Raw genomic sequence first — 243793 nt, forward strand, 5'->3', positions numbered from 1 at the left:
AGTCCCTTTGGCCCTCAAGCCACCGTTAACTGGCTGGTGTCTAACAGGCCTCCACGTGGAGGTGGGTCTGAGGAGAGAGCATGGTCTTGGGGCTCAGCGCTGGAGCAGTGTGAAGAAGGCTGGGTGACCAATGGGTGATCCAGCCTATACTCACTGGTAGAGCAAAGGCAGCGAAGGTGAGGCGCAGTGAGGGATGTGACTGAACACACAAGAAGGAGCAGACCTGTGGGGGCTTGGCAGGTGAGTAAACACATGTGACTTGATGCCGGGGTAGGGGGACACAAAGGGGAAGAGTGATGAAATGGCCAGCGAGACAGCTAAGGAATATGAGCTTAGCAGAGGCAGGCGCTCTGGCCTGGATGTACAGCAGAGACGGCCCAAACTGCTCCACTGAAAAACTTTGCCCATAATAATTCAGGTTACAGAGAAAAAAAAAGTTCCATGAGAAAAAGTGTTAATGTTTTTTTCCATTGGAAATTTCTAAATAAAATATACATTTTGACTGAAATTTTAAAATACTTTAAAAAAAGAAACAAACCAAAATTTTTATTTTGGGGGCTCTTATTCTTTCCTCCCCCCGTTTTGTTCCATTTTTAACCCTGCCACTGATTGCAACCAGCTGAGTGGCTTGTTTGGGCAGGGTGAAGGGAAATGGAGGAAACTACTTTTATTTTTTCTGCTCTAACTTTGAATTTTAATTTTTCTCCCTTCCCTCTTTGCCACTCAGTGCAAATTGCAAATCAAGTCCATTTTTTTTTCTTTTTTTCTCATTTCCAAAGAGGAGGAAGTGTTGAAAAGTTGCAATTATTTGACTTTTCAAAATTTCAGAAGTCCTAATTTTTTTTAAATAATGTGTTGTGAATTGCTTGAAAATCACAGCCCTCTTCAGCAGTGCTTTGAAAGCTACACCAGTCAGCTGGGCCACTCTGCCAACAGGTTCTGTGGCTCCCAGGGCCATGACCTCATGAGAAGAAGAAGATGGTGACCCTGTGAGGAGCACATTGCTAGCTCCTAACTCAAACTTTTCAAGAACTGATCATTAGCCAGAGTCATCATTTCCATCTCCATTACATCCTATATTTTAAGGGTTTCATAGGGAGAGCAGGAGGCATCTGTCTCCACAATAACAATAATTTCAGAGGGGTAGCCAAGGGTACGTCTAGACTACATGCCTCTGTCGCCAGAGGCATGTAGATTAGGTTACCAGACATAGAAAAATGAAGCGGCGATTTAAATAATCGCCACTTCATTTAAATTTACATGGCTGCCGCGCTGAGCCGACAAACAGCTGATCAGCTGTTTGTCGGCTCAGCGCGATAGTCTGGACGCATGGGTGTCGACATCAAAGGTATTTGTCGACCACCCAGGTAAGCCTCCTGGGATGAGGATTTTCCTATGTCTGGTAGCCTAATCTACATGCCTCTGGCGACAGAGGCATGTAGTCTAGACGTACCCCAAGTTAGTCTGTAACAGGGAAAACTGAAGAAACTACAAATAGTCTGGTAACACTTTAAAGACTAACAAAACATGTAGATTGTATCATGAGCTTTTGTAGGCAAAACCCACTTCTTCAGATGAATGGAGTTTAAGGGGTCCAGTTTTCCAATAAACAGCACAGAGAGGGGGTGAGGGGAGAGAAGAAAAAAGAAGGAAAAAAGGGGGGAGGAAATTGTCAATAAGAGTGTCTATGCTAAATGAAGCTGATAAGAGAACTTAGTGCCCACTCTAAGTACCATTTGTTGTTGTTTTTTTTATGTCATTAGGATGTGGACCGAAGTGGGCCATCCAGCCAAAGTCTTTGTTTAGACTTCTATTGTAAGTACCAAACTTGTAAATGAAATGAAGTTCTGTAGCTTCCCTGCGGAGCTGGCTTTTGATATTGGTTTGAAACAATACAGTGACTTTGAGATCCATTAATGAGTGCCCAGGCAGGTTAAAATGTTCCCCAACAGGTTTCTGTGTGTTGCCTTTTCAGATATCTGATTTGTGTCCGTTAATTCTTTCCCGTAGGCTCCTATAGTTAGTGCTTTAGTGCTTCTATCCACAGCACCTGCCTAATCCAGATTGAGTCCCTGTAATTTACAGCAGCTGGCAGTTCCTCTTGCTTAGCCTTTGCATTTCCATTTGTATTGCCTCTATCTTTTTCTCAGTCAAGCTACAGCTTCTTCTTTTGCTTAATTTGTTAAGAAACACCCTGGAGCTAGTGTTATTACTGTCTCAGGAGAGCCCCATCTACTATGTTTGCAGCATCCCAGAGGTGCAAGCACCACCCCTGCTTTTCAGCACAGGCCCTTTGTACAAGGTTTCCTTCTTCCACTCTGGAATCAGTTTTAGTTCAGATATTTATGGACAGGATTCCATCCGTAGGCCACATGGCATATTTTGAGCCTGATACAGGCTCTGTCTAGGGAATTGCAGACATAGGCTGGCAGATATTCTGTAATACGACTGTCTAGGCTTGAAGAGCGATAGCTTTGCTGTGAAATAATGTGCTGCTCTTGGACTAAATACTAGTAGTAGCTGAATACACCCAGTTTGAATGAACAGCCCCGGATTGGTCCCCTTTAACAGCAGCCCATCTAAAAGCCGTAGGATCTTGAACAGCAGTGCAGGGACAGAGAGCAACAGGTTGTTTCTTTGGGTTGGAGCTTAAACTCAATTCCTGGAACATAGCCTGGGTTGTGCTGCCTGACTCCACTCTGGCTCCAGCCCCCTAACCACTTATTCACCCTCTCTTTGGCACTGACACACAAAGGTGCATCCCTGCCTGTCGCCATTCACTGTCACATGGAACCCTTAGTTTGGGCCAAGTCCTGTTTCCAGTTGCAGGCAACCCCAGCAAGGTGCGCACGGCCAAGCAGAATTCAGTCCAAATAGTCCACCATTTTGTTGACTGGCCTGTGGTTCCAAAATGGCAGCAGGCACAAGTGCACCCCTCAGGGGCTGCCAGCACATACCACTCTGCTGGTTGCACCACTGCGTGAGACAGGACGCTACGTTGGAACAGCTCATTGCGCCTCTGACACATGCAGGAGGGCAAATCAGGGCTCCTCTCTCCAGAACTAGGGGATCCTCTCTGACTGGCACTTGTCAGCCGTTCAGCAGCGTTACCATATCTCTGCCAACCTGGGAAGGATCCTCAGGCCTGTGGCACTCAGCTCCAGCTCATCAAAGCAGCAAGGCTGGCCTGGCCTCCTGCTCACAGCACAGGGCATAAAGAGACCTGAGCTGAGTCAGTGGGCGCAGGGCAGGGTCGCTGGGCCCACATTACACAGGTGGCCGGTCTGGCTGTGAGATCCATGATTCTGTTCAAATGGCAGGAACGACGTCACTAACCCTGTCCTGGATTTACATGATGAGCCTGCAGCATCTCTGTACCAACAGCCTGTGGCTACTTCACCCAAGACCAGAGCAGCGTGGGTGTGGGGGTGGGGTGGGGGAGCCCTAAGGAAGGTGAAAACCTGGGCACTAGCCGGGAACAATAGGCCAACACTCCCCACACACTTTCTAAGCATCTGCACTGTGCATTTTGGTGTGAGTGCTACAGATTTTCCCCCTCCTTGGTGCCCAGGTTCCTCCTCCTATCACAGTGCTTCCCTGAGCATTTCTAATAGCTCCCTTTGCTTTGAAGAAAATCAGCTGAACTTCTGAGGGACTGTTTCCCACCCAAGGGGAGGGGCTGGTGGCTCTGCCCAAGGCTGGGAGATGGGTGAGCCCTGCCCAAACACAACAGAGTCTGTCCGAGCAGAGCTGGCCAGCAACACACGAGGAAAGGAGCATTGGTACAGCTACTCATGCAGCTCTTGTTGCAAAGCCCCCTCGTATCCATGCCAGGCCTCCCTGTCTGGGACAGAACTGCGAGGCAATTCGTTCTGGCGTCTAAGACCCCAAGTGGAAGCTAGTTCTACATGCCCCCTGGCCACCCTTAGTCCCGAGTCTTATTTAATTGCTAGCTGATACACTGTAACCTAGTCACTGGTAATCAATAGTCGAACGGGCAGCTGCTTTTGCTATGAGTCCAGCCGCTCTGTAGTGACTGAAGGGTCATGGTTTCATGGAGATCCGTTGAGTAGGGAGCCATTCAGGGTGGAGAGAGGTGGCAAGATCTGGCACTAAAATGCAAGAACAGAACAAACAGCAGAACAAACAATGCCAGAGGGGGGTTACCCCACGTTCACCTGTTGGCTGGCAGGAAAGTATCCCCTCTTCTGTGGTGTTGCCTGGGTCCTCCAGCCCTTCTGTGTCTAGCTGGCTGTTCGTGAGCCTGCTCAACAAACTCATCCACCATCTCTGCATTCACAGAATCCCTGGCTGCTCTGCTTGCTGGGAGGGAGCTCAGTGCACCTTTCGGGGCCAGATCAGAAGCCCAGGCCTTGGGACAAGTGCCTCTCACATGCCCTTAGTGGCTGAGTTTGTCCTGTGGTGCCAACATCTGTCATGGGAAGAGTTTCACACAGCACCAGGCAGCTTTCTGGTCCTGTCACATACAACTCGGCACCCCCTGGGGTGTTCTTCCCACCCCGCACCCTTTTGATTCCCATCAGTGGCCATGAACACCATGGCTTCCTTTTAGCTGCTGCTGGGTTTTTTCCTATTTATTAGCACATCTCGGAGGAGGGGTTCCTATTTATTAGCACAGGGATGTCACCAGATGCCATGTACTGTATGAGGAGGGACATCTGGTGCTTTCGGAGCCAGGAGTCTGGCAGAAGTGACAGCACACTCAGACCAGGCAACACCCAGAATTGCTCAGCATCACCAACCGTCTGCCCAATCTGCAAGCAGGCATCGCCTCCTCCAGCCAGCAGGACTCCTGAACAGCAGTGACTACAGGGCCATCCGGCCCCAGGGTGGTGGTGTGTCACTGGAGAAATGTGCAAAGTTGAAGGAAGTGCCGGGAAGGCAGTCCTGACCGTCAGAAAGAAGGGAAAAGTACCCGAGCTGCCCTGGGTTCGGGACAAGCGAAACGTCTGTCGCTAGCTCACTCACCTTTGGCCCTGCCAGCCCATGTGAGGCCACATGCTGCTGTGCCCGTCCTGCCGCTGCACAGAGGAGCCTGCCCTTAGGGCCTGTCACGGATTAAATCTCAGTGTCAGGAGCTCTGAGCCTCGCTGGGACGGTGCCTGCATGACTAGATCCCTCCCTGGGAAGGCGCCACTTCTCCTTTGGCCCTAGAGCGCCTGGTCTGGCTCAGGCTCCTCCCCTCCTTTCTCCATGCCCAGGTCTGTGCCTCCTTTCACATGGCTCCAGGCTCCTCAACCTGCCACCTTGCCCCCATTGGCCCTGCCCCCAGCCTCCATCCCACACATTCCTCTCAGGTGCTTATAGGCCAAAAAGGAAAATCAGACGCTCTGCTATTCCCTGTGAAGAGAGCATTACCCACCCACACAGTGTCACAGCCATATTGCATGTCTATGTCCTCCCGCTCCCCAGTCCACCCTCTCTCCACGCCTGGGCCCGATAAGAGTTTAAACCCAGGCACGGGGATCCCCACTAGTGCTGTGTGCAGGTGCACAGCTCTGCCAGCATGGGTTGAAGTGCGGGGGTCAGGGACATAGACTGTAAATTCCTCCAGGCAGAGAACCCAGCTCTGTATGTGCCGTTTGTAGGTTCCTATATATTCTATATGCTCCTCCCATGACTGGGGAGGGAGGGGGGGCTGGAAAAAAGCCTGAAGCAGTTGAGTCTAAATACGACTGGCCTGGATATGAGAGGACTTTGCAGCTAGATACGCCAGACCCCGGTCCCAGGAGGGAGGAAACGGAGGCGGAAGACTAGGAGGTCGGAGGAGATCCGAGGGCGGAAGGAGGAGCAAACACCACAGGAAAAAGGTCCTGAGTTTGGGGCACCTACCTCCCCAGAGAAGAGTGACCAAAGAGGGTAGAGAACATATGGGGAAATGGAACTAAATCCTGCTCCGCCCTTTCATCAGGGTGACTGCAGTGTCTCGGGCTGCTGTTTTCAAGTTCTTCTTCCCCTTTTTCTCTGTGGGGCTTAGATCTTCTTTGCCCACTGGGGACAGTGAGACATGAGTGTATTGAAGTGCTACCACCAACCAACTAAGGAACAACTGTGGGTTTTGGCAGGTGGCCATTTTCTTTCCCAAAGTGTAGGCCACCTGTAGACATGAATAAATGGAAAACCAAGGCCTCCAATCAGCACAGCCCACAGCACAATTGGTCAAAGGGAGTTTTTTAATATGCAAAACCATGTTACAGCATCACTGTTGCACACGCTGCCACCGGGCCGGGGGAGGGAGGGGGGATTCATTAGGAGGCATCTCCTGGCCCCTCCAGTACTGTAGGGAGTGTGAGCCCATGGTATAAAACACAACACAGGCTGCCTTGCAAAGATCAGCAGGCTTCCCTTGCTTGACAAGCAGTTTAGACAGGTGACTGGCACCCACAACGCCGGTGCTTTTCAACATTGCTCAGGGTCATGCCCAAGAGTGGAGGGGAGGGGAGTGGGGGAGTCACTGACATGCCTGGACATGGCGAGGTGAGTTTCAGCCGTTGCCTGTTTCATGTGGCTAGGCCTTTAATAGCATGAGCAGAAGAGAGCGCTGACCTGTCAAACGCAGGAGCTCTGTGCTCCATGTGCCCAGTCCCCAGGCACGCACGGACTGCCTGGGCCAAGCGCCAGGGCATGGGAGGGCAGCGATGGCTTTGTCATGACTCACCAGTGCTGCCGCCCAAGGATTAGGGTGCAGGGCTCCCCGGCTCGGAACAGCTGCCCCCCACGAGGCCTTCAGAGGGTAGGGCAGCAGCAGGAGGAGCTGGGGGAACTGGCAGTCCCCAAAGAGACCTGGGCTGTGGCTCAGCCTCTTGCAGGGACGACTGTGCCCCACCCAGCCAGTGGGAGGCTAGTGGTCTGACCTCAGGACAGGCAGCCAGGCACTCCTGATCCTCACTTCCTCTTTGGCTCTAGGCCGGTCACTGAATGAGGCTCCCACTTGCTCCATCCTTTCACCCAGAGGGGGGCTGGAATGGGTGAGCTTGTAAAGTGCTTTGAAGATGTAAAGTGCCAAGTTTGATACAAAAGGGCCGTGCCCTCTGCAGCTGCCTCCCTCCTCACGCCCATGCCTGGTACAAGAGTGAAGCTGGTTCAGAGGAGGTGACATGCTGAGAGCCCTAACTCGGGGCTCCACTTGCAACAACAGTGCCCAACAGTGTGTGCTCATGGGACATAACTACCAGACTGTCCCTGGGGCTTCAGTCCAGTTCCAAATGGACAGGGGCTCGCATCAGAGCTGTCTGATCCTCATAACACCAGCAGCAGCAGGAGGGTTGCTTGGGAGACTGAATAGTGATAGAAAAAACAGTTTCTTGCCATTTCAACCAGAAAGGACATTGTCTCAACGACTTGATTACCTGCATCCTGCTTCAAAGACCTTTTCACGCCACACTTGAAAGAGAATCCTCTGAACTGTCATTCATGCTTAAATTCAACACTTTACACCTAAGCTTAAACAAAGACATTAACTATCTTACCCATTACAAAGATAGCTTCCCCAATTATCACCTCTAATATCATTAGCTCACAGACATTTACCTCCCCCACCACTCCCCTCTCCCCCTTCTGTTCTGCAATGTGATTTGTCCTTTTCATATGTGTTCATTTTTTTATTGTATCCTTTGGTATATATGGTTGTGACAATTTTCTTCCACTATTTGATCTGAGGAAGTGGGTCTGGCCCACGAAAGCTCATCACTTAATAAACCATCTTGTTAGTCTTTAAAGTGCTGCATAGTCCTGTTTTTTGGGAGACTGAGTGAGACTCACAGCAGAGCACACGGACAGCTTTTGCTGCTGCTGCTGCTGCTGCTGCTGCTGCCACCCAGACTAACCTGGCCAGTGGATAAGCAGAGAACCTCAGTGCCTGGGGCTGCTGCCTAGCCCCTCCTGCCAGCACTGATTCACACCAGACTACTTTAAATATTCCTTCTAGACAGGGCATCCTACACAGGCGGGGAGGGGAAGCCACAATGTGGCATCCAGTCCTCAGAACAGTCTGGGGAGAGCAAACCAAGCTCTGGAGGGGCGTCTGCCCCTTTCCCCCACATCAGATGACACCCTGCCAGATGATAACTCGCTTGAGAATCGGACTCTTTCCAAATGAACCTAACCGGCACTTCTGTATGTCAGTGCCACCGAGCCCCAAGTCAGACTGTACGCGTCTGTACACACAGCCCACCCTCCCCTCCGCCATGCCCACAGTGCCTCTGCAGCGCAGGGCGGGTTGGCTGAGCTCTGCCTCTGCTCCTCATGCTGGGTGCCTGCCATAGCCACCTCGTGCTTGGGCATCCTGCTGTGCCTTAGGTGCAGGTCAGGGCAGCTGCCAAAGACCCTGCCCAATACAGCATGTCTGAGTGGGCTGCCCTGCAGCTGTGGACAGAGCTGTGCTCCCTGAAGTCGACGAGGCTGGGGTGGTGCTGTCGGGGAGCGCTGTCTGGGAGTGCAGCCGCTTGGTTTGGAGAAGAGTCGCCACCTGAAAGGGATGAGAGAACAGACTGGATCAGTAAGAGTCAGAGAAGCAAGGCCTAGCAGCTAGGGCCAGACCCAAGGCTATGCTAGTCAATGGGAAGACTCCCTGACTTCAAGGGGTGCTTGGTCCGGCCTCTGGTGCAGCAGCATCCATACACAAGTGTTGCATACAGTTACTTATAACACTGCATCCGTAGCTTAACTCGCATGTGCACTCAGAGTAGCGCTACCTGTATCTTCAGCGGGAGTACGACCAACCGCCCAGAGTCAGCTCCGCAAGTGACTGCAATTAGCCCGGGCCATACAAATCCAGATCTCTGCTGAGAAGGGACACCGCCAAAGGTTTCCCTATGGCGGGCTCATTTGCGTCCATTCTGATGGGAACAGAACGTGCGCAGCAAAGCAAGCAAGCAAGCAGGGCCCTCGTCAAGACCAGTTACAGAAAAAGAGCAGCTTGTCCAGCCATTGAAGAGAAAGGGAGACAACAGCCCTCACATAGCTGGAGATACCTGCAAGTGCTCTGGACAATAACATGCTTGTTGGTAATGACAGACATGACAAAGGCACACACGTTGTTACACAGACCTACGCATTAGACATCTACAGAGTGCGCCCAAGCGGCTTCTTTGTCCTAGTGAAATGGAAACATAGTGGAAAAGGCTCTTTGCCTTTTCTCCTCCTCGGAATCGTTCCCTGGATGACTGAATCTGAATCCTGGTCTTTCCTGTGAATTCCAAACTCGCTCCAAGAATTGCATTTATTTATAGGGTGTTTGTCCCCTGCCGAGGTGACTTTCAGGCACATGACTTACACTGTAACATTCAAGTAAACTGCCACAACAGACAGAAGAAATTACAAACTGGGGTGTCTGTTCTGCTCTGAACAGACTCTACAGAGCCCGTTTGCTGCTGTACTTCACCCAAGACCTGGAAGACAAACTACTGCGGTAGGAAGGGGGAGGTGTCTCTAGGACACTCTCTGGGACTCAGTGCATTCGCATCTCTTCTCTAACCAGGGTTCATAAGCTCAATCAGCCCCTAGGTGCTGCCGCCGCCCCCTGACAAAGACATTTTAGACCAAAGGAAAGGGTTAATCCCAGTGCAGACGTTGCACTGAAGCTGGGAGGCCTGACTGCTGCCAACTCCTGAAAAATGGCCACCAGGCAAGCTACTGAGAATAATCAGAATAAGATTGGAAGGTGTCCACATCAATCAATCACTTGCTGACAGATGACTGGAAGCCCCCACTGTGACCATGGACAGCTGACCAACGCCCAGCTTAAGCTGAAGTCTAACATTAGCCTGCTTGTTTCATGTGGGTGGCTTCTGCATTATGAGCTTGCCAGTCAATCCATCTTGCAACGAGCAGTCTGTCTGACAGAGACGTTAATTATCCATACTCCTGATCCACTGAAAGCTTGATCTTCAGAAACTCAGTCACCTCGGCAGGAACAACCAACCCGGAACAGAAAAATACATCCAACCTGAGTGTCCCCACAGTGAGCAGGGGGACTAGGAAGCTAGGTCAGGACCTATCTTGAGGCTCTGGACAGAGATCCTGGGGCTGCCGGGGGCTTTACCATAGAGTAACCTTTCATTATTGTACTCATATAATTACCCTAGTGGCTGCTGCACACACCAATAACTGCCTGAGCCTGAGCCAACAGGAAGGAGAGGAAGACAGATATAAAAGGACAACAAACACGCATCAATTAAACCTTGCAAGCTGTTAGTCACACTCGTTAATAAGTTCTTTCTATCTGTAAAGTGCTCTCAGTGACAAATCCCCTAACTGGCACTCCGCATTATTATGGCTTTCGAGATGCCTCTGTCTTTCATGTGAGGCTTCTTGTACACATGTGCGTGCTCCCCGCTGTGCAGTCTGCTTACAGGGGTTGGGAGAAGGCATCATCAAAGTGCCCTGAAAGCAACACTAAATGTCTGAGAAACACAAAATTCATTGAGAGCTGCTTGCTCTGATGCTGCCTCCTACTTCGTTGGGAAGCAGCTGTCACTGCAAACCCAACTGGCAGCGCAGGGGGCTGGAGGAGAGCAGCTGCACACCAAGTATAGGGCCTCTCCACGCGCTCGCACTAACAGTAGCCAGGCCCCAGCCCAAAAGCAGAGACTGGGGCCCAGTCCAAGGATGGGGGGGAGGAGCGATTAAAGCAGCTTGTTTCCAATTGGGAAAGAGTTGGCAGCCTTGCGATGTATGGCCCCATATGCAGGGCTCAGGGACACAGCTGGGCCCTGCCGAGCACCACGCGCGCACTCTCTGGCCCAGTCCTGCAGAGAGCTGTATGTGGGGAATTGCAGCTGGCCAGCCTTGGCCTGGCCGAGAGATAAAGGGAACTTTACTGACTCACCGACCTGAGGCATTAATGAAATGGGGGTTTTGAGGCAAGATGAAATGAGGGGGACATGGCAGCCAGGTGTCTGGTATTGACCCGGACAGTCAGGGCTGTGTCTAGACTGGCAAGTTTTTCTGCAAAATCCACTGTTTTTGCAGAAAAACTTGCCAGCTGTCTACACTGGCCGCTTGAATTTCCGCAAGAACACTGACGATCTCATGTAAGAAATCAGTGCTTCTTGCAGAAATGCTATGCTGCTCCCATTCGGGCAAAAGCCCTCTTGCACAAATCATTTGCGCAAGAGGGCCAGTGTAGACAGCACAGGACTGTTTTCCGCAAAAAAGCCCCGATGGCTAAAATGGCAATTGGAGCTTTTTTGTGGAAAAGCTTGTCCAAATTGGCACGGATGCTTTTCCACAAAAAGTGCTTTTGCAGAAAAGCTCTTTTCCGAAAATGCTTTTCACGGAAAACTTTTCTGTGAAAAGCATTTGCGGAAAATCATGCCAGTCTAGATGTAGCCTGGGTGATTCGTGGCTGGGGGGAGGGTCTTTGCTCATGTTTGGTCTATGAATCCGAGTTGTGGTGTTTTCCCAAGTTAATGCTGATGTCGGTTACGTCATGTTATTAAAGGTTTGCTGCTATACGGAGGCTCTGTGCTTGCGAGAGGGGAAGAATTGCCTCTTTGAGGCACCCAGAGGTGTATGTAAGATTTTCCAGGTCACTGGGTGGGGGCTCGAGCCGGTGTTGGGAGGAGACCCCTAGATACTGAACCTGGCCAGAACCTTGCTACTATTAACTCGGCCTGGCAGAACGGTTACACTTAACTGTCTGGGTTCTTTTTTTTTTTTTCCCCACTGAACAACTTTGGTCTCCCACCTTTTTTTTCTCAATAGTGTTTGTTTTTTTTTGGGGGGGGGGTGGTATTTTTGGTTAAACCATCTGGCATCCCTACCCCTGGCCAGGGCATGTGGGTGATCCCAGGCCCCATCTCTGCCACTTCGGTGAGTAGGACAGTGCATTGGTGCCTAGCTCTGACCTCCAGTGCCATTTTCAGTGGACAGTGCGAGTATTGTGTGTAGAACACTCACTCAGCCCCACAACGCCACTCACCCTCCGAACAAAGCCAGAATCGTACAGCCTGTTCAGGAGAAGTCACCAAAAGGAATCAGCTGGATTGCCAATGAACCCTGATGCCCCAGGGCCGTGAGACATGCAGTACAGCTGCAAAAATTCCCTCGTGCAGGAGTTTTTGTAGGGGCTCTTGTCTAAAGTTTCCCCAAGAGCTCCTGCCAGTGTCGAATGCAGGCTGTGGTGTTAGGAATGATGTTATGGCTCAACAAGCCCAGACTGTCCTCTGGGGCAGGAGAAAGTGCCACTTGTTGACAGGATCAGGCCATATGCCAGGAGTTCTCCCAGGGTTCCTTTTCTGAAAGCTCTGAGCTAGGACTGAGTCACAATTCAGCAGAGTCACCATCATGAGTGAGACTCGGGGGAGAGCAGGCCCTGGGAAAGCAGGTGCTCCATGACCGGTGAGCTACAGTGGGGTGGACACTGCGAGGGACTGGCACCTGATGCGGGCACATGGCTTCTGGACCCTGCTGGTGGAGGCCCAGAGCAGGAACGGAGCCTAGTTTTATTCCCACAGGACCCACCTCAGCTTGAGGCCGGGGCAGAGACTACCTGGGGCTAAGCTCTGGAATCAGCTGCCAGGCAGCCCAGGTGCCAGAGGGCTGGGAGGGTGGACAAAGGGGGTGGCTTTGCTTTTGTGAAGCCAGCCACAGGCTGCTGGCAAGCTGGAGCCATGCCGGCCTGCAGGCTGATGTCAGAGCTCACAAGAGCACGCAGGAAAGAGCAGGCACCATTCTCGCCCCTCGACACCTCGTCCCTTGGAAAAGACACCCCAGGGTCGCAAGCCCCTGTGCTTAACTTGCTCATTCCCTGTCCCTGCAGTGTCCTCATCTCCCACCCAGAGCAGCAGTTCACCAGTCCATCCACCAGACTGCCAGGGGAGCAAAACAGAGATGTCCGGGGAGGTAAGGCAGGGTCACAACCAGCTGGCACACAGAGCTATGGTGCTGGCATGGCCACGGCAGGATCAGAACCAGCAGCCCCTCGGGGCGCCAGTGCAAAGTCACTCGTGGTGTCAGGATGTGTTGGGCTTGTTGTCTGCCACAATAAAGTCACTCACTTCTGCTGCCCCCTGCCTCCCGCAGCCGCTGCTGCCTGTTGCCGTGGCCCAGTGCTGTCCCTCTGCAAGCATCTTCCATACAGGCCTACGCACCGGACTTCCTCTGTGAAGGCCCATCCTGGAACACACGTCCAAACCTTCCACCGCTAAACCAACACAAAACCAACAGCTGGCCCACAAAGAATTCATCCTGCCTGCTAGAAATTCTGATACAGAGAACACTAGTGTGCATGTGCAAGTTTGTGCCTGCACACACACACATACACATGCCTAGCATACACTTACAGCCCATAGATAACTAGTGTGCATGCACACACCAATAATTGTGTGTTATATATCTACCTAGCTTACATATGTACACAATGAAGTACAAAAACCATGAGCAAATGTGCACACCCAACATGGGATTATACAGACACGCCTGGGCTGTGTCTAGACTGGCCAGTTTTTCCGGAAAATCAGCCGCTTTTCCGGAAAAACTTGCCAGCTGTCTACACTGGCCGCTTGAATTTCCGCAAAAGCCCTGACTTCCTACTGTAAGAAATCAGTGCTTCTTGCGGAAATAGTATGCTGCTCCTGTTCAGGCAAAAGTCCTTTTGCGCAAAACTTTTAAGCAAAAGGGCCAGTGTAGACAGCTCAGATTTGTTTTGCACAAAAAAGCCCCGATCGTGAAAATGGCGATCGGGGCTTTTTTGCGGAAAAGCGCGTCTAGATTGGCACAGACGCTTTTCCGCAAAAAGTGCTTTTATGGAAAAGCATCCGTGCCAATCTAGACGCTCTTTTCCGCAAATGCTTTTAAAGGAAAACTTTTCCGTTAAAGCATTTGCGGAAAATCATGCCAGTCTAGATGTAGCCCTGGAGTATGTTCACATTTACACAGAAGTATGCCCACACACATGATATTGCATAGCCACACAGTCATCATACACACACACACACACACACACACACACACACACACACACACAGGCAGGTGAGCATATGCAAACCCTGCACATGCAACCCCCAGGTTCACACATATTTCTGCGCATATGCTCAGTCACACTCATGCAGGCGCAGTGTTCAGAAGGCCATGCCAGCAGCTCACCTTCCGAATGCATTTTGTACAGGGCTGCCCTGCAGTTCATCCCTGGTGCCAGCTGATGTCCCAGGACCAAGGGCCACACTCAGAACCAAACCCTCCCTTCCCCCTTCTCAGCCCAGCCACACGGCACGTAACAAAGACCAGCCAGCCCCTCGGATGCCCGGAAGCAGCCTTAGACTACAGAGGCAGAAGGCCCTTTGCCCACTGATGGTGAGACAAGGCTAGCTGTGCTGTGCAGTCCCTGCAGGAGTGGTGCATAGCAGGTGCAGCAGCCCCGCCACGTGCCACGGACACACAAACCCCTGGTGGTGTGTAAGATGTGAAGCAGCAAATCAAGGCAGTGTGTTAACAAGCTGGCCAGGGCCTGGCCGGAGACTGCAGCTACAAGATGCAGAAAGAAACCAGGAGACAGAGACGGGGAAAGCAAGCTAACTTGCAGGGATGTGACGGCAGAAGAGGGCCCTAACAACTGAGGTTTCATGCAAGGATTTTACTAGCACGGCATGGAGGCATGTCCTTCCAGAGGCACTGGGGAGCTGGTGGCTGGATGCTTTGTAGGGAAGGGACTGTGCCTTCCTTTGTGTACACACAGCAGTGAGCACAGTGAGCCCTGAGCCTGACAAGTGCTTTGCAAGCTATGAGGATTTTGCACAGTTCCTGAGAAGCCAGCACAATTTGATGCTCTACGCTCTCCATCGGCCGGGAGAGTCTAGAGGCCTTGTCTATTGCTTGCCCTTCAACAAGGGAGAGATCCAAGCCAGCTGGGAAAGAGTCTGTGAGACAGCAGGTGTGAGTGAAGAGCCTGACCGGGCCCCCAGCCTGCAGCCTCCAGATGCCGATGAAAGGCAGGCAGGTTCGCGAGGTGTGCCTGCATGTTGGCATTGATGTGTACACAATACTGCAGTGCCAAGTCCTAGCGGGGGCTGCCAGTTGTGCTCCCCCACTGTCAGCAGCCTGTCCAGCTGGCCATCTCCCAGGCATGGTGAGGGCAGCCGCTGCAGGACAGAGCCATGGGCCTAGCGGCTCATCAGGGTGGGTCAGAAACACAAGTGGCTGGGGATAAACATGGCAGCAGTACATTCAGGCTGTAAGCACACCCCCACCAGAGAAGGGCGTGAGGCTAATGGCCAGACATGACCCAGATGGAGAAACCAGAATGTTGTAATGCTATGGCTATGCCCAGGGTAGCACCATGCCCTATCCCCTTCCAGAATGGGTACCCAGCTGCATAACTGCCCCTTCTCCATCCTGTCCCTTGCCCCGGGGCTAGAAAAAGCCCCTCCTCCCCCACTGTCAGAACACTGTGGATTCTTCCACCACTTTGGCACGTGAATACCCACACCAGGCGGTGCTGGCCAGGCCAGAGGGGGACTTGGCGATCTCCCTCTGCATAGCTCTGGGGGCAGGTCACCCACAGTGTGCTAGGACACAGGCCACAGCCTCATATGGGAGTGCAGGCTGTGTGATCGGACCATTTCTTGCGTGTCAAGAAGAGCGGGGTTCAGGGCAGAAGCCCTGCCATGAAGCAGAGAGACCAACTAGTGTTAGGGATGGCACCTCTTCTGGGGGCTAATAAAATCTGCTTGTTCAGTGCTGGCAGTGACTATCTGTGATTCATGACAAGCTGCCCCATCCTCAAGCACATTGCAGCCAGTGCACATCCCTGACCACCCATGTGCCTGGGCGGAGGCTGCGTCTTAGGACAGACCCACTGTTTGTTCCTCAGATAGGCCAGGCCTCCATGGCATCGAGTTGGCCATAATATGGAGAGTGGATTGGGCCTTTTTCTTTGCCAACCCCCCTCTCTCCCGAAAACATAAATTTGCCATTCCCAATTTCGCTCTGATTCAGATTTGAAAGACGTGAAACCATTCATGAGTTCAGATTTCATCCTGCTCTCCCTCCCATCCCTTTTCTGGTGCTGACAGTCACCGCCTGAGTGATAATACAAAAGACAGGACTATGCAGCACTTTAAAGACTAACAAGATGGTTTATTAGGTGATGAGCTTTCGTGGGCCAGATAACCCATCTTGTTAGTCTTTAAAGTGCTGCATAGTCCTGTCTTTTGTTTCAGCAAGACCAGACTAACACGGCTACATCTCTATTACTATTCTGGGTGATAATACTGCAAGGTTGTAGGATGTTGTTTGGTTTTCCCTGTTTTGCAATCTATAGAATGACAAAAGCAGAAATGAAAAACAAAAAGCACAAACCAAAAATCCAGCCACCATTCATTCCAGTGTAAAAAGGGGGCGATGCAAAACTTCAACATTTCCCAAAATGCTCAGTTTTCCAAAACCAGAACAAACTGAAAAGTTCAATTTGAAACAAAACAAAAATTGTCATTGAAAAAACCCCAGGTGGCAGGGAAATAATTTTAAACAAAACCCCAATTTTCAGTGGGATTTTTTTTTCCTTGGGTGAAAATTTCCCACAGCTCGAACACAATCTGTGTTGCTGTGTCTGCTTCTGCCCAGGGCTGTAAAGTCCTTGGGGAAAGAAGGACAACTCCTTGCTCATTAGTACAGTGCTAAGCCACCTTGGTGGTCCCCCTTTGTTCCCCTTCCAGCCCCCTGTGCAGTTGGAGTGACAGCACCCAAGCCAGCAGCATTCTGGGGCAGCACAAGGCACAGTTTCATATGGCGCCATTATGGAAACCAGCATCTGTTTAGTTAAAAGTCCAAGCAATTAGAGCCCGGCAAAGGTAGATTTAAAAAGAGGCAGCTTGCTCCGAGATACTCCATAACCTTTCACTCCCAGGCTGCCAGGCCCGGCCACAACTCAGAAGGCCTTGTCTGGACTGATTAGATTTCCTGAAAAATGAACAGTACGTCTTGTGGAGAAGCAAGTTATGTCTCTGTAAAGGCTCTTCCACACAAATTAAAGTATTAATCACTGCAACAAATATGACTATGAAATGGTCATTTATTAAGTTCAAGAAAATATACACTCTGAGAGCAGTCATTTCCTAGTCTGGGCCCCCCAACACACACACACACACACACACACACACACACACACACACACACACACACACACACACACACACACACACACACACACACACACACACACACACACACACACACACACCCCTCTCCCAAACCTAGAGGACACAGAGCTTTTGTTCTGCTTTCACTAGCCAACAAAGGATGCAAATATACTCAGGAGGGTGGCAGCACCGCATACCCCATTCACCACACAGGCAGCTAAGGCATTGTTGCTGGCTTTACCACATGTGCACTGTGCTTGTGTGACTGTTCTGCCCCTCCCCTGAAAGAACTGCAAGCGTGGTAAGTTAAGGAGGCAGGAAAAGAGTACCAACATCCACAGAAATTGCATTAAACCTCATTTCCTTTTTGTACGAAGCCGACAGTTTCCCATTCAACTGGTGACTGCACCTGGAGAGGCTCTTTCAAGTTACCAGGTGCAGCTCAGACTGTGGGAGCACATCTTGGGGTGCCTCTTTGGGGGAAGGCCTGCCCCTGTGCAGGAGAGAGGGTTGAGCTGGGAGGCCTGGAAAGAGTCTCTAGCTTTTTGTGTGTTCAGGACAGCCCTTCGCCAGCAGCTTCCTGTGCAAAGCGCCTCTCAACGGTTCAGCGCTTGGAACAGCTTTGCCATGGAATCCTCTGAGGAGGCTCCCGGCTGACTGTGGGTTTTCCATCTCACCAAGGGCAGATTTCCTCTCTGTCGTCTTTGCTGCACAGCACGTGCAAACACGGCTACATCCTCAGCCCTGGCCCCCAAGCAGCGTTTCCAGTGATGTGACTCTGCAGAATGAGTGAAGAGTGTTCAATAGAGATCTGCCGAGGGGGAGGGGCTTTCCGAAATTCACAGTTAGACCCAACGGGAGAATTCTGGCTTCACAACGGATCATACCTGCGAGCCAGGCTCTAATCCTCACTCAGCCATGACTCGCTGCATGGCTCTGGGCAAGCCATCTAGGAAAATGTGTGTGCTTGGGTGCCTGCGGTGACCCCTCAACAACCAAGCCTCTGAGGCTGAGCCACTCAGCCTCCCAGTGACGCCAGAGACACAACACCTAAGTCAGCTTGGCCCAACCTCTCTGGAAAGACAAAATTTGTCATGCAAGTCTTGCTTCTCCCCCTCCCCCTGCCTATTTTTGTTAAGCTCTGCCACAGGTCAAGCTGCAAAAAGCGTACAGGTCTAACTCGTGGATGATTCACTGTCTATGGCCCTTTGTAGGCTGCTTCTCATGCAACTGGCTCAGAGGGGCTTCTTCCTTTTCCAGGGCATGAGAGAAAACAAGGCTTCATCAACCCTGTCCACCCCAATCCCTGGGGCTCTGCTGGCACGGAGACACTAGCAGACTGGCTTCTCCCTGGCCTGTCTGTCAGCACTGAGAAGGATGCCCCTCAAGACCATTACTGACCGGCCAAAGAGTGGCAAGTTACTGTACAGCCTGTTCCCTCCCAACGGGAAAAAGCCCTTTTCTTGCTGCAGAAGTCACCCAGGAATAAATCAAGAGCACTGCAGTAAACAAGCGGAATTACAATGAGAGCATTTGGGGAAGGCTCTGGGTTATGGGCTCTCCTGCGCCAGAAGACCTTTGAGGCAACCTCGTCGCTGCAAGCTGGGTTAATACTTCACTGCTGGTGTCAGGTGGCAACATTCTGGGGTTTGACCTTGCTGGAATTCACTCCTGGGCCGGGGCACCAGTCCATAAAGTTCCTGTTAGTATAAAAGCAGATGTAAGCACTTTGTTGGCAGAGTTCCGCAGCAGGGAAGTCTGCAGTTGATCAGTTCTGCTTTACCAGTCACTGCAGCCACTAGGAATTACTATAGAAGATTTTGTAGTCCCTACCCCCAAAAAGACTTAAAGAAATGAGCCAAGCTCCCGCAAAACTCCATTAGAATGCAATAAATCTGTGCCATACTTATAGAAGGGAGCCGCACCCCGAGAAAATGGCAGCACAACAAGTGTATGAATTTGTAAATCAAGAACAAACACGTGTGTTGTGTGAAAATGCTTTAGTGCAAGAAACAATGCGGCTGGAGGCCTGGATGGTGTTGAGTGGAGATAGGCAGCAGGCAGGCTCCTGCAGGAGTATTTCCTGTACCACTCATGCCCCTGTGAGTAAGAGCATGACTGCGTTTGGCACTCACCTTCCTGGTCTGACATGCGGAAAGCAGCAAACCCACAGCTCTGCATGGCGGTAATGGTGTCCTCCAATGGCCAAGAGTCACAAGGACACCTGTTGGACACTGGGCAGGATGATACAGTACAGGCCGATGTGTGGCATTACCGCAAGGAGTCAGCAGTTGATGGTGTGCGGTGTAAAGATCGTGTGTTCATGCTTGTGGTGGCTTTATTGCTTGGGAGAGGGGATGCTATGGCTTGTGCCACCCAACACCCTACACCATCCTGTATCCATAAGGGCCAACTACATGCTGTTTCATTATCACGAAAAAAACACAGACTCTCCCCCACCCACCAAGCCAGAAAGCACAACTTCATTCGATGCATGCAGCCAGTCTTGCTGGAGCCTGCTCAAACTTCATCGTTACATTACACACTACTGAAATAAAACAGTATCACCTTCTCTTTCCAGATTATTGGAACTCTGCACCAAGTGACCTGGCTTCAACTAGTTTTCCTTTATGATTAACACTCTTGGGGCCCCTAGTCACTCTGTTATTCTCACCAAATGAAAGAGTAGCCCCGGATCCTTGTTAGATTTGCTCACATTTGAGCAGTGTCATGTGGTCAGTAGCCCATGGCAATCCACTAAATTAAAGGCCTAATGCAGAATCCTCCTACAAGCCTGACAACTAATGAATTGAAGGCTTAAGGCCCCAGAGGACCTGTACTGGGATGAAGCCACTTCATACAGAGCTCCGGCACAAGTACAGTCCCTGGGCTGTCATTCAGAAATAAAGAGTTGTCTAATTTTATTCACTGCAGGAACCAGAAACAACAGTATCTCCTTTAACTAACAGCTAGTTTGCTAGAAAGCCATGCAGAGAAGATCCATCTTTACAATGATCCCCCAAATGCCCTTGGAGCATGATGATTCTATTTAGTGCACTGTAGGTCCAGACAAATAAACTCCCTGCTTGCTTTCAATTAACTGTCTTTGAAGCCCTGGCACAGAAAAACTCTCTTGTTTATGACTAGGACCCTATCAAACTCATGGTCATGAAAAATGCGTCACGGACTGTCAAATCTGGGCTTTTGTGTGTTTTTCCCTTTTACTAAACAGACTTCACAGGGGGATGGCCAACATTCCTCAAATTGAGGGTTCTGTCCCAAAAGGGAGCTGCAGGGGTGTCAAAAGATTACTTTAGGGGGGCTGCAATAGTGCCACCCTTACTTCTGTACTGCTGCCTCCGGAGCTGGCAGCCAGAGAGTGGCAGCTCATGTCTGAGGGCCCAGCCCTGCAGGCAGCAGTGCAGAAGGAAGGGTGGCAACGCCGTACCATGCCAGCCTTACCACTGTGCTGCTGCTGGCAGTGACTCTGCCTTCAGAGCTGGGCATTTGGCCTGCAGCCACCACTTTATAATTGCGCAGCTCCGAAGGCAGGGCTGCTGTCAGAAGCAGCACAGAAGCAAGGGTGGCAGTACCGCAACACCCCCACAATAACTTTGTGATCCCCCCACAACTCCTTTTTGTGCCAGAGTCCCGACAATTATAACACTGTGAAATTTCAGATTTAAATAGATGAAATCATGAAATTTACGATTTTTAAAATCTTATTACCATGAAATTGACCAAAATGGCCCATGAATTTGGCAGAGCCCTATTTATGATCAAAACGAAGGCACCCCCCCCACACACACACACTATTCAAACACTCTGCTTCTCTTTCTGCTAAACCATTACCCATTTAAAATACTCTCCTTTTAACTTAGTGACTGTGAGTGGGCCACAGCCTACAACCAGAAGAGGACTAGGAGGCGACTTCCCCAAATCATGCAGCAATTCTTCACTTAGCATGAGTTGACTGACTTGATCTTTTTGTCTTGATGTTCCCAGGACATCAACATACATATCTAGGGGATGAATCCCCAGTGCCCAAGGACCAGGAGGCCTCCTATAATGGTGGGAGTTTGGGCAGTGACTTTCTGCTCATCCCTTTGCTGCTACCCTGGTGATTGCCTCCAAAAGCCATGGTGCTCATCTCTCCCCAACCTGGAAATGGCAGGGAGGGTCCTGTCGGCTGCTCAGTTTTCCAGTGCAAACTGGTAACTGGCTGGCTGAATCAGCTTTATGAGCTGCGGTTGCAACTACCCCGTAGGCCGAAGGGTGGCCGGCACACTGGTGCTGCTTTCTTTGCCACTGGACGAGCCTTGTGAAGTGAGCCTGGGCCACATAGGGAACAATGGCTCTCTTTTCTGAGGCTGCACAGCACAGACGCACATAGACAGTTTGTGGCTGAGCACATTAGTCCCCGTGGGTGAACATTACTGCCCTGCAGCAGCCGATCTGTGCTAGGCACAACTACCCTCGGGAAAGCCAGAGACTGCCAGGACTTTCGTCCATATCCAGCTATAGCACTTAGCCACACACATCCTCTCTTCCCACCATGACATCTGAAACACAGGCTAGGAACTGGGGGTAAACACCACAGCTAATGCACTGTCCCACCTCTGTTTTACTCTGACACAGGTCAGGCTGGATCTCTGCCTGTTGTGTCAGACAGATCTGTCCCTGAAGCATCAGGTGTATCTTGGGAAAGACACATCCCTATCCCCAGGAACCCCTCTCCTTCCTCAGCACCTCTCCTCTCCTCTCCACACTTCCTTCCACACAGGCCAAAACTCAACTATTCTTTTCCCCTCTACAGAAATGTAAAAACTGCAGACAGACCGTGCTCACCCTTCACAGCAAAACACACACAGTCCAATGGCTTTAAAGCAAAAGCAACACCAGAGCCATCGTCTGAACACACACACACTCAAACACACATGGACACTAAAACATACACACACAGAGAGTTAGTGTTGGAGTTAATTTTATTTTCTGAATCCAGAAAACTGGAATTTACAACAACATCCCTTTTCCAAGAGAGATCTGAGTGAGCCCTGTAATTATATAAACTCAGTGAGTAAGAACAATTAGTTGCACATGTGTCTTCAGTCTGCTTTTAAGCACTAGTACTTACTGGGAATTTCTGTTAGTAGCAGGCAGAATAGTCCACAGCTTAGAGTCATACATGGAAAAATTCAAGCCCAAGAGCCAGGAAATTCTATTCAGTGCAGACTAGGACAGAGAATGATGAGTGGAAATATTTGGGTAGTGAAGATCATTCACATATTGGACCTTCTTCCCTAAGGGCCTTCCATGTAGTAGTGTCTACGTCAGGGGTGGGCAACTTTTGCCATGTGGCCCATCAGGGTAATCCGCTGACAGGCTGCAAGACAATTTTGTTTGTGTAGACTGTCTGCAGGCATGGTCCCCTGTAGCTCCCAGTGCATGCCAATTGCCATTCCCAGCCAGTGGGAACTGCAGGAAGCAGCAGCCAATATGTCCCAGTGGCCTGCCCCACTTCCCGCATTTCCCAATGGCTGGGAATGGCAAACCACAGCCAGTGGGAGGTGCAGGGGGGCTGACTCATGGCCTGCCAGCAGATTACCCTGACGGGCCATGTGCCAAAGGTTACTGATCTAAATTTTCTCGAGGGAAGCCCCAAAGCTGGAAGACATCCAGGGAAAGGAGCTCTTCATTCACCCCCAGAAGGCAGGAGCTAGCTCTGGCAGGCTTTACTTACACACTGGCACATTGCCCAGTGTAGTTTTAGTCACAGCTTGAGGCTGTACCATCTGGGGTGTGTTTGGGCCGGCTTACAGGGCGGTGCTCAGAGGGGCGTTTATGAAAGGAGCGGGAACTGTGAAAGGGACAGCGCCAAGGCAGAAGCTCAGCCTGAGCTGGACTCAGATGGAGGAGCAAGCCCAATGCCACAAGAGGCTCACAGATCCTGGATGGGGCTGTCTTCATGGAACCAGGAGCTGGTAGGATTAGGCCAGGAGGAGCAGACTTGGCAGCAACAGACTTCAGAGTGAGACCTGATGGTGCTGGCTTCCGCAGCAAGCGGACTCAGAAATGCTGCTTCCTGGAGCTTGGGCAGTGACTAATGGGACAGCCTCCCCCGCCTCGTGCTCGCCGGGTTCGCTCATTCCATGTGTAACGGCAGCAGAGGGTTTATTTGCTGTCTCCCAAGTAAAAGGCTATTTGTGGATTGATGTTTCACCAGCCTCCTCATTTTTTGTGTAGGTCCCCTTTTTTGAAACTAAAGAAAATTACCACAGAAACATTTGGAATTTTCTGCCCTGCAAGGGTGTTACATTTCCTTACATTGTGGTCAATATTACCAACAGCTTAAGCTTCAGTCACCTGCCTCTTAGACCAACTGCGGCGCGCCACTCAGGACTAAACCAAGCAGTGCTTACTTTTTTTTTACTTATATTTTTTACTCATTTTTTGAGAAGTAACGTTAGTTCATACTAAGGGCTTTAGTCCGAACTAACGCGTCCCGGCGTGCACTTCCTGGTTCGAATCAGCTGTGATTCAAACTAGCACGCCGGCGAGATCATGTTAATGAAGCGCGGGATATTTAAATCCCTGCTTCATTAACTACTTCGGTTGTCTCCATTTGCAGACTAGGGATGCAGTGTAGACGTACCCTTAGAGACTAACAAAAATATATAGATAATATCATGAGTTTTCGTGGGCAAAACCCACTTCTCAGATGAGCAGAAAGGAGCAGTAGGTTTTGCTCATGAAAGCTCATGATTATATATCTATATCTATATATATATCTAGATCTATAACTATATCTATATATTTGTTATTCTCTAAGGGTATGTCTACACTACCCTCCTATTTCAAAATAGGAGGGTAATGTAGGCATACCGCAATTGCAAATGAAGCCCGGGATTTGAATTTCCCGGGCTTCATTTGCATAAGCCGGGCGCCGCCATTTTTAAATCCCGGTTGGTTCGAACCCCGTGCCGCGCGGCTACACGTGGCACGAACTAAGTAGTTCGAACTAGGCTTCCTAGTTCGAACTACCGTTACTCCTCGTGGAATGAGGAGTAATGGTAGTTCGAACTAGGAAGCCTAGTTCGAACTACCTAGTTCGTGCCGCGTGTAGCCGCGCGGCACGGGGTTCGAACCAGCCGGGATTTAAAAATGGCGGCGCCCGGCTTATGCAAATGAAGCCCGGGAAATTCAAATCCCGGGCTTCATTTGCAATTGCGGTATGCCTACATTACCCCGCTAGTTCGAAATAGCGGGGTAGTGTAGACATACCCTAAGGTGTTACAGGACAACTCATTTTTAAAGTTACAGATTAACACTGCTACCCCTCTGAGATAATTCTCCTAATTTGAGATGTACTAGATAGACAGCAGTATTCGCTATTTCTGTGGCCAAAGCAATCCAAGTTCAGATCCCCTAATTTAATGTCCTTTTCTTATTTTATCAACAAATGAAACAAGCACTTAAATGGAATCACCAGTATACTCTGATATACAGAGCCATCCAAAACACCAGACAAACAAGCAAACAAAAAACACCCCCAAACCCCCCTTCAACCTGAGACCAAAATATCTTTTAATATAAAATTCCTTGACTTATTGTTCTGTCCTCTTGGCTGCACCTGAATATTAAATGTTGTATTAATAGCTCACTCTTAATTATCCATGAGTAATGTACTACAACCAGGAAATTAATGAAGGGAAGCACCAGAAAAAATGCATAAAACTCTCACTATTGCAGAAACATTTTCAAACAGTCTGCAGCAAAGGCAGAGACATTTGAACACAACTGGGGCTAGGTCTCTGGAGCATGGCAGGAATCTACAGCTGCAGCCCAGTTGGAAAGGCACCCCATTTTGATTGTTTACTTTAGGAAAGGGAGAAGAAGAAGGGAACATGACAAAAGTATGTAAAAGAAGGAACGGTCTAGAGATGATTTATCAGGAGTTTCTGTTCTCCTTGTCTCACAAAACAAGCAGAAGAGGCCACTTAATAATCTGAAACGTGAGAAATTCAAAGCAGATAAAAGGAACTACTTTTTTATAAAATACACAGTTAATCTGTGGGACTTGTTGCCACAGGAAAGCACGGAGACCAAGCATTTAGCAAGAGTCAAACAAGGACTGATATAGACTATTACATAGGTAACAAAACTATCCAGAGTTATAATAATATGAACATACATTTTGGAAGAAACATTAAGCCCTTTACGCTACAGGGTTTAAATCACTCTCTTGCTAAAGGAAATAGGAGGAGACCTGGAGTGGGTGGGGAGCCAGATTACCTCAGATCTGTCAAATGTCAGATTTCTTGCACTCTCCTCTGAAGCCCCGAGGACTGGCTGAGCCAGTCTGGCAAACCCTATGTTCCACAAGACTCTGTAGGCGTTTGCATGGTGTGAGGAGGAGGGACATGGTCAGGAGCCAGGCAGAACAGATTATGATCTGCAGGAATTACTTGTCTCGCTCACCAGGGGCAATGTGCAGGTGAGAAGGAAGCACATTTCCTTCCCTCTCTGGGCTTTTACACCACTCCGGCAACAGGGAATGTAAAATGAAAAGCCGCTGCAAAGAGCCCATCACAGCGATCAGTGCAGTGTGATTGATGCTGTATCAATGTGAATCTCAGAGCATCACCAATGCAAACTCCCTCCAACACTATGGAACATTGTTCTAACAGGTGAGAGGTGAGGGCCCCCATGTTGGAGGAACTGGAGCTGGTGTCTACCCCGAGAAGCCATAGCCATGGTTATGCAGGTCTCTCACCTCCGGTGAGCAATCAAAAGCTGAACTGCCATGAGGTTCCTCTGGGTAAAGTGCCAGCACAGGAGATCAGACAATGCAGTGTGAATAACATCAGTGTGGGCTCTAACGCAGGCTCTTCTGGATCTGTTTGCAGACAGCTTGTGTATCTTTTACTGTATTACTGAGGGAACCATTCAGAAATGTGGGTGCCTTAATAGGACAGCTAGAATCTGTATCTGGATATTTGGAGCAGTATTTAACCACAAAAATACCCATTTTAGGTGTCAGCATACTCATATGAGCATCCTATTAATTCACTTATGCTTGAAAACTGAGCTCTGTAAGAGATGTCACCAATGAAATATACGTTCACCAAATACTGTCTATATTATCACTTCTCATGTATTGACCCACTTTAAGCATATTTCCACCCACAGGACAAGCTATACCTGTCAAATTACTGTTCATCACACAAGAGGTAGCACACCTGTTCCTCCTCACAGGAGCTCACTTCACAGGGGTATTTCAGGGTCGATAGAAGCAATACAAAACCCTTCTAAATGCTGTACTTGGTAATATCAGTGGGTAAGTGCTCAGACACCACGGAGATGGCAGCAGCAGTAACAGATAGCTAGATAAAACTATATTTTAAATAAGACACTCTCCAGTGAAACAAACATAGTCTGTTTTCTGGAGCACAGTCTGCATTTCAGGCTCTTGGTACACAATCTAACGATGGCTTGAGCTGGACAGCATTGTGCGAGATGTGCAAACCAGTGTGACTTTGATTCCTCTCTTTCGGCATTAGGGCATAACCTTAGCAGCATCTCTCTCCCAAGGGCAAGATCTGAAGTGACAGAATTAAAGGGCTGTAACTCTATTCCAGTTAGTGATTTTTTTTTTTTCGAATCTAATTTATGGAATGATTCATCACAGGAAGAGAAGGACTAGTTATATTTTATATGTGTCTCTCTAGCTAAAGGCAGTACACAAATTAACTTGGTGTCTCAGGCTTTTCTGATGTTTTTCTGGCAATAATTTACTGATGCAAACCTAAGGGCGCAATCCTGGTCCCCTCATTTGGGGTACATCTAGACTACAGGCTTTTGTCGACAGAAGTTTTGTTGACAGATACTGTCGACAAAGCTTCTGTCGACAAAGAGCATCTAGACTACAGCCAATTCTGTCAACAAAGCAAGCCGCTTTGTCAACATGACAGTGTAGATGCAAAGGACAGTGCAGATGCAATAACGCCTTTTGTTGACAGAAAACTGTCGACAAAAGCCATTATTCCTTAGGGTGTGTCTAGACTACAGGGTTTTGTCGACAAAAGTGGACTTTTGTCGACAAAACTATACCTGCGTCCACACTGCCACTGAGTTATGTCGACATAACGTCGACAAAACTCAGCACTTTTGTCGACGTATGTAAACCTCATTCTACGAGGAATAACGCCTTTTGTTGACGGAGGTCTGTCGATAGAAGGCATTATTGCATCTACATTCTCCTTTGCGTCCACACTGTTATGTCAACAAAGCGGCTTGCTTTGTCGACAGAACTGGCTGCAGTCTAGACGCTCTTTGTCAACAGAAGCTTTGTCGACAGTATCTGTTGACAAAACTTCTGTCGACAAAACCCAGCTTCCTGGAATCAGCCACTGATCAGTTTCAACAGTGGCTGAATCTCGAGCCTGGGACAGAACAGCTGGGCTGCCAGGTAGGTCCCTGCAGGACCAACCCGGCAGTACTCCAGCTGCTCTACCGCAGGGTCCACAACAAAAGCCTGGTCTGCTGGGGGGGGGGGGGCGCACTAGCTGCGCCCCCGCCCCCCCCCCCAGCAGACCAGGGACACGGGGAGCAAAGCCGCAGCGGCGGCGGGGTGCCGGGCCTCTGAGGCTTTGCTCTGGCAAAACCTCAGAGGCGCGGCACCCCGCCACCGCTGTGGCTTTGCTCCAGGTGTCCCTGGTCTGCTGGAGACGGTCCCCAGCAGACCAGGGGCACCCGGAGCAGCTTTTCTCGCCCCGGAGGTCGAGGTGGCAGGACCGCTGCGCTCCGGGTGGTCCCGCTGCCTGTGAGCTCCGGGGCGAGAAAGCCCCGTTCATAAGTGCGGATCCGACGTAAGTCGGATCCGCGTAACTCGGGAACTGCCTGTATTTCCCCATCATGCAGCACAAGACTTGATGAAGTTAATAGGCAGCTGGTTTTTAACAAACGCGAAGAAGTACTTCACACACACACCCTATGGCCCTGCCAGGGGATGCAGTGAAAGCCAAAACTATAACTGGATTTATTTTTAAAAACAGAAAAAGAGAGATTAATTTCTGAAAGATACTTCTCGCAACAGTTATTAGCCAAGATGGTCAGGGATGCAGCCCCATGTTCTGAGTGTCCCTGAACCTCCATCAGAAGATAGAAGTAGACAAATTATATGAGATGAATCACTCAATAATTGTCCTCTTTTGCTCTCTCCCTCTGAAGCATCTGGCACTGGCCACTGTGGGAAGACAAGGACTAGATGGTCTGATCCACTAAGGCCCTGTTCTGTTCTGTGTTCTAGAATCTAGCAAAAAGCCTGCCAGGAAATCACTGTAACATGCACATTCTCCCACAAAGGGCCAGAGCACAGTAAGAAAGCACTAGTGCAGGAACAATGGCGTTCCCTTTAACAGGTGCAGGCCAGGAGTTTCTCCAAATGAGTGAAACTGCAAAGTCTAATTAAATATGGGCCTCCCACCTCTGGAGCTCTGCAGCAGCCATGAATTATGCAGTTCACCTACATGTCAGCAGGACCACCATAGTGATGAGTTATCCTGTGTGTAATCTGATAAAAATTAAGATACACTCAGCAAAAATTGAGTGTAATATGATCCTTTCCTTTTAATAAACAATTTCCAGCACTGTGGTTTGATTGTCTCTTCTGCATTCATCCCTTCCTGTGCTCTCTTGTCACCTTAGGCAGCCTAATATAACGGCTCTTCAGTATGGCCTAATACGGGAATGAATAAACAGCCAAGCTGGCTGCATTAACCTACAAGCTGTGAGACAGTGCTGGGTGTCTGTTAAATACTACCTGGGGGATATTTTCATGCCATATGGAATTAGAAGCTAGTGCTTTCACTAATGCCGGTGCATTCCACAAGGTCTGCTTTTTGGCATTTAGATTAATGCTTGAGACAGGGAGGAAGAAGTTGCCATGTCTCACACTGACTCCCTCTTCTCAGTCTGAACAAATGACGGATGGCAGAGTGCAACTCCCACCTGGGAATGCTTTCCAACACTCCTTCAGATCCTGCAACCTGACTCTGGCTTCCATAACAAGCCAACTGCTTTATAACCCCAATCCAGATGCTCTTCAGACCCTAAGAGAAGTGGATCATTTGGGCTCCCTCCTTTTCATTTTCATGTGTCTTTTCAAAAAATGTCTTGAGTGCGTGGGGGAAAGAGTCGACCTCTAGGTGAAAGCAGGGTAGATTAGTTAGAACAGAAGACTGGGAGTCAGGAGAGGTGTCTCTGATGCTTCCCTCCTTGGTGGTTGTTTCCGCCCTGTGAAGTGGGGACAGTAGCACTTTCTGCCCTTGATTCGTCTGGATTTGAGTGCCTCCAGGGGCAGGCGCGCTATGCGGGGGCTAAGTTGAATCACTCTGTGCTCAGTCTCGGTCTTGGAAACACTAGTCTGCTTTTAAAAAGAAAAGAAAAATGTTGCCATTTCCTTCCCAATACCGGCCCTCTTAATGCCAGCCACAGAGAATTAATATTTTGCTGCACTGACAGGACAAGCATAATTTTCTTGGTAGAAATAGAAATAATGGCTGGAACATGGACATAACAGTCTCCCCAGTTAGTCTACCATTGTTTTTTGTAATCTGTAGGAGACAGGAAATAACTCAATCTACAAGTTGAATTGTAAGGAGCAGAACACGGTCTGAACTTCCCTTTACCTACAGCAATTTCCAGAGTCTAGTAGCCTTCAGAGGACAAATCTCTGATACCTTCTTCATGTGTATTGTATTTTATTTATTCCGTACACTGAAGCTGTAGTTAGTACCCTCATGCCAGCGACTTGTCCTATTCCAGCCAAGACTCCAGGGGGGTTAATTTTGGTCTCCTTTGTACCACTGGCAATCAGAGTTACTCCGTGGGAGACAGAATTAGACCTGGAACTCTCAGTACAGGCTGAAAAAGAGCCACACACACTTGCTTGGAGTGGACGCTGACTTGTGACAAGAGGTCAGGTGTGAACAGGGCGACACGCCAATCAAAACCAGGGGATGGAGAGGGAAAGTGATCCTCTGAGCCCTGCTTTGTGCCCTGGTGAGTAAAGCCCTGAGTGAGGGTAGGACACACATCTCCAGGGGCCTTAGCAGCCTTCTGCAAACCACCTAGGAAATGAAATGGGGTCACAACAAGAGCTGCAAATGGAACCCAGTGCCTCCAGGTCCCCCAGACCTGAATGTACAGAAGGGCTTTTGGGATCAGAGCAGAGAAGCCTCATCTGAAGGTGACTGTTCATACAGCACCGTCAGCTGGCTAGAGAACCCAGAGCCCCTGCAGGTCACAGCCACGAGGCCTAGAGCCATCCTGTGCCTTCCCAAGCCAGGCTGCCTCCGTACGTGTGAACATGTGCTCTGTGAATCTCTGCACACAGTCCGAGGCAGTGGTGTGCAATGCTTTCTTGTCTGGAACATGAACCCTGCATGCTGTTTTAAAAGAGAAGATGTCCCTCTAAAGGGCATGCTGGGCCTGGTTCTTCTGGCATCGTGCTAACTCTACTGACTTTGGAAAGTCACAGAAGACAGGAGAGATTCCAGAAGACTGAAAAAGGGCAAATCTAGTGCCCATCTATACAAAAGGAAATCAAAACAACCCAGGAAACTACAGACTAGTCAGTTTCACTTCTGTGCCAGGGAAGATAATGAAGCAACTAATTAAGGAATTCACCTGAAAACACCTGGAAGATAATAAGATGAAAGGGAACTGCCAGCATGGATTCGTAAAGAACAAATCATGTCAAACCAATCTAATAGCTTTCTTTGACAGGCCAACAAGCCTTGTGGATAAGGGAGAAGTGGTAGATGTGGTATACCTAGACTTTAGTAAAAAATTTGCTATAGTTTCATGTGACCTTCTTATCAATAAACTACGGAAATACAACCTAGATGGGGCTACCATAAGGTGGGTGCGTAAATGGCGAGATAACCATTCTCAGAGAGTAGTTATCAATGGCTCACAGTCATGCTGGAAGACCATAATAAGTGAGGTTTTGCAGGGATCAATTTTGGAACTGGTTCTATTCAATATCTTCATCAATGATTTAGATGTTGGCATAGAGAGTATGATTATTAAGTTTGCAGATGATACCAAGCTGGGATGGGTTGCAAGTGCTTTGAAAGATAGGATTATCATTCAAAATGATCTAGACAAACTGGAGAAATGGTCTAACTGAAACAGGATAAAATTCAACAACAAATGCAAAGTGCTTCACTTAGGAAAGAACAATCCGTTTCACATATACAGAATTAGAAGCGACTGTCTAGGAAGGAGTACTGCAGAAAGCAATCCAGGGGTCATAGTAAACCACAAGATAAATATGAATCAATAGTGTGTCAGCATTGCAAAAACACCGTGCATGTGTGCCAGTTGTATGTGATTCTGGGATGTAGTAAGAGAAGTGGTGTAAACAAGATCCAAGAAGTAATTCTTGTGTTCTACTCTGCATTGATTGGACCTCAGCTGGAATATTGTGTTTAGTTCTGGGTACCACATTTTAGAGAAGATGTGGACAAATTGGTGAAGGACCAGAGAAGAGTAACAAAAATGATTAAAGGGCTAGAAAACATGACCTATGAGAGAAGACTGAAAGAACTGGGTTGATTTAGTCTGTAAGGGTATGTCTAGACTACAGGCTTTTGTCGACAGAGGCTTTATCAACAGATACTGTTGATAAAGCCTCTGTCGGAAAAGAGCATCTAGATTACAGCCAGTTCTATCAACAAAGCAAGCCGCTTTTTTGACAGACAGTCTAGATGCTCTCTTTTGAAAAAGCACAGTGTGGATGCAACTGAGCCTTTTATCGACAGAACTCTGTCGACAAAAGGCATTATTCCTTGTAGAATGAGATTTACTGCCATCGACAAAACTGCCGCATTTTGTCGACTTACTGTTGACAGAACGCAGCGGTAGTGTAGACACAGGTATAGTTTTGTCAACAAGGGTGTGTCTAGACTACAGGGTTTTGTTGACAAAAGTGGACTTTTGTCAACAAAACTATATCTGCGTCTACACTGCTGCTGAGTTCTGTGAACATAACGTCGACAGAACTCAGCAGTTTTGTCGACGGCTGTAAACCTCATTCTACGAGAAATAACCCCTTTTGTCGACAGAGTTCTGTTGCGTCTACACTGTCATGTTGACAAAGCGGCTTGCGTTGTCGACAGAACTGGATGTAGTCTAGATGCTCTTTCAGTATCTGTCGACAAAACTTCTGTTGACAAAAGCCTGTAGTCTAGATGAACCCCAAAAGTCCACTTTTGTCAACAAAACCCTGTAGTCTAGAAACACCCTAAAAGAGAAGAGTGAGGGGGAATAGGATAGCAGTTTCCTCATACCTAAAAGGGTGTCACAAAGAGGAGGGAGAAAAATTGTTCTCTTTGGCCTCTGAGGATAGAACAAGAAGCAATGGGCTTGAACTGCGGCAAGGGAGGTTTAGGTTGGACATTAGGGAAAACGTCCTACCTATCATGATGATTAAACACTGGAATAAACTGAATAGGATGGTTGTGGAATCTCCATCCCTGGAGATATTGAAGAGCAGGTTGGACAGATACCTGTCAGGGATGGTCTAGACCAGTGGTCCCCAACCTTTTTAGGTTGTTGGGCGCCAGGGGGCGTGGCCGTTTGCCCGCCGGGCGCCAGGGGGCGGGGACCGGGGGCGGACCCCCATCCATGCGCCCGGGGGCAGAGCCCCACCTAGCCGCGCGCCCGGGGGCGGGGCCCCCCCCATAGCTGCCCGCCCGGGGCGGGGACCCCTCCAAGGGCCGCGCGCCCGGGGCCGGCGCTCCCCGCCCCCCCTCCCTCCCGCCGAGTGCCGAGCGCCCGGAGCCGGCGCTCCCCCCCCCTCCCGCCGAGTGCCGCGTGCCCGGAGCCGGCACTCCCCCCCCCCTCCAGCCGAGTGCCGCGCGCCCGGAGCCGGCGCTCCCCCCCCTCCCGCCGAGTGCCCGGAGCCGGCGCTCCCCCCCCCTCCCGCCGAGTGCCGCGTGCCCGGAGCCGGCGCTCCCCCCCCCCCTCCAGCCGAGTGCCGCGCGCCCGGAGCCGGCGCTCCCCCCTCTCCCGCCGAGTGCCGCGTGCCCGGAGCCGGCGCTCCCCCCCCCCCGCCGAGTGCCGAGACACTCCCCCCGCAAGCGCCCGTGCGCCATGTGCCCGGGGCCAGGCCAGCCCCAAGCACCTGGCGGGCGCATTGAAATGCCCCCGCGGGCGCCATGGCGCCCGCGGGCACCGTGTTGGGGACCACGGGTCTAGACGGTGCTTGGTCCTGCCATGGGGGCAGGGGACTGGACTTGATAACCTCTTGTGGTCCCTTCCCATTCTAGGATTCAGTGACTTTGATGAAGTCTTATCTGCAACTGCACCTCCCCTTTGCAAACATTGCTGTGCCTCGTGGTTGGGCTTCTGCTCTAGGTATGGCACTGGGGCACACTGATGGGTGACTGCCTCTAGCCACGGGTTGGGGCAAATATCCCCACATGTGCTGGTAGAACAGTCAGATGCTGAGGACCTGCCTGCTGGAGTCTCAGCGAGATGATTGGCCCTCCCTCTCAGGAAGAGCCCCAAGACTCGAAAAGGCAGCTGCTTTTCCCTCTTAAACTCAGCTGTGGAGCCATGCGCAAAGGCCCCCCTCCTCTCACTCACCGGAGACATGAAACCTTTTGGGGAGGTCTTGCGATGCTGCAGGCCCCCGTGGCGGCAGCAGACACGTGACATGTAGCCCTTCCTCTGTTCTACATCAGCCCAGGCAGCACTTCACTCAGCTGCCTGGGGATGGAAGGAGCTGGCTGACATATGCCCTACCCACGCAGCAGTGATGCCGGGGAGAAGTAGGAAATGACCTGATGGAAGGGGTGTGCCTTCACATGGCCAGGGCGCTCATAGTCTCTGCAGCTCCTGGACTCTTGGATGGGCTTAGAAGCCAGGAACTTCTTTGGCTGGCCACACAAGCACCGTTCCTGTCCCCAGTCAGCTCTCAGACCCAGACCTGAGAACTGCTAGCCTTTCCTCTGAGAACACAGGGACTGCCACCCCAGCACACTGTGCACCTCCCCGCTCCCTGCCCATCCCAGCACCCATCACAAGGGCCTGATCCTGTCTTGTTTCATGCCAGCAAGAGGGCTCAGGGATGGTTGAGTTAACAGCACTGAGGTGACCGGGCACTGGGCTTTCTCAGTGGCTGGCCTGCAGCAAACACACACACACACATAGGTTCCCAGCGGCCAAGAGTGCAACCAGTCAGACATCCCAGTGTGCCTTTAAATATACTGATATGCAGATGTGCCATTGTTCTAATAAATCTTGTGTGTGTGAGAGAGAGGGAGGGAGGGAGGGAAGGAGAAACCAGCACTACTTCTAATACTGCAATACAGCCACTTAGCTTCACATTTGAAAAAATGGTCATTATCAAGAACTAAACTAGGGGGCTGTGTCTAGACTGGCCAGTTTTTCCGGAAAATCAGCCACTTTTCTGGAAAAACTTGCCAGCTGTCTACACTGGCCGCTTGAATTTCCGCAAAAGCACTGACAATCTCATGTAAGATTGTCACTGCTTTTGCGGAAATACTATGCTGCTCCCGTTCGGGCAAGTCTTTTTGCACAAAACTTTTGCGCAAAAGGGCCAGTGTAAACAGCTGAGATTTGTTTTCCGCAAAAAAGCCCCGATCGCAAAAATGGTGATCGGGGCTTTTTGCAGAAAAGCGCGTCCAGATTGGCACGGACGCTTTTCCACAAAAAGTGCTTTCTGCGGAAAAGCGTCCGTGCCAATCTAGACACTCTTTTCAGAAAATGCTTTTAACGGAAAAGTTTTCTGTTAAAAGCATTTCCGGAAAATCATGCCAGTCTAGACGTAGCCGGGATGTTAAAAAGCGGTTAATTATGTAAACGTGTAATCGCTAAATTTTTTAATGATTACACGGTTACATGCTGCAAGCTCTGCAGTAGAAAGCTAATACTACAGAGCCCACAGCACAGGGAGGCAGTCAGATCCTCAGGAGCGGGACCAGGAGCCTGCATGTAACTATTAACAGTAATCATTAACCCTGGCTTACTGATTAACCGTTTAAATGGTTATGCCACTACATCCCTAAACTAACCCCACACTAGCTAGTGTCTGTATGATGACGCTAATAGCTGTAATACTGGGAACAGGCACTTCTAATCGGCATAGACATCACAATAAGATTGCATGTTCATATACTTTGGCTTATTGGAATGGCTCTCACATATGGAGTGTATTAAAACCTGGATTCACCATAAGCCAAGTAAGAAAATGTTCAGCTTATTATGCCCCCAAAGACCAAGAAGTTTCTAGATTCCCAGACACCTGTGGACAGAGTCTGATTCCACCTGCACGAGTATAAGCCCAGGAAACCCCACGGAAGCCAATGGAGTTTTGTTGGATTCATGGTGGGGTAAGATTAGGATCTGGCTCCTACCCTTTAACACACGCAAGCAGCAAAAAGGAAATACCTCATTTCCCACAGACCAGTACACATAAGCTCAGACACACTAGGGCCAAGCATGTGCTGTCTGCTCTGCTCCCCGGTCAGAGCTCTGGCTAGCATTTGGGTTTCTTTGCCATGAGCGTTCATATCTGAAAAAGTCATCAGCCTGCCTGTTCCTTCACTTAGGAAAAAAAAAAAAAAAAAAAAAGGTCACTTCAGGGCTTGTGGGGGTTTTAAACAGAGGAGCACTCTTGATTTTTGACATTGTGCCCCAAGATTATAAAAATGCTGTTCAAAACCCAGACCAGTTGTCACTGCTAATGAGACCTCTGTTAATTTATTTCTGTACCTGGCTATGCCTGCATACAGGGCTTTCTGAGACTGCTTTTCTCCCAGCTTATATGTGCTTATACTAATTTCTCCCACCAATGGTTAAAGTTTCCGGTAGCATGCTGAACCCTGCGCCTCTGACTTCGTGTGTATTTATTTCATTGATGTTGTTTCCAGGTGACATCATTCCTTTTTCATCATTTTTTACCTACAAGTTATTCTGCATTGGCGAATTTTGGAATTAAATTCATGACAGAAGAATCCAGTGACATTCTCCCATTTCCACAGTTCAGTTTATCTGTTTGACATCTTCCCACAGAGATCAGTTCATACACTTGTCGCTGCTCTAACAAGGTGAAGGCAAAGTTATTTGGTTCCTACCAGATTTTCAATTCAAGGGAAAGTTTTGCAAGTCTTCAAGAGAAACATCTGGTTCCAGTGTCACATTGGTTCCTTCCTAAATACGACCACTGACTCTTCCTATTACAATGCTGAGAACCTGTTTATTCAGAGGTTGAACAAACAGGCACACTGCTAAAAGCCTTCAGAACGGCTGCCCTCACTCCCTAGTCCTTGTGATGAGACAGTAACAATGACTAACTGATGAGGAGAAATCATGCTAACTAGCTCTCTATGCACACAAACCACAGGAGGACTGAGTACAAGCAGGGAAACTTTCAGCCCAATGGGTCCCTTTTTTTCAAAGCTAGCTCTAGAGCTCATAAAAAGCATTTCCCCTAATGACTATGGTATTCCTGCTGTGAAACTACAGCACTAGGCTTCTGAAGAGAAAAAAAGCAACCAGAAAACAAAAATAATATTTTACTCAGTACATCCCATGTGATATTTTTAATTTTAAAACCACCGACAGATCTCTGGAGCATCAGCCTTTGCTGAACGAGGTTATTCTTTCATCTCCTATGAAATATGGTGCAGTTGCTGTCATTACCACTGGTTTTTCAACTGAAAAAAAAAAGCAGCCTGAGCTGAGAAGTACATCATGCAAATTTTTGAAGCTCTGTATGTCTTTTCCCCTTATTTTCCCTACTTACAGGTCAGCCTACAGAATAGAGAGAACTCAATAATGGTGTCCCAGTGGAGTCTGTACTGGGACCAATCTCCTATTCATAAATGATATGGAAAAGGAGGGAAATGGTGGGGTGGCAAAATTTGTATATGATACAAAGCTACTCAAAATAGGTCAGTCCAAAGCAGACTGCTAAGAGCTATAAAGGGCTCTCACAACACTGGGTGACTGAACAAGAAAATGGCAGATGAAATTCAATGTTGATAAATGCAAAGTAATGTACTTTAGAAAACATAATCCCAGTGATGCATAGAAAATGATGGCGTCTAAATTAGCTGTTACCACCCACGAGAAATATCTTGGAGTCAGTGTGGATATTTCTCTGAACACATCCACTCCATGGGAAGCAGCAGTCAAAAAAGCTAATAAAATGTTGGGATTCATTAAGATCAATAGAATCAATAATAAGATAGAAAATAAATTCATGGTACATCCACAGCCTGAAAACCACGTGCAGATGTAGTCACCCGTTCCAAAAAAAGATATGTTGGAAATGGACAAGGTTCAGAGAAGCGCAACAAATATGATAAGGAGTATGGAACTACTTTCTATAAAGAGAGATTAATAAAACTGGAAATTGTCAGCTTGGAAAAGAGACTGCTAAGGAAGTGATATTTCCTTCTCAGAACACAAGAACTAGGGGTCATCCCATTAAATTAATAGGCAGCAGGTTTAAAACAAAGAATCATAGAATCATAGAATCATAGGACTGGAAGGGACCTCAAGAGGTCATCGAGTCCAGCCCCCCGCCCTCAAGGCAGGACCAAGCTCCATCTACACCATCCCTGACAGATGTCTATCTAACCTGTTCTTAAATATCTCCAGAGAGGGAGATTCCACCACCTCTCTTGGCAATTTATTCCAATATTTGACCACCCTGACAGTTAGGAATTTTTTCCTAATGTCCAATCTAAACCTCCCCTGCTGCACTTTAAGCCCATTACTCCTTGTCCTGTCCTCAGAAACCAAGAGGAACAAATTTTCGCCTTCCTCCTTGTAACACCCTTTTAGATATTTGAAAACCGCTATCATGTCCCCCCTTAATCTTCTTTTTTCCAAACTAAACAAGCCCAGTTCATGAAGCCTGGCTTCATAGGTCATGTTCTCTAGACCTTTAATCATTCTTGTCGCTCTTCTCTGTACCCTTTCCAATTGCTCCACATCTTTCTTGAATTGTGGCGCCCAGAACTGGACACAGTACTCCAGCTGAGGCCTAACTAGTGCAGAGTAGAGAGGCAGAATGACTTCACGAGTTTTGCTTACAACACACCTGTTGATACAACCTAGAATCATATTTGCTTTTTTTGCAACAGCATCACACTGTTGACTCATATTCAACTTGTGGTCCACTATGACCCCTAGATCCCTTTCTGCCATGCTCCTTCCTAGACAGTCGTTTCCCATCTTGTATGTATGGAACTGATTGTTCCTTCCTAAGTGGAGCACTTTGCATTTCTCTTTATTAAACCTCATCCTGTTTACCTCTGACCATTTCTCTAACTTGCTAAGGTCATTTTGAATTATGTCCCTATCCTCCAAAGAAGTCGCAACCCCACCCAGTTTGGTATCATCTGCAAACTTAATAAGCGTACTCTCTATCCCAATATCTACATCATTGATGAAGAGATTGAACAGTACGGGTCCCAAAACAGACCCTTGAGGAACTCCACTTGTTATCCTCTCCTCAGTTGTTTTTCCCTTCAGTCTTGCTTCCCATGGGACCTTACCTACAAGTTCTCTGAGCTTATCAAAATCTGCCTTCCTGAAATCCATTACCTCAATTGTGCTGGTCTCCCTTCTACCTTTCCTTAAGATCATGAACTCTATTATTTAAAGGAAATATTTCTTCACAACTGTGGAGTTCCCTGCCAGAGGATGTTGTGAAGGCCAAGACTATAAAAGAGTTAAAAAAGAGCTAGAAAAATTCATGGAGGACAGTCTCAGTTAGTCTATAATTTTAAAAAAACAAACAAATGAGTAGTCCTGTGGCACCTTAGAGACTAACAAATATATATAGGGTTTTCATGAGCAAAACCCACCTGTTCAAAGAGGTTAGGTCCATCAATAGCTATTAGTTAGGATGGGTAGGGATGGTGTTCCTGGCCTCTGTTTGCCAGGCTGGGAATGGGCGACAGGGGAGGGATCACTGGATGATTCCCTGTTCTGTTCACTCCCTACGGGGCACCTGGCATTGGCCAATGTCTAAAGTCACAATATGGGCTAGATGGTCTGACCCAGTATGGCCATTCTTATGTTCTCACGAAAACCAAGAAAAAGCGACTTGCCAAGTCTCTGTAGAAAGAGCATTTATGGAGAGGAATGTGTTCAAATTGCTAGCACCACCGTTCAAGTTAATGTAATTACCTGATTGACAATTTGTATGTGTTTTGATCATGTAATTGGGTTGCAAAACCTTAGCTGTGTGGTTTTAATGGCCATGTCTGATTGTTATGGAAAATGTTTTGAAATAGTGAGGGAAAGCTCTGAAAGACTCATCCGGTGAGCAAAGGCCTTACTTTTGATGTTCCGTGTATGCTGAAATCATTCGCTCATGGCAGTGAGATAAAATTGCACCGTAAATACTACCCAGGCAGGTTGCCTATCATAACCAGAATGGAAACCATCTGGCTTCTTCCTCATGCATTCATCATGAGGGAGACAGTCAGCTCTGAAGTAGATGGGTGAACATACAGATTCTGATGCTATGGGAGACACCATACTACAAGGAAGCAGGGACAATATCATCTGAGCAGATACCATGAAAGAGTCCTGGACTAGAAAAAAATCCATGGGTTCCATGTCACATACGAGAACCTTTCATGCAACACTGTTTGCCATCAAACAATTTCTCCAGCATTTTTCTGGGTTCCTTTGATTTACCTTTTCACAGATAAAGATTAACAGGCTCATTTCTACACCGAATGGCGATCAGTTTCCGAAAGGAGCCCTGTTATCAAAGCACAGTGGTCGGTAGCAGGGCCCTAGAATGGTTTCCTTTAGGTACCAAAGTTTAGATTTCTGTGTTACCCAGAGGAGCTGCTGTGAAGAGAAGAGATTCTATGGAACACGAGACAGACTCACTCATCTCCATCCCATAAACAATGCAGGTGATGACATCATTAATCAACAACATTCCCATTCTCTGAGGGTCACTCAAGGCCTGTGCAGAGGCAGGAGAGGAGAAGATTTGAACAGCATGGCAGAGCCTTTAAGGATTATGTCAAGTGGTAAGTCGTTTATTAGTCTCCTGAGCTGCCAGAAAACGTCAGGTCTGGAGGAGCAGAAAGTGCCGTGTTCAGTGTCTCCTGACTCACCGGGGGCCAGGGCATGAGCAGAACCACGCAGGGCAGCTCACAGAGGGGGCTCTCAGGGACAGGCAGCCTAGGCTTGGACAGCGCCTTCCCCTCCTCTGGAGAAACTGAACTGACTCCCTGCACAGGGACGTGTCAGCTCTGGAGGTGCAAGGCAGCAACAGCTGGATTTGCACTTTCCCACAGCGACCGACCAACATTTGCAAGGCTTCTTCCCAGCTTTTCCTTCTTCCCTACTGAACTGCAGCCCGAGTAGTCCTCTCCTCCCTTGGGTGATGGCCACAGATGTGTCTGCCTTCGCTGACAATGCTGGTAAAGGCTGGGGCCTCATCCAAGCTGTGCTATACACCCTAGGGCTGCGCTAGAAAGCAGCACCCCCTCTCCTCAGATATCCCTCTTCTCTGCCAACACTCCCCTCTTCTTTTCTTATACTGCTCTCTTGTGAACAGGGGAGCTTTCAAGACAGAGGACGGTCCCTTCCTGCTACTCAGTCCAAACAGATATGCCAAGAGCTTCCCCAGGCGCAGACTCTGTGTGGTGTCCAGCTGCGTGTGACACAGTCATTGCAAGGTGAGCACAAGGCTGCACTTGCAATGCACCATATCGGATACTCCAGTATGCTAAGCTGGCCCCTGGGAGATCTGAGCAAAGCTGCAGGAAAGGTTGCATGGCCGCCTGCACAAGGCTCACAGTGCTCTGATCAGCAGTTGTGTTGAATTTTCCTGGGTGAGCCAAAGCATCTGCAATTAAATTCCACCTTCATTTGAGGGTCAGTCATTGTTGGTTCAATGGTCACTTTAGGTGATATTGTGCCCCTTGGCAGCACCCTCCTAGACAGTTACAGGTCAAAGAAGGCTGGGTAAGAAGGGACACTTCATTTCCATGTGGGAGAGATTCTACAGTGTCTCTTTCCCTCTCTGTATCTGCACCAGCTGTTCCTTGTCTTGATGAGAGAGTTTGTACAAGCACATAGGGAAGCCAGACCCACAAAGGCAGAAATAAGCCAGGAATCTAGAACAGCCTTTCCAAATGTTGTCAAAACACAGTGCTTTTGCTGAATTCACTGTCAGACTTTGCTGCTGGAAGATGCAGTGAAATCCGAGATTACAGACAACTAAACTCTTCTAGAGACATTCCAAGATTGACAGTGTCCTGGAAAATGCACTTCAAGGAGCAATCTTGCAATGGCTGTGGCCATTTCTGACCCGGCATTACCCAATGCTGGGGATGGATTGGATAGGGAACTATTTTTGAAACAAACAACAAAACCACGACTCACTTTTCAGCTTTCCCACAGAAAGCTCTTTGTCATCCTGTGCCCATTCACCTATGCAAAGATGAGATGACATCTCTGGCTAAAGGCCGGCAGTCTGCACCTCTTTGTCACTTTTAACAAGAAAATAATCGTGCGGAAACATTTGAAAAACAAATCTGTGTTGACACTCCTCATCTGCTAGGTATATTCTGTGAAAGGAAGAAGTACTGCATTAGTGCTTGGCCTTCTCACCTTTACAGCATTGGAGGAAAAATAAAGAGAGAGATGCCCAAAAAGCTGATGCAAGAATAATGAGACCAGGTGGCATTTGGAATGAACAGCAAGGTTGCTCTTCACAAAGGCTCCCAACAAGACACTCAGAGGCCATAACTTCCAGAGGGAGACTGTGAGCAAAGCAAACTGTTGGCAGGGGAGGCTGTGTACACCTGACAGACAGCAGAGCTGTCTAGCGCATTACTATACTATAAAAAAATGAGATCAGGGATAGCGCCTAGAAAGGCCAGAACCATCTAGTGCCGACAGCCTATCTGCAGCCATTGGTTTGGTCTCAGTCTGCAGACCCAAGGAGTCACCAGGACAGTTTGGGATGACTTGCCATGAATGTCTCCTAGTCACTGATGGCGTGGAGCTCTGGAACACTAACATGTTCTAGGCCACGAGCAGAGCAGAGACAGGAAGAAGAGAGGTGTGAAGGAAAACACGAGCTGCTGCACCATGCATCAGAGATTCCAAAGGGCGACCTGGCTCACCGTGTGCAGGAGTTTGCACTGAAGGGGCAGATGCAGATAAGCCACATCATCTCTGGCCCAAACAACCCCAACCTGCCACATCCCCCTCCTGAGGAAGGGGGCACCCTCAAGCTGAGATTCAAGTCTCTCCCTTCTGGAGCATAGTATTGTTCAGGGCACTTCGAGAACCTATTTCAAACCTGCAAGGTCCTGAGCAAGAGGCTGCTCCATGCTGCAGGCTGCATGCACTACTGCCAACTCCCTCTCACTGCCTTTGTGGTGTCACTTCACCTGCAACGATGTCACCCCTTGCAGCCAGCCACTGTTCAGTGCTGAGGCCATGCCCTCGCTGACCCACATTCATGGCTCGGGAACTGCCCTGTGGTACTTTCATTTTCTCTTCTCTATCGCTTGCAGACAGGAGCCTCCTTCCTGCATGTCAGGGCTGATCCCCACTTGCACTCCTCCCATCCGTCACCCCCCCCCCCCCCCAGCATTATCAGCTGCTGCTTTCAGTCCAGGCATGCTGGGAACAACCCTGCTCTGTTCTCATCCTCCAGGCACAGAGCATCAGCAGATGTACACTGTGCTTCATCTGCTAAACACTCAGCGACCTTCACAAGCTGAGAGTCCCTTCACGAGACCATAGTGTAAAGTAATGCACATCGGGAAAAATAACCCCAACTATACGTACAGTATGATGGGGGCTAATTTGGCTACGACAAATCAGGAAAGAGATCTTGGAGTTATCGTGGACAGTTCTCTGAGAACTTCCACGTAGCGTGCGGCGGCGGTCAAAAAGGCAAATAGGATGCTAGGAATTATTAGGAAAGGGATAGAAAATAAGACCCAGAATATCTTACTGCCCCTGTATAAAACTATGGTACGCCCACATCTGGAATACTGTGTACAGATGTGGTCTCCTCACCTCAAAAAAGATATTTTGGCCTTAGAAAGGGTTCAGAAAAGGGCAACTAAAATGATTAGGGGTTTGGAACGGGTCCCATATGAGGAGAGGTTAAAGCGACTGGGACTTTTCAGTTTAGAAAAGAGGAGACTGAGGGGGGATATGATAGAGGTCTATAAAATCATGAGTGGTGTAGAGAGGGCTGATAAAGAAAAGTTATTTATTAGTTCCCATAATAGAAGAACTAGAGGACACCAAATGAAATTAATGGGTAGCAGGTTTAAAACTAATAAAAGAAAGTTCTTCTTCACACAGCTTATAGTCAACCTGTGGAACTCCTTGCCAGAGGAGGCTGTGAAGGCTAGGACTATAATAGAGTTTAAAGAGAAGCTAGATAATTTCATGGAGGTTAGGTCCATAAAAGGCTATTAGCCAGGGGATAAAATGGTGTCCTTGGCCTGTGTCTGTCAGAGGCTGGAGAAGGATGGCAGGAGACAAATCGCTTGACCATTGTCTTCAGTCCATCCTCTCTGGGGTACATGGCACTGGCCACTGTCGGTAGACAGGATACTGGGCTAGAAGGACCTTTGGTCTGACCCAGTATGGCCGTTCTGATGTTCTAGAATCCTAGAACTGGAAGGGATCAGTCCCCTGCCCTGATGATTTTCAGAGCACACAGCATGCACGGGTCCCCCTGCATTCCCACTATGGGGGCTATGCTCAAGCCCCTGACTTTTGGAGGTAGAATATATTCCCATCGGTAGCCATCTGCATGTGCTATTGCATCGCAACCAATGTCCCTCTATCCACAATGTACAGACGTGAAAAGCCTTTTGCCATGTTCCAAGCAGTGCTTGCTGTCCTGGAGACTGGCCACTATTGCGGGTTACATTCCCCCCAAATCATTGCAAATAGCCACCTGAGAAGCTGGTGACACTGAAGCCTCCCATGGCCTCGGCCAGGCCCTTCATGTGGAAGTGGAAAGAGGAGGCCAAAGGGTGCAGTAGATGTGGACTACACAAGGAAGCTGGCAAGAAAAGCCTGTCTGATTACCACATGGGAACATTAGCTGCTTTCATCTTGCAAGGAAACCCAAGGCCCTTCTCCCCAGAGTCACCCTGCAATTCTTGGAAAGGCGTCTTGTAACAGGAACCAACAGTTTGTGCTACATCATCCCCTGCCTAAAAAACCCTTCCAAGCTGATAACGCTCAGGAAAAACAGCCTGAGTAGTTAACACTTCATCAAAGCCTCAGGTCCCAGCACCCTGTGCATTCCTTTCCTCACCGAAAAGTCATCATTACTCATTTCCTACTGGCTTGTAACAAGGTGTGGGTTGCTTGGGGTTTTGTGAAGAGTTCAGGCTTGCTCCAATCACTCTCTCAGCTAAGGGGGAAAGCTGCCTGAGCTGCAGAGCACACCAAGGCTTGCTGTTGAGCTACGTAAATGCACACGGGCTTTCCAGCCCCAGGGAAGGCCCTGCAGCTGCAGGGAAACACACTGCCATAGACAGATGTCAGTAATGTAACAAGGAAAGGGATGGGAAAGGTTCCGGTGCCCCAGGCCCCCTGCTTTCTCAGGGGCATAGAGAACACACACCGGATATCAGTGGGCAATTCCTGTGTGTTGCTCCGGAGGGCAAGAAAACACCAAGAGTGCTGTGGGGACAGCCAGACCCACTAGTGTCTTGACGGATGGTTCCATCGCTGTGAAGATAATGGCCCATTTCCTCCATGCTCAGGATTCCAGCCAGTCATCACTCCCTTTCCCAGATGACTCCCTCCCAGCACAGCCAGTGGCACCAGGCACCCTGCACAGTTGGCAGCAGTATACCCTGGCAGTGGGGGGTACATGGAACAGAGACGTGGGGCAGAGCTGAGATGGCAGTGCATGGCTGAACACTAGCTGCAGTAATGGCAAGGCATGTGCTTGAGGGTGGAGGAGTAGCAGGTATGTCCTGTCAGGTGACTTCACTTCTCATTCCCTGGCTTCTGTGGGTCAGTGTGGCATATGTCGTAGGGAGCAACCCTCGCTGCCTCACAATGAGTGTGTCAGTGCAAGCGATGAAAGGTCACGCTGCTGGGCAGGGCTAGGAGTGTGCAAGTCTCAGTGTGGCCACTTTGTGCACTTACCTTACAGAGACTTGCTGGAATAACGGCCAGGCGTATAAAAGCAGTCAGCCCAGCAGGCGAGAGTGAGCAGTAAAGCATGACGCCTCCAAAAACTCAAATTTATTTAGCTCTCCTGAAACTCATGGTTATCTGCAGTCCTGCACCCAGCAAGTCAGGGGTACGTCAGAACTAGCACGAGAGAGGCAGTGGGTGAAAGAAGATGGATCCACGGACAAACAGGAAGGTGAAAATTATGGACTCTAGGAAATGTTTGGTACTGGTTAGCAAATAAGCCTGTCGCTACAGAATGCTAGGTCATCTGCTACCACTCCTGGTTTTATTAAGTGAGGTGGCTAAGAGCTTCTTCAAAAACAAGACTTTGTGGCTGAATCCTTTTTACTCTTGGTTTTCTAGCAGGTCAGTCCCTGCCTGCCCAGTCCAATGTGCCTGGTCCTCTTGTTTTCCTGCCAAGTTTTTATTGTTCCCATACCTCTCTTAGAGCTGCTTTAACATCTCTTCGGGGGGTACAGACAATGAAGAGACTTCTGTCCCAGATGGGAGCAGAGGATGGGGCTGGGTGGCTCCGGCTTGCAGTAGCAGGTTATTGAAAAGCAACACACACACACTCTCTCTCTCTCTCTCCTACAGCTCCTGGGACTCCCCTCCCTGGAGCAAGGCTGCCGTATAGCACAGAGGAATGAGCTCAGCCCAAAGGGCATCTAAGTGGATGCATCACAAAGACAAAGGATCCCCCCTTTCCTGCCTGACCCTCTTGTCTCTGGTGTGCTGCAAACTGTGAGTTTTGGAAGGTAGCAAAAGAAGAACATGGAACTAAGGGGCAAGAGGGACTCATCATATTTCTAAGCTGGCACCAAGGAACAGGGACTGGCGATGGGCCAGGGGTAAGTTAGTAGTTGTGTATAGCACAACAACCGCTTTTCAGAGTCCACTCCTTGTCTTGCCACACAAAAGCCCCTGGAATTCTGCCCCTCTACTCCCAGCATAATGCATCCCCAGGTCAGACTGCAGCTACCATTAGAAAAGCAGAGTGAAAACAATCCACCATATGTCCCAACGTCCTGCTCCAAATGGAAAAACACCCGGAGGACTCTCTAGCATGGACTGTCTCTCTTCAGGCTGTGCTCACACACAGGTAAGAGAACACAGGAAACATCTGATGGGGAAACTTAAAAAACAGCGAATGGCCCTGCAGCAGCTTAGAGACTAACAAAAAATGTAGAAAGGCTCATGAGCTGCCATGGGCAAATCCCACTGATGCTGCAATCTGCATATACTCCTGTTACAATCGGATGCAGTGTTGTTTACGAATAGCATTGTATAACAATGGGATGGGCACATGTAGAAATACTGGAGGATGGGCACTTTGTATGTTGGAACAAAACAGTGGCTTGCCCATCATACTGACCTGCTCTCATTTCAGCTGTCTCCTTACCAAACCTTTCTGTCCCTTCTATGGGGAAAGCAACAAAAGGCCCATGAACACCTATGTGCTAGAAAGCTAGTGAGAGAAACTGCATCTTCAACAAGTGGTGCAGCCTGCCTCAAAGAGGCCATCCTGTAGTCCGACTAAGCTCACACACAGGCTGCATAGCTCCTAAAACCTTTACATTTAGCTCTCTGGTTTAGCTGTGCTTGTAACTAGCAATGGGTCTGGTACCACCGAGCTTTGGGGAAATCCAGTTCCAAACATCATGTCTTGTCATGATGATTGCTATATACTGAATTCAGAGGGTTGGAGTATACGACTACTGAGTTCCTTCCCCATCTTACACTTCTATGATTCTATGAATAGAGCCAAGATTGTGGACCTCACCCTAGTGCCCTTGTTTTCTCTTTGCAGCCCATTTCTACATATAATGCTCTTGCCTCATTTTTTGCCCATATGGGATAGGATTTTAAAATTACAGACACTGTGCCTTGTGCTCTGTAACAGACTGGGTGTGTCTAAACTACAGGTTTTTTTCGAAAAAAGTGGCCTTTTTGCAAAAAAAAACTTCCCCTGCTTCTAGACTGCTGCCACGTTCTTTCGAAAGTAAATCAAAAGAACCCAGCGTTTTTTTCAATCATGGACAACCTCGTTTTATGAGGAAGAGCACTTTTTTTCGAAAGTGCTCTTTTGAAAAAAGGCGCTATGTAATGCAAACTGTGCTTTTTCGAAAGAGAGCATCCAGACTGCCTGGGTGCTCTCTTTCGAAAAAGCGGCTTGCTTTTTCAAAAGTACTGGCTGTAGTCTAGACGCTCTTTTTCGAAAGAGGCTTGCAGTCTAGACGTAGCCTGTGAGCACAGCAAGTGAACAGGGAGTGCACTGGCCATGTCCCAGCACAAGCAGGGGCTCTTACCCATCAGAACAGTGTATCTGAAAATGGGCTCAGCTGTGGAGACCAGCAGGCTGCAAACTCATGGCATTGTTTCTCACTGTTGACCCAGAAAGGTAAATATGGATTTGTTCTGCTCTTTTACAGGTTTGTCCTTAGTAAACATTAATTCTAAAAGTTTTTACCCTGCATAGCAGCCTGGGGACACACATCTACATACAGGCAAGAAGAGGGAACCTCCTCCCAACATCATCTCACTCAGCTCAGCTCAGACATCTGGGAGAAGGAGCTTACCGCAGAGCTCTGCAGAAATCTTAAAAGGATCCATCCGAGTTATTGCTCCATTGGGGAATCTCAGCAGTCAGACAGGGCGGGCTCTGTTCCATGTACGGAACACTGGGTCAGCTGGAGACCCGGGGGAGCACATGGAAAGGCTCTGCAGACCCAACAGGATAGGAGACTAGGACTGAGACCAGAGGACAGCAGAGGAACAGAGAATGCACCCATCCAGTTCTTGGCTTCACACAGATGTTGCACTTGTTTAACTTAACTATTTTTAAACAGCTGCAGATCCCCGTGTGCGTACTTATTTCCATTTGGGAATGTCTCTTTTCAGTTTCACTTGCAGTGATGTGAGCCAAGCCAAAAGCATGGTTCCCTACGAAATAAGAGTGTCCACACAGCTTTTTGCACTTGTTTAACCAAGTTAGTGTAAAATCACCTATTAAGTTACACTGCCACCACTTTCTCACGCAGACAAAGCCTCATGTTCTTCTGCATGTAGCAGAGGCGTTATTCCAGGCGGATGGAGTGGGATAAAGGTGAGAATTTACATTTCCAACAGAGGGAAATAAAAAAAGCAAGCAGTGGAAGCTCTATTGTTTGTATAAAACAACACAGGATTCAAAGCTAGGATACACACAGCAGGGGTCATAGCCACACAAGATTTTTCCATCAGTGTTTTTTAATTATATAAAGTAGGACATCTCCATCTCAAATTCAAGTTCTTTAAAATTTTATCAGAAGAGAAATGCATTCCAAATCTTCATGGTCCTTAAATGGTTCCTTTTTAATTAATAATTTCCTGAACTTGCTGCACTTGATTCCCATTTCTCAGCAGGTCCTTGTGCACTGGTACCCAACAAATAAACCATCTCTATGTATCAACACATTGAGATGTCAAAGTAAGGAATCCAAGCGTATGTCTAGACTACATGGCTCTGTCGCCAGAGCCATGTAGATTAGTTTACTAGACATACCCAAATGAAGCGAGGATTTAAATAATCGCCGCTTCATTTAAATTAAAATGGCTGCCGAGCTGAGCCGATCAGCTGTTTGTCGACTCAGCGCGCTAGTCTGGACGCTCTGCAGTCGACATCAAAGGCATTTGTTGACCGCCCCGTTATGCCTCATGGGATGAGGTTTACTGAGGCGGTCAACAAATGCCTTTGATGTCGACTGCGGAGCATCCAGACTAGCGCGCTGAGCCAACAAACAGCTGATCGGCTCAGCGCGGCAGCCATTTTAATTTAAATGAAGCGGCGATTATTTAAATCACCGCTTCATTTGGGTATTTCTAGTAAACTAATCTACATGGCACTGGCGACAGAGCCATGTAGTCTAGACATACCCCAAGTGATCTCATTACTTGCTGAGTAAAAATTACTATGAACCTTGGGAAATAAATCACTTGTTCATAGAGTAGCTAGAATGGGAGACAATGTTTTAGAGCAATTCATAAATTTCAATCTCCGTTACAGAAGGTGGCAGTGTATGCAACAGCAACTAGTAATTTCTGTATTACAAAAAATGAAAGGAAAAGAAAGCACAGAGAGGCACTGCTTTACAGCAAGTTGGAAATTCTAGTCTCTATTTCATGAAAGCCAATTCAGTACTCCCCAATGTGTCAAATAGCAACTCTCTGACACGTGCCGAGGAATAAGAGCCAGAGTACAGAGAGACAGTTTAGAGGCTGTGAAAACAAGTTTCTGCATAACGGCAAAAGTTTGCGTTTTCTATTTTGCAGTAAGAAATTTGCAGTTCTTAGAAATATTATTCCATGTAGTAGAAAGATGCCTTCCTCAGAGTGAGTCAGGAGGCTAAATTCTCTTCTCAGTACAGCAGGAACATGGGGTCAATTTCAGTAATGCATCCTCCAGTGTTAATGGATCTTGTTTGGTTTCAGATGAGACTGGGTAAGAAAATTTCTCAGCTGACTGTTGCCATTATGTGGATAGGCCACATTATGTAGTTGTGTTGTTACCATTGTTGTTCAAGGAGTGATAGGGCAAGGGTTGGAGTACTGCACATGTGTTCTTAGGTGTTTTAATAAATGGGTAACCAGACAGAGAAGTGACATGCATCTATTATTTAACTTTGGTTCCTTGGCAAGCATTAAGTGAAACATCAGGTGGCTATCCTAAGACTTTTGTCCAAACCTCTCTCTCTCTCTTTGGCTATGCAGAGCATGTACCAGCACATAACGGTGATTCACTCTGCATTGCTCAAGGAATGTCACTGTCTGTTGGCTGAGTGGATACAGAGGAAAGTGAACACCTGCAGCAGCAGCAGCAGCAGCATTTCAGAGAGGTTACCTGATTTCAATACAAAAAAGCTTCCTCTTCACATCAAATGGAACACACCGAGTTCATCTCTGGGGGAAGAGTCTCCGGCTATGTCTAGACAGCAGGCTTCTTTCAGAAAAAGCTTTTCTGGAAAAATCTTCCGAAAAAACTTCTTCTGAAAGAGAGCATCTACACTGCCAAACTTCATTGAATGAACGCTGTCTCGCATTTCAGCTGTGATTGCTATGGACAGAATGGCCACCAGGGCACCTGTGCTTTTTCTTCTTTCCTCTTCTTCCGAAAGATCTCCCTCTTCCCCGTCCACACACATCTTTTCCAAAGGAGGTCTTTCGGAAAAAGGCTTCTTCCTTGTAGAAAGAGGTTTATTAGTGCCAGAAAAACCCCTCAGTTCTTTCAAAAAAAATTTCAAAAGAATGCAATTGCAGTATGGATGTAAGTGAAGATTTTTCGGAAAAACGTCTGTTTTTCCAAAAAAAATTCTGTCATGTAGACACAGCTTCAGGCAGCAGTGGGGTTTCCCCTTTCAGGGACAGTTGTCAGGAAAAGGTGAGGTGCCTGCCCCAGGGGCGGTTGTCAAGATGTAGTGGACGGGCAAAAGTTCCCCTCTTGGGAGTAGGGCGTCAGACTGCTGTGACCGCTACGTTGTACTTGTTCTCTACAGATTAAGATGGCCAAGTACACTTTTTACTTCCCCAATAAAAATGCATTTTATGTTTGAACTATTAAAAGTTGACAAAGTAAGGACATCCGATAGATGGGGAGGTTACACAGGCCACGGTGTTTTTCTTAGGCCTAATTTGGGCCAGATATCAAAACAATGCCCTATACCACCTCCTGTCTGCCATGTTGACACAGCTGTCACTAAAAGTGGGGCAGTGTAACAGCTGTTTGTCGGTTCTGTCCAACTGAAGGCATTTGCATTGTCAACAGGAGAGTGCTCTGGCCCACACACACAGTTCAGTGGCACTTGCCATGGCAAAATTTTGGGGGGGAAGGAGGTTAGCAATTCTGAATGATAAAATTTTGGTTGTTCAATTGGCACTATAAATATAGCCTAAGACTGCCGTAGGCAGTAGCCAGTAGCAAGGAGTATTAGGTCTGGACTACACTAGGAAATGAGTTTGGTATAACTATATTGCTCAATGGTCATGGAAATCCATGCCCTGAGTGATGCAATTACCCCGCTCTGCATCCCACTGCATTCAGAGCCAGGGTGATGGGAGACATCTCGCAGTGAGGTGAGCACCTAGACAACAGGCAAGCCGCTCCCACCAGCACAGGTGGCATCTAACTGAAGCACACATCAGGCTCACGCTACAGAGATAAAAACAGCTCTGTAAATGCTCAGGCTGGGAGCTGACAGTCCAAAGTCCACCCTCCTCCCTCCGTTTTGTCTACACAGGACCATAGCACAAGCCCAAGTGTGGTGATCCAGGTTCCAAAACACACTGCTGCAGGTACCATCTTGCTGTGAAAACATACCCAAATACTGCACAGCACCTGTGTGCGCCCGCAGCATGGGGGTAACACCCACAGTCCAGAGACACTGGGATGGAGAGCACACTTCAGACTGATTAACAGACAGCAAACTGGGAACAGATAAGCAAATACTGTCCTAACGCTTCCAGGACAGCAGCTGAGCTCTAAAACCCCTGATGCTATTTCCTCTCTTTTTTGTCCAATGGCTGTGCTGAACAATGACCACACAATCTTCAGAAATCCTACTAGGGACTACACTGCTGTGTCATCATTGCTCTTCTTGGGTGGCTGAGCTCACTTAGGCACCCAGGCAATCCATGATGACTCAACTATGTAGACTCTGCCCTGATGCACAAATACGTTTGTGTGTTCATAATTAATTACAGAGCACTTGCATCTCTGGCCAGCCCGGGGTGTACATTACAGTATTTCCTTCGCCTGTAAAAGAGCACACAGAGGAATATTTAAGGCCTCATTTGCATAGGTGCAAGCACAGCCAGAAACAGAGGTCTTTCTGACTAATACATGCTTGTAGCAGTCAGAGAGTTACATACACCAACACTGTTTGTTTGCTTGTTTGTTTGTTTGTTTGTTTGTTTGTTGACCATGGAAAATGCAGACTCAGAGAAGCCAAAAAAATTTATGAATTTGTGTCTAGTTTGCCAAATTGTTTGTTCAGCTTTTTATGGATGGAGAGGGTGTGTGAAGAAGATAAATATTTTGTTTCAACATTTTCTAAATGGAGTTTTTTAAATTTCTCTGATTAAAGCAAATAATTGTTTCAATATTTTAACTTTATTTTAAAAACACAAAAATATCTTATAATTAAAATGGAAAATTTACATGAAACATTTCAATTTTCATAAAACTAAATGTTTTGCTGAATTCAAAATGCATCTTCTTTAACTTTTTGAGTTGTCTGACTCTAATATTTTTAGCTTTTGAAATTGCCAATGAACACAACAATCTATCATCTGCCAACTCTAATCCCCACAAATGTGCATCGCTTGATTACTGTGACTGCTAGATAGCCATATATCTATATCCAATGCAATGAAATGTAAGGCTGCACAATAAAAGTCAAAGTCGAACGTGCAGTCTTAAACTCTTTGCCTTTATGAGTTCTTTATTGATAAAATATAATTTATAATAGAAATCAATCTAATGCAATTTTCCCCCTGTAACATTAAATATACATGGGTGTCTCAGATAATTTGATGGCACATAATTAAACTCTGTATTTTAATGAATATGCACAAGGGGGCAGAGTTAGAGCTCTGCAGCGAAGCTTAATTTTTTGTATTTCTCAACTTTTGAATGCTAAAGAGGCCAGCCTGAGTTGCATTACTATTCATTTTTGCATTTAATTTCCTAGGTGTTTTTTTAAAGGGAAGAAGTAATAGAAATTGAGATTTGTCTTGTTTTAAAAGGCACCAGAAAGGAAAGGCCAACTAGAGCTGCAACTGCCCAAACCTGGGATCTTACACACTTGTATACTTATCAGACAAGAGTTGGCTAAAGTGTGACAGATTCAGTGTTACATGTAAGAAAGGTTCAAATGCTGCCCAGCTGATTAGCAGAGCACCCACAGCCGGCAGAATGTTTTTCAACTGGTGGTGCACATTCACACATGCCTTGGTGCACATAACAAAATTTATTCCATGCATGGATGGAAAAAAATTAGAGGGAGATAGAACACGTCCCTAACAATAATGTATGCTATCTCACTTTTCCCTCCCTGCACGTACTCTTGTGAATGGTGTGGCTGGTAACTTCCAATTACTAAGGCTGTCCAACATTTCCCAGAGTAAGACTCTGTTTTGCATTGTTTATCACTTCTCCAAAAGGTAACTATCCAAGCAGAACTTTTCCATGCCTATTGTCTACCTCCAGCTGAATTTCTATGGACTATTTCAGCCAAAACAATTCTGACATTTCTAAGAACACGTCAGAGAGAAAGGGGGAAAAAAACACATTATTTTGCCCATGATAAAACATTCTAGTGGTCTTTTCTCTAAAATGCTCTAGTAATTTTGGAACAGGAACTTGGAACTGGTGATTGGGTCCCTTTTGGATGAGGGACCATGTGCCTATGAAAATCTGCCCAAATGTGGCCAAGATACAGGACTTTGAAAAAATTAAGTTTGCACAAGCTCAGAAGAGACTTCTTAGATTTAGCCACTACGTGCCCCAAGAGTCCATCTGCACTGAGCATGCATAGGCCTAGAGATGGCAGGGAGAAAAGGAGAGAGCAACGGGGTGTTGGGATTAGTGAGTGAGCCTGAAACAGGCAGAGCACAGAGGCTGGGACTGGGAGGAGGCACGAAAATTGAGACTAGCTAGGAGAAGAGAATGGGATTAGGACAGGAGCCAGGTGGGGAAGACTAGGACTGGGACAGGGACCAGCTGGAGGGGACAAACGTACAAGGAACAAACAGGAGCACCTGTGACCATCAGCGTGTACTCCCTTCCAGGACCAAGCCATTCCAGCGCCCCGGGCAGGCAGTTGAATTGCGCTCCGGGTTGCAGGATGGCCCATGCGCGGCCCCGCCCAGCACGTGGGGGAGGGCGTGCAGAACTGGACGCACGTGCCTGGCCCGGCCCAGCCTGGCTACCGCTGCTGGCACGCAGCCTGGGCCCACCCAGGGCGGGCTGAGCCTGGCCAAGCAGGGCCCTGCGGCCGCAGGAGGAAAGGTGCTGCTGGCCGGCGCTGCAGGGGTTAACGTGGCCCCCACCCCAGGCGGCCGCTGGCCGGCACTACGGGGGTTAACGCAGTTCCCGCCCCAGGTGGCCGCTGCAGGGTGGCCACTGGGAGCTGCTGCAGCCCGCGATCCAGGAGCCAGGCATGCGGTGCCTGATGGCAGATATAAGGGGAGCTGCGCGCCCCTTACAGCTGCCATCAGGTGCCCCCCATATGCTGGCGTCCCGGGCAGCTGCCCAGCTAGCCCATGCCTTAATCTGGCCCAGCTCCCTTCCAGAGGTTACAGTGGAATGCAGGATTCCTGACTCTCTCTGTGCCTCTGCTTCCGGCTAGTGTCTGTGAAAACCACCAGCACAGCGTCCCTCTACTGCCGGTCCACTTACTACTGCTATTAGTTACTCCAGTAACACATGTGGCTGAGAGACTGAGATCTGTGTGGTGGATCTAAACCTTCCAACCCTGCCAGTGACCCATCTGAGTGTCAATATAATGCCACATGCAGGAAATTCTTTGTCTGGTTTTTTTTTTTTTTTTTTTTTGCCTGAGTTCAGACCCTTTGTGCATATGCATTATGAACTGTGTGAACACATACTGGTTTTTTACGGGACCTCAGACTCCTTCAGCACACAGGCTGGATCCACTCTGGGGAAGAATCAAGTTTGTTTGCCGTAGAAGTTAGAAGGTGCACAGTGAACGAGGGCAAGGACTGCATATAGAGAAACAGTGGACTCATGATTAAAGCTGCTGGATGTTGCCAGAACGAACTCAGTTTTGTCCCTGCCTCTGCCAAAGTGCTTGTCTGTGATGCTGGGCAAGTCACTAACAACCAGCCTTTTCACAGGTGGTCTGTGTGTCCCATATTTTCTGGGTGCCTGACTTGAGATCAAAGGCTCTGATTTGCAGAAGTGCTGAGAACTCACTGACTCGATAGGAACAGGCACTCTGAATATAGAAAATACTAAAGAATGCTACACCCACCTCAAAACCAGGTCCTAAACATCTTAAATTGGGCATCCAAAATTAGTGCACACTTTCCACCTTAATGTCTCTGTGCCTCAGTTCCCTGCCTGTCCTATAGGGATAACCCCACTCCTTGGTCTCCCCGGGGCGTTGTGCAGATACACATTTGAAAGGCGCTCAGCTACTAAAGAGATGAGCCCCATAGAAAAACCCATGAGAAATTAATCTACCTGACCTCAGAGCAGGTTTGAACGGGGCACAGCGAATAATGCTGGAGGCCACAAACAGAATAGCGAGGCTAAAACAGAATACTGACAGTTGCTCCTAAGTGAGCACTGCCCATCCTGTGCATTCAATGAGGTAGGGGCTAAGCAGAAATAATGTGATAATATCTCTAAAAACTGTAGTTAAGCCATGGGCACCAAGAGGCCAAATTAAGGATACCTTTTCTCTGGCCTTTCATGAGGTTTGGTTATTTGACTTTATAACCTTACTAATGCTCTTTTGATGTTGTTTTTGTGTGCAGTAAATTTTAAAAGTCCATAGGAGTTCAAATAGCCCCCTTGCTCAGCTTAAACATTCACAGCATTAAACTGATGAACTGCTATTCCTCAACTTTGGCTTAGCTGGAAAACTACTGAATATGTTTTCCTCAAGCTTGGCTAGCTCTGTAGATTTTATTGAGACCTGAAAGCTATGAGCCTGTACAGCTGGCCAGTTTTGAAGTGTGCAAACTTGTAACTATCTACATCTGCATGCAGAAAACAGGTCTCTTTAAGAATGCAGCTCTAAACTGAACCACACGATCTGCTGCACATGCTCAGTGCACAGTTGTCAAAGAGCTAGTCTTTGGTATATCAAACCTCATTTTTTAAACTAAGCGAAGGCCAAGACTGCATGTCCCATTTCCTCAGCAGTCATCTTTAATGCAGGCCTGCCTCAAACAATATGGTTTAAAGTTGGTAGTACATTGTCAGAAGTCACAAACAGCTGAAAAGTTTTTTCTCAAACACCCATTCTCCTGTCCCACCTCACCCACCATGTTACTATTAGGTAGAGTCCAGCACAGACTATTTCAGTCTCAAGGGGGACTGATCCCTTTAGGATCCTATGTGAAGATGGTGGGTCTGACCCAAGGAAAACAGGGGTTTTAAAAGCTAGCTCCTGAATGACCAGGAGAACTAATGAACAGGGCCAACACCCAGGAGTTTTGCAAGAGAGTTTAGGGAGAAAGCATCAGAGCCAGATATGCCTAACAAGAAACTTGGGCCAATAAGCACTCTCTCCTGCAAAAGATCAATAACAGTAATACCCCGAACTATCCCACCAAACAAAAACTCCTGCAAAAGGATGTAAGCAGAAATCCAGCTGCCCAGTTTATTGCTTGGCACGAACACAGCCTGGATGATCACCGGCCTTGAAGCCAGGTGATTTATGTGTGCACTCAGTGGAAGCAACTCATGGCCCGTAGAGACTGAGAATGGGCTCTTGAGATCAGAGAGGCTGAACTGGAGGAGCTGAGGGTGACAGGGAGGTACATAGAGGAGACCTTCTAGGACACAGCAGAGACATCCTCCCGTGCCCCATCTCTCAGCCTCTGTGCAAAGGAGAGCACCAGCTCTGAGAGAAGGGAAATGACCCCTTGGTGGGATCCTCCTTCCAGACAGTGTCATGGTATTCTCCAGCCCTGAGATGGCTCTGTGGGGGAGAGAACCCCAGTCATCATCAAGAGACAGGTAATAGTTATGCAGGATTTGATTATTGGAAGCACAGAGAGCTGGGCCAGTGATGACCAGGAGACCCTGCATGATGAACTGCCTGCCTGGTGTGACACGTTGCAGGTTTCTCCAGACAGCTCAGTAGACTTACGTAGAGAAGTGAGGAGGCAGGTAGCAGTGACACAGGCAAAGGTAGGGGAGAGGTCCGGGAGGTCAAATATAGGCTGCTAGGTAAGAGATTATAGACCAGAACCTTCATGGTAGCGTTCTCTGAAATGCTTCCAGTTCCACATGCAGGGCCAGGTTGACAGGACGAAGACGGGATCTCAATGCGTGAGTGAGACGATAGTTGAAAGGATGAGGGATTTAGATTTATTAGGAACTGAGAAATGTATGGAGAAAGGAGAAACCTACACCAGAAGGATGGGCTCCACCTAAACCAAAACAAAACCAGACATGTAAAATTCAGATGTTTGTAGAAGGGTTTCTAAATGAAGGACTGGGGGAAAGCCTGGCAGGTGCAGAAATTCAAACAGACAGAAGAAACACACAGTTCAAACAGACACATCTCCATAGAGATTTATAAAGGGGATGCTCTATATACTACAAAAGAGAAGATAGACTTTGGTAAAATACAGCTAGGGACTGAAGAGAAACAGTCAAACAGAAAAGAGTCCAATTCAACTACATCGTATGAAGGCAGACAATTAAATATTGACAAATGTTGTAAGTGCTGGTATACAAATGCAAGACATCTAAATACTAAGGGAGAGCAACTTGATTCCATGGTATTAAATGAATACATTGATATAACAGGCATCACAGAAACTTGTTATTGGAATGAGGACAATCAATAGGCATGGAAATATCAGGGTACAAAATACACAGGTATGACAAGAGGCATAGAGTCAGATATAGTAAATACCTGAAACAAATGAAAGAGTACCTATCATCTCTGGGGCTAGACGTTCCATGATTGAATATTATGAATACAGCAGTAGGAATATACAGGCAGTCCCCGGGTTACATGGATCCGACTTACATCGGATCCCTACTTACAAATGGGGTGAGGCAACCCTGCACTAGCTGCTTCCCCCCAGCATACCAGGGACACGCGAAGCTAGCCCCCCCCCCTCCAGCAGACCAGGGAGACGCGGAGCGGCTTTTCTCAGCAGACACCTCAGCTTGAGAATAAAGGACTGAGGGAAGTGAGGTGTGGGAGAATAAAACTGAGCTCTGGAGAAATGTTTGGCTAGAGTTTCCCCTACAATATGTACCAGTTCCGACTTACATACAAATTCAACTTAAGAACAAACCTACAGTCCCTATCTTTTACGTAACTCGGGGACTGCCTGTACTACTGACCACCTGACCAGAATAGAGAAGGTGACTGTGAAATACACAGGGAGATCAGAGAGGCTACAAAAAGAGAAAATCCAATAATAATAAAGGGGGGGGGGGGAAACTAGCCCCTTATTAATTGTGAATATTGCACCTCAGGATGGGACACACAAATGACATTTTGAGGCACCATGCATGACACTTCCTGGAATAACTAGTTCTGCAACCCACAAGGAAAGATTTAAAAATCAATGAATGGTCTTGCAGCACTTAGAGTACGTCTAGATTAAATGCCTCTGCCAGCAGAGGCATGTAAAGTAGGCTACCCAACATAGTCAATGAAGCGGGGATTTAAATATCCCTGGCTTCATTAAAATAAAAATGGCTCCCGCGATGTGCCGGCTCAGCTGATCGTCAGCACAGTGCGCAAGTCAAGACGCGGATCGGTCGACAAGGGAAGTATTTCTTACGCCTCGTGAAAGTATTTCTTACGCCTCGTGAAAGTATTTCTTCACACAGCACACAGTCAACCTAGAAAACCGGTAGCCACAGGATGCTGTGAAGGCCAAAATTACCATTGGTTTCAAAAAAGAATAAGTTCCCAGAGGACAGTTCCATCCATGGTTGTTAGGCAGGATGTTCAGGGGCCTGAGCAGCCCTCAAGATCTGGTTCCTGAAAGGATGGATCATTCACTACATTGCCCTGTTCCGTTCCTTTATTCTAAAGCACCTGGCACCACTCATTGTCAAAAGTCAGGACCCTGGGCTAGGTGGGCCATTGGTCTGACCCAGTGTGGCCGTTCCCATTAAAACTCTCAGCATGTGAGTACAGGAGATCAGAATGGTGAATGTTCTGAAATTTACTCATAGCAAATTCCCTCAGATAGACGCATACTTTGGATATACTAGCTGGCTCACCATTAATGGACAGTTTCATTGCTGTTCTCCAGAAGCAATGTAGTAAGCAGACAGGAACAGGAATAAAATAAGCTTTGTGTACAGGGGCAGCTAACAGGGAGTTTCTAGAGGGAGTTCTCCTGGTGAAGGAGGAGCAATTACAGAAGCCTTGAGATAAGTGGCTATGTGTAGTGTGTGTTTGTTTGGGGGTTACTTGCTAGTTGCCTGAAAGAAACTGGGTGCTGAGCTGGTGTTTGTCTGTCTGTTTGTTTGGCGATTCAAGTGCTGAGCTGTTTGTAAAGTAAGTTGTCATGGGATAAGAGGGAAGGTCCTTTCGTGGATTGGTCACTGGTTACAAGACAGGAAACAAAGGGGAGGAATAAATGGTAAGTTTTACAAGCAGAAAGAGGTAACTAGTGGGATCCTGCAAGGGTCTGTCCTGGGACCAATCCTATTCAATTTAGTTATAAATGATCTGGAGACATGGGAAAACAGTGAGTTAGCAAAATTTGCAGATTATACTAAACTGCTCAAGATAGTTAAGATCAAAGCAGACTGTAAAGAGCTTCAAAAAGATCTCACTAAACTAAGTAATTGGGCAACAAAATGGCAAATGAAATTTAATGTTGATAAATGTAAAGTAATGCACATTGGAAAAAATAATCCCAACTATACCTACAATATGATGGGGGCTAATTTGGCTACCACTTCTCAAGAGAGAGATCTTGGAGTCATTGTGGACAGTTCTCTGAAAATATCCACTCAGTGTGCAGCGGCAGTCAAAAAAGCAAATAGAATGTTAGGAATCATTAAACAAGGGACCCAGAATAAGAGAGAAAATATCTTATTGCCTCTATATAAAATCATGATATGCCCACACCTTGAATACTGCGTACAGATGTGGTCACCTCATCTCCCAAAAGATATTTTGACTTTGGAAAAGGTTCAGAAAAGGGGAATAAAAATGATGAGGGGTTTGGAACAGGTCCCATATGAAGAGAGATTAAAAAGACGTAGACTTTTTAACTTAGAAAAGAGGAGACTAAGGGGGAATATGATAGAGGTCTATATAATCATGACTGATGTGGAAAAAGTGAATAAGGAAAAGTTATTTACTTATTCCCACAATATAAGAACTAGAGGTTACCAAATGAAATTAATAGGCATCAGGTTTAAAACAAACAAAAGGAAGTTTTTCTTCACTCAACACATAGTCAACCTGTGGAACTCCTTGCCAGAGGTTGTGGTGAAGGCTAGAATTTTAACAGGGTTCAAAAAAGAGCTAGATAGATGCATGGAGGTTAGGTCCATTAATGGCTGTTAACCAGGATGGGCAGGGATGGTGTCCCTAGCCTTTGTTTCTCTGGAGGTGGGTGACAGGGGAGGGATCACGTGAGGATTACCTATTGTGATCCCTTCCATCAGCAAACATGATACTGAGCTAGATGGACCTTTGGTCTGACTCAGTGTGGCTATTCTTATGTTCTTAAAATCCCAGCGGTGTGTCTAAGTTGTTACATCACACAGTAGCATCTGTGGGCCTCTGCTTGCTTCAGGAGACATTGCAAACTGTCCTGTGCATGTGGAGATACTGGCGGGCTGTGGGCAAAGAGGGATGCTGCATGCAGAGTTGAGAGAGGAAGGGGAAGCAGGATTATGCGATTCAGCAAGTGACAGTACTTGCATGGTTGGGTTGCAATATGCGTCCCCAGGCCCCAGTTCAAGGTGCATTGATTGCTGATGCTTGGCCCAAACCAGTGCAATTGCCTAATGGAGTTTTTCACCATATTGGGCTCTGAAGGCTCAGACCAGGGGCTGTTAGAGGCACCCTGCCACAGTCTGGACCATAGCTGCCAGCAACTAGGAGGCTGGCATGAAAGGCCAGACACTCCTTAAAGACAGGGGCAGTGGCTCTCATATTGTTCCGCCGCTAAGGAACAAAGCCCCTGGAATTGTGACTGTGCACCCGGCACTTCAGGCCCTCTCACGCAAGCCAGGCTGCCCAGGATCCCCACAGCGAGAAAGGAGGGGGGGGTTGGGCCCCAGGTGACACAAACCCCAGCATGACCCTTCCCCAGCTAGCTTTGCAATTGACACGCGGCACAGAAATGCCTTCCAACCAAAGATTTTGGAAGCAGACCTAGTGGCGTTGCTTAGCAACTATGTACACTGACGCAGCCCAGCCGCAGTAGCAGCAGTTGGCTGCACTTGTGCTCTGATGAATTGCACACTTAACTAGATACCGAGCAAGGCCGACCTGTCAGCATGTCAGCACTGGGGCTCCTAATCTGCATCTGTGTTGGGGATGGCCAACGGCCGAACTATAATTGCAGGGAGGCGCATGCCCGTGTTCTGGCAATACAGATACTACTACTGATCTGAGGCAGCACCGCAGGAGCTGGGAACACACCGTAGTATCTAACCAGTGGCTGTGGCGCCGCCTCTGGCACCCCACCACTAGCCGGGGGAGGAAAGGGCAGGAATTGCACAGCAAACAGAGATGCCTCGTTCCTTCCCTCTGCTCCATGCTTGTGTGCTGCAGGGTGTTATTAGAGAAGGTGCCAGTGGAAGGTCTGGGTCACCCAGGGAAAAATCAAGAGGTTTTAATAAATGTAATACCAACTTTCAGACAGAAAGGAAAGCCATGAGCCACAGAAAAAGGATTGCCCCTTCCTGTGGTCGAGTGAGGAATATTTATATTACACACATCATGGTGTCAAGTATCAGAGGGGTAGCCATGTTAGTCTGAATCTGCAAAAGCAGCAAGCAGTCCTGTGGCACCTTATAAACTAACCGAAGTGTTGGAGCATAAGCTTTCGTGGGCAAAGACCCACTTCATACATGCATCTGACAAAGTGGGTCTTTGCCCACAAAAGCTTATGCTCCTACACTTCAGTTAGTCTGTAAGGTGCCACAGGACTCCTCGCCGCTTTTACATCATGGTGCGTGTAATATCTGTTCTCATGCGGCAAACTTGTAGTCTGACATGTGGACATGTTCTGTCCAGAGCAAAGGTACGTTCCCAAGCCTTCCTGCAGCCAGATAAATAATGATAATTCTCGGAGGCCCTCTGGTGAAAGCGACAAGGCTTTGTACTAGGGATGTTAGAAACAGTGTAATTGAATAGTCTTGTAACCGCATGAAATCTTATCGGCTCCACCACTATTTGATAGTCCCCAGATGCGGGAGCTGGCTTGCCAGGGGAGCCATTTTAAAAACCAGCTCCCCACACACACCAGCTGCCATACATACAGAGGCAGCAAGTCGGGGGGGGGGGAAGGGGAGTGCACATAGTAGACAAGATAAACAGATAAGTCCAGGCTTATTGGTTAATCGAGTAGTGGACTACATGTTGACATCCCTACTTTGTACAGGGAAGAGTCACAAAGTGTCTGGGATACACAATACAGGAATCATTTAAATGAAATTCAGCTCTCTCCGAGGTATCGTGTAGCAACTGTTTGACAGCACACAGCAGACTTCTCCAGAGGAGTCTTTAGTGATATTATACATGTGCTCCCAGGACTTCGGTTGCTAGAAGAGACAAGCTTCCCATCTTACAAAGAGGTGTGGTTTGAGAGCTAGTCTCTTTCACAAACAGAAGTTGGTCCAGTAAAAGATATGACCTCACCTACTTGCCTCCCCGATTCATTAGGCCAGGAAGTGAACGTAAATACTACATCCAACTGTGTTGGGGGTTGGGTGGGGTTAGCATGCAGAATTCAGTGACACCAAAACAGCCTCTGACTGATGCCCAAGGGCACTAGAATATACAGTGACCATGAAGGACCCAAAGCAGTTTAACATTTTATCCAAAAAGCCAAGCACCAAGCTCTCCACTGAGCAATCAGAGCCTGCCAGTCAGGTGGGAACAGAGGGAGAACAGGGCACAGCACAGGTGGGCTGAGCAGACATAGCTCCCTGAGGCTTTGCCAGAACAGTGTCCTGAAGCCCAGCACAGTTGAAATGCCCGTCACCACATTAGCTCCTCTCTGCCCAGCAGCTGGTGTGGGATAAGGGGGAGAGAAAGCAGGTGTTTCTGAAGGAGAAAGCAAGATGCTCTAAAGCACCTTCACTCCTTCCCACCCCCCTCAACTCCAGTCTAGCAGTGGAGATTTCCAAAGCAAGAGGGCAGGTCTCCTGCTAGAGAGCAACAGGGAAGAACTCTGGGCATATCAACACAGCAGGGCAAAAGTTGAATGAAGCTATGCAACTTCAACTACATCAATTGTGCAGCTGACGTTGAAATAGCTTAATTCGGCTTTTGGTACAGTCTATGCAGCAGAAAGTTGAAGAACTGTCTTCCTCCGACCTCCCTTCCTCCTCGTGAAATGAGGTTTACCATGAGCTGGAGAAAGAAGTCTTCCAGTTTGACATGCTTTCAAAATAATGGCTTGCTGTGTAGATGCACTCTTGGTTATTTTGGATAACGTCAGTTGCTCCGAAATAATGCTGCTGTGTAGACGTACCCCCAGAGACCTCTGCAGCAGGAACGCAAGATGCATTGTAGAGATGTAAAATCCCATGTAATTAGTTATCCAGTTAAACATTAAGTTTAACCAGTTAACTGATTAAATGGGGGTGGGTGCCTGGCTGCTTCCAGCCCCACATGAGGCTGTCAGCTCCCAGCCTGGGTGGGGCCAGAACTTGGGGCTGCTATGTGGGGCCAGACACCCAGGCCAGAAGCACAGGACTGCTGCTTCCGGCCCCATGGGGGCTTGGCTGGGGGCTGCTCACTGGGTACTGGTTAACTGGTAGCTGCTGCTTACCTCGTAACCAGTTACCCGTTAACATCGCTAATGCATTGTCATGGGTGCACAATGAGCCCTCGCTGGGTAAATGGGTAAAAGGAGTTGCATCAGCCGGGCCTGGTCTAGTTCCTATTGTCCTGTCTCCCTCAAATCCTGCTTCACTTCACTATTGTGGCAGAGGCTGGGCCTGGTTGACGTCCTGCTGAAGCGTCATGGCCTCGGTTCTGGAACTCTCTGTCTCTGTCAGCAGGGTCTGAGCGCACATCAGAGCAGGAGGCAGCAGCAGATCCTGGAAGGGAACAAACAACTATGGCCCATGGCTGTGGGACAGAACAGCTGGATACCAGAGCAGTGGGAGCTCAGCTGCAGGGAGGTGAGAGGTGCTGGGAGACAGACACTTCCCAGAAGGAAACTGCTGTTTCTTCACAGGAGGACGTGGGGCCTGGATTGCTTCCCCTGCCTAGCACAGACTAGGCGCATGTGCTCCGACACATAAGGAATAAGTCTCTCCTACAGAAGGAAGCCTGGTGCTCAGCACAGCAGGCCACGCCATGGGCTAATATAGCACCACCTGTGTCACAGACGGCACATCCACTGGGTGAGCAACAACAAACATTTCACTTATTCTTACAAAGGTTGTTCCTATTGTCCTGTCTGCCAACAGCGGCCAGTGCCAGGTCCCTCAGAGGGAGGGAACACAACAGGTAATCCTCAAGTGATCCCTCCTGTCACCCACCTGCAGACAAACAGTGGCCAGGGACACCATCCCTACCCATCCTGGCTAATAGCCACTGATGGACCAAACCTCCATGAATCTATCTTGGGACTGCAGTGGTGATTTAAATCCTTGGAAAGCACATGAGAACACAAGCGTGCACCCCCTCGTCCTTGACACAGATGCCAAAGCTGCCCACTAAAGAAGCAACCCTACCCCCATTACTATGGCTGACGCACACCTGCTCCGTTCACATCCTCAGCAGGGGGATGCTGCACAGGAGGGTTTCTGCCCATTTTGGGATTTTGGCAAGTGTGACATCTGGGCGAATTTGAGGCATAACTAGGGAAGGAAACCAAAGCTCAAAAGTCTTATGTGCATCAGAAGCAGGAAGCCTGCCAAACAGTCAGAGGGCCCGCTGGACGATCTGGGTGTGAAAGGAGCACTCAAGGATGACAAAGCTGCTGTGAAGATGCTACATGAACTCTTCACATATATCTGTGCTGCAGAGGATGTGAGGGATGATTCCCACACCTTAGCCAAGGTGAGAAATCAGAGACGCTGTCTCAGATTGAGGAGGTTTTAAAAGAAACTGGTAATTAGTAATAAATCACCAGGAACAAATATTATTCACCTAAGGGAACTGAGATGTGAAACTGCCAGTGGTGCTATGTAAATGGCAGCTTAAACCAGCCTCTGAACCAGGTAACTGAAGGATAGCTCACAGGTTTTTAAAAAGGCCCCAGAGGGGAGCCTGGCAGTTACAGGCCAAGAAGCCTAGCTTCAGTCCCAGGCCAAATGGCTGAAACTATGGCAAAGAACAGAACTGTCAGGAACATAGATGAACGTAACATTTGGGGGAAGAGTCAATGCAGCTTTTCTAAAGGAAATCAGGCCTGCCCAATCTCTCAGAATCCTGTGAGAGTTAACAGCATGTGGACAAGAGCGATATGATATATTTGGACTTCCAGCAAGCCTTTGAAAAAGGCACGTTAGCAAATTAGAGAGGCACAGGATAAGCAGGAAGGGCTTCTCATGGATTGGTAACTGGTTAAAAGACAGGAAACAAAGGGAGGAATATATGGTCAGTTTAAAAAAGGAGAGCAAGGTGATCCAAGGATATGTGCTGGGACCAGTGCTGTTCAACACAGTCATAACCAGGGTGAACTGTGAAGTGGAAAACGTTGCAGACAATACAAAATAACTCCAGATCGTTAAATCCACAGCTCAGTGTAACTAGCGACAAAGGGATCTCACTGAACTGGGTGACCTGTGGATAAAATGGCAGATGAAAGTCCATGTTGATAAATGCAAGGTAATACACATAGGAAAACATCATCCCAACCACATACACAAAATGATGGGGGTCTAAATTACCTGTTACCACTCAAGAGTCAGTGTGGATAACACATACACTCAATGTACAGCAGCACTTAAAAAAGCAAACAGGAAGCTGGGAATCATTTGGAAAAGGAATGATAACAAAATAGAAAATATCATATTGCTGCTACACAAATCCATGGCATACCCACGCCTTGAACACTGCAGCCACTTCTTGGCAACCCATGTCAGAAAGGTGAAGCAGTTCAGAGAAGGGCAACAAAAATGGTTAGGAGATGGATCAGTTTCCATAGGAGGGGAGATGACAAAGCCTGGGACTGGTCAGCTTAAACAAAAAGGGTGCGTCTAGATAGGCCGCTTGAATTTGCGCAAGAGCACTGACGTTCTAATGTAAGAATTCAGTGCTTCTTGTGCAAATACTCTGACGCTCCTGCTCAGGGATAAGCCCTCTTGCGCAAGAATACTTGCGCAAGAGGGCCAGTGTAGACAGGCACCTTAATTTTTTGTGCCAGAAAGCCCGATGGCTAAAATGGCCATCAGAGCTTTCTTGCGCAAAAGTGCGTCTATACTGGGCACGGATGCTTTTGCGCCAAAGCACTTTTTGCGCAAAAGCATCCATGCCAATCTAGATACTCTTTTGCGGAACTATTTTTGATGGAAAAACTTTTCTGTTAAAAGTATTTCTGCAAAATCATGCCAGCCTAGACGCAGCCGAAGGGTATGTCTACACTACAACATTATTTCGAAATATCTTATTTAGAAATAGTTCATTTGAAATAGCTTATTTCGAAATAACGTGTCTACACACAAAATGCATTTCAAAATAGCATTTTGTTTTTTCGAAATAGTGCATCCACACTGAGTGGACTCTGAATCACATTTAAGGCCGGACGGAACCAGGTCCAGCAGGGCTCCAGGTCAGGACTTACTGCATGGGGCTGAGGCCTGTGCATAAAGGGATCCCGCTTCCCCTGGACAGCCAGTTCTCAGCTTTCCCTGCTTGCTTGCCTACCTCAATGAGGGACAGCAAAGCATTTTGTCTCTGCGTGCTCTGGTTGCCCTCACTCGGGACACCACAGCACTCTGCAACATGGAGCCAGAGCTGCCCCTGGGCACTCTGGTGCTTCTCGTGGACACGTTGCTGCGAGCCTGGCTGCACTTTCTGCAGGCTGCCATCCGGGAGGTCCATTGGGGGGGCTGTCAGTATCCAGGAGGCCCTGCAGGACAACTTCATCCTGAGGAGCACTAACAGTCTCCCTGGTCTGCCCCACTGGGGGCTTGTGCCTCATTCCTCCCTCACGTCCTTCCCCTTACCCCTCCCTAACCCCCCTTCCTCATGTAAAATAAAATATACGTATTTTCATGAACACAAACTGTCTTTATTTAACAAAGCTGGGGGGGGAGGGAGGGAATGAAACTCTGGTGAGACTGGGGAAAGGAGGCATGAAAGAGGAGAAGAGAGGGTGGGAGAGGGAAGGGGAAACCTGGGAAGAGGTGGCTGGAAGGGGGTAGCAAGGTGAAGAAGGGGAGGGGAAGCTCAGGGCTGTGTTAGGGGGTCTCGCTGGACCAACTTGATTGTCACGCAGACCTGCTCCTGGGTTCACGTGGCCTTTGGTGGCCTGGCTGGCAGCTATCCTGCCATAGACGACCGTGTTCCTCCATCTAGTGCGGAGATTATGGATGTTGGGGGCATCCCCCCCAAAACCTGAATAAGGTCCATGATCTCCACCCTAGACCAGGAAGGCGCCCACCTTCTCTGGGCCCTGGCAGGCTCCTGGGAGCTGGCAGACTGCTCCTGCAGAGCCGTGGTGGGCTGGCTGCCAGTGGCTTGCTGGCTCATGTTTTGGGGCCTTTGGGTCAGGGACAGTGACTGCTGGCTCTGGGCTGGTAGGCTTGGAGCTGGCACAGGCACTGTGGCCAGAGTCTGCCCCTTTAAGGGCTCTAGGGAGAGGAGGAGGAAGACAAGAGTGTTCTTGGTTGAGGCTGGAGTGGCCAGCAGGGCACCCTGGGAAGGCTGGAGGCCCCCTATTTCGATATAAGTGTCCACACAGCACTTATTTCGAAATAGCTATTTCAAATTTGGTGTTATTCCTCGAAGAATGAGGTTTACCAAATTCAAAATAAGCACTCTGCTATTTCGAATTTATTTCAAAATAGTGGTTTGGCTGTGTAGACGCTAGGAAAGTTATTTCGAAATAAAGGCTGTTATTTTGAAATAACTTTGCTGTGTAGACATACCCGAAATGACTAAGGGGGATACCACGTTATATTGTGTCTAGGGTAGGGAAAGTGGAGAAGGAAGTGTTGTTTGCCCCTTCACATAATACAAAAAGCAGGGAGGGCAGGGGGGTGGTTGCAGGTTGAAAATAAACACAAAAGGAAATGCAAAGCACAGTCACACAATCTGTGTAACTTGTTGTGGGGGTGTTACCCTTTTACCGTGACCCACCCCAAGTTCAGGTGGGAAGCTGTCCCACGTCAGGGGTTCTCCCCACGAGGCCGCTCCAATTACTATGTATATCTAGGCGCAATCCTAATCTGACTCGCCTACTTGCTGGGGATCGGGGAGGGGGCTCTGGCCCTCCCTCTTTCCGAGCCCTGACCCAGGGCCCTAAGACAGGGACGCTAGTCCCTTGCCAGTGGAGGGGGCTGAGACCCTAAACCCTCCACTCACGGGGACCACGGTGCTGCCCTGGGTCACTTCTCCCCGTTCAAAGTTTGGTTCCCCAGCGTGGGGATAGACTCACCGCTGGCAGCCTTCTCAGGGGGATGGACAGCTGCAGCTGCTCCCCACTGATCTGCCTCTTTGGAGGAGTGGAGGGACGCTCTCATTCCCGGCCGCTCCCCCCCTTGTCTTCCTGCCCCCGGCCCTTTTGAAAGGGCCACAGCTTGGCGTCTCCGGCTGGCCACGCCCCCTCGCGCGCCGTCCCATTTCCCGGGCGCTCCCGGATGACGTCACGAGAGACGTCATCGTGGTGCGTCTGCCCGGGCCGCCGATCTCCGGCCGCAGTTGCCATAACCGCGAGCGGCACGGCCCCAGCGTTCTCCACAGCCGACCTGCTGCCGCCTGTCGCCCCCCATCTGCTCCGTTGCCCATCCCGCATTTATCTCAGTGCGGGGCAGCACGGCTGGGCCGTCTGCCCCGTCACACACCTCCCCTCTTAAATCCTCACCCCTTTCTGCGTCCTTTCTGGTTTCGCGTTCTGGTATCCGCGACAGACAATCCGCGTTTGCATTTGCAGTTTTACTTCAAATTTGAATGGTTGTAAACTTAATATACGTGGGTTTGTGTCCTTCATGCTCTGGATCCACTGGAGGGGTGCGTGGTCTGTCACCAGGATGAATTTGTCACCTAGGAGGAATTATCTCAAAGAGTCAATGGCCCACTTGAGGGCTAGGGCTTCCTTTTCAATGGTAGCGTATCCCTTCTCTCGGGGAAACAGCTTACGGCTTAAATACAGGACTGGATACTCTGCCCCCTCCTCCTCCTGGGCTAATACCGTCCCTAGCCCTAAATCAGATGCGTCTGTCTGTAGGATGAAAGGTTTGTTAAAGTCGGGTTGTATGAGTACCGGGGCGTGGGTGAGCTCATATTTCAGCCTTCTAAAGGCAGCGCTGCATTGCCCCGTCCATTTTACCTGCTGGGGTTGCCCTTTACCCATGAGATCTGTCAGGGTGCTGCTATTGATGAGAAGTTGGCTACAAACCTCCAGTAATAGCCGGCGAGTCCTAAAAACTGGCAGACTTGCTTCTTCATGGCCGGGGTTGGGTAGTCGTGTACTGCCTGAATCTTACTGAACAAGGGTTTAAGCTGTCCCGGTCCCACTGTGTATCCTAGGTAGGAAACCTCCTCCTTCCTGAAGAGGCATTTCTTCAGGTTGGCTGTCAAATTCGCCCGTTGAAGCGCCCCCAGTACGGCTGCGATGTCTTCCAGATGTTGTTCCCAGGACCTGCTAAAAATCACAATATAATCTATATATGCTGCCGCATACTCCTGATGGTCCCGTAGGATGTGATCCATCAGTCTCTGGAAGGTGGCAGCCGCCCCATGCAGGCCAAAGGGCATGTTCACAAAATGATATAGCCCAAATGGGGTGGCAAAGGCTGTCTTGCTCTGAGCCTCACGGGACAGGGGGATTTGCCAATACCCCTTTGTGAGGTCTATGGTCGACAGATATTGGGCTCTCCCCACCCGGTTCAGCAGTTCATCAACATGAGGCATCAGATACGCGTCAAATCGGGAGATGGCGTTTACCTTCTATACAGAATCTGGTGGTCTATACAGAATCTGGTGGACCCATCAGGTTTTGGCACCAATACTATCGAGCTTTGCCACTCACTGCGGGATTCCTGGATCACTCCCCACTCCAACATCGCCTGTAGTTCTTTTCTCACTGTGTCCCACAGCTTACGAGGCACCGGCCGTAGGTGGTCCCGTACTATCTTACCCGGTTCGGTTAATATCTCGTGACGGATCTCCTGAGTCTGCCCAGGCCAGCTTGTCAAGATCTCTCTGAACTGCTGTAGAACCTGCCTCACCTGTTCTTGTTGAATCGTCGAGAGTTCTTCCCCGACCTGGGCTTGCTCTACGCTACCTCAGGTTCTCCCCAGGGTCCGAATTTGATATCGGTTGTTCGTGGGTCAATTAGGAGGGCATCCTGGGGGTTCCACTTTTTCAACAGGTTTATATGATAAATCTGGGTCTCCCTTCGGTTACTATTGACTAATATTTCATAATCCACTGGTCCCACTTGTCTCACCACCCTAAAGGGTCCCTGCCACCGGGCTAATAGTTTCGAGTCCCCCGACGGGAGCAACAGTAGGACTGGGTCCCCTGGTGCGAAGGTCCTTACCTTGGCCTTTTGGTTGTAGTGAGTCCGTTGCCCCTCTTGGGCTTTCTAGAGGTTCTCGTTGGCCCACTCCGCTAGACAACAGAGGTTTTTCCATAGCTTCTCTACATATTGGGTCACTCCGAGGACCGGAATCACCTGTTCCTCCCAGCCCTCCTTTACCAGGTCTAGGATCCCCCTGAGACGTCGCCCGTACAGCAGTTTGAAAGTTGAAAAGCCGGGCGACGCCTGGGGCACCTCCCGAATCGCGAACATCAAGGCGGGCAATAACTTATCCCAATCCTGGGGGTCGTCCATGATGAACTTGCGTAGCATCCCCTTCAAAGTTCGATTAAAACGCTCCACGAGTCCATCCGTTTGGGGATGGTAGACGGACGTCCGGAGCCTCCGCACCTGCAGGATCCTGCATAACTCAGTCATTACTTTAGATGTTAAATTCGTCCCTTGATCTGTCAATAATTCCTTGGGTAACCCCACCCGGGAGAATAATTTCACTAGTTCCTCTGCTATTACCGCCACGTTAGCCTTCCTCAGAGGTATGGCCTCGGGATACCGTGTTGCATAGTCTATGATGACCAAGATGTATAAATGCCCCCTACTTGATTTCTCCAGGGGTCCCACTAAGTCCAACGTGATACGTTTGAATGGAGTCCCCACGATCGGGAGGGGGATGAGAGGCGCGGGGGGTACCCTTGTTGTGGACGTCTGTTGGCATTGCGGGCAGGAAGTGCAAAAATCTTTCACGTCCTTATACACCCCGGGCCAATAAAATCGTTATAAGACACATTGTTGTGTCTTCTCAGTCCCTAAGTGGCCAGCCCAGGCGTGGTCATGGGCTAATTCCAATACTTTCCAGCGATAGGGTCTGGGCACGAGCAACTGGTGCCTCTCTTCCGCTCCTCCCTCCCCGGGCGTGACACGGAATAGGCGGTCTCGCCGTACTTCAAACCGGGGGCCTTGGGCCCTTTGCCTCCCCCCTTCTTCTGCATCCCCTACCTGTGTCCAGGCGTTTTGTAGCGTAGGGTCCTCCCTTTGTAGCGTGACGAAATCACCCTTGTCGAGTTCCAGGTGGGGTGAGGTTGGTCGGGCTTCTTCCTGGGGTTCAGCTCCGGATGGTGGGTCCCTCACCTCCTCGCCATGGGCCACGAGGGTCCGGTCCTCTTGCTCTCCGCTCTCTAGGCCCATTTGCTCCTGTCCCCAGCTACTTAATAGGTGGCCCAGCCCCAGCCAATCCCGCCCTAATAGCGCGGGGTATGCCAGCTGGGGTGCTACCGCCACTTCACATGTCCCTTGTTCACACCCATCGTAAATCTCTACTTTAGTTGTAGTGTAAGGGTGGATGTCGCCATGTACACATCGCATATATACCCTCGGGCCCCGGGGCTTCTTGGGACTAAGGATGCCTGCCCTTACCTTTGTTTGTCCGCACCCCGAATCTAGCACCGCCTCCACCCTGTGGCCATCCACTCTTATCATATGTATCAGTTGTGCACGGTCCCATTTGCCCCCCTTTACCTTCCAAGTTGGCCCTTGGCCGAAGGTGCAGTCCATGAGGGGACAGTCTTTCTTGAAGTGCCCTTCCTGGCCGCACTGATAACAGGCTCCTTTGGCTCCTGTCTCGGGCTTCGGGTTCCGCTCGGATCCTTGATTTTGTCCCTCTGTACCGGGTGTCGGACTCTCTGGATGGCTCCATCGGGGCGCTAGCCTCCTTTCAGGCGTCTGCCTTAGTGAGGTCCTATGTCCAAACCCCATCTGTGACTTTGGCCCGGTCCTGGGTGGAAGGAGCCCCCCAGCAGGGTTGTCCTTCGGCGTGTTTCTAGGTCTGGGTGCTTCCACCCCTTTGGCCACAAGGAAGTGCTCCATCAGGGTCACCGCTTCTTCAAGGGTCTCAGGTAGATGCCTCCGTACCCACTGCTGTCCCTCCGAGGGAAGGATCTTTACATACTGCTCCAGGATTATGGTCTCTGCCACCTGCACTCCGGACTTGTTCTCCAGCTCGAGCCACCGCATCCCGGCCTCTTTGACTTGTTGGGCCACCGCCCTGGGACGTTCTCCCGGGTTGTATCTGGATTCCAACAACCTCTGGCGGTGTGTCTCGGGGGAGACTCCGAGCTGATCCAGGATCGCTTCTTTTACTTTGTAATAACATAGCGCATCTCACGCCGACATCCCCCGGTACGCCAGCTGAGCCAGACCCGACAGGTAAGGGGCCAAGAGTGTCGCCCAATGGTCCTGCGGCCATTTTGCGGCGGTGGCCACCCGTTCAAAGGTGACGAGGAAGGCCTCGGGGTCGTCCTCGGGTCCAAGACTGGTCAGTCGTATCGGTAGTTGTATGCCCACTGTACCTTCCTCACTTCCCAGTAAGGAGGACCCACTACCCGTGACACCTGTCCCCGTCAGGGCTTCTCGCAGCTCCTTGACCATCTGGCCTTGTTGCTCCTGGAACTTAGCCAGGATTTGTTGCAGCGCCTGTGTCTGTTGCTGCTGTAATTGTTTCTGGTTCTCCACCAGTCATTCAAGTACTTTGTTCATCTCCATTTCTGCTTAGGGAATCAGCAATTTATTATTCGGGGCGGGCTCTACTATGGCCCCCCCCTTTTCTTGTCGGCCCCATAAACGGGGCTAGGATGATATCCACATTCTCCACCACGTGTTACCCTTTTACCGTGACCCACCCCAAGTTCAGGTGGGAAGCTGTCCCACGTCTGGGGTTCTCCCCACGAGGCCGCTCCAATTACTATGTATAACTAGGCGCAATCCTAATCTGACTCGCATACTTGCTGGGGATCGGGGAGGGGGCTCTGGCCCTCCCTCTCTCTGAGCCCCGACCCAGGGCCCTAAGACAGGGATGCTAGTCCCTTGCCAGTGGAGGGGGCTGAGACCCTAAACCCTCCACTCACGGGGACCACGGTGCTGCCCTGGGTCACTTCTCCCCGTTCAAAGTTTGGTTCTCCAGCGTGGGGATAGACTCACCGCTGGCAGCCTTCTCAGGGGGATGGACAGCTGCAGCTGCTCCCCACTGATCTGCCTCTTTGGAGGAGTGGAGGGATGCTCTCATTCCCGGCCGCTCCCCCCCTTGTCTTCCTGCCCCCGGCCCTTTTGAAAGGGCTGCAGATTGGCGTCTCCGGCTGGCCACGCCCCCTCGCGCGCCATCCTACTTCCCGGGCGCTCCCGGATGACATCACGAGAGACGTCATCGTGGTGCATCTGCCCGGGCCGCCGATCTCCGGCCGCAGTTGCCATAACCGCGAGCGGCACGGCCCCAGCGTTCTCCACAGCCGACCTGCTGCCGCCTGTCATCCCACCTGTCTGCCCCGTCGCCCATCCCGCATTTATCTCAGTGCGGGGCAGCACGGCTGGGCCGTCTGCCCCGTCACAGGGGGATATTGTGAAAGCCAAAAATATAACTGGGCTCAACAAAGAACTTTAAGTTCCTGCGGAGTGCCTAGGGCATAGCTCCCTGAAAGGGTATTAAACAAGATGGTTAGAAACACAGCCCCGTGCTCCAAGTGTTCCTAAAACTCCAAATGCCAGAACCACCTGGCACTGGCTCTGTGTCAAGACAGGCTACTGGGCTATATGGCCTTTTGGTCTGACCCAGCATGGCTGCTCTTACGTTCATATCAGCTGTGATGTCAGACGAGGCCTCTCCCAACACACACGTCTCCACATGCAGTAAAAGCAGCCATGCTTTTGGCTGGTGCTGTTTGCATGTAGTTTGGTCCTGACTGAAAATCTGCCCTCACTGACCCAAACCTGCTCTCCTGCACCAGGGCTGAGCAGTCTCTCCACTGTGAGCAGAAAGAGAGAGGTAACAAGTAGCTTCATTTTTACTATTTGTATTTGACCTTTCGATATTGTTTGCTTTTTCCAGCATAATCTCTTAAGAACATGACTGATGATTTATAGAAAAAGAATATCTGTGCTGTGGGCGCTGTGCAAGCCCTCTCTCCTACTGCTTTGGCGTGATTTACTTTTGGATTAGCCTCTGATAGAGAAGGGCTCGGCTGATGATTCTTCCTCATATATCAAAAGGGAAATCCTTAAGACATCACTATAAAACAGCAGGAAAGAGCACCTGCCTGACTCATAAACTTATATGATGTGGTTTAGTCAGATAGGCCATCTGCTTCCCTTCTATACCCATATGTCCTTTGCTGTCCCCTACTCCCTCACAGTTACCTCTCATGATTTTCTTCTTTACTTCTAGGAAGCTAACATAAAAGAGAATGAAATGAATGATAAAGTTTCATGCAGATAGGAACAAGTGAAGTGTCAACTGCCTGTGCCTCCTACTTAATACAGTAAACAGCCCAGATGAAATCCAGGGTACGCACAGCTCTGAATTAGTGAATGGGCCAAATCCCACTTTCACTTACAGCTGTGCAATCCAGCTGACTCAGGGGGACAGGACAGAAAAATGTCTCCCCTTCTGGGTTATTCATGTCAATTCCTGGACCTTCAGAGGAGTGGGGCAGGCTCTTGAGCACAATGGTCCTAATCCGGCAGCACACATTGCTCTCATGCATTTGGGTCCTGGTTTTAGAGGCTGGAAGAGAAGCTTAGGCATTTCTTATTGCTAGTTAACACTCCACGTTTGTGCTTGCAGGTATGAGTGCACACGCCAATACCATCTCTGCATGTATAATGACAGTAAGGGCACATGAAACTGTCGATGCAAAGCAGCCCAAATAAATGGGTCTCTTACTTTAAGGATAAAAAGTGAACAGAGTGGAAGGAAGGGCCTTCCTGACATTCTGCTTTAACGTCCCTGTCATAGGTCTGTACACTGGTACTGCAAGCCCATGTGCCCTTGAGCAAATCACTGGCACCCACTAAATTACGCAAGGAAATCACATGAGAAAGTGTCATGAACCCTGGACAGCACAGGTCTTGGGCCACTGCCCGGGCATAAGGGCAGAGCCTGTCTCATTCCACTTTGCCGCATCCCCAGCTCCCTGCACCTTTCGGGTGTGCCTGAAACTCTTGGATGACTGGTAAAAAGTGGTCCAAATGAGGGAGATGGTGAGTGCAAGTGCTTGGGCCTGGAAGAGATGAAGACTGTCCCTGAAGGAGCAGGAACAGCCATTTACATTTCAAAGGTAGAAATGCTGCAGGGAGCATGGGGCCAGTGGGGGACTCAAGCAGTCCTCTGCTGGTCCCATGCTCCCTGCTTTTGAAATGTGCAAGAGCCTCATCCCCAGGCTCTTGTACATTTCCAAAGCAAAGTGCATGCCGGGAGCGCAGGGCCAGTGGAGGATTCAGGCAGTCCCCTGCTTGCCCCCTGCTCCTGGGCTATGTCTACACTGGCAGGTTGTTGTGCCAGAAATATGCAAATGAGGCTAAGTGTGGAATATTGCTTAACCTCATTTGCATACCTAATGAGCCTCCATTTTGCGGAAAAGGCTCTTGCGCCAGGAGTGTCTACACTGCCCCTTCTTGCGCAAGAAAAACACTTTTGCGCAATGCTGCTACACTGATTATTTTCAGGAATAAGGGCATTACACAAGAGGGTTTTTCTTGAGCGAGAAGGGGCAGTGTAGACACTCCTTCTGGCACAAGAGCCTCTTTTACAAAAATGGTGGCTCATTAGGTATGCAAATGAGGCTCAGCGATATTCCACGCTTAGCCTCATTTGCATATTTCTGGCGCAACAACCCGCAAGTGTAGACATAGCCTTGAAATGCTTCTGCTTTTGTCTTGCTACATTTCAACGGTGGAAGCGCCACCAGTTCCCCACTGCACCCCCACCCTCTGCCCCCATGGAGACAAGGCTGGGAGGAACTGCTTTTAAGCTGGCTCCCTCCGCCCCTTGCTGCCTCTCTCTGATAGAGGCAGCTGGGGGAGGGAGGGAGGTGATTAGTCGACTAGTCATATACATCCCAAGCAGGATGATCTCATCACACTTTGTCAGTACAGCTGTGGGACTGGGGTGTGCTTGCCCCTCCAGAGAAAGAGAAAACAGTCTGGCACAGGGATCCACTTCACAGGGATACCTGGGGATTCAGAAAGGAGAGTTTGCTGTGGGAAGTGGCAGAGCAGCATTTAAGTAGCGGATATGGAGGTGGTTACAGCAGCAGCAGGGAAACTGCCTGGCCTTCCAAACAACGCATCTGCAGCTCTTGTTTCAAGAGCAGTAGCAAGCAGAGAAACTGTCTGACTCCAGCCCATGGAAAAGGTGGGGAACAGGGGACTCCCACTGTTTACAATGTCACCTGCCTAGTGACCTCTTTGGGACCCAGAAGGCTTACTCCTCAATCAGCCACATGGGTCACCCTATCCCTGTTCAGTGCCAGCCACTAGCTCTTGGGGTTGAGCTGCATTCCCAGGGATTACATGTTGCACTGGCCCTACTCTCAGATGCTGGAGCCAATTGCATGTTGAATCTATTGGACCCGGAGCCCCAGATGCTGGTCCCAATCACATGTTCTGTTGTCAGCCTCCCTTGAGTCTAGGGTTTATTGATGTAGCTGCTGCCTGGCCCACTGCTCAAATCAGCTGGTCTCTAACACACCAAGGAGGGCCGTGTATGGCACATCTGCCAGAGGCACCACCAGGAAAGGGGCCTGTGACAAACAAGTACCCAAGGACACACTCTACCCAGGCAGCCCCAAAGGAGACCCAGACTTGCTCCCTATCCTCTCAACAGGTAGGGGTTGGGGAGTGACAGGACAGGCGCTTTGACCATCTCTGGGATCCCACCGCCCTGTGCTCTGAGTACAGCGGGATGCTGCAGCAATAAGTCAGTATTCAGTGTGACTTTGCTCGTTGTATTTACTGAAATGGATGCAGCTGTGGAAATGCAGCTGCAGAGTCTCCAGAAGGTGGTAAATGGTCCGTTAACTTTTAGTCACAACTCTTCATTACATGTAAGAATAATGGGTTCAGTTCTATTATGTCATTAATCAGCACACTTCCAAATAAATGCAACAGGCAATATTAAATACTATAATAAAACCAGGCCAGCCCCACCACCGCCATCTCGCTCCTGAGGGGCCCGGCCAATAAATCTCGGCTCAGGCTGTAATGCTGATGAAGATGTACATGAGCTCAGGCTGCAAGCCAGGCTTGCTGTGTCTCTGCTTTGTCCTGTTTGGAGATGGAGGGGCAGGCTGCTGCGCAGTCCGAGAGGCTGCAGTTGGTGCTGGCTGGGCTCTGTGAGTTGAATGCTAAAAAAGTGTTTGTTAAAACAGAGTCCAAAGCCCCCTTGGGCAGAGGTGCTGGGAGCTGCGCTCCGGATCACCATGTTCCAAGCTGATCACACACAGCACTCAACTCTTGCTGGCTTGGTTGCTGTTCAGTGCATTGGCAGATCTTTGGGGCAGGGACCACATCTTTCCATGTGCCTATGCAGCGCTCAGCAGAACAGGGTCCTTCCTGTGGGGTTTCTGGCTGCTCCTGCAACACATACTGGTCCCATACTGGGGGGGAGGGGAGATGTGCTCAAGATCGAGGTGCATGCTTGACTGGGGGAGGGGAACTGCCTGGATGGTGCAGATCAGTCTTGAGGAGCAATGGCAGTGGTGTGTGGAGAAGCATGCACAGGCGATGGCTGCACTAGGGTGCAAGCAGAGAGCGACTGACCGCACTTACCAACATAACTCAAGTGTCCACATTCAGAGCTGAATGGCCCCATGTTTCCCCACCTCCAGCCATGCAGCCCACCTGAAAGCTGGAAACTTACTTGGTAGGTTTCAGCATGGAAGGCTGCAATTGGAACCCAAAGGATTCTGGTGACCAGCTGGGTCCCGCGTTGGAAGCTTTCCCAGAGTGAGAGCTGCTTTGTGTCAGCTCTCTGCCTCAGAGCTCTGAACTATGCTGTGTTTCATGGAAGAGAGTCTGTGAGCATCCTCCATACTAACTCGCTTAGTGCCCTGTGGAGGCCAGCAGGCTGGGGTCTTACAAGTCAGCAAGAGGAGAAGACAGCTAGACAGGAGATCTGCAAAGGCACAAAGAGTGGACGAGACATTCCTGCCCCTTCCCAAGGCAGGCAGGGTGAGCCGCAGGTTTCCCAGCCAAAGACTTGCATGTGAGCACCTCTCTCCGCCTGTAAAGGAGACGAGGTCTGTGACAGGGAAGTAATGCTGTGTTCCTGCTAGGGGTTGGAGAACACTTTGCCTGCAGATCCCTTCTTTTAACCAGGGCCTTGTTTGCTCAGGCTTTCGTGCTGAAGAGCCTGATCTCTGGGCAGCTTGGCCCCAGACTAGTTTGGATAACAGGCAAGAGCAGGTCAGATCAGAGCTTGTGTGAAGGCCCAGAAGGGAGAAATGCTTTGCCCCCATCCTATGTGGTCAGTCTAACACCTTTGCGTCTGTGGCCTTTGAGGAGGGCCAGAGTCAATGCTTTTTGAGGGGACGGAGGATTAAAGGCAACATGCTTGGCACGGCTAGCAAAAATGCTGCTGCTTCTCTCCCTTTCACACCACTCCAAACAACATGCCTGATTCCGGTCTCCCATGCTCACACCCCACTCTGCATTAATGCTAATGAGCTGCAAGTGCTCTGTTACTATAGACAGATAGGGACTATCTTGCCTGCAAGCAGAGAACCTCTCTGTTTATGGGACCAGTCCTTGTTTGTTTTACAGCATGTCCCAGGGAGATGGATTAGTGAGCAGGTGACAGGGACCACAGACCTGTGACACATTTCCCAGTTATGTGGCACCTTTATCTGTCACATGGATACCATCTCTGCACACATGGTATATGTGACCTTGGTCACCCATTTGGTCACTTCCCCCCAGGTTGTCTGCATTTTTTGACGCACACTGCCCCACATACACAAAGCACCCTCTAATCTGCAAAGTCACTACCCTATCCTCTTTCAGCTCCTTCCCTGCAACCCACCTCTGCCATGACAGAAGCAGTCAGCAGCCACCCCTGAGGGACTCTTGGGGAAAGCATGTTCCTATTCTTTTACATATTTATACTTTTTAAAATACTTTCAATGGATTGCCAGCTGCATAATCTAATCTTGCTTGCTCACCAGCCTACCCAACACACATACACACACACATACACGAATACCCCCCTTAGACTATCCTGTCACTATTAAGGCTGAGGATGGGTTTTCATGCTGCCCCCTACAGCTAAGGGTGATGATTTCACGCCACTCCAGAGCAAGGCCAGCAGCGTGCCCTCTGTCTCTCCTAGGTGTTAGTGATGCTTTTAACTGTTGCAGATGAAACACAGAGCCTCAGGCATTGGCAGGTAAAAAGCATTTCATGTCCCTTTGATGCAGAACACCAATAACTGGGTGACACATTTGTTTTGCATCTTGTTCTGAAACATATAGAGTGACCAGCCCTCTCCTCTCTTCTTCTGTCTCTGTTCATCAGATGGGCACACACAAGACAAGCGAGTGATCGATAGATTCAGATGGCCAGCACTCGCCATGCTGAGCTCTTGGACAATCCAGCCCTTCATGGACAAAGGCCATCTGACCACCAGGCAGCAGCAAGACCCAGAGTCCTGCCTGGCTCTTCAGTGAGCAGTGGGCTGCTTCTCTCACTGTAAAAACTCTTGAGTGGCAGTGTGCAGACTGTAAAGTACTGCCCAGTTCTTAGAGGGCTGGCTGAGAGCTCCACCATGGGCTGAGATTACCCTGGGAACCAGTGAGACTTTCAGAAGCACAGGAAGTCAGTGGAAAGTGTTGTGAAGGCCTGGACTTTAACAGGGTTCAAAAAGAGCTAGTTAGATTCATGGAGGTTAGGTCCTTCAATGACTATTAGCCAGGATGGGCAGGGATGGTGTCCCTAGCCTCTGTCAGAGACTAGGAATGGGTGATGGGAGAGGGATCACTTGAAGATTCCCTGTTCTGCTCACTCCCTCTGGGGTATCTGGAGTTAGCCCCTGTCGACAGAGAGAACACTTGGCTAGATGGACCTTTGGTCTGACCCAGTCTGCTGTTCTTATGTTATGAGCTCCTGGAGGTGGAATTGGCCTATTTCTAGGGGAGGAGTGGCTGAAAATAACAAAAGTGACTGAAGACAATGTCCTTGGAAGGCAAAATGCCAGAGACCACACGTTTCTCCCCTGTAAGAAACGGGCAAAGCCTGTCCTCACAGACTTCTGTCAAGTCACTGAGAGAGGAGATATGGCAAAGGCCCCTGGTGTGGTATGGGTGTCCATGTGGATTGCCCTATAGACACTCTCGGGATTTCCAACCCCATGACCCTACAGCTACCCTCGGGATCCCTCAGCACAGGCATGCTTCCCTAAGCCTCTTTCCCCTGCAAAAGGGGTTAGCAGAAGAGGGTGTCAAGCAGCGGCAATGTTCAGGCAGATTTCTCTGTTGTCCAGTTGCTTTCATCAAGCCATTCAGCCTACAAGACTAAGGGCTACAACTACACTAGCAAAGCCCACCAGTGGAGACACAGCTTATACCAGCAAAAGGCATTCTTCTGATGGTATAGTCAAACCATCTCCCCAGACAACATGAGCCACACTGGGAACAAGAGTCTTATGCTGGTATCAGCTGCGTCTGAAGCTGGGGTTTTGCTGGTATAGCAATGACTCAAGGAGGTGATTTTTTCCATACTTCCAAACGTTTCTATGCTGGCAAAACCTTGTAAAATATGTGTGGCCAAAGTTTGCGAACAGCCCCTGGACCGAACTAGGCTCCCACGAAGTCTCAGGAACTAGATTATCTAGCATGGATAGCAGTCTCTTCTCTTGGTGGGATCCAACAAGCCTTTTCCACCTTTGACTCTCTTAATGGCGCAGTCAGGATTAGAAAGTGAAAATTGTGTTCAAAGAGCCCTGCCCAGGTATGTGACCCCATCAGCAGGATCAGGCAGTCTAGAGTGGTAATTCTACACAGGCGTGCTTGCAAGCCAATGTATGCATGGCTCTGTAGTGTGCACATGTTTACAAGGATCTCATGCAGGCAGCTGCCAAAAGCAAGTAGAAATCAAACCTCCAGCTCGTTGGGGATGAAAAGCCCTCCTGTTATTTAAGGTTTCTTCATTTTCTTCCCTCTTTTTTATTTTATCTCAGTAAGGCTCTGGGAGTTCCATTTTCTCTCTACAGCAGGACAGAGCAAGCAGAAGTTTTTCAGTTCTCTGGAGACATGCCTATAGTCAAACCACAGCATGGATAAAAACCTGCAATAAAAGACCACCCAAAGGACTGGGTACAAGTGGTCCCACAGGAAAGAAAGGTAGAGAGAGGCATTTTGTTTGGAAAGGCTGAGGCACAATTATCCAAAGCAGAAAAAAAAAACAGCATTAAATTTCCTGCTCTGCTTTTCCCTGGGAGAGCTGATAACCAAGGGAGCTCACCAGATGCTGGGCACTCACTGTTTCCAGGTTGAGCAGACTGCCCTGGGTGGCTAAGTGGGGGGTTGTGAACGTGTGTGCACGTGTGTCTATTGCCTATCAACCTTTTTAAGGACTGAGGAGCTCACAAATGCTTCATGTTGTTTTCCCCCTAAATAATTGCTCATTACTGCCCTAGAGCAAATGACCTCAAAGAGCAGCCCCTTTGAAAATACTAGGTTGTTGCAGCTTTCAACAACAAACTTACAGAACCCTTTGCCCCACATCTGCCCTCAGCAACAAAAATGTCAACAGTGTTCTCAAGCAGCTGTATCTACTGCATGTAGTGATGGGTTACTTAGAACCGCTGAGGCCCCTGCACTTAGGCTGGGGGACACTGAGGAATGTGTATTTCCCCGGGTTGACACATCTATAGATTAATATACTGAAATTCTGCCCTCCCTGAGGATATGTCTACACTAGCCACCCTAGTTCGAACGAGGGTGGCTAATGAAGTCATTCAAACTTGCAAATGAAGCCCGGGATTTAAATATCCCGGGCTTTATTTACGTGTTCCCGGGTGCCGCCATTTTTAAATGCCCCGTAGTTCGGACTCCCTGCCTGCGGCTACACGCAGCATGGGCTAGGCAATGAGGAGTAATGGTAGTCTGAAGTAGGGGCTTTAGTTCGAACTACCTAGTCTGTGCCGTGTGTAGCCACGGGCAGGGAGTCCGAACTACCTGGCATTTAAAAATGGTGGCGCCCAGGAACATGCAAATAAAGCCCGGGATATTTAAATCCCGGGCTTCATTTGCAAGTTTGAATGACTACATTAGCCACCCTAGTTCAAACTAGGGTGGCAGTGTAGACATACCCTGACTGATGCTATGTCTAGACTGCAGGCTCCTTGAGCAAGAAGCTTTTATTGGAAGAGATCTTCTGCAAAAACTTCATGCGCAAGACAGCGTCCACACTGCAAAAGCACATCAAAAAAGCGATGCGCTTTTGCGAAAGAGAGCGTCCACACTGTATGGACACTCTCTCAAAAGTAAGTTCTGATATCTATCCACAGAATGGCCACCAGGGCACCTGTGCTTTTTCCTCTTTCCTGTTTTTGCGCAAAAAAGCCCTCTTCCCCATCCACACACACCTTTGTGCAAAAGAGCTCTTTCGGAAAAGGCGTTCTTCCTCATAGAATGAGGAATACCTATGCCAGAAAAACCCTTTTGTTCTTTTGAGTTTTTTGTGCAAAAACCTGCTGGAGGTGTGGAAGCTCCAAAAAAACTCTGTAGTGTGGACATAGCCAGAGGGAGGCAGATAAAACAGGACCTGCAAATGGAACTCACTGGTCAAGGTCCCCATGCAGCTCCAAAAGCATCCTGGAAACCAACAATAAAAAGTGGAAAAAGAGGCACACATTAACTTCCTTACTTTTTCATTTCTGACACAGATTGTTTTCCCCTCATTTCAAAGAATTTAAAGCTAATGTCTGGAGGGCAGAAAAATCTATTTCCCAATATGCCTGCTGCAGCTTTTTCACCAATCGACTGCCCTTCCTGGTACAATCAGTGGGACATTGATTTTTTTTTTTTTTGTTAGCGCATCATCCAAAAATCTATCAATACAAACAGCATCTTTGGGGGGAAAAAACCAAACAGCCATCCAAGATGAGCTGCTTTACCCCCTTCTCACTCCCACCCCATTAACACTAGCAGTGCACAGCCAGGCCCAGCCCCCCAGTAACAGCCCCTGGAAGACAACCAGCTCACACCTGGGATATGCAGCTCACTGAAGGGCCAGGCTCTCCCACCGGGTTGTGAGTCCAGCAGGGATTGATGAAGAGGATGCATAAGGACATACCATTAGCACATTGCTGACATTGGGCCCATTTTGTTGACCTTTGTTGATTTACCATAGATACCACATAGGGCAGGGCCGTCCACCTGTAGGGCTGTGGGGTGTAGAGAAGCCTGGCCTGGGCTTTGAGATGTATGCGAGAGCAGCAAGGTGTCATTGCACCCTCGGGATGTGCAGGTAGCAGGCTCTCCGCTCCTCAAGAAAACAACACGAAGGAACTCAAACAACCCCCCTTTCCTCCCAAGAACAGAGCCCAGAGACACCCGTGCAATGAGAGGCTCTTCTGCCTGCTGGGTCTTCCTCATGGGGCTGTCAGGGGTGTGGACTCATTAACATGGTAGGGGCAGATTCACACACATTGATTCCACAGAACATGGAGTCATCAGCCTTGTGTTCCACTAGCATTGTCCATAAAGGCTCTACATGCAGCCAGGTAGCTGGGGTGAGGTACTGAACCCTAGCTACAGCATGTCACATCTAGGGCCACTGGTGAGGTTGGGTGATCTGATGTAGGGTTTAAAGTTTTTTTTTTTATATTGGGAACCCTGAATGGCAATGGCAATAGATGCTAGAAATTAATGTTATGAGCTGGGTTGATTAAAAACCCATTGAGATTAATACCTGTGAACTCACCCTTCAGCTAACACTGCCGCAAGCTGTGTGCCATTGAAGCTAAGGTCTTCACTTCCCAGAAGATCAACACTGCTCCCATTGGCCTCTTGAAAATAACGTAGCTGGAGTTGTAATAGAGATGTAGCCATGTTAGTCTGGTCTTGCTGAAACAAAAGACAGGACTATGCAGCACTTTAAAGACTAACAAGATGGTTTATTAGGTGACAAGCTTTCGTGGGCCAGACCCAATTCCTCAGATCAAATTGTGGAAGAAAATTGGCATGACCATACATACCAGCTGGAGTTGTCCATCTTAATTCAAACTTCTGCATAAGTATCGACATAGCCAAGGTATATGTGAACCGTAGAATATGTGCAGAGAGAGATCTCAGAAACTGACGTCAGACAATAACAGACTGAGGGAGCGACACAGCTCGAAGGACCCTGGAAAAATCCTGGTAGAGGTTTTGGGCAAAGGTGCAGGCTAGAAAGAGCATTTGTGGTGCTGCGAGCAAAAGAAGCGGTTTCTTGCTATTTGGCCACAGCCAGCCAGCTTTGTACGTTATTTATCAATAAACAAAATTGCAGCACCCAAATACTGAATGACCAGAGATTTCAATTCCCAGCTGAAACATGCACAAGCCCCAAACTGTGAGTAGCTGCTAGAGGGGCCACAGGGGGCAACAATAACACATTCATCCATCTTCTCTGCCATTTTCCATCCTGCTGAGCTATCCTGAGGACTATGTCTGGCCTCTTCCTTTCCATAGGGGCCCTCCTGCCCTGTGGACGGAAAGTGAGTGCTGCCAATCCTGGCCCGGGATCAAGGTGTCCCTTTAGGCTGCCCTTGGGAAGCAGAGTACATCCTGGTGCCCTTCTCCAAATGGACACCTTTCCTCTTCTCCTAGGGGAAGGAATGCTCTTCCTGTCAGATTCCTGCTGTCCCCTCCCCTGTGCCGCCCTGGAACACAAGTTATCAAGCTGCTGGGTACCCCTCAATCACAACTACCAAACATACCCATAGCTCCATCCCTGGGCTTTTATGGCACAGCCCTCCCGTCCCCCTTTTTCTGTACATTATCGAATGTAGGTGTCAGATGTCCAGACAGAGACCTTGTATTCTCACCATCTGCAAAGCATTAAGCACCTTTCCAGTGATACATAAACAAGGTATGGGGCTAAAGGGGCCAGTGGTCTAACGTGGCACAGCAGGAGATGGGATAGCCAATGAAGCAGATTGGTATAGCAAGTAGGAATCCAAATTCCAACCCTGGCTTTGTATCAGAATATGCTCACACATATGACACGCTAGCTATAGGGAGGCGCCAGGCATGAGAGGCAGGAGTTGGGGGAGTCAGACTACTGGCAGGATGGTTAGCACTCCAGGTAGATCTCCAGTTCCCTGCACAGATTCGATGCACTTGGCAAAGAGGAGAACCAGAAATGAATTTAGTAGCAGGGTATCATCTCTAGCAAGAAGACAGACTCAAGGAAGCTGTACTGTCCAAGGAGGAAGCGGCAATGCTGACTTGTGCTGAGACAGAGATGCTCCACTTTAGCGCATACTGCCATTGCATGGGAATGGCAGGAGTCAAGTTCACTTGTACTAGAGATGTGATTGTAGGTGTGCGTGGCAATAACTGTCTCCTGCCACTATACTAAATCAAATACTTCATTTGACAGTCTTGGCACCTATTAACACCTGTGCGGGAAACTGCTTGTGCCTCCTCTTGTCCACAATCCTCGGCATTGCTTCTTAATCAAGATATCTTCTCCACTAGGAAAAAGAAGGAGCAAAACATTTACATGTGTTTTCTGCTGCAATCAGATTACACAAAGGGCAGTGCTTTGGAAAGGACCCACCGTCGCAGCACACTGTGCTAATCCAAACAGCCTTAGGTCTGCCCTTTCTTTGGGTAAGGAAAGGATGAGAAGAATTTGCCGGCACATGGAGACACTATCTAATCCTTCATTTATTTGTTGTTGTGTGTATAACAGTTGAAGAATCACTAAATAGCCTGGTGATATTTTGGTTTAAGGATTACTTTTCCCTCACTTACAACACTTTGGAAGGATAGTCTGTATTTGGGTTGGCTATACACATCTCTACTGCTACCAAAGAGTATCATTTCTGTCATTAAGCACCCAGGAATCCCAAGCAGAAAAGCTGAGCTCCAGACCCGTTAGGCTGAGATGTACACTCCAGGGCTATTTGAGTGGGTACATTTCCAGCAGTGTGTTGGCATTACTGCATAAATCCTGTTACCAACTCCTGGACCTGAATTTTCTGTCTGAGCATCTCCTGTGCACAGTTTTAAAACTACCTTACCATTTGCATTTGTTTCCAGAGGCCAGAGCTCCAAGTGTTTTCCTGGAATTTAGAAAAAAAATTTCCACAGAATGTAAAGTACCTTCTTGCCCAGAATTCTCCAGCTTCTGATGTGTTTTATGTTTTCTTTTGTGTGAATCTAAGTGGCAGAGTCTCCATTCTCTCATGTTTCACAGCTGGATTTGCCCTCTTCTTCCCTATGATACAAGGGATTGGTTTGAATTGATTTAATTGGCAATCATAGATCACATCGTTCAGATAATTCAGGCAGAAATGACTTTGTAGCTCAGGAGAAAGTGAGGTGGTGACCCCTTCATGACACCTCCTACCAAACACCTTCGGTCTGTTTCTGCATCAAGCAGCTTTGAAGTGGGTTGGAGATGTCCAGTGCTTTTCTTCCTTGCAGCGCAAAGTCTGTGGTTTGGATCCATGGGCATTGGTTTGAAAATGAAAGCGTGAATAAAATTCAACATCTATACTAAGTGACATCCTCCCTCCCTCCTGTCCTCCCCCCCAATGTGCTCCTGGAAAAACCATTGGGTTTTGTATACGATGCACTAGTTTAGCCAAAACAAGTCATCTGTGGTGATGAATAAAGCTGTGATCTCAGGTATCCCATCAATAGATGACTTTGTATTTTCTAATTGCTTCCAAATTTCCTGCTAAGCCAAGATACTCAGGGTAAATAGCCCAAGCTGCCTTTCTGAGGTTTTCAGAACTCTGTTTTTCCTAATTATGGTCTATTTTTTTAAATTAAAAAATTCCAGATGTTGTTACAATCACTGAAGGCAACATACTCCCATCTGCAATATCCTGCTGAAAGGAGGTTATTCCTCATCCACATAATCGCTGGGCATCTCCTAATGTCTCTCGGCATCTCAATAGGTTGCACCCAGTACACAGTTTATAAAGATCTTTAAGGTCCTTCTAGATGAAGCCAGTCTATAAAGGTGAAGTCTAATAATAATTATCATCATTAATAGGTCCCGATTCACATTTTGTTCAATAATTGGTCACCTAAACTCCAAGCTCCTTTCCAGTTTTACACAAGGAAGATACACAGGTGTAATTGAGTTTCACACATTCTCCTTTAAAGGGACAAGATCAGCTTATGAATCAGACATCCTTCTACATTTTAAAATCTTCCACTACTTTAAATTAAAATCAACATCGCTAAAATGAAAAAAAGAGAAAAACATTTTTCTCTGCTCCTGTATACAGACAGTCATGTTGTTTCCCTGCCCAGTTAGTCAATTCCCCCTGCTGTTTATCAGGATCTTTCACACAGCAAATGTGCAGGGGAAACATTTTGGAAGTAGGAGAATCTGATTTTTAAAACCACAAGAACTGGCAGAAGAACTGAGCAGCAAACGAAGCACATAAAACTACCGGCAACTCTTACAATTTATTTTAATGGCTAGGGTCCAAATTGCCTGCATCCCTTTACACTGTTTGTTCTGCTTCTGTTCAAATTAAGGTTTTAAAGTTCTTGGGGCAAGAAGTTTTACCTTCCTGTTTCTAAGAACCACACACACCTATTGCGCTATATACAATAAGTACCACACAGGCAATAAAAACCATAAGGCTGTGGAATTGTCGCCCAGGAGAAGTAATGGAAACTATCACGTGATGAGGATAAAGAGTAACAGGGTCACTTTCATCAAACACTGAACAAGGAACTTGATTAGAAGAAGGAAAACAATATTATCCATACATATAATCAGTCTGATATTTTTCAAATTCCTTGTCTATAGAGGGATTTTATAGCTGGCGATAACAGATCATAGAATATTAGGACTGGAAGGGACCTCAAGAGATACACAATGGCAGAATAATACAGCAATAAACAAAGTAGTGGGGACAAAATGTTTATAAATTATGTAGGTAAAGCCTTCTGCTGAAAATGGCAGAGGGGTTTGTAGTGTCCAGGCAATCAGTGCCAATTCAGCCAGAGAACAGACCATCATCCTCTTTGGCAAATTAATCACGAGCTGCCAGACTGCAGAATTCTGTGAAGAGGTGGATAGAGAGGTGTGGGAGTCGGGATGTGTGTGGGAGTATATATTTGGAGAGGTCACTGAAGTGGAATCAGTGGAGTTGCATGGGTGAACCTGACAGCAGAATTTGACTCATAAGGTATCTTACTCAAACCACAAAGCATCCATACCTATTACCTCTTGCTTGAGTGTCAGCACATGAGCAAAACTGGCTCTTGACCCCTTTACTAAATGGATCTCTCCTAGAGCTAGAAAGATGTCCAAGAAAAACAGAGCTGCTGGAAAGGATGTTGTGAAGTAAGGAATCCCTGCTCTGACACAGAGCACTAACCCTGAGGCAGGATTAGCAGGGAGAGATGAAAGACCAGAGCTGGCCAAAGCTGATTTCCTCCTTTACTGTCTCTAAAGAAAACAGTCGCTGATTTGCAGAGCCTGGCAGCAGCAGTTGGAGACACATCCCAGCTATAATTCTGACCCTTTCATGGTAATGGGGCTGAGATGGAAAGTCAAATAGCTGCTGCCATCATTGGATAAGGATCTTCCAAGGTGCATGAACCTATCACATGCCATAACTCACCAGAAATGCTCTATATAGCTATGACCTCTGAGGAAATACAATAAGAGCCTCCTTCAAATAAGGGCCCCCACATAAGTTCCCCTCAATGATGAATTTACCCTTTAACAGCAGCAAGTCTGAAGAGCAAAACACCACATGACTGGGCATCAGGGAGTGCCATCAATGTCAGACTGCTCCAGGCTGAAACGACTTCTTCATGACAGGACAGGCCTATAGATAGCAACGGGCAAGTGGCTGCACTGCTCATTCTCTGCAATGGCAGAGAAGCCAACCTGAAAAGCAAACTGCGACCACAACCACTGTTAACACCAAAGCAAGCAACACAGGTTACTGGAAAATCAAACCCAGGGGGGCTTACAATGCACTTCCCAGAGTAAGGGGAATAGTGAAAACTAAACTCAATGGAAACACTTGTATCACAGGCCGGGCGCGAGTGCCAGAGTGTCTCCAAACTGAATGTGTCCCATTCAGCCCCAGAGAATGAGCTAAACTTCCTCTTTCTGGGGCCTGTTGTGAGGTTCACTGCGTTTCTCACCACACTGTCACGACAGGTTTGTCAACACACTGTCACGACAGGCAGGCACTGGGCCCTACCTTTACGTTAGCTGCCTCTGCATGATTTCAACTAAACCTAGTTCACATGCCTGTAGGAAGGAAGTTGCCCATCTGAAAAGATCCATCCCACAACACTTTCTCTGAGGTTTTGGGAGATGTGAGTTGGAAGGAGGAACCAGTGTGGACAGCGCAATGAAGACCAACACAAGGCCTTGTGATGGCTCGAGCAAATCCACACCGCTTTGTAATGATGATGACAACCTGTACTCAAATCCTTCTGTCTTCCTGGGTTCAGGGGGAGCCTGGAAGCACTTAGGTGAAAGGCAAATAGCCCAGGTACTTCTGACCTAAAGGCAGCTCTGATCATTTCACAGGGAAGTCCATCCCAAATCAGTACTCAAGAGATTTGGGGGATTCAGGCAAGGTACAAAATGCACCAAAGCCAAACCCTCAAGTTCACCCACTGCTGCCTTCACACACTGTCCCAACTAAAACTACACTCTGCTCTTTGGATGCACGCACTGATCTTCTGCTGAAACCAGAATGTGGACACCCCCACCTTACTGTATCCATGTGGTATCACAGCAGGGTGCTGATTCCAAGGGCTCTGCTGTGTTACCGGAAGTTATCCATTCGCTCAGTGAAGTACAGTGGCAATAAATGAGAACTACACTGAGGGCGTGTCCACACTTCAGAAAAGATTGACCCTCTGGAGGTCAATCTTCCAGCATTCGATTTAGCGGGTCTACTGTAGACCCCCAAAGTGAACACTGAGGGCAGCCCCCGCCTGTGTCCTGTACTCCTCAGTCTGTGAGGAATAAGGGAAGCCAACCAAAGCGCCTGCTCTCGTAAGCCTCCCACAGTGTAGAAACTATGGCAGCTAGGCGTAAAGAAAGCTGAATCCAGCTATGCATTGTGCTTAGTTGGATGGTGTTCTTAAGCGGACCTGCCTGGTCTAGTGTAGGCCTAGCCTGAGTGCTGGCCAAACTTTTTTTTTTCATTTCCCTGACCCGAGCCCAAGAGACGAATGAGAAGAATGGCTGTTATAAGGAGGAAGAGAGAAAAATTGTCCTCAACCTCTGAGGACAGGACAAGAAGCAAATGGCTTAAACTGCAGCAAGGGAGGGTTAGGCTGGACATTAGGAAAAAACTTGGTTAAACACTGGAATAAATTGCCTAGGGGGGTTGTGGAATCTCCATCACTGGAGGTTTAATAAGAGCAGGTTAGACAGACACCTGTCAGGGATAATATTTAGTCCTGCCTTGAGAGCAGGGGACTGGACTATAAGATCCCTTAATGTCTTTTCTAGTCTGTGAGTCTATATGGTCCAGTTGCTATAGCTTTCTAGCTTCTAACAACTGGGTGGATCTCTGTTGCTGACAGCAGCAAAACTTCTAATGGATAAACACCCAGAATGGTCTAGGGATGGGGAACCTAAGACCTGGGGGCCTGTCTCCATGCTGACATCACAAACAGAAATTAACATCCACAAGAATGCCAGCAAAGCTCATGAGAGAGGGAAGACATTTCAGGATGGTCTGTAACTAGCTATTACCCAGTTCTTGTAGTGTAATGCAGAACCAGTAATCTTTTGCTGTATCTGGGCATCCAGCAACAAAAGCAGAATTCAGTCAAACAGAGAATATCTCTGGGATGCTGGCTCAGAACTGGACCAAGATGGTAGGATGCCATCTGATACCGACTAGGTGACCTACCTGAAACCAACAAGTGGTCCCACCTATGTTCTAGCAAACAGGTGTCTGTAGCAGTTGCAAATGTGCTGGCTGCAGCCTCAGCAGCTCTCACCCTGAGGGGAGGGAGGGCTGACAGAGCCCTGGCGCCTTGGCCAAGCTCTCCATTTAGCAAGAGGAGCAGTAATAGCAGAACCAGGAGCAGCAGGCAGCAATTGTAGACTCTCTAACTGGCTCTTTGGCAGCATAAAATCCTGAGTAAAAGACCCTGTTTTCACTGGCAAGTTCTGGTTTCATGTTTCTGATCTTTTAAACAGCAGAGTTCAGCAGAATCTGGTCATCAGCTCCCTGAAGTGACTTTTGTTACTCTACTGCCAGGCAGCTAAGCCCTATCCCCGAGGCTACGCCAGAACCCACCCCACCACCTTACCTCAGGGCATCCCTTATCCCTCCTTCCCCAGGGCGAGGGGGAGACTAGAACCCAAAGCAAGAACCCACCCCACCCCACCACCCTACCTTCAGGGCGCCCCTTATCTTGCCTTCCTAATGGGGCAGCTGGTGGGTTAAGGTGCTGTTCACAGGTGGGCAGGGATTGAAACTACAACCCTGGGGTCCCCAGACGAATGCCTGATTTCCTTACATTAGCAGTTCCAAGCAAGGAACTGGGGAGCAACCCCCACAGCCTGACAATTATCAGTGTCATTTGGCAGGTAGAGAGGGAAGCCTGGTTCCCTAGAGGAAACAGCATTTTCTCTCTTCCCCATCCTGGACCGAAGCCCCTAGTGGAGAGAGCTGCTCCATCCTATGAGAGCAGCACATCTCTGAGGGCAGACCAGGCCCTGGGTCGCTGACAGCTCCCAGTTTGCAACAGACCATGGCAGAGACACACTCTGCTCTGCCTGCCCACCCACTCCACTGGGCCTCCAAGCAGCCCCCAGAGTCCACCTGCCTGATTCCAGTACGGGAGAAAGAAGCAAGAACAACTGTGGTGCTGTACAAACAGGAAGAGGCTGTGTGGGCAGGAAAAGGGTTAACAGGTGAAAGTCAATGCCCCCCTCTTCCAGTCAGCCAATATTTCTATCAATACATTATGCAGCAGCATCTAATAACAATGACACAGAAGCCAGAGCTATTTCAAACAAACCAATCAATTGCATGAACGTAATCCACAGCACACAGAGCTGGTCCTGGGGCAGGAACAGAGCCAGGCCCAGGAGAGAGGGAGTTTTAGCTGATAGAGTGCACTGGGCCCAGGCAACAGAGACGAATGGAAAGGGTCCCTTCTTACAAGGATTAGTCCTCCTGCTGTGGGGCGTCAGCTGGTGCAGAGCATGAATTACCCCCACGCTTCCAGCTCCCCAGCCAACGCACCACCACTGGCACGGCTTAGCCAGGAGCAGGACCCTGACTGCAGAAACTACAGCCTAATCCTATCTGGCAACTCCTCTAGCTCAGTGTTTCTCAACCTTTTTTTAAATAAAGTGCCCCCTTTTAAAAAAAAAAAAGTCCCCCCAGTACCTACCATTTTCAGAGACACATTTTTTTTTCTACCATTGCAACACATTTGTTTAAACAACTTCATTGTAGCCGGGCGGGCAATGAAATTGTTGGGTGTAAAAAGTACAAAAATAATAAAGCGCTGTAAAACTGAAAACAAAAATTCAGTTTTCTCCAAATTTCAGTTGTGTGGATGTACCCCCAGACTTCTCTTGAGTACCCCTAAGGGTACTTGTACCACTGGCTGAGAAACACTGATCTAGCTCATCTGAACTGTCTCTCTCCCTGGGGAGGCAGGACCCCAAACCTACGAATCATTCTAGTAGCTGTGGGAGCCCCCAAGTCAGAGCCTAAAACAGAGTTAAGAGAGCCCGGGCAGCTGGGAGTCGCTCAGCTTCCTGAAAGCTTTTGCTGTTCTTTGAACCATAGCAATTCAACCATAAGCTTTGTGAGAGGGCGCTTGCTCAACTGTCCTGGGCACTAAGATTATGTCCCATCCTCTGTCTTGGCGAGGGAAGCGCAAGGCGCCGGGCAGCGATGGCTAGCTTGGCAGTAAAGAGGTAAGCTGTTTTAGGCTGGAACCACTTCCTATCCCCTGGCTGAAAGAGTTGTTAAAGTTGGTGGCTCTGCTTATTGCATGCCTGACAAATACCGTGCTAGTTACCCAGCCCTTGCAAAGGCACCCTTTGCATCCAGGGAGCTCATCAGATGCCAATGTTATCAAAATAGAAATGAACTATGTGGCGTCTTGAGGGGCTTTCAGATCTGGAGTCTGACAGCTGAAGGAAAAAATGAATGACTTTGTTTAAATGAAGTCGACACCCGGGGTATCAGAGGAGGAAAACAGAGCAGTAACTCTCCTGCTACAGAAAACCAGCAGCATTTGTATCCAAGGTCACATTAAAAGATGGCAAGGCAGATATATTTAAACAGGATGAACCTCTCCATTGCAGACTTGGTGCTGTGGGAAACACAGTATAACACCACAGGGCAGAGGTTTAGCTTCAATCCAAAACTGATGTGAAATATTTCAAGAAAGGAGAGCAGCATCCTCCCTGTCAGCAATGAGACGCAGTAGCTCCCACACCCATAAACAATAGCTGTTTGTGTCTTCTGGGCTGTCGGAACATCCTGCTGCCCAAAACATTGATGAGCTCGAGAACCCTTTGGAAATAGGTTCCAGATGCGTGGGGAGGCAGTGGGAAACTGCACACACCACATTTTGCTGGAGACTCCTTGGGGTCCATGACAGGCTAGGGCATTCCTATTGATTTTAAAGGCAGGTGCTCAGGTTGCCATGTAAAACGTGTGACAAGGCCATGCTGGGTGGCCACGTAAACTCTGAGCACGAGAGATGCACAGAATCTGACCATGACTATGTCCAGGCTGCAGAGTGTTTCCAGAATACTGGAGGTATCCCGGAAAAGCTCTGCTGTGTCCAAGGAACGCATCTGCTTTTTTGGAACAATTTCCAAAAAAGCAGATGCATTCTTTCAGCATCCCTGTATTCCTCTTGAAGAAAGGAATAAGGGATGTTCCAAAAGAGGAGTTTTTTCCTAAATTTGGCCCTAATTGACAGGCCAAATTTCAGAAAAGCCTCTTTTGGAAAAAAAAAACCTGAAAATTATGTATCTTTTTCTGACTTTTCTCTGTGGTGTAGACATAGACCATGGCAAAGCCTCATCTGGACCCCTTTCTTTTCCATCATGCTCATCTCCACCATGCCTGAGTAACTCACCCCCTTACAAGTGCCCCTCAAGGTGGGCAGCATCAGTACCCCATGTACAGCGGAGAATTAGGGCACAGAAAGAGCATGTAACTTGAAGGGCCCATTGAAAGTATGCAGCAGAGACAGAACCAAACCCACAGTTCTGCGGAAGACAAGATCAAGGCATTAACAATGTCTTTTTCAGAAGACATTACACGACAGAGGCTGGGAGAATTTATCATTACTTTGACCGGCACAAGCATCCCTTCCCGGTTCCTTGCTACTGGGCATTGTATTTTCCCTGTATTCACTCTGCAAGTAAAGATGAATAATAGCGAGGGACCTGCCCTCCTTTTCAGCAACTGGTCCAGTTCTTTTACCCCATTTGATCACAGATAAGTGACACCGGGGAATCCTTAAATATCAGAGAGAAAGAGAGAATGAGAAATCCATAGATAAGACCAGCACGCATGACTGCTTCCTACTTCATTACCTTAACACTCGGCTCTATGTAGAGACAGCATGTCCCACCCAGGGACTCAAAGCCATGCTGAGGCAATGGAGAGAGGACAGCTGCAGGTTAGGCTGCCTGGTGACAGGGAGGGAACTGAACTGGAAAGCACTGAAGAGAAGGTATCTGGAAACTGATATTCCAGGGGTTCCGAGCTACAGCTCGAAAGGGGAAATGCTTGGTGAAATTATGATGGTTTGCAGCACCCTTTTCTTTGCTCTTGAAAAAGCCTAAGCATCTTATCCTACTGGAAGAGGCTGGGCTGTTCTCTGAATTGGTTTAGAGTCTCATCTACAATGGACGCCTTTACAATGCAATCTGAAGCAAAGGGTTTAGGTTTGATGCTGTAGCTGCTTTGAATATCCCCTAGTCCAATGAACATGGGAGAACATCCCGCAGCACTGACCAACAGCATCGAGCCAAACAACATGACAGCCAGGCCAGCCCAAGAGAAATGGTGGTCAGAGCAGGCAGAGCTGCTAGAGCTGTGCCCGGAGAGAAAAGGTGGGACACTGCCCAGGTGCAGCCCTAATTACAAAGGGGATCCGTGGGGCCAAGAGGGCAGGTCTCTGGGTAACAGCGCCTTGTTGCGGTGTTTTTACTACTCACATCGGGCTGCGAAGTCCCTGCAGCTAGTAAGTGGAGCCTTACTCTGAACAATCAATCCAATGCTTTTTATTTTCAAAACAGCAAACCTAGAGAAGCTGCTGTGCAACCCTAAGCTAACAAAGCAGTGCACTGTCGTGTGGTTCGGTTTTCAGATATGAGAGGAGCCTGTAAAAACACCTCAGGTGAACTCTTGTTAACTTTCTTATGCACAACATAGTACAGGAAAGTAGTGCAAAGTGACACAGATCTATTTCAATGAAAGGGGATATGTAGCACAGACAATAATGTAACACCTACACCTAGGACAAGACACAAAATACCGAATTTTAAGGTTAGGGATATACATGTCCTTATCTCTATAAATCACACACAGCTCCACCACTAAGACCAGGGGTAGGCAAAAGGGTCTCCGCAGGCCAGATCCAGCCCGCCAAGTGTGTGGATTGGACCTGCGGCGGCCCTGCTCCCCACCCACCCCTAAGCTAATTAGAATCTGGGGGCGGGGGAGCACCCGAAGCCTTCTCCTCCACTCTTCCCCTGCCCTGCGAGCAGCATGCAGCACTTGCAAGTGCCGCACGCTGCTTGCAGGGAGGGGGCAGAGCGGAGAAGGCTTTGGGTGCTCCCCCGACCCCAGGCCTTCATTGGCTGGTGGTGGGGGAGCGCACGAAGCCTCCTCCTACCCTGCGAGGAGCATGTGTGCTTTGAAGTGCCGCGCACTGCTTGCGGGGCAGGGGGAGGTGGGGGAGAGCGGAGGAGGCTTTGCCAATCAGGGGCTGGGGGCGGGGGAGCTGCATGAAGCTTTCTTCATCCTCCCCCAGCCCTGCGAGTAGCCCGCGGCACTTCAAAGCGCCACATGCTCCTCACAGGGTGGGAGGAGGCTTCATGTGCTCCCCCACCACCAGACCCTGATTGGCCTGGGGATGGGGGAGCATGCCAGCCTCTTCCAGGACATGGGTGCCTAGTGGGGCAAAGGGGCTCCCAATCATGGTCTGGGGTAGCCTCGCCCCTTCCTGGTTAGGCCCCGCCCCTTCCGGGGTGGCCCAGAGCTACTTCAAAAATTTTTGAAGTGCCCCCTGGCAAAAATTATTGCCCAGCCCTGGCTAAGCCTTACAATTGTCAGATGGGAGGTCGAGGCCTCGTTTCTCCCCCACGTGCAGAGGTGTCCACAATGCATCGGTTGGTAGGAACAGGCACAGCTTCTAGTTGCAGCAAGTAAGGTACTGGGGACAGGGGTTGTGGGGTGGGATAGCTCAGTGGTTTGAGCACTGGCCTGCTAAAGCCAGGGTTGTGAGCTCAGTCCCTGAGGGGGCCATTTAGGGGTCTAGAGCAAATCTGTCAGGGATGGTGCTTGGTCCTGCTGAGGGCAAGGGACTGGGCTCAATGACCTCTCAAGGTCCCTTCCAGTTCTAGGAGATAGACAGACAGACAGCTTGTCCAATTCCTCCCACTGATTATCTTTTCTGTACCTATATTTATACTTGACTTGGTCATTTCTAGTAAAATCTACCAATTGATTATGTATTGTATATGCCTATATTTGGGATACATCCTGCTATTCAAACTTCACTATACTTGATAGTTCTATGGCTACATCTGTGATTTTTGCTTATTAGAAATGTTATGTACCAGTACCAGGTTTCTCCCAATATTCTTGGCATGGTTTCACCAGACCAATATTCCCTACGCACCAATGTTTAAGGCACTCCTGACTCTCAAAGCTCACCCTCCTCCCCCAACTTGGCCTAGCCTACATGTCTATGTGCACTAGACTTGAGTAAGACCTGGGTTTGCTTTGTTGGAAACTGCACTTTGGGCAAGGCAGCATCGTTAGTTCAGAAGATGCAGACATTACTATTCTGGTCAAGACAGGACTGTCCAGGCTACCCTACATGCATGCACACACACATACATCCCTGTAACAACTAACCAGTGTGTCCAGCCCCATATTCATGAATAACCAGGGGGCAAGCTGTTCATAACTCTGCTCTCACAAGCAATCCTGTGACAAGTGGTGTTTATAAATAGCCCGTTTAAAAGGAGCTTTGCTATGATGAGCAACGAATCGCCAGTGTCTTCTAGAAGCAACCTGCAGGGACCTCGCCAGAGCCAGAGGAAGCAGGAGATGCCTCCTGGAGCAGAGGCCCAAACTTCAAACTCAGATGCTTTAATATGCAGTTTGTTCTCCTCCTTTCCTCCAGGGACATGCTCCCCCTCTCCCCCGCAGGGATTTCAGCATTCTTCCCCTTTCTGGTCTGCCGAGCCAATGGACCAAACGCCTCCTCTCGCCATGCAGGACTATCACATTGGGTACATCTATGGCCCTCAGGGGCCTCTCAACCCCCGCTGCTGAAGGCTGCTCTGACCTGACTGGAGAGTCTTGGTGGGAAAAGCCTCTCCGGCCCCACAGGGATGGCAGATTAAAGGCCACCATCTGGAGGGCAGCTGGGGAGCACATTTGGGGTAGGGTCTTTAACACATTGTGACCAGCCCCAATCTGGAGAGCCTTTGGGCTCTAATACTCCAGCCAACTCCCCAAAACCCAAGAGGGAGACTCCAGCCAGAAACACCAAGGGGCCGCAAGCTGGCCCCAGTGACACACAGTGAGAGAGGCTTGGTGCCACTGGCTGGGGGGGAGTTGCACAGGGAAAACCCCGAGTCTTGGAAAAGCTGTGTGAAGTGAGCACCCCGGTGCTCGTGGGCTGTGACTGCACCAGTCAGGGGCTGCAAGTGCTCACTAGCAGAAGTCCTCCGGGCATCAGTGGGGCCAGGACTTCACCCCGACATGAAGAGGTGTTCCCTAATTCCCATGTACCTTTAGCCCTATAGGCCCCCTATAGACAACACCTGGTGGTGAACAAAGGAGAAACATGGGAATCCCATTGTACCCACCCACCAACCTTGGATGCTCCCCCTCTCCCTCTTGTTGTTAGGCTGCAAGAGTTGGGGCCCCTGTGCAGATGTGTAGTGGCTCACAAGCCCAAATACAGCATGCTTCCTGCGCCTTCTCCCTATTAATAAATGAGGAAAGAAGGAACCATAAATCTATAAACTGCCAATTTGCACAGGACTAGCTCTTTTACTGGCTACGCACTAGCACCTTTTACAGCCCATTAATTACTTTCTCTAATAAAGTTTGACAAAATGATAACTTGCCCATGAAAAGTGTTGTAATAAATACATTTTCCCTAACTTTCAACCGTTCTTGCATGTCTGGCTCATAAACTCTGCCATGGTTCAGTAACTTATTGTCTATCTATATTTATCAGTCAAGGAAGGAACCCAGAAGTGCCATGAACTCAAAACAGGACAACTATACAAAAACAGTGACCTGTGAGGTTGGCCTCTCTCTGGAGACACAGTAAGGAACTGACCCCGCCCTAGTAACGCTGAAGCTTGAGAGCAGCACTGAACATTGGTAGAGCATTTCCTTCTCTTCTATGCTCAGGGCTGCAAGCTGGGGGGTGGGGGGGTTAGAAGGGTGCAAACACACCCCTCCCCCTTGGTCCTTCAAGTAAGTATGAGGCTGTTGTGGACAGCCACTAGCTCCTCCCATGGCTCGCATCCCTCTCCCCCACAGAAATTCCTGCGTACGGGCCTGATGCTGCAGTTTCTCTAGGTCTTGAAACAATTTCCCACTCAGCAGCCCCCTGGCAGAGGTCCCATCCACTGAGCCTGCAGTCTGGGAGCGCATCGCACTGGAGGGAAATGATTAGTTGAGATTCTGAGAAGAGCAAATGCCCGTCAGGCTGAGAGGAATGAGGTAGCTAAGTACAGGCAGTCCCCGGGTTACGTACAAGATAGGGACTGTGGGTTTGTTCTTAAGTTGAATCTGTATGTAAGTCGGAACTGGCGTCCAGATTCAGCCGCTGCTGAAACTGACCACCAGTTCTGACTTACATACAGATTCAACTTAAGAACCCCAAGCTTCCCCAAGTCAGCTGCTGCTGAAACTGATGAGCGCTGATTCCAGGAAGCCTGGGGCAGAACAACTCTGCCTCGGGCTTCCTGTAGTCAGCGCTGGTCAGTTTCAGCAGCGGCTGACTTGGGGACGCCTGGGGCAGAGCAGCTGGGGTGCTGCTGGGTTGCTCCAGTAGCACCCCTCGGCGCTACTGGACCAACCCAGCAGCACCCCAGCTGCTCTGCCCCAGGCGTCCTGATTCAGCCACTGCTGAAACTGACCAGCAGCGGCTGAATCAGGACCTGGGGCAGAGCAGCTTGGGTGCTGCCGGGTTGGTCCAGTAGTGCCCAGAGCGGGTGCTGCAGGACCAATCCGCAGTGCCCCAGCTGCTCTGCTCCAGGGTCCAAAAAAAAAGCCTGGTCTGCTGGGGGGGGCACACTATCCGCGCCCCCCCCCAGCAGACCAGGGACACGGGGAGCAGAGCAGCAGCAGCAGCGGGGTGCCGCGCCTCTGAGGCTTTGCTCTGGCAAAGCCTCAGAAGCGCGGGAACCCGCCCGGTGCCCCTGGTCTGCTGGAGACGGTCTCCAGCAGACCAGGGGCACCGGAGCAGCTTACGAACGGGGCTTTCTCGCCCCGGAGCTCGCAGGTAGCAATCCGCTACCTCGACCTCCGGGGCGAGAAAGCCCCGTTCGTAAGTGCGGATCCGACATAAGTCGGATCCGCGTAAGTCGGGGACTGCCTGTAAGAGCATCAGTATAGCAGTGGCAAAAGGAAAAAGAAAATCTTGGTGCAACAGGCCATTTTCTCCCAGCAGGTTAGTGAGACAGCTTCCTGCAGACCTCTAAGCCTCTCAGAGTTCTGGGTGCTAGGGTTGCCAGATGGTTTCAAGAAAAATACCGGACACCCTTGACATTACCTCACAATCTACATTGCAACTTAGCTAGAAAATACCCGACATTTCTATTTTCTTAATTTGTTTCCCATATAGAAAGCTCAAATACTGGATTGTCCTGTTCAAAACCGGACACTTGGCAACCCTACTGGCTGCATTTTACATTGATCTGTCCTAGAGAGAAGCCAGAGACCGCTTCCCGTGTAACTAACAATACCACTGACAGATCCACACGGAAATATTGTTAATGATCAAAAGTGCTTGCTATTGCCGCACACTCCACTTGGACAAGGACGTGTGTGAGATGTGTCACTTTTATTTCTGGTTCTCATGCTTTCTTGTTGCTCTATTTGCCATATTTATTCCTATGTATAATGCCACAGGCAAGCCCCATGCACAGTTCAAGTGCCAAAGCTGCTGTTTTCTAGCATATCAAGGTAAAGGATTAAATGAGCTTTCATTCTTGTTTGTTTTAATTCCAAATTATATCCTGCTTGATCAAACATGTTCTTTCCTACATCCACAGGTGTGGCACTGCAGGCACAGAGCCACAGGCCCCAGCACAAAAGTTCATTGCTTTCTCTTACTCCACACCAAGTTGGACCGATAAATCCTAACAGCACTGAACTTCCCAGAGTCATTGTGCAGGGAGTCAGAAATGACAACAGTTCCATGTGTGCCATTTCCGGTCAACCCTGTGCCCCCACAGTTCCTCCCTTCCACTCACTCTGTCACTTGCATCTCCTGAGACTGATTCATCTGCCAGCATATCTTGCTTTGCTTGCATATTATTTCCTGTGACTCTTGCCCCAGCTGAGCAAGTGCTGTTCCAGATCAGGACACGAAATAAGGGCGCTCAGAGCTCATCATCTGACCAGCAACTCTTTTGGAGTTAAGGTCTCAGTGTCAAGCACAGCAATCTCTGACAGCGCATTTACACATAGCCAAGCTGGTCGGTGACCTGTGCCAGGCAAACACACCCTCATATGCACCCATGCTGGGTGCCAACTGCATGCACACTAAGCAGGCTGGCTGCTCTCAATGTCAGCTGCAGCATTCTTGCATTTTAGTTAGTCAAGTGACTGTGCTTTGTCCAGTAAAATCTCACACACCCCCAGAGCACCATGCAGAGGACATTTATTATCATAATTTAGAGGCTGAATTACCACTGTCACTACCTGTTCCATATGAATTACTCAGTCATATTAAATCCAACTGTTGATTTTGCTGGGTTCTGTGAAGCAGGAACACTAAGAGCCAATGAAATAATGGATAAGAAAGAATTATAGGCACAAAAGCCACATTAGCTGTTTAAAATGTCCTGTACAGCCCACTGTGAGCTGGCTGTGTAGGACCAAAGTCTCCTTTTACTGCCACATCTGCCCCAAAATGGCACACTTTGGTCTAATAAACATACCATGCTGAACCCAGCAGAGAGCACTTGTGCTGGTAAATACAATTAGTAAATATTCTTCCTTGCCTTCTTTTCTGCTGTACTTCCTTGTAGCAGTTATCACATGCTATAGGCTGGGCTTCACACTGTCTGCTATTCCATTGGAAGCAGAATCCACCATCTTGCTGCAGAATTTAACTCCAGAATGAGTATTTTCTTTTTAAGAAATTATATTCTTAGGCTTTCAGTTTGCAAAGAAAAGTCTTGCAAGTGCAACTGCGTACCCACTCTTACAGGGGTGCTATATATTGCATACAAGCAAACAGTTAATACAGAAGGTGCCAATACTTATGCTCCATAATGCGTGTATAGTTCTACGGGTTTTAACATACAAGATTCCGTACTCACCTTGGCTACTCTGCAACAATGGATCTGCGCTGTCAACCTATCCCCATTTGTGTACATGATGCGTTAACTCTGAATCCCAATAGTGGCAACTGAAATATCACTCACTTTTTCACTGATGGGTACATTAGCAAAACCATGCATCTACTGCTCAGATGTCACAACCCCAAACAACCTGCCATGTCGAAGTGCTGAGGAATAATAACACATTATAACTCCATCCTGAATTTCTAATACCGCCTCAAGCTATGAAAATGTAGTTTGAATTATTTACAAAAAATGGGGAGGATCTGAGCCTGAACTATCACAAATTTACTCCAAACTTGAGGGGGCCTTGGTGTTCGGTACCTAAATCAAAAGGTTTATGTACCTACATATATAATCATAGATTATAAAAGCAGAAGGGACTACTCTCACACCTCCCCATAACACAGGCCAGGGGCCTTCCTGAATTAATTCCTGTTTGAACTCAAGACTATCTTCACTACAAAGATACTACAGCTAAAACACCCAGAGTTGGTAATGATGGTCTTAGTGCTCGGCTGTTTGCTGGGCTTCCAATCTGTGGTTAAAAAGGAGACAAATATGGTGAAGAGACAAAGGGAGTGCTCAGAACCAGCAGTGGGAAGAAGTTGGGCACACAAAAGGCTCTTGCTATTTTCACAGCCATTGATTTGGTGGTGTTTGAAGCATGACTACCCTGAATTAAAATGAGGGAAGAAAGAATACCAGAAACCTCCTTTAAACTACAGTCTATACTGGTAAGCTTTGTGGGGAAAAGCAAATAACCCAATTACAACTGCAAAATGCACCATCAAACCTAATGCTGGCAAACATTTTGGCATTTAATTGCTGTCTTGTTCTTCTTAGGATATTTTCTGATTCATTAGTGGGAGGTCTCATGAACACTGGCTGCTAAAAGGATGCTTCACTTCCACCTCAGTTTGGAAGCAAGGTTCTCTTATTCTCCCTGCAAAATCCCCTACCAGGAGAATTATAGAAATTCTTTCCCAAGCAGACTATGTCTGTGAGCTGCTCTGTGCTGGGAACCTTTCAAATACTCACAATGCTCCACTCCTGTCCCTTGCCTTTCAGCTTCTGCAAGGAGGAAATGCGTTCTTTGCAAATCCTCTTTTTATATTCAGGTGAAAAACTGTTTTTCACTCTCTCTCCCCCCCCTCCCATTAATTTCTCCTTTTCTGTTTTTGCCCATAAGATCTCCTCCCACCACACCCACAGCCCCTCAACCAGAATTCTTCTAGTGGTGAAAGATATGAGGATACTAGCTTGTATAAAATCACCTCCTTAGAAGGCAAATGAAAGAATCCGTTGAGATTCTGGAGCAGGGGTAAAAACATACTGGAGTTTCTCTCTGAAGGTTGCAGATGATGTTTTTATAAAGTACCACCTTATACAAATCTGCCAGTACCCATCCCCAGATTGTGTAATCATGGAAAATCAGCATGCACAAAAATTCATACACACAAAAGCATTTTTCTGTATAGATGACCTTTTTTGCCAAGATAACGTCAGAAAGTCAACACAAATCATCTCAATTTACCGTCTCCTCCTCTTTAGTATAAAGCAGACTCTGCCAAATCAAGAGCTAATCTATCACATTATTTCAAGTAACCCAAGGGTGCCTCCTGCCACACGCTTTAGGAAATACTTGTCTTTGATTCATTTCATTTCAGCCTCCTCACCTCGTGGGCAGAAAAGCTTTTCTCCCCTCCCATAAGACATTTAACTTTATTAACATACATAGCACCATGATGTTTGCCAAACTCAGTCTAAGTCGCTTTGCAAACTGGGGCATTACCCCTGCAGACATAGCACCACTGAAATGATTTAAATAATCAAGCAAAGCCAAAATAGATATTAAAGTAACATGAGGTTTGCCACCATCACACTGTTGTTCACTCTGCTTGTATGTCACCTCCCTTTCCGCACCTTCTATCTGTCCAGTCTATAGGGTCTGCTTCGGATTCTAGAACAGCACGATGAGACCCTGTTCTCAGCTGTCCACTTCTGTAATAATCTCTCTCTATATTAAAAAAAAAACCCTTTTCCTGCAGGACTATAGAATGACATCATCATGTCACAATCTGTCCCACCTGTCCCTTCCTTCTCTCCCTCCTCCCCACTCCCAGCTTGAGCCTGACCTCACAGCTTCCCCTTGCCACTTGAAATTGCTATTTTAAAACCAATTTAAAATATTTTGGTTTAAATATACCAAAATATATAATATATACCTATACCACATATTTTGATATACACACACACCATACATATACCTACTTCCCTTCCTCCATGCCCTGTACCCCACAGGGCTTTCAACTCCAAGACACATGGCACAGTAGCTGGCAGACCCCACACCACAGCCGTGACAGCCCCAGGGCGGGGAGAATGTGCGGTGGTTGGAACAGCAGCCCAGGGGCAGGCGCTAGGAGCGGGGCTCCCAGCCAGGGCTATGTGCCAGTGGGCTCTAGGTGGCTCCCCTGCCACCAGGCTCTTGAGGAGACGGAGCGCAGTGCCCAACCACCCGGAGTCTGGCTGCCCCCACAGAGGCTCACCCCCCTCTCAGTGGCTCCACTTACCGCGGCTCCCAGAGCACCCCTGAGCTGCCCGGGGGAGTTGCTGCACCAGCCTGTCTGCTCCTTCTCTTCCACTCCTGGCGGGCGGCCCTGAGCTCTGTGGGCAGGGTGGGGCGGTGAGCAGTGCAGGCAGGACTGCATGGGGAGAGATTGGGACAGCAGCCCCAGTGCAGCTGCTTTCCCCACCTCAGCACACTGCAGTGCCCTGGAGCTCTGCGTGCACATAGCACCACCTGCGCCTTTCTGTGCCCCACATGGGGTGGGCAGGCAGCCCTGTGTCTCCCTGACCGCCAGCATTAGAGCCAGACCTGGCACATGCCATGGCTGGGAGGGAGTAGATTTACCATGGGGGAGGGAGAAAAAGGGCCCAGGCTGGCAAGGGAGGGGAAAAGGGATCCGGATTCAAGGAGGAGGGAGAAGGAGCCTGGGCTGGTGCGTCGATAGCCTGGCCCTCCCTGGTGGCTGGGGAGGGGAGGCGAGCCGAGGTTGCCTATCCCCCACAAGAGGGGGGCTGGCAAGTGCAGAAAGCAGGGGGCACAGTCCCTTAGTTATTAATAATATTAGGAACTCCCCTTTGTCGGTCCCATGCATATGTAGGGAGCCCAGCTGCCTCCAGGAAAACACAAAGATGCATGTTGCAAGGAGCAACTTTTAGAAATTCATCTGGAAAAATGTAATGCTGAAAACTGCAACCTGGAAACCATGGAAACGGCTCCAAACTTCCAAGGCACTGAAAAGCAGGATGCTGTCAGAGAACACGGACTGTGTCTTTGCAATTACCATGTCCCTGCTAAAGAGACGCGCTTGATAGATTCAGCCAGCAGTCATTTTGCAAAGCAAGGGAGATGGTTCTGCTGGAACTGGAAGCCCCTCTCTCTTGCTACCACTGCCTCTCCAAAGCCAATGGCTCACAGGCCCTTTAACGATATTTTAATGCTGTAGATTTTTCTATCCACTGCTCTCACCTTTTTGGGGAGAAAGCATAAAGCTCTGCCATGAACTGACCCTCCTGAAGCAGGACCCACAGAACTCCGCAGCCATGGCCAGGGCCATCTGTAGGGAGGGGGAGGGCATAGGGCCTGGGGCAATCCCCTCTCCAGTGTCCCAGGCATGGGGCCCAGGGCAACCCCGAGCCATAGGCCATACCCCTGCCAGTCTGTGCTCCACCCTGCCCCACCCTGCTCCATCCAGTCCCCAGCCCACCCCTACCCCAGTCTGCCCCCTTGCCCAAAGCCCCCTTCCCCAAGCCATGCAAGCCAGGATTACTGGAGGGGCTTGGCAAGGGGCGGCAGCAGGGTTGGCCCCCCTCCTGCACTCACCCTGGCAGTGGGAGCTAGAGCGACCCGCCAGCCTGCTTCACTTTGCCCATCTGCCTTCTCCTCGCGTACTGTGCTCCACTTCACTGCAACCGTGGCAACCAGAGGGCCTTGGTGCCAAGGCCAGGCTCTCTGCTTCCTACTGCCACAGAGAGGCAAAGCGCAGCAGCCTGGGAGACAGGTGCAGAGCAGAGTGGGGCAGGCTGCCGAGTCGCTCCAGCTCCTGTCACTGCTGTGAGCTGGGGGGACGACTCCTGCTGCCACCCCTCACCAGCCCGCCTCCAGGAATCCCCCAGGCTGCCCTGGGCTCTGTGGGTCCCATCTATGGGATGGTTGAAGTGTCTACCATGGAGTCCTCAAAGCAAGGGGCCTGGGCAGCTGCCCCAACCCATCCTATGCACAGGACGCTCTGGGCATGGCCAAGTGTGGAACTGAGTCCTGGGTTCCAAGTTGAGAAGGGAGCATTGCTCTGAACAAATCCGACTTGCTGTGTCACATAATATCATTCCCCAGCGTCATTCCCACAGCAAAGCTTTTAGAAAACCATCCAAGCGTGAGTTAAAGTTCTCAGTGATGGAGAATCCACCACCACCTTTGTAAATTGTTCCAGTGGTTAATTACTCTAAGGGTATGTCTACACTGCATTCCTCTTTCGAGAGAGGAATGCAAATGAAACCCCTTCTTTTGAAATTACCCTTAACTCCTTATAAAATGAGGTTTAAGGGTAATTTCGAAAGAAGGGTTTTCTTTCGAAATAACTGCATCCAGACAGCCTTTCTTTTTTCGAAATAGCACCCGGACACGATTATGCAAATGAAGCATGGGAAATTCAAATCCGCGCTTCATTTGCAATTTCGCTCAGCTGCATTTGCATCCCTCTCTCGAAAGAGGAATGCAGTGTACACATACCCTAACTCTTAAACACTGATGCCCTATTTACAATCTGAATTAGTCTAGCTTCAATTTCCAGTCATTAGGTCATGTTACATTTTTCTCTGCTAGACTGAGGAGCCCAGGATTGTTCTGCAGGAGGATATTTACAGAGTGCACTCAAGTCACTCCTCAAGTGTCTCTTTATTAAGATAAAAAGATAGGGCCTTGAGTCTGCGGTTTCTATAAGCCATATTTTCTAACCTTTTCATCATTCTCATGGCTCTTAGACCTTGAAATCAGAAGGCACCATTGTGACCATCTCGTCAGACCTCCTGCACATCGCAAGCCACAGAACATCATCCACCCTTCCCTGAAATAAACCCCTCACCTCTGGCTGAGTCACTAACATCCTCACATTTTGATTTAAAGACTTCAAGTTAGAAGAATTCACCATTTACATTAATTCAAACCTGCAAGTGACCTGTGCCCCACACTGCAGGGGAAGGTGAACCTTCCCTCCTCCCCCCACCGGTTTCTACCGATCTGACCTGTGGGAAGTTCCTCCTAGAGCACAGACATGGTAACCAGTCCCGAGAACATGGGCAAGACCCAGGACAGAATTCTCTGGAGTAACTCAGAGCCCTCTCCATCAAGTGTCCCATTACTGGCCACTGGAGATATTTGCTACTAGCAGTCACAGATGGGTCACAGGCTGTTGTAGGCCATCCCATTTTACCATCCCCTCCATAATCTTATCAAGATCAGTCCTGAAGCCTGTTCAGTTTCTTGCCCCACTGCACCCCTTGGAAGGCTCTTCTCTGCCCCTCAGCTAAGCTCTGGAGCTTCTCTGCCCCTCAGCTAAGCTCTGGAGTGGTGGGGATGGGAAACAATGTCCAGCCTCTTTGCACCCCAATCCTGCAAGGCCCACCAGGCAGGGGATTCCCACTCCCTTCACCTGCCTCTCCCCACCAGGGAATATGCGGCTGCTCTGACCCTTAGCTACTCTTCTCCTTGGCGGGGTTCGCTGAAGCCCCTGCAGCCAGGTTCCCTGGGCCCTACTGCACAAGGCATCCTCAGGGCTTAATCCCTTCCTGCCTGAGCTGTAGCCAGGGAACAGAGGGTGGCTGGTGATGTCAGTGGCCAGTAGCAGCCCGGTGGTGTCAATTGTCTTTCCACACTGTACGGGCAGTAAGGGAAAAGCTACTTCCACAAATCTGTGGAGGGGCAGGTGAACCTGCATGACCCCACCTAGGTATTGCCTCAGGAAGACATGTCACCAGGTACCCAGAGATGCTGGTAGGGACGGTGGAGTTAGTCTACCATGAGGTGTGTATGGGAGTGTGTCACTTCTCCCTGAGTGAACCCTAAAGCCTTAAAGAAAAGAGGGTAAATAAAAAGAATCCAACTACGGAATATTTCTTTTTAACAGGGAATCACTTCGATATTAATTTGAACGTTTGTACTACATATTCTGATTGACTGCTGTTGGCCTTGCTTGAATATGAATAATTTTACCGTGTGTACCATATTCAGCAGAAGGAAATATGGTCACCCCTAACCACAACCCACAAATCTTTTTCAAAGTCCCCATTTCTCATGTTAAATATCTCTTCCTATAAGTAAGCCAATATTTCTTGTTCCCAGATGTAAACTTTTATCATTTAGCTGAATTAAGACATATGTTGTTTGCTTGCACCCAGCTACCAAATTATCTAGATTGCTCTTCATTATTTACCACTTCCACAATTTTTGCATCAGCTAGAAACTTCATCAGTGCAGGTTTTATGTTTTCTTCCGCACTGTTGATAAAGATGTTAAATACCAGCAGGCCAAGAACCAGTCCCTGCAGGAGACTACTGGAAACAGTAGTTTCCCTGCTTCATGGTGATTCCCTATTTATGGTTACATTTTGAGACCTATCAGTTAGCCAATTTAAAATCCATTTAATGTGCACTATATTAATTTTGTATCATTTCTAGTTTTTTAATCAAAATATTTTGTAGCACCAAGTCAAATGCCTTACAGATCCTAGGTACAGTATGTCAACACTCTTACTTTTAATCAATCAAAATTTGTAATCACAGGGAAAAAAGATATCCAGCTAATGTGACAGAATCTATTTTCATAAATCCATATTGATTGGCAATTATTACAATATCCTCCTTTAGTTCATATTAACCACGCCATTATCTTGCCTAAGATCAATGTCAGGCTCATAGGCCTATAATAACCAGGTCATCTCAAATATCTTTTTTAAAAATTGGTACATTAGCTTTTTTTCAGTCTTCTGGAATTTTCCTATACCCCAAGATTTATGTAAAAATCTTTAACTTTAGTAGCATCTGTTTAACATCCACCAGAAATACCAGTGACTTAGAAAGAGTGTTATCATCACCATATAATATGAATGCATCATCTGTGTCCCCAAATACAGAACAAAAATATTATTGACTACATCTCTGGCTTTTCTGCATTATAATTAATAATTCTAACATTTTCATCTAGCAAAGAACCAACACCATTGTCAGGATTCTTTTGTTCATAATATATTTTTAAAACTTTTTTTTATAATTCTTAACTCTGCAGGCCATAAATTTATCCGTGTGTCCTTTTGCTTCCTTTATCAATTTTCTATAATTCCTAACTTCTGATTTATCTTTATTACTATCAACTTCCTCTTTCTTCCATGTGTGTGGGAACATGGGGAAGGATATTCCCCTTTACACCAGATTGGTTTTTTTTAACCAGAATAGCCTTTCTCCTCAGTTGTGGAGATATTCTGGGCTTCTAGTAAGGTGTTCTTAAATTATTTCCAAATATCATTCATATTTTAATGATTAAAGTTTTCATCCCAGCTGATTTGGCTCATAATTTTATCCAGCATTGTGAAACTGAGCCTATAAAGCATCAAATATAGATATTACTAGTCTGAACTTTTTTCTGATTGCACATCAACATGATCAAGTCATGATCACTTGTGCCTAAGCTAACATTAACTTTTAGCTTTGTGATTAGTTTCTCTTTATCTGTTAGCAGAAGATCTAATAAGAGAATTCCTCCATGTTGGCTGCTACACTTCTTTAGTTAGGAAATTGTTACTTATAATGTTTAGAAATTCCAAGGGTCTGGCAGCATCAGACCTCCAGCACATCCCTCAGACTGAAGTCCCCCCATGATCACACAGATTTTTCCCTACACACTGTAGAGAGCTGTATGAGAAGGTAATCATGCGGTTCCCCCAGTGTGATGTGGGGCATGTAGCAGGTACCAACCAGTACCCCACCTTGTGCTGCATATTAGGACATTGATCAATAGGCATTCAAGAACATTTGCTTGTGAGTTATCTCTAATTTGGAAACAAGAAAGGCTATTTTTTACATAGAATACTATTCCTCCTTCCCTTTTGCCAACTCAGTTGTTCCTAAATAGGGAATAGGAACATTGATTTTAACATTCCAGTCCTGCAAATCATCCCATCAACTTTCGGTAATACCAACTAGATGAAATTTATGCTCATAAATAAGCATTTCCAATTCCTCTAATTTGTTATCCTGGCTCCTTGAATTACTGTAGAAGCAATTAAATAATTTCTTTCCTTCATGTCCTTGGTTCCTTGATTAATTTTGTTCTCAACACCGTAATTTTGTGCTAACTGAATGCTTACATCTTTGCTCTTTTGATCCTCCCCTTTGACTATTAAACAATCTCCTGACTACTCTAGCTAGTGTGTCCCTAAGGAGACTTGGCCCCCTTCTATTGCAACAGAAGCCATGTAATCACAGAAGGTGGACGAATATACCCCATCTACACAACTTACCTTGCCAGTGGTTCACTTCCACACACCACTGCTTTCCTTTGCTCATGGGACAGGAAGGATCTCAGACACGACTATTCTTTTTCTGCAGCACCCTTACAAGTTCCCTGACATCATTTACTGTTTGTGAGACACCAGCACTGATGATACTGTGTGGCAGATTGCCAACCATGATGAACGGATCCTTGCTGAGACACTTCAGGAATCTAGCCAATCTTAGGGGTGTGCCTAAACTGCACTGTTTTTCCGGAATAATGACCGTTATTCTGGAAAAACAATACTATAGCATCCACACAACAACTGCATTATTTTGAAAGAAAATTGAAATAATGGAGGCTTTTTCTGATGTTGGTAAACCTAATTCCACGAGGAATAATGCCTCTTCCGAGAAAGCTCTTTCGGAAGAGGGCATTTGTGGACACTCCACTGCTGCTATGTCAAAACGGCATTTCACCAGACCATTCTAAAGTTATTTCTCCCCGGAGCCTTCTGGGGCTCTAAATCAAGATTGCACATCCACATTAGGGGAGCCTGCATCAGACTGATTTTGAGGATTCCCTGTAGTGTGGATGTCCTACTTCAAAATAAGCTATTCCAGAAGATATCTTTTGGAATACTTTTCCCAAAATAAGCTTGCAGTGTAGACATACCCTTAAAGAGTTGCTGCATTCCTGGTTCCAGGAATGCAACATACCCTCATGGGGTCCATCCATCCCATTCACAATGTTCTTTCTATTCTGAATATTAAATTCAATGCTGATAAATGCAAAGTATTGATCACTGGAAAAGATAATCCCAACTATACACAAAAAACAATAGGGACTTAATTAGCTGTTACCACTCAGGAAAGAGATCTTGGAGTCAATGTGGCTATATCCCTGCAAACACCTGCTCAATGTGTAGCAGCAGCCCAAAAAAGCAAAAAAGAATGTGAGGAATCATTAGGAAGGGGACTGATAATATCATGATACCACTATGTAGCTCCATGGTTAGGATGCCAGGTGTCCGGTACTGACCTGGACAGTCTGGTATTTTCACCTCCTGTCCAGTAAAAATATTCAGAAAAACACCTAAAATGTCCGGTATTCTCTGATTTTTTTCCCTGCCAGGAGGCGAAAATACCGGACACCTGGCAACCCTATACACACTCAGCAACTGAGCCACGGTTACGCTTAATAACTCTCGGGGTCCTTTTTTTTTTTTTTTGCGCAACAACTTTGGTTCCCCCCTCCCCCGTTTGTTTCTCCTCAACAGAATTTTTTCCCAGTGGGTTTTTTTGGGGGAGAGGGGAGGAAGAGGGGTTCGGTATTTTTGGTTAAACCCTCTGGCAACCCTATCCATAGTACATCCACACCCTGAATACTGCCTGCCATTCTGGTTGTCCCATCTCAAAAAAGATACATTAGTATTGGAAAAAGTCAAGAGGAGGTAACAAAAACGATGGGGGGTCTGGAACAGCTGCCATCTGAGGAGAGATTAAAAGGACTAGAACTGCTCAGCTTGGAAAAGAGATGACTGAAGGGGAACATGGAAAGCATGAAAAGTGTGGAGAAAGTGAATAAAGAAGTGCTAATTAACTCCTCACATAACGCAAGGAAGAGGGGTCACCCAATGAAGTTAATCAGCAGCAGGTTTTAAACAAACATAAGAAAGTACTTCATACAAGGCAACCTGAAGGCCTAAAGTAAACTGGGCTTAAAAAAAAAAAAAAAAAAAAAAAAAAGTAAAGTTCGTGGAAGACAGGTCCATCAATGGCTATTAGCCAAGAGAGTCAGAGGTACATGCAGTCCTGGGCGCATTAAACCTAAACATCTAATTGCCAGAAGCTGGGACCAGACCAGGGGCGGATATAGGGAAGGGCAAACGGGGCGGCCGCCCCGGGCTCCGTGCTTCAGAAAGCCCCGCGCATGCGCCGTGGCAAAGGGGGGGCCCCGCGGAATTATGCTGCCTGGGGCCCCGCAAAACGGTCATCTGCCCCTGGACCAGACAAACAGGGGAGGGATCAACTGAGGATTGCCTGTTTTGTTCACTGCCTCTGAGGCACCTTACACAGGCCACTGCTGGAAGACAGGACACTGGGCCCAATATGGTCATTCCTATGTTCTTATGACTTTCCAACAAGAATTCTCTGTCTACTTTGGAAAACCGGAGAACCCTTGGCAGATAATTGTGATTTTTCTTAAAGGTTGGGCTGAGCAGTCCAGTTTGTGTCCCATACATCTCTCCATTTCTTTGGACCCACTAGAGGTTTTTTACCCTGTGTCCACATGGAGACCCTGATATTAATATGAAACTAATAGGTGTGTGGAATTCTTCCTGCTTCTCTTCTCTGTGGCTACAGTCTAACCTCAAATGTCTATCCCCAGCTGGGTAGAACGCCTCTGTGACTCTGTCTTTGGTGGTAACAAACTGCAAGGCCTCCTCTCTGACTCCCTCTCATAGATTCCTTTGTGGCCATTCCACACTTCTTTGAGCCTGAGATACCGGAGTTTTCCCAAAGCTAGCTTTCTAGGAACTCCTCACCTTCTTTCATTCTTAGTAGACTCTCAACTCGCCTCTCCAATCTAAGGTTCTTTTCCTTTAAGACAGCCACCAACTTTCCCTTCACACACAGGAAATTCCTTCTGTCTCGAGGGAGAAAAGAGAACATGTCATATCCAGTGCAGATCACCACCACTGTTCCATCTCTGGCCATCTTGATACCACATGTAAGGCTGAACCTGCAAGCAAAGTCTCTCACACTCCATTTCCAAACGCCTTTCAACATGCCCGTGAGCTGCCTCTGTTTGCCTAGCAAGAGGCTTTTTTATACCAAGTCGTCCCTGCACAGCTTTGTTCCACCCCAGCTACCAGGGAAGGATAAACTACTCAGAGACTTCGAACAGCTGGGCTGATCAAAGGTCCAATGGCTAGTGCTGCTATATCAGCTGTACCTAGTTATGGAAGGCCTTAATATTTCAGTGCTGCATTTCCATGCCACTAAGGGTATCAAACATGCATTTACAAATGTCATACATTGGTGTGAGATTCAGCAGAGACATTGGCAAAGAGGACAAACATTGAACATAGTGACAAACACTTACTGAAAAATGCAATTACTTTACCAAGTATTTCCTTCAGTAAGCCTTTCATCCTGCACGGTGACTGACTGACTCGAAATGACAATCACTAACGGAGGCCTTAAATACCACTTCTCTATGGAGAAAAAATCAGTTTGAAAATGGAAATGAAAGGGAGGGGCTAAATATCCTGAAACACTCTTACTACAGAGGTCCTGGGATCACTCTTCCAGGGCACACAGCCCTGACAATGCACTTCGGTTCTTACTTGCCTCACTCTGTTCTCTTGGACCTGAATGCTTGCACAGCTCTACCAGTGCATCCTCCTCTTGCCTGCCTCACCCCCCACCTCCCATTCCAGCCTTGGGCACCAAGGGCATCTTGTCGCTCTTGCTGCAAGTGGGTGGAGCTGCATTGGTGATGGACAGATGGGAATCTTGTGCAAGCAGGGCCTGTTAGGGTCCAGCACTGCCAGGCTGCAAACAGAAACTGCAGAGACACTTGCTCAGCTGAAACCCATGGGGAGGAAATGTCTATCAACAACCTGCTCAGGTCAGGCTCTGATGGTAGAGTCCTGTACAGACCTCAGCCAATGGATAGAGGACTCAAGGACAGAAAGAGGTTTAATGGGGTTTTGAGAGGAAGAATTCACACGATATTAAAATCCTGGAAGGCCTAACTCATCATCACATATACTATTGGGGGAGATGCTGAAGACAGAAGAGCAATTTAGTCCAAAACAGAGTTGGCAGATGCCAAATAGCAAGAGTGTCCAATTGCCTTTTGATGCCTCCAATACCACACTCTGCCCTAGAACAAGTTCAAGTTGCATGGCCACAGAATTTATCCAGGCTCCCTAACATAGATGCAAACTAGAAAGCACTGCAAGAGAGTGACAGAGGGGCAGCTGTGTAAGTCTGCTTCACAAAAAACAACAAGGAGTCTTGGCACCTTAAAGACTGACACATGTATTGGAGCAGAAGCCTTCGTGACTAATTCATTCTGCCTCTGTCCTATTACACACTCACTTCTCCCCATCACTTCTGCTTCATGCATGTAAGCACAGTCCAGTTATTCAAGTCTGAATATTGATGACATCACAGCAGAATTTGCAGAGGCCTTCTCCATTCATTGCTAACTTCACACACTTGGCAGCTGACTTCTCAGTGATCTGCCACACACTACTGATTCATCTCCTGGCTGGTGTCCTGAGCTACAGTAACGCGCCACCTTTCCTCCACGGTAACTTTCTCAAGGCTATTACCACCCCTACAGCTACATTTGATGTGACCAGAGCACCTAAGTTTCTGTCTGTTGACTTCTCAGAGCAGAGTCCCCTTCTCTCCCATTATATTTCTAATACAAGTATTCAGCTTCATTTCCATACAAGAGATAATGCAACAATCTTCACCAGCACCACACCATTGGTTTCGTCATTCATTGTGGAAAAAATTGAGCTCTTCACATTCAAACCTTCACACGCTCCAAGAGACCAGTGTTTTTCCACCCTTACATAAGGGGGGCCTGAGTGAGCCTTTCCTAGTGCTCTTGCAAGTTCCTTGGTTGGCTCTGTATGATCCCAGGTAAACAAATTCATCTGCTGCTTGATTGTTAATTTTGATGTGCACTTCCACACCGTTATTGATCTTAGCAATGTCCATGCATTTCATTTTTGCACACTGAAGAAGGGTCTATCTTCCTTACTGGTTTTACAGACTCCTGTATGTGTTGCATTGAATAGATGGTTGCCACAAAGAGCAGTGTATCATCAGCACACCTTAGGTCCACTGACGGGTATCCAGCAATGATAATCCTATCTCTTTCCAGTTTATTACAGCCTTCCAGGGCTTTTCTCAGTTCACAAAAAGCAGCACAAATTCAGCACTTTGTGTCTTAAGGAAAATTTAAAAAGCAAATTAAAAACAAGATCGACGCCATGCTTCCGATGGAGCCATTTTAATGCTCAGCTCAGCCCAGACACATAGGCATCCAAGAGACATTCCCTTCTACCTGAATGACTCATTCCATTACTCACTGAGTGCCACAAGGAGGCTGGCTCCAGGGCCGAACATCGCCATCAGAACATATGCACACTGGGTGGGTTACCAGTCCCTTCTCTGCGTGCTACAAGGGGTTAGGAGCACTAAGAGAAGGCAGATAGCATGTAGCTGAACCAAATTTCCCCAAAGACATATTGAGTGTATGGCTTCAACAGACCTGAAAAACCCCTACAGAAGAGGAAGTTGTAAGTCTTAAGCCATGGACTCAAGTACATAGTGTAATACTATACAGTTAGTGAAAGCTGGTTAAATCCACCCCTAGCTGCATGATATAACAGGGCCTTTGTTAGCAAACTCGGGTATAGGTTTCAGTTAGGAATAGTGATTTACAGGGTGCTCTGCTGCCTACCTCAATGGTTTGCAATAATGTGACCTCTGCAGGGCCAGCACTAGACTGGTCAGGAATTGTTTGAGTAAATGTTTTCAAGTCAAACCTGAATCCTTTCAAGGGAACGAGTTGGTCAGTGTGGGAGAGCAGAGGGAGACCGCCCTATCTCACTACAGCCAGTTTCAACAAATTCATCAACTTGAAACAGTATGAAAAGTTTCAAAATTTTCAAACTGTTTCATTTCAACATTATTAATGAAAAATGTTCAGTGTTCTGGTTCAAAATTACTTTTCATTTCAAATTTGAAGCAACGTATAATACACAGGTTTAATTTTTTAATAGTGCAAAATTCAAGCAAAATGTTTTAAAATTATCAAAACAACATGGTTCGATTTACCTAATTTTCAGTTTATGAGTGAACATTTCACAAACCTGACTTCCTGTCCCAGCATAGGAACAGAAAACCATTTCCCACCTAGCTTTGGTCAGCGGTCCAGAGAAGGAGGGTGAATATGCCACTGACATCAGAAGAAGCTAACAAAACATTGAACATTTTGCCTACGTTGCTTTTCCATTAAAGTAATCACTGCAACTGCCACAGGAATATTGTTTACTCATTGATGAGACATGAAACAGGCTGTGCAACTCTGAATGGGAGGAGAGCAATCCATGACACAGTCTCTCCGTTAAGACGTGTACACGCTAAGGCAGTGTTTCTTAAACTTTTTAAGATGGAGGAACAAAACACCAAGGATATTTTGTTGAGCAAAAAAAAGGGGGGGGAAGGCAGGGAAAAGTTATTGACCAACAAAAAAGGGAGAGTCGGGGTGAAAGTTATTGAGCAAAAATAAGAAGGTTGCCTGTCCCTTTATGGGCAGCCATTTTGAACTCTGTTGTTCTCCACGGCACACCGGTATGTTGCGGAACACAGTTTAAGAAACACTGCACAAAGGGAAGTTTCACAACCCCTCCCCTAGAAGAACAGAGAGAGATTTCATTGGGCCTAGGGCTGGAGTTGCCCAGATCTACAGGGTTCTAGCTCTTGTGGGCTTCTGACTCAGAGCATATTTGGACCTTAGTTTGTACACTGGGACTACTGACTGGGAATGTGAGAATTATCTCTTTGTCAAGTAATCACTATCTACACCTTCTGTCTGAAGGCGTACCTCTGCCCACTGAGACTGATGGACACAAGGCAGCTCCTTACATGCCAGCCCCTTGGTCAGTGGTCTGGGGGGTATCACTAGGGGATCACAACCACTGACACAATGGCTCCTAAACATCTTCCACCCACATATCAATACTCATGGGTCATCAATCAGATGATTGGCAAATGATTACACCCCTGATTTGGAAGCGAATGGAATATTCTAAACCAATGGTGGCACAGAAGGCATTTAAAATAGGGATGCAAAGGAGTCTTATCTTCTGCACGGTGACAGTGCCTGTGAAATCCTGGCCAGGGAACTCTCCGGGCAGAGGACTTACTAGTGAATCCAGGCTGGCGCTGCCAGAGGCAGAGCTGAGGAGACTTGCCATGGTGAGGTTCTGTTTTCAAAGGGAAAATAGCTGGGATGCACATGGGTATCCAGAAGAGAAAAACAAGAGTTGAGTTTTACCTGTGTTGCACACTGAGTTATTGTCAGTCCTGGAAAGCTATAGGCAGCTACCTGCTAGTCGGACCTATGCACCTTATGGAAAATAGAACCTAACAGAGGGACTGTGGGGCCCTGCTAAATGCACCTTGCTAATGCCTTGCTAAGGGAGGGCAGGGCGCCAGCTCCCTGAAGTCAGACCTCACTCATTCCTTGCTCAAGAAATCATCTTTTTACAGGGTGATCTTGCTAATGACTGTGAGACTCCTTGTCCACCCTCCAGGGCAAGGTTAATATAGAGGGGGCAGCAAGGGATGATCTGGACTCCTCGCATTTCCTTAGCCCCACCAGGTTGGTTTAAGCATGGCTGTGTGTGTGCCCGTGCACCCTTTGCTGCCGATGTGGATTGTTTCAGAGCTCTCTGCAGTCATTGTTTCTGTGACCTGCATGTCTGGTTGCTCACACTGTGGGCCCTGTGTCAGGAGCAGAGGCTGCATTTGAGGGATTCAGTCCCTGCCTCTCATGGAGATCCCTGAGGGGTGTTGCTGGGCAACTACTCAATTAGCTAGGGGGCCCTTTTGTTGGGGGGGGGGGAGTCTCTCTAAGGCTTCTAGTCAGTCACTGGTCTGACTGTGGGATTCACGTACCCCATTGACCTGACACAGATCAAGTCTGCAGGTCTTCAGATCTCACTGCAAAGCACCTTTGTTTCCACAGGCACGGCCATGTGGAGAGATGGGGTATGTTTGCTCTAGCCAGTGCTGGCCCTTACACAGCTACATCTTGAAACCATTTTCCTTTTGACATTCCTACAGAGTCTGAGCCCTGACAGAGGGGCCATTCTGCACTGTTATGTATGTATTTATTGACATGTTAACTGCAGAAAAGCACAAGGACAGAGCTGCATTCTGGGGGGACAGGGCAGGCTGTGGCAAAAGCCTGGGGAAGTCTGCTGAATACGTCCTTCTCCTCCGGCACGCTCATTTGTCCCCAGGCAGTATTGTGCCACTTGTGGAACAAAGGCAGCTTCCCCCAGAGCCTGTGCGCACAGCTTCCAGGCAAAAGGACTTCAGTGTAATCGACTTAGTGCCTGAAAGACTGGCGCTTTCAATGCTGCATGCACTCCAGGGAGCGGGTTAAAAGGCACCTAGCTGCCAGGACTCTTCAGGGAACTGGTGAGGAGATGCAGAGCCTTTCACCCCAGGTCAACCGTTCCAACACTGTGGGGTCAGGAAGAACGGGAATGAGAGAAGGGGCCTTTCACCTCAGGGTCAGCATCCCCAATTCAGCCCCAAGGGAAGGGTGACCCAGAGTCAGACGGCTGTTCAGCACCCAGCACAGAACGATCTTGCTCCTCTCCCAAGTGTAATGACAGCTTTGTGTGGTGGGTAAACAGCGGCTCTCTGACGGATGTCAACTCAGAAGCCAAGACCGAATGGGCACCTTGCTGCATGTTGTCCCAGGGTACCAGAGCATGATCTGGAGCCCACAGACCCAGTATCCCTGGGAGTAGCCAGGGGACCCATTGGACCCAGCACTCAGGGGCCAGAGCACAGCCAAAAGGCTGGAACAAACAGCAGAGACAAATGAGCCGAACGTGGAAAGTCATTGGGGAGAACCCTCTGACCACCTCTCCTCTTGGCCCCTCTGACACCAGCCACTGCCATGACCCAGGCCTGACTCGGGTGAAAAGGCAGTGCTCAGTCTCCTGGCCTCCGTGGGCAGCACCCCTGCACGTGCACATCCAAGTGTTCATTGTTCACACTCTCGGGAAGCCCTAAAAAGCTTTTCCTGGATACACACTGTCACTGCTGCTCTAATTGTGCTGCCTGTGGAGCCCTGCGGGACAGAGCTCACACAAACAGAACATCAGGGATTCCCATTACCAGGCACAGTTGGTCCTGATTATTCTCAGCCTCCTGTAGCCTTCCTGTAGCCTGGAATTCAGATTCGCTTGGAACTGGACCACCTGAATCCAGGGCCTCTCAGCAAAGCCCCCGGGCTCTGGCACTCAGGGTAGCTGCAACTCTGGAGGAATAATAGGCAGAAACAGCTGAGAAAGGGACACTGCCTGGTGTGGCAGTCTCCACCAGCTAGCCTCTCAGGGACCCTCTAGCAGAGCATCTCGTATCCTGAACAGTCAGACCTGAGAGGGAGACAAAGGAGGAGTCTCACCGGAGCATCTAAGGAGAAGGATTCCTCCTCATCCACTCCTCTGCCGAGAGCCCCAATCGCTCCTCATCTGCTCCACCCTCCCACACCTATTCCCCAGCAGTCTCCCGCCCACTTGATGCTGGTTTCCCTGGCCAATCCCTCCTGCAACACTGCCTCCCTAAGCACAAGGGATTTTCCCTCACACACACATGCTGCCTTGATTAAGTAACCACCTCAGCATAGCTCCGTGACAGACGCTTTGCTTGCCCCTCCCTTCCTGGCATCCATCAGAGCCGTGCTTCTCTGCCAAGTGCATGGCCGGGACCATGAGCTCTGCTGAGGAGAGGCCCACTTGCCCTGCGCCTGCTTTCTCTGATGTTCCCAGCTCTGCTGTGAGCGCCGTGAAGCACTGCACACTGATGGCAGTGGCAAAACGAGGCCCTTCTGCATGGCAATCCCAACATCTAAAATAACAGCAAGACAGACACTGTACTTCACAACCTGCCAGAGTGACTCCTTGATGGACCTTTGCTGGAGTTGTGTTTGTGCTGGACATAGAGCTGTTGACAGCCCTGCATAGTCAATGCTGTATCTTTACCCCTTTGCTTGATCCTACCTCTAATCCTCTTCTGGACTCTCTCGGTTGTTCCCGCACCCCCTGAATTTCACAGCCAAAACGGGGCATATGCCCAGTGGCTGCTTCAGCTGCGCATGGCTGACCCTCCTCCAAACACACATGGTTACTTCCAGCTTCAGGTAGGCAGGACCTGGTAACGCAGCATCTGACCACGCACTTAAACCAGTGCAAATCAGGAGTGACGCCACTTCAGTCAGTGGAATTCCAACAGCGTACGAGAGCTTAGAATCAGACCCAGAATGTCAGTTGCCAAATCTGACAAAACTGAGATGAGCTTGGTGCTTTTTGCAGACTCTGTCAGGTGCACAATTTTACTCCATTTTACAGACCAGAGAAAAGGGTTTCTCTGTCACGGGAACTAAGTCTTGGGGCTTTGGCACGGCCCATCCAGTAGCAGCATCTTTGCTGTTAATTATACTCTTCTGTGCAACTTCTGCTCTGCAGCTCCTTTAATCACATCAGATATGGGAACAGAAAAATGTCATTGTCTCTTGACCATGAACAATGCCATTTGTGGAGCTCTGAGAAAATGCGAGATGGGTATAAAAAAGGCGGGCTCTTGTTTCCTCATAATCTCTTCTGCAAACTGACAAAAGAGGGTTTTGTATAGAGAAAATTGCCACATACAGAAACAAAACAAAAATCGAGCATGTGAGCTGGGACCCACTTTTATTTGGAGAGGCACCACAGGGAGATATGCCAAATGTAATTCATTTTAACAAGTTTAGCCCTGAAAAGAAAAGAGCAGAGCCCCCTGTTAAGAATAAGAGGTTAGCAAGGAAGGGTGTAGGAAGAAAGAAGACACAAGACCTAACCGAGTGAATGGGCAGTTTCTCCCACCCAAATGCTCCAGGCCAGGAAGGGGTTATTCAAAGACCATTACTCCTTTCATTATTTTTTAAACCTGTTCTTGCCTTGTTTATAGTGGGGTGATTAAAATATGTAAAGAAGGAGAGTCTTGCTTCCATGTCCTTAACAAAAGATGGCAACAGTTAACTCCATAATCTTCTCCTGCACAGGTAGTACCTGAGCAGCAGCTTGCAGAGCAGAGAAAGCCCTAGTGAAATATCACAATTACTTGCATGTGTTAGGGACTGGCCTAGTAATACCCCAGGTGCTGCAAGGAGCAGGGAAAGACAGATCAATGGAACTGCAAGGCCCTTTGGATGAAATCAATGCAGCTGTACAAGCACTTAAGTCCTGGTGTCATCACATTATTTATTCCCCCAAGTCTGTATCCCACCTCAGCAAAAGTCTGAGTATGTGTCTTCCCTTCCATCCCCCTGCGCTGTGTAAACAATTCTCGGGCTGGAGGGCCTGATCTCCTGTCTGCTACAACATCATGGACTACAGGCAGCTGAACCTTTGGGTGTGAAATGTGATCCGTTGGAAATGAGCAGAGAGATAATGCTTGGAGTGGTGGCATTGGCATTCCTGGCTGTGGAGGGGGAGGACAATGGTCTTTCAGTGTGAGTCGCTGTGATACGCAGCTTCTCCTTTCATGCTGAGCAAGCCATGTCCCTGAGGACCCCGCACGGTGTCTGTCTCCTTTTAAGCCACTGATAAATAGCTTACCCTGGTTTTTCTGAAAGAGGATTTGAGGGCCCAAGAAAGAAAGTCACCCAGTGGACTCTAGAATTCTGTTACTCTAGCAGCCTTAGTAGCACTTTACATTCAGGCCCCCCGGGCACCATTAGAAGAGTCAACGGGGCCATTCCCCCTTCTCATGTGCCCAAGGAAGGGTCAGAATTAGGGAGAGCTCTGCCCCATGGAAGCCAATAACCTGCAGCAGCAGCATAGAGTGAGGTGGGGGCACCGTCAGGAAAATAACCTATGCGTTTTGCCAAAAGCTGCAGATACCCCAACAGATGGCATGTAACCCACACTGCTGCTGGCTCCATCACATGCCAATGCCTCCCTCAGAGGTGGCCCTGAGGTGAACGCCTTCCTGCTCAAAGTGCCAGGAACCCACAGCACCTACTGAATGAGGGGGGAAACATTCGCCCCCAGCAAATCCCACCCATGAGCTCTGCAGACATGACAGAGCAGTGAAGGGCTGCAGGCTGTACTACGCTTGGGGACACCCTGTGGCCAGTGCTCCCATCCACCAGGCCCTCCTTGCTGCGCTTGGCATGGAAATACTATAACGTACCTCCACACCAATGGTGCGGAAGGGCCTGAGGCCACACTACCCAACTACCATGCTTCCAACCTCATGCAGTATCTTCTCCACAGAACCTCCCATGCACCCAGATATGCCAAGTGGGAGCGCTGGCGTGGGGTACTGTTAAACTCCTGTCCGGGAAGGACTTTCCCACAGATCATTCCATGCTGTCTCAGTTAGCTGGTGCATGATTTTCAATGGCTGCAATAATGTATCATAAAACGTCACTTTACATCTCACAATATTCACATTGCGGTGGCTGTGCCGATGGACCCACCAGCGTGAGGAAAGACGCACAGATACATCAGACTGACGCTGGAGCTTTGGCTGGCTCAGACTGAGAGAAGGTGTAATGTAAAGGGAACATACTTATCCGAGCAATATTCTTCCTGAGGAAGAACAGCACAGACAGGAACCAGGATCCTGCTCAAGACCGCACAGGAAGTAGCACAAGGTGGGGGACAATTACTGATGAGCTATGTGCTCTGAGTGCAATCAGTGGTAAAGCCGAAGCCTCGCTGGCCACATACCCTACATGAAGGGAAGGTTACTCACCTGGTGCAGTAATTGGAGTTCTTCGGGAGGCTTGTCCCCATGGGTGCTCCCCCACCTCAAGGGAACATATGGGGTTAGTAAAGCGCCTTGGGCCAGGAGGTGACCTACAACCAGTGGCACCGGAGCAGCTTTTATAGTGGAGATCCTAAAAGCCACTGGAGAAACCTGTAAAGCCTGTATATGGAAACCACTGCAACGATTCAGCACTTCTAGTTCCAGCACTCCTGCCCTCAATGGAGCTAGAGGAGAATAATCTGAGGTAGCACTGTGCCCAGTGCCTCGGGCACATGGGGAAAATACATGACACCTGACCCTGTACAGAACAGGAAGCTGCGCTTCCAAAGGAGCCAGAACACCAGCACCCAGAGATAAGCCCCCTTTGGCCAGCATGGAAAAAATACCCAAAGCCCAATTTCCATAGAGGAGACATGGCCTGCTCCCAGCACGGGATACAACTCTCAAGAAAACTTCCACACTAAAACCTAGTGACTAGGTTTTAACCCACTGCATGCTAAATCCAACTCATGTCAACCGACTACCTGGCACTAGGAGGAAAGCTCTGGTTAGGGGGCCAGCAGAATATCCTCACATGCAAACAGACCTTTCACACCATTTCATCTGACTGTATTTCCAGTCCCATGTCAGTTTGTCTGCAAAGGTCAGAGTAACACAAAAAAAAGAAAAGCAGGAGGCTAAGGTAGGCCACATTCAGCAGTGGGACACAGCAAGCTGCATCCTTCCCATGCTAACGGTACCCTAGTGTAACCCACATGCTAAGCTCCAGAGGTCCCAGGTTTGGTTCCACCAGTTGGCATTAGACTAGCACTTGCTGTGCAATAATATAAATGGAGGTGCCAACAAGAATCCTGACTGTCTCTTCACAGAGAATCAGTTTTGTTTTCTCTATCTGGACAGGGATGCTACAAAAGTCTTTTGTAAATATCCCATCTGAAAATTACACTAGGTTCTTCTGATCCCAACTCTGGTTTCACACTAATGTAACTCCACTGACTGCACTTGACTAACTTCTGATTTACACCAGCCTAAGTAAGTTCAAAGTCAGGCCCAAAATCTATATGAGTCTTCCAGGAAACAGGCATCAAGTGGGACTGTGGCAGCAGAACTGGAAAGACAACACTTTAAAAACTCAGAAGCGCCATGTCTGCTGGGCTTTGAGGACACACTGTGAGAGCTCAGAAGCAATATCTGTTCTGGAGTTTGGAGACATCTCAGAAGCTCAGAAATGCCTTCCAGAGTCTTTCCATCTCTCTCGTTTTAGATGTTAAAATCACCTTAAGTGCCTTTTATTATATAATCGTTAAACAAAACCGCCATTTTCTATAAATAGAAATATGCTAGAAAGTTAATTTTCACTATATGTGAAATGCAAGTCTGATTCATAAAAAACCTGTATTATGTGAAACTCTTCAACCAGCAAGGAAATAGCCCATAGCTTGCAGAAGACAGTTTTGAGTTATATAAGTACAACTCTGGGAGACTTGTGCATACATGAAAACCTTTATATTTTGCATATAAATGATAGCTCAGCTTGGCCAAGCACCTCTAAGGACGAGTGAAATGACCTCCCCTGTGTTCACAACATACCCACACGTCTGTATTTAGGCTGTTGTTGGCTCCGGACATTCTTCATTTGTCTGCATGATAACCTCATAGATTATTAACAGTCTGAAACCTGATATAGAAGGAAGGCCTTCTGGAGATATCCAATTGCTTAACAAGGACAGTCTGAAACTCAAAAAAACTGTTCACTGCCTGCATAATAACATATTTCAGTTTCCACACAGTATTTAAATATATTACCAAAAGGTTCCTAAAGTGACACATCTTTAGATGCACTCACACTATTAGAACCACACACGTGTGTCAAATTTTTTGTTGCCTCAAATTATTCCATATTACCTTCTACACATAAATGACAGCTGTCCTGTTTACTATCTTCATATGAGCTGTTAGGACAAAAAAGCATTCAAAAGCAGTCACAAATTAAGTTACTTAGAATTCTTCACCAATGTCATTTACTAAATCACAAACACTTTAAATTATGTCTCCTATCACCAATCTAGAAAGAGACCCTATTGATCCTGCTCCCATGCTGCCAATTACAAAGCAAGAATCAGAATAAAAAAGAAAAACAATGTTTTCTTGTTGGTAATAAGGAGTCTGGCTAGGTCCCTGCACTCAGAGCACACAGTGGCAATGCCATTTGTAGGCAAGATCACAAACCATGCACATCTCCCTGCCCATGTGGAAGAATTACCAGGCTAAAAGCAGGAAGAGAGTGAATCAGGAAACTGGGCAATCGTTTCATGTAAAGGGACTAATTTGAATGTACACTGCAAGTAGATTAGAGAGACAAGATGGGTAAGTTGAGAAATATCTTTTATTGGATCAGCATCTTCTGGTGAAAGGGGCAATCTTTCATGCTTCCTTAGAACAGAAGAAGAATGCTTTGTGATTGGAAAGCTTGTGTTTCTTGTCATCAGAAGTTGGTCCAATGAAGGATATGACCACCTCCACCTTATCTAATAGCCGAGGACCCATTTGGCTACAATACCACTGCCTACCTCAGTCACTGTATTTGGCTCTCATAAACCACAAATTACATTGGCACAGACTCTCCCCAGTTCCTGAAACCCAGCTAAGCATGCAGGTCTCTTGTCTCACTTTAGCACAGTAAACCCCTGCCATAAGTCTCTCTGTAAGAACGCCGGCTTGTTGCCATTTTTTATTTGGGCAATGAAGCGGAGGTCAGAGGAGCAATATATTTTTAGTAGTGGTTATAGCTTTGAATTAATGATCTTCCCACAAGCCCTGAGCTAACCTCACTGAAGAGAGGCATTTTCCATTATCTTATTGAGAGAAATACTGAGGAAAAACAGGTCAGCTTGAAATCCACCACACAGACATGCAGCTGGAGAAGAGCAAGGAAATTCTCTCTAAATAGCTGACCAAGAAAGTTTAAAAATTCCATTTAAAAATCAGTGGGCAAAAATCTTCTCTACCCTCCCCAAGGGGAGACCCAACTCCAGAAATCCCTTATCCCTACCAGGGTGGTCTCCCAGCTGTGTCAATGGGAAGTTCTACAGACATAGGGAGTGCAGAATATCCATGTCAAGGCTTGCCTCAAAGAAGTCAGGTCTTGCTTGTGCTCGCTCCTGGAGAGGAAGGAAGGGGTGCCAGGGTGACCCTTATCCTACTTCATTTCAGAATGTGGATTTCACATAACAGGAAAGTTACATTCTGCTTGATTTCAGTAGTTGTTTCTCCAAAGAGGGCACTTACACAGAGAGCCCTGCACGGATACTTCAATATCTTCAAAAATGAGCCACAGGTGTTGCAGATATCCATGGATATTAAATGGATATCTGCAAATTTGCAGGTTTCTAGATACAAAATTTATATCCGCATCTGCGTCTGTATCTGCAAAAATGAGCTGTGGACACTCACAGACATTAAGCAGGTATCTGCGGATTTGCAGGGCTCTAACTCATACAAGTGTTCCAAAAGGCCTAGTGTGCCCTTTATAAGCTGCTGGGAGGAGTTTGAGAACAGCCCTTGGATTCAACAATTATTATTTAGTTGATGTGCTCTGTTGGGAAAGGGACACTTCGTGATTAGCTCCATGAGACCCTCACGCAACACCGATCTCATGAGAACCATGAATGCTCATTTAGACCTTGTGCAACAAGGGGAAATGAATGCCAATTCTGAGCAGAGTTCCCTAATGGATCAAGATTTCTTTCACTCTGAAGATATAGTTTCTCACTTGGATTTAATTTAAATCTATCAATTAATTTTAATTAATTCCCCTGCTCCAGAATTCTGCTATGCCAACTGGAATGGTCAGACCCTTCTAAAAGGAAGTGACGGCTATGTCCCCATGCTTGTTAGCTAAGGATTCTTTGAAAATCATCACATCTGAGAATGTGTCAGTCAAAAGAAGTCTAAGTTCCCTTTTAGTCCTGACCAAAGCACATCCCCTTCTTCACCTGCCTATTCCAAGGACTGTCTGCTCACTTCACTTGGTCGGGTCAGGTCAAAGTTCAGAAGACCAAAAATGCTCCTCAGGAAAAACAAACACTGAAGTGCATTTGAGAGCAACATCAATCACTTTGCCATTCCTTGCTGGAAAGTAGCACTAAGCGCAGAATTCACAAGAAGTAGGTCACTCAGCCAATAAAGACTCTCCTCCTAATTACATATTATCCAAGTTATTTATTTATTTACTGCAAGACTTACCCAGCATTGCTCAGGGCAGTGGGGGCTATGTTGCCTGCCCACTAGCTTCTTCCCAGGGCTGGCCTGGAGCCAAGTCATGCACCACTGTGGACAGCTACTCCCCGGGGAAGACTGGGGCAGCAGAGGCCATGCTGCCGGCCACCGGATGCTCCATTGGTCTGGGGCACTTCCTGCCCCTCCTGTGATCATTCATCAGTATAACTGTCTGCGGCGCTTGCTGCCTTTCTGTGGTCATTCATGAACATAACTGTACCTACTATCACACCCCTCCCTTTCTGCTTAATGTAAAACAATCACATTCCGTGTATATGCCTGGCACAACCCAAACTTGACCTTGCTTTAACTTAGGACCAGAGGAAGCTGCCTACCACGTTTGAGGATCCTAGCTCTTAGTATTTAGGAGGAATTCTTGAACAATCATACTCATAGACAGACAGACAGACAGGTGCAGAAACTCTCTCATTGTATGTCTACAGTACCCCCCTAGTTCGAACTAGGGTGGTTAATGTAGTCATACGAACTTGCAAATGAAGCCCGGGATTTGAATTTCCCGGGCTTCCTTTGCATCTTGCTGGGCACCGCCATTTTTAAATGTCCACTAGTGCGGACTCCGTGCCCGCGGCTACACGCGGCACAGACTAGATAGTTCGGAATAGGAAGCCTAGTCTGAACTATTTGTACGCCTCGTTCCACAACTCCAGCCTACAAACAGGTGATCCAAAGACACCCGGCCACTTTGCTTTCTGTGTACTTGCAAATGATGCAGCGAGTTCTTACCAGACTTAATTCCTTCTACTACAAATGTTTAAAACTTCTATTTCCAGCCTCAGTAGGGAGTGAACAAAAATGTGTTAATGACAGTTTGTCTTTTAGAGTGTTTTCTAGTAGAGCTGTTACTTCTCTCCCCTGAAGAAGCTCTGGCATGGGCAGGGTGCCAAGAACAATTAGACAAAGCAGGCTGTAATCCTCATTGAAAGAGCTCATCCTTTTTTGTCTAGTTTAGATATTTCTAGGCCTCAAAACTGCATCTACTTTAGACAGCAGTGCCTGGGGATTCAGTGCTAGGTAACCCCTTCCAGTGACGCTCACTCATGCTCAGTTTCTCAGTATGGGGCTTCCCCTGGATGTGGCCATTTGAGGAAGTTCAAACTCACAAAAACTCTTTCCTGGTCTGCTGGAATTGGGGCCATCACCCCATCACACTCTCCTTACTGAGTCAAAGGCTGCACCTGATAGAGAGCAACAGGCAGCAAGAACGAGCATTTCTGTCCCAAGAACACAAAGAGCACAAAGTGGATCAAAGACTCCTGTTCTGACGGATGCAGGGCTGTTCTGGGGCACTAGAGTGGATTACCTCCCTTCTCGGTGTGGTAAGGTATCGCCTCTCACATTCCCACATTTTTATTTGTGTCTCTGTTCCTTTTCTAAAAATATTCCTAATATTCTGACTTCAGATACAAAGCTTATAAAGCAGAAAAGGTGTCCAGAAATATTAAATTGTCTTAAATCTTCTCTTCCCCTTCTCTCCCTGAGTCCCCTCCTCGCCAGCTTCTGAGCCTCCACCTCCCAAACTCAACCAGCCCAACTGGCCCAATGGGGCCCAGGACCATTGTAGTGCTTGATGTTCCTGTTTTGTCCTGTTGAATATGAATTTCAGCATATCATTCTTTGTGTTTCTGAGATGCCCATAGAAAGCAGAGTCAATGCCCCAAGATGGAGCTGCCTTCACTGAGGCAGCTGGGATCCTGCTCTTTGGGTGTCTGATTCTCAGCTTTAATGCTGCAATAAGAATATTTTCTCTCTGAGCATTCTACAACAGCATATCCCTAGAACTACCTTTGCACAAGGATTGACTTCTCCTCCCACACAGGAGGGGCGGTATGGAACCACAGCCGCAGCTGTGATCGCAAAAGGAAGGGGTCAGCCATGTCGGTCTTCCTTCCAGTACGGCTGTTCTTGCACGTCCAGGTGGAGAAGTGGCTTTTGGGGATGGGGACTTGCTCTAGGTTTCTCACGTAAGACGGGAGCATCCCTGGCTCGGAGCACTGAGTAGGAGAGCAGGGCAAGGTGTCTTCCTGGGCTCCCTGAACTGGGAGACTGGAAAGTGCTTCATCACTTGTCAGAAGACTGAGCTTTTCACTGGTCCAGTGTAATCCACTTTAATAGTGACTGATGGCAACTTGGCCTATGTGAATTCAGCTAGGGGGAGGGCCACCTGGTACCTAGCAGAGGGATCATTCTTACACTGTGACTCTTCCATAGATAACACTGGTGAGCGGCAATGCTACTGTAACATTTCTGGGAGATGTCAGAGACCTTTTGGGTCGCCCTCACATTCAAGTCTGATGTTTTTACGCTGCACACAGATACTTCAGGATGCTCTGATGGAAAGTGCCCTCCAACCAACCCCAATGCTGAGACTCAGGTGGTCTCCAGCACCCTGCAGGCAGGAACCTGCCCACAGCAGGGTATTTGCAGACCAATGGGTGCAGCAGAAACTTGACATTTTCAAAAGCAAGTTGTGTTCTTTTATCACAGGGTGTGTTTCCCAGAAGAGTAAGGTCCAGAAGTCTGGTAGGCAGGAAAGGGTCAGAAAAGCTTGCTGCACAAGGAGAGTTGGCAGGACAGTGGCTCACAGAGGCACCGCCCTCTGAACCACTCTGCTACTTGCCGATTTTATCTGGTTAAGCCACCTGTCCATCGCCTCACACTTGGGTGAAAGGTTCCGCTAAAGTAAATAAATAAGAAAGCCATTTGTCACTGGATTCCTCTTCTCATGTGCAGCCAGCAGAGCAGCTCATCTAAGATGCAGTCATTTTTCTGCGGCACACCTAAACCTTTCCCCAATTAAAGAGCTAGCAGGACCCACTGGACTGAAAGTAGGCTAGAGAAACCATCACGTTTTAGTCTGACAGTGAGAGTGGAACCATTCAGATTTTTCCAGTCAAGAGTTCCTTTTAAAGAAAAACGCATGGAATAAAAAAACTCTGCAGTGCCAATTTCTACAATGTGTTCCTAATTAGAAGCAGAAAGCTCTGAGGACTTATTTATATATCAACTTTTAACTTGAATACGATACGGTTTGGTCATGGTGAGAACTATATTATAAGTAACTTTGCATCTATAAATTTCTCTTTAAATCTACCCACTAAACACTTACTCCAGGAGCAAGTGGAAAGAGCCCAGAAGGTAGCATGGCATGTGCAGGGGTGTCCTGTCCATATAGGCGAACTAGGCAGTCATCTAGGGTACCAAGTTAAATGGGGTGCCAAATAGTGGCACAATATCGTTGAGGGGTTTGGAGGTGGGGACGCTGATTGCATGGTTCGCCTAGGGTCCTAGTTGCTAGCAGCTAGTCTAGGGCCGCCCTTGGGCATGTGCCTTCACTTTGACACTCTTTGCACTCCACAACTGAAAGAAGTTCCACTTGAAACACTTATATACACAGTGGTCTCTATTAATTCCCACTGGAACACGGTTGGACCTGGGCCAGCGCACTGGGCTCCTTGGCTCACAGATAAACAATCCTGAGAAGGTGACAGCCAAGGATTTTCGAACAGGCATATGGTAAAACTCAAAAGAGACAGTATCTAGCATTTCTAAGTTGAGCTTAATGAGGGATAGGAAATTACCCTTCAAATAAACAAACAAACAAAACAAGTCAGCTGATTATGTGAAGAGGCTTTGATAGGTCTGTCTACACTGCAGTAGAGAATGAGTCTCCCAGCCTGGATAGACAGACTCATGCTAACAGAACTCAAACCAGTGCCCAAAGGTAACCGTGCAGACTTTGCAGATCAGGCAGTAATTCTAATTTGGGATCTAAAGCCCACACGGACTCTTGGGATGAAACATGGGTGGCTTGCTTGAGTCTCCACTGAAGCTACAATATCCACACTGGGCCCTAGTGTACTCTGCTGAACAGTACAGGGTACCAGTGTGAATAAGTATCAGAGGGGTAGCCGTATTAGTTTGGATCTGCAAAAGCGACAAGGAGTCCTGTAGCACCTTAGGGTATGTCTACACTAGCTCCCCAGTTCAAACTAGGGAGGCTAATGTAGGCATTTGAACTTGCAAATGAAGCCCAGGATTTAAATATCCTGGGCTTTATTTGCATGTTCCTGTCCAGACGCCATTTTTAAATGCCACTAGTCCGGACTAACTGCCCACAGCTACACGCGGCAGTTAAATGGTAATTCGAACTAAGTCCTTTGTTTGAATTACCTGTTGCACCTCATTCCAGGAGGAATAACAGGTAATTCGAACTAAGGATTTAGTTCGAATTACCATTTAACTGCCGCGTGTAGCCGCAGACAGTTAGTCCAGACTAGTGGCATTTAAAAATGGCGACCGGACGGAAACATGCAAATAAAGCCTGGGATATTTAAATCCCAGGCTTCATTTGCAAGTTTGAATGCCTGCATTAGCCTCCCTAGTTCGAACTGGGGGCTAGTGTAGACATATCCTTATAGACTAACAGACGTATTGGAGCATAAGCTTTCATGGGCGAAGACCCACTTCATCAGATGCATGTCATGCATCTGACATAGTGTGAATAAGAAAATGCATATCCACCTCGCAAGCAAACAGCTTGAATCAGGCCATGCAGATCATCATGGACACTTAAAATGATGCCTCTGCAGTTACTCATCAAGACAGAGCCACACCAGAAGAACTTAGATGCACCAAAGACTAGCTGGAATTTCCCATGAGAACATAAGAATGGCATACTGGGTCAGACCAAAGGTCCCTCTAGCCCAGTATCCCTTCTGCCAACAATGCCAATGCCAGGTGCCCCAGAGGGAGGGAGCACAACAGGTAATCATCACTTGATCCCTCCCCTGTCATCTATTTCCAGCCTCTGACAAACTGAAGCTAGGGACAGCATTCCTACCCATCCTAGCTAATAGTTATTGATGGACCTATCATCCATGACTTTATCTAGCTCTTTCTGGAACCCTGTTAAAATCCTGGTCTTCACAACATCCTCTAGCAAGGAGTTCCACAGGATGACTATGTGCTGCGTGAAGAAAAACTTCCTTTTGTTTGTTTTAAACCTGTTACCTATTAATTTCATTTGGTGACTCCTAGTTCTTATATTATGGGAACAAGTAAATAATTTTTCCTTATTCACTTTTTCCACACAAGTCATGATTTTATAGGTCTCTAACATATCCCTCCTTAGTCTCGTCTTTTCTAGGGTGAAAAGTCCCAGTCTTTTTAATCTCTCTTCATATGGGACCCCTTCCAAACCTCTAATCATATTTGTTGCCCTTTTCTGAACCTTTTCCAGTGCCAAAATATATTTTCTGAGATGAGGCAACCACATCTGTATGCAGTATTCAAGATGTGGGTGTACCATGGATTTATACAGAAGTAATACGATATTCTCTGTCTTATTCTCTATCCCTTGTTTAATGATTCCTAACATTCTGTTTGCTTTTTTGACTGCCGCTGCACATTAAGTGGATGTTTTCAGAGACCTATCTACAATGACCCCAAGTTCTCTCTCTTCAGTGGTTATAGCTAAATAAGTCCCCATCATTTTGCATGCATAGTTGGAATTATTTTTTCCAACGTACATTACTTTACATTTATCAACACTCAATTTCATTTGCCATTTTATTGCTCTTCACAGTCTGCTTTGGTCTTAACTATCCTGAGCAGTTCAGTTTTGCCACCTCAATGTTTACCCCTTTCTCCAGATCATTTATAAATAGGCTGAATAGGATGGGTCCTAGCATGAACCCTTAGGGGACACCACTAATTACTGCTCTACACTCTAAAAACTGACCCTTTGTTTCCTGTCTTTTAACTAGTTCTCAGTCCATAAGAGGACCTTCCCTCTTATCCCATGACAACTTACTTTACTTAAGAGCCTTTGGTGAGGGACCCTGTCAAAGGCTTTCTGAAAATCTAAGTTCACTATACAGGCAGTCCCTGAGTTACGTGGATCCGACTTACGTCGGATCCGCAGTTACGAATGGGGCTTTTCTCGCCCCGGAGGACGGGAGCGGTGAGACGCCCAGATGCGCCGCAGTCCGCCGCCCCTGTCCTCCTGGGAGAGAAAAGCTGCTCCCCGTCTCCCTGGTCTGCAGGGAGACGGGGAGCAAAGCCGCGGAGCACACCCGCAGGGGGACAGCCCAAGCGCGCCTGGGCTGTCCCGCTGCCCGCGTGCTCTGCGGCTTTGCTCCGCGTCTCCCAGGTCAGCAGCTAGTGCCCCTCCCCCAGCAGACCAGGCTTTTCTTGCCTACTCCTGGGGTAGAGCAGCTGGGGGCTGCCGGGTTGGTACCGCAGCGCCGCTCCGGACCAACCCGGCAGCACCCCAGCTGCTCTGCCCCAGGCGTCCTGATTCAGCCGCTGCTGGTCAGTTTCAGCAGCGGCTGTATCAGGACGCCTGGGGTAGAGCAGCTGGGGTGCTGCTGGGTTGCTCCAGTAGCGCTGAGGAGCCGTGCTACTGGAGCAACCCAGCAGCACCCCAGCTGCTCTGCCCCAGGCTTCCTGGAATCAGCCACTGATCAGTTTCAGCAGCAGCTGACTTGGGGATGCCTGGGTTTCTTACGTTGAATCTGTATGTAAGTCAGAACTGGTGTCCAGATTCAGCCGCGGTTGAAACTGATCAGTTTCAGCAGCGGCTGACGCCAGTTCCGACTTACATACAGATTCAACTTAAGAACAAACCTACAGTCCCTATCTTGTACGTAACCCGGGGACTGCCTGTATACACTGGATCCCCCTTGTCCACATGTTTGTTGACGCCCTCAAATAACTCTAGCAGATTAGTAAGGCATGATTTCCCTTTACAGAAACCACGTTTACTTTTCCCAACAAATTACATTCATCCATTTGTCTGACACTTTTATTCTTTACTATAGTTTCAACTAATTTGCCCGGTACTGACATTAGACTTACCAGTCTGTAATTGCCAGGATCACCTTTACAGCCCTTTTAAAATATTGGCATCACATTAGCTATCGTCCAGTCATTAGGTACAGAAGCTGATTTAAAGGATAGGTTACAAACAACAGTTATAACCATCTAGCAGGTTATAAGCAACATACCCAACAATATCTGAGATTGCAAACTCCTCCTCCCCATGGATCCATATGTCCAGCTAATGTATCTGGATCCTGCCAGACCCTGGCAAAGTGTCTGGCCCTCATCCACCGTTCCAAACAAGCAGAGGTGCTGTGTGGGAGAGGCCTGATTGTTCACATGTCTCTCCCGAAAACGCTGAGGAGGGGCAAGGGGCCAGCAACAGAGCTGGAAGGGAAGGGGCAGGGCCAGAGCCTTTTCTTTTCTGGTTCCAGCCACTCTGCTGGCCTGAGAGACTGCCCAATGCAGTGGTTGCCCTCTCCAGGGAGCTGCTATCCTACACTGGACAGCATCCCAGCCGGGTAGCATAGCCAGAAGCTACCTGGGAGAGGTCAGAGTGTCCCCCACCAGATAACAAGCTATGGGGATGGGATGGGGAGAGCTAGGGGGTAGCTCTGGTATGGGAGTCAACGTGGGAGATTATGTCTCTCCTCTGCCCCCCCGCCCTTCCCCTCCCCCCACCCCCCGCAGCTGGTGCCCCCTGTAGGTCCCTCCCTCCTCACTAGTAGCCTCAGTAAACAAACACATTAGCACTAACTCCACAGGCCACCTCTCCAGTTTCATCCTGCCATGCGGGCGTTGGACCACATTGAACACATCTGAATGAGCCATGGAAGAAGCAGGTACTTCATACACAGGTGGAAAATCAAAGTCTCCCCTTGGTGCAACCGCAGCGAGAACATCTGAACCACTGAACATCTAACAATGCAGTGCCAGATATGGATTCAAAGGTGAAACAGGGAATAACACAGTAACACAGGGGAGCCTTGAAATGGCTTATGGGGCTACACAGGCATCTTGACACACCACATGCAAGAGAAAACTGACTGGGCAAGCACCTGACTGGGCAGTCCGCCTTATTTGGTCCTGCCTCAATGGAAGGGGCTGTACTTCAAAACTTCTAGGGGGCCCTTGCTGCCCATGAGTTCTAGGGTTTTATGGAGACTGCAGCAGTCTCTGGCTGGCAAGGATGACTGACTGAGCAAATATTGACCTTTGACTGGCAATGGAATGGCCTGGAAGAGTAATTCAGCCTCACTACAATCACTTTTAGAAGAAATATTCCTGCTTTCAGGTAAATGCATCTTCCTGCCAAACCACCATACATCGTACTATCAGACTGCTTGGACAGACACACGGATATGCCTATGCTTTCACAAAGAAGAGGGCAGTGAGTCGGTACATCTATCTATGCTTAAGCCCATGCTTATTGGGTAGTTGAGTCAACTACTCACATCCTCCTGCCCCTTGCTTCCTCAGTATCAGAGGCAGCAAGGGGGGGGGGGAGCAGGGGCAGGTGCTGGGGGAAGCTGGCATAAAGTCAGTTCCCCCCAGCACCATCTCTACAGTGCTGCTTGTTCCCGGCCCCCCACCCATTGCTGCTGCCTCCCTGTCCATGGGAGCTCCCAATGGTAAGTTGGGACCAAGCCCCCTGGAGTTGTGCAATTCAAAATGTAGTAGGAGCTGGACAGGCAGGCAGCCTAGCTCCTACTGCCTTTTAAATTGCAGAACCACAGTGGGGTTCAGTCCCACACCCGATGTGAGCCAGGACTGAGCTGGGCTGCACATCCACTAATGAAGTAGTCGATAAAAATTCTATAGACTACTCGATTGATTAAATACCTGCATGAGAGATCTTGGTTTTATGGAAAATACATTTTTTAGCAACAAAAGATGTTTTTCCTTAGTATCAAGAAACATTAAAAGAGCCTCACAATCACAGCAGCTGGCATATTTGGAATGCAAAATAAGTAACACAACCACTTGTGTTACCATCCTACGCATATCCTGCATCCTTTTCATTAATACTTCACTCGGCATCTCATGCAGTTCTCAGACAAGGGCTTCAGCATTATGACCAGATTCTCCTATGCCAGCATGGGCCCTGCACCATGCTTCCTGAAGAAACTTGGCCAACAGAAAACCATCTTACAATGTCCTCAGCACATTGGGTGGGGAGGGGAATAGGTAACATTCTCGGACTGTTCCACAGCACAAGAAACAGACCCCTAAATACTGAAACAAATTCAAACACTCCCGAGTCCTGCCAGGGCAGGGATCTTGGGCAAAGCTACTCAGAATCTGCTTTCCTCTCCCAAAAGAGGTTTCACGGCATGGACTTAAAGAGCCAGGGTAAAATTTTCTACATTGCCTTGATTCTACATGAATGGAAGATAGCTAGAAGAATATGGTATGATGTCACAGGCTTTAGGCTGAGTCACCAATGCCACATCTCCCCTTAGAAGAGAACTTAAAGTACTGATAGATCAGAGACAGAAACAACTTTTGTTCCATTCCGTTGTATGCTTCTTTGCAAAGTATCCCAATGCCACTTTACATGAGCCCTGGATAAGGAATTCCCAACCTAAACTGCACTGCTAATGAGACAGTTAAATGTTAATAGTTGCCCTCTAACCTCATGCCTACTTTTTCTTAGAATGTGGGAGACACAGACCAGAGTTAGACGAAAGGACTGGGGAATAAGGCAGACGTCAGCAGGCACTACTGGTACGCTGTGGAGAGAGTACAGGCAGCCACAAGATCTGCCCTCACCCTCTTGCACTAACCTCTAGTATATTTGTAGGCTAGTTTGGTTTCACTGGAAGAGACTAGAACCTTGTGGTTGAAGAATAAGGCTCCTATCTTCTATTCCCATCTCTGCCACTAAGGCCCTGTGCGCCTGTAAATAAACTAATCTCTGTCTACCTGCCTTTCCCTATCTGCACCATGGCATTAAGGTTATTTACTCACCTTACAGGGATGTTGGGAGGGATAATTGGTGTTTGGCCAGAACTTTGAGGCCCTGAGATCAAAGTCCACTGTGGACACCAAGTGTAATGTTCAATGATCTCCTCTTGTTGAGGGGCTGCAATCAGCCTGTTTTCCTTTCCCATCACTGTTCCACAAATGACAGCAACATTATTTCTTGTTCCATGTTTCCACCTAGAGGGAAGCACTGCAGCTCTTGGCTCCTCCGCTCAGTCCACAGCTCTGCCTCAGGGAGTAGGCACAAAATAAGGTAAACAAAACTATGGGGACAGAGAAGATGGGACACTACATTCCAGCTTCTCCCTGTGATGCCACAGCTTGTGAAGAGGGTTATTAAATAGACTGAGTTGCCTCTACAGCTTATTCTATAACTTTCCCCACACCTGCTATAAAGATAATCAACAGAGAACATAGCCCATTGGGAGTGCATTGGCTCCTCCAGGCTTGTTGATTTATGTCCCATTAAGCACAATAAACAATACAATTACTCAACTGTCATGAACCAAACGCAGAGAAAAAAAAAGTCATTCACACTATTAATAACAGCAGTTTAATAGCTGCCATAATGCATCCCCCAGCACAGGGACCCACATCTACTAGAGGAAGATATGAGCCAAAGTGTCAGGCACAAGCCAGCGACTATGTGCACGAACATTTCAGCCAAGGTGGCCCTCTGTAGCTCTGGGGATGTGTCTGCAGTGCCATAGGTCATTTATGCTCTGGAATCAGAAATCAGCTGCTAATGAGGCTCTCCCCATGGATGATCCGGCCATGGCTCAGGCCCTTGCTTTAGCACATATAATTGAGACCTGGCAGGTTGACTCTTCCTAGCCCGGATGCCTCTTGCTGGGGAAGGGGTGATGAGGTGGTGTGCCCAAGTTGATACGGCAGCCTCCATATGCATGAGGTTACACATCTCCAGCGTAGACCTAATACAGTTTGCATAATGCATGTGTCCCAGGATGGAATTAAGATGGTAACTTGGGAACGGATCACTTGGTAGCACCATAGAAGCTCTGGATGAGTTCCACTCCACAGTAGCATTGGAGACCCCAAGACTGATTTAGTGGGTGACTCCAACCATGCCGTGGGATAGGAGATCAAAATAATGGATGAGAAGATTTTGCACCTTGCTGCTGGCTGACCTTGTTTACCTAGCTTTTATAAACAACTTCAGGGGCTCCTCCTTGAGATGTGCTCCTTGAGGCCTGCAAGCAAGAGCCATTGCATGAGTCACTGCCAAAAGATGCAGAGAAGAAACAAAGGGGCCTCACTGCTATTCGCTGCTTGATGATGCCAAGTCCAGGCACACCAGTCTCATTACCGTGAGTGGTTTGTGTAGGATCTGGTTGTAGCCCACAAGGCCTGAGACAAAGCCCAGTGAAGGCAATGAAGGCCTTCCCTTTGACTCCCTTGTTCTTTGGATTAAGCCTCTCACATGCTTTATGGGAGGCAGAAGAAAGCCCCCATGGCAGTGGGAAATTTCCCTTTCCCAGTTTTTCAGGAGAAGCCACTTAAATGTCACAGAACCTCTTCCCATTGTGAAGTTACTAATGAACAAATACATGGCTCCCAAGAACAGTCCAGTGCTCCCTAATTTCATTTCAGCATACGTGCCCCGCCCTCCCCCATGTTCATGACTAAACTTACACTTCTAAAGCATGGCTCTTGGCTTCCCCACCACTCAGCTCTTCAGCTCCTGAGGAGAAACTGTCAAGCAGTCCAAGCCTCTTTTATGTTGTCCAGGAGCGACCTAGCCTTGGAGGCCCCCTCGGGACTAACCCCTTCAATGGAGCAACTTGACCATCTCCCCAAGACCATTTACAAGACAACTCAATGGCCTCAGTCTATATCCACAACTCCCATACTCAGGGTAGTGTGGCCCAGTGGTCTGAGTCAACACACAATTCTCTTAGATTCAGGGTAATGCGGTCCAATGGCCTTAGCCCGTATATATGTTCCCCTTATTCGGGGTAATACGGCCCCGTGGCCTGAGTCCATGCACAAGTCCCTTCTATTCAGGGTAAATTGGCCTAGAAGCCTAGTCCATATGCTAGTAGGAAAACTCCTCCACACGGGGTAAGTTTGCAGAGGATAGGGGGACCTGGGCCCACCCACTCCAGCCCAGGGCCCTGTTGGCAGTGGCACAGTCCACTGCCCGCTCAGCGGGGAATCCTGCCGCAACATGCTGAGCACCGGGAAGACAATTCCTTGTCCTGGGATATTTCCTACCCTCACCCGGCAGATGTCTTCCCCACCGTCTCACTCCGGGGCTGTGGCTCTGCAGGTAACCTCTCTCTGCCCAGCAGCTGCTGTGTGGTCTGGTGGTGTTTCCTCCTCAGTCTCCAGAGCTCTCCTCGCGCCTCCTTCCCCTTCAGCCCTGACTGAGCTGTTCCAGAGGCTTTTATAGTCAGTCTCCAGTTGGAGCATGCCCAGCAGGGCTGTGGGAGCGGGGCCATCTCAGCCAGCTGGGCCAAGGAAACTCCATCAGCTTCAATACGGGGTGGATACAGCCCGTCACACATATCATCACAGAGTCCTGGAGATACGTCATGCTGAGATTCCATTGCCTGCCTCCTATGACACCCCCAAAAGCACATTATCCACGCCTGCGCTGCATGGCACCCTGTAGCCCCAAGTATGCCTTATGCACAGACAGTGACTAGGGAAGCGGATGATATGATTGACTCCTCCCTGAAACTTGCCAAGGCTTTCTGCAAAAAGCAGCTAAGGAAATGCAGAGGAACATGCAGCTTCAGGCTTGCTCGCAGTTTACTATGGTCTCCAAGAAAAGACATGATCATTAAACCTGGTCTCCTGCTTCGCCATTCCCAGAATGAATGAACATGCAGGGCTCTGTAATCTCAAGGTAGCATGCAAGCAGCAGCCCCCTTTACACAGAAAGAGCCAGGCATTAAAACAGCAATGGGGGACAGCTGGACAAGAGAATGCAGACAACGAGCGCGGCTCAGGGCATGCTGACTGTGAACCTCAGGGAGGGAGCTGCTAGGCGATTTATTGTGGCATTCTCCACACCGGCACACATCTCCAGTCAATCTGATTTAGGGTTTGTTCTGTGCTTCCCATGCTTTGTCCCAGGAATGATTCCACCTACATCTTCCTGGCTTCCCTATCAGCCACCGGACTCCCCAAGCTTTATTCGCAGAGACTTTAGCGAGATTCCTCTTTGTGTTCCAGGAGATGCCCGAGCTCTGCCTGGGCTGTCCCGAGTGCTGGGCAGAGTAGTCTGTGCTGAACACGGGCATGTGTGCTGATGAACTGAGCACTTTGCTGCTTCTGTTGGATTTCCAGGGCTGGAAGAGAGGGGACAGCACCATGTGGGGGGCTGAAAGGGACTGGCTCAGCGCAGGTCCCTAAGTACTTCTTTCAATAGGACAGCAGCCACCTCTTTGAGCAGTTAGAAGATCACAAGGCTATCAGGCAGGGAGGCCAGCTTGGCAATGGGTCATTTCCTGCAGACAACACCACAAAGGAATCTCTTCAAGCCCCCCAGCAGGTTAAACTACTGCTTTCCCCCACAGAGGCAAACTTCCTGCAGAGATCTGCCTGCAAGGGCACACCTTTCCCAACAATGCTGGTAACTCAGAGCAAGGAAGAGACTGTCAAATGCATAATGCCTAGAGGAAGATCAGCGGTCCTGTCTGAGCAGTATTTTAACAGCTTCCACCCCATGTAAACATTATCATGGACATCAGCAGCCTTTGGTAAATAAAGAGACAAGTCCCACCTTCCAAAGCAAATTACACACATTATGTTTGGCTTTGATGAGGATTCCTGTGAAGCTCTATTATTTCCCCTCTGCGCACCTGGGCATTAACAAGGGAGCCAAGGTCATTTATTGCTCTCTCATTCAAAACAATCTGGATTATGTCTCCCTGAAATCATTACCACATTGTGACAGCAGCTGGGAAGCCCCGTGAAAGCACTTCACTCTGCAGTTATACAGCTGCCAGATATGTTCATGTGATCAGAGTGGAAAACACAGGGCCGGCCACAGCCCAGCGCAGTAGGCTCAGAACTGCTCACTAACCCAGCAAGTGCTCTGGGAGTGCGCTTATACCACAGTCATCAAGATAGACTCATACTGTGATTAGCTTTCACTAGTTTGTGAGTTAAGGGCCTATCTACAAGAAATGACAAGTGCAAAGAGGGGCCCAACATCTAACGAGACCAAATTCCTTGCTCAAGGAAAGGAAGGGGTCCAATTGCCAAACCCGCAAGAGATCCCTATGGCCTCTGTCTGGGGAAAACACTTTCATTTTAGAAAAGGAAACTGATGTTTTTATCTGTCCCTTGCCAAAGATCTGCAATGGATTTTGTAGTGAGTCCCAGCATCTCTGCCGTAGGTTGCATGGATAAAGTTCTTTGAATTACGGAATCATAGAACCATAAGGTTAGAAGGGACCACAAAGGTCATCTAGTCTAATCCCCTGTCAAAACGTAGGATTTGTGTCTAAACCACCCACAATAGATGACTATCCAGCCTTCTTTTGAAAACCTCCAGTGAAGGAACTTCCATAGTCTCCTAAGGCATCTGTTCCACTGTCCTGCTGTTCTTACAGTTAGGAAGCTTTTCCTGAGATTTAATCTAAATCTGCTGTGCTGTAGTTTGAACCCATTGCCTCTCGTCTTGTCCCCTGTGGCATAGGAGAAGAATTTTTTTCCATCTTTTTTATTTGCAGACCGCTGTCACATGCCTCATAATCTCCTCTTTTCCCAACTTTTCCTTCAGCCTTTTCTCATATGGCTTGCCTTCCATTGACCATCTTTGTTACTCGCTTTTGGATCTTTTCCAATTTCTCTACAACCTTTCTATATATTTGTGACCAAAACTGGACACAGTACTCCAGCTGAGGTGTAACCAGCACTAAGTAGAGCAGTTCTATCACCCACTCCTGCCATAATCTGCATGCTATGCCTCTATCAATGCATCTGAAAATTGCATCTCCTTTTTTTGCAAGAACATTGAATTGTTGACTCATATTGAGGTTGCAACCTCACACAACTCTTTAGAAAATAAAACAGGATACATTTAGCACAAACATGAGGGTGTAGCCAGCACAGAATTATGTTGCAAATGGGGAATTGTCAGCAATATTAATTGATCAATAACCTTTGGTTTAATTGAACTGAGTCTAACATGCACCACAAAATGAAAGCATAGAATCAGCTTATATTATCAGCACTGCCCAGTATTCCCACAATGGAGAAACCTTTGAAAAACAAAAACAAAAAAACAATTCAAAGACTGTTCTCTCTCTCTGTCTTTGTTAGTGAAGAGAATTAGAAACTGCCCAGCCCACCCAGAGGTGGGAGAAGAAGTGAAGCGGGACAATAGCAGGCAGCTTCTCTTATCATCACATCAGAACCGACTCTTCTCAGTTCTGCAATCAGAGGAAGAATAGAAATCTTTCCAAACCCACCATGCTTGGATGGCCCCCGGGCAGTGAAGCCATGCAGGGCACCACAGCAATGGAGAGCCAGGGGCTCAAGGCAACATTTTAAATGGCAAATCCCAGACACAAAGCGTGAATGAGTCCCTTGCAGCTCAGCGAGGTTCCCTAACACCCAGGCTTTCCTAATAGGTCCTCCAGAACAGGGACATATGTTTTATAGGCATCTTACATGGGTTGACTGGGTTCCTCTACCTCCCACTGCTGCCAGTGAGTGCAGGAGAGGGGGAGGGGAGAGGGAGAGTCGGTGACCCCTGCTGCTAGTGCCAGGCCCTCCCCACTAAACCTCCAAGCCACCCTTGGCCCTGTGCCTCCACATCCCCTAAAGCAGGGGGCTCCCAAAGCAAGTTGCCCTGAACTGTCCTATGGATGGGACAGCTCTTCTTATAGGCCATGGAATAGTGTCCACTCACACTAGTACCCTCTCTGAGGCCTTCACAAGTAACTGCACTTTCCAACACAACAGCTTGTGTTGTTCATGTACCTCTAGCATAAGGCTAAAGGGCAAAACATGAAGGAAATACAGTTACTGAAGAGGGCAGTCTCCTCTTCTCTGCATTTCACCTTACGCATGGAGAGCTGGACACTGTGTAGCACTGACCGTCAGGAGGGATTACTTCAGTAGTGTGAGGAGACCAAACTGAAGGGGCCACTCCCTGCACTCTCAGCAGTGCAAATGTCCAGGAGACTCCACCTCTACCCCTCTTCCAGCTTCTCTTGCTCCTCTTCCAAGGGCTCGTCGGAACCAGCAAGCTGTGTAAGTTATCACTGAGTATAACAGACAGCAGCCCCGTTGCAAGCACATTTGCCACAGGAAAATCATCAGTGCAAACAATTGTCCAGCCATTCACTACACTGGCTAATGCAGGGCAAGCCATTCCAGAACAACGACCAGATTCTCTCTTTTGGTTGCTGCCTCAGTTTTCAAAATTGCCAACCTCTCGCAAGTGTTCGTGTTTCTAATGACTGCAGTTTGAAGCTGGAGCATTCACAAGTTAGAACTATGGCAACTTGGAGGGCCAATGCGCCAGCCTTCTCGACTCAGACTGGGACATTCCTTCATCCGAGCCAGGTTTCCCTACAGGGAAATGTGCCAACTGTCATTAGAATAGGTCATTTACCTGCTCTGTCAACATAGTTTTTAAGCGGCCACATATCTCTCAGAACAGAACACTCACAGAACAGACCCGGCACAGGGAGTGTCAGTACAAATAATGCGCATCCCAGGGGCAGGGCCTGGTGCCTACTGCTCTTTCACACAGCGGGGCACCCCCTAGAGTTAGGCACACTGTTTTCTACAGGCACAGTCCAAGCAGCAGCATGTGCAACCCACACCTCCACCTATGGCTGTGACATGCCCAGCCAGAGACAGCAAGGAGTTAAGCTTTTCCTCAAGAGATGAAGTAAAGATGTTGATCTGCACGCTCGCTCTGTGCAGCTCTCATCTTGGGCTGCAGCATTCATAGGCCAAAACCTTTTGCTGCATATTTTTGAAATTATTTGTCAGAAAAGAATGTCAATGACATAGAAAATGAGTTGCAGATGTAACCTTTTCAAGCATCAATAATGATTTAAGCCATTTGAAAATGAATCTTAGCTCATAAGTGGCCACATACCATGGTGGCTGTTTCTGGAATGAGGACTAGCCAGCTCAGTAGATATGGAATCATAACAGATCCAGATGCCATGGCCCAGGTCAAATACCCCACACCTCATCACTGACACCACCCCACTTATCCCTCAAAGGCCAAGGGTCATGGTGGATTCTGCTTCACTCCACTTTTCATCTTAAAGTTGTCCAAAGTGGACCTGTTAAGGTTTATTTGACATCAGCAAGGGAAGTGGGGGTCAGGGGTAAGTGGAAGGACGTGAGAGAGGAATGAGGCACAGGCCCCTAGTGGGGCAGACCAGGGAGACTGTTAGTGCTCCTCAGGGTGGAAGCTCTCCCGCAGGGCCTCCTGGATACTGACATCCCCCCGATGGACCTCTTGGATGGCAGCCTGCAGAAAGTGCAACCAGGCTCACAACAACGTGTCCACGAGAAGCACCAGAGTGCCCAGGGGCAGCTCTGGCTCCATGTTGCAGAGTGCTGTGGTGTCCCGAGGGAGGGCAACCAGAGCACGCAGAGACATAATGCTTTGCTGTCCCTCATTGAAGTAGGCAAGCAAGCAGGGTAAGCTGAGAACCGGCTGTCCAGGGGGAGTCCCTTTAAGCACAGGCCTCAGCTAGCCTCAGGCAGCAGCCACACAAAGTAACTCCTGACCTGATGCCCTGCCAGACCTGGTTCTGGCTGGCCTTAAATGCATTTTGTGTGTAGACGCATTATTTCAAAATAAGCTATTTCAAATTAACTATTTTGAAATAGCTTATTTCAAAATAATGCTGTAATATAGACATACCATCAGGTACTACAGGAGCACTTGTTTTTTGTTTCTCTGTGTATAGCTTTATACTTAGCTGTATTAAAGCATATATTGTTTGCTTGCACCCACTTTACCAAAGAGAGCATGGTGTATCAACACACTGTCCTCTTCATCGCTTACCACTCTCCCAATTTTTGTTTCATCTGCAAGCTTTATCAGTAATGATATTATCTTTTATTCCAGATAATTGATACATATGTTAAAGAGAGTAGGGCTAAGAACCAATCACTGCAGACCCCACTGGAAACACTCAAGACAATTCCTTTTTAACAATTGTGAGACCAGTTTTTAATCCATTTGATATGTGCCATATAATTATATGTATGCAGTGTAATTGGAGCTGAACAAACCAGGGACATTAAAAAGATTAGGTGGATGTGGTTATAACTTTTATTGGACCAACTTCTGTTTGTAAGAGAGACTCATAGTGAACCTCAAAGCAAAATACACAATTCCAGCTATGTTAATTACATAGCTTGGGTCGACCTACCTTGTTTGGTGTTTCCCCGTTGTCCTCACCACGGGAGGCTGATGGGACAAACACTCCCATTGCCTTCCGTCACTCCTTGCACAAGCAGGAGTACTGGCAGTTGCTGGGGAGCCCTCCTCTAAGTTTGCTTTAGCATGTCTTAATTAGCTTTGCTAAATCGATCTCTGAAAGATCAGTCATGACAACAGTGATCTTACGATTAGGGTAGACATGGCCAAAGAGTACCTTGTGGCTCTACAGTTTGTCTCGCTCACCAATAAAAGTTGGTCCAATAAAAGATATTACCTCAATTTAATTTTAAATCATCCCAGATTTTTTTTAATTAAAACATTGTGAGGTACAAGCCAAACACCTTGCAGAAGTATATTACATCAACACTATTACCTTTATCAACTAAACATGTAATCTCCTAAAATTATGTTAATTTGACAGAATCTATTTTGCATAACCCATGCTGATTGGCATTAATTACATGACTCTTCTAAACCAAATCTTGCATCAGTCACACCATTATTTTGCTTGAGATCGATATCAGGCTCAGAGGCCTACAAATACCTAGGTCACCCCATTTATTCTTTATAAAAAATGGCACATTATCTTTCTTCCAATCTTCTGGAACTTTCTTAGCACTCCAAGATTTATTAAAAATCAATGTCAGTGGTTCACTGGGGTTTCCCCCCCTCAGCCAGCTCTTTAAAACTCTTGGATACAAATTATCTTGCCCTCCAGATTTTAAAATGCCTAACTTTAGTTTCTTCTGTTTTATATCTTCCAGAAGTTCTACTGGAATGGAAAGACTAATATTATCATCATCCTATGACCAGATTATATCATCTATTTTTCCCCAAGCACAGAACAGAAATATTTATTCAACACTTCTGTCTTTTCTGCACTAATTCTAGATTTCCACCTAGTAATGGACAAGGACTATTGTCAACTATATTTTTTTAAATTCCTTCTTCTTTGTCCTTAACTCCATTGACTACAGAGATCTCCTTATGTCCATTTGCTTCCCTGATCAATTGTCTCTACTTCCTAACTTCTGCTTTATATCCCTTACTCTCAATTTCCCCCTTTTCTCATTTGTAATCTATTTTATAGCCGCCTTCACTGACCCTCTAAACCAGGTTTCTTTTTAACCAGCATAGCCTTTTTCTCAATTCTGGAACTGAGGATTTTTGGGGGCATTTAGTAAGCTGGTTTTAACTAACTCCCATTTTTCTGAATATATTTTTCCTCCCAGTTGATCTGGTTCAGAGAGAAACACCAAGGGCAGAATTGTGAGATGGGTCTTATGCACTGTCTGCTGGTAGCCCAGCCAAAGCATCCCGGGGCCCAGGTTCAAAGTGGATAGAGATATTTTTGCATGTAAACCTTGCCTTTTAACCCCTCCTCATGCACAGATCTCTGTGCCACCTGTCCATCAGTTTGGAATATGTATAGTAAAGTAAATCCCAAACTCCTTGGACCGTGTGCATTGTTGGGATGCTTGTGACACTCTCTCACCTGCCATGTTCCTCAACTCAAGGGATTTCCCCAGAAGTCCTGCTCTGACCTGTGCTTTGTCACAGGAGACAGAAACAGCAGCTACACTAGTAAATAGGTCATTGCTCTATTCCCCAGGTCAATGCAGCAGATCTGGGTTCTGAAGCTCTGCTTTTACCCAGTGTACAGAACTCCCAGGGGTAGCAAAGCATTGCAGTAAGGTCTATTATGCCAAGGAGGGAGCACTATACCATTAAAAAAGCAGTAGTCCAAAAATAACTATCTTATCGTGCTTATGATCCTAATATTAGTGCTGAGGTGCTCAAATACACAGATCATGAGCACAGTATAAATACTTGCCTAGACCACACAGACATTCATGCTGTCACTCCTTAGTGCACACTGGAGTATTTCTAAAGTTACAGTGATTGCCTTTGATCTAGTGTATTACAGTATCAGTGACCTTGATGTATTTGCAGATTAAAGGAACATATCTGCTATCTCTAAGTCCAGTGGAACTATTAATGTTATGGAGTCTCCTGAGATGATGGACTATCAGGCATTGTTGCCACTGATATTTCTGGAATAAATATTGCCTCTGCATTCTGGGAGAGGCACATGCATAGGGAATTTAACTAGCTTTAATACAATAGGCTCAAATTGCCAAAGAATGTTTGTGCATCAGTGTGAAATCAGAAATTCAGGGAGGGGGTGCTTTCTCTGTCAAAGGGCAGCACCAGGGGGCTGACAGAGCAGACAGTGGGAAGCTGGGTTGCATTTGATACGCATCAGCCAATCAAAGACAAACAGCTTTTAAAGTGCTGAAAGACTGAGCCAGCCCCGTTATATGCTGTGTAATAGGCCTACTGGGGTCTAACTGGGAACATTCCATGTAAGCTGTATTAGACCCTGGATAAGTCTTTTGGCCTGGTTTTGAGGCCATAAATCACAGGGAAAGGGATACTTCTTAACAGCTCAAATTAAGACAAAATGCCTTAATTGCCAGGCCTACAGCTACCTGTGTTGTCCCTGGGCCATATATTATTTCTAAAGGGATCAGGTCTCAGCCATACCATGCTCTGTTGCTCTGAGACAGTGGGCACAGAGAAAAGCTACTCTTTCTAAATCCTGACCCGGGAGGGAGGAAGGTGACTTTCACATGGGCCTGTCAGTCTGGCTGGGGATGAACAGTAAATGTTAACTGCTGGCCTGCTAAGGTCACCAGACTGGAGCGATTTCCTGCCCCGGTGCCCTGGCCCACTGCGACAGAGCCAGGGACTAGGCCAATTATCATTAGTTAATGACTTTCCAATACCAGCCCATTCAAGACAGAAAACAAAACAGACCTTGGCCATGCTGTACAGCAGCCAGCAGTGAGCTGCATTCGGCCCGTTTTCATTCGGGAGGCCAATCCGAAACTGATATCTTGGCCTAAACAAGCAAACACCAGCCAAGTACTGACAAAGTGCAGGGTGGCTGGGGCCAACCAGCTCCTCTCACCTTTAGATTTCCCCCTCCCCTCCAGCCGGGCAGCTGGAGGCATGGCTGCATTTCCTCCCAGGTCTGACCAGGCATTTTACAATCCTGCCAGACAGCGAGTTTAAAAAAAACCAACCCCCCCCCCTTCAATTTAATCCCAGAACCTCCTCTGAAAGGGCCTTTCTCTAGCCCCTTGCCCCCCACTGTGACTGGTCTCCGCACCTGGGCCCCATGCCTCCAGCACAAGGCAAGGCTTCAGGGCCTCTGCAAGGGGCTTGCTCAGCAGCACTCTGCTGAGCATGAACACAGCCACGGGGAATAAATAACAGAAACCTCCGCATGGAGAAAACAGGCCTTTCCAGCACAGCAAAAAGTCGAGTAAAGAGGGAGAGGCATATGCCTGACTGACCCCTCCCCCCTTAATTGAGTCCACAGCATTGCAGAATTACCCACAGCGGGAGGGGCATGGTGACTAAAAACTGAGCTACAGTGACTCTTCCCCTCCCCCATGGGAAAAAAAATGCCACTGAATACAACGGGAACAGATGGATTTTCCATGGGCAAGAGCTGTGACTGTTCCCTTCAGTCAAATGTGTCAGCACCTCAGAGCCGTGCTTGTGAAATATTAAATCCATTGCATTGGCTTGGACAGTGAGGCTTCAGTGGGGCAGCGATTCTGCATATTTTGGAGAGAGAAAAAAAGCAGCCCAAAAGGACAATATAGACATGCAGCAACTGACAAGCAGAATGTGCCTTTTATTGTTTCTCATTATCCCAAGGAACCACTCAGTTTGTTCCCTTCACTTGGTTCCATGTCTGCAAGATGCAGCAAAGGTAAAATAATAAATTGCACTTAGAGAGCAGCAATCTCTCACCACAATGGATTGCCTTTTACCCTTGATGGTAAGAAAGGAAGTTGATAAGAGTGTATCAAGTTTACAGGGCAAATACATCTAGGAGGTTATTCACACAAAGCTGGGCAAGCCTCTGGTGTTATTTAGGGTGGCAATGCACCATGCATGGAAAGAACAGAGCCCTGAGAAGATGGTACTGCAGTAGTTAATTAGGGAACCTGGCATTATAACTCCTAATCTCAGTACATCCACAACAGAAACCTTGTGGGTTCATCAATTAAAACGATTTGATTTAATTATAAATATAACACATGGTCACTTTGCATCTCTATTAACCATGGACAGTTACAAAACTGACAGAGAAGGAGAAGGCTAGTGCCCAAAGGCAGTTCTGCAACGAAGGCCACAGAGGACATTGTCAGATGGGAAAAACCTTGAAAATGTCAGTGGCTGAAGTCTTCCACTGTGCCTTCTCCAGAGAGGAGGGCAAACCAGCCAGGAAAGCAGAGCAAACAAAAAAATATGCAAAGCCCGAAGTAACCCTCTCACCAAAAGGATGATTATAGAGAAGCCCTGCAACTATCAGACCCTCAATACTCAACCAGATGATGTCCCCAAGCAATCCAGTCCTTCCTACTAGCCCCACAATCCTGCGTCTCTCCTGTCTAGGATTGGGTTAGCTCCTGTGAAAGAAACAGCCTTGGTTCTCACAGAGCTGTCCGGACACGGAGGGATGGGGAAGGGAGGGGATTAATAAAACCAAAGCACCAGAGGCTGCTGGGAGTTCACTGTATGGCCCCGCCCCACAGAAGGCTCAACAAAATATGCAGTATTTTCTTGCCACCAGAGTGGTCTGATCAAATACAAGTAGGATCCATGACAGAGGCTCTGTACCCTGAGTGTTCAGAGACCCTCTTTTGAATGGGAGATGGTTTTTCGCCATCTACCACATATTTAATAATAGAATTTTGAGGGATTATTAGGAATTTAATATTTTATATGTAAATTAAATTACTTACCAAACAGTTATGCTAACAGAATACTAAGGTTGGAAATTCAAGTGCTGTAAAGTTAGAAGATGCCATCACTCAGGATGCCCAGGCAATCTGAGGCCTTCCACACTACAGCACAGACCTCTGCCATGTGAGCTAACGAATTAATTACAACAGCTGGTAACAGGAGAGGGCTATTATCCTCAGTGAATCACCACTAGCGAATGCTTCATTGTATATTGAAATGGGGTTGTATTTGCATGACTAGCCCTGTTTACATGTAGCACAGCTAAATAGTAGGATTTGGCAGATTCTCTGGGGAATATTGTAGCCAAGGCTAGGCTCTGTCCTGCTGCGGATCTGGAGTCTATTTCCAAATATGTAAACTCTCAGGGAGGTACAAGATCTCAGACCAATAAGGGACATGAATGGCACAAAATTATTAACAGCAAGCAATAGAAAAAGTGAAACTTGAGCTCATGCTTCCCAATCCACCATACATCCAGTTGTGCCCAAAGATGCTGTGTGCTTGGCCATTATTATTATTATTATTATTATTTGTGTTACCATAGTACCTAGGTGGGCAAGGGGGCATCCAGCACATTTTGCAAGTAAAGGGTTCTAGAATACAAAGTCCAGTCACAAGTCCATAGTATGAGGCTGACTCCTTTAGATGAAAGTTCTATAGCAGCACAATAGTTCCACAGTGGCCTTTCCTCTGAGAGGTGGTGTGGAATACCAGTTAATCAAATGAGAAATAGCAAGAGTTGAAACCAATAAAACGACATCTCATCACAGTGGCATTATGTGTTTCGTACATTCAATTATATTCAATGGAAAGTGTAAATATTTTCACCTGTTTCTCAGACAGATGGCGGAATTCTGATATCTGTTACTTGGGATAAAGGTTACATCAAAAAATACATGTACCCATCTTTGGGACAAAGGACCACACATCTGGGTTCCCGTCCTAACACCATCCTCCAGTTATGGGCAGAAGCTCCAAACCATATTCACTTCATCACAGATTTTCCCGGGGAGCATCATAGCAACCAATCTGAACATGTCTAGTCTTGGTGTTTTAGCCACCCTTCATAGACTTCTATTTACTTGACAGTCATATGTTTTTTGCCCTGGCTCTTACTGTATTCAGAAACAGTTACTTAGCTTCAATAAGCCCCTTGTTAAAGCCTTTTCCCTTTTGTAATCTCATCAAACTAACCAAAAGGAGTTTGTTCTGAAATAGAGAGTCCCATTTTGTAACCTGGCTCCCTATATGAGATCTCTCCATGCACACTCAAACCTCTTAGCCACAAAAGGGCTCTCTGCTTGTCCTAGTGAACTAACAAAACACTGCAATGTGTTTGGGTTAGCCAGCAGGGGGTTAATGAAAAGCCCAACCCCGGGGACTCCCACCTTATCTGCAATCATGAATTTATTGAAGAATGTGTTAATGTGCTGGATTTTATTCATCAGGGGTCAGGGCTTTTCAAATTCTTCTCTGCCAGCTCCCCCTCTTTCCATCCCTCCCCAGCAAACTCACAATGCTGTTTAAACAAAGGACTCCCAACACAAAGAGCAAATTTACACAGTAAAGTTTTCTTGCAAGCCCAGTGCAGGGTCTGGAAGAATTCCAGCTTTATACTGAGAAAAGGGGAGTGGAAGGGGGGGGCATTTTATAGAGGATAAAAGGAAATTGAGAAAAGTTCCCACCTCCCTGCCAGTTAATGCCAATGCATTATACATCTCCAAGGATTTTTTCAACAGAAGATGGGGTCCTTCTGTCAGCAGAGCTACACTTCAGAACTGAGTCTACCCTTGATCAGAAAGAAAAATGCAGGGTGAGGTTTTTTTTATTATTGTTTGAAAACTTTACATCATGTTTAAATAGAATGTGTGTGTAGGGGTTAATAACAACTCTTGCCCCGTTGGAAGTCCTTTGCAAACATTAACTGAGCCTCACAACCTCCCTGCTACCCCACTTTCACAGTTGCACTGTTCTAAGACGCACACAGATTAAATGATGGGCTACAAGCCGTGTAGCAAGTAAGCGTCAAAGGTGAGTTTATAATTCAGGAATTTCTGTCTCCAACCTTTCCTTCAGTTCACTAAAACACACAGGCTCCCAAGGCAAGGCTATGGTCAGGGCACATTTTCAATCCTAAAATTGTTCTCCTGCCCTCCGGAAAAGGAGGTGTGCTTTGGAATTGCTGAACAAGACCTATTTGGATAGACAAATGACTGCTGTCTGAAATATGTATGTCTCAGTAGGTGTTAGGAAAAATGCTGCCCAACTCAAGAGGATAATCTATACAGAATGCCTCAGGAAAGCCAATGAAAATATAAAGCCTTTTCACATTTATTACATTTACAAATTGTGCCCCACTGCACTTTTGTGACAAAGCCTCCAGGGAGGGTGTGGACCCCATTTTCTCGGATCAGTTTTAACTATGCTAGATGGAGTGATGGAAAACTAGGCTTCAGGAAAGAGTCCTGCACTAGTCAGGGGATGAACTAAATGATGTGTTTCAGGTGTTTTCCATCTCTAATTTCTACAGCCTAATTAGTTAACTCTGGCACCCTCTCAGCAACACAAGTAAGGTGAGGACTAGATAAACCAGCCACGTCAGAGGTGCTGTGCATCTAGAGGCCTGGAGAGACACATCATAATGTCTGCACAAATAGTTTTCACATATTTCATAAAGAAAATATACGCAATGTGCACTGGCCATAAAGCAATGACTGTTGGAGATCATGAACTGTGTTCTCCCAGCAGGGAGCTGACTGCCTCCAAGCCACACACCTGAAGAATTTGAAACACCTGATGACGTTTTATTATACTATCACACACACAGACGCACGTAAATTAACAGAATATAGCCATGATTCCATCTTTAACAAATGCACAAGTTCTGCTGCCAAAACAATGCCTTTAGCTCAACTTTCCATTGCTGCATTTATTTTCTGTAGTTTGCTAGAGAAAGTTGTGTCCTAAACCCCATCCATGCTAACACAGAATCAGTGCTAGTCTCAAAAATCCACCACCATGCATAGGAGCCTAGGAACACAACAGTCTGAAAAGAAGTCACACATGCTAGGGCAGGGGTGGACAATAATTTTTTGCTGGGGGCCACTTCAGAAATTTTTTAAGTGGCCCCAGGCCGCACCGGGAGTAGCAGGACCTCAAGCAGAAGGGATGGGGCCAGGATACTTCCCTGCTTCCCCACTCACAGACCATGATTGGTCTGGGGTTGGAGGAGTACCTTTGGTCCCTCCCCCCAGAGGTTCTTCCTAGGCACCCATGCCCTTGGCGTGGGAGGAAACTTTGCACGCTCCCTCTTCTGCCCTCAGGCCAATCAGGGCTTGGGAGCAGGGGAGCTCGCGAAGTTTCCTCCCACCCTGCCAGGAGTGCATAGTGCTTCTATAGGGCTGCCAGGTGTCCGGTTTTGAACCAGACCATCCAGAATTTGAGGATTCTGTCCGGGAAACAAATGGAGAAAATACCGGACATTTAAAGTGTCCGGTATTTTCTAATTAGGTAAGTTTATTATTATTAGGAGTGTCAGGACGTAAGTGCACACTGCCTGGCTGGTGGACACGCTCACGCTGTGTGAGCACACCTACCAGCCAGGCAGTGTGCAACTATGCGAGAGGCGTGCGGGGCTGGTGCAGGAAGGAATCCCTGGGGCCAGACTCGCTTGTGCTTCGCCGGGACAGTGCACGGGATGGGCAGTGTCCCGGGATCTGAGTGTGCCCCAGTCAGTCCTGCTCCCTGCTGGCTGATTCAATCTCCCCCCCACTTCCCTCCCCCCAGTCAGCCCCGCTCCCCTTCCCAACCAGTCCCCCCACCCAACCTAAGATCAAGCGTGCCCGGAATTTTTTTTGAAGCCACCTGGTAACCTTATGCTTCTTAGTACTGCACACACCTCATGGGGCGGGGGCAGAGCAGAGGAAACTTCATACGCTTCCCCCACTCCCCAGCCCTAATTGGCCAGATGGCAGGGGAGTGGCAGAGCCTCCACTGGCCGGATCAACCCGCTTGGTGGGCCAGATCTGGCCTGCAGAGGCCCTTTTGCCCACCCCTGTGCTAAGGTAAAAACCACAGTATTAAGATCTTCTGTTCTTTCTTATGCCATGCTGGGTATGATGTGCATGTTTCAAAATCCAAAGACTTTCAGACATAAGGGTCCCCTCCCCTGAGATGTCAGACCTAAACACTACTGCCCCAAAATAACATTCACAATACTAAGGCCTTTTTTGCCACACTCACAATAGGCTCCTTGAAGAAACAGGCATGTTGAGTGTGCGCCCACATGCACACGCACAGCTACATGTTTTACTGGTTGCGAGTGTATTACCAGGTGACTGTCACACCGATAGGTCTCTGAGTGTTCTAGTACAACACAATCTGTTCTAGTACACGTCTTCTATTACAACACAATCCAAAGCCTTGTGCAGAAAGTAGCTCAAAGGGCATCCTTAAATCAGTTAAATGGCTTGGGAAAACAGGTAAGATTACTGTCAGGTTTCAAACCTTACCACAGAATCAAAATGGGGGAGCAATAAGCAGGAGGTAAGACTGATAAAAGCTCTAGAACCAGCTGTTGGTTTTTCCTAAACAGCCAAATGATTTCTTCATTAAACTCCTGTGCAAACCAGAAACTCATGCCCAGGGACCCCAGGCCACAGCCCAGGTTGGCAGAAGAGCATAAATGTCCAGGGTGGTAGCTAAGCACAACAGTGACTGGGGAAATCTTGAATCTATCAAAAGCTATCTGTAATGTTCAACCATTAACCTTGCCCTGGGATGAAAAGCAACTCCCAGCTTCTCAGACCCAGAAACAGAAAGGAGATGATCACCATTAACATCTCAAGGCAGAGGAGCAGCAGCTGTTAAGAGTTTATAGTTGGTACCAATAAAGAGAAGCCTTTAGATACAGTACAAGAAGTTCTAGCTGTCATGTGGCAGCCATAGCATTGGCCTGCTAGAAGAGTTACATACATCTGGGTTACTTACCATGAAACAAACAAAGCTCATAAAAAGCACCTACCAAAAAAAGAGGAAAAAGGTAAATGAAGCAGGCTGCAACAGAGCCTATGGCACCTAAACTTTTCCTACTGGCAAAGACCTCTTTGTATTCTTTGCTTCATCAGACAAACTCACTGAGGGTCATAGAGAGAAAGCCCTTGATGGAGCTGTAAAGACGTCACCATTCTTCACATGAGCTCCATGACCCCCAGTAATAAAATTAGTAGAAAACCCAGTAAAAATCAAGAAATGCTTCTTTTGGGATGAAAGCCATTGCAAATCCCAAAGACTGAGGTGGCAGGGCACAGATTGAGGTAACCCATGTTGTTTAAAACCAGATCAATCTAGGGTTGCCAGGTGTCCAGTTTTGAACCGGACAGTCCAGTATTTGAGCTTTCTGTTCAAGAAACAAATTGAGAAAATAGAAATGTCGGGTATTTTCTAGCTAAGATGTAATGTAGATTGTGAGGTAATGTCAAGGGTGTCCGGTATTTTTGTTGAAACCATCTGGCAACCCAAGACCAGTCTCTCTCAAATATCTGTATGATAGGCAAAACAGGAGCGAGCCAGGTAGCAATAAGGTGCCATCATGCAGACATCTTTCCCAGAAATGAGGTCCGGAAAGGAGCTCAAAGCTACCAATATGGTAGGAGGAAAGCTGAAATTTTCTAGCTACAAAACAAACAGTTTATTTTCAATAGGCCATTGCCTCAGGCTCATGCTCACCCACCAAGCATAAACAGCATAAACAACCTAGAAAATAGCAACAAGAGAAAGAGTCTGATTCCAATACAGGTGCAAATAAAAATGAGAGCAATTAAACTAGCCCATGTTATAGTCCAAAAAATATGCAACCCTAATTCAGTGACTGAAAAAGAAAATATTAAATCTTACAGTGCTCTAATATGGGGTATCCATCTTGGATTGTTCTGGAGGGCATTGTGGGCAGCAACTTTGCTGTAATTAGTTTTACTCAGGAAAGCTATGTTTCAGCTACAGCACCTCATTTTAGTGAGATTCTGCTTTTTCTCAGCTGACCTGACAAACACAGAGCAAGTGACCTAGACTAGTGTTGACTGTCTTCTCTCCCTCCATCCAGAACTTGAGCATTGTGCTGAACCCTTAATAAATCAGTGGTCATTACTTGGAGTTATGGATTTTTAGCTGCAGTCTCAAAAATAGGGTCTTTCCAAATCATAAAGATGCAAAAATGCCGCCACTCTAATAGATCTGATCTGTCCAACCTCTGGTGGAAGTGCCAGATTACCCATGAGGTGCTGCATACCAGCATGTGATGTCCTATCCCCCTGGACAATCAGGCTGCAAGTGCCACCCAGAAGCTGGCCAGGCCTAAATGCTACAGGGCCAAAGAGAACAAATTCAGAGTGAGGAGACTGACCTCTAGAGCCATTGGCATGCATGGATTTAAGGCCATTGGAAAAGGTACTGCTGCACCACATTACAAAGCCTGGTAACATTCAAGTTATTGATGATCTCGTACCCACAGGAGTCACAAACAGTATGGGGCAAATGGGTGGGAACCCATATGCCTATTATTTGCCTTCCTCCTGTAATCAGGGTTCAGAATAAGGTGCTCTAAGAAGGTTGCCCAACGTGACAGGTTTAGAGAAATACACGCTGGCCTGGAACAGCAGCTGATACTAGGACCTTTGGGCATGCAATGGCATTTAAATTAATGAAGACTGTCCCAGAAATACCATGGCCATTAACGGCATGGACACCACTCCAGTTTTCCTGGGAGACCAGGGCTGACCACCTGGCAAATGAAGCCATTCACAAGCAGTTTGGATAGAACAGTGGTTCCCAGCCTTTTCAATCTGTTAAAAATTTAAAGGAGCCCTTAAGTGGAGCGGCAGGAAGCAGTAGCCAGCACATCCCTTGACCCATGCTGTTTCTTCAGCTCTCGGCCCCTCTGTCCCCTGCCCATCCATGGTGAGGGGGCTCTCGTGGCAAAAGGCAGCTCCTGCCCCAACACTCTGCCCTTGTCCAGGCACAAAGCCCTGGGGGAGAAAAAACAGAAATGGAAAAGAAAAGGAAGGTTCGAGCCCACTGCGGCACTGGGAGGGGGGAGAGGGCTGGAGCGTAACTGGCAGCACAGCTGGTGGCGGGAGGACAGATCATGCCTCCTGGAGTATCAAGATCCCATCCCGAGGACAGGAGGCAGTGTGTGTGTATCCAGTCGCTAATGGCGAGCCCCGGATGAGAATCGCCGGGCAGAAAGTCCCAGCCTGGCGCTGGGCCTGATCCTGACACTTCTTTTCCTAAACTTTCTGCGGACTCCCTACAGCGCCATCGCAGACTATCAGGGGTCCACAGATTACAGGTTGGGAACACTGGGATGGAAGAAAAGAACTGTAACTACCGCCTCAGTATTTGCAGAGCATGCCTTTGTCCATTTGAAAGGGAGATAGTGCTGTTTACAGGCGATCTATCTTGGAAGTATCCGGGGGTGGAGGAGAGAGCAAGAGAGGAAGTCTTACTATGGGTAGGAAGGTGTGATGCAGAGACTAGCTCTGCAGTTTGAGTAGCCAGCAAGGCAACCAAGCCAAATGCAAAGTCCGGCAATACTGTTCAGGATGCCTGTGATGCTACACCCCCATATTTTTATGGAAGTATATTTTGAATATATGCATGTAGCCTGTCACTAAAAAGTTGTGATTCATTGAATGTTTATATTCTATTTGTGTGCATTTACCATTCCTGTATTTGAAATTATAAATATGTAGTGCAAACCTGTTTATTCTGTATGTACTAGTGAAGATCATTAGCAGTACGCGGAGAACTTAATGGCCCAGTACTGAAGATAATGGCAGGTTAATAATCTTGTTTTTCCAGTAAGTGTGGTCTATAGCTGGTCCTACAAAGACATGTGACTATGCTACCTAGTGGTGGAATCTATCTTGTACTTTTCCACATGGGATGAAAAATTTAACAAAGATTTCACATCCTAGGACAGGGGTGGGCAATAATTTTTGGCTGGGGGCCACTTCAAAAATTTTTTGGTTGGTTCAGAAGGGGCAGGCCCCAGAAGGGGCGGGGCCAGAATGCTTCTGGGCTTCTCCACTCCCAGACCACAATTGGTCTCGGGGTGAGGGAGCCCCTTTGCCCCCTCCCCACTAGGCACCCATGCCCCTGGCAGGGCAGGAAGAGGCTTCACACACTCCCTCACCCCGAGGCCCTGATTGGCCTGGGGATAGGGGGAGTGCACAAAGCCTCTTCCTGCTCTACCCCTGCCCTGCGAGAAGCTTGCGGCATTTCAAAGTGCCAAGCGCTGCTTGCAGGGCGGAAAGAGACATCACATGCTCCCCGCCCCCAAGTCCTGATTGGCCTGGGGGCAGGGGAGCTGTGTGAAGCTTCCTTCACCCTGCTCCTGCCCTGTGTGAGCATATGGCACTTTGATTGGCCTGGGGGTGGGGGAGCAGCAGGGCCTCTGTGGCCCGGATCAATCCACTTGGTAGGCCAGATCCGGCTGCGGAGGTCCTTTTGCCTACCTCCGGCCTAGGGAATTCTATATACAGGTTGCACCTCTCTAGTCTGGCACTCTCAAGACCTGACCAGTGCTGAACCAGAAAATTTGCTGGACCACAGGAAGTCAATAGTGTCTGGCAGTATTACCAACATTCCCCTGCTTGCTGGGCTGTTAGAAGACATTGAGAGGTAAATTAAAGCTAAATAACAGCAAATAACACTGGGAACCAGGACTGGTTGCTGTAAGCAAACTTTATGGGACCATGAGAAACTTGGCCATGCCCAGGATCAATAGACATCCAGCTTACTAAAATCATTCTGGACCATGGATATTACCAGACCAGAGAGTACTTGACTAGAGAAGTTCAACCTGTTCAAGCAATGCGAAGCAAACACAAACAGCCCTTCCCCCAGAGAATACATAAAAACAGCTAGAAACAAAAGAACTCTAAGAACCAAAATGAAAAGGAGCTGCTGGACCCACATCAGTAAAAGATCAGTTCTGTCTGGAGAAGGACTTCACCTGAAATAAGAACCAGGGTGAGAAATTACAATATGTAACAACTTCTCTTATTTTATTAGGCTTACCTGGTATTTTTTGTTTTAGTTTAGTAACTTACTTTGATCTGTCGAACACCACTTAAATCCTATTTTTATACTTAATAAAATCACTTTCATTTCTTAAACTCATTGTAAATAATTTTTATGGTGGGGACACAATAGCTGCGCCTATCTCTCAAGAATAAAGAGGGCAAATATTACAAGCTTGTTCTGTGTAAAACTTCTAAGCAGAGTAAGATGGCTTTATCTGGGTTTTAATCCCATCAGACTGTGTACTAGGGTGCTCTGACTGAGCCTTCCCAGAGCTGAGCTGTTCTCAGTGTGTGTGTTGCTCTGCTATGAGCGGTGTCTGTACCCCAACTCTAGACCCTGCAGCATTCTTAAGGGGACACAGGGTCTAGGACAACCCCCCCCACATACACACACAACCCAAGCCCCAACATCTTCACACCCCTGCCACTTCACCTTTTTCCCCAAGCTCCACCCTACTCCATTGCCTGCTCCCACTTCTTGTCCGAAGCCCCTTTCCTTGAGAGATGTGACCTGGGGTATTACCATGGGGCCGTCATGGTGAAATGGAGCAATCTGGCTAGGAGATGATGCCACAGCAAAACAGGCTGCTGGGTCACTCTGCTTCTCATGGCTGCCACCTCACAGCAGGACCCATGCTAATCCTCCACAGCTAACACAGGGGACAGTCCTGTTGACAGGACGGTTGAAACAACTGCCATGGGGCCTTCCAAAGCATGGGTTCTGGGGCAGCAGCCCTAAACCAAGCTATGAATAGAATGGTTCTGTCTGGGCCTTTACTGGGGGAAACCAGAGAGTCTGGCTCAGCAGGACACAGTGGTGTGGCACGCCAGCATGTGGATAGGTGGGATGAGTGGTAGGATCCGCCCTTCAAGTGACAGTCTCAAGGGGATCTCTGTGGCCCAAACCATCATAGTACCATGCCTATTGGTCTTATTTTGGGGCTCAGGCCAAAAAAAGTGCCGCTGTACATCTAGCTGTTAGCTCAGAACGGGTGTTGGAAGATTTTTGTATCGTGCAGGTGTCATTGGCAAGGAAAGTGTAATGGGATAGCCATGCCTACTGCATCTCATGAATCGGCACAGAATTGTTTGTGTGTAAAATGTGCAGCTGACTCCTTTGAATGAGATCTGAAAAAGGCTTTTATTATTAAGCACTCTGCCAAGGGTTATCAGGTGACTGCTTAACAACTTGCTCCCCTCCCCCTTGCTGCCAGTTCCCCCCAGCACCATCTCCACAGCACGCGGCGGCAGGGGAGAAAGAGCGGCAGTGATTCCACAGCCGGCGTATGCTCAGTCCCAGCTCATGCAGGCCCCGGGAGCTACCTCCACTGCAGCTCTGCAATTTAAATATAGTAAGAGCCAGGCTGCCTCCTCTCCCAGCTCCTACTACATTTAAACTACAGAGCTACAGTGGGGGTAGGTCCTGGACTTGGCGCAAGCTGGAAAAGAGTTCCTCCCCTTACCAACTAATTGTGTAGTGGGTACAAATTGTATTGACTACACGATCAGCCAATTACCCGCTTCTTAACATCGTTAGAGCAGAGCATTCTGCAGAACAGGACCCTCCATGTATGGTCCCTGGCCTCCTGGGACTCCTCCCCTGAATACTCTTGCTGCCCCTTCTCAGGGAGAGGGGGAGAAGCAGTAAGAGGTGGGGGTAGCGATGCACTTTACAAAATCTTGTCAGACCCTAAGCAAACAAACAGATTACATGTCCCTTACCAACTGTTTTTTCCTGTTATTTCTTGTTTTACTGTAGGTGCTCCCTAGTTGTCTTCTCTTTACCTGGCACTGTGCAAAGCATCTCCCTAGCACTATGCACAAAAAAAGCCTTTTATGTGGGTAGCTGATCACAAGAGCATCCTGCACTGACATTTCTCCCCACATCGCACTGAGATCCAGTGTGAGAGCAAGGCACCACCTGGCTTCTGGAGGCATGTTACTGTAGGGCCTCTGGAATATCTCTGCAGGTATTGCAAGAAAGCGGAAGCCAGGGGCAAATGGACAAAACCTGAGAGAGCAAGAGCTTACCAATGGGGAGAGACCAATCTGTCAACTTGCCCCTGAGCAGGGCAGGTCAAGGTAAACAGTCAGGTCCATAGCAGTTGCCCGCAGAGCAATGTGGAATAGCTTTCGGAAGACTGCCACAGCAGTATGCAGCAGCACTGAGTGCATACACACAACTGACCATAGTCACTTCACAGCAAAGTTAGTTCACCTTGAAAGAGGACTTTGGAATTCGTAATAGATGCAGAGTCAGAAATACGTGTGTGCACACAAACATGTTCAAAGTAGATTAATTCAAAACTGCAGGTTAAACCTTCCTCCATGTGGACAAGTCCCACTAGTCTGAGAACCTATGACTATATATAGCAGTGGTGGGCGATGTCTGGCCTGTATACAGCCCCCTGGGGCTCCTCCTCCAGGGCACGAATACCCTGGCTGCCCTCCTTACCTGCATACCTCTTGTGCACTGGGGCACTGGAGCCCCACACTTCCTATGCCTCCTCCATGAATCGCCTGAAGTGTGGGGCTGCAGGGCTCCAGTCCATGAGACATGAGGGAGGGGGACAGGCAGGGAATTTGCAGGTGGAGCCCCAATGGGCCACAGGCTGCTGTGGCCCATTGAGACGAAGGAGGGCCACCTATGCAACCCATCCATGCTTTGCGGCTGCCTATCCCTGATACAGAACAAGGACTCATCTGAGAAAAAAAGCAGGCTGCCTGTAGGAGCAGCTCAGCAGATCCACCCTTTTAATCTGGTTCTGTAGAGAAAATGTAAGCAGCCAAAATGATATTTCTTCCTGCGTTCATTTCATCTCTCAGGCCAGATATGCACTAGACCTAGAAGGTCAGGCTAAGGTATGAAACTCCAGCTATGTGAAATACATCGCTAGAGTTGGCTTACCTTAAGCCAGTGGTCTCCAACCTTTTTGCATCAAAGATCACTTTTTAAATGACAGAACAAGCCAAGATCTAATGCCCCACCCCACCCTCTCTATTATCCTCCTCTCCATCACTTGCTATCCCCAACCCTTATACTGCTGCGCTATTTTTTTCCTTCAGTTCTTCTGTAGGAAGAGGTTTTTTCCAACATTTGGCCTGTCTAGACTGGACCAAATGTCAGAAAAACCCCTTCTTTCGGAAGCCCCCTTATTCCTTGTGGAAAGAGGAATATAGGGGTGACTGAAAGAGCATGTTCGCTCTTCCAGTAAAAAAAGCAGAAGAACAAAACACATCCCTGGATGCAGAAGAGTTTTTCTGAGATAACTGGAATCCTGGAAAACTCCTGCAGTCTAGCTGTACCCTCGCTGTGTTGAGACAGGATGTGTAGGTTCTGGGGTGGGAATGAGGGATTTGGGGGTGGGAAGGGGTGAGAGGTGCAAGCTCTGGGAGGAAATCTGGACCAGGAAGAGGTGGAGAAGGGGACGCTCAGGGAGGAGGATCTAGGCTGGGCAGAGTTGTGGTCAGATGGAGGATTGGAGTACTAAGCAAGCCACTGGTTTGTGGATGCGAGGGTGCAGGAATTTGGGTTGGGGTATGTGAGGGGCTCAGGGAAAGAGGTTCCAGTGTATGATAGGCTCAGATCTAGGGCCTGGGGAAAAGGGGGTGCAGGAGTGTTATGATGCTATGGCCAGATGGGAGCTTGGCCACAATTGGGGGTTTGTTGGCCAGGCTTCGTTTTTAAATACAATACTATGTCAAACACAAAAAGTTTCTGCATTGTCTTTATTTATGAGAAGGGCAGGGAACCTGTTTTGAGTCAGGGGTCACTGACCCACAAAAGTCAGTTGGGGCCACACAAGTGAGATGCAAAAAAATAACTCCTCCAAAAAAGCCTCACTAATGTGGCCCCAACTGTGCTGGTGGGAGCAGGGGACATGGTACCGGGGAAGGGTGCTAGTGGGTGCTGGAGCAGGGGACAGGGTGCCAGTGGGGACCGGGTTCTGCAGCTGGGGGCAGGGGAGAGGGAACCGGGTTCTGCAGCTGGGGGTAGGGGAGAGGAAACAGGGTTCTGCAGCAGGGGACAAGGTACCAGTGAGGACAGAATCCCCTGCACCTGCCTCCTCCCAGGACTCCTCTCCCGCCCCAGAAGAGGGAAGCCCCCGTCATGCGCCCCCTCCAGGCCCGACTCCCACCTCACGCAAAGGAAGGAAGCCCCGTCACGCACCTCCTCTGGGGCCGACGTGAGCCTCCTACCAAGCAGGGAAGCCCACGCACACGCCCCCTCTGGGGCTGACTCCTCACTCCCGCGGAGCAGGGAAGCTTGCACACAGGCCCACTTCGGGGCCGACTCCCCCTCTCCTGCAGAGAAGGGAAGTCCCAGTGCGCACCTCTGGGGACTCCCCTGGTAACTCCTGGCACGCCACAGACCTGAGAAAAGGAACCAGCCAGTGCATTTCCAGAACTCCCGGAAGTGACACACAGCTCAGGACTTCCATCCACCCAATGGGAAGCCTCCACTACCTCCATTGTCGCTGGAGGTAGGTGGTGGGGCTTCTTGGGGGTGGGGGGAAATAGAGGGCCCAGAACGCCTTGCAATCTACTGGTCGAGGCCTCGTGATCAACCAGTCGATCATAATCAATGGGTTGGTGACCACAGTCTTAAGCTGAGCTTAGTGCTATCTTTACAGAGGAGTACTGGTACCAACCAGAGCCACCCTCAACATTCAAGTTAGTGGGTCTTAACTAGACCCACTAAAATCAAACAGCTGGAGATCAGTCTCTGGTGCAGCAAGTGAAGACATGGCCTCAGGAAAGAAATTCAGGGAATCCAGGACCTTTTTCCTAGAGTGCCCTCTCAAGATTGTAAATTTCTGGTTCATTTGCAGCCACATTAACTGAAATCTTAATCAAACAATCAAAGTAAAAGGTATTTTTGTCTCAGCACTTTGCATGTTTTCCCTGGACTTTCAGTCCGGTACTCATACTGTACTTTTCATGGCAAGAAGTATGAGTGCATAGAGAATTTACATCTTAAAATCTTGCTACTTTTTAGTTTCAAAAACTAAAAAGTAGCAAGATTTTGAGATCAGAGCATAATGACCATATTTAACAAGATATAGTACTGTAAAAATAGTAGGGTTTTCACAGATACGACTAAAAATTCCCCTCACCAGACGTAACCAATTCAATGAGGACTGATCACATATCTTTGCAAGTAAATGATATGTATGTATGAAACCCTGTTTTTTAGCCATATAAATGATTCATGCAAAATTTTAAAAGGACTTAAAGCATTCTCACTACATCGGCTTGAATAGGGTCTCAAAACAATTGCTGATTTTTTAGTTCTAGCTAAGCAGAGAGTTTGCACTTTCAATTGTACTTTGGTTTTAAAAAAAAGTCAGACGTGATTGTCTATATATATATTAGAGATCTCTGAGCATCTGTTTGTTCAAAAACTCCTAAACAGTAAGAAGTAGGACATTTGGAATGCAGCTTCCTCTTACCATCACTTAAAGCAAAATCAGGGCTAGGTTGTGCCAGGGCTAGGTTGTGCCAGGGATGTGCTGGAATTTTATTGCTTTCCTTCACATGGAAAGGGAGAAGGAAAGAGAAGAGGGATGCAATCCTCATACTCACCACTGGGGCAGCGAGTGCAGGGGACAGCTATGCTGTAGAGTAGTGTTTCTCAACCTTTTTTTTATAAAGTACCCCTTAAAAAAAATAAGTACCCCCTTTTTCAAAAAAAGTTGAGTCTCCCCAGTACCTACAGTTTTCAGGCACACAAATTTTTTTCTACCATTGCAACACATTTGTTTTAACAACTTAATTGTAGCCGGACGGGCGATGAAATTTTTGGGTGTAAAAAGTACAAAAATAATAAAGCCCTGTAAGACACAAAACAAAAATTCAGTTTTCTCCAAATTTCAGTTGTGTTGACGGGCACTCCCAGACTACTCTCGAGTACCCCGAAGAGTACTCGTACCACTGGTTGAGAAACACTGCTATAGAGTGACCACCGGAGACAGCTGCACCACCGATGGAGTGGCCATCTGGGAGCGAGGCTCTGCCATCTTGCCTGCCACTGGTAAGTGTTCTCCCTGCTGCATAACCCCCTTCCCAGGAGCACTACCAGAGCTGGCCAGCCAAGCCCCAGCCTCCCATCCCCTCAGGAAGCACTGTCAGCCTCTCCCCACAATGCCTACACCTCTGGGACGCCCACTGTGGCCCAGTCTGCAGGGCCCCCTCCTGCCCAGACCAGAGAGCACTGGGGTAGGCCTGCATGACCCCCCCTTGCCAGGCTGGGGAGCACACATGAGGAAGGACTGCACACAACTCTTGGCCTGCTCCCAACTCTCAGCACCCCCATTCCAAACTTCATGTCCGCTCCCACCCTGGACCAGATCCTCGCAGCACCAGGTAAGTCTGCTAGTGAAAAATATGGAGGGCCTTTTATGGGACACACTATATTGGTAGTTTAGTTACAATGCATTAGCATAATTGTACGTACGAGTTGCTAGTTACCTAATGGAACAAAGAGATGCTGGCAAGACATAGTTGTAGTAGTTCACTAACAATGTAAGGAGCTGTGGTTCCTCCTGGCACACTTGCTCATTGAAAAGTGCAATCTGAGTTTTTAAGCTGCTAATTAGAGAAAATTGAGCAGTCGTCTCCAGCATCATCCAAAGTTCACTCTTACAGGTACTTCCAAAGGAAAAATATTTGGTTCTGTCCTTTTGGGGGGGGGGGGGAGGATGGGGGGGGAACACTTGCTAGGAGTGTAAAGAAGATGCAAACATTTGTTCCACACTCCAAATAAACCTTTATGAGGATGATTTGGGTTTCTGCTTATTTTCCACATTAGAGAAAAACCAGATATTTACTGTTATTGCTGAGGAACTCTCTGGAAGACTAATAAGAATGCAATAGCAGAAAAGTGTTTGAAACCTAAACAGCTGAGAGGAGAAGGGATTTTTATTCATCATGTTTAGAATTCTGGTCTGTCTTGCATTTTGTTTACACCAATTTCACTCAAAACCCTTATAAATATTTGGGAGAAAAAGTTGTATTTGAAAGACTCAACACTCCTGCCTCTCTTAGCATTGGAAAGCTCCTACTTCTGTTCTTGGGTCCCACAAGGAAGCCTTTGGAAAAGAGAAAAATAAGATTTCATCACCCTCATATTACTGGAATTTATATTCTTTTTCTCTGTCCAAGCCACCTTTACAATGGGTTTACACTAGTCTAGACTATGCTTGTCAATGTGCTCTAGCCAAAGAGCTACTCCCTGACACATCAGGAAAGATAACATTATAAAAATTATATCTGACCTGAGTCCAATATTACTCAGATATAAAAGAATCAAAGATCCTTAGAATTGCAATAGAAGCACACGATTTGGCTAAAGAACTGCAACAAGGATTGATTGCAATGACATTTTGCTGAAGAATAAAAAGGTAACTTTAGTATGTGAACAAAAGAAAACTAGCTGCACATTTGTCAAGTGTAACGAAACTTAACAAGATTTGAAATTCACCCTGTGCAGGGAACAGCACACAGCTTCAGCCCTATCTGGTCCTGTTTCCACTTGGGAGCAAGTTACACCCTAAAAAGAGCAAACAGGTATCCAGCAAGCTGGAGGAAAATTCTAGCTCCACTGAAGTCAGTTGCAAAACTACTTACTGACTTCAACATGACAAAAATTTCACTCACACAGTGTCTTAACTGCATCATCTCAATAATCCCAAGAATCTCAGGAAAGACTCTATTCAAATAATTTTAAAACTTGGCATGAAATATACAATAGCCACCATTAACATCATATTTATTATTTAGTTGCTCAGTAAAACATATACAGGTATATACAATATGCATGAATACAGAAGACTGCACTTTACATATTTAAAAAAAGAAAGAAAAATAACACTCAATTTCATGAGCTATTGTCACAGTCTTCCAACCAAGCATTTAAGAAATGAATTTAACAAGAGAGAAAAAAAAGATTACAGGATTGCCTAACACACAGCAGAGTCAAGTTTTCATATTTTACATGTGCAATAACATTTTTCAGAAGAGTTTGCTATGCAGTACGGATTACCAGTGTTATGATCTTTTTTTTCCATGAACCAAATTTAGTACAAAGAAATAACATCCTTTTGCTTAAGGCTGTTTTAAAGCTGTAATATTCTTGGGTAGTGAGTAGTGATAAAGTTATAACTGCCGGAATCCATAGCCTGCAGTTTCATCAGTCAAAATCTATGAACGGATGGACTCAAACCAACAATTTTAATAGAGAAATTCTAAGACAAAATTAGACTATTTCCTCCATTAGCCTTAAGCAATAAAGGAGAAACAATTCTATAAAAATGGATTAAGCTCTTATACCTCATCCACTGAACAGCTGTGAATCTAGAATTCAAGAAAAGGGTAAATTGCAGCTTTAAAAAAAATCAAAATTTACCAACTCTATTTCTTCTTAGTATCAGAGCAAACATGACTTGCTCTATAGCACATTGAAGACTTGTGGTCATATTACAGCTCTTCATTAAGGAGTTAACATTAGCCTTAGTGTTGTTCCAGAAAGCCTTCAAACTGGTTTCCTGGTTGGAAAGGTTAACTCGGTTAACTAAGGTTAACTTAGAACGATAACTTCTAAATACAGGAGTTTGCTAAATTAAATGAATGATGAAATTTTCACTTTATTTCCCCTCCACCCACCATACCACATTAATCCTGAAATCATCATACGTTTGCTGAAATTCACCATAATTAAATTAAAATGAATCTAAACTTGTGTCACTGATGAGCTAAAAACTGAACTATAGCAATGGAGTAATAATAACCCTATGAGAACATGACCTGGGGAAAACTTCCTAATGAGCATGTAATAAATAAGCCCTATTTGTTGTTTTTTTAACAAAGATGACTCATCATTCCCCATAACTTAAACAAAATAGAAAATACGGTTTTGCTCAATATGCTACTAGGCTTCAACTTAAAGTGTATATAAGAAAATTTTTTAATACGTCCCAAAAAAAATCCAGCAAACATTGTGCAGTGAGAAATTGACCCTCAAGAAGTAGGGACTAAAAGATTTAATTTCTAAAATGATGCCTAGACCACATGCCTGGGTACAGCAACTGAAAATGCCAGGCAGGTCAAAGTGAACTCTGCAGTACATGTACGAAATTGTATTATTTTAAGCTGCTGTTTGCAACACAAAATGAAGTGTGTACACAAGTTAAATGCATATTTATCATAACTGGTGTCATGTTTTCACCCTCATGAAGTCTTTTAAGATATGTAGCTGCGCTTTAAACTTTTTTGGCTTTATGAAGTCACTTTTGCAGCATTTGTAATGCACTGAATTTCATTATTTATTGGACTAGACTGTCTTCAAATTATACTGAAGAAGCAGATGGAACAGTGGGTAGGCAATTGCACTAGGAGTCACAAGAACAGTGTTAAAAACCCAGCTCTGGGACTCATCAAGTCACTTCCCCCCATAGCTCCATTTCCTGACCTATAAAATGGGGATATAGCTATCACTTGCTCTCACACAGCATTTTTCCTCTACAGCTCTCAAAGCATTCTGCAAATGAAGACAAATATTATTCCAGAAGCTGAATCTCTGTTTATAATCTAGTGCTTTGCTGTTATTTCATATATGTTTAAAAAAAAACAGTACACTTATCAACTCCATTGAGAAACTGGGCATAAATGTATTGCAGGTAACAAAAGCTTGGCAATAAACATACAGCCATTGCATATGCCCTCCGCACTAAAAATACACCAAGACCAGCCACAGAGCTACACTGACCTGGTCAGGAATTACATATGCATTATCCCCCCCCCCCAAATTTTGTAAAACAAACACCTTGAAATACCATGCAATATGCTGGTATCACCTCTGTACATACTATTTGGCAGCTGGCATTCTGTCCCTCAGTTAAGGTGAGAATAATCCATTTACAAGTCAGGGATACCTAGTGGAAGGGACAAAGCTGGCAAAAAAGTTAAACAGAACCGTAGTATTGTCCAAGAAGTTCTGATAAATACATGGGCAGTTCTAAGACAGAACCAAATTTCCTCCCTCTCCTCCTAAATATTTTTAAACTTGGATCAAATTCCATTGACGCTCAAGGACAGCACATGCTTCAGTGCTTTGATGAGCAGAGATGGAATTACTTACATTTAAAATTAAGCACATGCATAAGCACCCTGCTGAACTGGGACTTAAAATGTTTATGTGGATTGTGGGTATGTTCTCCAGGGGTGAGGCTGGATAATGACGGAGATCTATGACCTTAAAGTATTATTTAGGGTAGATGAAGGGCAAAATCTTTCATCCTTTCATCTGGATCTGGCCAAGTGTCCTGCCTGCTTTTTCTAGACTCAGGAATACAACCTAATTCTATATTCACCAGTTACAAAAGGGCAAACCTCATATTCCAGTAACCATTCCAGCTTCAATAAAATCGCATAAAAAAAAAAGATTAAAGGTGACTCAAAATCAGGGGTGATTTTTTAAATTCTGAGGCAAAGACCAGCTAAAACTCAAAGACCCTTATTATAATTACCTAACTTTAAAAAAAAATATCCAAGACAAGTCAATGAAACAACAGGAAAATAAATCCACGTAAGGCCAATGAGAGCTTGTTCCAAGTAAGAGAGCAGGGAGAATGTGACAAGTTAAATACTATCTGTACCCTCATTTAACATGTTGTGTTTTCAAACAGCACAACTGGCAATGAGAATTTTAGGACCATAATGTACCAGGAGTTTTTAAGCATAATTCCCTCCCCCCCACGGTGCCAATTGAGAACTCTGCTTAAAACCCAATGGCCTGGTGCAGCCATCTAAGATAGTCCTTTAAACATCAACTCCCATGGTGTTTCAGTCCTTTATTTTACAACTATGATCTAATCCTCCAGTGCTCTTAGTAACTGCAAAGGTGTTGAGGGACTGAACCACAAGGGCAGGAAGTACAGATGCTACGCCCCCAGCTTGAAATAGTAACAACCACCCGAATACATAGTTTCAGCCAACAGCACCCCACTTTTCTACCATCGCTAGACTGGGCAAATCTGAACAAGGGTGGAACCATTTACTCTAGTTGTAAACTGAGGCTACGCAAGTTATAGATAGCATTGTGTAAAACCACGCCAGTGTTAGATCATCTTTTCATTTTTGTTTTTAGCTCATTTGTTTTCAGCTTTTTGCCCTGATGAGTATTATCTATGAAGGGCAGGAAAGAATGGTTTCCTTTTATTGTATGTATCTAACACCACTGTCCTTCAAACACAAAACACATATGTCAAATAGAAACTATCTGTACCACAGGAATTATGGCATCTACCTTAGGCCCCACCATCAGGCTGGCAGTTTAGAGAATGCTAATCGCTGATGTACAGGTGCATAATGTGGGGACTGGTTAGAATCACAATAATACCCACTGGTATGTACTGATATGTACCAAGTTTTCCAACTTCATGTTCTGTTACCACTCCTGAAAATACTTGATTTCACACATTCCACATTCTCATGACATACAAGGCCATTCATTAAAGCAGGGCTACTCAACATGCAGCCCATGGGCCATTTGTTTGTGGCCTGTGGTGCGGTTTAGGTTTACATGGGGTTCAACAGTGTCCTGCGGGTGGGATCCTTTGAACATGGCCTCCACTGGGAACACGCGCCACAACGGCAAGTCAATAGAATGGTTTACGTTTTATTAGTTAAATTCCTGGGCTGTCATTGCTCATTAAAAGTGCTGTCATATGGGTGGAAAGCGGGTAAATATTGCACGTTATTAATATCAGCAGAACTGACTTACATGGGGCCTGCATGTTGTGTAGTCTTGCCTTCATTTTTGTATTCATGCCCGTCAGTGTGAAAGAAGCTATTTGCATATATTTGCATGTCTATGCAACCACACTTAAGTTGCAGCCCTTGGCAAGTGCAGTGAGTATCACTGTGGCCTCTGGGGCTTCCAAAGTTGTCCTGCATTAAAGGACAGCACTTCAAGTAATGGCACCAAAGCCCTGCTGTGGAGAAAGGGCACAAGCAGCAATACTAAACTTTTCCTGAAATCTGAGAAACCTTTTTCTTTAGTCAAAATTGAGGCCTTTGCTTCAGTACCTTGGTAATTTTAAGAGTATACAGAAGGACAGTTCTACTGATGCAGCTGCATTAAGACTGCCACCCACTTGGATTTTACCGACCATCCAGTTATTGGCTTATGTGTCTAGGTGCCATTTAGAGTTGCCACAACCCCTCTCTCAACTGGCAATGCCCGGTCAGAGGTAGTAACTGGACACCAAATATCAGTTACCGCAGGGAGGTGGGGGGAGAGGGAGAGACAGGTCATTAACCCATATCAGCCTCTCCTGGGGCTGCTTCACACCTGCAGGCAGGCTTGTTGTCCAGCTGCAGTGGTCCCCATCCAACCCCAGGGCTGGGGGAAAGGGAGGGGAGATGACCCAGTGAGCAACCTGGAGAGGAACACTGGGAGAAACAGGTAAATAAAAGTTTGGGGCCTCAAGGGTCCAGTTATCAGAAAGCAGAATGGTGGCAGTCCTAAGCTGCACCAGTGTATGATCTCTCATGCAGCCCTTCTATGCTGCCGGTAGGGAGCTTGCCCATCAGCTTACCTAAACTATTCCCAATAAGCAGCAGTAACTATGTCAGTGGAAGAAACTCTCCCACTAACATGGCACTGTGCACCCTGCCACTTTTGCTGGCAAAACATATGTGGCTCAAGGGGGTGTTTTTTCACAGCTCTGAGCGATGCGAATTTTGCCAATATATGTGGCAATGCAGAGATGGCCTAAGTAATAGCTAGACGGTGGATCTCTATTTAGCCTAACACAGGGGAGAGTACCCAACATCAAAGAATCACAGCTTTCATACATTCATGTAGTCAGGAAGTTGTTTCATAGGATAAGCGCAGTACAAAGGGGATTTAGTATTTGATTTTCCTTAAAAGAAGCCCCTGCTTCAATGATTAGAGAAATAATGTGATTATTTAAACTTCCTTTCTTCTGCGAGAAAAATTAAAGGTGTGGGAACTTTAAATACACATTGTGTGCTGGAGATGATCTGCACTCTACATGTTTCCCCAGCGAGAGGGACAAGTACATGAAGAATTCCACTCAAACCGAGGTCCTTGGTGGGGAAGGAATTAAAATGCTTTAACAAAAATTGAAATTGACATTTAAGTACGTATGGTCAACCAAGCTTCACAGTTACAGGCCCTATGGTTCAGAACAGAACTCTATATCTGGGCTTCAAGTCAGCCAATCAACTGAATAGCTGTTTCCACTTAACAGCCAGAGATGAAGGGTGAATGTACTCTTGGTAACAAAAAGTAATTCTCCCAAAGAAAGACAAAAATTGCAGGCTGAATACTTAATAGATCATTAATTGTTTGGTTTGTATGTGACTGATGAAAGCTTGGTCAATATATAATATTACGATGACAATTCCACTTCACCCGGCATTAATTCCTGAACTGCTATTCTTCAGGATTTCCATTTTAATAAGCACTGAAGCAAAAGAAAAAAAGAAAAGAAAGAAAAAGTGAAAAGAAGTAGCAGTATCTTTGTCTTATTATGACATACACCACTGGGACATAAGTTGAGACAAAAAAGGAAAAGGCCTCATCTATAAACGTATGCCAAGATTACAGAATAATGGGGGAAACGATCTAACAGAAAAATCTTAAGCAAAAGTGTGCCAACTGCAGAAGGGCTAACACTGGTAACATACTGTGGCAGAAGATTAAAAAAAATTGAGGTTTACTTTAAATTAACCCTTTCCAGTCCATCTGACACTAAGCAGGTACCAACCTAGAAAAATAGTCCACCTAGCGGTAGTGGCCCTTTAAAATTAAAAAGAGAAAAAAAAATTTCCTTTTGTTCAAGTCAGGGCAGCCACAAAAGTCCCAAATCTGTTGGAGATGTCTGAGTGCAGGGATCTCCATGTCGGCACTGCAGTCCGGCCCTTCGACTCTCCCATATCATCCGTGCAGTGGACTGAGAGGCATTGCAAATGGCTGCCAGTCTGCGCCGCAGCTGAGGTCTTGTTCTGGGGAAGGTCGTGGGCTAGAAAGGGTTAATAGAGACATTATTATAAAGTCTGTGCAACACAACCATTTACAAATTTAAAACAGCAGCAAGGAAAAAGCAACATAGTTCAATGAATACTTTTGTGATCATTCAAAGTACAGGAGGCAGAGAGAGCCGGAATCAAAACAAACCAGCTGCAGCACTGACCACAAAGGGAGGGGATATGCCTGGCCCAGAGAAGATGAAACTGCTGCTTTTCAGTAACTCAGCAGAAGTTCCATTACTCTATAGTGCTCTGTTTGAAGGGGTTTACAGCATGGGCACCTGAAAAGGGGTTGGGGGTAAATTATGCCCTCCCACTTTTTAACAGCTGAAAGGGTAAGTAACAGGGACAGCAGGCAGAGAGGAACAAGTGGGTGATGGGGTCTCAGGGGAAAGAGACAGTGTGGAGGCAGACTCATGGTTTAGACACTAATGGCCTCCTCACTTTTAGGGACCTTCCACCGCTCCTGATTTACAGTAGGGTGCTGCACACCACAAGGTACTTGCCAGTCCCATGTACTATCAGCAACTATAACCAGCTGGACAGGAACTAGAAACACCATCACGGATAGTTACATAGGTACCCTAGTTCCATAAAGGAAGTTTCTTCCTAACTTCATCATTAAACTTATGGCCTTCAATCCTAAGGGTTTATATCTGTAATGTCCCTTTTCCTCCCCGGGTTACTCGGGAGCAGGCCACACTCACAGGTGTGCCCGGACACCTGACGATTTTAATATAAAAGGAAATCCTGAGTACCCAGTGGTGATTTTGTTTAGTTGGGGAAATCCTATCCACTCCCTTGCTGCAGTTCCTTGCTCATAAAGAATATACAGTGGTGGTGCCTCCACCTGGCTGGACTTGTACACACTTAATGGTGTGCCTTGGGAGCCTCCAGGAATCAATTTATTCCAGCAATAATCTGGATCTAACTCCAGGACAACAATTACAAATAATATACATCTAATTGATTACATTAAAATGAACACACCTTTACTTAACAATAAAGAAATAGGGTTTAACAGATTAACAGTGAATAACATCAATTAACAAAGTACACAGAAGTAATAGGAACTTATCTAGCTGGCATTTGCACTGCCACCATTTATCCCACCCCAGAGTGTGCACTCCTCTGGACTCAGAGTCCCAGAAACTTGCTTGCATGGGCGTACTTGAAGATCTGCAGCTGTAGTGGAGGTTCTCTGTAGGGTGTGTGTGTGTGTGTGTGTGTGTGTGTGTTTGAGTCCAAGATATGCAGCCAGCTGCAAACTCCCTCTGCCACTGGAACAGGTTCCACCAAATGTCAGCAGCTCTGGTTCCCTGGGCTGGCCACTCTGCCTTTCTCTGGACCCAGAGTTAGTCTATATCTGAGGTCTGTCCCAGGCAGCACTTTCCCAAAGATCCCAGTTACTTTTAGCCTCCTTCTGTGTGCTGGTTGTAGTGTAGTCCTTCTGAGCCACAGGCACAGCCAGAGTCTCTCCCCTCTAAGGCAATCAGCTGCCCCAGAAGCAGCCTACTAGATCCAAGTCCCAAAGGCTCTCAGTCCCAGTCTGTAGCTGCAACTTAACAGCTCCTGGACTGGATAAGGCTCCTCCACAGCAGCCTGGCTCCTTTTGTTCCAAAATGGAAAGCCCCCAGACCTCTGAGACCCTCTCTCCACATGGAAAGCCTCCGAAAAAACTTCCTTCCTGGTTTCCTTAAGGACTTGTGGGAATTGTAGTCCCTAGAGCTAGATTGCAGCACACAGGATCCTCCCAGAAAAAAGTCAGGCACCTTGAGTAAGGGGACTACATATCCTTCGTATTTTTCCCCCACCTGATGTAATTGTATGTAATGTAACAATGTATTCAGGCACAGGTAAAACATAGAAAGTACCTGTTCCGCTGTGCACATCACTAGTGAAGCCTCACCTGGAGTACTCTGTCCAGTTTTAGGTACCATATTGTAAGAAAAGTCAAGAAACCGGAAGGAATCCCAAGGAGAACTATAAAAATGATCAAAGATTCAGAAAATCTGACCTTTGAGGAATGGTTGAATTAGATATGTTTAGATTCGAGCAAAGAAGACTGAAGGCAGAGATAACAGTCTTCAAAGACATTAAGGACTGTTATAATGAGGGTGGTGACCAGCTGTCCTCCATATGAACAGAAGGTAGGGCAAGAAGTAATTGGCTCAGTTTGCAGCAATGGAGATTTCAGTTAGCTATAGAGAAAAACTTTCAAACTAAGTACAGTTAAGAACTGGAAGAGGCTACCAAAGGAAACTCTGCAATTTCCAACAATGGAGATTTTTAAGAACAGGTTAGCTATACATCTTCAGAGATGGGCTTAGTATACTTGGTCATGCCTCCATGTGGGAAAATGGACAAGATGATTTCCTGAGTTCCCCTCCAAATCTATATTTCTATGATTGTATATTTCTATGATTTCATTGTTTATGTATTTAATGACTTTGAATCCCAAAAATTTGCAGGATTTACTATACTGTGGCAATGAGTTCCACAAGTTAATTGTACATCAAATGAAGAAAATATTTACTCTTACTTGTTTTAAATATGCTGATTTTCAATTTGGTTGAATAACTTCTCCTCTTCTATAAGAAATGGTGATTAGGAGAACTCGATGCATCTCATCTACACGGCGCATTATTTTAAATTCCTCTACTTCAGTACTCAAACAGTCTTTATCTTTTCAGCATCTTTCTTTATACTGTAGTCCAGAGGTCCCCAATCTTTTGGGGCTGCTGGGCGCCTGGGGGTGGGGCGTGCGTGCGCCGGGCGCCTGGGGGCGGGGCTGCGTGTGTGCTGCGCATCCGGGGGTGGGGCCGCGTATCCATTGTGCGCCCGGGACGGGACCACGCATGCTCCACGTGCAGGGCTAGCTCTAGGTTTTTTACCTTCCCAAGCAAAAAAATCCCCCCCCCCACTCACCCCCTGCTGCAGGACAGGCACTGAGGAGGAAAGCACCCCTTTCACCTTGCAGCTCTTTGACTCCCACCACGCCCTCCAGCCAAACCCAACCTACGTCCTGTCTCCCCTCCACACACATCCCCATCCACACACATCCTGACCCCCCCACACACACTCACCGAAGCCAGTTTCCACCTCCTCTCCCTAGCCCAGGCAAACTCAACCCCTCAGTGACCGGATGCAGTCTGCCCTCCATCTGTCCCCTACCTGATTCACCATGCGCCTTCTCTTCCCTCCCAGCCAAACCCGATCCCCCTCCCGACCCGACCCAGTCCGCTCCCCTCTCCCACCACCCCCCACTGACCGAACTCCGTCTCCCTTTCCTTTCCCTGCCAAACCCTCATGTCCCCTCCCCACAGCACGCGCGGAAACGTCGGAGCACCCTGGGGGTAGGGGTGAAAGTGGCACGGGTCCCATTGGGATGCGCGCGGACACAGTCAGGAAACTTAAAGGCTGCCCAGGCGCCGCTGCTGTTCTCAAAGCCCATGGTGCACAACTCCTACACGTCGGGCCACATTGGTTGGTGCCAGGCAGAGGAACGCGAACTATCCCCAGGCGCCGGAGTCTGCTTCATGAATGGGAGGCACCCTCGGGCATTTCCCGCTTCGCGGCTGCTGGGTGCTGGGCAGCGGCAGCTATGCCGAGAACGCAACTGGAGCGGCGCGTGGCCAGCACTCCTGCCGGGGCTGCCCTGCTGCGACGCCCTCTCGCGCTCACTAGAGGGCGCACTTTTCTCCCTGGTGCCGAGGGAAGGCAGCGAGGCAGCCCTGGAACCGTGATGTCATGACACCTCAGCCAATCATGGCAGGGCTGCGAGTGTGACTTGCCCCATGTACCCCGCCTGCCAAGGGTGGCTCGCTGCTGGCCCATCACGTGCTCCGCTGCCTCTCCCATTGCCTTGGGCAGCCACAGGGAGGCCCGCGTCGGGCAGTAAGGGCTAGGAGTTCTCTGGCCAGTGTTTCTCAGGGGCAGCCCGAATGCCGCCCCTGGAAACGTGCCGCCCCAAGCACATGCTTGGTTTGCTGGTGCCTAGAGCCGGCACTCCATGGGCACGCATAAGTGCCTCGGCAGGTGCCATGGCGCCCATGGGCACCGCATTGGGGATCACTACTGTAGTCCTTGAATCTTGTTCACCACTTGTCTCTGGGTTCTTTCTTCTCCTGTTACTGTTTTCTTTTCAGATAAGGTGACCAAAGATGAACATATGCATTGTAGGTGAGGGCAACTTACAGATTTGTTAATAAAAGGGTTTGCACAGAATAGAATGGGATTGTTACATTTCTATTCCATGCTTTATTCATTGTAAGTCAGTTCCCTTTTTAACCATCAATGCACAAGAGGATTTTAAAGAGCTGTCCACGATGCAGCCCACATCTTTTCCCTAAGATCTTCCTGCTATCTTAGCACCCAGTAATACGATAGTATAAATTATTCCTTCCAATGCATGTTACACCTTGCATTTCTCATGAGTGAATGTTATCTGCTACTGTGCTACCAATTTACCTAGCTTTGGTCTTCGACCTTTTCTAGTGTTGGCTAGTCTAAATAATTGTATGGCCTCTTCAAATTTGGTCAATTCATTGCTCACTTTCGCTGCTCCTGTGTGTCATTGATAACTATATTAAATCTGGATATTTGTAGCTTCCTAATGTACTTCCAACCTGAAAACTGATCAGTAATTTCTAGTCTTTGCTTTTTAGTCAATCTCTGATCCTGTGACTACTTCATTAGTATCCATTTGCCCAGGACACTGTCAAACACTTTTTGAAAATCTAAATAAACTAGACACTCACATACTTCACTTCTTCTGTGAGCCAAATTCATGGTCCATACCACCAGTTGGTAGACTGGCTGTTTAGATGACAGCCAGAACCAGCCAACCTACACAGTTTGCAAAAAAAAAAAATGTTGTGGAAATCAGCATATAACCAAAGAACTTTTCCATTCTGACAGAAAACACTCCATTACAAAATTTCCAACTAGTTCTAGCCCAATCTTGTATCACACCTTTACATCCCCATATGCTGTAGCCCCCGCTCCTTCTCTTATCCCTTTTCTTAGCACCAAGTTTCCAATATGATTGACTGATATTTTTCTGATGAATCAGTATTTTCTAGGTTTTTTTGATTGTCTGAAATATGATAACTTTTGCAGGCCATGTTCCAGAACTTAAGGAAATGTTCCTGTCATCAGTGGAAAGAATCTTTTATTCATTTCTGGTGACAATCAGGGCAATACCAGAGTTGTGTTAGGACTCATTTTGCTCAACTAATTACATAACCAAAAATACTTTATGGTGTTGAACTGTTCAGTGAATACTAACAGATTAAAAACGCCATGTTGGTTTACCTCCAACCACTCCATTATGTTCATTTAGGTATCTCAGAACTCTAAGTATTTACATTATTTGCCTCCTAGGAAGTTTCAGGCTAATGTTCTGAACACAACACAGGACAGTAAATAGTATCAGTTGAACTTTAATTTAGAACCATCATTGCAGTTAGACTTCCATCCCTCCAAAAACTCTCTCAGGTCTTATGGGGGCTCTGTAATATGAAAGCCAAATATTCTGGTTTCTGGAAGAAATCATAGCTAATCCTGCAATCAGTTATCCTTTACTTTTTACATTTTTATTCCCATCTCAAGATACAAGCACCCTTCAAATTCTCCCCTGAAACAACTCAAAAAAAGGCCCAGAGGATGGCTAGCTCAGAGTTAACACAAGATGCCCAACATTCAGACTGTATTTCTTCCTATCCCTTTATTTGTAGGGCCCTACCAAATTCACAACCATGAAAAATACTTCATGCACTGGGAAATCTAGACTCTCACTGTGAAATCTTGTCTTGTTTTATGCTTTTATCCTATATTATACAGCTGTCATGGGGGGAAACCAGTTTTTGCACAAATTGTGGGGTTCTGACCTAAAAGGGAACTGCTGCACGGTTGTTGCAAGGATATTTACAAGGGGCCAATGCTTATGTCTGCACTCCCTTCAGAGGTGGGTGCCCAGGAGAATAGTGGCTGCTGACCAAGGGTCCAATATTGAAGGCAGCCAAGCAGAAGTAAGGGTGCCAATATCATAACATACTCTCAACAAGCAGCTGCCTTTCTCCAGCTGCCCAGCTCTGAAAGCAGTACCACTGCTAACAGCAGCATAGAAATAAAGGTAGAAGTACTGCAACCTCTCCTAGAATAACTTGAGAACACACCCACCTACCCCAACACAAGCCTTTTTTGGTCAGGATCTCCAAAACTATAACACTATGACATTTCAGATTTAAACAGCAGGAATCATTACATGTATTATTTTTAAAATCCTATACTGTGAAATCCTAGGACTGTGAAATCAATGGTGATCTACTTATTTGCTGAGCCGTTCCATCAGAGAATCAAAGCATCACCCTGAAGTTTTAACAACTAGAGCCAGGCTAACCCAGCAGGCAGAGTTTATAACAAATGCGGCCTCAGAGGTGCAGAAACAGAAAGGAATGGCTTATTGATTTGATCCTATCTGGAGATATCCCAGCACGCCTATTAAATAGCAAACTTCCTAAAATTGTACTAACAGTCATTGAAAATAAAATGATATACATATTCACACCTGAGTCAAAATTCAATTGCCAGACACGGAGACTAGGGATATTAGCATATAGCTGTTTAAACGATTAATTGATAAGCCTGGGTTTATCCATTAACCCAAATGACTACATGCTCACGCACCCCTCTGCTGCCTCCCCACCCCCAAGCATGGACTAGAGGGAGCTGCCTGTCTCCCCACCCCTTCCCACACACACACAGCTGCAGCCTCTGTATCAGTGGCAGCAATTCAGGGAAGGATAGGCAGGATGCCGAAGCAGCCTCTGTCTGCAGGGAACTCGAACCTCCCGAGGACAGGGGCTGCTGTGCCGGGTGGCAGGCAGGGGCTAGTCTGCACAGGGAGTTGATTTTTAAACTGCACGCAAAGTTGCAGAGGGGTCCCCAGGAGTGGGGATGGGAGCCTTTTAGTAACCGTGATTACTAAAATAACTGATATCTAATATCCCTAATGGGGAGTGTAAAGTGGGCAGGTCACCTTCTTTCAACTTTACCTTCCATCAAAGCATCCCAAGTCCTGAACTGGGGTGAGGCCTGGCATCATTCCAGCTTTACATTTACTTGCCAGCCAAAAAAGGATGAATGAATTAGCCTGGCCTCAAAAATCCTTTCCAGCCCCTGTAAGGAGACCTTGCAGAGATCAAGCTCAAAACCCTGCTCTGCACTTCACTTTGTCATTGTAAATTCAGGCTAAAAAACAAATCTAGGCAGGCAGTCTTCATCTTCTCTCTCACTTCACAATTTCACCCAACTTTTACACTCACAAGGAGCAACGTGCATTAACACTCATAAACAGAGTGCCAGCAGAGGCTGCTGGACCTTCACACCAAAACAGAATTTCAATACTTCCATGATCTGTTACATTAGTTACAACAAGAACTCTTTTTGGGTTATCAGTCAGACCCACAATATATCCATTCACTACTCAAATGCCAGCCAGTGATCAGGGTCAACACAGAGTTTGAATCAAATGTTCACTTTGAACTCATTCCCCAAAACAACAAAGCATAAGCAACAACAGCATCCAGGAGAGTCTCTTCCTTTAGGAAGTAGGGTTCTACATAAACCTATAAACATATAACCCAGAGCCAATTCCCATGTGTAATCCCACACTATCCCCTTTGCATGGGTAGTGATGACACTGTCAGAAAACTGGTGTGAATACTGAACACTATTAAGGCTTTTCCCCCACTGTATCTCACTAGCATTCCAGAAGCTTAATTAGAGTTAGCTTGTAACATTTCATGGAACAAGTTGTATTTCCCTCATTTACCTACTGCTAAATCAAATACAAAGAGGACATGAATTGCAACAAAATCACGATTCTATCAATTTAACATTAATCTTAAAAAGATCCCAAAACAATTTAAATCTGAAAATGTTTTTAATGCCAGATTATTTCAGGGTATTAGAAATATTTTCAGGCCCCGGCTCCACTTACTGGAGGATTGCTGGACTGACAATTGATCTTCCAGAGTTCAATTTTACAGGGCCAGTAAAGACCCCCTTAAATCAAATGCTGAGGATGCCCTTGTCTGCACCAGTACTACTCGCTGTCATGAGAAGTATGAGAAGTCGATGGGTGTGTTTCTTGCATTAACCTCCTGCTGTGGAGATGGCACCAAACTCAGCTTAAAGTACATCAATTCAAGCTACATTACTTAGTAGTTGGAGTTGCGTACCGTAAGCCAACTTTCCCCATGCAGTGTAGATCTGGCCTCACTCTTACAGGAGCATTATGCAGCAAGGATAATGTGCATGTGAAATCCTGTTTTATTGGTTTACTAGAACATAAGAACAGTCATTCTGGGTCAGATCAAAGGTCCATCTAGCCCAGTGTCCTGTCTGCCGACAATGGCCAATACCAGGTGCCACAGAAGGAGGAATCACAACAGGGAATCCTCACATGATCCCTTCCCTGTCACTCACCCTGCCTCTGTTTCTCTGCAGGTGGGTGACAGAGGAGGGATCACATGAGGATTACCTGTTATGTTCCCTCCCTCTGGGGCATCTGGTATTGGCCACTGTCAGCAGACAGGATACTGGGCTAGATGGACCTTTGGTCTGACCCAGTATGGCCGTTCTTATGTTCTAGTAAAATTGCAAACTCTACTATGACACTTGTCCAAAAACAATAATGCTGGCTTGGCTTAAATCTCTTTCACTAGGCCTGCCTCAGCATTTCATTGCCTTACTCAAAAACTAACCATGACACAACACCTGCTTTATGCAACACACACTCAATCCTGAGGGGTATGCTTAGCAGAGACTGATGGGACTCAGCAGGTTAAAATTAATCAGATAAAGCAATATGCTGCCATCAGCCTTTCACTGTCTCAAAGTGGCCAATTTTAGGATAAGTGATGGCTAATTACAGTGTGCACCTAACTTTTTGTAAACAAAGAATTTTAACTGTGCTTTTCAGACAGCAATTATATTTAAAATATAAAATTGCTCCTAAAAATAACTACTACAAGAAAGCTGTGAAAGTTCTTCTAGAAAACAATGGGATTGTTACCGTAGCATCAGAGCTGTGTTTTCTGCTGGATCCGTGGCAACAATGTGTGTATGGAAATCCCCACCCCCACCCTATTTAACAGTAACATGTGTTGTGTTACAATTTGGGATGGGGGTAAAAGAAAAATACTTGATCTGTAGAACACGCCACCTAAAAATGGTCATCTCTTGTTGGTAGATGTTCAACTCCAGATAAGATAAATGTACAGATGTTTAAGAAAAATAATGCGAACAAAGCAAGATGGCATACCTCAAGCATTATGAAGCATTTGGCATCCAGAAGAGTCTGGATATACGCTGCATCAGCATACCACCACAGCAAAACAAGAGAAAAGCAAAAGGAGCTCAAGTCGATAGCATACAAACTCCCTTTCTACAATTTCCAGCTCTCTTCCATCCAGATCCATAGCTGCCATTCAGCCCAGATCTAACTGCTACCTGCTTCTAACTGCTACCTGCTTCAGCTACCTGCTGAGTCCCCAGCTTGCATTTACCACTTCAAAGGAGCACTTCCAAGCATATTCTCAAGGTCTCTAGCCCTTTAGGTCTGGGAGAGACACTCAAGTGCAGGCCTAAAGTGATGGCTTTGCCTCTGGCAGCTGCCAGGTCCTCTGACTCAGCTGAAGCCACTGCTGGCATCCTTTTCTCTACCAAAGACAGTAAGAATTACAGCCATGCATTCCTGAGGGAGGAATGGGGGGGAAGCTCTGATCATTCTATACCTATTGTGCTTACGGTTGCCAAGTGTCCGGTTTTGAACTGGACAGTCCAGTATTCGAGCTTTCTGTTTGAGGAAACAAATTGAGAAAAATATAAATGTCTGGTATTTTCTAAATAAGATGAAATGTAGATTGTGATTTAATGTCAAGTCAAGCAGGTCCGGTATTTTTGTTGAAATCTGGCAATCCTAACTGTGCTTAGTTACTGCAAATTCCAAGTTTAACAGTTTCTAAATGTGTGTTCCTCCTTACAATCTCCTGAACAGTATCTAATCATATCCCTTGTCCTGCATATAGCAGCATCCAGCAGTGCTCCAGTGGCAGATGAAAAAATATGCATCCTGGCCATTGTACATAGCTGAGAAAATTCCTGCACCAAACACTAAATGCCCTGGAAGCTAACAAGAGCTATGATTACAGTTACTACTCTCAGTTGCATAGAGGTCTTTCAAAAAACCAGTCACATCATCTGGAAGAGCTAGGTGAACACACAAAAAAGTAGTTGCAATCATTTAAATGAATGAATCCTGACTGGTCAAATCCCCAGATGATAGTTTTCAACAAATATTTTACTTAACTAGTTTATTGACAGGGATATTTGTCCAAACAGCAAATTTTAAGCAAGTCTCTTCAGTAAATGTTCTGATAGATGTTTTAAAATGAAGTCAAGGTCTTGTCCACACTGTCCCCTATGGTAAGGGGAAAAAGTACCTTCTTGTTTGTGCCAGCAGCATCCACACTGAACAGTCAGAGAGTTCCAATCACTCATTACTACCAAATCAGAGCCCGCAGCGGACGAAGATACCACAGGTTCCATGGACTCATTGCTATAACACTAGGAGCAGGTAAAACATACGTTGTTTGTAGTGATGGGATTGGGAGGCAAAAAAATAAAACCCAAACAATGGTAATATGTGGGAAAATACTTCAAAACACTTCAAAACTTTTTAATAATTCAATTTAAGTGAGTGATAAGAGACCTGATGTCTATTACAACAGGCAGTATTTGTTGCATGGCTTAAGCAAAATTAGTTTTATTCTTTTATTGGTAAAAATGACAATTTCATATATGTATAATACATTAAATTATTGTGGGGTTTTTTAGCAGCAAGGCAGAATCCGTCTCTCTTGTGGGTGGGAGTGGAATAAAGATGAAAAAAAAACCAATGCAAAGTGGGCACTGCGGAATGAGTGTGGGTTTTTAGAAGTCCCACGTAGAGCTCCACCCCACAATCCACACTACAGCACAGTGTAGACATAGCCCAAACATTCTGATTAATGAGGGAATAGAAATACCCAGTACCCTGCTATCCTTTCCCATGTTTCCATTCTCCGGCTAACAAAATGGCCTTTTCAGGACTGACAAACAAATGAATGCAGGGAAGAATGTACGTACATAGCTTCAACAGGCAAAGGGGAGAGAGACAGACGGAGAGAACACTCCCTAATAATTATCAAAAATACTATACACTAAGCTTCAATCCAGACTGGCTCTTTATGGCCACATTCTAAAGCCTCAAAAAAAAAAAACCCCACCACGGTGTACAATAGCATTTTTCATACAGTCCTTCTCACACCCCAGTACACCCATTCCCCAGGATCCTATATATTTAGGAAACGACTTTTTCGCTTCTCTTCTTTTAGTATAATGCAATGTTACACAGAATAAGGAGGTGATTGTTTTTTTACCAGGTTTTGGATAAAACATGATAAAATCCTAGTGAGGACAAGGCAGCGTCTTTTACATGTGTGAGTAAGGTAACATATATACTAGTGGAGGTTCCTAGGGCCTTCTCAAACAGTGAACTTGCTATATACATCTGGTGCAAAAATGACACACTGCTTTGTCCACACTAGGAAAACACATCTTTTTTCCCTAATGATGATGTAACCTAGTACACCTCTTTTCTGTGCAGCAATGAACCATATCCTGCCTTTAAAGCTTCTGCCTTCTTTCTCTCTAACCCACAACTAGGCTTCTCCACATGAAGGCACTACATAAGACATTTAAAAAACAGTAACTTATTCAATTGGATGGTAACACTCAACCAAACATGTGCCTTGACTTCATTTCTAGAAATTCTAATCCCATCAAAACCACATCTTGACCTACTTTGGAGGAATGCATATTACATATCTCCACACCGGGTGAGGTTAATTAGGGGAAGTCATAGCTAAAACAATAGGAGACGCTGCATAAAGGCAATGAGAGTTTATGCACCTTGGGGTATGGAGTCTTGCCTGTGTCGTTTCTCTAATTTTGCTAACAACAAAAGGAGGGGAGAGCAATGCAGGCAAGGAGCAAGAGAGCATGGTACGAGCACAGTCTGGTAAAGGTCTGGTTTGGAATGGCTTCCACTCTACGTTGCAGCATGACTGTAAGATTAAAGCGACAAACATGAGGTGAAGATCCCTAGAATGGCTCCTTGCCTCAGGGCTTGTTCCTTACACTGCTTCAAAGGCTCTGACAAAGCTGCTGCTACTGCTCCTTGGCTGCCCCAGAGTCCCATATACCCAGCACAGCATGGGCCCAGTATACTGCAGCACGCCCTCAATGGGTATCCAAGCATGAAGCTTTCACATTGCTACTGATCTTGTTAAAAGCTAAATCAGATGTTATGGTTCAAAATCCTGTACTCCCTGACCAAAGATCAGTTTGTCCCTACTGTACCACAGCAACTCAAAGGCTGCATCAATAGGCTTTTGTTACTTAACAGGCTCAAAGTTAAGGGCCAAACTACCATAAGAGGTACTAGATATGAGTAATACTCTCTAATGGGTGACAAACCTACATATAATGTTTAAAATTATTCCCTTAGGACAAGATATTTTTTCACCAAATCTCTCACGACAGTTTGACATATTGGTTCAGGCACATGGCTCTGCATCTGCACACACTACAAAACAATCTTTTTCAGTTTTCAAGAAAAACATCTGAAAACATTTCATATCTATCTACACATTGGATTTAGTCTCTCTAGATCAATTTATTCTCAGAACTGAAATGTAAAACAGAGTCAGTCTGTTCATGTTTGTAAACAAATGAGCTGCTTAACTGCTCACTAACCCTAATGATGATAAAGTATTGGACAACATATTTTCTTGAACTTTAAGAATGGAAGTCTATGCTAGTTTTTCCACTTTCATCTATAAATACAATGAAATAATACAAGAAACAATCTTGAGATATTTATTTTAAACACCAGCATGATAAATCCATCTTCCTCTCTCCCAACACATTGTGTTCATGTAGATGTCTATTTTGACTGCAAATACTTTACACTTATTAGGTGGAAGCAGAATGCTTGGTGTTGGTCAGAGCACAGAGCAAAAGACGATTCTAGTTGTAATCCTCCTATTCTTTCTGTGATGGTTTTTTTCTTCCTTTCTTTTGTGTAACTTGTGCAACCTATGCTTCTTATTTAAAGCCAATAAAACAAGTACATGTGAAACATTCTTTTCACTTACTATTTAATCTACATATAAAAAGAAAGAGACATGGTTTATGTGACTGTTCAGATGAGTGGATAAGAGGTATGGCGCATAATTATATGCACAGTTTAAATATGGATTAGGAGATTTCCCTCTTTGTTGACCAAGAATAGCATGCACAAAACTCCTCACCTGCAGCATACGGGCCACATCTTCACCATTAATATTTCACATACTCATCTGGCTTGGCCAGCCCATGAATTTATCAGTGATCTAACCAAAGAATTTTTATAATCACCTGAGTGACACTGTAGTTGCTTTTTCTCAGAAAGGAAGCAAGGTTCTTTAGTCAAAGTTGTGTGCATTGTCCTAGATGACTAATATATCCCGCAACGCAAGACTAAAAAGCTTTGCTCATTAAAGCGTTAGACTCTGCCTTACTCTGAAAGGACATCACTCACCTAAAAGAGGGAGAGAAAAGCAAGGGTCACCACTGCTGCCCAGACTGGGAACATAGCCTATTCAGTGCCCCATTTCTTGTCAGCTCGTCAAATCTGGCAAGCATCCTTTAATCTTCACTGACTCCTCCTCTGTGGACTGGATGATTAATTGGAGGTGCCTGCAATTCTAAAGGGAGCAAGTAACAGACCATGTTGCAAAGATGTTTATTTTGCTTTAAGTAGTCAGAGCTGGCAAAGGGACCTGCTAATCCTTGCTGCTTGCCCAGAAGTTAGTTAATAGAAGATGCTGAAACACTTGCTGCAAATGCGAATTTTTACTTTATTCTTAACTTCTTTTTGCTTGTATTTCCACAAGGAATGGCAAGAGAAGGACAGTGCAGGGGGTGGGGGGTAGGCGGAGAGACACCTTGATGGTGTGTGGCAGAATTAACAGGAAGTCATTATCTCCCTTACCACAGGCCGAAGTCATTTCACAATCTCCCATGTTACAGCCCCAGTGTGCAAGTTATAGGCTGTGTCTAAACTGGCAAGTTTTTCCGCCAAAGCAACTGCTTTGGCGGAAAAACCTGCCAGCTGTCTACACTGGCCGCTTGAATTTCCGCAAGAACACTGACGATCTCATGTAAGAAATCAGTGCTTCTTGCAGAAATACTATGCTGCTCCCGCTCAGGCAAAAGACCTTTTGCGCAAAGCTTTTGCGCAAAAGGGCCAGTGTAGACAGCTCAGATTTGTTTTGCGCAAAAAAGCCCCGATCGCGAAAATGGCGATCAGGGCTTTTTTGCGCACTTTGCAGAAAAGTGTCCATGCCAATCTAGACGCTCTTTTCCGTTAAAAGCATTTGCGGAAAACTTTTCCGTTAAAAGCATTTGCGGAAAATCATGCCAGTCTAGACGTAGCTCCTGTGTGTGTCTCCTAAATGCATACTATTCCCAGATACAGCACTTGCAGTGCCTGGTAACAGTGAATGCCTGAAGTGAAAAAATGATGTATACTGTTAGTGGAGATGACAGTAAGCTTACAGTGCATTATGACCTTGAGTTTGCAGAGAGAAGGGTATGTACAGGTGGCAAACCAGGTGGGGGGGGGGGGGAGAGATGCAGTTTAATTGCATTTGTTCTTTTTATCAAGATCAGGGGGAAAGGATAAGGAATTCCCTGCCACCCAGGAAGGAAGGATGCCAGCAGACAAGAGTGAAAACCTCCCCCGATTTATTTTTAAGAGAGTTATCACATCATTTCTCTCTTCACTATGTGGCTTTCTGAGAATCAACACATTTGCAGAAATAGACTGGGAAGGACTGGAATTCTAGAAAAAATTCAGTTTTCTTCCTTGGGACAGGACAAGCATCTACTTTTGCTTGGGGACAATGGACAGTTTTTAACCGATATCCTTCCTCTTTTCTGGCTGCCTCAGGTTCCTCTTTTCAATTTACCACCACCACCACTCTGGCAGGGTTTCACTGCGTCATATGCAACTCCTAAAGAAAGGTTCTTTCCACCCTCTTTTTATGAGTGAATTGGAGGATCTTAGTGCTCACAAAACAAAAGCTATGCTTGAAAAGCCAGGGAGAATATTTCAGACAAGCCTGCTCCACAGTTCCGATAACATGATTCTGCTAAACGTACTGCTGCTCCTAGTCCTGGCCTTCTTGTGAATGAACAATCTGTGGCTAACTCTGTAATGTTCACCAAAAACTGAGGCACCCAGATTAAAAACTATTTCACTTGATCAAATCAGACATCACCACAGGGTCCCTGAACAAGAGGCCAATTATTTATCTGCTTCCACATGGGGGGACACCCTTGGATGACTTTCCACACTTCTCTTGAATACAGACCTAAATTTTCAAAAGAGCTTCATAAACTTCATGTCGCAAAGCGGCTTGCTTTGTCGACGGAACAGGATGTAGTCTAGACACTCTTTGTCGACAGAAGCTTTGTCAACAGTATCTTGTCAACAAAACTTCAGTCGACAAAAGCCTGTAGTCTAGACGTACCCTTAGGGACACAGAAAAGGAAATTAAGCCCAGTGTCTTACATCATCTTGGCAGGAAGTCCATCATGCACTCCTCCAACCCTCTCATGCTCACATCCTGACTTAGGGTTGTTGGCTGCACACACACGGATCAGACAACTAGATTTATGGGAAGTCTCAGTCATTTATCCACTTCAGTATGCAGTGCAGCAGATGTTTCCCATGCTGTTAGCGTACTTCATTCACTTGCAATTTAATAGAAGAGCTCGGATGCTGACTTTTGCACCCAATATTTTTAACTGCTTTGTATTCCTAGGTGGCTTCCAAAAAGTCACATGGCAACGTTCCACACCAATCTAAATCCAGTAAATTCCATCTCGGGATATCCCAGAACTCAGAGCCACACTTTACAGATTTCCATAAAATTCAAGACGGAATTTTCGGATCCCACCAAAGCCACAAAAGAATTGTTAAATACTGGTACATTTAACGGAAACCAGTTCCCAGATGCCGTTTAGTATTATACCAGGACGGACTGAAACCGAGAAAAACTACGCTTAACTGCACTGCTTTAAATTGCCACCTTGACATTTAACAAGAAGCTAAGCCTATTAATGATGACTCATGCCTGCAATTTCCATGCACTTGACTCTACTTCACAGCCCCCTGCCCTCCCTCAGGAGCCACCTACCAACCAACCACCAATAGCACAACATTTCTGAAAGCAAGTTATTAGTCACTGAAAAGCTTTAAACACCTCTATGAAGGATGTCCTGTGGATGAAGAACAGGCCTCAAAACAGATTTTATCAACTCATGCTTTTTAATTATTAAATTATTTTAACGTGTTAAATTAACAATGGGCCAGGCCTGGCTTTGAACACCTGTCAGGAGGCTAGATCGTCTATAGGTATTAGCATTAGCCTGAAAACAGTTAACTGAAAGAGCAATATTTACTTTAACTGTCAATTCATTCCATCACCGGTTGTATCATTTTGGTACGCTTTGCTGCAGCTCATTTCATCTCGAGGACACACAGGTCAAAAGTGCTAACATTACCTTAAGTCTAATGTGGGCTTCCCTGCACAGAACTAGATTCCGAAAATAGCATTAAAATGCCTACTCACACTGGCAAGGGAAGGGAGTGTATTAATGGAGTTTGTGACAGCAACGAATAAACTGTCACTATACACAAGAGTGAAACATAAATTTCAGCTTATTCTCTCCAGATGCATAAAACAGTTTCTACATAATTGCTGGAAATGCACAGTTACGACAACCCTTAAATAGGAGATTTTTAATCCGACATATATATTGAGATTTCTACTTTCCTTAAATGAAGTCAAATCAAAGGTAAGAAACTCTTTTCAAGGGAGTTTGTTTGTGGCTGCCTATTTTTAGGATAAAAATAAAATGAGTTCACGTTAATCCAGAGTAAATATTAATCACATTATTCCCCAATCTTCCTTTTCTAGAACATAAAAATGGCCATACTGGCTTAGACCAAAGGTCCATCTAGCCCCGTGTCCTGTCTGCCAACAGTGGCCAATACCAGGTGCCCCAGAAGAAAGGATCACAACAGGTAGTCCTCACGTGATCCCTCCCCTGTATCACACTTTCAGAGAAACAGAGGCCAGGGCTACCATTCCTACCCATCCTGGCTAATAGCCATTGATGGACCTAACCTCCATGCATCTATCTAGCTCTTTTTTGAACCCTGTTAAAGTTCTAGCCTTCAGCACATCCTTTGGCAAGGAGTTCCACAGGTTGACTGTGCATTAAGTGAAGAAAAACTTCCTTTTATTTGTTTTAAACCTGCTGCCTATTAATTTTATTTGGTAGCCCCTAGTTCTTATATTCTACAGAATCCCTAGTTCTGTGGTATTGCACATCTCTCAGGCCTGGAGGAGTTGGGCACAATGTCTATTCTATCTCTACAGTAAGTGTCTCCATAGTCCACTGGCTACTAGAGATGTAAAATCCCATTTAATTGGTTAAATGGTTAAGCATAGTGCTAACACATTTAACTGATTAAAACAGGGTGGATGCAGGAGTGCTCCAGCAGGGCTGGCCCACTGGGGTTGGGCTAGAGAGGCTCCTGCCACAGGCAGGGGCTGGTCCAGCCCAACTTCTCCCATGCCTCCCTACCATTTCCTGTAGAGGCTTCCCCCAGGGCTCTCATCACTCCCCCCATGGGGACTGCCACTGCTGCCCTGTCAGCACCCAGGCAGGGGCTGCCAGCTACCAGCACACTGCAGCAGCTCTCTGCCTGTGGCTGGGCTATGGGCGGAGGACTGCTCCCAGCTACTGATTAACTGTAACCTGGTAAGCATCACTCATTATGGGTTATGCTTACCAGATAACCATTCAACCAGTTACCCATTAACATCCCTACTGGCAAGTGAAGAAAAGTTTTCCACAAGTTTCTGGGCTTCCTTTCAGTCCCTCCCACACCTCTCAATGTTTCCCCCAGTTCTGCCTGCAACTCCTGTAAGTGCCTGTGCCAATCTCACTCACAAGAGACTGAAATACATAACTGCCTGTGACAAAATGGACCAGGCCCTGACCCTATGGACCGGCCAAACTCTGCCCAGAAAAGAACCATAGAGAGAACCTGCAGGCAGCTAGAATGGCTGCAGAAGGAGCCAGCCAACCATGACCAGGAAGGCCTATAATAAAAGGAGCTGGAGACCAGAAAAGCAGTCAGTGTCTCTGGCGCCCTGAAGGTAATGCAAACTGGGGACTGGCTGGCAGAGAGCGGCAGCACCACTGGAAGATCTGTGTGGGGAACTATTGAAGATAGACTATGATGGACCCTGCTAGATGTATAAAGGGCAGAGGTAAGGGCGAGGACATTGTCTCCAGAACGGCATGCCTGAGGGGGTATCATTCTTTCTCAGAGTGGGGAATCAGAGTAAGACGGATACTAGCAGAGGGCACTGAGATGTTACATGTGTACCCCACAAGAGGTCTAATTCACACAGGGTGTGTGACCTGCCCAAAGGGCTGAGTTGCTGAAGAAGGCTTCAAACAGAGAGCATGCAGGCACATGCACTCAGCCAGAGGGAGGTGCTCATGAGAGGCGAGTGCCACCCCATTACGCTACCATAGGCAAAGACTACGTCTCCCGAATGCCTTGCACAACTCAGATCTTGGCATGCCCTGAAGTGGTAATAATAAATGTAAAGACTCTGGGTTAAGCTGCACAGGCACGAGAATATTTATGAAAATATAACTGTAGTTTGCAACAGGCTTACAATAAACTAAAGGATAGTATCCAGTACCATTAGCTATTTTAGTCCCAAGCCTCTTTAGCAGACCTCCGCTATAATTTGTTTTCTTAGAAGCAGCAGATTATACGGGGAGGCCCTAGCAAACTGTCTGCCCTGTTCAATTAATTTCACCACTCAAAAGCAAGGAAAAATAGCTAGATCCAAAACATAAATAGAAAGGCTAGGAATCTCCCACGACAGAGTACATGGACGTATTCTACTGACAGACCCCATTCAAGCAGATAGCATGCAATGGGATGGCAGTGCACAGAAATGGCTTTTGTTTTAAGATGCATTTTTAGGTGTGTTTTTGTTAATCATTTCTCAGTTGTTTAAGTGGGTAAATCCCAAATATAATATGTACAGTATGACTGCAACACCAACATTGGCCCATCTAGAAACAGCCAGGTGAAATGGATAGGAATATCTAGTGAACAAGGTAGCTGAAGCTCAAACTGATGTTAAGTACAAACAAACCTTAAATCAAATTTTATATAAAATCTCTCAAGATGACATGAAAAATGATCAAACAGAAGTATGCAGCTATGTGAAGGAGAACCACAGATGACAGAAATTCACCTTTAAAAGACTTTGTTAACCAAGTTTGAAGGGTTCATTCCAAAGTAAGGTAAAGAACATAAGCCTATTTTTTTCTCCAATAGCTGAATCACTGTGGAGTCCACACAGTTAACTCTCAAAATAGCAGCAAGTCAGGCAAAGGCAGCTGCTACGGGGAACAAGCTCTGCGGAAACACAGAGTTTTTTCCTCCTCAAGCATTCACCCCTTGAACCAAAAATCAAAAGGTTTCCAACATCAGCAAATCAGGGAAATTTGCCAGTAGACTGTAGCTGAAACACACTCCTACCTACTTGCTCACCAGAAAGACACTGATCCAGCTCTTCTTCTAATAACGAGGCCTTTGCCTTTATTTGTCATTGATAAAACCCGTAAATATTACTTGCAGTTATTTTGAGGGATTATTCCTAGAGAAAGTCAATTAATTTGTCATTTACCAGGCAGCACTACATTTCTGCTTTAAAGCAATGAGGTGACCTGGACTCCCAGAATTGCCAGGTAGAAGCCAAGGTGTGGAATCAAGCATAAATGGAATGCAGTCACGTTGAAACATCTACTCACATGGTATTTCTGGCAGCCTTGTGGGGGCCATTCAGAAAAGAGTTAAAGGTATTAAATTTCCTTTATGACCTAGGAGCTATTTTGGCTCTAACCAGGTAAGAGAGTCTCTTTTTACTTTGAATCAAAACAGTTCTTCTATGTGGATAGAGTCTGTGCTTTCTTAGTCTAACTAGGACCATTCTACACAAAGCTGAGATTTGAAGTGCGCTATAATATGCATGGCATTATAAGCAAGGCAGATAGATGTAAAACTGTTTAGTTAAGTATAATTTGAGTATTTAAATACTGAAATTAACAATCAATACTCAACCACACAAATACAACCTGGTTTCAAGATTCTTATACAATTTATGCAGGCATTAAATGCCAATACTTAGGAAGCTGATCTGTCTAGCTAGTCAGTCCGTGCAGCAGGAGGGCTGCAGACATTTGCTTTATGGCATTTATAAGAGAGGCATAGACTTAGGGTTACTATATATCCAGGTTTTCCAGAAAAAGCCTCTTTTTTGAGTCTCCGTTCTCTGTGCAGGGGGATTTTTCAAACAACAGGCAACATCTTGGGGTTTTATAGAACAGAGGCTGCAGACAGGAAAGCGGCCCAATCTGTTTGCTTCCCAAATGGACTCTGCCTTGCATCCTCAACTGACTGGTTCATTCCCCTACAGCAGCAGCACCCAGATCCCGCCCAGCTAGCCCAACTCCCAGCTCCGGAGTAGGGGTCCCACAGGGAGGCACTGACTGACGGCTGTTGCTGTGTCCACAGCTTGCACTAGCTGCCCTGTCACTGTGACAGACGCTGTCCCCCTCCACCCTTCCCCTACCCATGAGTGTCCCCACTGCAAGTACCATTCTCCCCCATGATCCCACAGTGTCCTCTTTTTGGAACCTGAACTATGGTAGCCCTACATAGAACACATACTGCGTTTGAAGGTTTGAGCTTTTTCTACTGTGATTATCCTGCTTCTAGAGGTTAAATCCCACCTAATTTCCTGCTCATTTCTGTACATGCTCCCCAAGTAACACAACTTTCATTTTTTACATAAAAGAAAGGTCATACTGGGTCTGAGCAACAGCGGCCAATGCCAGGTGCCCCAGAGGGAGTGAACACAACAGGTGACCCCTCCCATCACCCATTCCCAGCCTCTGACAAACACAGGCTAGGGACACCATCCCTGCCCACCTTGGCTAATAAGTATTGATGGACCTAACCTCCATGGATGCTCCTGGACCAGAGAGCCCTGGAATCTAAGGGCAGAAGGGCCAGCCAGCCAGGGGAGGCATCAGTGTCAGCAGTCCAGCTGGGGGAATAACAGGACCAGGGCTCAAGCAGCAGCCTCCGGGAGTGCGTGGCTGAATTGGAGCCGCACGGCAGCATGCGCCAGAGCTGGGGCCAGAGCTCCAACCCCGTGGCTGACCCTGGCTGTGCAGGCCCAGAGTCCCAGCCCTGCAACTACATGGGGCTGGAGTCCCCCAGCTGGAGCCAGAGCCTATGCCACCTAGGGAACCAGAAATAGCTGGGCAAAAAGCCCAGCTAGGTTGGGGGAGGTGACAAAGGGTGCCTCCTGGGGCAGCCTGCCAACAGTGCATGATGGGCTTAGGGGCCAGTGGCAGGGGACCTTCCGTGGTCCAGCAAATTCTCTCTTTTGCCTCAAGTAACTAGACTTCAGCAACAGGGTACTTAGCATCAACTATCCTATCACTCTTTTGCAACCAGCATTCAGAGTTACAGCCCAACACAGAGGCAAACATACACACCCTACAGAAGGCATGGTATTTGCTAGTCTCCGAGGTGCCACAGGACTACTCATTACTTTGCAATTGTGTATTTCAGAGTAAAGGAAATAGCCTACTCTTGTCAACACAATTTGCAGATCTATGCTAAAATTTGACACCTTAACAGCCTTCCTGTCCACAAAGTATGTGTGTGCAAACCAGCACACTTAAATGATGTGTATACAAAGTTTAACATGGGGGGGGGCAACATCACCACAATCAGTAAAGACACGGTTATATGACGGCAATTCCTAGCCTTTGCAAAGGATCCTATTTGTACATGCATCTCCTCTGACACTCAGCCCTCAACAGACTCAAAGTTACTTCAAAGCACTGAGTATGTTGTTCTGTTTTTTAAAACAGTCAAGGGTCAGATGCAGCTGAATTGTCTGCTGGGTGCTGAATAAATCCCCAAAAGAGGCCTATGTATAATGAGGTCTTTGCCTAAAGTCCACATTAAGAAAAGTGTCATCACATTCCAGAGTGCCACCATTTTGACTTGCTCCTGTAGCATATCGTTTGTGGCCCCAGACTTTGTCAGAGCAATATAAGAAGGTCTAACAGGCCTTAATCCAGTTTGTCACCCCAACAGGGTTGCCAATACTATTACAGCCAAGAAACTACATGACCTTATAAAGGTTATTAAATATGGGGGTAAAAACCTGGTCCCACTGATCTATGCCAAAACTTCCACTGACCTCAACAGGATTTCACGCAAGGGAATTTATAAACAGTGTTGTGTACAACAAGGTGTTGACTCAACATGACAAGAGCGCAGTGGCGCGAAAATATTCACTTTCCCTGAAAGTGGAATGGTGCAGAGGAGGGACACCGTGGTTCATCCATTCAGAATGTTAGAACTCCAGTGAGTAAATCAGTCGGCTATTTGCTAATCACTGTGTGTACACACACACACTGAAGGCAGCACAACATACACAACTTCACACACACACACACACACACACACACACACACACACACACTGAAGGCAGCACAACATACACAACTTGGTGGGCAAGAAGATTGGTAAGTTACTAAACTGGTATTTGACAGTGATCTTTCTGAAGGCTGGCGCATCACAACTTTCAGGGATGTTGAGGGGAAAACTCTGAAAAAACTTTCTTCTCAAAAAACTTTTAAGAAGGAAGTCATGTCCTTTCTGATAGTTGTACTGCTCTGTTTACTGCAAGATTTGTGCAGTAAGTTGTATGTCCACTGGCTCTTGTTTATTTAGAAGGTCAGCACAGTAAAGTTTTCTGTAGTTTCTTTAGATGCCATGGTCCATACAAGCATATCCTATAGAAACAATGCTGTCAAACTAGGCAAATTCCTAGGTATGCTGTATATTGTATTTCGAGGCAAGAAGCCTGCAAAAAGCTGATCAACTCAACATCAATTAGATGGTAAGTCTGTTAAAAAAAACTGTTTATACCTTTGTGGATTATCAGAAAGACTCAAAGAAGCAACTCAAAATCTGACGGTGAAGTAGCCTGAGTCAGATTACTGCTAATTATACACATTCTTCAGTTCTCCTGAGCAGAACGATAGCAGTGCTGGAAAGAGTTAACTTTCTCTGGAACACATCTTGGATTTCTCAGAAACTCAGAGACTGCAGCTGAAACCGCCCTGACTGCTCCCCTGCCTGCCTGCCTGCAGTCTGACCCCTGACATTTCCACTCTGCATCTCACCGACTTACAAACTTACCCATACACAAACAATCAGGCTGGACATATAGAGGAGAACAGGAGGAGGAAAACAGGGGTCTCTCTCTCCAATTTTCTTTAATGCCTGTAATTAAATAATAATCAGAAACTAACTTGGGTGAAGGGTAGTTTAGCAGTAAAAACCTGCAACATGCCTGGCTAGACGTTTGTTTAATCCTGAAAGGGCCCCTTTCCCCCTTCTCCTTCACAAGGGGGGTTCTTGCAATATAACACTTTAAAGACACATTGAGTACTTTTTTGTATTTCACTTTAAGAACCCCAGGGAACAAAAATCCCTGCTCAAAACCTTACCAGGATTTAAAGATAAAGAATTTAGCAAATGAGATTTAATATGCAACCCCTAATTAAAGGATTATTTTCCCACTTAATTGCATTTAAACCTATGCAGCAAAATTCATATTAAGAAGATGCATTTTTACTCTTACCTAATACAAATATGCAAATGCGGAAGTGTCAGACACATTGTGGTGCTACAGGCCCGTACAGGGTCTAGGTCCCTTGCCATTTTTAATAGAAAATCTGTTTCTGAAGAATTTATAGCACTGATTTTAGTGGGTCCATGGCTAGGCAAGATACACCTGTGGGCTGGATTCGGCCCGCGGACTGAATCTGATGGCTGATTATACTATTTATGCCCTGCTGCTGGTGCCAAGAATTTCCAGGAGGTGGCTCAGGCAGCAGTACCATATTTAAATAGGGTTGCCAGATGGTCTCCCAAAACATACCGGACACGCGGTAATTTTTGGTTGAGGGGAAAAAAAAAAAGGAACTCAGGATAATAAGCTCTGGGACTCCCAGGCTGGGAGGTGGGGCCACAATCGGCACTAGGAGCCTGTGATTGTGCAGAAGCCTGGCGGGAGCCGGAGGACTGGCTGGGAGTCCCAGCCACTTCCCCCGCCTGGCTTCTGCACAATCACAGGCTCCCAGGGCCGATCGTGGCCCCGGCTTCCAGAAGCTCCCCCTGCCCATGCCAGACTTCTGTCCAGTGCACAACTGGAAAAATCAGAGAATACCGGACATTACACATAAGAGCGAATACCAGACGGTCCGGTAGAATACCGGACACCTGGCAACCCTATAGTTAAAGGGCTTTGCGGATCCCAATCACAGTGCCACCACGGCAGCGGACAGAGCCCCAAGCCTTTTAAAGAGCCGTAGGAACCCCAGGCAGCTGCCAGGCAATGCCACAGCAGCAAAACCAGGAGCGGCGAGCCCTTTAAATAGTAGCAATTAAAACGGCTCTTGGCCCCGTATTGCCTGGCAGTCACCCAAGGTGGGTATGGCTATTTAAAAGGCTCGGGGCTTTGGCCCCTACTGGGGCAGTGTTGGCATCCAGGAGCTGCACACAGATAGTTGCAGCAACCCCGGGAAGCTGCCAGGCAATGTAGTAGCAGTAGGGGCTAGGAGCTACAAGTCCTTTGCTGCTTTTTTTAATTCACACCATCCCAGACAGGCTAGCCTCCAGCCCCACCTCTTCTATCTGAGGCCCCACTCCTTCCAAGGGGCACCAGAACTAACCCATAACCACATACCAACATTCATGAAGTGACTCTCCTGCAAAAATTATTGCTCACCCATGGCCTAGCCCTAACGTAGTCACAGTGCCTAATGGTCTTCAATAGTCTGGCTACCCATACCACCACCTTATTAGTTCCGCCCTTATGGAGCCAATGAACCTGGAACAGTCATGGACCCTGCCAACTTTTTATTTGCACTGAGCTGAAACTTCATACACCAACTCCTGTCTGAAGGCTTTTTTTTTTTTTATGTTAAACAGAAAATACTTTTTAAAAAGAGTTTTATTGTGGCTTCAGAGCATTTGTTGCTCCTACCCTGATTTTAAATCGGTTTGACAGAATTCAATTTATATATAATAATTTTAACAGATAAAATCAACATTTATTTTTAAGATTTGTTTTATTGTTAGCTATGTGATTTTTTCACTGTTCAAAGTTATGGGTTTTAAGGTTTTTTTAATTTAATTTTACATTTGTAGAAAATTATGGGGACTCGGGAAATGGGAAGATCCAAATAATGAAGGACACTTGACATTGGTCATTCAAAAAAGTTAGCTTAATAACCATTAACATACAAAATGGCAACATAATGTAAAAAAAAAAATCTAAAATCAAGCTCTATAATCCTCAAGCAGCATTTTTCTTACTTTGCTTATATGTAAATTTTGATGGTCATCAATAGAAATACTTTGTCAACATGTGTGTGCAATTAATTCGATATCTATCAATGTTTACAGTAAAAAAAACCTGACCCTGCCATGACTATTACTAAAACTTTGTTCTGTTTACTTTTAATATACATTTCATGCTGGTGTAGGAGGCCAGCTTTCAAGCCACGGAACAAGGAAAATCACACAACAGACAAGCTTCTCAAAACCCTTCCTCACCAGTTTGCCTCACCCCTGACCTGGAAGGATAACAAGTGAGGGGCTACAAAGGAGTTTAGACTCCTTGGCCCATTCAGTCTTCTGCCTCTCTGCAGAGATTGCCAACAAGAGTGTCAATTAATGCCCATCATTGTAGTGGCTCCGTGATGTGCACACCTGTCCATCAAGAAGGAGACAGATCAACAACAAATTTCACATAAGTCAACAAACATGATTCAAATGTAAATGACTTTGGTCACTACTGACCTGGGCTGGAGTTGAACTGGTGATCTAAAGGGGAAAGGTCCTGTATCCCATACCCAATCCTTTGAGCCATGCAGTTACCCTAAAAAAACAAAAAACAAAAAACAAAAACAAAAACAAAAACCTAATTTGAACTCAGACTACAGTTCCTGGCAGGTGCACCCTTGTGTGCATCATTCTCAAAGGGCAAGCAGATGACTCACAAGACTACAAAGCACATTAGCTCCAAGTATTAGAGCTGGCCAAAAACTGGGAGGAAAGCCACCAAAATCTAGAATGTAAGTGTTCTGTTTGGCTTTTCTTGCAAAATATGTTTTAGATTTCCTAACAAGGTGGCTGCACAAGCCCTAGAACCACCGGTACGGAGAATGGAGGTGGGGGACAAACAGAGCTGTGCAATAATATTTAATTTATGCTGAGAATCTCCATACGCAGGAATTGTGTATTTGTGTGCATGTCTATGCTAGCTAGCACAATAGGATTCCAATGCCTCAGGCTATTAAGGTAATATAAATGCTCACTAATATTAGCATGTTTGGGGAGACTTCAGGTATCACACAAACTCCAGGCCAGTGTTTCTTCAAAGTGGGGCCACTGAAGCATGTGGATCTTCAAGGTTACTCCAGGGGTCCACCAGTCCCCATTGATCAACTCTCTCCCTCCTTCCCAGTGCCTCCTGAACACTTAGGAACAGCTGCTCAGCATAACACGGAAGAGGCACTGGGAGAGAGCTGGAGAGAGGGGGCAGGAAAGAGGCAGGGAAGAGGAGGGACAGGATGAACAGAGATGGGAAAAGGAGGGAACCTGAGAGAAGGAGCAGAATGGGGAAAGGGCCTGGTGCAGAGTGGGTGGAAAGTTTGGGGCAGCCACAACAAAATTTAAATCAAACTGGAAGTCTTAGGATTGCTAAAGTTTGAGAACCACTGCTTTATACTTCACTATACCCCTTCAAATACTAGAGTGGAGCAAACAGCAAACTTTTAAATAATTATTATTTTGATTCAATCATTTTTGTCACCTTTTTTTAATTTCATTTTTCACAACAGTCACGAGCTTGTGCTTCACTGCCACAATACTTGTAAAAAACAAATATTAAACTAAAATGCTAAATTCTTAAAATTTGCTGTAATTACATACATTTGATTGCAAATCATGAATTTTGTAATCTGCACTGTACTAGCTTCATGAATCACTCACAATAAATTAAATTGGAAATTTTATAATTAAATATACAATCCGTACCTCAAGTTCTATTGGCAAGTTACCTAAGTTATGTAATATTTTTCTTTTAATTGACTGGAAAATATAAGTAGTCAAGAGCATGATTTACAAATTGTAAATATTTCACATAAAAGTATAATTTGCAACTAGCCTGTTGTTAGTTAGGTACATAAGTCCTCCAGAGAACAAACAATGCTAACGTGATTTATGTAGCTAAGCAAGACACAACACTAATTGAAAAATCATAAATACAGTTCTTGCAAATTCACAATCTGAAAACCAATAATTATTTACTGAAATCCATGAAGAAATTTTAAATATTGAAATCAAGGGTTTATTTTACCATTAATTTGCAAAGAGGGAATTATTAAAATAGTTTATTCTTTGAAAATTAGGTATACCGAATAGTACTCTGTCAAATAGATTAACCCACGGTATTCTGATTTCTACTTTTTTTTCAGATAGTGAAGCAAAAGTCTTAATGTGGAAGAGACTCCTGTAATATACAGTTATATACAGGGAAGATCTTTTCCTTTTTTTTTTTTTTTTTTAGTGAATGTAGAATTTCCTTCCCAGTGCGTCTGAAGACAGATACAAGATTTTGAATAAAGTACTATTGTCACCTCAAAAAAGAAATATTAAATTTTGTCAAGCGTTGGAATTTAATTCTGCGTAGGGTTCTAAAGCTGTCTCCCAAACTGCAACAATTTTGCTTTTGTTTGTGAGCTATGCCCAGTTGGAGACTATGCACACTTTTACAATTAAGGAACTAAAATAAATCAGATAAATGCTCAAAATTATTCTAAATATGTTTAATCAAGGAATAACTGTACATTAAAATTAACATTTTAAGAGTCTAATAAATGTGAACAAACACATCCCCCAAGTCTTCTCTTTCCATCTGATCTTGTTCTGATTTAAGTCAATGACAGAATTCTCATTGACTTTGATTCTACAGGATCAGACCCTTTGAATATAGGTGGAAGAGCAAAAGCTGAATTGAGGTCCACTGCTGGCCAAAGGCCGAGAAGTGAATAAAGGCCTTAATTGCAGAACCACTGCAACAGACCTGCTAGTTCTGATCATATTTACAAAAAGATGTATTTTCTAAGCAGTACTGTAGGTGGTAAGTCCACTGTTGGCTTAAAAGCCATATACTGAAATATATCAGAAGGTGGTGCTGTACAAAATAAGGAAATCTCTTTTCCTGTATTTAATGTATCATAAAAAAACAATTTTCAGTAAAGAAAACGACACCTTAAGATGCGCTTTTCACAGCAAATATTTCAAGAGGCAGCCTAAAGGATTCTTTATGTAGATTTTTATTTTGTGAGAAGTCTGCAGCTTTGAAGTATATTTACTCCTGTTATTTTTTAATCATCATGAATGTATGTTAAATATACTGTGTGTAAATAATACTCATCGAAACATTTCCAAACAAGTTTTTAATTAAATGTTTTTTCTCTGTAAGCCTGAGTCATGAAAATCTGCTTGAACTACGAAGCTTTTTCCATTAGCCCCTCTCCTAAAATACAATTTTGTTCTCCACTGTGATATTCAACCACATTTAACATTTTCTTTTTTAAATAAAAGTATTACTATAAGGTCTAATTTTCTATTGCCCAAGACTGGTTATTTATGACTATTGCATGGTTGCCGGAAAGGCTATTATAACCCAAATGTGCTTGCTTGTCTTATGAATACCTACATCAATGGAAGAATGACCATTACTCACTCATATCAGGGAACTGTTCCTTCTAATCCAAGGAAAAGCTGTCACAGGGAAGAAAAAATACCTTGGCTTTCACATACACTGGCTAATGACCCATGACCACATGAAGCCAGAGTCAATGACAGCAGCACATCAGGATCTGGTTGTGACATAAATGCCCTAAAAAGAAAAACAGCAAGATAATGCTAGCAGAGGAAAAGAATTATTGTCATCCTAAATTGGTATGCATGTGTGAGTGTGAGTGTGTGTGTGCGCGCGCGTGCACGTGTGAACATACCTCCAAACTGCATAAAATCTTCTGTCATTGTGTCCAACTGAGACTAATCCAGCATAGATTTACTACTCTCAGCCATGCCTCACAGGCTAGTGACCAAAAATACTAGTGGGATGTACTGCACTGATCAACTTGGCACAAAAGCCACCACAACAATCTTTCATGGGAAGCACTGGCCTTGTGCTACTGTAATGAGAAAACAAGAGCAATAGCAGACCAGCAAAACAGTAAACACTACGGAAGGGAAGACAGACAAGTTCCTTGGAAGCACTCCTTTACAGAGCAATTCTTTCCATGAGACTTTCTACCACAGTGTCGCCCATTACTCTAGCCAGTGATTTCCTTTTTTCCCCATTAGGTGTTTATTTCAAGAGAAAAATTGTTTAAAATCATTCTGAAGATGATTAAGATATTTAAAATAATTGTTCTGGGTATTACTTTCACCAAAAAAAATGCATGCATAGTATCATAATGCATTTAAGCAAACTATCTGCACTCAAGTTATTTATTAAAGCGGCGGATTATTATTCATCTCACGCACATGGGATAAACTAGGTAGGGACCACAAAGTAACCATCTATCCTTTGACTTCTGTAGTTCCTCTTTTGTCATATTTCTTGCAAAAATGACTAAGTGACATACTGGTGTCTTCATTGCTTTCTGGCCATGGGCTGAGTACCTCTAACAAAGCCAGTAAGAACACAACTGACATTCAGACGAATCAAAAGGCACAAATGAAGATATGAAATTTCATGCATAACAAACGCACAGTAATCTAGTTCCTGAAGAAGCAAGGGGAAATCAAACTGTGCTGATATTTCAATCCGACACCTTTGGGCCAACATATAAAGAGTTTCCACAAAATTCCAGGATATGTTACTGTAACAGCCTTTTCAGCAAGCTGTAACTCGAGAGAAAAACACTGGAGCACTGGTTCTAAAGGGATAAAGAGATAAATTTCTTCTAAACTTTTAGATGAACCACTCCTGTTTGGGAAAGAATTTCATTAAGGTAAAAATATAATATGAAAAGTGCCCGTTTAAGAAGAATGTACTATTAATTCTTAACACTGTACATGGAAGGGAAAATTGAATTTTTATCTAAATGGTTTTTCTGCATAACCCATTCTTTTACAGCTCAGTAATGGGCACTCCTCACCATTAGTATTTGGGCCAGATCGCTACTGAAAGCAAGAGCAGTCATCGAAAACCATTTAAGAAAAATAACCCCTTAACATCTATTCCAAGAAAAGCTTCACACAAAAGGGGGGAGGGAAATAAAGTGCATTTTGCAATGTGGTAGGAAAGGAAAAGGAAAAATACAGCAAACACCAACTTTACAGATTTTTAAGCAATGTTTTTCTGGGGGGGTCTTGAGACCTGAAATAGAAACAGCTATTGCGAGACTGACTATATGAGCCCAATATGATCAAAACCACAATCAAATGGCACTATCACGTTGAAAATTATACAGCTTTTTTTCTTGCTATGGTGGGTTAGGAATCCAAAGTTTGCTTTCTCTTTGTACATAGTGGTAAATGTAGGCTATGAAAAACTATTTTAATTACAATAAACTATTGCTCCTTTCCCATTAAAACTAGTTTTTTTCAATGTGAAAATGAATGTAATTTAAACAATTTCAAAAAAATGATGCATTGTTCTAATGTTGTGGCCTTATCTGCATACAACAAGCAGCAGAAACATGCTCCATCAAAAAGTAAAAACAGAAACCAGAACTGAAGGGGACTGTTTAATTAAGTTTTGCCTGAGCAAAGGGATTAGATATCAACATGAAACTGACAACATATCTTCAGTTCTAAATATTATTTCAGTATCCTAAATTTGAGCTACAAAAAAACAATCCAGTGTGTCAAAAATAACCCAAAACATCTGATATATATATATCTTTGAGGTAAAGTAATAATCACCAAAACTTGAGGCTAAGACAAACCATTTTTTAAGCAGCATTCATTTGATATTCCTCATCTCTGACTTTTTTCTGCATGTTCTTTTAACCTACTTATTTTTGACAATCATGCTAGCAATAAAATCTCTCTCAAGAAGAAGTAGTTCAGAAATGCAGTAATTATGGTTGAGACTACTGGACAGGTAACAGTTTTATCCCTTTTACCTATCTGAAAATATAGTAATTATAGAAAACTATGTCTGTTTTAAGAGTTTAGATAAAAACCATTCCGAATTAAGAGTCAGCAACCAAACCTCCATTATGCTTAATAGGTAGGCATAAAAAATGCCATTGTATCACCATCTCACCCACTGCAGATACTCCAGCTCTTGAAGTTCATATCTGATTCAAGGAACAGATTTTTAACCAGCCCTTTCTGTGATGGAAAATAGGTGAAACTGAAAATCATTTGTATAAAGAGGTTTAAATTAAATTACCCAAATGTAAGAGGATTTGGGCAATTATTTGAACAGTAATTGCTTTCTCCAGAAAACACAAACAAATGATAAAGGCAACAGATCTGTTAGCAGCTAGACACAAAGATTCACAACATTATTTGGGCAATCAGGTGAGGGTAAACTATATTTTCATTTGCCAATAGCAAAGAAATCAGAACTAGAACTACAGCAAATCTTTCCTCCAATAGATCCAGTGGAAGTCAGAGCAGAAAACTACACTCTTCATTTCTGAAAACATGCATGTGTCCTTTCTTGGCTGTATCTCAGTCTAAGCAAGCAAAACCAATGAAGTGTATCAGAATATGTCCACTAGACTCTTTTCTTTATCTGTTACGTGCACGCAACAGTTAAAACTGTTATTAAAACCAAGGATATGGGGGTTTCTTTAGAGTTCAGTTTTATATTTTTTTTACATGTTCACTGCCTCCATCTCCCAGTCAAGTCACAGATGCAGGTAAACTCGTAGCCATTTTGTAAACCACCAGAATTAACTAAAAATAGATGCTATGAAACTCTCTCGACTGTAATCAAAAAAATTTGCTTCTCCATGTTCTTCTGTAAGCTTTACTATCTCAAAACAGTGAGCCCAGTCTTAATTGTATTTGAAGTGGTCCTTATTTTTCCTCTTCTGCTAAAGCTAAAGAAGTATATTAGAAGAGCAGAGAAAGATGGTGCACTGGCTGCTCCAGTGATTCTAAAAAGAGCATCACAGGTCTATATTTAGGGGTGAGTAGAGGCATTACAGCACTGAAGTCAAACTGATTGAAACTATTTTGCTCTCCAGAACATTTGCTTTGATTTTGCTTTTAAAATAGGAATACAAGAGACTCATCATGTTTTGTCCAAGTTAAAAATGTTTGGCAGCTCTGTAGCCTGCAACAATTAAATTGGTGCTATGTGAAGATACCAGCCACCACACTCTTTCAATGTTTTACTATTTTACAAGCTTCTAAGGATTGTCTAGTTTATACTGATAATTGAAGATCATTGCAGATGTTTTATACTATTCCACAATACAAAAGGATCACTTGAATCAGTCCGGCTTTTAAAAGTGTAATTGGGTTAAAGTTCCTATTTTTCAGATACATTGAGAAATCGTTTTTTAAAAAGTCATACTGGATCCAAAAAAAAAAAAATTAAGTAGACATAATTCAAACCAAAGTTACTTATTTATACAATATGTTAAGTTACCCAGCTACTTTACACCTTTATACTGTGCTCAACACTTCAGCCTAATATATTACATTAATAAAACTATGCAGATATACTACATTATATACAAATATACTACATTAATAAAACTATGCAAAAGGTTTAAACATATACTGTAGTTGCTATTTAAAAGTCACCTCAAGGTGAACACGCAAAAAAAAAAAAATCACAGCTCCCACACTCAGTGCCCTAAGAGCTGAGGTGTGTGAGGGAAACCTCATGCAAATATGTTTTCACATCATTTCAGTTTCTTTATCTGTTACTGAGATTTGACAAATGAATGTATGGTACTCTATTCCCAAACTACTGGGAACTATCCCTTTTTCAGTGGAAGTTGAGAGAGTCCTTTCCGGAGGGTGGGAGGGGGAGCACTATGAATACCATTTTCCCTACCAAATACAAATAAAAGTAAATGTAATTTGCAGAAAAGTTAGATTTACAGGTAAGAGACAATCTTCAACCTTTTCAGAGCCCCTCTCTCTGACTGTAGTGACGTTTAAAGTATATTTTGTAATCATGAAAGTCCAAGACTCTGCCTAATGGATCTGAACCAGAAATAGTGTGAGACTGCAGCAAGTTCACAAAGATGAAACTCTACCACTTCAGTTTGCATGTACACCACCATCTTCTCCTAATTCCATCCTGGATGCCATCCACAGATTTGCCATCGCACTTCAATCCTATCCTGCAAGTATGCCCAGCTCTTCCAGCCCTCTGCTTATCCAAAATAAAGACTGCCGACTGTAACAAGTTGTGTGGTCATTTTGTTACATGGCTGCATTGCACTGAGGACTGACCATTGGATCTATCTTCTCTTAGGTGGGCTGCAGATCAGAGTTAGGGAGAGCTTATACATTTGTAAAGAGCATTATCAAGCGCCCATGTCAATATAAAGTGCTATAGAATTACTTTAAACACAACTACAATTGAAATATTTTAAAAATTGATTCAGTTGTGATCAAAAGCAAATGTAAACTCAAATCACCAACAGCCAAATGGCAATGAATTGACCAGCTGTGCCATCTAGCCAAGAGACTGACTACTCACATATATATTTTCATTTCACTCTAGCTGGTGTAGCCTTCCAGACAATCAAAAGCTGCATCTGTAACAGTGCACAGCAGAGCACAATCTCTCCAGAAACAGTTAAGTGATTACAGTGCATTTTCATTTTACGTTTTAAAATGTCCTTTAATTACTCTCACCCTTTTCCCTTTCTGTCATTTCTCAACACATTAGAGCAAAAGGCACCAAAAGGTCACTGAATAGGAGATTACGTAAAAATGCGAAAGCTTTTCAGGAGGAAAAATGCAAAACCCTAAGATTCTAACCAAATAATCATAATGCTTAGTTCGCTTCTCATTTACATGTGTTAATGGACCAACTTTCATGTGTTGCACTTTCACCAATGAACTGACTGCAAGAGAAAATATAAAATTGTAAAAGGTATTAAATCTTCCCAATTACATTGGTGGGGGGGGAGGGGACATTTGCCTCATCCATGAATTAAAGAGTCTAGCTTCTAAACCAAAAAGTTGTTTCATTTTTTGTCAAGAAACATGCCGCCTTTTCAGTTATCAGGCCTTCCTCACCATTCGGATAATCTTTTCATTAGCGACACAAATTCTCTTAAATATTTTGTGACTACTGGCCTTGATTTTTAAACACATTTTACCATATAAAATGCCATTTCATAACGTGAATGATGAAATTCTTTCCTGAGAGCATGATCAAAGGCCTACCAAGCAGTATCCAAATAAGGAGGAAAAATAAGCTTGTATCTCAGTGGCACATTATCTAACTTTTCAGGTACTCGAAACACCGTACGCAGCTAGATAAAATAAATCAAATGCACAAAAGTTCAAGTAAACTAGCTTAGAGGGAGTAGATGGTAAGTGAAATGCCTAATAAAACATTCTGCAGTGAAGCACGAGTTGAATTCTTTAGGGCTTGTACATTTGTTATTTTTACATTTAATCTCAAATAAACTATATTTACTTTAATGCAAAATCTATCATTGGAGCACTTAAATATGACCAGATTTCTACATACGAAGCCAGAAAAGGCTTCTTCAGACAAACCTCAAAACCTAACAGAAATCTAAAGACTGCAACTTCATGCACTGCATTTTTTGTAAAAATACTATACAGAAAAGACAAATTTGAAAACATGTTATTAGCATACATTAATGATGTTTTTAGTAAAAGTTAAAAACACAGAGTCAAGAAACATCTCTCTTTGGTAACTAATAGCTGATGCATGTGTGCACCTCTGAGAAAGAAATAGTTTTAAATAAGATCCACTTCTACTAAATCTGTTACCATCTAATATAGTTAATTGAATACTTTCATTGGAAATTATAACTATTGGATTAGCACCTCTCAGATCTAAAAGAGCAACACAGTACACCTAAACAGGGTCTCCTGAAGAGGTACAAATTCATTATCTGTAGCTATTGAACACAACACAAATTCTAGGTCCCCTGTTATAAATAAATGAAATTAAGTGTCAGGAAAACACTAAAACTGCTTTCTTTTCTAAATATATATTGAGTGTAACACTGATGAAGTGCAGTTAAAAACGTCTCACAACTGATTACCCAAATTTAGGAAAACATTCATGCGTTCTCGGCTATGTGGCCTTTCATCGTGTGAAAGCAGAAGAGTGTAACAAAGACTGGATGTTTTGTGGATTCACTTGTTTGGTGCAATCCAGTATCATTTAAGATGTTCTCTTTGAAGTATTAAGAAAGTCTCCTTGTTAAAATTAATGGATTAGATCTCCAGCTGTTAAATTCACAGCCTTACATTTAAAAGGTATTTAACTTCACAACTCTCACATATAATCCTTAAACATCCTTCACATGGCAAGAAACTTCTCTTTGTGTTGTCCTTCCACAAAAGGAAAGAAAACATTTCAAACAGGAAAAAATAGCTTAACCGCCTCAACTATAAAATACATTAATGTTTGTCTCTAAGTTATTAGTATTATCACTATGGTCCATGTGTGTGATCCAACTAAAAGATACTGTGGAAAAATCTGTTTAATGTCCATTTAAAATCAAAACTAATAATTGAACTACAGGACAATGGCAAGAAGAATCACCTTGGAATTCATATTTCTTAGATAAAGTGATAGCACCTTCATTAGCACTGCAGAGGATATCTTCTCAGAAGTAACACTGATACCAAAATTTAAAAGTGTAATATAAAATACGGACTAAGAATACGGGGGCTACCAAGCCATCATGTTCTAAGTACCTCCCTAATCAAAGGTATCTTTTAAACTGTCCCTGAAGTAAGTGAATTTCAATTAGTATTACTTCAAAAACATAAGAATCTCAGACAATGTATTTTATTTCTTTAAAATAAGAAGGCATCCTTTAAAAAGGGGAAAAGCCAGAACAAACTGATGGAATGATTGCTACTGGTTGCATTAGTGGCGCACAAGAGATTGGTATTCCAAAATTGACATAGATAATCCGTGTCATTATGCATACAAGCATTCCAACCTGAAAATATAGAAAAGAGAATATATTTTACAGTAGTTACAAGACAGGTGACAATTCCACTGCCCAAGAATTAACCTCTAACTCTAGATATTCTAAATATGTTACAATCAAGTAACAATTGCTCCAGAGGTTTCAGATATATTTTTCATTAAAAAAAGGAAATACTGAACACCACAAAACTTCTCTTTAAAAAGACAAAAAAGCCAGCCTACAGGAAATGCAGAAAATCACACTTAGATATAATCAGGTTCTGAGTAAGGTATTTAACACACACTTTATATACATACATATTTCTCACACACACACACACACGCGCACGCACACACACACTTATAAATTATATATGTACACATATATCTATATAAAATATTTAAAAATGTACAGTCATTTGTCTAGCACTACAATTTTATATGCAGATATAAAAAGCATTTTGCTATATCAAAACCTTTCCACTAGCTCAGAAGACTGCAGAGCTAGGATTTAATTGTTACACCAATCTGAAATCTCTTTATTTTTAATCACTCCTTTGTTCAATGCTTTATAAAAAACAATTTGTTGTGTAGAAGTAACAATGTGACACAAATATCTTAGTCTTACAAAAAATGGAATTACTATTTAATAATAAATTGTTCAAATATTAATACATCATTTGTTAGAAAGAGACATACAAAATTAAAAAGGGACATAATGAAATAGAATCACAGATCAGTCTAAATCTCTGCTTTGACCTATACATCTAGTTTCATTCAGTCCCTTTAACACGGTATATGACGATTTGAAGAGGTTAAGAGTATTCTAAATATATTGATCGAGTCTCTCTCCCTCTCTCTCTCTCTCTCTCTCACACACACACACTCACCACTGTTTGAACAATATTCCTATTACAGTCAATCCCACAACCAAATACGTCATTACAAAATAATAGAATCTGTTACTTGAATTCTCCAACCACAACTACTACAAACCAGATCTGAATTCAAACCAATCATCTCTTACTCTAGATTTTTCAGTATAAAGAAAAAGAAATGCAAGACTAAATAAATAAACAACAACACCTCTTACTGAAAAGCTAATATATCAACATACTTCCTGAATGACATATTTTAGAAGTTATGATACTAACAATTTTGCCTTTATTCTCAGTCTTTTTTCTGATATTTGGCATATAAAGCTGCAAATATTTTAATCACTAACCACATATAGAATAGAAGCAAATATTTCTGAACACAAACTTTTTTTTCCTATAAAAGGATACTGCAAAGCTAATGGTTGGTCAGAATGAATGAAATGATACTATTGTCATTCAAATGAAGCTAAATCAGTCAGAAGCAACTTCACTAAATTTTTACAAAATCAGGAGAGTTTGAGAAATCATATTAAATCCAAATCTAAATGCACAATGAAATCTTCGTTGCAATCTGCACTGGGAGTATTCTCTCCCTATAAATCAGCCCGCTAACCCAGATCATTTATTAAAGATGCAGTGTATTTCATATCTGCAGAGTATATCACATAACTTCCTGGCAAGAGTAATTGCATTTCTGGTAACTTAAAATTCCTTGTGGAAGTTTAAATACCCTTATCAAGCAAACAAACAGCAGCAGTAATCACAGTTTCACTGCTGTAAAGTCTAAGTTTAGTCACTCTTAATTCATTTCCTATAGTCCTTATTACAGTATAAGTCAATTTCAAATCATATATTGCTTTTAATGGTATTTCAACATTTGAAACCCCTGACAGGAAATTTGACAAATTCCATCTTAGTAAACCTCAATTCCCTTGGTAAAACCTCTCAAATAATTCAGCAGTTTATTAAAATAAAAACCACTAAAGAACATATTGGGAGCTAAAAGAAAATCGGACAAAGACTAAAGCCATATCTAGAAAGAATCTAAGTCTTTTGTTAATATTGTGCAGCTTTAAATAGTTTACTTTGTTAGCATTTTGTGTCTCTTCGCTTGTTCTAAAGCCAAGTTTTTTACTGCTATGAAATATTAAAGAACCAAAGATCAGAAATTAAATGTACTAAATTGGACTTGGAAATGAAAACGGGCAACCACCAATGTTAGAGCCACAAAGGGTAACCACATCTATTTTAATTTTCCCTGATTAACAGCGGTGTGGTTTTAGATTACATATTCTTGTGATGCAAACGTCAAGTGAAGGTGTCAATATGGACCCTAGAAATTTCAATGGTGAGGGTGGGGAGGAACAAAAACCAAGAACCTAACTATTAACATTAATCAGAGTTTTCTTAGATTAGTCAAATTAGGTTAAAAAAATGCACTCAATTCATCCTGGATTTTACAAGTGACCCTGCTCTAGCTCTTCCTAATTACAGTACTCAAAGGTTTTAAGAGTCATCAGTATTTCTAGAGACACAATTTTAATGTTCCTCGGTACTAGCTTGTTGGTGGCTAGCACAGAAAAGATATAAATTTCTATCAAGCTGTTTTGAAAAAAATTACCTCTTAAAGGTTACTTTAGTACAAAGAACATAATACTGGGAATACTCCTAACTAAAGAGGATACTTTTAATAAAGATAATAACTTAATAGGATGAAACTTCCAAATCTATAAACACAAAATGTCAAACAGGCTATATATGTGTTTACACCCATGTATTATTCTATTGCCATATATCCTTAAATTCACTACTCATACAAACACTGACAGAAGTGATAAACACTCATTCTAATACTACCAAAAAAACTTCAGCGCATCAGCAAAGAGTCTGTACAATCATTACAACAATTATTCAGACAAGTTGTTTCTCCATTAATGTGGGTATTAACTGAATAAAAAGTTGCCCCAGACAGAAAATACTTCAGTTAACAAACCTCCTGCAATCACAGTAGAACTAACTAATCTTAAAAACACAAAACCACACACACTTTGGGTAATGGCCTCAAGAACATGGAATGCTCTTGGTGAGTTAGAACTTCACCATTCATCCTACTGATAACCTTCAAAAGATCAATCAATGCAGATCACAATAGTTATGTGTAAAACAGAAGGAGCTTCTTTCTGACCCCAGTTGAATATAATTTAAAAAAAATCAAATTTGTTAAAGAGGTTCAGCTATCCTTCAGAAATAAGAGTATATTAACACTACAGAAAAATTAAAGGCATTAATAAACTTTCACAACATTCTTTATTAAACACTACTAAGAGCTTGAATCTAAAATAGCTATGTTTGAAATCTACAAACATTCTCTGTATATGCACAACTGGAAACACTTAGAAATCTACATTGTTTTAGGCAAATTCCAGCTGACTAAAAATGGGTTGAACTTCAGTCACATGATAAATAAATCCCCTTTCTTAAAACACAACTTCAAAAACGTCAGGATATGATTTAGTTAAAAATGCAATACTTCTTATTTTGTGACAGAGAAAAGAATTCATCTGTTTTGTCTCCTACCATTTCAAAGAACAATTAAAGTGAATTCTCTACTTATCTATAGCTCTTGTCTCATTTGAAGAGCTGGTCCATTTAAATCTTCCAAGGGGTAAAAGTAGAAAGCAAAATGAATGTGTCTATCCAGTGTCCTAGAGTTAGATCAATATCTTATTTTATGTTAAGTAGTACTAAAATTTATCCTTATATAGCAATACAAGTTACCTAGTTTTCCTTCCAGGAAAGCAAGCACAAGAGTGATGAGCTGATCTCGTAATATTATTTATGATTATTGTTATATGAGAAGGACGAATTATTTCCTTAGAAGTACTGCTGGCTATTAAATTAGACCATTTTTAAAACATGAGACTGTATGCAGGGGAGCTGTTTAAAACAAACAAAAAAGCCTACCACCACATATACATAAAAAGGCTTACAGTATTAAGCCAAGCTGCAACAAACACGTCCAAAAAATGTTTCGCTTATGTTTTTTAGTCCAATAAATTAAAATCTAAAAAATTTAGTTTCATTTTTCCCAATCTGCTTTTAATTAGAGTGTGCATGCCCGTGTGTATGTCTGACAAGGTAGAACTGACAGGAACTGTGATTTGTGCTAACTAGCTATTGATCCAGTCAGACCTAGATGTTGTGTACAAGAAACAATAAAAGAGAAGGGGCCAGGAAGGATGCTATGTGCAACTCCATTTAAAAATGGAAAGAAGGGCCCCAAACAAACCAATTTATGTCCTTGCCTGGGAGAGGCATGGAGAATGCTGATGGGCTTCCTAGAGTCTGCTGTGCATGCTAAGCACTCCAGCTTCAAATGAGAGTCTCCAGTGCTGGGCATTAAACATGAACAAAGAGACAAACAGTGGGGGCTAGCATTCATGCATCAGAAAACGAAAGCTAGAAAGCCCACCAGAACTGGAAGTAGAAAGTTATGGAGTTTTCAAAGCATCCAAGAGCCCTTTTCGTAACACCTATCTTTACTTAAACGCCAAAGATTATAAAGGGTTACTACAAAAACAGCTCTTATGAGGAAAGAGTGAAAATAGGTCTGACCCAGCCTATGGTTAGCAAAATGAATCAACATAAAACATGATAGGTGTGGATGATGTAAAATACACCCAGATGTGCATATGGACAATTTTACATATAGTGGAGGAACAGTGTATGCATACGGCTTAAATCAAGGACCTTAGAAAAAAATGGCTTTCCTACAATGGAAATTATTAAATCTAAAGTCATCTTTGTTAAGGACCTTTTATAACTGTTTTCCACCCATGTTTTTTTCATTTTAGAATAATATTGCCCTCTAAATAATATAGAAAACCAAGAATGAAAGCTAAATGGTTAACATTAAACATCTGTCAATGAAACATGTTTTATATTGACACGGAGTCTGATTTTATGTTTTCTTTAAGTTAACCATGGTAGAAACTTCTTAGTTCAGCATCACATATTTAAAAGATAAACCTGTATAATACAGAAAAGATGTAGATATTATATACTAAAGTAAATATTGCCATAGGAGGAAGCTCTCTTCTGTCAATATATTTCTGTAAATTGAACTCAGAGAGCCCAATTTAAACTTTCCCTGCTTACTTAACCGTATGAAAATAAAGCTTCAGAGGGTTAAGCGAGTTAGTCTGTAAGGTGCTACAAGGCTGTTCATTGTGTGTTAAGTTTTTCCAGTTACGGACTAACAAAACATGTAGATGGTGCCATGAGCTTTCGTGGGCACAACCCACTTTTTCAGATGAATGGAGTTATTCATACATTTATCTGAAGAAGTGGGTTATGCCCACGAAAGTTCACGACACCATCTACATGTTTTGCTAGTTTCTAAGGTGCTACAAGACTGTTTGTTGTGTTTTAAGTTTTTCCAGTATGAAAAAGTTAGTCGAATTCATTCATTAACAAAGAAATTACAGAGTTTAGAATACTGCCTAACTGGAATTAAAATTAACATGTTATGTGCACAAACTACAACTTTAAAACCATCATCCTAAAAGCTGTAAAGAAACCCATTATCTGCTTCATCTACAGTAAAAGTTCTATTTATTTTAAGAAGCCAATAGCCACTGTTCATCATCTAGCCAATGAAGTGCTAAGTGTGTAGGTTTATAGGGGAAGGGCCGTGTTTTGTTCCCAATGTGAAGTGTACATTCCTTTCACCCAAGTCTGCAAAGGTTCCCTAAATCACTGATGGCCTACCTAACCTACCAGTAACTCCCCTGTTAAACTACAGACCAAATATATTTTCCTCTAGAGTTCACAGAGGAACAATTGTTCCTTTGTGCATGAAGAGATGCCCAACCTTGTCTTGGAAAGCAACAATCCAAACAAACTACTTCATTTCCGAGTAATAACTCGGTCCCTATGCAAAAGAGAGATGCGTTTACATAGGGGGTTGTAGACACAGAGAGGTGACAATCCTAACACCTCTTTACCAACCCCGATTAGGTAATTACATTTACATATTCAATCGTGCTTCCAGAAAGGATGGGTGCATAAAGCCTGTTTGTTTTAATTAGAGTGTCCCCGGGCTCTGGATGGTTGAAAAACTGCAGAACAGGGCAGATGGCTCATCTGACTCAACCTTAAACACTCCCCCCTAAGGAATTCTGCGGAGAAGAGAGGAATCCCCAAGCACCCCTTGTTCCCCTTCCATGACACTAACCAGAATGGCCTATGCCAGGACTGAGAGGAAGGTCTCCTCCAGGATTTAAGAGAACAACCCGGGCCTCCAGCCCAAAATTCATGCTAAGAAAGGGGTCAGAAAGAAATACCTTCTTTGCTGGGATTCTGGGGCTTTGACTTCTCCCACGGTGCCAGAGGTTTGTCCTCCTCCTGCCCCTCCATCAAGGCCTTCTCGCTGGGCATGTACCAGGTGGAGTTATGCTCTGCCATCAGCGAGTCCAAGTCTATCGTGCTCATGGCCCCCTTGCCGGTTTCCGAGCAACAGCTGTTCAAGTCGGCGTCCCCGTTCTGGCTGGGGCACTCGGCCTTTTTGCTCTTCAGGCCCAGGGGCTGGTCCTCGGAGATGCTGAACTGCTGCCGCTGGAGCTGGATCTGCGCCTGCAAGATCTCCAGCGGGTGGATCTCGTCCTGGGCGGAGGTGCTGGTGGGGGTGCGCCCCTGCTCCAGGCCCGGCGTGCCCGGGTGGGCGCCGCCGCCCCCACCCCCGCCGCCCCCCAGGGGCCCGTAGCTGTCCGGGGCCGGGGCCGAGGCGCCCAGCAGGCCCAGGCCCAGCGGCTTCGGCCCGCCCAACAGCGAGTGCTCGGCCCGCGGCGGCAGCTTGGGGGAGCCGCCGAGCAGCGGGCTGCGCGTGGGCTTGGCCAGGCCGCTGTCGGAGCTGGAGGACACCTCGTCCTCGTGGCCGTAGGCGGGGCTGGGCTCGTCGGGGAAGTCCCCGCGCGGGGAGCCGCCGTCCGACTTGCCGGCGCTCTGGATGCCGCTGTCCAGCGAGGCCAGGAGGTCGGGCTGCTCGGCCAGCAGCAGCTCGCCGCCCTTGGCCCAGGAGGGCGAGGTCAGCGGCTTGTCGTGCGGGGCGCTCCCGCCGGCGCCGGGCGGGCCCGGGCTGGCCGCGCCGCCGCTCTCGGCCGGCGGGAACTTGTCGAAGAAGCCGCCCGGGCTGACGTGCCCGCTGTCCCGCTTCCGCCGGCCCCGCCCCCGGCCGCCGCCCGCCGCCGCCTTGCTCTCGCCGCCCGGCGCGGCCTCGGGCGCGAAGCCGGGCGACAGGCTGGTCTCGGTCGGGCCCGGGCCGGGCGGCGCCTTGGCGGGGAAGAAGTCCGGGCCGGGCGCGGGGCCGTCGGGCTCGGGCGGGCCCAGCTTGCGCTTGCCCTCGGGCGGGCTCTTCTTGGCGAAGGTGACGTGCAGGTTGGGCGCGCCCAGGCTGGCGATCATGTTCTGGCAGGCGGTGGAGAGCGCGGCCAGGCAGCTCTGCCCGAACCCGCTCTCCTTGGCGGGCTTGGCGAAGGAGCCCAGCGACAGGGCGCCCAGCTTGCTGGCCGCGGCGCGCGGCGCGGGCGGGAACTCGGGCGCGGGCGGGAAGGCGCCGGGCGAGCCGCTGGCGCCGGGCGCCGGGCCCGGCCGGCCGGAGGCGCCGAAGGCGAAGCCCGCCTGGGGCGCGGCGAAGTCGGCCGGCGGGCGGCGCTCGGCGGGCGCGCCGGGGGACTGCAGCGGGGCCAAGCCGGCGCCGAAGGGGCCGTGCACGCCCGGGGAGTGCAGGGCCGGCCCGTGGGCGTCCGCCGCCAGCCCCAGCGCGCCCACGCCCGGCCGGAAGAGCAGGCCCGAGCCGGGCTGCGGCAGGCCCATGTCGTGCGGGCCGGGCTCGGCGGGCAGGCCCGGCCCGGCCAGGCGGCGCGGCAGCAGCTCCCCCGGCGCGGGTGGGCCGGGGAACCAGCCGCTGTCCTGGGCCAAGGGCGGGGGCTGCGGCTCGAAGCCGGGCCCGCGGGCCCCGCTCTCGCGCTCGAAGGCGGCCTGCGGCAGGGTCCCGACGGGGCCCGCGTGCACCAGCCCGTCCCCGTGGTGCAGCGGCTGCAGGCCGGGCCTCAGTCTCTGCTGCTGCTGCTGGGTGCGCGAGGCCATGTGCTTGATCATCAGGGCCGCGTTCTGCCGCTGCTGCTGCTGCAGGGCCTGCGGGTCGGGCCCCGCGTGCTGGAGCGGGGGGCCCGCCGCGAAGCTCTCGGGCCCCGGGGGCGTGAACTCGCTGGACAGGCCGGGGTAAGCGGAAGGTGAGAGGTGGCTGTCCATGCCCGCGGGGTGCAGACTGCTATTCCAAGACGTGCACCTCTCCACGGCCGGGTTACTGGGGAAGTCGAACCGAGGCCGCTTGGCCACGCTCATGTAAGGGGCATCGAAGTGTTGCAGTCTTTGATTTGGTGGCTGTTGTGGCGGAGGGGGCTGCATATTAAACACGGGGTCGGTGTATGGATGCATATTCCTATTCTCCAGTCTGTGAATAGGGTATTCAAACTGTGCATGCTGGTTCTGCATTATTGGCCCATTGTCCTGCAAGTTGGGGTTGGGAGTATTGGCGTCTGTTTGCTGTTGCCTAGGAATTGCTGGCGGACAAGAGTTTTGTCTGGCCAATAAACCTGTCTGTTGCTGCTGTTGCATTAAAGGATGTCTGGCATTAACACCAGGCTCCATGCCCACAGACATCTTACGAGCACCTCCAAACCTTTCAAAGAACACACCATGTTGCTGCTGCGGGTGAACTTTGGACATCCCCACCATGCCTGGTGCTCTGGGCAAAACAGATGTGCCAGGGAAAGTGCCGCCCCCAGGAGCCTGTCTGCCAGCCCCATAGTGAGGAAGCTGCCCGTCTGACTCGGAAGGAGAAAACACTGGCAGATCAAAGTGTCCTGAAGGGCCATCGCTGGGGTAATTGTATTCCAAAGAATCGACGCCTCCCTGGGTGGGAAGCCTCCTCTGCTCCAGGCTATGGGAATCCGAGGAGCTAGAGGCTGGAAGCCCATGGAAGGAGGCAGCCCGGTTGGGAGACTGGTCCAGGGGGAGGCAGGGCGCTGGCACGGCGTGGTTGGAGCCGCCGGAGTTATGGTGCTGGAAATCGGGCATGTTACCTGATCTCTGCTGTCCAAAACCTTCACCTCCTTGGTTCTCGGCCATATGTTCGTATCCGTCGCCAAACGCTTGCTGGCTGCCTAGATTATTGTTGTAGCTCATCAGCCGGCCTCCATGCAAGCAGGAGGCGCTGGGATCAGACCCAAAGTTGCCGCTGAAGTGGGGGTGATGCTGGTGCGGGTGATGGGTGTTGGGGTGACTGTGGTGAGGCTGCTGGTTGCTGAAAAAGCTGTGAACCGGCTGAGCCTGCATCCCCCCGGCGTGCAGATCCGAGTGTCCCCGGGCATGGAAGCCGTATGCTTCCCCAGCCAGGTTCATGTTCATGCCCAGGAGGGGAGGCTCGCCCAGGGCGCTGATGGCCGGGTCCGCGGGGCCGCCGGAGTGGAAGGCTGGCGCTTTGAAGTGGGAACTCATGCTCAGACCGGCCTGGCCAAAGTTTCTCTCTCCTTGCCCGGCGTTTCTGCTGCTGATCTGCGGCTCAAACTGCTCCAGCCCAAACATGCTTCCGGGGGTCAGTGGGACATGGCACCCCCGCGCCCCGGTGCGCGACTCGGGCCGGCTCTCCCAGGAGCGCTCTCGGAAGCGCAGCCAGCGACAGCCCCACAGTCAAAGCCGGTGGGCAGCGTCCCTTCAGCAGGCAGCGGCGAGGCGAGCCGGGATCCCTAGGGAGCTGTCCCCGCGCTCACATCTTGCGGGGCAGGTGGCCTGGCGTGGGGCGGGGCGGTCGCATGGGCAGCGGCAGCCCCGGGCGGCAAGCAAAGTTCACAACAATGAAACCTCCCCGAGTCCGAGCCTTCGGGCCCTGCGAGCGGCCACGGCACTTACACCTGGGCGCGTCCCGCTCTCTCACACCTGGCGCGGCGGCCGGCTCTGGCCGACCTCCGGCTGGGCTCGACTCCGCAGCTCATCGGCGCCTGTCTCCGGGAGCCCTGCTCCTCATCGCTGGGCTGCAGGGGCGCCGGGAGCGCGGCTCAGCCTCTGCTTCTCCGCTCGCCTTGGGCAGCGGCCAGCCCGGCGCGAGTCCCGGCTGGCTCTGCGTGCCAGGCGCACGGGAGGCCCGGGCTCGGAGCGGTGCTGGGTCCCCGCTTCCCTGTGTGGCCGGTGCAGGGTGCCCGGCTCGGGGCGCTGCAGGGTCTCCGCTGCCCGCTCTCCCGCTCCTTCTCTCACCCAGGGCTGGAGAAACAGCAACAAGTTTTGCATTTCAGCAATCAATTTCAGCCATTAGGGCTGCACCAATGAGCGGGACGCATGCTCCGGGCTCGGGGCGGGGCTCCCACTTAAGGTGGCTCCTTTCCCTCTCTGGCTCTGCAACCCCTGGATCCGGGCTCTCTGCGCTAGGGTGCCCAGCACCGTCCTGCCCGGCCCTGGCTCTGCCCATCTGTTTCACCTCCCGCCAACGCAACTAATGTCGGCCCGAAAGAGGCTCTTTTGTTAGCACTCGGCCATTCGCGCTGGCTGCGCGGAGTAGGACCGGGACGGACTGGCCACCGGGCGGGGGGGGGGGGGGGGCGCAGGGCTCTCCGCTTGGCGCAACGGGCAGCGCACAGGGGATTGGCGATTCCCGTGTAAACGCGGCCAGTCTGGGCTGCTCTGCTCTCTACAGTACCGCCGTAGGAAAAGCACTACGGGCCGGGCTGGAGTCTCCCACTGCCTGTAGTGAGACCAGGTCCCGGCTGCCGCTGTGAGGAGCGGGCTGTGTTAGGCACTGTGCACGCGGAGCGCACGGTTTGCGCAGCGCTGTGGCATGTAACGATGCTGCCCAGCGCGACGGTGCGCGGGAGTCAGTGCTCTGCTGGCACAGACCTCGCCCGACTTTGGCGCGGGGAGGGGACGAGCATATCTGGCAGGGGGCCGTGCTCGGTGTTTCAGTGAATGATAAGTTTTCCGGGCGAGGCTGAACTCCCGCTACGCGCCTCAATAATTGTTCCCATTTCCCGTCTCATCCCTCCACCCGGCTGCTGCGGGGCGCCGGGTACCTGCCCTGAGTCGGACTAAAGGCGTCTGCTGCCCTTCTCGCCACTTTTATTTTTCACACTTTGCAATGAACTAGGACAAGCGAGTGCGTGTGTGGGATGCGGGGAGGATTATTGATCGCTGCTGTTCTCGGGGACCCGGGCTGGGGGGCCACAGAAATCCGTCCTGAGCATTAGAACCACACGGCAAAGCCCAGCTCGGTGTTCTAGTCGCGTCTTGATTCCCACAGTGGCTTCCAGCGTTGCGCGACGCGCTCGTGTATCTAAGCAAGATTTCTGTTGTAAGGTTGATAGTGTTTTTATTATTATTATCATTCAAAGGGATGGCCAGACAGCCAAGCCTCCTTAAGAGATCAATTAGTCTAGAGGGCCTAAGGAGCGGACTCGGGTTCGGATACCAAAATCAATAAGTGTAATTTAATATCTGCTCTGCTCTTTATGAAATATTTATCCCAATAATCTTAGTTAAAATGTTTAGCTCTCTCCGCTCTCCACTGGGGCTAAAACCCAGCCAGCGTTTAGAAGTTTGTAAAAAGGTGGACAGCTTTGAAACCAAGCACTCAAAGGAGATTTTGGCAAGAGGGTAACGTTAAAAAACGCGTGTGCAATGCCGCTAACTTATTCAAATATAAATAAAATATTTATAAACTGTGCTCACACATATTTTCGATGGGCGTAGTTCCGTGTATTGCAATGTTTTCTAAAAAGCGCAATAAATAGATGTTATACAGAAATTGTTCTCAAACCACGTTTCTTTCCATTTAGACTGGACCCAAATAGCCAAGCCTATGAACTGGCTGGTAGAAGTGATCCGGTTCGCCCCCATCACAACCTGTCCCTTAGAGCTAAACTAGACTGAATCCAACGGCTCTAAAATGTTGGGAGAAACTTCTGCCGTGTTTGTGGAAATCCGTTGGCAAACCGGGGCACGCAGACAGGCCTTTGTAGAGGAAAATGCTTTTTTTTTTTTTAAATCGAGGATTTAAAAATAAACGACAACTACAAGGCAATTCAGGTGTTCGCATCTCGCAGATGTCAATAGATTTTAAAAAATAAAAATGAAAATTACTACTACCAAAAAAATGAGATCTATAAATAAGCGGCCATGAAGAAGTATTTGTATATGGCAGTAGAGTTTTAAAAGGATTTTTCTGCAGGATCAGGATGCTGGGCTGTGATTAAATATTGATTTTGTGTAATTAGTTTTCATGTGAACTATCCTCCTTGCTGATGGCTTAGAGATTTCAGAACTAGAAAAGAAATGGAATTGGACATGGAAATTATTACTTAGCAAAGTGACAGGGGGGATGGAGAGACGCGGAAGGCCCGGGGTGCACAGTTTATACCAGGCGCTGGGCAGAAAATAAAATAAGTACAGACTGACAGCGATACAAAGGAATAAAAGGAAATCTTACCGATTCTAGGGGAAATCGTGATAAAAGAAAATGCCCGCTCCCCAGACCAGCGGGCTATACAATCTAGCCCAGTTTAAAACTCTACAGGAAGAATAGCAGCATTTTAGACAAACCCGTTCTATTTTAATAAAGTCTGAAAGTCTTTCTATTTTAATACAAAGATTCTAGTCTTATTCCGCACAACCTCGTGGCGTACGTAGGAATATCCAAGCGCAGGACCTTAGCCAGTAGCTGCCCCATAACCCGCACCAGCGCGCACCTTTCGGTGTTTTTCAGAAACGCCCTTTCTTAGCATCCCCTTTCCCGGGACAGGGCTGAGGCCCAATCGAACGCAGCTCTTTCATGGAAAGGCGCGTGGTCGTGGTTTTTAACTTTCCGCAACCCCTCCTTCTCCTTTCCAACCCTAATTAGAGGGCACCCGCATCCAAGTACCAGTCTTGTATTCAAAGGCAGCTCAGGCTAAGCTGTGGCTGCAGGCCTGTGTGTGAAAGAGGGACTGTGGATCTCTCTGTTGCTGTCTGGATCCGACTCTGCATGTCTCGGGGAGCGAGTGGCGGGGTTTTCTGTTATCCGCCTGTGCTGGGCTGGTTTCTTTCAAACAGACACATTGCCCCCTAGTGTACAGAGGCATACAAATCCCAGCCCGAGTGTGGGAGCAAAGAAACACATCCTACAGGAGCGAGGCTATGAATGAAACTCGGATCGCTCATGATTTGCAACCCTCGCCGGATGGCGTTTTCTTCCTAGATGGTAACGTACTTGCAGAAATGCGCTATTTCTGCCTCCGCGGTGCGCAATCCAATGGGCTGCAGGGGTGTCCAACGCGGCCCCTCCAAGAGAGTTCCACAAGATACACGCGCAGCCTCCTCCCGGCCGTGCGAGGGAGCGACACTGGCATCCCGAGTGGTTGCCGCTGTTAAGTGGCCGTTCTGCCCCCGTGGGGCTGGTCTCCGCGCACACCAGCGCCCCGACGCAGAGCCCGGGGGGAGCCGCGCCCGGCGGCACCGTGTTCCGGTGGGGTCAGTGCGGCCAAGGGAGTTTTCAGTGCCCGCTCGCCCACGTGCTTTGCCAGGCCCGAAGGGGCGAAGAGCGACGGGACGGGCACGGAGTCCTGGTCGCCTTCCTGCCTGCTAGCGCCCGGGCCGAGCTGCGGGCTTGTGCCCCTGGTCTCAGCGGCTGCAGCCTTTGCAGCGTCCCCGCTGTGCCCCTCCGGCCAGACGGCGCGGGAGCAGAGCCGGGCCTGTGGCAGCCGCAAGCTGCGAGCCGGAATCGCCCGGCCGAGCAGCGCCTCCGGGCAAAGCCCGACCCAGGCGGGTCTCTCCGGTCCTTCAGAGGGGCGGCTTCGTGCAGCCCCGGCCACACGCAGCAGCTTTGCCGAGCGGGACCACAGTGCACCCAGGGCGCGGAGCCTGGCCGCGGTGCAGGGAAAGCGGGCCCGGGGTGATGGTGAAGAGTCTGGAGGAGTGGGTGCAGTTCACTCCCCTAAGACCGAGCTAGCGCAGGGCAAGGGGGCCGCGGAGGCGCTATTCCCAGCTAGTGCACGTGCTGACCAGGCTTTCAGGCCTTGGCTGGCGCTGACAACTTGCTCCAGCCCCTGGTGGCACCTGGAACCGCCTCTGCAAAGGGGGAGCTGTTACAGCCTGTCCCCCGCAAAGAAAGGCACGGCCTACCCAAAACTGGGCTGTGTTGCCTCCTCCATCTTCCAGGTGGGGTAGCTGTTGGGTGGTTAGTGTGGCTCAGACAGATTCCAGGGTGGCAGAGAAGCCAGAGCAGCAGGCGCTCCTCAGCAGAGCCGCCCCCCCCCCCTCCTCACCCTGCATGGCACAGACACAAGGCTCCAATTACAGTCACAAGCACTGTTCCCTGTAAGCTGAAGGGCAGCCCAGCTTCACAGGTGCAGGGAGAGGAGGTGGGGGGAGGAGGGCATGGGGAAGGAATGTGGAGTCAGGGAATGGGGGCATGAGGAGGGAGGGGGAAGCAGCAGTAGGGAAGAAATGGGGAGTGAGGGGGATGAAGAGAGGGGTGGAGAAGAAACGGGGATGAAGAATCGGGGGCGGGGAGGGCCAGCAGTCTGCCATGCAGTGTCCCCTTAGCTGGGGCTCCCTGGTTAATAACACAGGCCTATGGAATCCTCACCCTGACAAGCCAGGCTCACCTAAACCTGGACTCTTCCAACAATCTCCCAACCCACTGACCCCCCAGCAAGCTGCACTTGGACCCCCTATCCTATGAAGTTCCACTTCCCCAGCACCTGGATCCCACCCCAGCCCCCACCTCCCCTCAGTTCCTCCACTGAGCTCAGCCAGAGTCCTACTGCCCCTGCACCAGAACCCCCCACCGAGCCCTTCTGCATCCAGATCTCCCACTGAGCCACCCACACCCGGATCCCCCACACTCACCCCTCCACACTTGGCTCCTGCTGGACTGAGGCTGCCCAGCCACAACTGGCAGAGAGGGGCAGCCCCAGCCCTCACAGTGTCAGAGTCAGGTGCAGCCTCACTGCCGAGTTCCTGTACTGGGGTAAGCTGGGATCTCCCCACCTCGATGCAGCCAGTGGCCTGCGCTCCCCTCCACTAGAAATGTGAAGATGAGGGGTTTTCTCAGTGGCCTTCCTGTCACAGATGTCCAGTGTGACATTGGACCCATCATTTAAAGCTTGGTTTCAAGGGCAATTTTTCTACTGATTTAAAAAAACAACAGTGGATAAGGAACTTAATTATCCCGTGCCTCAGTTTCTCCATCAGAAAAAAGGGACACTAATAATACTTGCCTGCCTCACGAAAGTTTGTGTAAATTCATTGGTTTTAGTTTGGTGTTTTGAGGTCATCAGTTGGAAAGTTCTGAGAAGGGCAATTTGGCAAAGTGTTTTTTACTATTTCAAAATCTTTCTGATTTATTCATGAAGTACTCACTGCTCCTGGATTACAGGAGAATTTAAGTTTGGGATTTTATGGGATGACTCCTCCTCCCATTGTGTGAAGTTGAAGCAATTTGCCCAAATGGAGTGCTGTTAATTAGGTACCTTGTGCATCTCTGGCACATGGTACAAAACATGGTCCAATTTGTTGAGAAAGAAATTGCAGAAAACTGTTTTCTTTTTTGAAAAATAATTTGCTTGGAAGGAGGTGGGGCCTAGGCTAGGATGAGGGGAGGGTGTAGGATGGGGAAGAGCGGGGCCTAGGCTGGGAAAAGGGTGGTGCCTATACTGGGAAGGGTGGGGCCTAGGCTGGGAAGCTACTGCCTCCCCAAGTGGAAGCTTCACCAACAGCCCATACTCCAGGGGCAGCCCGTGTGCCTGGGCGGGTGTGATAGCGATATATGGCTCAGTGGCTTCAGTGCCTTTCTGCCAGGGGAGCTGCTCCCATCACTGCAGCAGGGTGCAAAGCTGAGCCAGGTCTGGTGTGAATGCGAAGGGGCATGCAGCTGCAGGCCAAAAGTGTGTGAACATTTGCAGAAGGGTGGCCTGCTAGTCTGTAGCTGCCCTACTACACTGCCAGTTTTTGAAGCAGAAAATATGCTAATGAGGGATTCATTTGCACTAGTCATGATCTCATTTGCATATTTTCTGCCAATCAGTTTTTGCACTAGGGGTTTTTGCACAAAAACAAGCCATGTGAACGTTTCTTTTTTTGCACAAAAACCCCTTTTGCTCAAGATCCTTATGCCTCAAAAAAGCAGGTATACCGATCTTGGGCAAAAAGGGGTTTTTGCACAAAAAGGAAACGTTCACACTGCTTGTTTTTGTACAAAAACCCCTAGTGCAAAAACGGATCAGCAGAAAGTATGCAAATGAGATCACAACTCATGCAAATGAGTCCCTCATTAGCATATTTTCTGCCACAAAAACTGGCTGAAAGAAAGGCTCCCACTCCCCTGCTCCCAGCCTGCAGGTCAATGAGAGTCCAGAAGGGGCAGCAGAACTAACTGCTCCTAAGAGCACAGGTAACAAGAAGCCAGGGGGCCCAGCCAGAGACACCCCTGCTGAGAACCAGCCCTGGGAACCTGACAGGGACAGCTAGAGGGTTATGCGTGCAGGCCACCAGGCTCAGCAGCAAGGGACCTCTCGTCCTTTGCAAGATGAGAGCTTCCGGGGTAAGCAAAGCAGCCAGCAAATAACCCACCACCAGTGCTCCAGTAATGCTCAAAGCAGGAGCTCCCAGGAGGACAACCAGACTGCTGAAATGGCACAAGAGCTTTCCCTCCGCCGTGAGGCTGGATCGCAGGGGTGCTTGCACGTAGCAAGTGTACACCTTTCTTCTGCAGTTTGGCAGCAGAATTAACACTAATAAACACTAGCCTGAAACCTAGAACTGGAAGGCACCTCAAGAGGTCATCATGTCCAGTCTCCTGCCTTCAGGGCAGGAACCAGCACCATCTAGACCATGGCTACTCAACACGCCGCTTGCGGCCTGTTTGTTTGCAGCCCGCAGTACGGTCTGGGTTTACAAGGGACTCAGCATGCAACCTGCAGGTGGATCCTTTGAACATGGCCTCCACTAAGCTCATGCTCCACAACAGCAAGGCGTCTCCCAGGCGGGGTGAGCATTGAAAGATGCAAATGGATGGGCTGGCTGGAACAGATGGGTATAGGGTGTTGGCATTTCTATCCCCCAGGGAGGAGGTGCTGAGAACAGCAGGGCATTGTGGGAAGTGCCTGAAAGGTGTCCTTTTTTGCCTCTCATGTCTGGCCTGATTCACCCAGCTCCCCACCTGCCACAGGTTAGAACTCTCTAGCTTGGAAACTTTTCTTTTTACAGTAAAATCACTCCAAGAAACGCACAACCTGAAGCTTCAAGCTAAACACCCAAAACACTGTTTTACAATTTTCTTTTAAATAAGAAGCACTAGAAATGGCAACAAAGAAGAGTTGCTTGTTGGATAAACACAGGGTTTTCAACCCCGTTTGGGAGATGGAATTTGCTTTTGCAGAGATAAATGGACATGGAGATAAGTGTGAAAGAAGCGATTTGCATGTAGATTTGCATGTATATGCAACCACACTTAAGTTGCGGTTCTCCGCATGTGCTGTGAGGGTCATTGTGGCCTCCGGGGCTTCCAAAGATGAATAGCCCTGATCTAGATCATCCCTGATAAATGTCTATCCAGCCTGCTCTTAAATATTTCCAAAAGAGGAGTTTCCACAACCTCCCTGGGCAATTTATTCTAGTGTTTGACTACCCTGACAGTTAGGAACGTTTTCCTAATATCCAACGTAAGCCTCCCTTGCTGCAGTTTAAGCCCATTGCTTCTAGTCCTGTCCTCAGAGGCCAAGGAGAACAATTATCCTCCCTCCTTCTTGTAACACCCTTTTAGATACCTGAAAACTGCAATCGTGTCCCTCTCAGTCTTCTCCTTTCCAAACTAAACAAGCCCAGTTCTTTCAGTCTTCCCTCACAGGTCATGTTTTCTAGGCCTTTCATCATTTTTGTTGCTCTTCTCTAGACTCTCTCCAGTTTCTCTATATCTTTCTTGTACCCAGAACAGGACATAATACTCCAACTGAGGCTAATCAGTGCAAAGCAGAGCAGAATGACTTATTGTGTCTTGCTAACTACACTCCTGTTAATGCAGCTCAGAATCATGGTGGCTTTTTTTGCAACAGTGTCACACTGTTGACTCATATTTAGCTTCTGGTCCACTGTAACCCCTCGATCTCTTTCTGCACTGCTCGTTCCTAGACAGTCGCTTCCCATTCTGTATGTGTGAAGAATTCTGCCTAGTTTTCAAAGCTTGTCGCTCTCATAGACACGGGGAGTGGAGGCATCAAAGATATTCCCTTACCCCCAGTGGTCTCTCTAATGGATAGGGAAGCTGTTACACGCTAGATGAGAGGGAGGTTAAGGGTTCTTTTTGGGGATCCAGGTATGGAAAATCTGGTTCATTCAGAAATTACACAGAGGTTGGTCAATCACCACTTAAATTATGCTTTTTATTATCTTTAATGATTTGTACAATATGCCTTTATAGCTAAGAACAGTGGCTTCTTCTAACTGATGAATGACTTTTATAAAAGCTGTTACCTAGTACATGGTATGGACTTGGCAAACATCAAAGTTTTGTTTCAGATCTGCAGGAATCTGTTTTTGCACTTGTGCCTGAAGTTTCAGCAGGATTTAGGCATTTCTGAAACATAAGCTGAAGCAAAAATGTTGAACAAAAATATTCAGGAAAGACTCCCTTAAGAATATAAGAACAGGCAAACTGGCTCAAACCAGAGGTTGGTCTAGTCCACTTTCTCCAACAGTGGCCAGTGCCAGATGCTGCAGAAAGAATTAAAAGAGTAAGGCACATTTGAGTGATCTGTCTCTTGTCCTCCAGTCCCAGCTTCTGGCAGGCAGAGGTCTAGAGACACATGAATGTGGGATTGCACCCTCGTCGTCTTGGCTAATAGTCATTGTTAGATAAGTTGATCTAGGATACTTCCAGTGCTTTTTTTGTGATGGTACTGCCCAGTACTCAGTACCGGCATTTCCAGACGCAGTACCAGCACCTCCAATCAGAGCTCAACAAGTTTTCTCCTGGAGTACTGGCACCCTTTTTTTTTTAATACAAAAAAAGCACTGGATACGTCTGTTTTTTAACTCAACTATAAGTTCAACTTTCACATCATCCCCTGCTGACAAGTTCCACAGGCTGTGTGAAGTACTTCCCTTTGTTTTAAATCTGTTCCCTATTCATTTCATTAGGTGGTCCTTAATTCTTGTGGCATATGAAGGGGCAAGTAACACTTTCCTATTCACTTTCTCCACACCAATCATGATCTTATAGACCACTCTCCTACTCCTCCTCCTTTATTCATCTCTCTTATAAGCTAAACCATCCCAGTCTTTTTAACCTCTCCTTCCCTGGAAGTAGTTCTGTACCCACAGTCATTTTTATTAACCTTCTTCTGCACCTTTTCCAATTCTAATATACAGGCAGTCCCCGGGTTACATGGATCCGACTTACATCGGATCCCTACTTACAAACGGGGTGAGGCAACCCTGCACTAGCTGCTTCCCCCCAGCAGACCAGGGAGACGTGAAGCTAGGGCACCCCCCCCCCCCAGCAGACTAGGGAGACGCGAAGCTAGCTCCCCCCTCCCCCCCAGCAGACCAGGGAGACGCGGAGCGGCTTTTCTCAGCAGACACCTCAGCTTGAGAATAAAGGACTGAGGGAAGTGAGGTGTGGGAGAATAAAACTGAGCCCTGGAGAAATGTTTGGCTAGAGTTTCCCCTACAATATGTACCAGTTCCGACTTACATACGAATTCAACTTAAGAACAAACCTACAGTCCCTATCTTGTACGTAACCCGGGGACTGCCTGTACTTTTTTGAGAAAGAAAGAAAGAAAGAAAGAAAGAAAGAAAGAAAGAAAGAAAGAAAGAAAGAAAGAAAGAAAGAAAGAAAGAAAGAAAGAAAGAAAGAAAGAAAGAAAGAAAGAAAGAAAGCATTGAGTACTTCAGCTTTTCCCACATCATCTGTCACTAGGGGTATGTCTAAACTACATGGCTCCATCAATGGAGCCATGTAGATTTGTTTGTTGGGGAAAGGAAATGAAGCCGCAATTTAAATAATCGCAGCTTCATTTAAATTTAAATGGCTGCCGCGCTGAGCCGACAAACAGCTGATCAGCTGTTTGTCAGCTCAGCGCGCTAGTCTGGACGCTCCCGCGCCGACATGAAAGCCCTTTATTGACCTTCCCGGTAAACCTCATCCTACGAGGCATAACGGGGAGGTCGATAAAGGGCTTTCAGGTCGGCGCGGGAGCGTCCAGACTACCACGCTGAGCCAACAAACAGTTGATCAGCTGTTTGTCAGCTCAGCGCTGCAGCCATTTAAATTTAAATGAAGCCGCGATTATTTAAATCGCGGCTTCATTTCCCTTTGCCGATCAGCCTAATCTACATGGCTCCACTGATGGAGCCATGTAGTTTAGACACACCCTAGTTATCTCCCTCATCCAGTAAGGGTCCCATATCCTCTCTGATCACCCCCTTATTGCTAACATGCCTGTAGAAACCTTTTTTGTTATCCTTCATATCCTTTGCTAGCTGCAATTCCAATTGCACTTTCATCTTCCTGATAACTCCCCTGCATTCTCGAGCAATATATTTATTTATACTCCTGCCTCGTCATCTGTCCAAGTTTCCACTTCTTGTAAGCTTCCTTTTTGTGTTTAAGCTCACCAAGAATGCCCCCAGTAAGCCAATCTGGTCGTCTACCATATTTGCTTGTCTTGCTACACATCGGGATGGTTTCTTCCTGTGCCGTCAATAAGGCTTCTTAAAAATACTGCCAGCTGTCCTGGACTCCTTTCCCCTTCATGTAAGCATTCCAGGGGATCCTACCCATCAGGTCTCTGAGGGAGTCAAAGTCTGTTCTTCTGAAGTCCGGGGTGTGTATTTTGCTACTCTCCTTTCTTCCTTTGGTTAGGATCCTGAAATCTACCATCTCATGATCACTGCTTCCCTGGTTGTCACCCACCTCTACTTCCCCTATTAGTTCCTCCCTGTTTGTGAGCAGAAGGTTAAGCTGCGCACGGCCCCTGGTCGGATCCTTCAGCACTTGTACCAAGAAGTTATCCCCAACATTCTCCAACAACTTCCTGGATTGTCTGTGTACTGCCGTATTGGTCTCCCAACCGATGTCAGGGTGATTAAAGTTGTCCATGAGAACCAGGGCCTGTAATCTAGAAGGTTCTCTCAGTTGTCCAAAGAAAGTCTCGTCTACCTCATATACCTGATCCGACGGTCTATAGCAGACCCCAACCACAACATCACCCCTGTTGCTTCCACCTCTAAACTTAACCCATAGACTCTCTCAACAGGCTTTTCTCCCTCTAAATACTGGAGCTCCGAGCAATCATATTGCTCTCTTACATACAATGCAACTTCTCCTCCCTTTCTCCCCCGCCTGTTCTTCCTGAACAGTTTATTCCCTTCCATGACAGTGTTCCAGTCATGCGAGTCATCCCACCAAGTCTCCGTTATTCCAATCAAATCATAGTTCTTCGACTGGGCCTGGGCTTCTAATTATTCCTGTTTGTTTCCCAGGCTTCTCGCATTTGTGTACAAACACCATAGATAACCAGTTGATCGCCCTACCTTCTCCATCCGAATCTAGGGTCCTCCTTTGTTGCTCGTTCCTCCTTGTGATTCTTCCCGGTGCTGGACTTCTTCACTTACCTCAAGGCTTTGTCACCATCCCCCAACAAATCTAGTTTAAAGCCCTCCTCACCAGGTTTGCAAGCCTGCCCGCAAAGATGCTCTTTCCCCTCTTGTTCAGGTGGATCCCATCTCTTCCTAATAATCCTTATGCCTGGAACAGAGTCCCATGGTCGAAGAAGAGCCCTCTCTCCGACACCACCTGCACAACCACACATTTACTTCCTCAGTTCAACGATCCCTACCCAGACCTTTTCCTTCAACTGGAAGGATGGACGAGAACACCCTGGTGCTTCAAATTCCTTGATCCTTCTTCCCAGCGCTACGTAATCTACTGTGACCCGCTCAAGGTCATTCTTGACCGTATCGTTAGTTCCTACATGGAGAAGCAGGAAGGAGTAGTGATCCGAAGTTTAATCCCTTTCGGAAGACTCTTGGTCACATCCTCAATGCGAGCTCCCGGTAAGAAGCACACTTCTCAAGATTGCAGGTGTGGCGGCGCATCAAGTAACCCCCAACCCTGCACCCTGCCTGCAGCAAGATGAGACTCTGTCAGCCAGTAGCATAGAGAGCATTTATTGTTTCTGCAAGGTACAGCACAGCCCGGGTTGCATGCAGGCATCTAAGTGAGGGGCCAGGCTGCCTCAGAACCCTTGGGGTGGGGTCCACAGGTCCCAAACCCTCAGTACTCAGCTTAGTCTCTTCTCTTCATGTTTTCCCAGCCAAGACTGACTCTTCTCCAAACCACACCCTTCCTTTGGTCAGACTCCTTCCTTCCTCAGGTGAGAACCGGTTGGGTCATTGTCTATGTGACCTGAGGTTCCTCAGTGCCACCCCCCGCTGGGCAGTGCTTACAGACGCAGGCCAGTAGGGGTCATCCACAGTCCACACAGCAACCAGTGACAGCCCAACCAGAATGGGCCGAGGGCCACTAGAGTAAACAGCCTCTCAATTACGTCACAGCAGGTCTGGACAGCAGACTTCATGGACAAGGTCAGTTCCCAGACAAATGCACTAGGCAACACAGTATGGGAAGGAGGTGGACAGCCCTTGGTGGGGAAAGAACAAGTTAGGAACTATTTAGAAAAGCTAAACATACACAAATCCAGCCTATCTACCTCTCCCTCTAGTTTAGTGTAATCTACGAACTTGCTGAGGGTGCAATCCATCCCCTCGTCCAGGTCATTAATAAAGATGTTGAACAAAACCGGTCCATAGGTATAGATCTATAATTCTATGATTCTATGAAATTGTCTGGTTTATGATCTTCCTCTTGCTTCTAATATTTGTTGAATGTTTTCTTGTTACCTGTTGTTTTCTAGCTAGTTTGAGCTCATTCTGTGCATTTTGCTTTCTAATTTTGCCCCTACATACTTGTGTTATTTGTTTGTAATCATCCTTCATACTTTAGTATCTTCTTTTTCTATGACTTTTTGAATAATCTAAAAATCAAAAAGATCTCCCAAGTAAGCCAAGGTGGTCTCTTGCAATTCTTCTGATTTTTCCTAGGCAGTGGAATAGTGTGCTTTGCACCCTTAATAATGTCCCTTTGAAAAACTGCCAGCTGTCTTCAGTTGTTTTTCCTCTTAGTCTTGCTTCTCATGGGGCCTTCTTTACCACATCCTTGAATCTACTAAAGTCTGTCTTCTGGAAATTCATTGTCTTTATTTTGCTGTTGTCCCTTCTTCCATTCCATAGAATCATAAACTCTATCATTTCATGATCATTTTCACCCAAGCTGCCTTCCACTTTCAGATTCTCAACCAGTTCATCCCTATTTGTTAAAATCAAATCTAGAACAGCCTCCCGCAGTAGCTGACTTCCTGCCCTGTGAAATCACAGTCAGCTTATGTTTCTAGGGTTCTCTTGAAATAAAATATGCAAGCTTGTGTCCAAGGAAGGGTAATTAGGAACCAGTTGTTTCAGAGAGAAACACATCTGCTCAGAAGAAAGAGTCTCATATTTCTGGAAGGAATCGCAACTCACACTCATTCACCAAGTGGCCATGAAAGCCATATTTCATGACGGGGAGAATTATATTGGAAGAATAGAATCCAGCAACTGGACATTCCCTTAATTATTAGGAAAATAGTCTCAAATGCATTACAGCAGAATCAATATTTGTCTTTTTCCACTCCATGCACACACCCCACTCACGTTCACATTAGTAGTCAGCTACACTTACATAGCAAGAATACAACAGCCTCTATCAGCTTCTCACTTCGTTTTAACATAATCGCTCTTTTCCAGAGGGAAGGAATTGTCAGCCGCAGATAAGTTGGTAAGTAGAATCCTGGACCACATGATTTATGGAACCTTTACTTCCTGATGAAAAGTGCCTCGCAGGGTAACCAGCAGGAGGCTTCCTTTTGACAAGTTGGACGGACTGCTAACCAAGGAACAGGACAGTTTTCCAATACTAGTAAGGGTTACTCAGAGTCCATCCAGGTGTCTGGAAAGGTTGGTAGACAAGCACCATGTGAGAGAGCCAGTGTGCACACCCCATAGCCAGGGTTATCCAATTTCTTCATTTGTTAGCCCACCAATGGATCCACCTTTTCCCCCAGCATCCATATCTCCTGCCACCAATCTCAAGTGTTTAGATCTGTAGAACTAAGTCCCAGGAAGGGCTCCTGGGGTTCAGACACAGTTTGAGAATCACTGTACTACAGAATTGACTACATAAAATATGGCAAGGAGCAAACTTACTAGTCTAAATGGCATGACAGTGAAGAGTGTTTAATTGACTAGTCTTGCAAGGTAACTTAAGATCAAATAGTTGTTTACCACTGACCAGTCCCAATCCATCTATTAGTATTTACAAAACACCACCACCAGCCTCTGTTCCAGTGATTGGCCAAACCACACCTGCAGCATTGATGTCTGTAATGAGTACATCTCAACATGGTGTCAAAACCTCATGATATGGCTGTCCTTCCAGGCAGAAGAAAACCAGAGGGTCATACTGACTGTCCAGCCCACTAAAGATAAGGCTTTTCTTAAGTCATACCTAATCAAAAGCAAAAAGCCTTTTACATTGGGCTCGTAGAATGAGGTTTACCACCATCGACAAAACTGCCAAGTTCTGTTGACAGTTATGTCAGCAGCAGTGTAGACGCAGGTATAGTTTTGACGACAAAAATCCACTTTTGTCGACAAAACCCTGGGCTGTGTCTACACTGGGCCACTTATTCCGGAAAATCAGCCACTTTTCCGGAATAAGCTGCGAGCTGTCTACACTGGCCCTTGAATTTCCGGAAAAGCAACGATGCTCTACTGTACAAAATCAGCCGCTATTCCGGAAAAACTATTCTGCTCCCGCTCGGGCATAAGTCCTTATTCCGGAACACTGTTCTGGAAAAGGGCCAGTGTAGACAGCCCACTAGTCTTTTCCGGAAAAAAGTTCCGATCGCGAAAATGGCGATCAGGGCTCTTTTCTGGAAAAGTGCGTCTACATTGGCCACAGATGCTTTTCCGGAAAAAGGGCTTTTCCGGAAAAGCAGCCTGCCAATGTAGACGCTCCTTTTCCGGAAAAACTGAAAACGGAATAGTATTCCGTTTTAAGCATTTCCGGAAATTCATGCCAGTGTGGACACAGCCCCGTAGTCTAGACACACCCTTTAATTAGTGTTTCCTGGCCCAAGTGATGAGCTTTATAGTCAGAGCACGGTTTCATAAATGGTAACCACTGAAACTCTGATTTTTCCCAGCAATACTCTGTACTTTTAGTTAGAGCTGCATTGCAAAAGAAACACAACCTCCCCCTTCTTTTCTGGAGAGGGTTATCTGTCTACTGCACACCTCATATTTTAGGAAGAATGGTTCTTTTGAAAAAGGTGTGTATGGGGGGAGGGTGTTTCTGGAAGAACCACATCTAAACTGCTTTCTTTTTCGACAAAACCTCTTCTGATAATGTGATCAAAAGAAGATACGCAAATTAGCTCCAAATTTGCATATCTTCTTCCGGAAGGAGAAAGCAGTCTAGACGTAGCCTAAGGAACTAGAGCCTCCTGTAGGACAGGGCATGACAAACACTAACAAGTTCACTGGTTAAAACTGTAGAGGGATTTCTTCTAAACAGCTACAAGTCATAAGTTAGGCACATTGAAATTTGCTCAGGACACCTTGGCCCATGACTCTTACAAAAGTGCACTGGGACTTTTGACTCTGCAAAGATGTTCAAAGCCTTGGCTTTGGATCTCCCTCAATAGCGTTCCTCTTTCCCCTCAAGTTTCACCCAGTCTCAAGAACCCTTTTGAATTGTTGTCATTCTGTGCTCCAGTGGTGGGGAGGAGTAGCTGCTTTATAGCTCATACTGAAACAGGTTTTGGTTTTAAACCCTTATTTTGTACTAATTTTCTGAAAACTTAGCCATAGAGACTGAATTATTCTGTGGTTAGTCAAATATGATTTTTTCAGAGATGGTGCAAACTCCTGTTAGTCATTCATTTGAGTTCTGCAAGGTTAAAAATATTCTCATTTAAAACAAAGTAAGTTGCTATATTCCCACATGAACACACAGACAGCCGAACTTTCAAACTTGGCTTGGAAATATTCCTCATCACACACACAAATAAATGGCTGCACAATAAAGTTACATAACTGAAAAGTACTGACTATTCCCAGAAGGGACTTGCAAAGACTTTACACAAACCTTAATACAAATCTGTACCTTTTGTGATACTATAATGTACATTTGGCCAGTTGAGGGTCCTGACATACACAAGGAAAGTTGCTATTAGAACAGTTTTCACAAGAACAATTATAAGTTTCCCATGGAAATCTACAAAGCAAAAGTCCAGAAAAGGGCAACACAAATGATTAGGGGTTTGGAACAGCTGCACTAAATGAAGAGAAATTAAAAAAAAAAACTGGGACTTTTCAGCTTAGAAAAGAGGAGACTAAGGGGAGAAATGATAGACGTCTATAGAAAATTACTGGTGTGGAGAAAGTGAATAAGGAAAAGTTATTTACTTGTTCCCATAACACAGGGCAGGGCAAAATATAATCTGCTAGCTGGATCCATCCCACCAAGATACACAATCCAGCTTGTGAGAATCTCAGCCAAGTCCCTGTCTGCCCCACCCCCACTCAGCACCCAGTGAGGCCAGCTGCTACTGCAGGGCCACGGGCTTCTGCAAATGCTGAGAACCTGGGGGAGGGGGCAGAGGCTTCTCACACTGGTCCCACCCTCAGCAGCACCCACTGGCCAGTTTCCAGCCAATAGCAGAACAGGCAGCATGTGACATGCCCCTCATCCCCCGGGCTCACAGTGTTTGCAGAAGTAAACATGGCCCCTGTAACTGCTGTGAGCACAACTACGGTTAAGGAACCTTCTGGGCTGCTGGCTGGGAGCCACCCGGTAAGGTCTCCCAGCCAGAGCCTGCCTCTGGCACTACAAACCCTGCCTCCCCCAACCCTCTGTGCCCTTCCTGTATTCCTACCCCATGTAACCCAAACCTTCTGCACCCCTGCTCCACCCCCCATACCTCTTTCCAGACACTGCATCCCCACGTATGCCTCTCCACAGGCCACAGCCCCCTCCCAGAGCTTGTGCCCCAATCCACTATCCCTGGTCACAGCCCGAATCCCTGCACCCCCTCCTGCACGCCTGCCCAAGGTTACAACACCTTCCCAGATACTGCACTCGCTCCTTGTACACTCCTCCCCCAGGCCAGAGTCCTCTTCTCCACTCATATCCCTCCCAGACCCTGCACCCCAATCACCTGTTTCAGGTCACAACTTAAACCCCTGCACTCTTACCCCAGGTCACACTCCCCTCCCAGACCCTGCACCCACTCCTGTACCCTAGTTTTCTGTCCTGCGTTACAATCCTCTCCTTCACCCAAACTCCCTCCCAGATCCCACACCCCAATCCCTCGCTCCAACTTCCCTTCCGCACCTAGTCTCTATCCTAGACCCCTTCACCTCCTTCATTAAAATAGGGAAAAAGTGAGGCTCTCAACTACTTACCAAATTCTTGGAGTGGCCCCCTATCAAAAAGTATTGCCCACCTCTGCCATAACACAAGAATTAGGAGTCACCAAATGAAATTAATAGGTAGCAGGTTTAAAACAAACAAAAGGGAAGTATTTCTTCAAACAATGCGCAGTCAACCTGTGGAACTCCTTGCCAGAGGATGTAGTGAAAACCAGGACTTCAACAGGGTTCAGAAAAGAACTAGATAAATTCAAGGAGGTTAGGTCCATCGATAGCTATTAGCCAGAATGGGTAGGGATGGTGTCCCTAGCTTCTGTTTGTTAGATGCTGGGGATAGGTGATAAGGGAGGGATCACATGATGATTCCCTGTTCTGTTCACTGCCTATGGGGAACCTGGCATTGGCCAGTGTTGAGAAACAGGACACTGGGCTGGATGGACCTTTGGTCAGACCCAGTGTAGCTGTTTGTAAGTTAGATCTCATATTCTTTAATGCACCAGAACGCTCAGTTCGGACAGAGGTGCCTATAACACCCCCTTTGCCAGTCGGCATTGGGAGACTCTTGAGGAGTCACACTATGGAATGCAAATGATTTTCCCTAATCCAAGCCGTTTTAAAAACAAGGAAAGTAAATTGAAATACCTGTGTTAAGTCGTTTGTATGGGGCAGATGGAGACATGGGAGAGGGGCAGAAAAGGCAAATGGAGGATAGTCTGTAAATCTTTGCTGATTTAATTTTTGAACATGTAAATTCCATCTTCAGTGTGAGCCGCTGCAGAGCAGCCTTGGCCTACCCCTTGCCCAGTGAACCCCATGAAGCCTGCTCTTTCGCCAGGCCCTCTCTTTCATTCCAAGCATGGGCTAGACCCTACTCTTTCATTTTACAGGAGTTATCCATTCATGCTTCTGTTTTACAAAATGATGCCATGGGGGCTGTATGTACTAGAGAAACTATTACAACATTTGCCACCGCTCGGAGAAGGACACTAAGTGTTTCTGATTTTCAGAAGCAAACCTGTTTGGCTCCTTGCCACACCTACCAAGGGTTAAAATCCCTTACCATTCCTTTTCCAAAGTCACATGAGCCTATCCCAGCTTGGTACAAAAGGCCTGCTTTAATCCCAGTTGTAGAGGACTCACATTGTACTCATGGACTTCTAGCAATATCAGGCTATCAGGTTTCTAGCTCATATCCAAAGCACAGCCCAAGCAGAGGCTAGGAACAAAGACAACTTTGTTACAGAAAAAAAATCCCTAAAGATATTACCAGTGCACTAGAGTTCAAACTGTTACATGATTCAAATATTAGTTAATGAGTTCATTTGAAATGAAATCTTGCAGCCCAGATCACTTCGAGATCATCATTTACAGAGAATCTGCCTCTTCATTTACTTTTTGTGGCTTTCAGATTTTAATTATAGCCATTTTCTTTTCAGGCTTTTGAGGGGGCTCTCCCCGGCTCTGTAACAGCTCAAGATTTTTTTAAAAAAGAATTTAGTCTGTGACTGCTGGGTTTTCCAGAAATCTTTTAATCACATTCACATCACTTTTATTGGACTACATTGTGGCTATGTCTACACTACAAGGTTTTTGCGCAAAAATGGCGGAGCATCCATACCTCAAGCATGTTTTTGCACACACACACACAAAATACAAAAGCGACGAGGAGTCCTGTGGCACCTTATAGACTAACTGAAGTGTAGGAGCATAAGCTTTCGTGGGCAAAGACCCACTTCGTCAGAATACTTGACACAAAATACAGTAAATTGACAGGACAGAGGGCTTTTGCTGGTAGAGTTATTCCTCTCCACATGAGGCATAACTCCTTTTTGCGCTACAGCTCTTGCACTGAAAGGCAGGTGTGGATGCTCTGGAGGGGTTTTTGCGCAAAAAAGAGCCTATCAGAAAAAGAACAGGTGCTCTGATGGCCAGTCTGTGGATGGCCATCAGAGCTTTCTTGTACAAGAGCATCCATGCAGTTCGGACACTCTCTTGCGCAAAAGCACAGCGCTTTTCCAGTTTTTAATCTGGCTACCCCCAGTACCAGCTTCTTCTTCCACCACCCTCCCTTTGCTGCTTCTGATACAGAGGCAGCAAGGAGTGGTGGAAATACAAGTAGTTGAGAAGATTAATTGATAATCTTAGGCTTATTGGTTAATCGTATACTCGACTACTCATTTATTTCCATGCTGCTTACTGGGATTGAAAATACCACTGCTGCTCTCAGCTACACAGAAAGGGGTTAGCTCTCTGTGCAATGGCCACTATGTCTGTTCCACTCGAGGGCATGCCTGGCACTGGAAAGCAGTGTCCATTGGTCCAAGCCTGCACCCTTCCCCTCCTTGTGCTTCAAACCAGTGCTGTAAAGGGAAGCACAAACAGATGTCTTCTCCAGTGCCTGTGGTCTGAGAGGGAGCCTCTCTGCAGCTTTGGCTGCAGTTGCCCACAGCTGCACCTGTCCCCAGGGAACTGTACTCTAGGGTACTGTTAATTTTAGAGACGCATTAGGAGCCATCTGGGACACCCAGACTAGACCACAGGCAGCTGGAAGTCAGTTTCAGAATGATCACCCTGGCCCCTGTAGCCCTCTTGTTAAACCACAGGGACTGGTTTGCAGCAGCAGGGATCTTTCTTTCCATCTTGCACACTGGAGGCTCCTGGGGGAGGAGGCCTCACCATTACAGCAGGCCTCTGGGATTTCTGGCTGCACCCTGTGACTCCTCTCCCCCCATCCCAGGCAGGACAGCTTGCTCAGTCAGAACCACAGTGGTACATCACTTCCAGGGGTCCCTCTCGGCACATTTGTGGAGCAGCCATTGAGCACTGGTACAAATGTCTACAGCGGATCCATCCTTCAGCAGAGCAATTCCCCAATCTGAGGTCCAGCCTGGGTCCTCCTCAATTGAGTCACCCCCAATGGAACACACATCACGCAACAAGAAAGGACGTTTACTTGCCTTGCACAGTAACTGGCATTCTTCACAATGGGTACGTCTAGACTGCGTGGCTCTTTCGAAAGACGCTTTTTAAAAAAAAAACTTTCAAAAAAGTGTCTTTCAAAAAAAAGCTTCTAGACTACAATATGCAGATCAGAAAATTGATCCGCTTTCTTGAAAAAGAGAGTCCTGACTGCTGGACGCTCTTTCAAAAGAAAAAGCCACCCGGAACCGCTTCTGCCAGGGCATGGGGGCAGCATTTCCTTCCGGGTGCTGCTGCCTGCCCTTGCAGAGACGCGTGGTTAAAGGGACGCCCCTGAACACCTGTTGCTCTGCTCCTGCAGCTGCCTTTGCTGTCCCTCTACGAGGTAAGCAAGGTATTTCAGTGCTTGTTTGGAGTGCTCAGCTTTCTGGGACACCCCAGGAGGCTTTTTGTTTGGAGGTTTTTCTGATTTAGACCCCTTTTTTTGGCATGGAGCCAGAGCTGCACCTGGGCAGGCCCCACGCCATCGTACTGCAAGTGTTGCTGCATCTGCATGACACTGTCATGAGGATACTTCCCCATCTGGACCCAGACCAGACGTACGAAGGGTTCACCCGTCATGTAGCCCCACTGCCCTTGCCTCCAAACTTCTTTGTGGACAGGCGTTTTTGAAGGCTTGACACCAGCTCTGACTGGTGGGACTGGCTCATTATGGAGCTCTGGGATGACCAGGAGTGGCTCCATAACTTCCGGATGCGGAAGGCCACTTTCCAGGAGCTGTGTACCTGACTCGCTCCGGCTCTGCAACAGCAGGACACCCACCTGCAGCCCACTATCCCCGTGGAAAAGAGGGTCGCCATTGCCCTCTGGAAGCTGGCCACCTCCAACAGCTACCACTCCGTGGGACACCAGTTTGGAGTGGGCAGGTCTACTGTTGGGTCCATCCTGATGGAGGCAAATCATTGTCGGGGAACAATCACAGTTGGGGGGGGAAGGGAGACTGTCAGGAAAGGGCAAGGTGGAGTGGGAGTGGGAGGGAGCTCCTCCACTCACCCTGAGCTGCTGGGGGGGGAGTTCTGAGGAGGGGATTCCCGGGTTGTTTGAGGGGGAAGGTGGTGGTAGGTTCTCCTCCTAAGAGATAAGGCACCCCTTCTAAAATTGTGTTGTCTGTATCTTTCTGCAGATGGTGAGGGCCATCAATTCTGAGCGGCTGAACAGGCTTGTCCATCTAGCAGACCTGGACAGCGTCATGGCCGGCTTTGCTGCCCTTGGGTTCCAAATTGTGGAGGAGCGCTCGATGGGACACACATTCCAATCCGTGCACCGCCCCATCGAGCAGCCCAATTCATTAACAGAAAGAGCTACTTTTCAATGGTCCTCCAGGCCCTGGTCAACCATCGTGGCCAGTTTATTGACATTTGTGTTGGGTGGTCAGGGCAGGCATATGATGCCCGCATCTTCAGGAACTCGTACCTCTACTGGAGGCTTCAGGCAGGAATATTTTTCTCACATTGTGACTTTGCAGTTGGGGATGTGCACATGCCGGTGTGCATAGTGGCTGATGCCGCCTATCCCCTGATGCCGTGGCTGATGAAGCCCTACACCGGCCACCTGGATGCAAGCAAGGAGCAGTTTAATGCTCACCTTAACCGGGCTCGCAACCAGGTGGAATGTGCATTCGGACGTTTAAAAGGGAGATTCCGGTGCTTGCTCACACGCCTAGACATGGGGGAATGCAACATCCCTGAGGTGGTGGCCGTGTGTTGCGTTGTCCATTACCTGGTGGAGAGGAGAGGGGAGGCCTTCCTCCCAGGGTGGGGTACAGGTGCTGATGGTCAGGAGAGGCACTTTGCCCAGCCCCGGACAGCTGCTATCTGCCAGGCTTACCGGTCTGCTGTTCGCATCCGGGAGCAATTCTCTATTGGAGGCCACTGACTCTCCCGAGGGGCTCCTGTCTGGGAGCTTGGCCCTGGCCCAATACAAGCTTCCCTCCTCAACCCATATCCTGACCCTGTTTGTAGAAATAATAAACACCAGGGTTTGTCTCAAAAGAATAACTTCTGTTTTATTGTTATAAATATCAATAACTGAAAGAAGGTATAACTTGCAAACATAAAAAAAAGCTTTTGTTTATTTTTGCTGGAGAAATTATACTTTAATGACAAACTATGTACAATAAACATTTTCTTAAACACAATGTTTGGTATTTAACTGGGGTGATGGGGATGCTTGAAACCTGGAGGAGGGAAGGGGATCAGGTTGGATAGTGCTTGCCTGCTCGCAGTCTCCTGCTGGTGCCTCATGTTTGGGGTCTACGATGGCCTCAGGATCGGGTGGGGAGACTGTTGGCTGGACGACAGAGGGTAGGTGCACTTGGATCTGGGAGGCCTGGGGGAGAGGAGGGCCA

At 46.8% G+C, this 243793-nt stretch overlaps 1 protein-coding gene and 1 long non-coding RNA gene across 7 annotated transcripts; both read right to left on the bottom strand.

Annotated features, from left to right (window-relative positions):
- Positions 1–6176: 6176 nt before the first annotated feature.
- On the bottom strand, positions 6177–221222 carry MN1 (MN1 proto-oncogene, transcriptional regulator). 6 transcript variants are annotated; one of them, XM_089775220.1, is made up of 4 exons: positions 217194–221222; positions 204445–204536; positions 200399–200405; positions 170595–174400 (listed from the first exon to the last, which is right to left on the bottom strand). In XM_089775220.1, exons 1-4 carry the CDS (start codon positions 220492–220494, stop codon positions 174216–174218), a joined length of 3585 nt encoding a protein of 1194 aa, XP_089631346.1. In that variant the 5' UTR covers positions 220495–221222; the 3' UTR covers positions 170595–174215. The 6 variants fall into 6 exon arrangements, 5 of the variants coding, with proteins under 5 accessions (XP_075755017.2, XP_075755018.2, XP_075755021.2 ...); XM_075898903.2 differs by lacking the exons at positions 170595–174400; positions 200399–200405; positions 204445–204536 and adding exons at positions 86140–86481; positions 87116–87230; XR_016348348.1 differs by lacking the exons at positions 200399–200405; positions 204445–204536 and adding an exon at positions 200632–200710 and having other exon boundaries at positions 174386–174400.
- On the bottom strand, positions 36703–48876 carry LOC142818530 (uncharacterized). The gene is made up of 2 exons (XR_012896038.2): positions 39855–48876; positions 36703–36850 (listed from the first exon to the last, which is right to left on the bottom strand). It is a non-coding gene; the product is annotated as an uncharacterized LOC142818530 (long non-coding RNA).
- Positions 221223–243793: the final 22571 nt, after the last annotated feature.

This window comes from Pelodiscus sinensis, chromosome Z, assembly GCF_052426305.1.
Source record: "Pelodiscus sinensis isolate ZL-2025 chromosome Z, ASM5242630v1, whole genome shotgun sequence".
Classification (NCBI taxonomy): Eukaryota; Metazoa; Chordata; order Testudines; family Trionychidae; genus Pelodiscus; species Pelodiscus sinensis.

Bases quoted from the DNA above. Each gene is read 5' to 3' on its own strand.
- MN1 (XM_089775220.1), bottom strand. From the start codon at position 220,494: ATGTTTGGGCTGGAGCAGTTTGAGCCGCAGATCAGCAGCAGAAACGCC. The intron at 204,537-217,193 runs GTATTTCTTTCT...TGGCTTTGTTAG, and splicing joins CCAGAATCCCAGCAAAGAAG to AGGTACTCAGCCCATGGCCA.